Source organism: Delphinus delphis, chromosome 2, assembly GCF_949987515.2.
Source record: "Delphinus delphis chromosome 2, mDelDel1.2, whole genome shotgun sequence".
Taxonomy (NCBI): domain Eukaryota; kingdom Metazoa; phylum Chordata; class Mammalia; order Artiodactyla; family Delphinidae; genus Delphinus; species Delphinus delphis.
In genome coordinates, this window is record NC_082684.1 from 10504317 (window position 1) to 10791961 (window position 287645).

At 47.2% G+C, this 287645-nt stretch overlaps 8 protein-coding genes and 2 pseudogenes across 13 annotated transcripts in view; 7 read left to right on the plus strand and 3 right to left on the minus strand.

Moving 5' to 3' along the window:
- Window positions 1–8863: 8863 nt before the first annotated feature.
- Window positions 8864–126931, plus strand: LOC132419429 (serpin A3-8-like; annotated as a pseudogene).
- On the minus strand, window positions 40830–46130 carry SERPINA3 (serpin family A member 3). The gene is given in 4 exon segments (XM_060003327.1): window positions 40830–40992; window positions 43522–43660; window positions 43663–43794; window positions 45479–46130. Coding segments are annotated over 4 exon segments (1086 nt in total).
- SERPINA5 (serpin family A member 5) lies at window positions 69624–80327 on the minus strand. The gene is made up of 5 exons (XM_060003973.2): window positions 80217–80327; window positions 73736–74357; window positions 72125–72395; window positions 71618–71765; window positions 69624–70091 (listed from the first exon to the last, which is right to left on the minus strand). The coding sequence occupies exons 1-5, from the start codon at window positions 80304–80306 to the stop codon at window positions 69903–69905; spliced, it is 1320 nt and encodes a 439-aa protein (XP_059859956.1). The 5' UTR covers window positions 80307–80327; the 3' UTR covers window positions 69624–69902.
- SERPINA4 (serpin family A member 4) lies at window positions 86056–93321 on the minus strand. Its single transcript, XM_060006388.1, is given in 7 exon segments — window positions 86056–86140; window positions 86142–86236; window positions 87019–87178; window positions 88067–88086; window positions 88088–88341; window positions 92222–92884; window positions 93300–93321. Coding segments are annotated over 7 exon segments (1299 nt in total).
- A 14170-nt stretch (window positions 126932–141101) lies between the features above and the next one.
- On the plus strand, window positions 141102–146971 carry LOC132417555 (serpin A9-like; annotated as a pseudogene).
- Window positions 146972–156777: 9806 nt separating this feature from the next.
- On the plus strand, window positions 156778–164605 carry LOC132419430 (uterine milk protein-like). Its single transcript, XM_060003328.1, has 4 exons — window positions 156778–157414; window positions 160215–160482; window positions 162204–162351; window positions 164399–164605. The coding sequence occupies exons 1-4, from the start codon at window positions 156778–156780 to the stop codon at window positions 164603–164605; spliced, it is 1260 nt and encodes a 419-aa protein (XP_059859311.1).
- A 4055-nt stretch (window positions 164606–168660) lies between these two features.
- LOC132420025 (serpin A11-like) lies at window positions 168661–179892 on the plus strand. Its single transcript, XM_060003988.1, has 5 exons — window positions 168661–168767; window positions 172088–172733; window positions 173892–174165; window positions 176957–177104; window positions 179548–179892. The coding sequence occupies exons 2-5, from the start codon at window positions 172091–172093 to the stop codon at window positions 179749–179751; spliced, it is 1269 nt and encodes a 422-aa protein (XP_059859971.1). The 5' UTR covers window positions 168661–168767; window positions 172088–172090; the 3' UTR covers window positions 179752–179892.
- A 43008-nt stretch (window positions 179893–222900) lies between these two features.
- Window positions 222901–233815, plus strand: LOC132420021 (alpha-1-antitrypsin-like). 3 transcript variants are annotated; one of them, XM_060003975.1, is made up of 6 exons: window positions 222956–223038; window positions 224935–225035; window positions 229981–230639; window positions 231300–231570; window positions 232553–232700; window positions 233549–233815. In XM_060003975.1, exons 3-6 carry the CDS (start codon window positions 229985–229987, stop codon window positions 233738–233740), a joined length of 1266 nt encoding a protein of 421 aa, XP_059859958.1. In that variant the 5' UTR covers window positions 222956–223038; window positions 224935–225035; window positions 229981–229984; the 3' UTR covers window positions 233741–233815. The 3 variants fall into 3 exon arrangements, with proteins under 3 accessions (XP_059859960.1, XP_059859958.1, XP_059859959.1); XM_060003977.1 differs by lacking the exon at window positions 224935–225035 and having other exon boundaries at window positions 222901–223038; XM_060003976.1 differs by lacking the exons at window positions 222956–223038; window positions 224935–225035 and adding an exon at window positions 227055–227103.
- A 9118-nt stretch (window positions 233816–242933) lies between these two features.
- Window positions 242934–247307, plus strand: LOC132417564 (alpha-1-antitrypsin-like). The gene is given in 3 exon segments (XM_069540295.1): window positions 242934–243143; window positions 243145–243532; window positions 246483–247307. Coding segments are annotated over 3 exon segments (651 nt in total). The 3' UTR covers window positions 246536–247307.
- A 33092-nt stretch (window positions 247308–280399) lies between these two features.
- LOC132420022 (corticosteroid-binding globulin) overlaps window positions 280400–287645 on the plus strand; it is a 19246-nt gene continuing 12000 nt past the window's right edge. The window contains exons 1-3 of one of the 4 annotated variants that reach the window (XM_060003980.1): window positions 280404–280508; window positions 284475–284526; window positions 287091–287645. The exon at window positions 287091–287645 is cut by the window's right edge and continues 74 nt beyond it. In XM_060003980.1, the coding sequence (XP_059859963.1) occupies window positions 287110–287645 (536 nt within the window). In that variant the 5' untranslated portion in view covers window positions 280404–280508; window positions 284475–284526; window positions 287091–287109. Of the gene's footprint in view, window positions 280509–281885; window positions 282120–282159; window positions 282243–284474; window positions 284527–287090 lie in introns of those variants that run through there. The other 3 variants (XM_060003978.1, XM_060003979.1, XM_060003981.1) reach the window with 3 other exon arrangements.

The following is a 287645-nucleotide window of genomic DNA, read 5'->3' on the forward strand; positions in this document are numbered from 1 at the left end:
CTAATAAGATGAGACTGTCCAAAATACTTACCCTACTCATCTCTCTCTCTCTGTCTGTCTCTCTCTGTCTCTGTCTCTGTCTCTCTCATTCTCCCTGCTCCTCTATTTATGAAGCATTTGAGAGCTCTTTATTTCGTTTTTTTCTTTGTTGTCTATTGATGTAAGCTGAAAAATGACTCCCTAATATATCCATGTCTGAACACGTGAAACTTGTGACTGTTACCTTTATGCCCACAAAACTGATGCTGGGGGTAGGGGTAGGATTATGGCAGATGTGATTAATGGAAGGATCATGAGATGGGAAATGGGGAGGTTGTCCTGGATTATCCCTGTGAACCCTATGTGCCATCGCAAGAGTCTTTATAAGATTGGTAGAGAGAGCTTTGACACAGACAGAAGAAGAAAAATCAATATGACTATGGAGGAAGAGATTGGAGAGATGCACCCATAAGCCAAAGGGTGTGGTCAGCCAGCAGCATCTGGAAGAGGTAAGGAGTGGAATCTGTCCTAGAGGCTGTGTTTTAAGTTGCCAGGTATGTGGTAATTTGTATAAGCAGCCATAGGAAATAACACACCTGTCAACCTCTAGGTTTTGTTAGGTCTGATGGTGAAGGAGCAGCCCTACCTCTCCCTACACTGGTTGTGTTGAGCACCGCCTTTCGGAGGTTCCTGGGACAGATCTTAGTTCTGGGGGACAGATCTGTGTTCCCCTTGGTCTTTCTCAGCCCCAGAGACAGACAGTCTCAGCCTGGCTAGTCAGAAAGTCAAAGTCAGGGACTTCCCTGGTGGCGCAATGGGTAAGAATCCGCCTGCCAATGCAGGGGACACAGGTTTGAGCCCTGGTCCAGGAAGATCCCACATGCCACGGAGCAACTAAGCCCGTGAGCCACAACTACTGAGCCCATGTATCACAGCTACTGAAGCCCACGCACCTACAGCCCATGCTCCACAACAAGAAAAGCCACCGCAATGAGAAGCCCTTGCACCACAACGAAGAGTAGCCCCCGCTCGTCGCAACTAGAGGAAGCCCACGTGCAGCAACGAAGACCTGATGCAGCCAAAAATAAATTAAAAGATTAAAAAATTAATAATAAAAAAAGTCAAAGTCAGCCCTCCCTCCAGGGATCTCTGTGGGCCAAGCTCTTCCCAAGATCCCCTATGTCCCAGCTTCTCTCAGGACACTTGGACTCTGGTCTCGAGGTATTTGTCCACCCATGAGACAGGAAAACTCACACTGGTTGTTCCTGCAGGTCCCCTACAGCTCAAGGCTCCATCAATGTGCAATACCAACTTGATTAATACCCGTGATTAATATCTTCCTTCCCCATCTTATCAACCATTTTTTTTTCTCTCTAGGTTATCAGCCTTTAAAAATGATCATTTCACTCAACATTAACAAAAAAAATGTATCTCTCACTCAGTGGTGACTGATGGGGACAGAGCATGCTTTCAGCTAGGACCCCACCCCACCTAAAGGACACAGGCTTCCTGTGCAGATCCACAGACAATCAATGCCTTAAAAAAGCCATGGCCCCAACACTTGTGCAAGAATTATACTCCCAAGACTGTAATTTTCTTTCATATGCTCAAGCATGGAAATGTCTTCCTACTTTTTTTTTAGGAAAGAGCAGGCAGGGTAGAGAGAGCCTGATTTTGGCTCTGGGTTGTTTTTTTTTTCCAAGCTCTACCAGCTCTACCATTTAACAGGTGCGGGTTCTTGGGCAAGCCATGAGATTAGATGTTGGAATTTTTCCTTCTTCCTAAACCACTTTCCTGGAGGTTAGCGCAAACCAAGACCTAATAATCAAAATAATCAACATAATCAGAAGCATAGCTACACAAAGAGGCAGTCAGTTGTAGCAAAGTCAGACAGAGACTATCTACTAGATGTTCTGCTTGTGGAACATGCAGCAATGACCTGGTACCACCCAGGGAGTCCCACCTGGAGCCTGGTGGGACTGAATGGTTGATTGACAATCTGGCAAACTGACCAGGAGCTAGGAGAAGGGGACTGGGGGAAATGAAAGAAGCAGAGGGTTTTTCAGGACCAAGAGGCCATAGAAGCAAGAGAGAGATGGAGAGAAGAAGGGAGAGAAAAACGAGAAGGTTCCAGTGGGGAAGGGCTTCCCTGCAACTGCAAGGAGGGTGGGATGGAATGGTGAGGTGGGAGGGAGGCAAAGAATTTCGCCCAAACCCCAGACCTCTATGGGCCATTTGTGGCTGGAAGCTGTGATGTGAGCCTGAACTAAAGGAGGGAAATGCTTCTTCACGTTTATGAATTCCATGTGCATCTGGTCACTTCCCAGTAAAACCAGGTCCCTAGCCAAATATGCCCACAGATTGTTTCTGTGTATCTCACAGGCTAAGAATTATATTTTAATATATTATATATAATATTATGAAAATATTTAAAAATTATATTTAACTTCCATTTGTAAAAGTTTGCTAAAAAAAGGAAAAGAGAAGGAGACAAGGGAGGGGAAGGGAGGAGGTGACCAGATGTGTCTCTCAAAATGTAAAATAGTCACTCTCTGGCCTTTTACAGAAAACATTTGCAGACCACTGGATTACTGACCCCAAACTTCCATTAAGGGTAATGTTCTAGAACTAGAGAGATGACTCACCTTGACAGTAGGAGCTTTACCTGTTTCATTCCCTGCTGGATGTCCAGCTTCTAGGTTAAAACCTGGCTCATGAAATCACTTGTCTAATGTGTCATTTAAAGCTTGTGTTTCCTTATTTATTTTCATTTTCAATGATATGTCCATTGGTGAAAGTGGGGCGTTAAAGTCCCCTACTATTATTGTGTTGCTGCCAATTTCCCCTTTTATGGCTGTTAGCATTTGCCTTATGCATTGAGGTGCTCCTATGTTGGGTGCATAAATATTTACAATTGTTATGTCTTCTTCTTGGATTGATCCCTTGATCATTATGTAGTGTCCTTCTTTGTCTCTTATAATAGTCTTTATTTAAAGTCTATTTTGTCTGATATGAGAATTGCTACTACAGTTTTCTTTTGATTTCCATTTGCATGGAATATCTTTTTCCATCCCCTCACTTTCTGTCTGTATGTGTCCCTAGGTCTGAAGTGGGTCTCTTGTAGACAGCATATATACAGGTCTTGTTTTTGTATCTATTCAGCCAGTCTATGTCTTTTGGTTGGAGCATTTAATCCATTTACATTTAAGGTAATTATCAATATGTATGTTTCTATTACCATTTTCTTAATTGTTCTGGGTTTGTTTTTGTAGGTCTTTTCCTTCTCTTGTGTTTCCCACTTAGAGAAGTTCCTTTAGCATTTGTTGTAAAGATGTTTTGGTGCTGCTGAATTCTCTTAACTTTTGCTTGTCTGTAAAGTTTTTAATTTCTCTGTCAAATCTGAATGAGATCTTGCTGGGTAGAGTAACCTTGGTTGTAGGTTTTTCCCTTCCATCACTTTAAATATGTCCTGCCACTCCCTTCTGGCTTGCAGAGTTTCTGCTGAAAGATCAGCTGTTAACCTTATGGGGATTCCCTTGTATGTTATTTGTTGCTTTTCCCTTGCCGCTTTTAATATGTTTTCTTTGTATTTAATTTTTGATAGTTTTATTAGTATGTGTCTCGGCATGTTTCTCTTTGGGTTTATCCTGCATGGGACTCTCTGCGTTTCCTGGACTTGATTGACTATTTCCTTTCCCATGTTCGGGAAGTTTTCAACTATAATCTCTTCAAATATTTTCTCAGACCCTTTGTTTTTCTCTTCTTCTTCTGGGACTCCTATAATTCAAATGGTGTGCATTTAATGTTGTCCTAGAGGTCTCTGAACCTGTCTTCAATTCTTTTCATTCTTTTTTCTTTATTCTGCTCTGTGGTAGTTATTTCTATTATTTTATCTTCCAGATCACTTATCTGTTCTTCTGCCTCAGTTATTCTGCTATTGATTCCTTCTAGAGAATTTTTAATTTCATTTATTGTGTTGTTCATCATTGTTTGTTTGCTCTTTAGTTCTTCTAGGTCCTTGTTAAACGTTTCTTGTATTTTCCTCATTCTATTTCCGAGATTTTGGATCATCTTTACTATCATTATTCTGAATTCTTTTTCAGGTAGACTGCCTATTTCCTCTTCATTTGTTTGGTCTGAGGGTTTTTCACCTTGCTCCTTCATCTGCTGCATATTTCTCTGTCTTCTCTTTTTGTTTAACTTACTGTGTTTGGGGTCTCCTTTTTGCAGGCTGCACGTTTGTAGTTCCCATTATTTTTGGTGTCTGCCCACAGTGGGTGAGGTTGGTTCAGTGGCTTGTGTAGGCTTCCTGTTGGAGGGGACTGATGCCTATGTTCTGGTGGGTGGGGTTGGATCTTGTCCTTCTGGTGTGCAGGGCCACACCCGGTGGTGTGTTTTGGGGTCTCTGTGAACTTAGTATGACTTTAGGCAGCCTCTCTGCTAATGGGTGGGGCTGTGTTCCTGTCTTGCTAGTTGTTTGGCATAGGGTGTCCAGCACTGTAGCTTGCTGGCTGTTGGGTGGAGCTGGGCCTTAGTATTGAGACAGAGATCTCTGGCAGAGCTCTCACCAATTGATATTATGCAGGGCCGGGAAGTCTCTGGTGGTCCAATGTCCTGAACTCAGCTCTCCCACCTCAGAGGCTCAGGCCTGACACCTGGGCGGGGCACCCAAACCCTCACAGCTGCATGGCTCAGAAGAAAAGGAAGAAAAAACAAAATAAGAGCAGATAGAACCCCAAACCAAATGGTAAAAGCACAACTAAACAGACAAAATTATACAAATAAACATACACATACACACTTACAGAAAGAAAAAACAAACAAAAAATAAACAAGAAAAAACTAACAACAAAGAAACAAAACCAGACAGAACCCTCGGATAAATGGTAAAAGTAAACCTAATCAGACAAAAATCACACAAAGAAACATACACACACACTCACAAAGAGGGAAAAAAGGAAAAAAATTTAAAAAAAGGAAGAGAGCAACCAAACCAATAAACAAGTCCACCAATGATAACAAGCACTAAAAACTAAACTAAGATAGGACTTCCCTGGTGGCACAGTGGTTAAGAATCCACCTGCTAATGCAGGAGACACGGGTTCAAGCCCTGCTCTGGGAAGATCCCACATGCCACGGAGCAACTAAGCCCACGTGCCACAACTACTGAGACTGTGCTCTAGAGCCATGAGCCACAACTACTGAAGCCCACATGCCTAGAGCCCATGCTCCACAACAAGAGAAGCCACCACAATGAGAAGCCTGCACACCGCAACGAAGAGTAGCCCCCCTCGCCGCAACTAGAGAAAACCTGTGCGCAGCAACGAGGACCCAACACAGCCAAAAATAAATAAATAAATAAAAATTAAAAAGATAAAAACAAAACAAAACAAAAAAACTAAGCTAAGATAAACATAAAATCAAAAATAAATCAGATGCAGAATGCAAACCCCATGTCTACAGTTGCTCCCAAAGTCCACCACCTCAATTTTAGGAACATTTGTTGTCTATTCAGGTATCCCACAGATGCAAGGTTTATCAAGTTGATTGTGGGGATTTAATCCGCTGCTCCTGGGGCTGCTGGGAGAGATTTCCCTTCCTCTTGTGGGGATTTAATCCGCTGCTCCTGGGGCTGCTGGGAGAGATTTCCCTTCCTCTTCTTCGTTCGCACAGCTCCTGGCGTTCAGGTTTGGTTTTGCCACTGCCTCTGTGTGTAGGCCACCCTCAGGTGTCTGTTCCCCACCTAGACAGGAGGTGGTTGAAGCAGCAGCTGATTAGGGCTCTCTTGCTCACTCAGGCTATGGAGAGGGAGGGATATGGTAGTCATAATTGGAATACGGGATGAGCCTGTGGTGTCAGAGGCCAGCGTGACATTGCAGCAGGCTGAGGTGAGCCATGTGTTCTCCCAGGAATTTTGTCCCTGGGTCTCAGGAACCTGGCAGTAGCTACTGCACTGGCTCCCAGGGGGCGTGCGGATAGTGACCTGAGCTTGCACACAGGATTCTTGGTGGCAGTGGTGGCAGTGTTAGCAGTTCATGCCTGTCTCTGGGGTCAGAGCTGATAGCCATGGCTTGTGCCTATCTCTGGAGTTTGCTTAGGTGGGGCTCTGCTGTCTGTGGGCACATAGAGCAGGAATCCCGTCTCCTCACGCACCCCAAAACAATGGTCTCTTGCCTCTTAGGCAGGTCCAGACTTTTTCCTGGACCCCCTCCTGGCTAGCTGTGGTGCACTAGCCCCCTTCAGGCTGTGTCCACACAGCCAACCTCAGTCCTCTCCTGGGAATCTGACCTCCGAAGCCTGAGCCTCAGCTCCCAGCCCCGCCCACCCCGGTGGGTGAGCAGACAAGCCTCTCGGGCTGGTGAGTGCTGGTCGGCACCAGTCCTCTGTGTGGGAATCTCTCCGCTTTGCCCTCCGCACTCCTGTGGCTGTGCTCTCCTCCAAGGCTCCAAAGCTTCCCCCCATCAACCACCACAGTCTCCGCCTGTGAAGGGGCTTCTAGTGTGTGGAAACCTTTCCTCCTTCACAGCTCCCTCCCACTGGTGCAGGCCAGTCCCTATTCTTTTGTCTCTGTTTCTTCTTTTTTCTTTTGCCCTACACAGGTACGAGGGGGAGTTTCTTGCCTTTTGGGAAGTCTGAGGTCTTCTGCCAGCGTTCAGTAGGTGTTCTGTAGGAGATATTCCACATGTAGATGTATTTCTGATGTATTTGTGGGGAGGAAGGTGATCTCCATGTCTTACTCCTCCGCTGCTTTGAAGCTCTCTCCCACTTAGTCTATTTAGACATGGCTTCCTTTCTCAAGAAAGGGGGAGTGTATCAACATGCAAATCAAGCTATATACCTATGATTGAGCTGTATTGCATTTTAAACTTATCTGAGTTTGTGTTTGGAGATTCCTATCGTATACACACACTTGCAAACAAACATAACTGGGAAATGTTGTTATCTGCTTTTAGAGATAAGGAGATGACAGTTGAGGGATTTCCAGTAAATGTCTTGAGGTCACACAGCTGGTGAGTAGACCTTCAGGATTCAGGTTTATCTCATGCCAAAGCCATACCCTCACCATTAACACAGTGGTCTCCAGTGGATTTGGTGGAATCCCTAGGGGTCACAGAGGTTTGCCATGGTTTGTCACGGATGGTTGGTTGTGAGTACAAGGCATGAAGGGACGGGTTTTTCCCCATGAGCCAAAGAAAGGCCTGGGATTAGTTCAAAGAGAATGTAAGGAGACCTCAAAATCAAGGATGAAGGACAACCAGCTCTTAAGGTGAACCAATAGTGAAGGGGTAACCCAGGACAAAGGCCCAGACACAGCAGGACTGCAAAGACAGGTGGCGCCAGAGACAAGACGCCCCAGATATTTGTGCTTTAACACTCCTGCTTTTGACATTCTCAGGGAGCCCTCGGGCTAACACCCCGACTCTGGGAATGGGGGAGTGTCTCAACATGCCAGTCGAGCTATATACATATAAGGTGTATTGCATTTTAAAGTTATCTGAGTTTGTGTTTGGAGATCCCTATCATATACAGACACTCGCAAACAAACATAAGAAAAATGACATAAAAGAAACAGAAGATAATGTTCGCTAGGGATGTCCTAGACTGATACAATTCTGGGGAATATTTTCAAATATTCTTCTTTCCATTTTCTGGGTTTTTACATGGTCCTCAATGAGTAAATCACAGAAAGGGGGAAAAACTAAGAAGAGTTGATGTTTTTTCTAAAAAAGAATAATAGTCATGAGGATTTTTCAAAGTCCCTTTTTCCATATTCTGAGCTTTCACACATTCCTCAATGAGTTTTATTAAACAGGAGAAAACACTCTCAAGGGAAATTTTTTTTGTTTATTTTTAGTTTAGGTTTTTTTTTTTTTTTTTTAAGGGACCAAAAGCAGTTTCTGTAACTAGGTTGTTCAAATAGATCTAATAAATCTTGTTATCAGAAATGATCATCTGCCCATTTCCAGTCTGAGGACAGAACACTGTGTTGTCCCCGCAGACATTGCACAAGCAGGGGAGGAGATCTTTGCGGGATAAATAGACAGCAGCACCCATGAGAATCCAGCATCCCGGGCAGGTGGCGGCTCTGGATCCACTCCCCACATCCCGCTCTCCCAGGCAGTTAATCCGTGATGCTCCCACATTTGGAGAAACCTTTCTTAGGGTGGTTCTAGTACTCTGCATGGGACCTGTGGAACGTGAGGCAGGAGGGAGGCGGGAGGACCTGTGTCACGATGCTGGGAGGGCTCTGCGCCCTCTGAAGACCAGTCTTCTCTCTGGGTCTCAGTTTTGATTCTGCAAAGGGAGGGACATGCCACCAGGGCTTCTGGGGTCATTTCTGCCTTTGACTCTGGGGGATTCTTTTCTTTTCTTTAATATTTATTTATTTATTTGGCTGCACTTGGTCTTAGTTGGGGCACTCGGGATCTTCGTGGCGGCTTGCAGAATCTTTAGTTGCAGCATGAGGGCTCTTAGTTGCAGCATGAGGGATCTTTAGTTGCAGCATGAGGGCTCTTAGTTGCAGCATGAGGGCTCTTAGTTGCAGCATGCAGGATCTAGTTTTCTGAACAGGGATCGAACCCCAGCCCCCTGCATTGGGAGCACAGAGTCTTAAACACTGGAGCACCAGGCAAGTCGCTCTGTGGGATTCTGATTCGAGCCAGCTGTGCACCCCATATAGCTGTGCATCACCGCCAGGGTCAGAACTCCCACCAGGGCCATGAGGCGCGTCTCCTTGTCCGGCACAGGGTGCTGCTCTCAACAGGGCCGGGCGGACAGAATTAGTGCCCTGGGTCCCTCTGGGCAGAGGCTACAAGGTCTCCAGGTGGGTTTCCTGGGCTACACTGTCCCTGAAGGGCCCACAGCCAAGCAGACAGGAGGTGAGTCTGTCCAGCACTGGAAAGACAGATTGCTCAGAAACAGAGCCCTCCAACCAGGCCAAATACACAGGTACTATTTCTCCAGAAATAATTTTGGGGATAATGTGTGACTCTTTTTTGAAAGAAACGGTTGCATCAGCACTGAGGAAACTGACATTTGGGACAATTGATCACCTCTGTCCCCCGGCTTGTCCGGAGGCCTCTCCACCGGCCTCTGGATGAGACTCAGCTCAGCTCCCGCCCCTCCACCCCTCCCACCTCTCTTTTCCCTCCTCTGCCCCTTTTCTCTCTCTCTTCCCTTCTCCTCCCCTCCCCCACACCACCCCAGAAGCCCTTTCTCCTCTGAACTCTGAGATGACGGGGCAGAGGCTGGAGGTAAACAGTCCTGTTTGCTGAGGTCACCAGCTTAGACCTCAGTCTCTCCTGGAGGCTTCCAGGCAGTAGCTCTGTCTCCTGTCCCCACGGATCACAGCTCTGGCTTGTAGGGTCCTAGAGAGGGTGGCATGTGGAGGTGACACCGTTGGAACTCTTCTTATGAGCCCAGCACCTTCATACTTCATGTCACCTGAGCCATTCAACATGGACAGAGATGGGAACTGAGGCCCAGTCACTTGTTTGTCACACACAGCACTCACAAATGGCCAAAATGAAATCCTTGCCCAGGACTCGGAGACTCTGAGCCCACCCGGCGTTCTCCCCACTAGGAGGCTTTTCCAAGCTTACGGTGGAATCAACCACCATGTGTCCACCTGCCAGGGGCTGAAGAGAACACTCTACCCTCCTTGTTCTTTACAGCAACACTGATCAGGGCCATCTAGGCTCCAGCGCTGGCCCCGCTGCGTGTGGGGGCCTCTCTCACTGAACCCTCACTGCGACCCGGCACCACGATGTGAGTGCCTCCCTAAGGCTACACGCTTGTCATCAAGAGGCCGGGAGAGGTGCTGTGTCCTCTAAGTCCAGGGCTCCGTCCTGGGGGGCAGACAGGGGACATAGTGGAAACGGAGGCCCTGCTGCCTAGTCCCCTCTGACGGTGGCTGCTCTCCCAGCAGGAGGGGGATGGGTTCTCACTGGACAGCACCTCACACCCATCACCAGCTCCCCCCTGGAGCCAGGCAACCCAGGCTTCTCGCCCTTGCTCCTCTACTTCCTTGCTGGGTGACCTTGGAAAAGCCCCTTTCCCTCTCTGTGCCCAGATTCTCCATTGGAGAAATTGGAAACAATTACAAGACTTGCTTCAAAGGGTGAGAGGGAGCACAAAGCCTCCTCGTGTATGTTGGGAGCCCAGGAGGGTGCCTAGAACTGGGAGGCCACAAAGCAGCAGAGGCAGAGAGAACAGAGACCACGTGGGGACACTGGGTGGCGGTTGGGACATCATCTGACACACCGAGACTTAAAGGAGCTTTGCTTTTCAGAGATGAGGGCAGAGGGAATGTCCCCCCTCCTGGCTCTGGGGCTCCTGGTGGCTGGGCTCTGCTCCAGTGTCCACTGCCTCCCAGGGGGCGGGCTTGACCCGGAGGATGTGACCCCAGAGGACCAACACAAAGGGGCGCCTGTGGACGACCACACTTTCGTCTCCAGCAACAGCGACTTCGCCTTCAGCCTCTACAAGCAGTTGGCTTTGAAGACCTCCAATGAGAATGTCATCTTCTCCCCCCTGAGCGTCTCCATGACCTTGGCCTTCCTGTCCCTGGGGGCCTGCGGACCCACCCTGACGGAGACCCTGGAAGGCCTCAAGTTCAACCTCACAGAGCCCTGAGACAGAAATCCACCAGGGCTTCCAGCACCTCCTGCAGACGCTCGGCCGACCCAGCGACCAGTTGCAGCTGAGTGTGGGCAACGCCATGTTCGTCCAGGAGCAGCTGAAGCTTCTGGACAAGTTCAGGGAAGATGCCCGGGCGCTGTGTGCCTCCGAGGCCTTCTCCACCGACTCCGGGATTCCGACACTGCCAAGAAGCTCATCAATGGCTATGTGAGGAATAAAACGCAGGGGAAGATTGTGGAGTTGTTCAAGGACCCTGACAAGCTCACAGAGATGATGCTGGTGAATTACATCTTCTCTAAAGGTGAGTGGCCAGATTGGGGTTTGGGAAGATAAACGAAATTAGTTCTGAGGCTCCAGGACTACTTCTCTTCTGGCTCAGCCACCTGTGTTGTTAGCAAACCATTACAGAAGGGGCTCCCCGTGGCTTAAGCGAGCCTAGGCACCAAGGCCCCGCCCCCACCATAGGCTTCGTCTACTTTAGCTTTATCCAAATTATACTTCACTTTACAGGACATAGTGCAGAGGAGCCACTACTTTGTGTGAGGCAGAGAGAGATTTTTTTCTGACTTCAACTTGCCTGGCTGCCAAAAGAAGAAGCTGTTCTTTCAGCTCTCTCCAGGGTGGCCGGGAACTCCAGGTTCCTGCCTCTTGAGATGCTTTCGGACACGCTCAGGAAGGCCTCTGCTGTGCGCACTGTGGGCTGTGTCTGACCTGAGCTCCCTCTAAGGGTCTTGGTCTCCGGGGCTTAAGGTGGGGCTGGCAGCCATCTTCACGGTGTGACAGCCTCTGAGCAGCCTGGACATCCCAAGGCTCTTCAATTGTGTGCTTCTATCATCTTGAGGGTGGGAATGGAAAGGCCACCATCTGGGGAAAGTCGCGGGAAGACAATATCCAGGGCAGTGTATTTTCCCACATTCTAGTTGGACCGGTGCCCAGTCCCATTGATAGAAACTCGATATTGCAAACCTCAGCCTGGAAATTCATAAGGGTCAGAGTGAAGGCAGATAGATTTCATATATGGAGCCAGTAGTGCAATAGAGACCCAGAATAGATAAGGACAGGAAAAACTATCATCGAATCTGGGCGTGGTCAGGTGCCTAAGAGACACTAGCTGTGGGGAAACAAGTTAGCCCTGTACTGGGGCCTCCTGGCAGAGCCCAGGGCTACCCTTCCTGGGTCTGTGTTTTCGTCTATAAATGAAGGCACAGAATTGCATTTCTTTGGAAAAGGAATCCAGGCCTGTCCCGCTATGTTTATTCTTCCAGTCTCCTGTGCTTTCCTCTCCTACAACCCTGCCCTGGTCTAGGACTTTCTCCTCCCAGATCTCCCCACCAGGGGCACCCCAGCCAGCCCTGCATTCCCTCTGCTCCTGACTCTAACTCTGGGGACACAGGCAGGGCTGGAAACAAAGCAGGAAGCGGCGGTGGATACACACTCCATGCAGCCCCAGGGCCCTGATCTCCCCAAGAAGCCCCCATCACTGAATGCTCCACCCTCCTGCGGGGAGACCCCAGCCCTCTCCTCTGCTGACCCCGCCCTGCCCTCCTGGTACCCATGTGGCTCCGGCTTCAGCCTGGCTCACAAGGCTGCGGGGACATGTGTCCTCCCTGCAAAGCCAGTGACTAGCCACTGGTCGCTAACACTGTTCCCTTTAAGGACCAGGAGCTCCCATTTCTCCGCAGTCCCAGCCTCACCCCATCTCTCCCTTGCCCTGTCCGGTTCCTGTTGGTTTCTCACGTAGCACAATTAACCAGGTTTGTTTCATGTCCCCCTTCCCAATCCAGACCTGTGGGCTCACCCCCGTCCCCAAGGGCCTACCCACCTGCCCAGGTATATGTGCAAACCTAGCAGGGCCATCCCTAGAGGCACGTGGGGGGCTGCTGGTGCGGGGAGGGTCTGCCCCGCTCAGGAACCAGGGCAGAGGAGTGAGACACCTGCAGCCCTTGCACCACAGACCCCTCACCTGTCCCTCCACCTCTAGCCCAGTGGAAGAAGCCCTTTGATCCCAGCCATACTTATAAGTCAGAGTTCCACGTGAACAAGAACAGGACAGTGGAGGTGCCCATGATGACCACTGGGGGCCTGGAAACGCCTTACTTCCGGGACGAGGAGCTGCCTGCACCGCGCTGGAGCTCAGGTACACCAGCGACGACAGCGCGGCCTTCATCCTCCCTGACGAGGGCAAAATGCACGACCTGGAGGCCAAGCTGCTCCCAGAGACGCTGAGGAGGTGGAGAGACTCCCTGCAGCCCAGGTGACTGTCCCCAGCACCCGGAGCTGTGGGCCTACCTGCCTTCTCGGCCCTTCCCCCTCTTCCAGGACTCTGGGCCCGCAGCCCCCGGGCCTCAGTAATGTCCAGGGGCGGGGGCAGAGGTGGGAGGGCCCGTCCAGGGCTGACCTTGCCCTTGGCTGCCTGCGTGGCTCTGGGCCTGAGCTGTTCCTTCTCTAAGATGATGACATCAGAGGGGGCGGGGCTGAGGGTTCCTCTGACACTGACATGCGCTGAGTCCTGAGGATCCTCACACAACCCCCGACACTCATGCTGTTCTCTCCGTGGCTCCACCTCTTGCAGGTGGAGGGGGGCGGATGGGACTGGGATCAGTGGGGGCTCAGGTGAGACAGACGTGAGCATCAGCTTTGCACGGACTAAACATTAATTCACTCATTTATTCATTCAACCATTCAGCGCTGATTGTATGAATGAATGAAGATCAAGCTACGTCTGAGGGACTAATTTAGACTCTGAGGGTAGGTCAGCGAATAAAGCAGTAAGTTCCCTGCCCTACGGGCACTTACTTTGCAGTTGGAGGAGACAGACAGGAAATAAATGTAGTAAATTATTTGCTACTTTGAGAGGGGAGAAAGGGGGAGGTGGGGATAGTAAAGCACAGTAAAATCATGAAAAAATGGGACCCGCAAGTAGCTTGTGATTATAAGCAGGGTGGCCCTTAGGTGATGCTTGAGGTGAGGGATTGAGCCATGTGCATATGGTGGGGAAAAGCATTCCTGGCTGAGGGAACAGCCAGTGCAAAACCTGTAAGACAGGAGGGAGCCTGGTGCGGTTGAGGGTTAGTGAGGCCAGAGCAGCAGAGCAGAGGGAGTGAGAGGGAAAGTTGGGAGAAGTCAGGACCCCAGGGGGGATTCAGGTCACTTGGAGCCTTGCAGACCCCTCGACGCGCCCCCCTCTAAGGGAAATAGAGACTCATCACAAGGTTTTGGGCCAAAGAGTGAACGATCTGAGTCATGTTTTAAATGGATCACCCAGGTCGTCCAGTGGAGAACAGACAGCCGAGGACCAGCATGGAGGCAGGGAGGCCAGCCAGGTGCTCAGTGCACTCACCCAGGGGAGCCGCTGGGGATACACCAGGAGGAACCGGGAAGGGCGGAAGGGGTCGGGCTCTGGATAAACTGAGTGCAGACACAGGAGACCAATAACAAGGGGGACAGCAGAGGGAGAGGCACTTCTGGGCGCAGTGTCTGCTGCAGCGGAGATAGGGAAGGTTGTGGGCAGCTATGCAGATCCTAGGGGTCACGGGTGTGGAAAGTACGTTATAAACCACAAAGAATGAGAGACCTGCCTAGACGTGACATTGAGGCTACAGTCCCTTCCCCAACCCCTGTCCAGGGGACTACACGCCTTGGGGCTACCTGACTCTCAGCCCCTCCTCACTGCAGATCCCAGGAGACTCCAGGACACGGGACCCACCCTCCCCCTGCACCTACTCCAGGACACAGGACCCACCCTCCCCCTGCGCCTACTCCCTTCCCTACTCTTTCCTTCCTCCAGTACCAAGAGCTACCACAGGGCGGGGGCTCAGTGAATAGTTGTAAGTGGATAGAATATTCATCAGACATCTTTGATTTACAAGCACTGGGGGAACCAGCATCTACACATTCCTGGCCCATGGAGGGCGCTCACTAAGAATCTGTTGAATGAATGGATAAAGGGCAGGGGGAGGGAGGGAGGGAGGGAGGGAGGAAAGATGGCCTATGAGGAGGAATAGGTACCCCCCTGCTCCCAAGGGGCTCAACGTTTAATGGGAGCCACAGCCTCCTCGTATTTGGCATCTGTAAGAGCTGACACTGTGACAAGAGTCTTAAGGGAAATAGAGACAAAGAGAGAGGAGGTCTAGGGGTGGGAGACAACATCTGTTGCTCCAAGAACCTACTGCCACCTCTGCTCAGAAGCAGATGCATCCCTGCCCTCAAGGAGCTCACTGGGAAGACAAGATAGAGATGTTGGATTGGTTGATTCAGGTCCCCAAGGCCCTTGAATGCAGCCCCCAGCCCTCCACGTCCCACCCAGGCCCCTTCCCGGCCCCTCCCTTTCCCACTGCCCGCACTCAGGCTGCCTCTGTGCTGTGGGGCAGCCCTTCTTTCTCCCCTCTTTCCTGCAAGTGCATCCTCCTGCCTCCTGGACTCCTCTTCACCCAGTCAGCTCCGTTCACTCCTCCGGGACTCAGAGTCCATGCCACCTCCTGCAGGAAGCCTTCCTGGTGCCCATGGAGCAGCCGCCCCAGCACAGTCTTGCAGCTGCTGGAGTTAGGGTGTTTCCTGCACCCTACAGGCTTGCAGGGGCGAAGCAGGGCCAGGTGTGGTGCTGGTGCACTGCCTGGCATTTTAGACTCCCGCCAATGGGAATGCATAATTCACAGTTTAAGGAGAGTAAGCAGGAGGGGTAAAGAAAATGTGGAAAAGAACCTGTATTTCCAGCAAGAAGTGGGTGGTTGGAGAGGAAACCAAGGAAGACCACGCCGAGACATGGGAGAAAGGCAGGCTTTCAGTCCAGCAGACGTTCAGGTTTATTTTTCTCATTTCCTAGAAGAAGAGTTCACCCCCTCCTTCCAAAGTTTTCCATCTCCAGCGATTATGATCTGCAAGACATCCTTCCCCAGATGGGCATGGGGAAAGTCTTCCCCCCGGCAGCTGGCCAGTCAGACATTAAAGATGCAGAGGCGCTGGTGGTTTCCCAGGTGGGTGTTTAAACTTTGGACAATTCATCTCCACATGGGAGCTTGAATGGTGAAGGCCAGCCAGAGTTTTGGGTAAACTTGAATGAGTAAAATAACTGTATTTCTCTTTACTCAGTCACCTTCCCTGCACTCCTCAGAAGGGCTTGGTTACAACCATCCTGGGGGTGGTCCCACCTTCCCTGCAACATATTGTGACATGGAAGCCCATCTAGCGGGAGGGCCTGGGGTGGAATCAGCTGTGAACCCCCGTCTCATGCTCCAACTTTTACTGCCTATGCGATAAATAATTCAAGTCCTGTACCCCTCACTTTCTTCATCTTTAAAAGGAGCGTTATAGCCCTTGGCTCATGCGCTACGTCTAGCAGAGCAGGTAAGAGGTAATAGGTACTAACAACAGCTACAGGGCCATTGTGATGGAAATATACGAAGAGCACAGGACAAGAACACCAGGGCCCCTGGTACTGTGATCCTAGAAGCAGAGAAGTCAGAGTGAATGGGGGAGGCTGGGCAGCCCTGCAGCCTCCCCTGCACCCCACCTGCCAAAGGACCTGGTAAAGGAGGCATATGTGCCAAGGGGCCTGCGGGGTCCAGGGATGGGAAGCCATTTCCTACTCAAAGTAACTGAGCGCTAGGGCAGGAGAGGAGCAGAAAGCAGTGTCCGCTCATCTGCTACTTCGACGTGGAGGGACTGTGGACAGTTGCCTGTGTCTGTGACAGTTGCCCCCTCCCCTAACATGGGGGGTGTTTTGGACTCAGACAGAGAGGGGTCCAGACCAGGGAACCCCTGCTCTTTTCCTCTCTGACCCTGGGCCCAGCACTCACAGCCTTTGACTGCACTTTGCACATCTGTGCATCACGACTATGCAAACCAGCTGACAGGTTTGTTGGGAGAGACAAACAAGTTGAACAGGTTGACAGCACAGTGATGGCCAGCGGCAGAAGGCGGATGAATGTCCGTCCCCTTAGAGGCACTCAGGCAGCTGCTCACCTCCCTCCCACCTCGTCTCTGGTGGGTAATGCTCTGGGGTCCCCCCGGTGGTCTGCAGTGCTGTGCTTGACGTGGGCAAGGAGGGCATGGAAGGAGCTGCTGCCATGGGAAGCAACTTGATCTACAAGACTAGAGAAGTGATCACTATGCATTTCAACAGACCCTTTGTGTTTCCCATACTCAGTAAAGACACCCAGAGCATCATCCTTTTGGGCAAAGTCACCAACCCCAGTCAAGCCTAGAGCTCTCCCCTGAGTGGCGGGTCCCCTCGCTAGGGAGCTGGGTGCCCGGCTCCCTGGGGGCAGCCTGGTCCCTGTGCCCCGAGGAGCCCCCTGCCTGGTCCCACCTGCTCACCCTGGTGAAGGTGACAGTGACTCTGCTGGGGGTTTCACATGCCCAGGGAGTCTGTGTCCTGGTTAGAAGGAGGCTCTGAGCCCTACAACAGCAATAACCAGCTTCCTTGGACTGGACTCTTTCCTGTGTGTCTCCACGCTGATCTGCCTGACTCCATGCTCCCGCCACTGCCTGGGCCCCGAGGCCAAGTCCCCCAATCTCCCACACACGCTCAGTCTTCCCCAGACTCTGGGCACCTCTGTCTCAGCCTCACCAGCCAGCCCAGGAGCAGGCTTTGTCCCTGTGACCAAGCCCACTGGACCTCAGGCCCAGGGCTGGGAGGGGCCCCTGCTGCTCGATGCCCACTTCCAGGGGCTCTGGTCCCAGGTCCAGGTTCACTCTTCCATCCCCCGGGGCCCAGGATGTGCCCTCGTGCTGACATTGCAGGGGCTCCGACCCTCACCTCTTCTGGCACAGCCCCTGGACCCCTCACTCCTGCAGCTGAGCTGGGCCTCCCCCCAGGATCTCCCCTGCTGCCCCCCAGCACCTCAACCTGGGAGACCAACTACTTCCAGGTTCCCAGATGAGCTACTCCACCACCTGACGAGTTCCACATACTCGCCTGACAGAGGATTCCCCCTCAGCAGCCAGAACGGGGGTATGGGAGCAAAAGGTCAATAAACACACACCTGCAATAAAAGGAACCCACTTGGTTCTTCATGTCCCTGATGTGATCAGGGGCTGTGTCATCTCCAGGAAGGTCAGCTCCCGGCATAGATGATGACGTCACCCACAACTGAACGGTTGAGATCTCTCTGCCAGGCAGCCTGCTCAGACCTTTGCCTGGAATAACCCGTTTAGCCCTTGAAATGATCACATGAGATACTGGCTGTTACTCGTCCCATTTTACCGCTGAGGAAACTGAGGAACAGAGAGGCTCAGTCATTTCCCCCAAGGCCACACAGCTACTAATTATTGCCGGCAGGATGTTATCCCAACCTCCCGGATCAGAGAAACACTCTAAACCACAGAATGAATCTGCCCTCAACGATTTTCACAGCAGTGACCCTCGTGGGACTTAGGAACTGATGCGAAACACGGATGATGAAACAAGGCTCTGGAGGCTGACAGAAGAGGGTCAAACTCAGCCTGGGAAGTCGGCGAGCCATTCCTGGAGGAGGTGCTTTTTGTGCTGCCATCAGAGGAAGAATAAAATGAGGTAGGTAAACAGAGAGGAGAATGTCCTTGGCAGGAGAAAGACATTTTCAAGAACCCGAAGGAAGCTGGGCAGACCTGGAGCAGGAAGCGGAGGGCCTGCAGAGGTGATGGGGCCATGATGGAGCCGCTGGACCACTGGGGGCCTGGCAGCCCAGTAAGGATGCTGGAAAGGTTCCATAGACCCCTGGGCAGCTTTAAAGGAATTTGAACAGAGGGTCTCTCCGAGCAGATTGGCATAGTAGAAAAATGAGTCCAGCTGCTGTGTAGACAAGCAATTCAGGGCTAGGACAGGGATGCAGGCTGGACATTAAAGGGGATGCTGCAGGAAATGGGGCCAAAGCCCAGGATGGAGAGGGAGAGCAGGGATGAGTGGAAGGCTGGGAGGAGAACCCATGTTTCTGTGAGTGGATGTGGGGAAGAAGCTCCTGGATGATGACAAAGCATCCCCTGAGGAAGGACCCCCAGCGTGTTGGGAGGAGGGCAGGGGACACCCTCACATTCAGATCCCAGATGTGTGGTTCCCTGGAGACAGCCAAGGGATCTGCTCAGGGGAGTTCAGGAGAGAATCAGGGCTGGAGGGAAGCATGAAGATTCGTCCCCCAGGATGGGCAGGTGTGCGCTGAGGGGAGGAGGTCCCCTAAGCTGAGTGCCATGGGGTGAGAAGGGGAGGGCACCCGAAAGGGTGGGGCACCGAGGAGAAGGAACAGAGTGGGGAGGAGGGAGGGGCATGGGAGGAAAGCTGTCACTCCAGGACCACAGGAGAGATACCCAGGGGACAGAGGAGGGGACTTAGGGGTAAGGGAAGGATCAATGGTCCATGGGATGCAGTGATCTAAAGCCACAGGGGACGGGGCAAGGGCAGGGTGAACAGAGTGAGGGGAGGCCTGCCCTGGGGTGGAGGGGGAGGGAGGGAGAGCGAGAGGGTGTGCAGACGGCCTTTCTGGAGTTTAGCCTTCAGGGTGGTGAGATCTGGGCTGGAGTTGGCTTGTGTGCTTTAAAGACCCTGTAACCTTGGGCCCGTTTGTGTGACCTTAGGAAAGATTCAGGAGGTGAGACGACAGGCACCAGGGCTGCAGCATGGCCTAACTCCTAAGGGACAGCTAATAGAGGTGACTTGACCCCATCCCTAACCTGGGGCTGCACACCCAGCAGGGATGCTGCATGTGATTATCTAGTTTCCCAAATCCATTTTTTGAAGAGAATATCTTTTCCCCATTGATTGGTTTTTTGATCCCTAGTCAAATATTAATTGACTGTATGTGCATGAGTCGACTTCTGGGCTCTTTATTCTGTTCCTTTCATCTATGTAAATATTTATGCCAGTACCGTACTGTTTGATTACTATAGCTTTGTCATACAGTTTGAAATCAGGAAATGGGATGCCTCCAGCTTTGTTAATTTTTCAGAGGTTTGCTTTGGAAAATTGCAGATATGTGGGGATTGAACACACCCCGAGGTGAAGACAAATGTCAATGTCACCTTTGGAGAGAATTGAGAACAGGCAGGGGGTCACCCTTTTGGCAGCCCATGGGAATGTGGGAGTCTACACTCTGCACATCAAGCTTGGCTCCATAACCTACTCCTGATGTCCTTTATTACCTGTGTGACCCTGGGGGGGCTGAGCCCCTGACCACCCTGAGCTTCTCTCTCCTTGTTTGTAAAATGGGGATGAATATTTTACAATAGTGTAATAGTATTACGATATGTAAATACTACTGCTCTCCGTGGGCTCCTCAGCCTCTCTGGAAGGTGGTTAATTTTAGAGGAAAATATGTGTCACTGTGGTACAAGCTGCTCTGAAGGTAGGTGTGGATCTGAAGGTGAGGCTCTGCCAGGCTTTCAGATCTGGGGCAAGTTACCTAATCTTTGTGCCTCGGTTTTCTTATCTCTTAATGGACACAACAGTCTACCTTGTTGGGATGTGAAGATAATTCAATAAAAATTAATAATGTCCCATGCCTGGCATGATACTAAAGCCTTCACACTTAGATTGCGTGTGCATGTGCACGTATAAACACTTACATATAACACACGACAAGCGTTCATAGATGTGTATATGAGTAATGCCTTACAGGCTCAGGAAATAACTTTTCTTCTTTAAGAAATAATCTGTCGGGCTTCCCTGGTGGCGCAGTGGTTGAGAGTCCGCCTGCCGATGCAGGGGACACGGGTTCGTGTCCCGGTCCGAGAAGATCCCACATGCCGCGGAGCGGCTGGGCCCGTGAGCCATGGCCGCTGAGCCTGCACGTCTAGAGCCTGTGCTCCGCCACAGCAATGAGAGGCCCGTGTACCGCAAAAAAAAAAAAAAAAAAAAAAAGAACTAATCTGTCTGTTCATCTGTATAATAGGACCATTAATTTTAGCCTTATCAGCTTCAAACGGATGAGAAGGTCAAAAGAGACTGTGGCTGTCAAAACCACTTGAGACCCACAGAGCACTGTACACATGTGAGGAGAAGGAATTCAATGCTGAATTAAGAGCATGATTAAGGAGGGAAGCATACAATCCTCTTGGCTCTTTTGGAGGAAATAAAAGACCTCGAGGCTTTGGGATTCTTCCTGTTCTAACCCGTGCCTCCTGGGACCTGCCAGAGGAAGGGGACTCATGCCCCTTAATTTAGTGCTTGCTTCCAGGGTTACTTCAAGTGGCGATCACAGCCCTCCTGCAGAAGAATCACCAGCGAGGGGAAGGAAAGAGAGCTTAAATGCAGCGTCCCTGACTTCCCCCTGCCCTAAATCAGTCTCCTGGGGTAAGTGCAGGATTTTAAACAATCTCCCCAGGCAGTTGTCATGCACACTGAAGGTGCAAAATATTTCTTTGAAAGAAACTCAACAAGTAGCAATAAAATGGGACAGATGATGAGCTCCCCATCACTGGAGGTGTACAAGCAGATACGTCAAGGATTCAGTGGGCAGAAAATTCTTGATTGCCTCCTATGTCTAAGTCAGCAAGGGAGGCTTCTCAGATGCTGTGGAGAGGAGGGTTGTGATGTATTGCAGCCCTGACTCCGAGAAGGAGATTCCACATTGGATATATGTTCTCTCACCTCTGAGGAGCACGTGATTCTCCAGGACTGCTGTAGTGTCATCCCGAGCTCTTCCACGCAGGCCTCGAACTTCTCCAGGATCTGCCTCTGCACGCTTGTGGATGCTTTTCTGGGCCTCCACCTGTTACTGCGTGGCCTCCAGGGGCCCAGGCCGTTAAATGTGCATCGGCCCACGGTCAGGGTATCTGAGCAGCAGATCCTGGAAGCCCTCCTGGATCTGGGCCTCGGACCCCACGTTGAGGTTGAACCAGGCCCTCCAAGAGGTGGGTCCTGCTGGGTGTTGGGGCCCCGAGGAAGAACACATCCAAGCCCAAAGAGATGGTTACTGGGGAGAAGGGAGTGTTCTGTCCAGAGCACCCAAAGCCAAACATCTGTAGAGGCTGAAAGCAAAGCCTACGTTGCTCTGGGAGAATTGGGGGCAGCCCAAGGCTGTCCTGGGGGCTGGGGTTGGTGAGATCAGAATCTTCTTGGTTAACCAGGGCCAGACAGTGAGCCACAGCCATGAACACGGTGATCAGCAGCTACCACCGACGGATCTCCGTCCTCGGGGCTCCTTGGTCTGGAAACAGGGGCAGGAAAGGACAACAACAATGACAAAAGTAATAGTAATGAGTGATATTACTGATTCTCGGAGTGTCTGCTCTGTGCCAGGCACTGTGCAAATGCTTCAGGGTCATGACCTCTTTTTTAAAATTAATTAACTAATTAAACTTTTTATTTTATATTGGAGTACAATTGATTAACAATGTTTTAGTTTCAGGTGTACAATGAAGTGATTCAGTTATACATATACATGTATCTATTCTTTTTCAAATTCTTCTCCTGATCTACAGAATATTTTTTTCATCCTCACCACAGCCCAGTGAGGAAGGAAGGCGCTGTTTTCACATCTGCATTTGACAGAGAAGAAACAGAGGCTTGGGAAGGTGAGGGAGCTGCCCAAGGTCAAGCAGCTGGTAGGTGGTGGAGTCAGGACTGAACCCAGAGCCTGGTGGGAGGCGGATTCATGACCAGATGAGCGGATCATCTAGCAGACAGCCTGTCTGAACAGAAGCGCCGGTACCTTGTGCACCTGCTGCGAGCGCCTGACACAAGCCAAGGACTGCTGGCAGCCAGCAGTATCTGTAAGAGGAGCAGAGTGGAATCCGCCTCTCACCATTGTGGCCTCTCCTGTTGCGGAGCACAGGCTCCGGACGCGCAGGCTCAGCGGCCATGGCTCACGGGCCCAGCTGCTCTGCGGCATGTGGGATCTTCCCGGACCGGGGCACGAACCCGTGTCCCCTGCATCGGCAGGCGGACTCTCAACCACTGCGCCACCAGGGAAGCCCCGCACTAGATTTTTTTAGGTAGAATTGTGAAGGACAAGTGGTCTCTCTCCCTACACTGGTTGTGTTGAGCCTCTAGGAGGTTCCTGGGACAGACCTTAGTTCTCTGGTTTTCCTGCTCTAGCTCAGCCCCGGGAACAGACAGACTCAGCTTGGCTAGTCAGAGAGTCTAAGTCAGCCCTCCCTCCAGGGGCCCCTGTGGACCAAGATCTTCCCAGGATCCTCTACGTCCCAGCATCTCCCAGGACCCTTGGACTCTGGTCTCCAGGTGCTTGTCCACCCATGAGACAGGAAACCTCCCACTGGTTGTGCCTGCAGGTCCCCTGCAGCTCAAGCCCCATCAATGTGCGATACAACTTGGTTCCTAGCTATTGATTGATATCTTCCTTCCATGACTTGTCAACCATTTCTTTTCTCTAGGCTTCTTATCAGGAGCATTTAAACCTGCTCACTTTTCACTCAACTTTCAGTTTTCAAAAATATATGTCTTCCTCTCTTTTCCCCTCCAGCTCCCCTTTGTTTCTCTTTGTCTTTGATGACAAATTGCTAGAAAGAAATACCTCCCCTTGCTGTACCCCTGTGCACCACTGATTCTCTTCGAAACTCTACAATCTGCTTCTGCCCCCCATGTCTCAACTGCCATTGCTCCTGCGAGCCGCCAAAGACCCCACTTGGTAGGTCCAGCCTATCCTGTGGACACTGTCCTTTCCTCTCTCCCCACGTGTCCCCTCTTCCTAGTCCTTCTCTGTCTCTTTGGGTGCCCTCTCTTCCTTTTCCTTGTCCCTTAAGTGTGGTCATTCCTGATGACGGGGTCCCAGGCTCCCCTCTCTACACGCTCTCACCAGGAGGGAGTCCTCACCAGGAAGTCTCATCTCTCCTCTGCATTAGCAGATTTCCAGGCCCTGCTCAGATTTCCTTGCTGAATGCCAGATCTGTAGAAGCAAATGCTCACTGTTCTTTTCATCGTGGATGCCGGCCAGGCATCTCAGGTCCATATGGGAGCTCAGCCTCTTGCTCACAAATCATCGTCCTCTCCCTACGTTACCCATCTCTCCAAATGGCTCCCTCCAGTTTCTTTAGCTCCCAAGCTGGCAACCTGAATGTCACCTTTACTACAGACTGTCCTTATTTCTTCATGAATAATTGATTACCCAGTCCAATCCATGGTACCTCCTAACCGTGTCTCAAAATGTCCCTTTTTCTCTACCTTCACATCTATATCCCCTGTCGGTCTACTACCCTCTTCTCCTTAATTCCTACGATTGTCTCCTGACTATGTTCCATTCCATTTAGGCAGAGCCGTGTTGAATCGTGCAAAGAAATCACTGGGTCCAAGGAAGTGGGTGGATTGCAGCCAAGAGGATCCAACGTTAACCACTTTACTGGCTGCCATGATTTACAGAGCTTCACACGCAGATGACGGAGGTTCAGGGAGCGCAAAGCAGCTCCCAGGATCACTTAGCATTCCAGACTCAGCTGGGCTTAGAGCCCTGATGTCCTGACTCTCCTGTTCTCTGCACCTGAGCTGGGCAACTCCCTCCCCTGCAGGGAATTCTAGACTTTCTTAATGTTGCAGTACCTCACGTGGACCACCAAGGCACCCCATGGATCACACAGATCTGGGCTTAATTAAACTTGCTGAGTGGTAGGGACGATCACTTTGACAGCATCTCAGTAATGTTTCAAACGGGGAAGTTAGGAGAAATAAAAGGTTTCATTGGCTGGACTCAGTTCACAGTGGCTTTAGGGTGATAGTTAGAAAGTGTGGTCAGATTTTATAAACTAGATGAGAAGCCAAGGCTCTTATCTTTATAGCCCGTGAGTCTGTGCAGCGTCACTCTTAAAACAGCTTGCTGTGGGCTTATCTTGGGACATATGGGTCTGAACAAGCGGCTGTTAATAAATTCTGGACTTAGAGAGTACCTGTTGGGTATGGCATATCTGTTTTGCGAGTCCTGGTACAGTTTTCTTTGCAAATTGTGATTTCACTTTCATTGCTTATTAGGATTGACAACTCTGCCCAGAAAGAGGATGCTCTGGGCGTCTGGGCAATGAATGGGGCTGTTGAAATGCACAATGGTCGATTAAGTCCTCCTTGCAGAGGAGTGAATCTTGATACCCATGGTGGCAACTGCTTCCGTGTGCTTCCTCAGCCGTCTCAACCCCAGCCCTCGTGCAGCACCATGGGGCCAGTAGAAGTTCACACACTTAGATATCAGAGCAGGTGTCTGGTGTGGCCCGGAGGGTGGGCAGTGCGGTGGGGCTGTGGAACCCAGCCTTTGACATATGGTAATAGTGGTATTATAGTAGTTGTAACTAATGGTCTTTTAGAGAAGATGCTCTCTGGTCGTTTAAGTGCTGAGGTAGTTAACAATGTCAGATAATTTTTTTTTTTTCTTTTGCGGTACACAGGCCTCTCACTGTTGTGGCCTCTCCCGCTGCGGAGCACAGGCTCCAGATGCGCAGGCTCAGCGGCCGTGGCTCATGGGCCCAGCCGCTCCGCGGCATGTGGGATCTTCCCGGACTGGGGCACGAACCCGCATCCCCTGCATCGGCAGGCGGACTCTCAACCACTGCGCCACCAGGGAAGCCCCAATGTCAGGTAATTTGGCCAAAGCTGTGTTACCATTAAGTGTCAAGCCAAGCCTGCTGAAGCCTGCTGACTCCAAAGTCACCATGGATAACTGCATGGCAGGAGGAAATACAGCAATATACGAATCACCCTGTGTGCTCAAACTCAAGGTACGCTAGCCTATTCAAACTCGAGGTACCATCTTGTTTCCAGATACCTCTATCTTTCCCCATCAGCCTCTCCTGTCATCACTCCTGATTTCCTCAGCCTGAAACATAAAAATCCCATCATTTGAACGACTCCCGGGTCATTATTTTCAATAGAATCGTTTTTCCTTTCTGCTGGCCACGCATGTTTCCTCCATCCCTGTACCTGGGGGGGATCTTTGACTACCATATCATCCAGCAGTCTGCCCTCTTTTTGTCTATGTCTGGACTGTGGAGATACCTGGAAACCACACCCCTACACAGGTCAGTGACCTGTTCTCCAGTCCCCTAGGGACCCCACTCATGCCTGCTAGAACTTTGAGGTTTCCCAATGTCTTCTTGTCTCCCCTCTCCTAGACTTCCGATCCTTTTGCTTCCCCAAGATGGATTCAGTAGATAACATCTCTCTGCAGCACAGGGAAAATAGGAGTCATTTGAGACAAGCTCCCTCACCTTTTGACCACATGCTTAGAGCCACGCTCTCATCCTCTTGTCCTCTCTCTAGGGTGGAATATGTGCCACGCTTCTGGTCAAAGGGCTCCCCCTCTCGTGCTCAGCATCCCTTCCATCCCCATCTCACCATCTCTGATTAATTTCTTCTATCTGTTATCTTCAACTTCTTTTTCTTTGTGACTTTTATTATTTGAACATGCTCAAGTCTCTCATTTTTTAAAAACTGGAATGAAAATCCTCACTTTGTCCTAATTGATTCTCAAGGTCTCCTTTCTCCAGTTTCCTGCCTCTGATGTCAAATTGCTATGGAGCAAGGCTGACATGGTGGACTCCCCTAACTGACCCTTCATCTGCCCACCCCACCACCAGTTCCTGCTTTCACCAAGGACCCCAGGACAAGGACACCAATGGATCACTGGTGGACCATCCCCAAGGGCCACGCTTCATCCTTCTCCTTGCCTGCCTAGCCTTGTCCCATGCTGTGACCACATCTTCCTTTGGCCGTCAAAAGACCACACCTTTCCTCTTCCTGCTGCTTTGCTGTCTCTTCAGAGGGCTTCTTGTGGTCCTCGAATTCCCTCACATGTTGGATTTTGGCTAAGTTTGGCTCCAGGCTCTGAGCACCATCCGTGATGTCTAAGATACCTGTCTCACCTCATGGTCTCACTCAACCACCGATGCACAATGAAATCCACCTCTCCAGCTCAAATTTTCCTACTGAGCGGGGGACCTTCAAGATGGCAGAGGAGTAAGACGTGGAGATCACCTTCCTCTCCACAAATACATCAAAAATACATCCACATGTGGAACAACTGCTACAGAACACCTACTGAACGCTGGCAGAAGACCTCAGACTTCCCAAAAGGCAAGAAACTCCCCATGTACCTGGGTAGGACAAAAGAAAAAACAGAGACAAAAGAATAGGGATGGGACCTGCACCTCTGGGAGGGAGCTGTGAAGGAGGAAAGGTTTCCACACACTAGAAGCCCCTTCACTGGCAGAGACGAGGAGTGGCAGGGAGGAAGCTTCGGAGCTGCGGAGGAGAGCGCAGCAACAGGGGTGCGGAGGGCAAAGTGGAGAGATTCCTGCACATGGCATCGGTGCTGACCGGCACTCACCAGCCCGAGAGGCTTGTCTGCTCACCCGCCGGGGCGGGCGGGGCTGGGAGCTGAGGCTCGGGCTTCGGGCTTCGGTAGGATCCCAGGGAGAGGACTGGGGTTGGCGGCGTGAACACAGCCTGCAGGGGGTTAGTGCACCACAGCTAGCCGGGAGGGAGTCCGGGAAAACGTCTGTACCTGCCAAAGAGACAGGAGACCATTGCTTCCGGGTGCATGAGGAGAGGGGATTCAGAGCACCGTCTAAACGAACTCCAGAGATGGGCGCGAGCCACAGCTATCAGCGCGGACCCCAGAGACGGGTATGGGACGCTAAGGCTGCTGCTGCCGCCACCAAGAAACCTGTGTGCGAGCACAGGTCACTATCCACACCTCCCCTCCTGGAGCCTGTGCAGCCCACCACTGCCAGGGTCCCTGGATCCAGGGACAACTTCCCCGGGAGAACGCACAGTGCACCTCAGGCTGGCAACGTCATGTCGGCCTCTGCCGCCGCAGGCCCGCCCCGCACTCCGTGACCCTCCCTTCCCCCGGCCTGAGTGATCCAGAGCCTCCGAATCAGCGGCTCCTTTAACCCCGTCCTGTCTGAGCAAAGAACAGACGCCCTCCGGCGACCTACACGCACAGGCGGGGCCAAATCCAAAGCTGAACCCCAGGAGCTGTGCGAACAAAGAAGAGAAAAGGAAATTTCTCCCAGCGACCTCAGGAGCAGTGGATCAACTCTCCACAATCAACTTGATGTACCTGCATCTGTGGAATGGCTGAACAGACAACGAATCATCCCAAGTTGAGGTGGTGGACATTGGGAGCAGCTGTAGACTTGGGGTTTGCTTTCTGCATCTAATCTGTTTCTGGGTTTACGTTTATCTTAGTTTAGTATTTAGAGCTTATTATCATTGATAGATTTGTTTATTGATTTGGTTGCTCTCTTCCTTTTTTTTCAATGTATATATATTTTTATCCTTTTTCTCTTTTTGTGAGTGTGTATGTATATCCTTCTTTGTGTGATTCTGTCTGTATAGCTTTGCTTTCACCATTTGTCCTAGGGTTCTTTCTGTCCTTATTTATTTATTTATTTTTGTATAGTTTTTAGCACTTGTTATCATTGGTGGATTTGTTTTTTGGTTTGGTTGTTCTCTCCTTTCTTTCTATTTTTAAATTTTTTATTATATTTTTTTAATTTATAATAATAATTTTTTATTTTAATAACTTTATTTTATTTTATTTATTTATTTATTTTCTCTCACTTTTCTTCTGAGCCATGTGGCTGATGGGGTCTTGGTGCTCCAGCTGGGTGTCAGGCCTGAGCCTCTGAGGTGGGAGACCCGAGTTCAGGATATTGGTCCACCAGAGACCTCCCTGCCCCATGAAATACCAAAACGCGAAAGCTCTCCCAGAGATCTCCATCTCAGTGCTAAGATCCAGCTCTACTCAATGACCAGCAAGCTACAGTGCTGGACACCCTACGCCAAACAACTAGCAAGACAGGAACACAACCCCATCCATTAGCAGAGATGCTGCCTAAATTAATAATAAGGTCACAGATGCTTCAAAACACACCACCGGATGAAGTCCAGCCCACCAGAAAAGCAAGATCCAGCCTCATCCACCAGCACACAGGCACCAGTCCCCTCCACCAGGAAGCCTACACAACCCACTGAACCGCCACTGGGGGGCAGACATCAAAAACAACGGGAACTACGAACCTGCAGCCTGCTAAAAAGAGACTCCAAACACAGTAAGATATGCAAAATGAGAAGACAGAGAAATACACAACAGTTGAAGGAGCAAGGTAAAAACCCACCAGAACAAACAAATGAAGAGGAAGTAGGCAGTCTACCTGAAAGAGAATTAAGAGTAATGGTAGTAAAGATGATCCAAACTCTTGGAAAGAGAATGGAGAAAATACAAGAAAGGTTTAACAAGGACCCAGAAGAACAAAACAGCAAACAAACAATGATGACAACACAATAAATGAAATTAAAAATTCATTAGGAGGAGACAAAAGCAGAATAACTGAGGCAGAAGAACGGATAAGTGACCAGGAAGATAAAATAGTGAAAATAACTACCACAGGGCATAATAAAGAAAAAAGAATGAAAAGAATTGAGGACAGTCTCAGAGACCTCTAGGACAACATTAAACAGACCAACATTTGAATTATAGGAGTCCCAGAAGAAGAAGAGAGAGAAAAAAATAAAGGGACTGAGAAAATATTTGAAGTGATTATAGTTGAAAACTTCCCTAATATGGGAAAGGAAATAGTCAATCAAGTCCAGGAAGCACAGAGAGTCCCATACAGGATAAATCCAAGGGGAAACATGCCAAGACACATATTAATCAAGCTATCAAAAATTAAATTCAAAGAAAAAATATTAAAAGCAGCAAAGGAAAAACAAAAAATAACATACAAGGGAACTCCCATAAGGTTAGCAGTTGATCGTTCAGCAGAAACTCTGCAAGCCAGAAGGGAATGACAGGAAATATTTAAAGTGATGGAAGGGAAAAACCTACAACCAAGATTTGTCTGCCCAGCAAGGATCTCATTCAGATTTGACAGAGAAGTTAAAACCTTTACAGACAAGCAAAAGTTAAGAGAATTCAACACCACCAAACCATCTTTACAACAAATGCTAAAGGAACTTCTCTAGGCAGGAAACACAAGAGAAGGAAAAGACCTACAATAACAAACCCAAAACAATTAAGAAAATGGTAATAGGAACATACATATCGATAATTACCTTAAATGTAAATGGATTAAATGCTCCAACCAAAAGACATAGACTGGTCGAATGGATACAAAAACAAGAGCCATATATATGCTGCCTACAAGACACCCACTTCAGACCTAGGGCACATACAGATGGAAAATGAGGGGATGGTAAAAGATATTCCATGCAAATGGAAATCAAAAGAAAGCTGGAGTAGCAATTCTCATATCAGACAAAATAGACTTTAAAATAAAGAATATTACAAGAGGCAAAGACAGACACTACATAATGATCAAGGGATCAATCCAAGAAGAAAATATAACAATTGTAAATATTTATGAACCCAACACAGGAACACCTCAACACATAAAGCAACTGCTAACAGCCATAAAAGGGAAATCAACAGTAACACAAACGTAATACGGGACTTTAACATCCCACTTTCACCAATGGACAGATCATCAAAAATGAAAATAAATAAGGAAATACAGCTTTAAATGATACATGAAGCAAGATGGACTTGGTTGCTATTTTTAGGTCATTACATCCAAAAACGAAAGAATACACTTTCTTCTCAAGTGCTTATGGAATATTCTCCAGGATAGATGATATCTTGGGTCATAAATCAAGCCTTGGTAAATTTAAGAAAATTGAAATCATATCAAGTAACATTTGCAACCACAATGCTATGAGACTAGATATCAATTACAGGGAAAAATCTGTAAAAACAGAAACACATGGAGGCTAAACAATACACTACTAAATAACCAAGATATCACTGAAGAAATCAAAGAGGAAATCAAAAAATATCTAAATACAAATTACAATGAAAACATGACGACCCCAAACCTATAGGATGCAGCAATAGCTGTTCTAAGAGGGAAGTTTATAGTAATACAGTCCTACCTCAAGAAACAAGAAACATCTCAAATAAACAACCTAACCTTACACCTAAAGAAATTAGAGAAAGAACAAAAGAATCCCAAAATTAGCAGAAGGAAAGAAAACATAAAGATCAGATCAGAAATAAATGAAAAAGAAATGAAGGAAACGATAGCAAAGATCAATAAAACTAAAAGCTGGTTCTTTGAGAAGATAAACAAAATTGATAAACCATTAGCCAGAATCATCAAGAAAAAAAGGGACAAGACACAAATTAATAGAATTAGAAATGAAAAAGGAGATGTAACAACTGACACTCCAGAAATACAAAAGATCATGAGAGATTACAACAAGCAACTACATGCCAATAAAATGGACAACCTGGAAGAAATGGACAAATTCTTAGAAAGGTATAACCTTCCAAGACTGAACCATGAAGAAATAGAATACATAAACAGACCAATCACAAGCACTGAAATTGAAACTTTGATTAAAAATCTTCCAACAAACAAAAGTCCAGGACCAGATAGATTCACAGGCGAATTCTATCAAACATTTAAAGAAGAGCTAACACCTATCCTTCTCAAACTCTTCCAAAATATAGCAGAAAGAGGAACACTCCCAAACTCATTCTACAAGACCATCATCACTCTGATTCTAAGACCAGACAAAGATGTCACAAAATAGAAAACTACAGGCCAATATCACTGATGAACATAGATGCAAAAATCCTCAACAAAATACTAGCAAACAGAATCCAACAGCACATTAAAATGATCAAACACCATGATCAAGTGGGGTTTACCCCAGGAATGCAAGGATTCTTCAATATATGCAAATTAATCAATGTGATAAACCATATTAACAAACTGAAGGAGAAAAACCATATGATCATCTCAATAGATGCAGAGAAAGCTTTTGACAAAATTCAACACCCATTTATGATAAAAACTCTCCAGAAAGTAGGCATAGAGGGAACTGACCTCAACATAATAAAGGCCATATAGGACAAACCCACAGTCAACATTGTTGTCAATGGTGAAAAACTGAAATCATTTCCACTAAGATCAGGAACAAGACAAGGTTGCCTACTCTCACTACTATTTTCCAACATAGTTTTGGAAGTTTTAGCCACAGCAATCAGAGAAGAAAAGAAATAAAAGGAATCCAAATTGGAAAAGAAGAAGTAAAACTCTCACTGTTTGCAGATGACATGATACTATTCATAGAGAATCCTAAAGATGCTACCAGAAAATTTCTAGAGCTAATCAGTGAATTTGTTAGTGTATCAGGATACAAAATTAATGCACAGAAATCTCTTGCATTCCTATACACTACTGATGAAAAATATGAAAGAGAAATTAATGAAACACTCCCATGTACCATTGCAACAGAAAGAATAAAATACCTAGGCATAAACCTTCCTAAGGAGACAAAAGACCTGTATGCAGAAAACTATAAGACACTGATGAAAGAAATTAAAGATGATACAAACAGATAGAGAGATATACCATGTTATTGGATTGGAAGAACAAACATTGTGAAAACGACTATACTACCCAAAGCAATCTACAGATTCAATGCAATCCCTATCAAACTACCAATGGCATTCTTCACAGAACTAGAACACGAAATTTCACAATTTGTATGGAAACACAAAAGACCCTGAATAACCAAACAATGTTGAGAAAGAAAAACGTAGCTGGAGGTATCAGGCTCCCTGACTTCAGACTATACTACAAAGCTACAGTAATCGAGACAGTGTGGTACTGGCACAAAAACAGAAATATAGATCAATGGAACAGGATAGAAAACCCAGAGAGAAATCCACGCACATATGGTCACCTTTTCTTTGATAAAGGCGGCAAGAATGTACAATGGAGAAAAGACAGCCTCTTCAGTAAGTGGGGCTGGGAATACAGGACAGCCACATGTAAAAGAATGAAATTAGAACACTCCTTAAAACCATCCACAAAAATAAACTCAAAATGGATTAAAGACCTAAATGTAAGGCCAGACACTATCAAACTCTTAGAGGAAAACATAGGCAGAACACTCTGTGACATAAATCACAGCAAGATCTTTTTTGACCCACCTCCTGGAGAAATGGAAATAAAAACAAAAATAAACTAATGGGACCTAAGGAAACTTAAAAGCCTTTACACAGCAAAGGAAACAATAAACAAAATGAAAAGGCAACCCTCAGAATGGGAGAAAATATTTGCAAATGAAGCAACTGACAAAGGATTAATCTCCAAAATATACAAGCAGCTCATGCAGCCCAATACCAACAAAACAAACAACCCAATCCAGAAATGGGCAGAAGACCTAAATAGACATTTCTCCAAAGAAGATATACGGATTGCCAACAAACACGTGAAAGGATGCTCAACATCACTAATCATTAGAAAATGCAAATCAAAACTACAATGAGGTATCACCTCACACTGGTCAGAATGGCCATCATCAGAGAATCTACAAACATTAAATGCTGGAGAGGATGTGGATGAAAGGGAACCCACTTGCACTGTTGGTGGGAATGTAAATTGATACAGCCACTATGGAGAACAGTATCGAGGTTCCTTAAAAAACTAAAAAAAAAACCTACCATACGACCCAGCAACCCCACTACTGGGCATATACCCTGAGAAAACCATAATTCAAAAAGTCATGTACCACGATGTTCATTGCAGCTCTATTTACAGTAGCCAGGACATGGAAGCAACCTAAGTGTCCATCGACAGATGAATGGATAAAGAAGTTGTGGCACATATATACAATGGAATATTACTCAGCCATAAAAGGAAGCAGAATTGACTTATTTGTAGTGAGGTGGATGGACCTAGAGTCTGTCATACAGAGTGAAGTAAGTCAGGAAGAGAAAAATACCATATGCTAACACATATATATGGAATCTAAAAAAAAAAAATGCTTCTGAAGAACCTAGGGGCAGGACAGGGATAAAGACGCAGACATAGAGAATGGACTTGAGGACCTGAGGAGGGGGAAGGGTAAGCTGGGACGAAGTGAGAGAGTGACATGGACATATGTTCGCTACCAAATGTCAAATAGATAGCTAGTGGGAAGAAGAGGCATAGCAGAGGGATATCAGCTTGGTGCTTTGTGTCCACCTAGAGGGGTGGGATAGGGAGGGTGGGAGGGAGACGCAAGAGGGAGGAGATATGGGGATATATGTATATGTATAGCTGATTCACTTTGTTACACAGCAGAAACTAACACACCATTGTAAAACAATTATACTCCAATAAAGATGTTAAAAAAAATTTTCCTACTGAACTTCAGATCCACAGAGCCCATGATGTATTGGACTTCTCTTCATATACAACCTACAGTCATCTTAAACTTCACATGTCCAAATCAAAGCTTATCATCTTCCTGCAAAAAATGTTATTCATTTTATAATCCTTAACTCACAGGACAATGTGGGAATTCCAGTTTCCCAAGCCTCCAGCCCAGCAACCTGGGGGTCACCTTTGATTTCTTCCTGTCCTCTTCACAACCAAGCACTAATTCCTGTCGATTATATATGTTAACATTTCTCCAATTTGTCTCCTTTTCTCTACCCATCTTCCCAATTCCTTGGCTCAGACTAGAAAAGCTGGTCTTTATGTTTCTCCTCTTCTTATCCAACCCACACCCTATCCCCCATCCATCTTCCCCTCCTCAGCCAGGGTGATCTTTCCAAAGGGTAATCTCATCAACACATTACCTGTTTGTAATATTTCACCGTTACCCACCTCTTTGAATAATCTAACATCATGGTGGGTGATGCCAATAAGACGACCAAATAAACATCCCCTGATTGTACCCCCAGCCTGCAACAACAATAATTTGGCATCCATCAGGCTGTGGGATCCAGCACTATACACAAGGGACCTGGGAGGAATCTTGCCCTCCTGTGTGTCAGCTAATATTCATTCAGACCTCAGTCCCAGCTGTGGACCCTGAAGTGACCTGTCAACTGGCTTCAGTCCCTCTTGACTGTGGTCTGGGATCCCCTGGAGAACACTGACTTAGAATATTACCCACAGACAAGAGAGCCTTGTGAATGTCCGTGAGTCTAGTGGAGAAGTTCCGGTTCACCCTGGGACAGAAACAAATTCTAAGTTTGGATACACCCGAGAGAGTAAGAGGAACAGTTTGACTTATCCGTCACCGCTCTCCCAAGACAGCACAGCTTGATGCCCAGAGGGCCCTTCTCAGCCCGTGGTTTCTCCCACTGGGGAAAGTAAGATCATGTGAGTGATTGCCTACCTTCCCCACCCCTGTGGAATGCTGCCAAAGAAGCCCATTTCTCTCTTGTGGCATCCAGAGTACTGATTCCTGAGCTGTACCACCTGGGAGCAGTGAGGGGTTGGAATAACATCAACCAGGGCTTGGAACATATCACAGGGTTGTGTAGCCTACAAACTGTGTCACAGACTCCATCAGGATGGCCACAAGCCACTGGTAAGCCTTACCCACGAATCCCCCCAGCTTGTCCACAAGGTACCCGCAGTGCTCTGCATGCCCCACTCCTACCCCACGGCCAGCTTCCTGTGCACACTCCCAGTGGCAGCAAGAGTGAGCTTTTTGGAAGAGTTTGAGAAGGACTGGTGTTAATTCTTCTTTAAATGTTTGGTAGAATTTGTTACTGAAACCATCTGGTCCTGGGCTTCGCTTTGTTGGGAGATTTTTGATCGTTGCTTCAATTTCCTTAATTATATTGATCAATTCAGATTTTCTACTTCTTCATCATTCAGTCTTGGTAGATTGTATGTTTCTAGGAATGTATCCATTTCTTCTAGGTTATCCAAAATGTTGGCATATACTTGTTTATACTAGTCTCTTATAATCCTTTGTATTTCTGTAGTATCAGTTGTAAAGTCTGTCTTTCATTTCTGATTTCATTTATTTAAGTCTGCTCTCTTTTTTTCCTTAGACTAGCTAAAGTTTTGTCAATTTTGTTCATCTTTTCAAAGAAGCAGCTCTTAGTTTCATTGATCTTTTCTGTTGTTTTTCTGGTCTCTGTTTCATTTTTTTCTGCTCTTTGTTTTCTCCTTTCTGTGAACTTTGGCTTAGTGTGTCCTTTTTCTAGTTCCTTAGGTGTAAAGTTAGGTTGTTTATTTTGGATATTAACTCCTTATCATCTATCTGATAAGGAGTTAACATCCAAAATATATAATGAATCCACAAAACTTAATAACAATAAAGTAAATAATCTGATTTTTAAAAGGGCAGACCTGAGCAGACATTTTTCTACAGAAGACGTACAAAAGGGCAACAGGTACATGAAGAGAGGTTCAACATCACTAATCATCAGGAAAATACAAATCAAAACCACAATGAAGTGTCACTTCACACCTGTTAGAATGGCTATAATGAAAAAGAAAACAGATTAACAAGTGTTGTCCAGGCTGTGGAGAAATGGGAACACTTGTATACTGTTAGTGGGATATAAACCAGAAGAGCCACCATAGAAAACATTGCAGAGATTCATCAAAAAATTAAAAATAGATTTTCCACAATGATCCAGAACTTCTACTTCTGGATATATATCCAGAGGAAATGACATCACTACCTCAAAAAGATATCTGCGTTCCCATGTTGATTTCAGTATTATTCACAATAACCAAGTTATGGAAACAACCTAAGTATCTGTTTAAGTGTGAATGGATAAAGGAAATGGTACATAGATGGATGGATAGATGCATGCATGCATGCATAGATAGATAGAGATAGAGACTTAGATATAGATATATATGAGCATTATTAAGTCATAAGAAAGAAGGAAATCTTGACATTTGCTACATCATGGGTGGAACTTGACAGCATTACGCCAGGTAAAATAAGTCAGACAGAAAGAGACAAATACTGTAGGATATCACTTATATATGAAATAAAAGAAACAAACTCATAGAAGCAGAGAGTAGAATGTTGGTTGCAAAAAGCTGAGGAGTGGTGAAATGAGGAGATGTTAGTCAAAGGGTAGAAACTTCCAGTTGGAAGCTGAGTAAATTTTGGGATCTAGTGTACAGCATGGTAACCACAGTTAACAATATTGTATTTATGATTGAAAGTTGCTGAGAGAGTAGCTCTTAAATATACTTACCACACACAAAAATGATAATTATGTAGGGAGATGGAAGTATTAAGTGACCTTATTCATAAGATATAAGTGTATGAAGTCACTGCTTTGTACACAATAAACTTACACAATGTTACAGGTCCATTACATCTCAATAAAGCTGGAAAAGAAAGAAAATTATTGACATGCTTTACAAGACATGGTCTTGTCTCTGTTGGTCCCCTGAGTTCAGGAGGTACCCAAATTTCCCCCAGACTCTGTGATCAAGACCATAGGATCTTCTTCTGCTCCAGGAACACAGCACACTCTCTCTTCTTTCCTGACAGCAAGTCTCCTCCTCGTGTCTGTCTTCTCTGTACAGGACAGCATTTGAAGACAGTGCTTCCAGGAGGCCAAACTCAACTTCCCCAGCCTGGGCTCGATCCCTGAACTCACCAGCTATCTGTGTGTGCCCATCAGAGTGGCTGCCGCATCCACATTCACCGTCTCCTTCCCATCAGGCTGTGGGCTCTATGGAGGCAAATTCCAGTTCGACCTTCTCTACCCAGAATGTCCAGCGCCAGCCCAGTGCCTGCACGTGGAGGGCTTTAGATGTTGGCGGAATGACAGAGACTGAAGACATGTCTTTTCTTGTGTTGGTGCCTTTTCAGCCCTGGATTCCTTTCTGGTTAGTGATGGAGGGAATGGGTGACACAGGAACCAGGGAGTCGTTGCAGGTGGTCAGTATCGGAAGGCCCATCAAAGCCAACAGTAGGCGACCAGGAGGTAGGTGACCTCTTGGTTCCATGGGAAGGAGAAGAGGGACACTAAGCCCGAGGCTCAAAGATCTGGAACCCAGGTGCCCCCTCAGAGGAGGGCTCAGCCTTTCTCCAGTAACATCCAGACCCAGATGAGGATGAGCCCTGGGCTGAGGCACCAGCTCCTTGCACACCTGGACCCAGGGCAGGAGGGATGCAGCCCCGAGCCTCCTCCAGGGCGCTGCTAGGCAGGCCCAGCAAAGGGGCGAACAGCCACGAGCACCTGGGTTCCAGCAGGTGAGGAGTAATTCACACAAAAAGACGCTCTCAGAATGTACTGCCTCTGGAACCATCGGACTCAGGAGAAACATTTCAGTGACTTCCTGTCTTCTTACACATGTTCATGCATGTACACACACACACACAGAGTCTATCATTGATTCCACGGAACCACGCACCTGGGGTCCGAACCCAAATGTGTCCCCTTCCTGCTCCTCCTGCGGGGGGTCCTTCCTCAGGGGATGCTCTGTCGTCACCCAGGAGCCAAACCCAGATGCCCCCTTTTACTGCCATCTCCCTACATCCACTCACAGAAACATCGGTTCTCCTCCCAGCCTTCCACTCATCCCTGCTCTTCTGCTCCAGCTGGACCCACTTTGGCCCCATTTCCTGCAGCATCCCCTTTAATGTCCAGCCTGCATCCCTGCCCTGGCCCTGAATTGCTTCTCTACACAGCAGCTGGAGTCATTTTTCTACTATGCCAATCTGCTCAGAGAGACCCTCTGCTCAAATTCCTTTAAAGCTGCCCAGGGGTCTATGGAACCTTTCCAGCATCCTTACTGGGCTGCCAGGCCCCCAGTGGTCCAGCGGCTCCATCATGGCCCCATCACCTCTGCAGGCCCTCCGCTTCCTGCTCCAGGTCTGCCCAGCTTCCTTCGGGTTCTTGAAAATGTCTTTCTCCTGCCAAGGACATTCTCCTCTCTGTTTACCTACCGCATTTTATTCTTCCTCTGATGGCAGCACAAAAAGCACGTCCTCCAGGAATGGCTCGCCGACTTCCCAGGCTGAGTTCGATCCTCTTCTGTCAGCCTCCAGAGCCTTGTTTCATCACCCATGTTTCGCATCAGTTCCTAAGTCCCACGAGGGTCACTGCTGTGAAAATCGTTGAGGGCAGATTCATTCTGTGGTTTAGAGTGTTTCTCTGATCCGGGAGGTTGGGATAACATCCTGCCGGCAATAATTAGTAGCTGTGTGGCCTTGGGGGAAATGACTGAGCCTCTCTGTTCCTCAGTTTCCTCAGCGGTAAAATGGGATGAGTAACAGCAAGTATCTCATGTGATCATTTCAAGGACTAAACGGGTTATTCCAGGTAGCGGTCTGAGCAGGCTGCCTGGCAAAGAGATCTCAATCGTTCACTTGTGGGTGACGTCATCATTTACGCCGGGAGCTGACCTTCCTGGAGAGGACACAGCCCCTGATCACATCAGGGACATGAAGAACCAAGTGAGTTCCTTTTATTGCAGGTGTGTGTTTATTGACCTTTTGCTCCCATACCCCCGTTCTGGCTGCTGAGGGGATCCTCTGTCAGGCGAGTATGTGGAACTCGTCAGGTGGTGGAGTAGCTCGTCTGGGAACCTGGAAGTAGTTGGTCTCCCAGGTTGAGGTGCTCGGGGGCAGCAGGGGAGACCCTGGGGGGAGGCCCAGCTCAGCTGCAGGAGTGAGGGGTCCAGGGGCTGTGCCAGAAGAGGTGAGGGTCAGAGCCCCTGCAATGTCAGCACGAGGGCACATCCTGTGCCCTGGGGGATGGAAGAGTGAAACTGGACCTGGGACCAGAGCCCCCGGAAGTGGGCATCGGACAGCAGGGGCCCCTCCCAGCCCTGGGCCTGAGGTCCAGTGGGCTTGGTCACAGGCACAAAGCCTGCTCCTGGGCTGGCTGGTGAGGCTGAGACAGAGGGGCCCAGAGTCTGGGGCGGACTGAGAGTGTGTGGGAGGTTGGGGGACTTGGCCTCGGGGCCCAGGCAGTGGCGGGAGCATGGAGTCAGGCAGATCAGCGTGGAGACACACAGGAAAGAGTCCAGTCCAAGGAAGGTGGCTTATTGCTTTCGTAGGGCTCAGAGCCTCTTACTGACCAAGGCACAGACTCCCTGTGCATGTGGAGCCCCCAGCAGAGTCACTGTCACCTTCCCAAGGGTGAGCAGGTGGGACCAGGCAAGGGGCTCCTCGGTGCACAGGGGCCAAGCTGCCCCCAGGGACCAGGGCTACTAGCTACTTAGCGAGGGGACCTGCCACTCAGAGGGGAGGCCCAGGCTTGACTGGGTTTGGTGACTTTCCCCAAAAAGATGATGCTCTGAGTATCTTTGTGAATTGCGGAAATCAGAAAGGGCCTGCCCAAACAAACTAGCAACGAATGCTTGTAAGGTTGAAGTCATCATCTTGATTCCAGTGGCAGCAGCTCCTTCCATGCCTTCCTCGCCCACATCAAGCATGGCCTGGCGGACCACCTGTGGAGACCCCAGAGCATTACCCACTGGACACAGGGGAGTAGGATGTGAGCAGCTGCCTGACCCCCACTAAGGGGACTGGCATTCATTCACCTGATGCTGTCTGTCACCGTGCTGTCAACCTGTTCAATTTGTGCTCGCAACAAACTCTCAGCTGGTTTGCAGTCATGATGCACAGATGTGCAAAGTGAGGCTGCGCGTGCTGGGCCCAGGGTCAGAGAGGCAAAGAGCAGGGGCTCCCTGATGTGGATCCCTCTCTGTCTGAGTCCAGAGACTGTGCTGCCCCAAAGCACCCCCTGGTATAGGGGGAGGGGCAAGGCAATACATTTTCTCACAGTCCGCTGTCCACAGTCCCTCCCTGTCGAAGCAGCAGATGGGTGGGCACTGCTTTTGCTCATCTCCTGCCCCAGTGGAAATGTCCCTGAGCCCTCGACTACTTTGCGTAGGATGTGGCTTCCCATCCCTGGACCCCGCAGGCCCCTTGGCACATACGCCTCCTTTATCAGGTCCTTTGGCAGGTGGGGTGCAGGGGAGACCGCAGGGCTGCCTGCGGTCTTTGTTTCCAAAGCCTCCGCCATTCACTCTGACTTCTCTGCTTCTAGGATTGCGGTACCAGGGCCTCTGGTATTCTTGTCTTGTGCTCTTAGTGTATTTCCATCACGATGGCCCTGTAGCCATTGTTAGTACCTATGACCTCTTACCTGCTCTGCTAGACTCTGCACGCTGGCTAAGAACTATCACCCTCATTTACAGATGAAAAAACTGAGGGGTACGAGATTTTAAGTATTTGACTCTATAGGCAGTGAAGAGTAGAGCTTGGCATGGGGTCCACTGCTGATTTCAGATCTTTCCCAATGATAGACTTCCGGGTCACATTAGATTTCAGGGAAAGTGGGCACAGCTCCCCACCATGATTGTAACCCAGCTCTCCTGGGCTTAGGGAGTCCCAGGGGGGAGGAGTGAGTTACAGGAAATTCAATGAATTTGAAAATTCAAAATTAGCCAAACATCTACCTGTCTGTCACCATTCAAGCTCCTATAAGAAGGATGAATTGTCCAAAGTTTTAAAGACTCACCTCGGAAAGCCCCAGCTTGTTGACCTCTGTGATTCCTGACAGGTCAGACTCGTGGTTGAAGACTTTCTTAATACCCAGCTGGGAAACTATGTTTCTCAGCTTATAGTCGCTGGAGATGGAAAACCTTGGCAAGTTGAGTTCATCTATCCGTCTAGGAAATGAGGAAAATAAACTGGAACTTCTGCTTGACTCAGAGCCCGCCTTTTCCCACCTCACAGCTTGGTCTTCTGTGGTTTCCGCTCCAGCTACTCCCTTCTCCCTGGAATAAGGACTCCTTTCCTCAGTTTCTAGACCCCTTGGGGTAGCTCTCCTTAATTCGTTAATTATCCATCATGTCAGCAGGTATCTAACGTGCTAGGCAGTGCACAAGGGCTGGGGCTGGGGCGGTGCCCGCATCTGGCCCTGCTTCTCCCTGTAAGCCCGTAGGGCACGGGAAACACCCTCCTCCAACAGGGATTCCACAGCTTCTGGGAGACTGTGCTGGGGCGGCTGCTCCATGGGCACCAGGAAGGCTTCCTGCAGGAGGTGGCATGGAGCCTGAGTCCCAGAAGAGGGGACGGAGTGACTGGGTGAAGAGGAGTCCAGGAGGCAGGAGGATGCACTTGCAGGAAAGAGGGAAGAAAGAAGGGGAGCCCCACAGCACAGAGGCAGCCTGAGTGCGGGCAGTGGGGAGGGGAGGGGCCGGGAAGGGGCTTGGGCGGGACATGGAGGGCTGGGGGTTGCATTCAAGGGCCTTGGGGACCTGAATCAACCAATCCAACATCTCTATCTTGTCTTCCCAGGGAGCTCCTTGAGGGCAGGGATGCATCTGCTTCTGAGCAGAGGTGGCAGCATGTTCTTGGAGCAACAGATGCCTCCTCTCTCTGTCTCTATTTCCCTTAAGACTCTTGTCACGGTGTCAGCTCTTACAGATGCCAAATACGAGGAGGCTGTGGCTCCCATTAAACGTTGAGTCCCTTGGGAGCAGGGAGGTACCTATTCCTCCTCATAGGCCATCTTTCCTCCCTCCCTCCCTCCCTCCCTCCCCCCGCCCTTTATCCATTCATTCAACAGATTCTTAGTGAGCGCCCTCCATGGGCCAGGAATGTGTAGATGCTGGTTCCCCCAGTGCTTGTAAATCAAAGATGTCTGATGAATATTCTATCCACTTACAACTATTCACTGAGCCCCCGCCCTGTGGTAGCTCTTGGTACTGGAGGAAGGAAAGAGTAGGGAAGGGAGTACATGCAGGGGGAGGGTGGGTCCTGTGTCCTGGAGTCTCCTGGGATCTGCAGTGAGGAGGGGCTGAGAGTCAGGCAGCCCCAAGGTGTGCAGCCCCCTGGACAGGGGTTGGGGAAGGGACTGCAGCCTCAATGTCACGTCTAGGCAGGTCTCTCATTCCTTGTGGTTTATAACGTACTTTCCACACCCGTTACCCCTAGGATCTGCATAGCTGCCCACAATCTCCGCTGCAGCAGACACTGCGCCCAGAAGTGCCTCTCCCTCTGCTGTCCCCCTTGTTATTGGTCTCCTGTGTCTGCACTCAGTTTATCCAGAGCCCGACCCCTTCCGCCCCTCCCGGTTCCTCCTGGTGTATCCTCAGCGGCTCCCCTGGGTGAGTGCACTGGGCACCTGGCTGGCCTCCCTGCCTCCATGCTGGTCCTCGGCTGTCTGTTCTCCACTGGACGACCTGGGTGATCCATTTAAAACATGACTCAGATCGTTCACTCTTTGGCCCAAAACCTTGTGATGAGTCTCTATTTCCCTTAGAGGGGGGCGCGTCGAGGGGTCTGCAAGGCTCCAAGTGACCTGAATCCCCCCTGGGGTTCTGACTTCTCCCAACTTTCCCTCTCACTCCCTCTGCTCTGCTGCTCTGGCCTCACTAACCCTCAACCGCACCAGGCTCCCTCCTGTCTTACAGGTTTTGCACCGGCTGTTCCCTCAGCCAGGAATGCTTTTCCCCACCATATGCACATGGCTCAATCCCTCACCTCAAGCATCACCTAAGGGCCACCCTGCTTATAATCACAAGCTACTTGCGGGTCCCATTTTTTCATGATTTTACTGTGCTTTACTATCCCCACCTCCCCCTTTCTCCCCTCTCAAAGTAGCAAATAATTTACTACATTTATTTCCTGTCTGTCTCCTCCAACTGCAAAGTAAGTGCCCGTAGGGCAGGGAACTTACTGCTTTATTCGCTGACCTACCCTCAGAGTCTAAATTAGTCCCTCAGACGTAGCTTGATCTTCATTCATTCATTCAATCAGCGCTGAATGGTTGAATGAATAAATGAGTGAATCAATGTTTAGCCCGTGCAAAGCTGATGCTCACGTCTGTCTCACCTGAGCCCCCACTGACCCCAGTCCCATCCGCCCCCCTCCACCTGCAAGAGGTGGAGCCACGGAGAGAACAGCATGAGTGTCGGGGGTTGTGTGAGGATCCTCAGGACTCAGCGCATGTCAGTGTCAGAGGAACCCTCAGCCCCGCCCCCTCTGATGTCATCATCTTAGAGAAGGAACAGCTCAGGCCCAGAGCCACGCAGGCAGCCAAGGGCAAGGTCAGCCCTGGACGGGCCCTCCCACCTCTGCCCCCGCCCCTGGACATTACTGAGGCCCGGGGGCTGCGGGTCCGGAGTGCTGGAAGAGGGGGAAGGGCCGAGAAGGCAGGTGGGCCCACAGCTCCGGGTCCTGGGGACAGTCACCTGGGCTGCAGGGAGTCTCTCCACCTCCTCAGCGTCTCTGGGAGCAGCTTGGCCTCCAGGTCGTGCATTTTGCCCTCGTCAGGGAGGATGAAGGGCGCGCTGTCGTTGCTGGTGTACCTGAGCTCCAGCGCGGTGCAGGCAGCTCCTCGTCCCGGAAGTAAGGCGTTTCCAGGCCCCCAGTGGTCATCATGGGCACCTCCACTGTCCTGTTCTTGTTCACGTGGAACTCTGACTTATAAGTACGGCTGGGATCAAAGGGCTTCTTCCACTGGGCTAGAGGTGGAGGGACAGGTGAGGGGTCTGTGGTGCAAGGGCTGCAGGCGTCTCACTCCTCTGCCCTGGTTCCTGAGCGGGGCAGACCCTCCCCGCACCAGCAGCCCCCCACGTGCCTCTAGGGATGGCCCTGCTAGGTTTGCACATATACCTGGGCAGGTGGGTAGGCCCTTGGGGACGGGGGTGAGCCCACAGGTCTGGATTGGGAAGGGGGACATGAAACAAACCTGGTTAATTGTGCTACGTGAGAAACCAACAGGAACAGGACAGGGCAAGGGAGAGATGGGGTGAGGCTGGGACTGCGGAGAAATGGGAGCTCCTGGTCCTTAAAGGGAACAGTGTTAGCGACCAGTGGCTAGTCACTGGCTTTGCAGGGAGGACACATGTCCCCGCAGCCTTGTGAGCCAGGCTGAAGCCGGAGCCACATGGGTACCAGGAGGGCAGGGCGGGGTCAGCAGAGGAGAGGGCTGGGGTCTCCCCGCAGGAGGATGGAGCATTCAGTGATGGGGGCTTCTTGGGGAGATCAGGGCCCTGGGGCTGCATGGAGTGTGTATCCACCGCCGCTTCCTGCTTTGTTTCCAGCCCTGCCTGTGTCCCCAGAGTTAGAGTCAGGAGCAGAGGGAATGCAGGGCTGGCTGGGGTGCCCCTGGTGGGGAGATCTGGGAGGAGAAAGTCCTAGACCAGGGCAGGGTTGTAGGAGAGGAAAGCACAGGAGACTGGAAGAATAAACATAGCGGGACAGGCCTGGATTCGTTTTCCAGAGAAATGGGATTCTACGCCTTCATTTACAGAGGAAAACACAGACCCAGGTGGACTGGCCACGGCTGCAGCCAGGAGCTCCCAGCACAGGGCTGACTTGTCTCCCCAGAGCTAGTGTCTCCTAGGCACGTGACCACCCCCTGACTCAATGATCGTTCCTTCCGTCTTTATCTATGCCGTGTCCCTATTTGCACTGCTGGCTCTATGTGTGAAATCTATCTGCCTTCACTCTGATCCTTATGAGTTTCCAGGCTGAGGTTTGCAATCTTGAGTTTCTATCAATGGGACTGGGCACTGGGCCAGCTAGAATCTGGGAAAGAGTCTTTGCTCGATGCTGTCCTCTGAGTCTTCCCTCAGATGATGGCCTTGTCAGTTCCACCCTCATAGTTATGAAAGAGCACAACTGAAGTTCCTTGTGTTGGCCAGGCTGCTCAGAGGCTGTCACACTGTGAAGACGGCCACCAGCCTCACCTCAACCACCAGAGACTAAGTCCCCTTAGACGGAGCCGGTCAGACACAGCCCACAGTGTACACAGCTGAGGCCTTCCTGAGCGTGTCCGAAAGCATCTCATTAGGGAGGAACCTGGAGTTCCCGGCCACCCTGGAGAGAGCTGAGAGGAAAACTCCTTCCTTCTGGCAGCCGGGCAAGTTTAAATCAGAATAAAAAGTCTCCCTCTGGCTCAGACAAAGGGTTAGTGGCTCCCCTGCACTTAAGTCCCACACAGTCAGCTGTGGTTTAGAAAACCCCGAAATAGACAAAGCCTATGATCGAGGCAGAGCCTTGGAGCCCAAGCCCCCCTCAGCCAGGAGCAGCCTGCTCTGTAATGTTTTACCGAACGACACAGTTGGCAGAGGCTGGACAGAAATAGCCCTGAAGACACAAAACCAGAAGTGTGTTTCCTTCTGAATTAAACAGGGCACCCACCTTTAAAGTAGACGTAATTCACCAGGACCATCACTGTGCTCTGGGAAACATTTTTGAACAGCTCCACGATTTTCCCCTGCGTTTTATTCCTCACATAGTCATTGATGAGCTTCTTGGCAGTGTCGGAATCCCGGAAGTCAGTGGAGAAGGCCTCGGAGGCACACAGCGCCCGGGCATCTTCCCTGAATTTGTCCAGAAGCTTCAGCTGCTCCTGGACGAACATGGCGTTGCCCACGCTCAGCTGCAGCTGGTCGCTGGGTCGGCCGAGCGTCAGCAGGAGGTGCTGGAAGCCCTGGTGGATTTCTGTCTCGGGGGTCTCTGTGAGGTTGAACTTGAGGCCTTCCAGGGTCTCCGTCAGGGTGGGTCCGCGGGCCCCCAGGGACAGGAAGGCCAAGGTCATGGAGACGCTCAGGGGCGAGAAGATGACATTCTCATTGGAGGTCTTCAAAGCCAACTGCTTGTAGAGGCTGAAGGCGAAGTCGGTGTTGCTGGAGACGAATGTGTGGTCGTCCACAGGCGCCCCTTTGTGTTGGTCCTCTGGGGTCACATCCTCCGGGTCAAGCCCGCCCCCTGGGAGGCAGTGGACACTGGAGCAGAGCCCAGCCACCAGGAGCCCCAGAGCCAGGAGGGGGGACATTCCCTCTGCCCTCATCTCTGAAAAGCAAAGCTCCTTTAAGTCTCGGTGTGTCAGATGATGTCCCAACCACCACCCAGTGTCCCCACGTGGTCTCTGTTCTCTCTGCCTCTGCTGCTTTGTGACCTCCCAGTTCTAGGCACCCTCCTGGGCTCCCAACATACATGAGGAGCCTTTGGGCTCCCTCTCACCCTTTGAAGCGAGTCTTGTAATTGTTACCAATTTCCCCAATGGAGAAACTGGGCACAGAGAGGGAAAGGGGCTTTTCCAAGGTCACCCAGCAAGGAAGTAGAGGAGCGAGGCTGAGAAGCCTGGGTTGCCTGGCTCCAGGGGGGAGCTGGTGATGGGTGTGAGGTGCTGTCCAGTGAGAACCCATCCCCCTCCTGCTGGGAGAGCAGCCACCGTCAGAGGGGACTAGGCAGCAGGGCCTCCATTTCCACTATGTCCCCTGTCTGCCCCCCAGAATGGAGCCCTGGACTTAGAGGACACAGCACCTCTCCCGGCCTCTTGATGACAAGTGTGTGACATTAGGGGGGCACTCTCATTGTGATACCTCGTTGCAGTGAGGGTTCAGTGAGAGAGGCCCCCACAAGCAGCGGGGCCAGCGCTGGAGCCTAGGTGGCCCTGATCAGTGTTGCTGTAAAGAACAAGGAGGCTAGAGTGTTCTCTTCAGCCCCTGGCAGGTGGACACATGGTGGTTGATTCCACCATAAACCTGTAAAGGCCTCCTAGTGGGGAGAAGCAGCGTGGTCTCAGAGTGCCAGAGACCTGGACAAGGATTCCATTTTGACCACTAGTGAGTGCTGTGTGGTGACAAACAAGTGACTGAGCCTCTCTGAGCCTCAGGTCCCATCTCTGTCCATGTTGAATGGCTCAGGTGACATAAAGTATGAAGGTGCTGGGTTCATAAGAGGAGTTCCAGAGGTGTCATCTCCTCCACATGCCACCCTCTCTAGGACCCTACAAGCCAGAGCTGTGATCCCTGAAGACAGGGGACAGAGGACAGAGCTACTGCATGAAAGTCCGAGAGAGGCTGAGCTCAAAGCTGGAGGCCTCAGCAAACAGAACTGCTTACCTTCAGCCTCTGGCCCCTCATCTCAGAGTTCAAAGGAGAAAGGACTGCTGGGGGGGAGGGGAGGAGAGAGGAAGAGAGAGAGAAAAGAAGCAGAGGAGAGGGACGAGAGGGGTGAGGAAGGGGGAGTGAAGGGGAGGGAGCTGAGCTGAGGCCAGTGGAAAGGTCTTAGGACAAGCCTGGGGACAGAGGCGATCAATTGCCCCAACTTTTAGTTTACTCAGGGCCAATGCAGTCGTTTCTTTCAAAAAGAGTTAAACGTTTTCCTCCAAAATTATTCCTGGAGAAATAGTGCTTTGTTATTTGGCTGGATTGGAGAGCTGGCTCTGTTTCTGAGCAGTCTGTCTTTTCAGTTGCTGGACAGACGCACCTTCCTGTCTGCTTGACCGGGGACCCTATAGGGACAGTGGAGCCCAGGAAACTCCCCTAGAGGCCCCGCAGCCTCTGCCCAGAGGGACACTGTGCACTAATTCCATCCACCCGGCTCTCTGAGAGCATCACCTGTGCCAGGCAAGGAGAGGCACTGCACGGCCCTCGGGAAGTTCTGACCCTGACGGTGGATGCACAGCTCTATGGGGTGCACAGCTGGCTCGAATCAGAATCCCACAGAGTCAAAGGCCGAAATATTCCCAGAAGACCTGGTAGCATGTCCCTCACTTTGCAGGATGAAAACAGACCCAGAGAGAGGACTGGTCTTCAGACGGGGCAGAACACTCCCAGCATCGGACATAAGTCCCCCCACCTCCCTCCTGCCTCACGTTCCACAGGCCCCGTACAGGGTCCTAGAACCACCGTGGAAAGGGGGTCCCTTTGCTCTCAGTGTGGGAGCATCACGGATTAACTGCCTGGGAGAGCGGGACGTGGGGAGTGGATCCAGAGCCGCCACCTGCCCGGGATGCTGGATTCTCATGGGTGCTGCTGTCTATTTATCCCGCAAAGATCTCCTCCCCTGCTTGCGAGATGTCTGCGGGGACAACACAGTGTTCTGTCCTCAGACTGGAAATGGGCGATGACCATTCCTGGTAACAGGATTTATTACATCTATTTGAACAACCTTGTTACAGAAATCGCTAACGTTTTGTCTCTTAAAAGAAAACTGAAAATAAACAAATAAAAAAAATTTCCCTTGAGAGTGTTTTCTCCTGTTAAGAAAACTCATTTAAGTATGTGTGAAAGCTCAGAATATAAAAATAAGGGACATTGAAAAATATACCTGACTATTGAGCTTTAAAATAATATATTGGTCTTGTTAGTTTTCCCCATGTTTATGATAACTTCACTGAGAACCACATAAAAACCCAGAGAATATAGAGAAGGACATTGGGAAATATGCCCTAGAATTGTGTCACTCTGGGACAGCCCCACCAAACATTATGCTGTGTTTCTTTTATAAGTCACTCTGCTTTGATTTGTGTATGTGTGTGCACCTGTCTGTATGTGATAGGAATGTCCAAACACAAACTCAGGTATGTGTTTAATAGGTAATGCGCTTTTTCTACAGCTCTATTTACATTCCCAGAGAGGGAGTGTGAGCCGGAAGGCCTCCGTGCTGAGTGTTGAGAGCGCAAGTGTCAGGGTTCTCTGGTCTCTGGCGCCATCTGTCTTTGGAGGCCTGCTGTGTCTGGGCCTTTGTCCTTACCCCCTCACTATCGGTTCACCCTAAGAGCTGGTTGACCTTCATCCCTGGCCTTGAGGTCTCCTTAGATTTCTCTTTGAGCTAATCCCAGGCCTTTCTAGAGCTCAAGGGAAAATCCTTCCCTTTTATCCCTCTTAGTCACAACCCTCCCTCCATGACAACTCTTGACAGACCTCTGTGACCCCTGGGGGTTCCACCAAGCATGGTTTGGAAACCACTGGCTTAGTGGTGAGGGTATGGCTTTAGCCTGAATACCTGAATCAAGAAGGTACTACTCACCAGGTGTGACCTCAAACAATTTACTGTAAATCCCTCAACATTAATCTCCTTGCCTCTGAAGTGCAGGTACAAAATTTCCCTGACCGAGGTGTCTATAAATATTAAGTGTAATAATACTAAGTGGAAGCTCTAGTAGGACAGGATTTGGTTGGAGGGCTGTACAGCGCTTCCCTCTTTTACTACTTAGTAAATATTTGTTGACGGTAAAGGATTGATGTGACTAAGAAGATTTTGGTCCCATCCTTCCTGAAATGACAATTTATGTCCTTTCAAACACCAAATAGTTCCAGAATAGTTATGTATTTTTAAGCTACACAGTATCCAAAAATATAGTGGCTGAAACAAGACTGCAGTTTATTTCCATCTCATGTAGGTCCAGATGCCGGCAGTGGGTTGACATGGTGGTCCCACCATGTCAGGACTCAGGCTTCTTCTATCTTGTTGCTCCACCATCCCTCACGTTTATTTGCCATGTCCCAGATGGGTCGTTGCTGTGTCCACCTTCCAGGTAAGGACAAGAGGGGAAGGCAAAAGCACATCCTTTTCTTTGAATGGAATGTTCTAGATGTTGTCTATGTAATTTCCACTTCTGTTCCACCAGCCAGAGTTTGGTCGTATGGTCACACCTATTGCAAAGTTGCAAAGGAAGCTGCCCAGTGCAGTCAATATTCTACATTGGGTGCCATGTCTTAGCTAGAAATTGGGAGGGGAGAGAAAATGAGAATGGACGTTAGGCATCACTACTAACATTGGCCCAACATTTCCCCTGAGTGTTCCCAAATTCTCTGGCCCCAGGAGAGCCTTCATTTTCCTTAAAACTGAAATGACTTAGTCTGAACCTCCAGTCAGTGTGAAGGCAGAAAAATTTTCTACTTTTTCCAAGTAACTCTGAGGATGTTTGAAGCGGTCCCCTCCAGGTCGTCTCTGTACAGGCCACTGAGGCTACAGGATCACTGAAGGATATTTACCTCCTGAATCAGCAATCTTTTTTGAATATTCCCTCCTCTGAGTCCAGGGGACCCTGGCAATATTTCTGGACCACACAAAAGGGAAAAAAAAAGAGAAATTAATGGCATACTTGTGTCTTAAGAGATACCCCTGCCCATAGGGATAGAGCTTTGACACACAGGGATATTGGCTCGGTGCTTTGTGACAGCCTGGAGGGGTGGGATAGGGAGGGTGGGAGGGAGGGAGACACAAGAGGGAAGACATATGGGAACATATGTTTATGTATGACTGATTTACTTTGTTATAAAGCAGAAACTAACACACCATTGTAAAGCAATTATACTCCAATAAAGATGTTAAAAAAAAAAAATGTGGTCTGCAGACCAACAACAGAGAGCTTGTAGAAAGGCAAACTCTTGGGACATACTCCAGACCTACTAATACGGAATCTGTCTCCTGATAATCTCCCCAAGTATTCATATAGACCTTACAGGCTGATGGGGCACAGCCAAGTAGCCTAAGCAGGTTGAGGGGAGCAGAATGAGCTGACTATGAAAACACAGAAGCCTGCAACAAGACGAGTTTTTTTAGAGTCTTAGGAATTGCGGTTTGGAAGATACCAATTCAGATAAAACCAAAAGAGTGTTCCAAGGAAGAGAAAGAGTCAGGAGCTTAGGGCTTCCCTGGTGGCGCAGTGGTTGAGAGTCCACCTGGTGATGCAGGGGACACGGGTTCATGCCCCGGTCCGGGAGGATCCTACATGCCGCGGAGCGGCTGGGCCCATGAGCCATGGCCGCTGAGCCTGTGCGTCCGGAGCCTGTGCTCCGCAACGGGAGAGGCCACAGCAGTGAGAAGCCCACGTACCTCAAAAAAAAAAAAAAAAAAAAAAAAAAAAAAAGAGTCAGGAGCTTATAAAGACAAAACCCACAAGGCTGTTAATGTTATCTGGCAAGAATTTTGATTGACTTTGACAAAAGAAAGGAAATCATTGTCCTTAAGAGATAGGTTGTCATGATTTTTTAAGGGTAAGGTTCCAATAAGTAGATAGGTCGTCACAAATTACTTTAGGATAAGGGTCTGATATGTATCTTGAGTCTGAAGACTGGGCAGATGTTCTAGATGTCGATATTAAGAAAATAATTGGTCAAAGTTCAGAACCCATTTGAGCAGAGACGTGCATAAGTCACAATTCTGAATTCTTGACTTTCCGTTCACATTTCCCCCTTACGTTCGAGATCTTTTGGGGGAAAGCACTGGTGATCAACCATTTGTTTACTTGGCATCAGCGTGGACTTCTTTGGTGCTGAGAAGACTTATTCCCAGAGAATCATGTCCCATGGAGGAGGAGAAGAGGTGGTTGTGCAGGAGACATGCTTTTAGAGAGCTTATGGCCACATTTGAGCAATAAGGGGCCATCTAGGAAGTAAGTCTTAGGCAGCACTCAATAGAGGAGAAATTCATGGCTCTCCATTAGGAGGAATCTTATGGGAGTCATCAGTCACCTCCAGATGTCAAACTATCATTATTCCCTTGGAGGCTGTCATAGTACAACAGTGGGAGATATAAAACATAAGAAGTTGAAAACCAACAGAGAACAAATTAGAAAAATGATTAGCATGACTAGTTGCAATCTTGATTAAAATGAGGCACCAAGCCCAGCTGAAAAAGATTTCTAGATGTCAAGGTTTAAGTCTCTTTTTGCGGTTTAAAATGTCTCTGATGATGGCATCGTGCGTTTAGGTAATCGTTCTGAGTGACTTATACAGCAACAGGCACAAGGATTGTCTATACATGAGCTATTATGGTGATTTCCCTGAGGTTTATATCAAGCTGTACAATTTTAGCTTACCTGGCTTCAGAAAAAGGGCAGTTTTATTTCTCAATGATTCCAAGTCAAAAAGATTAGAGGAAAAACTGGAAACTGTACTTTGGAGAGTCAGAGCCAGATATTGGAGGAAACTAGAAGAATTCAGGATCTAGTTCAGTTTACAGGTAAATACCAAAACATCAAAGACAGTTAACAGCACCAGAATCTATTATCCACAAAGGTACATTACTGAAACATAATTTTTCTCTCTAAAATCACCCTCATCCTACCAAATATTGCCAAGTTAAGATTAATTTTTAGTTAACATAAGTCTGGGATCAATAAACTTGTCCTGTTTATTTATCTATGTGTAACAAAAATAGCAACTGATCACATAAGCTCTTTTAAATCTGCTTTCCTGGAACTTTTCATTAGGAATCTCAGAATGAACCTTTAAGGTCCTCTCAAGCCCAGTAAAGCCAAGTCATATACTTGCCATCAGACTTTGCCTGCAATACCTATAGATTTAGGTGAATCCCTCCCTTCTTGAGATCCCCCAAATATCTTGAGCTTCCTGCAATTGCCAGGAAGTGACCTTCCTTACTCACCTGATTAGACAGCTGGGAACCCTGTGAGCAAAGCACCAGACTGTTTTTCCAAGGGGATTGTTGGCTACATAAAGTCAATCTTAGTTCCTTAAAGCTGGATGGTAATATCTGAATTTATGCATACTCTTAAATATGGCATTCCAAACAAAGCCTTGGTAATAAATCAATGTTTTTCCAATTGTGTCCTGTTCTAAAGAGAGCAGATTATTTTGAATTTATGTAAATGACTAAATTGCCATGAAAATAAGAATAGTCATTAAGAGTTTCTGAGTCCTGGAGAGTTCAGATGGGGAGAAAAAATAATGTTTCATCTTTGCTTACAAAGCTATACAATATCAAAATGCTGCAAGTCATAGATGTCTTGAGAGAAGAGGGTTCCTTAAATCTGGTAGAATGAAACATTAAAAAATAGGGAATATTTAAACCAAAAAGTCATACAAATTATTATCATCTTCATCAGTTCACTCATTCCCATGAATTTAATTCTTGATTTTGATCTTTTTCCCCAGTTTTATGAAGCCATCAGTTTCTCCATTCGAGTTCTGTAAACTCTTTTCCAGTTCAGTGATATGATCTGAAAGTTTATCAGAAAACTATACTCCAGAGAAAGTATCGGAGTCCTTCCTATGAATGTCTCTGAAGGTGAAACATATTTGTAAAAGCAGCAGTGTAAACAATAACTCTCTGTAAATGAAAAAAGACTTAAAAATACCCAATATTTAAGATCTGAGAGTTTGTTATAATGAAACTGACAAGAAAATTTGGCATTTCTGTGACACAACATTGGAAGAAAGGAACTAGATTTATGACTGATAACATTATACCAGGATGTATTACTTTTCCAAGAATTTTGCATAGTTTCTGAAACAAAACAAGTTTTTTTTCAAGCTATCAAAAGATTTGGTGAAACTATTTTAAAGTAGTTATACCAAAATACACAATTATTCTTAGAGTTCACCTAAAAACTCTCATCCCATTTACATTTAATTTACTTATGAAAATTTTATCACACCAAGTTATATTTCTTGCTAACAAATTTTATATTAAAATTGGGTTCACTAAAAGTATTATACTTAATGTTGATAACTCTAAAGACACAACCATATTAATTAAACTAACAAACTTAAATTAGCTTTTTAAAAAATTTTTATTGGAGTATAGTTGATCTAAATGTTGCATTAGTTTCAGGTGTACAGCAAAGAGAATCAGTTATACATATACATATGTCTACTCTTTTTAAGATGCTTTTCCCACATAGGCCATTACAGAGTACTGAGTAGAGTTCCCTGTGCTATACAGTAGATCCTTATTAGTTATATATTTTATATATAGTAGTGTGTATATATCAATCCCAACCTCCCAGTTTATCCCTTACCCCCTGGTAACCATAAGTTTGTGTTCTACATCTGTAATTCTATTTCTGTTTTGTAGATCAGTTCATTTGTACCCCTTTTTTTAGATTCCACATATAAGCAATATCATATATGATGTTTGTCTTTCTCTGTCTGACTTACTTCACTCACTATGAAAATCTCTAGGTTCATCCATGTTGCTGCAAATGGCATTATTTCATTTTTTATGGCTGAGTAATATTCCATTGTATATATATACACCACATCTTTATCCATTCCTCTGTTGATGGACATTTAGGTTGCTTCCATGTCTTGGCTATTGTAAATAGTGCTGCAATGAACATTGGGGTACATACATCTTTTCGAATTATGGCTTTCTCCAGATATATGCTCAGGAGTGGGATTGCTGGATCATGTAGTAGCTCTATTTTTAGTTTTTTAAGGAACCTCCATACTGTTCTTCATAGTGGCTGTACCAATTTACATTCCCACCAACAGTGATGAGGGTTCCAGCATTTATTGTCTGTAGATTTTTTGATGATGGCCATACTGACCAGTGTGAGGTGATGACTCATTGTAGTTTTCATTTTCATTTCTCTAATAGTGATGTTGAGCACATTTTCATGTGCTTTTTAGCTACCTGTATGTCTTCTTTGGAGAAATGTCTATTTAGATCTTCTGCCCATTTTTTTGATTGCGCTGTTTGTTCTTTTGATACTGAGCTGTATGTTCGTATATTTTGGAGATTAATTCCCTGTCAGTTGCTTCATTTGCAAATATTTTCTCCCATTCTGAGGGTTGTCTTTTCATTTTGCTTATGGTTTCCTTTGCTCTGAAAAAGATTTTAAGTTAATTAGGTCCCTCTTATTTATTTTTGTTTTTATTTTCATTAATCTAGGAGGTGGATTGAGAAATATCTTGCTGCAATTTATGTCAAAAATGTTCTGCCTATTTTTCCTCTAAGAGTTTTATAGTATCCAGGCTTACATTTAGGTCTTTAATCCATTTTGAGTTTATTTTTGTGAATAGTGTTAAGAAGTGTTCTAATTTCATTCATTTACATTTAGCTGTCCAGTTTTTCCAGCACCACTTATTGAAAAGACTGTTTTCTCCATTGTATATTCTTGCCTCCTTTGTCATAGATTAGGTGACCATAGCTGCATGGGTTTATCTCTGGGCTTTCTATCCTGTTCCATTGATCTATATTTCTGTTTTTTGTGCCAGTACCATACTGTTTTGATGACTGTAGTTTTGTAGTATAGTCTGAAGTCAGGGAGTTTGAGTCCTCCAGCTCTTTTTCTTTATCAAGATTGCTTTGGCTATTCGGGGTCTATTGTGTTTCCATACAAATTGTAAAAATTTTTGTTCTAGTTCTGTGAAAAATGCCATGGGTAATTTGATAGGGATTGCATTGAATCTATAGATTGCTTTGTGTAGTATAGTCATTTTCACAATATTGATTCTTCCAATCCAAGAACATGGTATATCTCTCCCTCTGTTTGTGTCATCTTTAATAACTTTCATCAGTATGTTATAGTTTTCTGAGTACAGGTCTTTTGCCGCCTTAGGTAGGTTTATTCCTAGGTATTTTATTCTTTTTGATGCAATGGTAAATGTGATTGTTTCCTTGATCTCTCTTTCCGATCTTTAATTGTTAGTGTATAGGAATGTCAGAGATTTCTGTGCATTAATTTTGTATCCTGCAACTTTACCAAATTCACTGGTGAGCTCAAGTAGTTTTCTGGTGGCATCTTTAGGATTTTCTATGAATAGTATCATGTTATCTGCAAACAGTGACAGTTTTACTTCTTCTTTTCCAATTTGTATCCCTTTTATTTCTTTTCCTTCTCTGATTGCCATGGCTAGGACTTCTAAAACTATGTTGAATAAGACTGGAAAGAGTGGACATTCTTGTCTTGTTCCTGATCTTAGAGGAAATGCTTTCAGTTTTTCACCATTGAGAATGATGTTTGCTGTGGCTTTGTCATATATGACCTTTAATATGTTGAGGTAGGTTCATTCTAAGTCCATTTTCTGGAAAGTTTTTATCATAAATGGGTTTTGAATTTTGTCAAAACACTTTTTCTGCATCTCTTGTGATGATCATATGCGTTTTATTCTTCAATTTGTTGATGTGGTGTATCACATTGATCGATTTGCAAATATTGAAAATCCTTGCATCCCTGGGAGAAATTCCACTGATCATGGTGTATGATCCCATTAATGTGTTGTTGGATTTGGTTTGCTATTATTTTGTTGAGGTTTTATGTGTCTATGTTCATCAGTGATATTTGCCGGTAATTTTCTTTTTTTGTGATATCGTTGTCTGGTTTTGGTATCAGGGTGATGGTGGCCTCATAGAATGAGTTTGGGGGTGTTCCTTCCTCTGCAAATTTTTGGAAGAGTTTGAGAAGGGTAGATGTTAACTCTTCTCTAAATGTTTGGTAGAATTCCCCTGTGAAGCCATCTGGTCCTGGACTTTTCTTTGTTGGAAGAATTTTAATCACACTTTCAATATCAGTGCTTGTGATTGGTCCATTCATATTTTCTATTTCTTCCTGGTTCAGTCTTAGAAGGTTGTACTTTTCTAAGAATTTGTCCATTTCTTCCAGGTTGTTCATTTTATTGGTTTATAGTTGCTTGTAGTAGTCTTTTATGATCTTTTGTATTTCTGTGATGTCCGTCGTAACTTTTCCTTTTCTATTTCTAATTTTATTGATTTGAGTCTTCTCCCTTTTTTTCTTGATGAGCCTGGCTAAAGGTTTATCAATTTTGTTTATCTTCTCAAAGAACCAGCTTTTAGTTTCATTGATCTTTACTATTGTTTTCTTTGTCTCTATTTCATTTATTTCTGTTTTGATCTTTATGGTTTCTTTCCTTCTACTAACTTTGGGTTTTGTTTGTTCTTCTTTCTCTAGTTGCTTTAGGTGTAAGATAGGTTGTTTATTTGAGATTTTTCTTGTTTCTTGAGGTAAGATTGCATTGCTATTAACTTCCCTCTTATAACTGATTTTGCTGCATCCCATAGGCTTTGGATCATCGTGTTTTCATTGTCATTTGTCTCTAGGTATTTTTTTATTTCCTCTTTGATTTCTTCAGTGATCCATTGGTTATTTAGTAATATACTTTTTAGCCTCCATGTGTTTGTATTTTCTACCATTTTTTTCCCTGTAATTGATTTCTAATCTCATAGTGTTGTGGTCAGAAAAGATGATTGATAGATTTCAATTTTCTTAAATTTACCAAGGCTTGATTTGTGACCCAAGATGTGATCTATCCTGGAGAATGTTCCATGTGCACTTGAGAAGAAAGTGTATTCTGCTGCTTTCGGATGGAATGTCCTATAATTATCAATCAAGTCTATCAGGTCTAATGTGTCATTTAAGACTTGTGTTTCCTTATTAATTTTCTGTCTGGATGATCTGTCCATTGGTGTAAGTGGGTTGTTAAAGTCCCACACTATTATTGTGTTACTGTCGATTTCCCTGTTATGGCTGTTAGCATTTGCCTTATATATTGAGGTGCTCCTATGTTGGGTGCATAAATATTTATAATTGTTATGTCTTTTTTTTTAATTGAACCCTTGATCATTATGTAGTGTCCATCCTTGTCTCTTGTAACAGTCTTTATTTTAAAGTCTATTTTGTCTGATATGAGTATTGCTACTCCAACTTTCTTTTTGCATGCAATATATTTTTTCATCCCCTCACTTTCTGTCTATATGTATCCCTAAGTCTGAAGTGGGTCTCTTTTATAAAGCATATATACAGGTCTGTTGTTTTTGTTTCCACTCAGCCATTCTATGTCTTTTGGTTGGTGTATTTAACCCATTTATATTTAAGGTAATTATCGATATGTATGTTCCTATTGTCGTTTTCTTAATTGTTTGGGGTTTGTTATTGTAGGTCTTTTTTCTTCCCTTCCTCTTTTGTTCTCTTCTCTTGTGTTTCCTGCCTAGAGAAGTTCCTTTAGCATTTGTTGTGAAGCTGGTTTGGTAGTGCTGAATTCTCTTAGTTTTTGCTTAACTGTAAGGTTTATGATTTCTCTGTCAAATCCGAAGGAGAGCCTTACTGGGTAGAGTATTCTTGGTTGTAGGTTCTTCCCTTTCATCACTTTAAATATATCATGCCACTCCCTTCTGGCTTGCAGAGTTTCTGCTGAAAAATCAGCTGATAACCTTAAAGGGAGTCTCTTGTATGTTATATGTTGCTTTTCCCTTGTTGCTTTTAATACTTTCTCTTTGTATTTAATTTTTGTTAGTTTGATCAATATGTGTCTCAGCATGTTCCTCCTTGGGTTTACCTGTATGGGACTTTCTGTGTTTCCTGGACTTGGATGACTATTTCCATTCCTATGTTAGGGAAGTTTTTGACTATAATCTCTTCAAATATTTTCTCAGACACTTTCTCTTTTTCTTCTTCTTCTGGGACCCCTACAGTTTGAATGTTGGTGCATTTAATGTTGTCCCAGAGATCTCTGAGAATGTCCTGATTTCTTTTCATTCTTTTTTCTTTACTCTGTTCCACAGCAGAGATTTCCACCATTCTGTCTTCAAGGTCACTTATCCATTCTTCTGCCTTAGCTATTCTGCTATTGATTCCTTCTGCTGTATTTTTCATTTCAGTTATTGTACTGTTCATCTCTGTTTGCTTGTTCTTTAGTTCTTTTACATCTTTGTTAAACATTTCTTGTATCTTCTCAACCCGTGCCTCCATTCCTTTTCTGAGATCTTAGATCATCTTTACTATCATTACTCTGAATTCTTCTTCAGGTAGATTGCTTATTTCCTCTTCATTTATTTGCTCTTGTAGGCTTTTACCTTGCTCCTTCATCTGTGACATATTTTTTTGCTGTCTCATTTTTTCTTTCCTTTTTTTTATGAGTGGGATTGTGTTCTTGTCTTACTGGTTGTTTGGCCTCAGGCTTCCAACACTGGAGTTTGTAGTCTGTTGGGTAGAGCTAGGTCTTTGTGCTGAGATGAGGACCTCCAGGAGACCTCACTCCAGTGAATATTCCCTGGGGTCTGAGGTTCACTGCTAGTCCAGTGTTTGGACTCAGAGCTCCCACTGAAGGGGCTTTGCCCTGACTCCTGGCTCGTGAACCAAGATCCTGCAAGCCACATGGGGTGGCAAAAAAAGAAAGAAAAAGGAGAACAATTACAAAGAATAAAAATAAAATTAGGGCTTCCCTGGTGGCACAGTGGTTGAGAGTCCACTGAGAGTCCACAGCCGATGCAGGGGATACAGGTTCATGTCCCGGTCCGGGAAGATCCCACATGCCATGGAGTGGCTAGGCCTGTGAGCCGTGGCTGCTGAGCCTGCCCGTCCGGAGCCTGTGCTCCGCAGTGGGAGAGGCCACAATGGTGAGAGGCCTGTGTACCGCAAAAAATAAATAAATAAATAAAATAAAATTAAACTAGGAAACTAACAGATATGTTAGAAAGAATATAAAAATAAAAATATAGATGAAACAACAACCAGAAGGCAAAACAGAACCACAATAGTAAAAACAGAGGAGAAGAAAAAAAAAAAGGTGGAAAATGTCTTGACTGTGGACTGTGGGGCCTAGGCAGGGGCAAGGTTTGGGTGGTGGGTGGGGCCTATGCTTAGGACCCACATGGCTGGAAAAGGCCCTGGGGAGGTGGGATTGGGGCTTAGGCTCAAAGCAACAGAAAGGGCCCAGGCATACCTCTGGTCTCAGAGGGTGGGGGACCCCACCTGAGAACTGAGCAGGCTTCGTGGGCCCGAGTGGGTGGGACAAATGCCCTCTGCTCCTCTCCCACTCCTCTGGTCCTGGAGGGCCCCTCCCACCTGCCTCTCCTATTCTCCCCCAGCCTCCCTCCTACGTCCCCAGTACCAACACAACCTAGAGGGGGCCTCTGAGGGTGTAGGACACAGCTGAGAGCCAGGCAGACTTCCAGGGCTGATTGAGCATGGGAAACGCTTGGCACACTCCCCCTTATCCAAGCCCCCGAGGGTCCCTCCAGGCTTAGGAACCCCTCCTCCCATCTCAGCCAACCCCAGTGGTGCCTGTCCTGTCCAACTTCCACTTCTCCTCTCCCTTCAGTCCCTCCATGTCCTACTGGTTTGTTTAGGGGTTCTTCCTATCTCCTTGGGTGTCGAGGTCACCCACCAGCATCTGGCAGGCACCCTAGTTGTGGGGAGATGCGAACTCTGCATCTTTCCACACCACTATCTTGACCTCATGCATTTTTAATTGACTCAACTGTGAGGGCAGTGATTTTGCTGGATTCTGGGGATACAGTAAGCTGGTCATTTTAGAGGTACATCCACAAATTCTTTGATAATCCTGCCTTCAAGAGATGGAGTTTAATTACCCTCTCCTTGAGCTGGAGTGGACTTAGTGGCTTGTTGCTAATGAAAGGAATGTGAATGAAAGGATGTGGTATCATTTCTGAGACTGGGTTATAAAAAGATGCTACTTCTATCTTGGCTTCTCTCTCTCTCTCTCTCTCTCTCACACACACACACACACACACACACACACACACACACACACACACATGCAGACTCTAGCGGAAGCCATGTCTGAAGCAGCCCTGTGAATAGACCCAAAGGCAAAGAGCTGAGGCCTCTTGCCAACAGCCATGTGAGTGAGTCTGGATGTGGAATTCCAGCCCCGGGCAGGTGTGCACAGTATCACAAGAGACCCTAAATCAAAACCACCCATCTCAGCCCTTCCCAGATTCCAGACCCTCAGAAACTGTGAGATAATAAATGTTCTGTTGTCCCAAGCTGTAAACTTTTAGAATGATTTATTATACAGCCGGAGATTAACCCAGATCCACTTCACCTGCCCACTTGGCTCTCAGGATAGGGAAAGACAGTAAACCGGGACATTTGAGTATTATGGAAGAAAGCAGACACAGCATGGTGTGTGTCATACAGCTGATGCCTCAGTAAATGGGTGTTCCGTCAGCCTTTCCTCTTTTTAAACATGTTTACCCGTTCTTCCTTCACCACACAGAGGCCTGGTCATAATGAGGATGTAATCACAGGTGATCTAATCTTTATGTTAAGAACTCAAATTCTCACAAATACCTTCTGAGGGAGGTACAGTTATTCTGTTTTACATATGAGGAAATTGAGGTACAGAGAGATGAAGCGAATTCCCAAGGTTGCAAGGCAGTAAGTGCCTAGCGGGGATTCCGCACCAGACCAGCTGGCTTTGGAGCCCACAGCGTTGTCCTCTCCAGGAAACACAGGCCTACACCTGACTGCCCTGTTCCCAGCCTGACTTCAGAGACACCACATGCAGCCCATGGGAAGGTGGAGGCATCCTGACTCTGCTCTGGGCCAGCCCATGGAAAGATCTGGCACCTGGTCCAGAAAACGTGTGTAATGGATCAGGATCCTAAGGTGTCTTCCTGGGACAGACCACACCATGTCCTCCACCTGCCTCTGGTTTGTAGAAAAACTTTAGCCTCCTAGGCCTTCCCCGAGTTCCAAAGAATAAATTTAATCAGAGAAGTGAGAAAATGCAGAAGCAAAGGAAAACAGTCAAGCAAGACAAAATAACCATAGTTTAGCCATTAAACAAAATCAAGGATCTTTAGTTCCTCCTCAAGGGCTATAGATAATATTCTGAGCCATATCCTTTGAGTTATTTTGCAGATACTGAAACTCCAGCAGGTGGAAACTGCCCATTAGCACATAAACCCCAGACCAGTTGAACCAGAAGGTTGATGATGTTGACTCCAAATTACCTCACCACCAACCAATCAGAAGAATGTCCATGAGCTGATCATGTACCCCACAACCCCCTCCCCTCCCCTTGTCTGTAAAAACATTTCCCTGAAAGCCATCAGGGAGTTTCTGGTCTTTTGAGCACTAGCTGCCTTACTCCTTGCTTGGCACCTGCAATAAACACTGCACTTTCCTTTACCACAACCTGGTGTCAGACTGGTTCATTGCCCATGGGCGAGCAGACCCAAGTTTGGTTCAGTAACACGAGGACAGTAATAGTTTCTGACTTTAGGGACCCTGGAGCATGAAGTCACCTGCAGGCTGCGGGACTCTTGGCTAATGTGGGTGCTGTTGCCCAGAAGCCCTCGCATGCACTCCACTTCCTCCTGTACCCCCTCGGCAGCCTGGTCTGGCCTGAGACCCTCTCCTATATCACAGGGCTCTCCACTCTCCTTCGCAGGTGGTCTCCTGTCACATCAATCACCTCCTGCCTCTTACCTGGGGTGCTGTAGCTCTCTCCATGTTTCAGAGATTTCTGGTAACCAGAATTCTGACATAGCTCCTCCTTGGCTTCTCTCTTTGGTGATCTATCCCACTGACTATGCCCTAAATAACCCCCCACCCCACAGTTCTCTGCTCCCCATCTCAGTGAACAGTGCCTCTATCTTCCCAGCTCAGCCAGGAACCTGGAGTCATCCTCCCTCCTCCAGCCTCCCCTTTGGTGAGGGGCGAGATCTCCCACTTCCACATCCCTGGAAACCACTTCTTATTCTCCATCTCTGCTGCCCACACTCTGGTCCCAGCTCCTGGCACTGCTCCCTGTGTGAGTGACTACTGGGTTGTCTGCACTCCTCCCCGCCTGCTCCTTCCCAGTCTGTTTTCTGCAAGGTCCCCAGAACATCTTTAGGGATACAGGCTCTTCAGGGCACCTCCAACCCCAGGCCTCCCTTCCAACCTCTGGTCCAGCAGCACCCACGTGGTCTGGACCTGCCCACCTCTGCAGCTGGGACACCAGCACCAGGTCCCCAAGCACATTCCTGAGTGTAGAGCTGTCCCTGCAGAGCCCACAGGTCCCTCAACTCATGCCAGGAGAAGGGAGGGTTTCAACTCCCTTTATAAACAAGGGGACCTCTGAGAACATTCTGTCTCAGGCTTCAGTTGGATGCAATCACCCATGAGTCAACCACTTTGTTATACCTAGGGCTACACAGCATGTGGCAGGAAGTCCTCCCTGGTGCTTCTTGGTGGAATAGTCCCTCCTCTGACGCCTCCAAACCCGTTCCCACTCCCCTTACAGCAAGAGCCTTTGCCTGCTGTCCCCATGAGGTGACTTCCCCTCAGCTCTGCAGGGAGCACTGTTGGCTTTTGGCTGTGGGGATGGCTGCTTCTCGCTCACCCTTGTTCCCTACAGACAGAGCTGCCAGATTTGGCAAACGAATTCCTGGGACCTATCCCACAATTCCTGGGACATACTTATGCTAAAAAATGATTCATTATCTGGAATTCATATTTATCTGGGTGTCCTATATGTTATTAGCAGCCCCACCTGCACGATGCCCTCGGGTAGGGGTCCAGGGCTCAAGGAATAGGGGGTCTTAGGCAGTGGCCTGAGGACTTGCAGAGGCATAGAGTCTTCGGCGGCCTCCCACTTGGCCCCTTCGTTCACTCACCCAACATTTGTTGAGGGCACTTTGGGCCAAGGCCCGTGCCAGGCGCCGGGGCGAATCCTCAGGGATTTCCTGGTGTGTGAGAGACACAGAAACATAGAGAGATGATAACTATACAGTGTGGGAAGTGGTGGAGGGAGGGAGGGGTGCGTGGCGGGGACCAGAAATGGTCTGGGGGAGTCAGGAAATCTCCACCACGGATGGACCTCTGGGCAGAGTCCTGAGGATGTGCCTGGGTTTGTGTTTATTACCAGCCGTGGCTCGACAAGGACTAGCTGGAGAAATGCCTAATACTAAAGAGTGTCTGGACCCTAGGGGTGTAGCGTAGAAGAGTCTTCAGGCCCTGAAGCCGGGTGGTGGCAGCTGCAGGGAGGAGGGGGCACAGATTCCCTGCGGCCCGAGCCACATCGGAAACCCCGTGGTCTTCTGTCTGCCTGTGCATCCGAATCCTGAGGGGGGGTCGTTAAACATGCTGATTCTTCGGGTAAGGGCCAGGAATAGGCATTTCTAACAAGCTCCCTGGGTGATACTGGTCACAGTCTGAGAAATGCTGCTGTAGGGTCAGGGCCCCTTCCCCTGTCTGGTTTCCTCCAAGCCTTCAAACAGCCCCGTTACCATCACCCCATCGGGCAGCGGGGGAAATGGACACGTGTGTTTGCTCAGCACACCTGGGAGCAGAGGCTGGGCCCTTGTCCCATACTCCTTTACCCCACGCCCACCAAACCCATCTTCCCAACCCCCAGCCCACCCCACCCCCACCCCGCTCGTGTCCCTTAACATCTGTGAAGGAAATGTACCTGTTGATCAGAGCCACGAATGGTTCATAGCAGCCTCTCTGGGAGACTGATGGAGAAGCAGGAGCACAGAGAGGGGAAGACTCTGAGCACCATCCCTCCCGCCCTGCCCTGCCCAGGTACACAACGAATGCTCAGCTCCTGGTACAACCAGAGGCTGCAGCTGTAGTAGCTGCTGAGAAGCCACCCATCTCCAGAAGGCTGTGTGCACCCACGTGTGCACATATGGGCGAGTTAGCAATGCGGGCGTGTGTAGGAGCATTTCGTTATCTGTACTCTGCGTCTTCACAGAAAATCACCATCAGGAATGGCATGTGGTCTCTCGTACTGGATTCTCCCAAGTGGCCAAAGCGCTTTTGCGTCTGTAGATGTTGCCACCTCGGGGCCACCTCGTTCCCACCTCGTTCCTTGGGGATAGGTGGCAGATAGCCACTTTGGGGTGCAGCTCTCTAGGAAACAGGAGAAGGTCACTGACGTCACCCACTTGCCATCCCAGCCCCCTGCACAGGTGCCTCTCTGCCTCTTCATTAACTGAGACGATATATGCAGAGGGCTTAGAAGAGTGCCAGGCACGCAGTAGGTGGCATCCAAGTGCTACCCAGTGTTAGGAGTGCCTCCCCCGCCCCCAGCACCCTGCACAGCCTAACAGGTGCTGGTGAAGAGCGAGCCTCCCAGGCTCCAGCCACCCGTGTCCCGTCAGTTCCGTGAACAGGACACACTCTCCCACCTCTGGGTCTTCTTCACTCACGTTGTGCGCAAGTAACGTTCGCTCCATTCACTCCTGCTCGTCCCTCAGCTCTTGGCTTCAATGCCACCACCCCAGAGCTCCCTCTGGAGCCCCAGCTGTAGAAAGTCCTTGGCTATCTCTCTTAGCGCCCTGTTCTCCTCCTTAACTGGTCTCCTGCTTCTGCCTTCACAACCCTAACCCCACACCTATGCTCTTTCCTACTTTTTTTTTTTAACGTTTCACTAAAAAAAGTCAACTTTCTAGTTTGAAACAATTTTAGATATACAGAAAAGTCGTAATGATGGTGCAGAGAGCTCCTGCGACATAAACATCTTACAGAGCCACGGTATATTTCTGAAAACTAAGGAGTGAGCCTTTTTACTGTATAGACTCATTTGGATTTCACTTTTTCCACTAATGTCCCTTTTCTTCTCCAGGATCCCATCCAAGAAACCACATTACACTTAGTTTCCAGGTCTCCTTAGTTTTACCTGGCCTGTGACAGTTTCTCAGGAGTCTTAATTTGTCCCAGCTGCCATAACAAAATACCACAGGCCGAGTGGCTTGTACGTGGTAGAAATCTACTCTTTACAGTTTTGAAGGCTGGACATCCAGGCTGGAGATCCGGGAACCAGCATGGCCAGGTGAGGGCTCTCTTCTGCTTCTGTCCACACATGGGAAGGAGCAAGAGAGAGCTCTGGGGTCTCTTTTTTTCTTTTTTTGTTTGTTTTAATATTTTTTTCTTATTAGTCATCCATTTTATACACATCAGTGTATACATGTCAATCCCAATCTCCCAATTCATCACACCACAACCCTCACCTCTGGGGTCTCTTTTTTTTTTTTTTTTTTTTCCGGTACGCGGGCCTCTCACTGTTGTGGTCTCTCCTGTTGCGGAGCACAGGCTCCGGACATGCAGGCTCAGCAGCCATGGCTCATGGGCCCAGCCACTCCACGGCATGTGGGATCTTCCCAGATCAGGGCATGAACCCATGTCCCCTGCATCGGCAGGTGGACTCTCAACCACTGCACCACCAGGGAAGCCCATCTGGGGTCTCTTTTAAGAGCACTAATCCCGTTCATGAAGGCTCCATCCTCATGACGTAGTCATCTCCCCATGACACCACCTTCTAATACCATCACACTGGGGGTGAGGATTTCAACATGTGAATTTTGAGGGAACACAAACCTTCAGTTCACAGCATCAGGCTTTCCTTGTTTTGCATAATCTTGGCACTTTTGAAGAGTATTGCTGGTCAGGTATTTTGTCGAATGTCCCTCAGTTGGGGTCTGTATGCTATTTTCTCATGATCAGGGTGAGGTTATGTGTTTGGGGGAAGATCCCACTGAGGCAATGCTCCCTTCTCATCACCCCATATCAGAAGAAAGAAGATGATAACACAACATACCACTGGTGAAGTTGACCTTGACCACACAGTCAAGGTATTTCACCCAAGGTTGTGGATGTCAGGTCTCTCCACCTAGCACTACTGTTCTTTACTTCCTGCTCTAATTGTCAAACTCACACTCCATAGCATTTGCCATCAACTGACATGCGATGTATTTTACTTTTCTTTTTTATTCTTTGTTATTTTTTTTGTTATGGTCACTCCATACTAGAATATAGTTCCTCCAGAGCAGAGATCTTTGTTGTTTTCTTCATTTATCTCCAGCACCTAGAGCAGTGCCAGGGGATATTCAATAAACATCTGTGGACAAAAGAATTACCCTCATCAGAGTTTGTAATTCTGCTCGTTTGTTTGTATACTTGGTTATTACCTAAGCCCGTGTCTGCTGGGCTCAACATTACACCCTTTTACTAGCTCCTTGCCTGATTCCCTGTAGGCACCCCATGAGCAATGGCCTTTGGATGAAAGAGCTAAATAAACAAGTGTAGTCTGGGCAAGGCTGTTTAATGGGGCATGAAGTGCTTCCTCTGGAGACCAAGTTCATTCTTTTTGGTATGGGTTTCTGCAGGGAGAGGTGGAGGAAGGAGTCCTGGGCCCTAGCCCTGTTCCTCCACTTTCTGGCAGCAGCAGAGTCCACACAGGGAGGGCCTCAGAGTGCACGTGGTCAGAGAGGGAAATGAAAGTGGGTTCCTAAGAACACAAATGAACTTGGCAACAGCTTCCAAGAAACTCAAAGGTGGGGTGACTGCTATGGGTTGGATTGTGTCCCCCTAAATTCCTATGTTGAAGTCCTAACCCCCAGTACCGCAGAACGTGACTGGAATTGGAGATGGCATCTTTAAAGAGATGATTAAGTTAAAATTAGGGTGGGCCCCAATCCAATATGACTGGTGGAGATTGGGAGATGAGAAGATTTGGACACAGACATACACACACACAGGGAAGCCCATGTGAGGACACAGAGAGAAGACGGTCATCTACAAACACAAAAGAGAGCCCTCAGAAGGAACCAGCCCTGATGACACCTTGATCTCAGACTTCCAGCCTCCAGGACTGTAAGATAATACATTTATGTTGTTAAGCCACTCCGTCTGTGGGACTTTGTTATGGCAGCCCTAGTAAATGAATACAGCGGCTAAGAAAGGGGGTCCTGAGGGGGACAGCCATGCCTATAATGTGGGCTCTGACAGACCTGGTACTTTATCTCACCTGATGAATGAGGTCTATCCCAGGGAGGGGCAGGTGGGGCTGATGGAGAAGCAGGTGTGGATGGGTGTGAGCGCCCCCTGGGGGGATGAGTGAAGCATCTATGGTATGCACAGATGGGAGAGTGAGGGGCAGGAAGAGGTCCAGGGAATGATTTAGGTGTGGCGTGGATGGCCAAACTACCCTGAAATCAGGAGGAGAAAGGAGACAAAACCTGGGCCTCATGTGCAGAGTCCCTGTCACTGGACCACAAGCACTGTCCCCTCTTTCCTCCTTGCTCTCCTTCCCACTCCCTGCCCTGGTCCAGGCTGAAGTTTCCACAATTTCCCATCCACACTGTAGCTCACTCAGCCTCATGCTCTCTCCAGCTGTTCCCTTGGCCTGGAAGTCCCAGGTCTGTTCCCAAGTCTGCTGTCTGCGAAGCCCTACATGCTCTTCAAGATCAGCTCAGAGTCACTTCTTCAGCAAAACCTTCCCTGAGCCCTCAGAAGTTAACTCTCTTTCTGTCTCTCTGAGTTCCTCTATCAGTTTGTTCAGCCCAGGATCGCGTGACAATTGACTTACATGACCTGCCATGACTCCCAGCTCGGAGCTTCCTTCCATGATACCCCAAATCTGCCACCCTGAGCCCGGCCCGCTCCCCACACGGGAGCTGTTTTGTGACTGTTTGCTGAGTGAACTTTAGACAGCGCTGGACCTTGGCCTTACACACATGGCACAGCCAGGACCTCCCCCTGACCTTGGACTGGCTGAATAAACTCTGAGAAAAATATTTGCCAAAAAAGACCAGGTGTTGCGAAAGGAAAAGGCACACAGGAGCGGGTCTGGCCCCATGAGGAGGCCCCATCCTCCAGAGCTTCCCAAGCCCAAAGCAAAAATGCAGACAAGGCGTCTGGCTCTGGTTGCAGCCATCTACCCTGCCGCCGGCCGACACCTGTGCCATCTGGGTCCCCGAGCCTGGGCCTTACACTGTCACCAGCAGGGGGGCTCTGGGCAAGCACTTATGTTGCCATCTGTGAAATGAGGACGCTGAGGTAGACCTTACAGGGTTGCTGAAGGATTAACGACATCACAGATGCAAAGTATCCCCACTGCTGGCATATAGTAGGTGCTCAGTACTTTGAGGGGTGGTCAGAGCTTGGGGTTCTGACCCCGTTAGTTCTAAGGGGCACCCACACAGTCCAGTCTCTGGGGTCAGAGCGCTGGCCACAGGTTCATGGAAAGCAAGCTTTGGGCATGTAAGGTGGGGCAACAGGCACTCAGGGGTCAGACTTGGGGGCAGCTAATTAGGGGAAAGTCTGAGACTGAGTGAAGGACTCATTCACTCATTCATTCATTGATTCTTGAAAGGGTCCAATCCCCTTTATCTGATAGACAAGGAAGCATGGTGGGTTTCGTGAAGGAGGAGAGTGAGCCTACCTGGATGACAAGAGAGCTGGTGCCCAGATGCACTTGACCTGGGCTTCTGTTTCTGGCTCATGTCTCCTCTGTGGCAGAGCCCGGGGCTGAGAGGGTGGTCTGGGGGCCACACTCCTGGGGTCAAATCCTGCCTCCACCACCAAGGAGCTGTGTGACTAGGTATATTACCTGTCCTCTACAAGCCTCACCTTCCCTATCTGTAAAGTGGGGATAAGAGGAGTGCCTGCCTGGTACAGGATATTGTGAGGGGTAAGTGCAACCATTCAGATTAAGCGCCTAGCATCAGTCCTGGAACATAAGCTATTAATGTTGCTGTTCCCAGAGCTACTTCCAGAAGGACAACGACACCCAGTGTTTGCAAAATGCTTTATTGTTATTGCTGACACTAAAATCCACAGTTAGTCATCAGGGTCTTCAACTGATACTCTAGTATTTGCAACAGGCCTCCATTCTCGCCCCCCCCCCAGCCAAGCCCACGAGGTTGTAAATGTACCCACAGGACGGTACAAACCTGGGATGGCCGTGTCCACCCTGCCGTCCACCTGCTTTCCTTAAAAGATGGGTGGCACTTGGATGCATTGAAATCACCTGATTTGTGGGGAACATTCTACACTTTTTATATGATTTCAAGGATCCTCCAGTCCTTGACCTGACCCTTCATTGTATACGTGGGGAAACCGAAGTCCAGAGAGCGACAGTATTACTCAATGTCACACAGCTGGGACAGAAGCCCCACTTCATACCCCCATTCCAGTGTCCTTTCCAAACCATGGCAAACTGGTAGCTGGTATTACAGACAGGTGGGAAACTAGGCTTGGGAATATGCTTCCTGGTGGAAATATCTACTGGAACAATCCTCCTGGATTGGATTCTGAGCTTCTCTCTGCCACTGGCATGCTGTGTGGCCTCTCTGGATCTCAGTGCTAGTCTCCATGGATGAAGGGTGAGAGCAAAACCAAATGTTCTCCAAAGCACCCGTCTTGCAATCGTGTGGAAAGAAGCAATCATCAGTATTTCAATGTTATTGTTATTATTATTATTTGTGGAAGCCTCATTAGTCAATTAAACCTGTATGTCACCAGCTCCCAGCAGATACATGGCCATAGTGCACCCTCATCTTCCACTATGGAAGCCCGTGCCTTTCAGGAGAAATTCCCATCTCAAGGGCGAGTCACTTTGCCGAGGAAAAGGATGTGTTTGTTGTTCTCCACAATGAGCATCAGAAAGGGCCTGTTGAATACTACCTTTTGAGAGCTCATCCGGGCAGATCTGAACATGAAGATTGTCCCCGTGGCTGCAGCCGCTTGGGTTCCCGACTCGTCCACCTCCACCATGGCTTTGTGAACCATCTGCAGGGGAGACATCAGGCGTCACCGAGCCACCAGGGGCTGGGAGATGCCATCAGGGGAAAACGGACAAGTTTCTGCCAGCAGCATCACTGTGAAAGTTTCTGTGCTCCTGAGCCATGAAGCAGATAGGAGATGATGTGATTGAACAACTACTGTGCACCACGGCTTACAGGTGAGTGCATGCGTGTCTTTCATTGAATTCTCACTGCATCTAGCAGCAAGGGTGTGACTCTCCAAGTTTATAGAGAGAAAGGAGGCTCAGAGAGGTCGAGTAATTGCTGGAGGATGCTAGCTCCTTCACACACCAGCTGGTGAGTGAAGGAGCTAGCATCCAATTCTTAGTTTTGATTGCTTCAGACAAGACACCTTCCCCCAAGGCACGGTGCTGGGTAGGGTTTCCCATTGTTCAGAGGACAAGATGCAAAGTGAAACCTTTGCTTCCTGAGGGAAAAGAGGAGAGAGAGAGAGAAAGGATTTGGAATGAGGAATGGGATGGAATAGGATAGGATAGGATAGGATAGGATAGGATAAGATAGGATAGGATAGGATAGGATAGGATAAGATAGGATAGGATAAGGTAGGATAGGATAGGATAAGATAGGGTAGGATAAGGTAGGATAGGATAAGATAAGATAGGATAAGGTAGGATAGGATAGGATAAGATAGGATAGGATAGAATAGGATAAGATAGGATAGGATAAGATAGGATAGGATAAGATAGGATAGGATAGGATAAGATAGGATAGGATAGGATAGGATAGGATAGGATAAGATAGGATAGGATAAGATAGGATAGGATAGGATAAGATAGGATAGGATAGGATAGGATAAGATAGGATAGGATAAGATAGGATAGGATAAGATAGGATAGGATAGGATAGGATAGGATAGGATAAGATAGGATAGGATAGGATAGGATAAGGTAGGATAGGATAGGATAGGATAGGATAGGATAGGATAGGATAAGATAGGATAGGATAGGATAAGATAGGATAGGATAAGGTAGGGTAGGATAGGATAGGATAAGATAGGATAGGATAGGATAGGATCGGATAGGATAGGATAAGATAGGATAGGATAGGATAGGATAAGGTAGGATAGGATAGGATAAGATAGGATAGGATAGGATAGGATAAGATAGGATAGGATAAGATAGGATAGGATAGGATAAGATAGGATAGGATAGAATAGGATAAGATAGGATAGGATAAGATAGGATAGGATAAGATAGGATAGGATAGGATAGGATAGGATAAGATAGGATAGGATAGGATAAGGTAGGATAGGATAAGGTAGGGTAGGATAGGATAGGATAAGATAGGGTAGGATAAGATAGGATAGGATAGGATAGGATAGGATAGAATAGGATAGGATAGGATAAGATAGGATAGAATAAGATAGGATAGGATAGGATAAGATAGGATAGGATAGGATAGGATAGGATACGATAGGATAGGATAGGATAGGATACGATAGGATAGGATAGGAATTTCTGAAAGCAGGTGCTCAGGAGCTTCTGGGCTCACCTCAGACACCTGGATGTTGGAATGGTTGGAGATGCTGGTCAGGTCAGCATAGGAGGTGAAGACATCTCTGATCCCCAGCTTGGGGAGGACTTTCTCCAGCTGATAGGAGCCCTCAATGGAGAACTTGGGTAGGTGAAGCTCAAGCTGCCTGGAAAGAGAAGACCTTTCTTGGACCCTCCCAGAGCACTGGCTCCCTGAGCTCACATTCCTGCCATCTCTTCTTGGTTTCATAATGCTCCTCCAGCACGCTGCCTACAATGGAACCCATCCTACTCTACACTTGGACCTGGGCTGCCCCCAGAGGTCACTGCCCACTCTGACGGCCCCGCCAGAAAACCCAGCTTCCAGCCCTGGTCCCTCTATCTGGGTCAGGCCAGAGGGCTGGGACTTCACATGATGCCTCTGGGCTGGGAGGCGGCTCCCCGGCCAGGTGAGTTCTCCCACCACTGCCGTGTGGCCCTGCAGGTGTGCAACAGCAGGCTGGCCCTGGAATAGTGTGAAGAATACCTCTTCATGGGCATCTTGAGCCACTTCCTCAGTGTTTTCTCTGTCAGGCCATTTTCCACCTGTCCCATCCCGCCCTCACGGGGGAGAATGAAGAAGGCGGTGGCGTTCCCTTGGTAGGGGACCCCTACCACCCTGCAGGAGAGGTTTCGGTCCAGGAGGTAGTAAAACTGATCCTCTCGTTTCATCATGGGTACCCGCACCACCGTCTCCGAGGTCACGTGGAAGTCCTGCTCGTGGGTGCTTTTGCGGTTGAAGCTTGTCTCCCACTTAGCTAAAGATTAAAATGGAAAAGGAATTAAACATTCTCAGCTGCCAATGAAAAGTGTGCAGACACTAAACCTACCAAACAGACAGCATCCTCTTTGGAGCAGTCTTATGGGCAGAAGTGACTGCCAAACGTCTTGAATATAAAGACAAGCCACTTCCTAATTCGGGGGACAGGCTTGAACGTTTTGTGGGGCTTTATTTCCACATTTGCAAAACAAGGAGGTTGGTTTTCGTGTCTTCAGAGACCCTTCACCCCTAATGTCGTTTGTCTGAATCTCTGATGTTTCTACTCAAGGTCAAACATCCCAGTGAAAAGGGTAACTAATATGTATGGCTGACAAAGCTACACTATATCTGGGTGAGCTATTCTCTTTTTCCGTCTTTTCCCAATATTTGATCTCAATCTGGGTTTGGGAGAAAGGTTGGAAAGGTTCCTGCAAAAACATGATTTTTCCTGCTGAGAAGTCTGTGATTATGCTTCTTGCTTTGTCTGCTTGGGACATTTTGTTCAAAGTGGGACAAGTAATTGTTTCCATTTTCTTACTAGTGATCAAATATAGATCCCTCCCGCACGCCCCACCTAGATTATTTCACAGCTGTCCTCTGCAGCCTAGCCCTGGACCAGGGGACAAGAAATCTTAGAGCCCAAGCCTGATACTCACCATCTGTGACCACGGGAAGAGGGGGGCTTGGTTAACAGTTTAACTATTTTCCTCTATCCTTTTCCCTCCCTGCCCCTCCCCCATCCCCAGCAGGCCCCGCGCAGGGTGCTCAGCGGCTCAGTATCTAGAAGGAGAAGCAGGTGTACAAGCTGAGATGAGTAGGGATATTTACAAGCAATGCCAGGGAGATAAAGATGGGGGGGGGTCAGCTCTTGGGGAGGGGGGAGAGGACTGTTCAGGGGAACAGGCTCTTGTCCCAGGATTTCTCGGTTGAGGAAACAGCCCCTAGGAGGATATGGGTACAAGAGAGCATCTGGGAAATGCCCTCTCAGGCCCTTCTAAGGCCCACAGTCCTGCCCTGAGTAGCTATGCTGTCAGTTTCTCTGGCATCGTGGCCTTGAAAAACTCAGGCTTCAGAGCCTCTGTGGAAGCTGTTGCTTTAAGTGCCCCCAGGGGCACGACCAGGAACCAGCTCTTCCCCAGTGGAGGAAACAGCATCCGGGGACTTTCACTCCACCTTATGCAGTAAGAAGACACTGTCTCACCCAGCTGCTGTTGGCTTCAGTCTATCAACAGGGATCAGAAAAGAATAAAGCCACTCCCACTCTTTCATGTGTGCGGGAATTGGCTTGGTTTTGTTTTTTGACAAAAGCATCTTAAAAGAGAAAGCTCAGGGCCTTACCTTTAAAGAAAATGTAATTCACTATGACCATGACCTCAGTGCCATCCAGGCCCTTAACCAAGTCCACAATCTTGCCTTTCGTTTGCTTTGCCACGTAATCATTGATCTGCTTCTGGGCCCCTTCAGGGTCCTCAAAGTCGGTGGGGAAAGTGTCTGCCAGGTACAGCGTCCTTATGGCGCCCAGGAAGGCCTCCTCCATGGGCACGGCGGGCTTGGTGAACAGGGCGTTGCCGAGGCTCAGCTGGAGGCCGTCTCTGGGCCGCTCAAGCTCCCACAGCAGCCTCTGGGAGGCGCTGTGGAGCTCCTCCTCCTGGCCCTCCTGGGGGCTGAGACCCAGGCCCGCCAGGACCTGCGCCTTCGTGTTGCACCGCGCCCCCAGGGAGAGCATGGCCAGGCTCACGGAGATGCTCAGAGGGGAGAAGAAGATGTTCTGGTCGGGGGCAGCTGCGGCCAAGGCCCTGTAGAGGTCGAAGACAAAGTCCCGGCTGCCAGGGGCCACCGTGGCGACTGCGGGCGACAGCTCCTGAACTCTCTTCTTCTGGGGTCGGCGCAGGGCGGCCATCCGCGGGCTCAGGAGTACCAGGCACAGGAGTAAAGGGAGCCGCATCGTGGCTGCCCAGGCCTGAAAGGGAGGGTGGGCAGGTCACAAGCAAGGCTGCCATTCCGGGAGGCGGCACCATCAACCAGCAGCCTCAAAGGGCGATGCTGAACCGGAGAGGCTGCGAGTGAGCGTTTAGGTAGCGCGGGAGGGACTGCAGCACAGAGACTCGAGGACATGGGCATCGGTGGGTGGGGAGAGCAGGCACCAGGCGGAGGGGAGAGATCCCACGTGGTGACTGGCCCCCAAGGCGAGAAGCCTCCCTCACCCACGTCGAGGTACGCGTCACAGGGGGATGGGCCGTGGGGCGGAGGGTTCTCCCGTGTTCGGCCGGGTTACCGTCCCTGAGGTTACCGGGACCTGGCAGCCTGTTTCCTTACATGGCCCCTAACCCTCACTTCCTTCCCTGGGTGTAGCATTTGCAAGACCTCGTGTCCTTGTCTGAGCTCAGGGCCTTGAGCCGTGGCCCCTGCCACACTGCTGGATTCGTCCCTGTGCTTTTGGAGCACCTACTCCATGGCGTGGTGGCTAGCGTGCCAGCCTCCTGTGGTTCATCAGTGAACTTCCCCAGGGGCTTCCCCAGGGGCTGCTCCAGGACCCCTCAAAGCCATCCTTGTCCGTCATCAGAGGCACCTTCCCCCCTTGAGGAAATTCCGCCCTCTTAACGTGAGCCCCCCAACTTCCCTTCTCATCTGTGATGGGCTGAATTGTGTCCCCCAAATCCATTCATTGAAGTCCTAACCCGCTGTACCTCAGAATGTGACTGTATTTGGAGACAGGGCCTTTCAAGAAGTAATTAAGTTAAAATGAGGTCGAGCGGGCCCTGATGCAATGTGGCTGGTGTCCTCATAAGAAGAGGGCACTAGGACACAGACACACACAGACTGAGGGGCGACCACGTGAGGAATGTGAGGGCACAGGGAGGAGGAGACATTCACGTACAAGCCGAGGAGAGAAGCCCTAGGAGGAACCAGCCCTGCTGACCTTGGACTTCCAGCCTCCAGGACTGTGAGACCATAAATGTGTGTTGTCTGAGCCCCCAGGCATCTCTTCTTCCGTGTCTCCCCCAGGTGAGGAGCCCCTCAGTTTCCTTTTGTCTGTCTACAGCCTCTCAGGTGGGCCCTGGGGGCTCCTGCATCATTCTGGCCTTGTCCTCCGCCCACAGTCTCTCGCATGACCACCTTCCTAGACCCCTCCTCTGCATCCAGAAATCCTTCCTGGGCCCGGGCCTCCTAAAGCCCTCCTTCCACCCCCGTGAACAGTGCAGAGACTCTGCAGCCCAGCAGCTGGGGTTCAAGTCCCAGTCCCACTGCTTCCTCCAAAGTGTGATGTGGTACAAGTCGGTTACACCCATGCCACTGCCCCACCTGTACAATGGAGGTCGTGACCGAACCTCCACCAGCGGCTGGGGCTTTAATGACCCACATACGTAACGTGCTTGGAGCAGTGCCCGGTGCAGACATGCTGTCCAGGTGTGAGTTGCGGTGTGGCAGCGACTGGCCAGAGCCCCACCCGAGACCCCCGTTTCCCCAGCTGTACCGTGGGGTACATGCTTTCACACACACACTCTCGTAGCAGCCTGGTGGCGGCTGGACAACTAATTCCCACGGTGGCCTGACTGACCCCTGATGAGACCTCGCGCTTGGCGTGCATCTCCCGGTGGACACCGTGTCATCAGGTGCCCCAGGCCCAGGGCGAGCACAGACACAGAGTCACAGACCCACGCAAAACCAAACTGCAAAGAGCCCCAAAGAGCTGCATTGGACGTGGCTGGCGTGGGGGACACCAGGGAGCTCGGGGATCGGCAGTCCTGGCCGTCTTTGTCTGAATGAAATTGACGGACTCAAGCAAGTCATGCTCACCACCCCTGGCCTCCCAACTGCACCTGAGCCCACAAAGGAACTTCATTTAGACGATTCTGTCTGCAGAACCTCCAGCTACCCTGAACCAAATATAGCGGCCCGAGCAGTCCCCATGCCCGTGGGAGGCCCGAGTGCATCGCCAGCACCCGCCACTGCTGGGTGCTGCACTGTCTTGACATATATCAACTGCTATAGCCTCTCACCCGCCCACGGAGGCAGGTTCTGTCACTGGCTCCATTTTACAGACGGGTCATCTGAGGCTCAGAGAGGATGACTTGCTTGCTAGTAGTGGCAAAGCTACTAGGGTTCAGACCTAGTTCTGACCCTCACAACTCATGCTCTGAACCGCCACACCGTTTAGCTCCCCCAGATCCCTGGTCCCCCTCCTCTGTATCACAGCCTCCGGATCCTGTATTCTTGGCCTCCACAGTCACCACCGATAGCCCCTACTCTGCAGAGAATTAAGAAACAGGCTTCCCATGCTGACACTCCCTTTTTGTTCCCACTTTGAGACTTGCCTTCACGGAGGTCTGTAAAGGACATGGGTGGGTGGTGTGATCTCTGTGTCCTTTAGCGTGCGGAGTGTTAGAATCATCAATGTAGCAGGAAGCTGCTGAAGAAGCAGTTCAGCTCACCAACCCCCCAGCTCCCAGACACAGATTAACACCGAGCTGATAATTACCCTAAAAGAAATACTTTCAAAGAATAGCTACAGATCGCAGAGGAGTTTTCTGCTTAGACGGAGCCCAGGGGCAGCTGGCGGGGGAGCAGGAGTGAGAGTTCCAGTCTCCCATCCTCCCACCCCTGCAGCCTGGTGACCTTGAGCCAGGCCCTTCCCCTCTCAGGCTTCAGTTTCTTCATAAAAACCTAGAGGTCTGGTGCCGTGGCTCCACCACTGCCTGACCCCCCTGAAACACCAGCGATCTGATGGGCCAGAGCCACTTCTCTGAATGCCCCATGAGTCCCCGTAGAGAGCAAGGGCTCAGCTTCCCTCTGGCTCCCCTGGGCTGCAGGTTTGGGACCCAGAAAACCTTGCTCCATTTAGCTCTCTCTCTCTCCCTCTTATTGAATCCACTGTTTATTAAGGACCTGTTAGACACTCTATAAATATTACTGCATTTCATCTTTACCAAAAGTGTTATTAGCCCCATTTTACAGCCAAATAAACTGAGGCTTAGCAAAATGGAAAAGCTTGTCCCAGCCAGTGAGTGATGGAACCAGGTTAAGATCCAGATTCTTCTGACTGGTGTACACGCTGCCTCTTGGCTGCCTTTTATGGCTCTGAGGAATGACACATTGTTCCCCCTCCTCTGTGGCTGCTGGTGAGTATCCCTGGGTCTCCCCCAACCTGTTCACACGAATTAGCTCATTTACACTCCTCCACAGCAACATGGAGTTGGTGTCCTTGTCACAACTGTACGGAAGAGGAAACAGAGGGTCAGAGAGGTTACTTCTGAGAAAATGGAGGCCCAGGGGTGCTCGTTTCAGGTTTCCTAGTTTCTAAGCCCAGTCTTTGCCATTACACTCCTGGGCGTCTGGTACAAATATACAGCTTACAGAGTTTTGTGCCAGCTTTGAGCCGGTGGAGAGTCTGCTCCAGGCTCTGTGAGCCTGGCTCTCAGGACACCAGCCCTCTCAGCGGGCCGGCAGAGCCTGGCCTGGCTGACCCTCGCCTGGGCCCCTGACGCCAGTGTGTCTGCAGAGATGCTTCCGCGTGTCAGAGGGAAGAGAGCAGATCGATCAGTTTTATCTGGCATCCCAGGCCAAAGGGACTTGCGGCGACAGAGGGTGGGCATGGAGTAGGCAGGCCCCGGGCAGTCCTTCCCCTGGTCCCCCACCATCCAGACCCAGAATCTGCTGGCGTGTATTCCAAATGTTAGGCAACAAAGTCCCACTGAGGTAGACTTTGGACTCAGCCATGGGAGGTGTGCAGCTCAGAAGGGTCTGTCCACTACCTGCTAATTACGCAAGGAGATAGATACAAGATGTGGAGCCCAGGCAGAGAGCAAAAGACAAAATCACAACTTCCCCTGGATCCTATAGACCAGGGGGCAGAGCTTCCTGGAATCAGTGACCTGGGGGACTTTCCTAGGATGGGGACTCCCTCCCCATCTCCAGACTATCAGCAAGGCTTGCCAGTTTCTAGCTCCGAATCTGCCTGCCTCTCCCAATTTTCCCTGCCACCATCCTAATGGAAGCCTTTTTTTTTTTCTTTCACCTGGACCCCACTTCTCCTGGGCCTGAGAGCCATTCTACATACATAAGTACATTCTGAAAGAATCCCCTTCAATCACAAACATGGTCAAGCCACTCCCCTGCCTAAGAACATTCTTGCTGCCCAGTGGCTTGGTAGAACCAAACTCTGATTTGCACGATACCCCATGAGGATGCGTGCAGTCGGGCTCTGTCTTGCTGTCCCCAGCCTCACGTGACCAGCTCTGTCTCCCAGGGCACACTTCTTCTTTTTCAATTCCTAACACAGAAGCCCCATCCCAGCCATGGGCGCTTGCACACTCTGCTCTCCCTCCTGGAGCCCTTTCTCCACCTTTCTCACAAGGACCAGTTTCTCCCTGAGTCCAGGTCTCCACTTAACTGTCACTTCTTGGTGGTACCTCGTCCACACGTGACCACGCCCTCTCCGCCATTATTCTCTATAACAGCCCCTTTGATTGTTTCTCTCATGGCTCCATCAGCTACAGAAGTGCAATTACGTATGCGTGTGCTGTTGACCCCTCTTGTTCCGGCCTCTCCCCCGCTAGAACATGTGCTTGTAAGAGAGGACCCGCATCTGTGCTGGTCCCGCCGTGACACTTTCAGTCAAGGGGTGATGCTCAGACACCCCTGTGAATGAATGGATGAGTGGATGGATGAATGGACCCTGTCTCCTTCTCTGTAGTTCGGAGGTGTTAGACCACACGCTGGCCACCGAGTTTTGGGAATGAGCCAGGCTGGGCGTCCCGGGCTGAGCCCTCGTGGCCCTGGGGCTAACATGCCAGCTGACCTTGAATAACTCAGCTGACCTTGAATAGCTCAGCTTCAGTTTCCTTTCTCTTTCTTTTTTAAAACCACTTTATTGAGGCTGGACTGACACCCCAAAACCTGTACATATTTAATGTAGACAACTCGATGAGTTTGGAGAGAAGTACACATCCATGAAACCATCACCACCATCAACGCCTGAACACATCCATCACCTCCCAAAGTTCCCTCCCGCCCCCTTTATTCTTCAAGCTGCAGTTTCTGGATCTGTCAATAAGGATGTTGGCCCGGGGGAGCAGTTTCCCTTTTATTGTTGCATTTCATGCCAAAAGCCCCATCCTTAGAAAAACTGAAAATTTCACTCACTTCACATCCACATTTTGTTTATCTAACAAAAGGCAAAATGGCATCTGGAACTCTGACAACCACTCTGGGTAGCAGCCTCTGGGCAGGGCAGCCTTATCTCAGGGAAACAGATTATATTTGAACATTTTCCCTGGTTTCTAAAGGTCCAAGGTTCCAGGCACAAAAAAGAGTAGACGCTATGGTTGATCGAGCACGTCCTGGGTACCAGACATTTTGTCCCCGTTCAGGGTTTCTCAGCGCTGCTGGCATTTGGAGCTAGATCATTCTCTGTGGTGGGGGCTGTCCTGTGCATTGCGGGGTGTTCAGCAGCATCCCTGGCCTCTACTCTCTGGAAGCCAATAGCAGCCCCCACGCCCCAGTTATGACAACTAAAAATGCCTCCACACACACCAGATGTGCTCTTCACAGTCACACCATGCAAGGGGTGCAATCATTTGCATCTTATCCACGAGGAAGCTGAGGCTCAACCAGATTTAGTGCCATCCCCAAGACCACACAGCAAGGGGCGGGGTGTCCCCCACTTCTCTGCTCCAGAGGCCCTGGCTCCCTCCCCACCACTGTGTCCTGCTCACCCTGGGGCACCTCCAAAGTTTCTAAGCCCTCCAAATCCCGTAACTCCAGAGTCCATTCCTCGGCCCTGAGCCCACGGCCCTCCATCCACTGTGCCTGTACTTACTCTGTCCAGTGGCCGAGCGTGGACACAGCAGAGGCGACGGTCGGTTGGGCTTGGTAAAGAGCGGAGGGCTGGCTGGACTGGAGCCAGCATCTGTCACTGACTAGAGCAGGGCCCTGACTCCGCCCCTCCCGTGGCCCCGCCCCAGCCAGCCTCGCCCTGTCCTATCCTGGCAGGGCTTCTAGGCCTACCAAGCCAAAGCCATCTGAGCTCTGACCAGGGCCATCTCGTCATTGCCCCGAAAGCCCTACACCAGCCACCACCTGCCAGCAATGGCACGAGCATCCCAGGCAGACCAGGATGGACAGGTGACCAGCTGCCGGCTGGTCCAGACGCAGGAAAGGAGACATCCTCTCAAACCTCCTCCCTTCCTCCGGGCTGATCCTTTTGTTTCCTGCAGCCAATTTGCTGCAGGTCTGGAGGAGTGAGGACCCAAGCTCTTCAAAGTCTTGTGTGCTTACTAGATTCATGGACCCCTGTCGCCAGATCCCGGTGGAAATTAGATGGATTGAGAGGGTCTCACAATGGCTGAGATGAGGGATCACTGTATCCACCCCTCTCATTGCATTCATAACTGAACCGAGGCTCAGAGAGATAACGGAACTTTTCAGAGATGTGCATCAGTTAGGGACAGAGCGGGGCTGAGTGCCCAGGTCGCTGTCTCCAAGGCCAGGGCTCTTCCCTATGCAAAGGTCTGTCTCCAGGATTTCTGTGGGCTCACTTGGACTGTCCTTTTCTACCTTGAAATTGGGGCTTCAAAACTCAGCCCCACACTTTCAAGAACATTTCCAAGTGCTAGGGTGTTGGCTCAACCCTTGTTTCATTTCCAAGGTCCCCATGCCTGGGGCTTCCTAATACCGGGGTATCCAGTGTGTGGCCATGACCCAGAGGTTGTGTGGGTGACTGTCGCGTGTGGAGTTGGTGGAGGAAACAGAGGGCCAGGCGTTACCAAAAGGAAGCGATCCTGGTGCTCAGCAACCAGGGTCGCTCTACAACCTCTGAGATGTCCCCCTTCTCGCTCCCTGATTCCGGGCCCAGTTATGGCCCATTACGTCTTTTAGTCCTTACAACCACCCTGCAAAGGGCATAATACTGAACTTTATCTCAACCTAGAGATAAGCACAGTCACTACCAGGCATCAGGTGCTTGCTTTGTGCTCTCTGCCCTTGCAACGCGCTAGATGATGGGCACCAGCATCCCCATGGAATCCGTGAGAAGACGGAAGCTGAGAGAGGTTAGGTGATCAGCCCAAAAGTACACAGCTAATAGGGAGAGGCATTAACAAGGAGGAGCTAGGTCCCTTCTGTCCAGGTTTTGCTTTCTGTCCATTGTGCCATGTGACATAAGCAAAAATCCTTCATCTCATAGTCTAGAGATTCCTAAACTATGTTCTATACGGAGGGAATCAGTGTTGCCTACCTATAGTAGGATGGATAGAAGTCCCCCAAAGATATTCACATCCTAATACTCAGAACCTGTGACTGTGACCTTATATAACAAGAGGGATTTGCAGATGTGATTGAGTTAAGGATCTTGAAATGGGGGGGTATTATGGATTTCCCAGGTGGGTCCTAAACGTAACCACAAGGGTCCTTCCTTATGAGAGAAAGAGAGAGAGGAGAGAGTGAGAGAGAGGGGTGGGAGATCAGAGTCAGAGGAGGCGATGTGATCAGGAAAGCTGGAGGAGAAAAACAATGTGATGAGAGGCCGTGGGCCAAAGCACTCCAAAAGCAAACCCTGCCAACATCTTGATGTTGGCCCAGAAACCCGTTTGGACTTCTGACCTCCAGAACTGTAAGAGAATACATTTGTGTTGCTTTAAGCCACTAAGTGTGTCATAATTGGTTACAGCAGCAACAGGAAACTAGTGTAATACTCCCAAACAGGTTCCCGAGGAAACTATGTGGGAAAGATGGGACTAAGCAGATGCTGAAGGCCTTCTCCAGCCCGTGTGCCTGTCCGTGGAGACAGCCCATGTACCACGTCCCAGTCCTTACATTTTAAGGACTATCTTGAGAATTTGGGGAACGGGGCAAACCCTGACTGCCTATTGTCACTCGGCAGGGTTCTGAAGGAATGGGGGCTGGGAATGGGTCCATTTGGAGAAGTTTTGAGGGTGTCTCAGGGCCTGGATTAGTCTGCTCTGGCTGCCAGAACAAAATACTACAAACTGAAAGGCTTAAACGGCAGAAATGTGTTTCTCACAGTTCTGGAGGCTGGAAGTCCAAGATCAAGGTGATGGCAGGGTTAATTTCTGGTTAGATCTGTCTTCCTGGCTTGTAGATGGTGCCTTCTTGCTGAATCCTCACACAACCTCTTCTGTGTACATATGGGGGGACAGAGAAAGAGGGGGAGAGAGAAAGAGAGGGAGGAGAAGCAAGCTCTGGTGTCTCTTCCTCTTATAAGGATACTAGTTCAGTGGGATTAGGGCCCCATCCTTATGACCTCATTGAACTTTGATTACTTCCCTAAAGGCCCTTCCTCCAAATACAATCATGTTGGGGGTTCAGGCTTCAATATATGAAGTTTCAGAGGACACAATTCAGTCCATGACAACTGGGGTGAGAGAGTAAGATGGGCCAGTGGCCAGAATATGGGAATTTAAAGGACCTGGTAAGTCATGCTAGATTTATTTTTCCATTGACATCAAGAGCAACAGAGAGCACAATTCCCAATAGGCGAGCTTCACCCTGGGCAGAGTTGGGTTCTGTCACCCCCCTGAGTGTGTGTGTGACAATGTGGAACAGAAATGCCTTTCAGTGGGGGCTCTTACTATTCCGCCTGCCTGGTCCCCACCACCGTCAGCCCGCTTTACCTGTTCAGGTGACCTACCAGCTCTGGCAGGCATGTGAAGTTGTGACCCTGCTTTAGAGGAGAGTTGTGATAAAATATAAAATGAAATAACAATAGCGAACATTTGTGGAACAGCAAAGATGTGTGCTTTACATACAGAACCTCATCCAGAATCTACAGTAGGCTTATGTGTTAGGTAGCATCATCTCCATTTTACAGGTGAGGGAACTGAGGCACAGAGGGATGGCCCAAGTCCCACACTGTGTCATGGGTTCAACTGTGTCCCCCCAGAATTGAAGACTTAACCACCAGTATCTCAGCATGTGACCTTATTTGGAAATAGGGTCATTGCTGCTGTAATTAGTTCAGATGAGGTCACACTGAACTAGGGTGGGTGCTCAATCCAATAAGACTGATGTCCTTATAAAAGGGGGAAATCTGGACAGAGACACACACACAGGGAGAACGCCATGTGAATATGAAGGCAGAGATCTAGAAGCCAAGGAACACCAAAGATGACCAGCAAAGCCCCAGAATCCAGGGGAGAGGCCTGGGACAGATGCTCCCTCACAGCCTCAGAAGGAGTCAACTCTGCCATCACCTTGATCTTGGTCTTCTGGCCTCCGGAAGAGTGGAACGGTACATTTCTGTTGTTAAACCACTCAGATGTGGTCCTCTGTTAGAGCAAAACTAATACACTAACCAACTAGTATACTCAGTGATTGGTAGATTCCAGGTTCAAACACAGGCATTCTGACTCCAAAGTCCAGGTTCTATGCTCAGATGCTCTGTGGCCTCTTGGTAACTCCTGGAAAGAGCTTGTCACTGTGCCTCGCTCATTGCAGGTGCACAGAGCTTGGAATCCATTAGTCTCAGACCTGCTCTGTCTCAGAAAAGGACTCCTCACCTTCCCAGGCAGCCAGGGATGAAGCAGACACCCTCCTGCCTTTCACATGTTCACACGTTCACACGCTCAGTCAGAGCTAGGGGCTCCCAGGCCTGTATCTTCTGCGGATCCCACGTGCATCCACCACCCCGCCGCCCACTGCTGCAGCTGCTGTGGGATTACACGCCCACTTACAGGTGCAGAAACTGAGATCTGGAGAGGTAAGAGCTAGCCCCTCAGCACAGGTAACGGAGAAGCTGGAGCTGCAGGCTTTCTGTCTCACCCCAAATTTCAAGTTCCTCTTCCTCCACTGCGGAAATCCCTCTGGCTTCCTGGCTCGTGGCCAATCTCCACTCAGTAACTCTTTGTTGAGTGAGAGAATGAATAACTAAATGAACCCATGATGCTTCTCTCCACACCTGCTTACGAGGGCCATGAAATTCGTCCCTGCACTGGCACCTGGGTCCCCCAGGCTCCACGATGACACTCCTCATGACACTCACTTGCCTCCCTCTGCCCTCCCATCACAAAGTACAAAAAAGATTTCGCCTTTCCTGCCAGAGGAGAATGACAGAAATCGCTAGCATACCCACCCGGTCCCAAAGAAGTGAGCGTGCCTCCCAAAAGGTAAATCATAGGTCACACACAGACCCGTAGATCTCTTTTTTTAATGCTCCAAAAGGGCATTTTGAAATCTGAGAAGCTGGACTAAATATTTACCCAATCAATTCCGGGGATGTGTCAGGGGGTGGTGATGCAGAACAAATAGCTCGAGGACCTTGCTCAGGGCACAGCCTTTTCCATTCATTCATTCATTCATTCATTCAATCACCAGCTATTGGTTGGGCCTCAGCCACATGCCAGACCATACGATCAGCGCTGAGGCCAGTTCCTGGGGTGAGTGAAGAGAATGCAGGGTGAACAGGGTCCTGCCTCTGAGATGTTCCTTCTAAGAGGGACGAGGGTTGGCCGGGATGCGGGGCAGAGATTAATGTCAGCCAATCATGTCTGATGGTAGGATGACAGTCTGCCTTAGGGAGGGGAGGAGGCATGTGTTGGAAATCCTGGTAGACTCTCAGGGATGGGGAAGGGAGAATTCTGGGTGATAGGGATCTGTGGGGACCAGAGGCCCGAAGGTGGGAAGCTATGGGCAACCTGGAAAGACAGCAAGAGTTTCCGTGACTGCAGTCATGGGGTACATGAGAGCAAGAGGAGGGGCTGGGGCAGGAAAGGCGGCAGGGACCAGGTCAGGGAGGACCTTGACTGCAGCTAGAGGAGTTTGAACTTTATCCTGTAGGCAATAGGGAGCCATTGAGTCCTTCTGAGCAGGGGAGGGATGAGCTCAAGCAAAATAAGGAGGCATCACCCTCAAGGCTAAACTGGGGGGTGACTGCCCCCCTTTCCTCCCCTTTTTCACACCAGGGCTTGACTTTCACACATCACCCCAGTGGTGTCGTTGCCATAGTAACCCTAGGCCTGCATCTTCTTGCAGGCTTGTCTGGGACTCTTAAATCCACCCCCCCCCCACTTCTGCAGGGGCAGACTGGGGAGTGCGTCAGCCTGGGCCCGACTTTATTTCTGGCTGTTAAAAAACAGAATCCAACATCCCAGCGGGCGCAGGGGGAAATGGACCAGTTAAACCAGGGGGCGGCAAGGAGGGTGTGCGTTCCTCCGAGCCTTGGAGGGCTCTGGGCGCTGAGCGCTTGCAGGTCCTTGACCCTGTAGCCTGGAACTGGTGTGATTAACCCTGGGCTGGTCTTGCTGAGCGATGTCCTCCTGTGGGACCTCCCATCTGTCGGTGACTCCTGAGGCTGCCCCGTCCAGCTCAGAGCCGTGTTGCAGAGGCAGACTCCTCAGAGCAATCATTTCGTTTAATCCGTACAACTACCCTCGGTGGGGGCGGGGGGGGGGCGGTTCTGCCACTTTCCGGGGTGGAAACCTTTTCAAAGAGGTTAGATGATCTGTGTGAGGTGTCATAGTCCTGAGGAGCTGGGTGTCAGTCCACACCGGTCTGGTACCACCCACATCCCTCACCTTCACCAACAACTTCTGCCCTGGATCCTCAGCAGCTCCTGCGTCCCCCACTCCAAATCCAGAGCTGCTCAAACTCAGCCCTCCAGGCCAAGTCCTCCTGCTTGTAACAGACAAGCCAGTCCTGGAGGGCTATGGCTTCGTGGAGTTGACAACCTTTCCCAGAAAGAGGATGCTCTGGGTGTTGGTGGAAAAGATCTCCACAAGGAAGGGCTTCGTGATTGTCCCGGGACCAGAAGGTGACAAAGCCACTGGTGGCTGCTGCAGCCTGGGTGCCAACCTCATCCACCACCAGGATGGCTTTGTGGAAACTCTGGGAAGGAAATCACAAGCTTTACCTCTGAGAGAGCATGAGCTGGGGCTTAGGGAAGACTAGGGGAACTAGAGACCACTGAAGATCAAAGCCACTTGTTGGGATATCACAGCAAGAATGTCTATACCGGGGGGGGGGGGGTGGTATTGAGTTGGATGACCTCTTATTTATAAATAGCCATTGCAATCATTAATTGAGCACATACTATGTGCTTATGCTCTTTTTAATCTTCATAACCATCCTATGAGGTCAATATACTATGTCTGTTTTATAGATGAGGAAAATAAATCCAGAGACTGGGTAACCCTTTAAGGTCATAAGAGGCAGAACTGGAATTTGAACTCTCAAGCCCAAGACTCTACCCTCTAATGCACCTCTGTTATATGTAGCTGAGGTCATAGGTCCCTTTCTCTGGTCTAAGAAATTTATGATACACACACACACACACACACCCCTCAGCCTCATCTGTATCCTGCCTCTGTTTCTGTCATTGCATTTGTCACTCTCAGTTGCCATGATCTATGAGGGCGCTGTCTCCTGGACTTGACTGGAAGAGCTCTCTGAGGGCAGGGACCTGATGGACCCTAGATCTGCAGCACCAACACCACGCCCAGCACGTAGTGGGTTGGTTCTCGGGCTCCCTCTCCCCTTGGATGATTAAATAAAACTTGGACTCTGAGAATTCACGTGGTGGCAGGGAGAGCACCCATCACCCAGCACCTTCCAAGAGGTGGAGCTTCCCCCCTGAGGTCTCTAGGAGTTGATATCCATTGATGACTTACCTTGGACACCTGCAGGTTTAGCTGTTCAGTGATGCCGGACAAGTCAGCCTGCTACGAGAACAAGTCTGTGATGCCCAGCTTGGGCAAAATCTGATCTAATTTATAGGAGCCAGAAATGGAGAATTTGGGGCTATACAACTTGAGCTTCCTGTAAAAATACCTGAAAGAGGCACTGGGTTAAAACACTGGACTCAGGAATTAGCCAAGGGTCCCAGCTGGCTGTGCTCTCCTTGACTGCACTTGCTCACGGCCCACCCTGCATCTGAGTTCCGTGGTCACAAACACGCTTTGCCTGTGCCACTCCCTCAGATGAGTGCTGCCAGAGACTTAAAGCCAGGCTCCTTCTTTGCCCTCAGGGCCTGCCGTCTGCAGGACCTCCTTCCTTTGGGAGTTCGTCTTCAGCAGAGGTTGTTTCCTGCAGACGTGCCAGGTACCCAGGGAGACGCAAGTCTCCCGGTGTGGCAGTTTTGCCTTTGTCTCTGATGAGGCCCCGTGCTTTTCACTTGGTTGGGACCCATTGATTTCTTTGGGTGGAATTCCTCCACCACGTGGCCTGTGTGAATCTTCCATCCACATGTGGCCTTGGCCTGAGGTCTTTTTCTTATGTGTGGCTGGAGACTTTTCCTGCTCATAGCCCCATGGTGACGTGAAAGCTTCCCTGCTATTTCCTGGGGTGGGTGGAAACCTCTCTACATCAGCTCAGTCAACCATCTTGATGGGAAGTCTACCCATTCATTGCACAGGGTGGACCCTCAGAGAGCCAGTGTCACTTCACCCCAGACTTGTGCAGTACAAGGGCTACATCTAGAACCCAGACTCCTAACTCCTAGTCTGGTTCTCTTTTCACTGATGAGAGCGAAATCACATTTTGGGTACGATAAGAGTGTTCCTTATTTAAGGAAACCCAAGGAAAGCTTTGAAGAAAATAAGAACTCTTCCATAATTTGGTGATCCCCTCCACTCCCATTTGGGGCACTGGCTTTCACTGGAAGGGTCCATGTGAAGGGCAGTGCTGCAGACTACACCGCACGATGCCCTGATGGTTTACCTCTTCTGAAGCAGATTACCTCCACCCTGTCAGCATCTCTGGAGTCAAAACCTCTTCCACCTGCTCCATGTTCCCTCAGTTAGGAAGGATGAAGAGGGCTGTTGTGTTTCCTTTGTAATCCATCCATAGCACCGAACAGAGCAAGTATCTGTTGTGAAGATACCAGTGGTGCTGGGTATCCTGCAGCATCACAGGCACCTTGACTACTGTATCCTCATCAACATAGAAGTCATGGGGAGAGGTCATCAAGGGGATGGATGGCGTCTCCCACAGAGCTGGAGGAAAGAAGGGAAGAAGGTACAGGGCATCCGTGGACCAAGAAGCCGATCCTCCAGCCAGGGAATGCATCCCCCCATCGTCACACAAGACTCACCTTCCACCATCTCAGCAGTTCAGCACCTGACCTGCCTGGGGAATGGATCTGGGGGTTCAGGTAGGTTCTAAAATAAGAGACCCCAGAGGATATCAGCAAGGTTGTTTCCTGTCTTCACCGATTACTTGAAATCATTGGACTTAAATAATTTTGCCAACCTGATGTTCGTATAGTGGTAGCTCACTGTGGTTTTGACATGCACTTTCTTGGTTTAAAATAAGGTTGAGTAGGGCTTCCCTGGTGGCGCAGTGGTTGAGAGTCCGCCTGCCGATACAGGGGACACAGGTTCCTGCCCCGGTCCGGGAAGATCCCACATGCCGCGGAGCGGCTGGGCCCATGAGCTGTGGCCGCTGAGCCTGCGTGTCCAGAGCCTGTGCTCCGCAACAGGAGAGGCCACAACAGTGAGAAGCCCGCGTACTGCAAAAAAATAAAAATAAAAAAATAAGGTTGAGTAGTCTTTAGTATGTTTATGGATCAACTAGAAGTTTGGGGAGATTTTTTTTGGGTTTTGGGGTTTTTGTTTTTTTATTTTATTTTATTTTATTATTATTATTTTTTAGTTCAGTGCCAGTTCACTTTTTTACCCATATTTCTATAGGACTGTTTCTTAGTGATTTGCAGGAGTTCTCTGAACACTAGTTGTCTATCAGTTCTGTGTGTTGCCAATGTGTTCTCTTCCTCTCTGACTTGTCTTTTCACTTTCATAATTGTGTGTTTTGATGATTGAAATTCTTCACTTCATGCAGTGAGCATACCAGGTTTTCCCTTTATGGTTAGATCTCTGTGTCCTGCTTAGGAAAAAATTTCCTACCTCCAGGTCATGAAGATACTCCCCTATTTCATCTACAAGGTTTACTCTTACCTTTTGCATTTAGGACTTTACTTCACCTGCAGTAAATGCTTATGATCTGTAGGATGGAGGAGTACAAAATCATTTTTTTCCATGAGGATACTGTCCCAGGACTGCTTTTTCAAAATCTATCCTTTTTCTCAATGCTCTATCATGCAGGCTTTGTCAAATATCAAATGTCCATATATCCATGGAGCCATTTCTGGGTTCCATTCTGGCCTCTCTGTTCTGTCCCATTGGTCTATGCATACCACACAGTCTAAATTAATACAGATTTATAACCAGCATTGCTCTCCAGCAGACAGGTTCTCTCTTTTTAACTATTCTTGGCCCTTTTCTCTCTCATATACACTTTAGAATCAGCTTATTAACTGGTACCAAAAAGAATCTTTTAAAAACCTGTTGGGATTACTTTAAAATATTTCAATCAACTTGGGCGGGAACGGACATCTTTACCATGTTAAGTCTTCCTATTCATAAATACGGTATATCTATTTTTTATTTGTCGACTTTAATATCTCTCAATATAATTTTATCTACAGAGATTCTGCATATCTTTGGTTTGTTTCCTTCTAGGTACTTTTCATTTTTTAAGATAAGCCACATTTGTTCTACTACTGTCACCATGTGACCTAGACTGAGGTCTTGGGGCTACATTTGTGTCCCCAGAGTGATGGGCAGATGTGTCAGAGGGCAAGATGTCTATTTCTGGAGCACCTCCTTCCCTGTGCCACGATCACTAACACAACTGCAGCGAGGTCTCTTTCAGGAAAAGAGCACCAAAATCTTCATTATTTCTGGCCAGAGCTTTGGGTGTGGTGATGGTGTCTATTACACATGTAAATTATATTATATTTTAAATGGAATGGAGTCAATAGAATATTGTGCAGCCACTAAAATGAGATCTAAATAAAGTTTTCAATAGCGTAAAACTACACACACACACACACACACACACACACACGAGTGCATGTGAAAATTGATAACATCCGAATAAAGTCTATAGATTATCACCAACGTCAGCTTCCTGGTTTGCTATTATACTACAGTTACATAAGATGTTATCTAGAGGAACCTGAGTGAAAGGTACATGGGACCACTCTGTACAACTTTGCAACTCCCTATGAATTTACAGTTATTGCAGAATTTTTAAAAAAATTTTTTTAAAGTTTTCAGTGGTGCCTGAAAATTCCACATGTAAAACTGCAAGCAGTGACCAGTTTGGATGGATTATAAGTCTGGGACTGTTCCTCAGAATCTGTTTCCTATAGATTCAAGGTGGTTACAGCAGGGGATTGAGAGGCAGATATGAAGCAGCCATTGCCCGCTGAAGGCAGACGAGACGATGAACAGACCAGAGGGGCTGCGAGCTCCAGCTCACCTATGCTCTCCGCCAAGTTCATTGTCCAGCTCTACCCTGCTGACCAACAGCGTCTCCAGACCACTGCCAGGTGCTCAGCCTGGGCCTCTCCCCAAGCTCTCCCTACATGGAACCACTCTGGTGGCTGGATGTGCCTGGCATGTAGATTTCCTGATAAGTTCCAACTTGTCCACAAGCTCCAGTGACTTGTTCTCTGTCCCTCCAACCCCCTCTTCCTCCGGACCTTCACTTCCCCAGTCCTTCCCACAAACATGCCAGGGCTAATTCCTCTCACAACCCCCTTTCCCTCCCCACTCATGGTGACTATGCTTCCTGGATGGCGCCCTAAGTGATACACACTGTACAAAACTGTTCCTACCTGTGATTTCAACTTTATTAACATATGTGTATGAATGGAAGACTGGAAGGAATTAGGCTAAAATGTTAATGTTGGTTCCCTCAGGAAGGTAGGATTCTGGGCAATTTCTAGTTTTTCTTTTATACTTATATGTATTTTTAAAGGTCTTCAAAATTGTTATCATTAGAATAATTACAAATACTCTATTTATTGAGCGTATATAATGGTCAGGGGTTGTCAAACTTCTTCTGTAAAGGGCAAGAAAGTAAATATTTTACGCTTTACAGGTTATTCTGTCTCAGTAGCAACTGTTAACCTCTGTCCCGTGAAAGCAGCCAGAGATAATACATAAATGAATGGGCGTGGCTGTGTGCCAATAAAACTTTATTTACAAAAACAGGTGGCCTTCAGGTTTGGCCAGGAGCTGTAGTCTGCTGATCCCTTCAGACCCTCTTCTAAGGAGTATTCAAATATGTGACATCATTTGATTCTCAGAAAAAAACTTTGAAGCAGGGACTCTTCTATCCTTATAAGAGTCCTTCAAGCAAACAACCTGCCCTGTTTGTACTGTTGGTAAGTGGCAGAGCTGGATATGAATCCAGCAGTTCAACTTGTCACCATTGGGTAGAATGCATTTCATACATTGCTGTTATTTTTTTAAAAAAATAAGAAAATAGGGCTTCCCTGGTGGCGCAGTGGTTGAGAGTCTGCCTGCCGATGCAGGGGACACGGGTTCAAGCCCTGGTCTGGGAAGATCCCACATGCCGCGGAGCGGCTGGGCCCGTGAGCCATGGCCGCTGAGCCTGCGCGTCCGGAGCCTGTGCTCCGCAACAAGAGAGGCCACAATAATGAGAGGCCCGCGCACCGCGATGAAGAGTGGCCCCCGCTTGCCACAACTAGAGAAAGTCCTTGCACAGAAACGAAGACCCAACACAGCCAAAAATAAATAAATAAAAAATAAAAATAAAGGAATTCCCTTAAAAAATTTAAAAAAAAATAAGAAAATATGTCTAAAGATATGAAGGGGTGGAAATCAATACTACCCAAACTTAAATATCTGAGGCTCTAACATTAAATTCTCAGAAGGCTGCTCAAACCTATCAGACCCAATCCATCTACTTTCTGTTCTGAGGGAGTTTCTTTCTGATATGTGATCCTTCAACGAATTAGGGGGAAAGGGAAGATGTAGGATCCACCAACGAATTGACTCTTACCTTTGAAGTAAATGTAATTCACCGGCACCATCGTGGTATCCGCGCTGAGCTCGTTGACCAAATCCACAATCTTCCCTCGAGTTTCCTCCCTGACTTGGTTGTTGATAAGCTGAGTTGTGCCCTCAGAGTCGTCGAAGTTGGTGTGGAAGAGTTTGGACTCATAGAAGGTCACGGAGTCATTAAGGAATCTCGGAAGGAGCGGCAGCTCCAGGCTCAACAACGGGGTGCTGTCCACACGTATCTCCAGCCCGTCGGCCGGGAGGTGGAGAGTGTGCAGAAGGTTCTGGAAGCCCCTGTGCATGTCAGATACTGACACCTCTGTGAGATTGAAGCCGAGACCCTCGAGGATCTGGGTCCGGCTGTGCTAGCGGACCTCCAGGGACAGCATGGCGTAGGCGGCGGAGATGCTCAGCGGGGAGAAGACGTTGCTCCCGTAGGGTTGGGAAGCCATCAGGTGGTAGAAGCGGAGAGCAAAGGCAGTATCGCCTGCAGGGACCTTGAGGCTGGGGGAGCCCTCACCTGGGCCCAGAGCCTCCTGATGGGGGCAGTGGATGTGACCCCGGCCGTGATGCTCGGGATGCCGCTGACCTCGAGAAAGGACCAGTAGTCCAGCCAGACGGAGGAGCAGGCAGTCGGTAAGATGTACCTTCTGTGCTCTCAGGTCTACAGGAGGAAAGAATGCGCCCAGGAAACTCCCCAGCAGAATGCCCAACCCCACTGAGATGCCAGGCAGAAGGCAGGGCCCCAGGGATCTAAGCGATACTCTCAACTCCTGCAAATGAGCTTGCAGGGGAGTAGCGAACGCCCAGTGCGTCCACGCGTGCGGTGCCGCGACACGGCAGCAGGGCTGCAGGTTTACAGAGCAGCTCATTGCCCACCCTCCCGTTTCCTTTCCCATCTCTGTGAGCTCTGCGTGGCACCGGACTCCATTCTCATTACAGAGAAGGGGAAACAGAGACTCCAAAAGTGACTTAACCAAGTCACCAAACTGGTAAATATCTGAGCTAGAGCACAGGTCTCCGGACTCTCAGCCTGGGGTGCCTTGCACCATCTGAGTTTATTTCCTTAGCCCAGTGACCCATCACGTCAAAGGTGCTCATCGCCGAAGGCTATGTTAGCGACTACCCCACAGACATCCGTGGTGTGCTTTACATTTTGCAAAATCACTTTCATGCCATTTTGTTTGACCCTCTTATCCAGGTAGAGGTCAATAGAGCTGGTATTCTTGTCACCACTCTGTACAGATGAGATCACTGATGCTCAACACATGATGTGTCCAAAGTCTCAGGGACAGAATTGGTCCCTTTCCCTAATGAACTTAACCTGCCCCAAACAGGATGCTCAATTTTCTCCACCAAATCTTCTCTCTGCCCCATCAAATGGCCCTACCGTTACCTAGTTCTCAGCCCCAAACCCAGTTGTCACCCCTAACATCCATCTGGCCTTGCATCCATCCCACCCCATTCAATCCCTCAGTCCCTCTTGACACTCATTCAACTCTCCATCATTTTTCACCCAGACCAGAGGTCAGGAAACTTTTCCTATAAAGAGCCAGATAGTGAATATTTTTGGCTGTGGGGACCATACAGTCACTATTACATCTACTGAACTTTGCTGTGCTCGCTGGAGAGTGACCATAACAAGGAACACCCCCCCCAACATGGCTTCCTACCAACCTATAACAACCACTCCTCACCCCCTCTCACACACTTCTCTCTGGCTTTGCGGTGAGATTACCCAGAAGCTCTGACAGGAGCTCTCCAAAAGCAACTGGAGCCAGAAGACCTGGGTCCCCAGCTGTACGTGGCCTTGCGGGAGGCTTTTCTGGATCTGAGCACCAGTTCCCTGCCCAGTGCAGCAAGGAGGTTGGTGCAATCATAGGTAGGTGTCTTTCTAGCCTTTGTCACCTCTAATTAGGGTGACCAGTTGTTCCAGTTTGCCCAGGACTTTCCTACTTTTAGCGCTGAAAGTCTTGTCCCAGAACTCCCAGTCCTAAGCAAACCGGGACGGTTGGTCATCCTCCTTTTAGTCTCTACTGTGACCCTCGTAGGGTTACTCACAGCACAGTCAATCCTGGAGTGGCCCCTGGGTGCCTGTCTGAGCTCTAGATGTGGCTTGGATGTATCAAGCCCAGGAGGATTGGAGAAACCTCTCTGCACCACCTACCGCCTCCCTGATTAGGTAATTATTAATGAACCGACCCATGGGTACAGTGTGGAGTCTCAATAGAGAGAGAAACCCCACTGCAAGTTGGCTCACCTCCTCCCAGGAGAACCCCCTTTCCCTCCCGGGGGGACCAAGAGAGTTCACCCCTTCCTGTTTGTGTTATTGTTGAGGTTCACCTGATACTTGCTTTTCCTGCGGCTCAAGGGAACCCCTTAGTGGGCCTAGTCTCCACTCTGACCCTCAATTGCAATGTGAACTTAAGTACTACCATCCCCCTCTCTGGGTTTCTGTTGCCCCGCACCACCATTTCAGCCATATCCCTGCCCCTGCAAATAAAGAGTTGGGCCAGACCAGGGGCAGCAAACTCCAGCGCCTTCACAAACTCGGGAAGGCAGCTTCCAGGGTGACATGGTGGGAAACAGTGGGCACACGGAACTGGTATCAGCTCTCTGTGGCCAGACAAGACCCATATAGAGGCTAGATCCTTCCCAGGGCTTCCAGTGTGCAATCCTGGACTACGTGATTTCTGAGAAGCCTGCCAGCTTTATAGCGGCATGGTTCTGTGATGGAACCTCCTAAGATGTCACATGCCTAGACTGCAAGGACGGCGCATCCCAGGAGCAAAGGCGGGAACAGATGCCTCCTTGGTCCAGGAATCCAATCGCTCATTTCCTCTCTAATCACGGAGCTGAAGCTGCTCTCTTGTAAGTAATCAGGGAGGCTCAGCACCCTTGGATCATTCTGGGACAGCTGCAGGCAGGGGTGATGTCTGGCTGTTTCTCAGGCCATATGGCTCAAGGAGGAGAAGACTTCAGCTGATCTCTGAATCCACTCTTTCCTTCATTCATTCATTCAATCAATCATCCAGCTCCTTGCTGAGCTCCTGCTATGGTGAACGGCATTGTTACATTCTCATTGGCTGGATACACACACTGTAGGATATAGTCGTGAAGGGTAAGTTCAGGAGTTAGGATTGACTGTACAGGGAATTACTCTGGCCGCAGGTGGGGACAGAGGTTAGGAAGGGTGTCCTGGGGAAGGGACATCAGAGCTGCGACAGATGAGGAGTCCCCAAGTTAAAGGAGAGGGGTTAGAGCAGGGAACAGTGTTCCAGATAGGGGAACAGCATGAAAAAATGTTCTGCAGAAGAATGAATCATGGAATAATGATGGGTGCAAAGACCCCAGTGTGCCTGAGGTGGGAGAGGATGGGAGAGGCAGCATCTGGGACACACAGGTGCACAAGACATCACCTTGACCTTAGGGGGCAGGAGGCGAGGTGTGACCAAGAGCAGCAACAGTATGAGGCAGCCCTAGGCACGGCCATATGCCTTAGAGCAAGGGATTGGAAGGGGGAGACAGGGCAGGCTTCATGGAGGAGGGGGCATTTAGGTTGATCCTGGTTTGGTCTGATTCAAAGGCATTAGACTCCTCTCTCTGACTGTGCAGAGCAGTATCATCTTAGCCATGAGGATTTCCTATCTGATCCTGAGCAGGTGATTCCAGAAGGTGAAAGTCATTCTGAACTAAGAGGGAAGGGAGAGGTTGAGGACCTCTTCTCTTCAAGGGCCAGCTGAGTCTTTCAAACTCTGTCTCCCTCCCTCCCATGTCTCCAGCCCCCACCAGGCCCTTCTGTGAGCACTGCTGGTTCTGTGCAGGTCTAACCAAAGGCAGGTAGAACACACAATCTAGACTTTGAGCCCCTCTGGACCCGTCAGCTCAGAGCCACCTGGGTCTCAGCATTTAGGGTTGTTAAGGACAGTGAGGTAAAGGAGGATGGGGCTTTATGAAAGATGGTGCAGATGTAGGGATTTGCAGCAGGCTGTCGTGATGGGGACCCACACCACTTTCTGACACTTGGTGGCTGACCGCTTCTAAGCCGCATCCCTCCTTCTCCCCCTTCTGCCCCACGTCTGGGCGAGAAAGACCACTGGTAGTTCAATCCTCACCCCAGCCCCTCCCACCAGCCACTGTAAAAACCCCAAGCCGGCCTCCCATCCCTGCTTTCTAGGGCCATTTTTGGACCAGCTTGGGAGCCTGCCTTGTCCTCCCCAGCAAGTCTAATTATGTGAACAATAAACCTCCCCACGCCCTCTGGGTGCACGTGTGGTGTCATCAGTCTTGACCTTCAAAACAAATTTTAGGTGGGGGTTTATTATGGCATGAATTATGTGCCCCCCCATCATATGTGCCCCAGAATGTGACCATATTTGGAGATAGAGGTCTTAAAGAGGTAATTAAGGGCTTCCCTTAATTACGCAGTGGTTGAGAGTTCGCCTGCAGATGCAGGGGTTGAGAGTCCGCCTGCCGATGCAGGGGACACGGGTTCGTGCCCCGGTCCGGGAAGATCCCACATGCCGCGGAGCGGCTGGGTCCATGAGCCATGGCCGCTGAGCCTGGGCGTCCGGAGCCTGTGCTCCGCAACAGGAGAGGCCACAGCAGTGAGAGGCCCGCATACTGAAAAAAAAAAGAGGTAATTAAGTTAATATGAGGTCATGAGAGTGGGGCCCTAATCCAATATGACTGGTGTCCTTATAAGAAGAGATTAGAGAACCTACTTTATAGCACAGGGAACTCTACTCAGTGATCTGTGGTGACCTAAATGAGAAGGAAATCCGAAAAAGAGGGGATATATGTATACGTATGACTGATTCACTTTACTGTACAGCAGAAACTAACACAACACTGTAAAGCAACTGTACTCCAAATAAATAAATAAATAATAAAAGAAGATGAGGCTAGGACACACACGTACAGAGGCAGAAAACCATGTGAAGACACAGGCTGTAAGCCCAGGAGGGAGGCCTTGAGCACAATCATCCTTCATGGCCCTCAGAAGGAACCAACCCTGTTGACACCTTGATCTGAAACTTTTAGCCTCCAGAACCACAAGACAAAAACTGTCTGTTGTTTAAGCCACCTCTGTAGTCTGGGCACTTTGTTACGGCAGCTAAGCCGACTAAGACAGGCTTCATCCTGCCTCTGGTTCTCAACAAACTCCTGTCTCTAGGATTTGCCCCCAGGGCCATAGCCAGACCTCTGCCTCTGTCCCCCGATCGGAGCTGGTGGCATAACTCTGACTGCAGTTTTGGCCGAGCCTAGAAAGGCCTAAACCCATGTGGCCGAGCCCTGGAGTTGTCCTTCCCGTAGTCCACTTGCTCTACATTCCGCTGGATTCCATGAAGTTCTCCAACAGCCTTACCATCTTTCCAATAAATTCTCATTTTTGATTTGTCTAAGCAATCCAAAGTGTCCTAAGACTCTTTGCAAGCAAAAGGAGTATAACTGGTACAATTGTTAACATATTTTAATGGGGTTTCCCTGGTGGCGCAGTGGTTGGGAGTCTACTTGCCGATGCAGGGGACGCGGGTTCGTGCCCCGGTCCGGGAAGATCCCACATGCCGCGGAGCGGCTGGGCCCGTGAGCCATGGCCGCTGAGCCTGCGCATCCAGAGCCTGTGCTCCGCAATGGGAGAGGCCACAACAGTGAGAGGCCTGTGTACCGCAAAAAAAACCAACAACACATATTTTAATGGATAACAAGATGCTGATCTCTTAAGTTGGGCTGATCTTCTCCCTCAATTTTGTCTTTAGTAAGAGTTTACACAGGGTTTACTGAGCAGTAAACCCTTCCTTTGTATTAGCCCATCATTTGGTTTAGACATGGTGTAAATAATTGCAGTCCTCAGGTTAGTGGCACTGGGTGAGGCCCTAGCTCACGTGCCCTGCAGCATGCCTTTATCCAGGTCCTTTAAACAGGGCCTGGGAAGGGATCAGTCCCTGTGATGGATTAAATATGGCTGCACAGTCTGTGCTGCTCCTTCCATCAGGAGGTGGAGTCTATTTCCCCTCCCGCCCTTTGAGTCAGGGCTTCCCCTGTGACTTGTCTTAATCCTTTGGGGCATAAGTGATGCTGTATAAACTCCTGAGGCCGAGCCTTGAGATCCGCAACTTCTGCTTTCACGTGCTGGTACGTTCTTTCTTGGAAGCCAGCTGCCATGTAAGGAGGCTGACCTGGAGCTCCCATGCTGTAAGGAAGCCCAAGCTAACCAAATGGGCAGGCAGTGGGGGAGAGAGAGAAGGGGGGGAGGTGTCACGTGAAGGAGCATTGAGGCAGCAGACGCGTGGATGAAGCCTCCAGGGACCTCTTTACCCAGCCCAACCACAGTCTGAACACAGCCAAACGAATGACCCCAGCCAGCACCCTGTAGAGCAGAAGAACCACTTGGCCAAACCCTGCCTGAATTTCCCACCCATCTAACCCCGGTAAAAGTGAGAAAGTGATTGTTGTTTCCAACCACTGAGGTTTGGGGTGGTTTGTTACATAACAATGGATCTTCCAAACAGTCCCAGACTTCGGGTTTTCCTAGAGCAGTTCTTTTTCCTTTTTCTTTTGGAAGAACTCTGAAGCACAGGTCACCTGACAGACACTAAGTAGCAGGACACCACACGGGACAGGTGATCTTCTCAAGGGTGAGGAAGGCGGGAGAGGAGGCACAAGTCCATTCACAGAGTCATCAGTCATTTACTGAGAACCTACTATGTGCCTGGCCCTGTGCAGGGCTCTGCGAGTTGAGCCTTGAGGAGGACAATGTCCCCGCCCTCATGGAACTTACATCCTAGTCCAGGGGATGGACAAGAAAAAAATAAACACATAATACAATTTCAGATCAGTGCTGAAAGGAGCATGGGGAGAAGAGGAGATACAGACTGATTGTGTCACAGGGAAGAGGCAAATCTGACTACACGTTGGATCTGTTTCTTTTAGTTTAACCTTTGCTTCCCGTTGCTTTTGTTCACTTTTGATCCTTTTGATACTGTCTACATAATGGCCTGCCTTGAGGAAACCTGCCCCTCTGCCTGAATGTTAAACCAAAGTGCCTTTGTTCAGGGAAACATCCGGACCCTGTCCACCTGTGGATGGCTGCAAGAAAGAAAACACATCCCCTCCGTGAGGCTGGCCATTCCAGGGGATCTTTGCAAAACTTATGGCCTGTTTACTTTACTTCCTCATCTCCTCCCCATCTCTGTGCTATAAAAGAAACTGGCATCCAGACCCCGATAAGATGGTTATTTAGAGACATTAGTCTGGCATTTTCTTGGTCTGCCGGCTTTCCGAATAAAGTCGTATTCTTTGCCTCAACACCTCGTCTCCGATTCATCGGCCTGTTGTGCGGTGAGCAGAGCGAGCTTGGACTCAGTAACAACGGGCTGGGCAGTCCACCCTGAGGAGGTGGCATTTGAGCCAAGACCTGCATGAAGAGAAGGGACACGGACGAGCATGCAGACAAGTGTGGCCGGAGTCCAGGCAGAGGGGAAAGTGCGATGCCCAAATCAAACAGGATGTCACCGATGAGGCAGGTGTCGGGGCATCTGGGCAACCCCAGGGGGGCTCTGAATCCACAGCTCCCGCTGCCACAGACACCTTCTCAAAAAGAAAGTGGAGTCGCCCTTCCTCATTCCTCAATCACCATAGAAACCCTGCCAGAGGGAACCGGAGCAGGGGGAGGAGAAACCGGCGAGGGAGACCAACCTACCAACGTCCCACAGATGTACAGGCAGAAGTCAAATGCATCAGAGACAGTTAGCTGACAATTAACTCTGCATCAGTTGCAGTGACTGCTTTCAGTGCAGGGATGGCTGGGTTGCATGTGCCTGGTGATGGTTGGATCACAGTAAGTTAAAATAAAAAAATACAACCCTAGAAAGAGGCTGCAGAGTCACTCAGTTGGCAGGCTTCCTGGGCTCTGATTAGTCAGATGCCTGCGAGCCCCCGGCGCTGCTGAGAATGTGCTGATAACATGAGCTTGAACAGGGAGGTGTGAAAGTAACAGGCTCCCCCAGCTGAAGGCAGCGAGGGCGGCCGGGTAGCTGGGAGCGGGAGTCAGGAGGCTCGGGTTCCAATTCCTTGATGGTCAATGGTCTCTGGGTGGCCTTCAGCAGGTCCCTTTCCCTCTCTGGCCTCGGTTTCCCCATTTGTAAATGGAAGTGGCTGGACCAGTAAGGGCTGCACACTGGACCTTCTGAGGGACCAGGCTGTTAACAGGATAATGAGGCAAGTCACAGGAGCACCGCAGGAAAGCATCAGTGGCCAGGGCCACGTCTGCCACGTAGTAGATGCTCAGTAAATTCGTTGAAGGTCTAGATAGACCTGGTGCCTGATCTAATGATGGCGCCAAGAGACCTTCTGATTGTCCCAGGGGAGCTGGAAATCTGGATTTCTTTTTTAATGTGAACTATCCCAATTTTAAAACGTGGGCCCCTAATTTAAATGAGTTTTTTTTAATCCATCCATTTCAAACAGTACGGCTTCTACCGGTTCAACCTGTTTGCTGCCAGTTTGCAATAACCTTGGTGCTAGCAGATTTTCAAGGCCTTTTCCAGCTCTGCATTCTTCAGAGGAAAATATAATGTTTATGTCACACTTGATTCGTTAAAGGGTTTGAGGCTGGCTTAGGGGACCTCCCCAGATTTAAAGTTAAAAGTTAAAAATTAAACAAATCAGACACACCGTCAGGAAAAATATAAATGAAGTTGGAATGCTGATCAAAGCAGTGATAAAAAAGAGCAAACCTGGAGGGCTTACCCTAGCATTTTGAGATATTATCAAAGTCACAGTGAATTAACAGAAACAGAATGCCACAGCTAGAAAGTCAAAGAAAGTGCTTATTTATGAGCTAGAAGTTTTCACAAGGCTATTTGCCGCTAAGCTTCCTAGAGACCAAAGTCACGAGGGTCACGTTCTCTTACATGGTTTTCACTGCTCATGTGGGCAAGGAAGCTGGTTCTTCATAAAGCAGTCCCTAACTTCTCCCTTGGGAACGTCTCCAGCTCCCTCTGGCTACACACCCTTCCCTTCCTCTTCCTAGGATGCGGAGGAGAAGGGCTGTCAGGATGGCCAGAGCAGGGAGCTCAGGAGCTGCCTCCCTTGGGTCCACTGGGAGAGAAGGAAGAGGCTCAGGCCTGTCTCAGGTCCAGGCTGGGGGAGGATGATAAAAGGGGAGCCTTCAGATTGCTCCAGGTCCAGCCCAGTGCGTCCAGATAAAGATCGGCCTGAGATGCGCAGCCGCAGATGCACTGTTGGTTTGCTCGCTTCCTTAGCTCGTGCTGTTGTCCCACCTGGGTGACTGTCTCCTGTTCCTGCTGACCAGGAGCCCCTCCCTTCCCTGGTCCCCCCACTCAGCCCCCAGCACCAAGTCAGAGATGTTCCTTCCAGATGCTCCTTCATACCACTGTGGATGCTGAGGTCAAAAATGGCCGAGCACCAGCCATTCACATACTTCAATCTAACACACAGAGCTTCGTGGCCTGCACTTCCCACCCAGCATCAGACTGTCATCCCCCGCATTACAACATTCTTCCAAACACCCAAAATATCGCCTCTTCAGGATCTGCCGTCATTTATTTAAGCAATCCCCTGCCGCTGGACATTTCAGTTACTTCTGAATTCCTTTTGATCCTAAGGACATTATGGGGAATGCACATCCTTAGACCTAAATGCACGTCCGTTCCCCATCTCTTCCTTAGGACCGAGTCCTTGAAGCAGGATCTGGGCTGTGATCCTACATTGGTCTCCAAGGCTGCTTAACAAAGCACCGTAAGCTAAGTGGCTTAACCAACAGAAATATTATTCTCTCACAGCTTTGAAGGCAAGAAAATCCAGATTCAGGTGTGGACAGGGCCAAGAAAAAGCAGCAGACTCACAGATATAGAGAACAAACTAGTGGTTACCCGTAGGGAAGGGAAAAATAAGGTTAGGGGATTAAGAAGCACAAACTATCATGTATAAAATAAGCTACAAGGATATATTGTACAACACGGGGAATGTAGCCAATATTTTGTGAAATACACATTGAAACTGTCAAAAAATACAATTAGCAGAAACTAACACAACACTGTAAGGCAATTATACTTCAATAAAAAATAATAATAAATAAATAAGAATGTGGAATAGGAACATAGACATCCAGATATTTTAGAGCCAGCTTTCCTTTGTCAAAAAAACAGCACTACATATAAGGGCAAGAAAGGAGAAGTGAGTTCAAGCCGGAAGTCAGATACTCAGACAGAAAAGGCAGCCCCGAGGTAAGGAAGGTAATCCATTTAGTTTTTCCCTTCTTTACGCATTGGCCTTCAGCCAGCTGGGGAGGAGCATGGTGGTAACCTTCACGTGGTCCCTGCAGGTACCAGCAACTAATGTTAAACATAACCCCACATCCGAATCTAAAGAAGAGTGGATATATGTATATGTGGAACTGATTCACTTTGCTGTACACCTGAAACTAACACAACATTCTAAGTCAACTATATTCCAATAAAAATTAAAATAAAATAGTCAAACTCAGACAAATAAGTAAATGAACAAATAAATAAATAAAAGTGTTATAAAAACCTTAAAAAAAAAGCCAAAAACGTGTGGGCAGGGCCAAGTTCCCTCTAAAGGCTCTAGGGAAGGATCCGTCCTTGGCTCTTCCAGCCTCTGGAGGCGCCATGCGTTCTTTGATTGTGGCTGCATCCATGTGGCTCCTCCCATATGTCTCTTTGTGTCTCACATGTCACCCTGCCTTTCTCTTATAAGGACACCTGTCACAGGATTTGGGGCCACCTAGATAATCCAGGATGATTTCATCTTGAGATCCTTAATTATATCTACAAAGATTCTTTTTCCAAATAAAGTTGCCTTCACAGGGGCCAGGGCTTAGGACAAGGACATACAATTCACCCCACTCCAGATACTCTTGACCAATTGCCCTCCATGGAGAAGCCCCCCCACTTCCCACACCAGTGACGCATACCAGGATCCCCCTTTCTGTCACGTTTTTGCAATGGCCCTGGGGAAACCTTTTGCTTCTCTGAGCCTTGTTTCCCCTCCAGTACCCAGGGATAAAAGTCCCTGGTTTTCAGTGGGTCGGAGGAGATCGGGGGCTTTGGGGCTGTGCTTTGCCAGCTGGGGTCCAGTGCGGGTGTCTGCCTGTTACTCTTCATCCAAGGCAGCTTGTGCAACTTCAGGGCCCCCTGGGGAGCACGTGGGGCCTCACAGCCTGGTGTGTGGAGACCCAGAGGCCCCGGCTGTAAGTGCAGCCCGAGAAGGCAGCCCAGTAGCAGACGGCCAGGTGCCTGGGAAACAGGTGGGGTGGCTGGAGGTCCTGGCCTCAGGAAACAGGTGACAAGGGCCCGGGCTCAGCATTGAGGTGGGGAAAGTGGTGGACAACGGCAACCCTCTCTGGGTCGATATTCCCTGAAGTTGAAAACTGAGAGGGTGGAGGAAGCCAGGACAGCTCGCTGCGCTTGAGTCTGGTGATTCTTAACTGACCTGCTTTACTGTGGGACCCAATTCTTTCACTCTCGGCAGGCCTACCCTCAAATAAGCTGCCAGGGCTCCTTCCAGTACATGCCAGCCCAGCCCCACCGTGTCAGAGTCACCCAGACACACTCATCCTGACGCTACAGGACCACCCGCGGATTCCAGACCCCGCCCTGAAGCTGCCAACGCAGCAGGCCGGGTGGACCTGGGCATCTGTGCGTTCAATCTCGTCTCCAAGGCAAGGCGATGCCAGCAGGGTCTGGGAGTTGCCGGAGCAGTGGGAAGGGGGGCGGCCCCACTGGGCCATCAAGCAGCTGAGTGAGCGCCCCGAGACGAGAGGACGACCCCCAGGTTTCTCGAAAACCTTGCAGCTGCTCCCAAAGTGGCAGACAAGACAAAGAGAAGCATGGCACTGTGGCTCTGGGGGGACCTTTATTTTGATACATATTTAGATCTAAACAGTTCAGGCTTTCAATCTCACCCCTTCCTCTGTATGTGCCACAAACGTTGTCTGTACTTGGTTACACAGAGGTCTGCATACCCTCTATCTCTAGAATCTCCATTTCTCTCTATAGACACGGATGGTTTGCATTCTATTCCATAGTGAGAGCTCTATACGGCATGTTCTCTATTCTATTCCATAATGAGAGTTCTATACGGCATGTTCTATATTCTATTCCATAATGAGAGTTCTATACGGCATGCTCTATATTCTATTCCATAGTGAGAGTTCTATACGGCATGTTCTCTATTCTATTCCATAGTGAGAGTTCTATACGGCATGTTCTCTATTCTATTCCATAGTGAGAGTTCTATACGGCATGTTCTCTATTCTATTCTATAGTGCGAGTTCTATACGGCATGTTCTCTATTCTATTCCATAATGAGAGTTCTATACGGCATGTTCTATATTCTATTCTATATAGAGTTCTCTCTATAGACTCGGATGATTTACATTCTGTTCTATAATGAGAGTTTTATACATCATTTTCTATATTCTATTCTATAATGAGAATTCTATATAGCGTTCTCTCTATAGACTCGGAAGATTTACATTCTATTCTATAATGAGAGTTCTCTACCACATGTTCTAACTTCTGTCTTATAATGAGAGTTCTATATAGAGTTCTTTCTATAGACACAGATGATTTACATTCTATTCTCTAGTGAGATTTCAATACGACACGTGTGAGCTCGTCCCCACACTCCCACAGGCAGAGGAGAGAGGATGAAGAACTTATGACTTTGTAGGAACAGAACCCCTAGGTGCTACCATCACTGGGTTTTTCTCCTACAGGAAACCGGCAGGGAAAGGGGCCTCAGGGGGACGCGGCCAGACTTAGGGCTGAAGCTTTAATGCAGGCCTGATGAGGGGTGGCGGTGGCACTGCAGTCACTCAGAGCCGTGCAAACGCACCTGGCGGGTCACTGCTGTCCACACACACAGGCCTGCAATCTACGGCCAGCGAAGCAGCGACAGCTGACAGAAGCCGCGGTCCCCTCCCCGTCTCCCCTCCCCCTCCCCAGGCTCCAAAACACAGCCTCATGTGACAGGAGTCTTGGCAGAGACAGTGGGCAAGCCCCCCACGGGGAAAGAAGGCCATGAGAAGGCCACTGTTCTCCAGGAAGAACTTTCCAGAAGCAAATGCGATTTCTCTCTTGGCAGGCCTTAAACTGGGGTCTCTGAGCAGATACTCCAGACCTGTTGAGACTGGAGTCCCCACGTCCTCTGCTGGAAGCGGGAGCAGGGCTTTAACGGGCTCCAGTATCTCACTGGGGGGATTTTTTTTTTTTTACACCTTTATTGGAGTATAATTGCTTTACAATCGTGTGTTAGTTTCTGCTTTATAACAAAGTGAATCAATTATACATATACATATGTTCCCATATCTCTTCCCTCTTGCGTCTCCCTCCCTCCCACCCTCCCTATCCCACCCCTCCAGGCAGTCACAAAGCACCAAGCTGATCTCCCTGTGCTATGCGGCTGCTTCCCACTAGCTATCTACCTTATGTTTGGTAGTGTATATATGTCCATGCCTCTCTCTCGCTTTGTTACTCCTGCCGTTGTGCCAAGGAGTAAGGAGTGCTGCACGCCCCCGCCCCCCAATCCCACAAAGCTGCCGGCGCTCTTGATGCAGAGGCCGCAGAGGGGATGACGCTTCAGCATGGCTGTCTCCGCAAGGTAGCAGCCCACGCCTCCCAAGTGCTGATGCGCCGGGGCTCCGGGCCATAAAGGAGACATTCCACACTATGGAGGGGAAGCCTCCATCCGCTCTCCCAAGTGGCCCTGGCTCCAGGCAGCCGTGCTGTACAAAGTTGCTGTTACACCTGCCGTCGGGCCTGGCCTTGGCCCTTGCTGTTTGCACGTCCAGGGGGTAGCGACTTCCCCAGCTGGGCCTCAATTTCCACATCTGGAAAATAAGGACGTCCTTCCAACCACAGAGGGGTTTCTGAGGATCAGCTGGAAGAGGAAGCCGAAAAGGGCTTTGTGAATCTCCAAGGTCTGGCCAAATGCACGGAGGCGGTTTCAGACACCCGGTCAGCCTACTCACTTCAGTAGACAGGCCACGTCCCGGTGCACCTCCTTCTTTTCCAGAAGCCACCGCTCTACCCTTCACTGGGTTCTCCTTTCACTGACTGTGTTCTCCTGCCCTTGACGGCATATATGTGGCCGTGTAGTCCTGAGTGCGCCGTCTCCCTCCCCAGCCCGCACCTGCCACGCCCTCAGCCCCCTGAGAGTGACCCTACTGTGTGCCATTGAGTTCCCTGCCATGGCTTCGGCTGGGGGTCTCACCCACAGCTCGTTCTCCCTCCCACGGGAGCTAGAAGCCTTGGGGGCCATGGGAAGTGCCCCTGATCTGGCCCTAAGCGCGGCCAGTGACTGGTTGACCAGTGAAGGCCCCTCTCTCAGGGAGGCGCGGCACAGAGTGCATTAGCATGGGGTGGTGAGGTTCAGAAGTCCCAAAGCTGCAGAGGAACTGGGGAGGCAGAGGCAGAGTCAGATATAGGAACAGAGGCAGCAAAGGTAGGGAGGAGTTGAGTCACCTTCAGGACAGTGACATTCGCCCCCTCCTGAGAGCCTGGCAGCTGAGTTGATTGTGCCCAAGGGTGGTTCCAGCCCTGAGTGTGAACTGACAGTGTGGCTGGCCAGCCCCTCCTTCTCCCCCCTTACTTCCTCCAAATAAGCTCAACTACTGTGTAAGCTTAGTACTGCTGGTATTGCACCCATTTTACAGATGAGGAAACTGAGGTCCTGAGAGGTCAACTACTTTCCCCAGCTCACTCAGGGAGAAAGTAGCAGAGCCAATGTTCAAGTCTGGTCTTTCTAACTCCATATTCTGCATTCCTCAGAAACGCCGGTCGCAGCAGTCAACTCGCTTGTCCACTCATCCCAGGGCTGGGTCTGCAGGAATCATCATGTAAATGTGCGCTGCTGCTGGGTTGCTTGCTTCACGAGGAGAGAAAACAACCCTGCGGGCTGGGTTCCAAGCCCCTCTGATCCTGCGTTATTCCAAACGCATGTCCCATGAAGTCTGGGGCGCTTCTCCAGGCTCCTCGCGTGTGTGTCGGAGTGTATGAGTGTGCACCCAGGCCCAGGGTCTGCCCCAGGAGGCAAGGAACACTGGGAAGCTCAGTGCTTGGTTTAGAGCGGAGTTTCTCAACCTGACACTCTTGGCATTTGGGACTGGGGGTAGGTGCTGTCCTGTGCAATGAAGGATGTTTAGTAGCATCCCTGGTCTGTACCCACTAGGTGCCAGCAGCCCCCGCCACCACCCAGCTGTGACGACCCCAAACCTCTCCAGACATTGCCAAGTGTCCCCTGAGAGGCAAAGTCACCCCATTGAGAAACACGGGGGTAGAGAAGCCCGCAGCTCTTCACCAAGGACCCCGTCAGCCTTGGTTTCTGCTCTAATGGGTGAAGCTTATACAAAGCACAAACACGAGTCTTACATTCTCCATTTTCTTTTCCAGCCCTTTCCCCAGGCTAAGCCTCAGGGGCACCCATCTCCCAGGGGTGTTTCCATCTGGCTGATTGCAGGGCAGTTCACCAGGCTCGGCAAGGACAAGGCTTCGAGTCGCCAGCAGATGGCGCAGAAATCCTTCCCAGGCCTCTGTGGATGCTGATTTCTTCTCTGTGTCCTGAGTTAGTCTGAGAATCTGGCGCTGAAAGGGGCTTTAATGCCCCCATCCTCAACTTGGGGTGGAGGGGGATTTTGCCCCCCAGGAAACCTCTGGTGATATCTGGAGACATTTTGGATTGTCATCGTTGGGGGAGGGATTGCTACTGCCATCTAATGGGTAGAGACCAAAGACGAGGCTGAACACCCTATGATGCACAGGACAGCCTCCCGCACCAGGAATGATCCAGCCCAGAATGTCAACTGTGCCGAGGTTGAGAAACCCCTGTTTATAGATGGGTAAACAGAGGACACAGAGGGAGAACTTAATTGTATGGTGGCTTCCCAGTATGGTTATAGGATGTAGTGATAAGATGAGATGAAAACTGTGATGAGGGTTTATAAGTACCTATGCTTGAGGGCAGGGGGTCTGATTTCTTTGTCTCTCTCCCTGCATCCAGCAGAAGTGTTCAGGAAAAGTTGACTGAACTGGATTGAATCGGCCACTCCACGTCTGAAGATGGGCAATAGCTATAGGTGCATTTTGGCGCTGCCTCCTGAACAGATGTTAACATCTGCCCGGAGCCCGGGGTTGAGAGGTGCTGGGCTCAGCAGGTAAGAGTGCTAGGATCGACTAGTCATGTCTGCTATGAGTGCAGAACCAGATAATCAGAAATTCAGCCGTTTTGCTTACCCTAGAATAGATGATCAGAAGACTGGGAAGAAAAGATTCCCTTAGAGAGGACTTTTCTTAAAAATCATAAGTCCTCTGAATTGAGTCACTGTAAAACAGATAAACAAACACCAAGATGCATTTAGAGCATCCTAGAAAACATGGAAGAAAATATTAGAACTTTGTTTACCTTTTTCGTTTTAATAAAAAAGAAATGAAGCTCTGCTCGTTTGTAATACGTGGTTAGCACTGGCTCTCTTACTCAGTTACCTGTCACCCAGGCAACTCCACGTGCAGAGTCCAAGTTACGTTGGTAGGGGGAGCACCCCACGGTGTGCAAGGGGCAGTATCGTCCTTGGTCCTTGGTTCAACTTCTGACGATTGGTTCACATTGCAGTTTCTGGCTCAGCGCACTGACAGAGCAACAGACTATATTACCCAGGGGTTAGTTAAACTAACCCTCACAACGTGAATAACTGACTTAAAGAGATTCCTACAAAGCAGCTATGGATTATGGATAATAAAACCAATTATGCAAAGAGAACTGTACAAACAGGAAATGGCGGAACTGATGTGTTGCTGCTGCACACAGTTGTGCAAGTTGTGGACTGCACAAGGGCACTTGGGCAGGAGGCAAGTGGGGGCTGAAATCCATCTATACTCCACTGGCCAGTCCTTCCTCCCAAGTGCGGGGCTGTATCCGTCTAGACAGAATGCCTTTTCCCCACCTGCCCAAAGACTGCTCTGGCCCACTCCTGCTCCGAATACTGGCTTCCCATCAGCCCCAGCACAAGGCGCTCTGAAGGTCAAACCACATCTCATAAGGCACCAGCCAAAGTGCTCCAAAGGCCTCAAAGATCATTTGAAATACGGGTTTACATCCATGAGTGTAACCACTCCAGGCCTCGCCTTGTGACCCTGCTCAATGCTTCTCCAACAGCCAGCCTCTCCTTCTCGCTAGCAGAACCCCAGTTTTATACAGAGCAGCCATGTGCTCTACAAAAAAACTCCATTCCTAGTTTCCCTTCCTACTAGAAATGATAATTGAGCAGAAATCTTGATAAAGAGAAATAATGGGACATCTTCTAAGGATTTGGGGAGAATTTTCTTTTCCTAACGTAGGTAATACCCTTCCTCCTTGTGGCTTCCTCCTTCCTCCTTTCTGTAACGCAGATGTGATGACTAGAGGTGTGGCAGCTCTGTTGTGATCTTGAGAGAAAGGACAAAACAGTGGTAAAGACTAGTCCTGACGTCTGTGAGCTGCTGAAACAAAGCCAAGAACTCTCATCCTTCTGTGGTACGAAAAAACCTTCTAATTTGTTTAAGCTGCTATTTGGTCAAGTCTTGTGTTACTTGCAGCTGAACACAGTTCCAGAAGGTTGACTCCTCCGTAGACGTTATTCCCTGAAATATTAGCTCTGATCGTGTGGAATCATCACAATTAGCCAGCTATGTAAAAACTAAGACCAAGCTCAAGATTTTTTCGACATTGTCTAAACTCATGTATTCAATCTGTCACATTACAAAGTGCTATTCGTTTTAATAACACATTTAAAAAATCTCTTTAAATATGTTTTATTGACGTGTAATACACATTTAGAAAGAAGCACGTATTATAAGTGTACAGCCCGTTCATTATTCACAGACGGAACCCATCCAAATAGCCAGGATACAGATCAAGAAAGACAATGTGACCAGTTTCTCAGGAGAAGCCCCTTTTCGATCTCTTTCTCAATAATGAAAACAAAAGGTCACATACTGTTGGTCTTAGAAAAATGACTGAACCAGTGCATGGAAAATAATATGGCAACAAACTAAAATGAATTCGTTTGTTAGCAAATACTGTTTAATGAACCAGAGAAAACGTTGCTGAAGATCCGAAGCAGGGATTTGAATCAAACAAATTCCTCCTATGGGTGGTTTGCTCTATAGTTAGATGACAGTGCTGAGACTAATATGTCTCAAATTAGGATGTTTGCTAGAGTCTTTTCAATCTAGAAGTTTGCTAGATTCTGTTTCAGCAGTGAAATATACCTAAAAAAGTATTATTTTTTTGGTGAAACACCAAAGGAAAGGTTACTGGAGAATATATTTTTTTCAACATTATGTTATGTCTTAAGTCAAAACAATATTTTTATGGGGAAAGAGTGTAGGCACAGGGGCTTCCCTGGTGGCGCAGTGGTTGAGAGTCCGCCTGCTGATGCAGGGGACACGGGTTCATGCCACGGTCCGGGAAGATCCCACGTGCGTCGGAGCGGCTGGGCCCGTGAGCCATGGCCGCTGAGCCTTCGCATCCGGAGCCCGTGCTCCGCAACGGGAGAGGCCACAACAGTGAGAGGCCCGCGTACCGCAAAAAAAAAAGAGTGTAGCCACAGATGCAGCATTTGTTTAGACTAGAAGATACAAAGAATTCAGGGCTATGTTTATACAGGTAGCAACACATGTGAAACTCCTTATATAGGTGAAAGCAAGCTATATTATCAACGTGTGTTATATTATCAAAACACACTTTTTGTAGCAAGACAGTCATTTTCAAAGTCTTTATTTGAAAGATATTGTCAATATAATGAGTTTTATAAAATAAACATCTCCGATTGAATCTTTAGGAATCATAAGATAAGGAATTATTTATATTGAAAGCTTTGATACCACACAGAAATGTTCTGCTTATCTTACGTAAGGTACTTGAAAGTATGATTCTTGAAGATGAGCTGCACATTCTTTTTGTTTTACACAGGATAGGTGTTTCAGATGTGCTGACTTTTTCCTCTGCAGTTGAAAATGGGTCTCATTCCGAAGTGGATTTATTTCCAAAACACAATCTGTCTCTTTGATATAAAAAAGGTTTTAATCATGAGTGAGAAAGTAACAGTTTTCAAAAGACAAACGAATAAAAACCAGCCTCATGCTTTGAAAATCTCTTGAAAACAGACGTATGGAAACATTTCTATTGTTATGCAATGTTGCTGCTGAAAGCCACGTAAAGGTGTCACCTGCAAATACCCTCATATCTGTAAACCTGAAAACACTTGGTAACAGAATTTTCCAATCTATTTCATGTTTTTTCCCAGCAAAGAGTTTCAGGGATTGTGAACCTGGAGTAGACTGCTGCCCCCTCCCTAAGAAAAGTTGATGTGTTGACTCTGGGCATTCAAGTAAGTGCAGAAGTGATGCATGTCCCTTCTGGGACCAGGTTTCACGAGCAAGCACAGCTCACCCTGCTCTTTTCCCACCTCCACCGAGGCTGGGAGGGAATCTGGGTTCCAGAGTGAAGATGATTTGGAGAGACCAGCAGCCAGCCCGTGACTGACATTGAGCACGGGGCCTGGCAAATGTGGCAGGGGAGGGGTAGTGATCCCATCTGACTGAACCGCAGGGTAAAAATGGCAGAAAAAGAAGAGATGAGGTCAGAAGAGCAGGTCAGGACCATACTGAAAAGGAGAACAAATGCGACTGGAGAACAGGTTGTGACTGGAGGTCCTGAGCAATCTGGGAGGGGTTGTGCGTCGACGGGCACCAGGCAGGAGCTCCCGCTCACAGAGATGAATAGCGCATCTTCCCCAACCAGAGCAGAGGAGAAATGAGAGGCATCTGAAGCGGGTTCACAGTTGGCAGTGGAGGGGAGGGCTCGGAACTGTGAGGCTGACAAGAGCGAAGGTCCGTGAGTTCCTGCAAGTTTATCTGGAGCAGTGAGAACACTAGCTTTGACCCCCTTTACCGGGTATTGGGGTCTGTAACGTATACTTCACAGGCATGATAAGGATTATAACATTAGCTTACATTTGCTGAGCGCTCTCACACCAAGAATAGGGACCATTAATGTCTTCATTTTTCTATGTGCTCATGATCTTAGGCATCCCTGGTGTAGGTTACAAACATCACCCCGACTCTTCACCCCTTCCTGCACACATTCGCTGTGCGCATTGATGTGTAGTGCCCTCCGCTCGGATCCCGGGTTCGACCACAAGACTTACTTTGCCCAGCAGACTAAGGTTACTAGTTCTCAGCCCTGGCCTTGCATATTTCCACTTGAGTTCTTTTGCCTCTGTCATCACCAGGAGAAGAAGATACCCAGGCTGGTCTAAGGGAGAATGAGAGAGATGTGGAACAGAGCTGCGTCAGCAGCTGGTGCAGCAACCTGGGGGAAGCCAGCTTAGATTAGGTGGCAGTCAGCCAACTTCCAGACATGCCAGCAAAGCCCAGAAAAAAATCAACAGCACCCAGTCCCCTAGCTGACTCCATTCATACACACCACCAGTGCCGATCATATACCACTGAAGTTTTATGGTTGTTTGTTACGCAGCATTATTATGGCAATAAATAACTGATCTCAGGACTTCCCTGGTGGCGCAGTGATTAAGAATCTGCCTGCCAATGCAGGGGACACGGGTTCGATCCCTGGTCTGGGAAGATCCCACATGACGCGGAGCAACTAAGCCTGTTCACCACAACTACTAAGCCTGCGCTCTAGAGCCCGCGAGCCACAACTACTGAGCCCGTGTGCCACAACTACTGAAGCCCATGTACCTAGAACCCGTGCTCCACAGCAAAGAGAAGCCACTGTAGTGAGAAGCCCGCACAGCACATTGAAGAGTAGCCCCTGTTCGCCACAACTAGAGAAAGCCCGTGTGCAGCAACAAAGACCCAATGCAGCCAAAAAAAAAATTTTTTTTTAATTTACAAAAAAAGATCATGTGTATCAAAAAAAAAAAGAAGAGCAAGAAGGATGGTGAAAGATGGAGAAGGGCAACCTGTCAGGTGAGTATTGCAACAGCTGATGACAGGTGCTGGCAGCCTGCGGTTGGCTTGGGGGTGTGGTCGCCCCAGAAGATTGGTGGCAGCAGGACCTGGTGATGAGGGACAGGGAGGGGGCAGGGGGACTGCAAGGATCTGGGCTGAGTGCCTGGTGGACAGGCGTGGCATCCCCCGAGGTCATGAACACAGGCAGAGGAGTGCAGTAAGGACTGGGGACAGGGGAGGCCACTTGGGGCCTGAGAGCATTTGGTGAGATGTCCAGGGCAGTTAGACAAAAATAACCCGATAGAACAGCGTTTCCCATGGCTGGCTCCTTGTCCACCTTCAGCACTCGGATCAAACATCTCCTCTTCAGAGAAGCTTTTCCATATGCTCCCTCCATCCAGGGTGGTTACCTCCAAGTCACTCTCTGATCCATTACCTGTCCATTCTCACAGCATTTACAGTATCTTGTTCGTTTATTTGCTTGTTTCTAGTCTCTCTCCCCACAGGTCTTTAAGTCCCACATTGTTTGCTGCCAAATTTCAATTGCTCAGAACGGTGTCCGCATGTGGCCAGGGCTGGATCAAGATTTGCCGAATGAAAGAGCAAACGAAGAAGCCCAGGAGAAGGCCCAGCGCTGCTGGCTGAGTTGGAGTTTGGGTAGAAGATGCTTGGCGGCGATCAACACCTGTGAACGGAAGTGAGGGGAGGCAGGATGGAGCAGACGGGAAAGTGGAACTGCATTACCAGCCCCACAAAACTTTGGCCAAGAGGGAACATTGTTCAGTAGAGCTGTCCATCTTGGGCTGAATTGGCTGGACTGTTAAATCCCCATCTTGCTCGGTTAAAGGAGCCGAGAGCTGAGCCCTGTCTGCTGACCACACCCCCGTGGCTGAAGGCAGTGAGACTCCATGTCCACCAGCCTCGGACTGGACAGACAGGTTCATCAGGTCATGGGTGCTCTTGGTGAAAGTAGTGTTGAAACCAGGGCAGTGAGCAAGTGACACGCAGCAAACAGCCCATGAGCCGTGCCCTAGGAAACGTGCAGGTCAGGTACAGTGGGGAAGAGAAGGGTGTGGCCTCTTCTAACTGCAAACAACCCCGGAGGCTCTCTGGAGGTGTTGGAATTTGACTTGAAGGATCTATTTGTCTGCAGCTATAGGGAGCTGGATGGGAGGGAGTTTCCAAGAGGCAGTGCAGCCCCGGGATGTTTGGGAGAAGGGATATGCAGTGTTAGCTGTGAAGGGCTAGATGTGAAGGGCTAGCAGGAATGCTTCTGGAAAGGTGGGTAGAGGCCAACGCGTGGGGGAGTGGTGAACTGCAGAAAGCTCAGCTGTGAGGACAAACGCTTACCCGGCGATGGAAGATGCCCTTGCTTTCTCTTCGAAGACCCAGCACCGCAGCAGAGAACGAGACTCCTGCGGGGCTGCTTCAGAAACAGGAGCAGGTCAGCCAGGCAGACTGATGGTGGGAGGTTGGACCCCCTTAGAAAGTGACGTTATGCAACGGCTCCAGAATCAAAGTCCTGTTGAGAGAGAAGTTCAAGGGAATGTTGGCTTAGGGCATCTCTTTAGAAACTGCTGGGAAGGACAGAAAGGAAACAGGATCACAGGCAGCCCAAGAAGTGACAGAGAAAGCTGTTTTCTACCACAATCCTCTAGAGGCAGAGCGGAGCGTTCATCATCCAGAGAAACCCCTATAGCTGTGGCTGCCACCGTCCAGGTGGGAGATGAGAGCTGCTGGCACAATTTATCCCTTCGATTAGAGACAGAGTGGGGAGGAAAGCCATCGGTGGCGCGTGCCAACCTGGAGATCACCTGATCGTGCTCAGTGCCTCCTGTCCGCACTGCAGGGGGCTCTCCCCAGGCTGCATTCCAGGTCCAGAGGGGCTTCTGCCTGCCTGGACCCCTTGGCCTCCTTCTCCCCTCCTTCTCACTCCCTCCCAGGTGAATCCTGAAGCCCCCAAAATTCCCAAGACTCTGGCCACCCTGATTGTCACCTCAATCCCTTTGCCACTCGATCACGGAGTTCATCTGAGGGGTTATATGCCTGTATTCTTTTTCCTTTTATTAAATATCTGGGTTTGGGGACTTAATTATCTAGATCAGCAGACTTTGACATAGCAAACCTAGAGATGAATTTTTAGACCTTTCTCCCACTGGATTCCAGATAAAAGGAGAGGGAGCCATTGTATTTTTCTAGGGAAAACCTACATTTGTGGCAACCTGGGGGAATATTTTAGCATTGTAGCCCCGGAGGCTACCACAGTGCTAGGCCCAGAGAAACAGTGAAGACTTGGACAAATGAATGAATGAATGGTAGTGGAGGGGAGGCTGAGAGTGGGAATTCCATCTTGGGCACCCCCTGTCCCACTCTAGGAACCCTCTGCTATTTCTCCCACCTGTCTGTCAAAGGCTACCTGGATCCCTTCAGAACCTTTATTCCCAGTTAGGGATAGATGACCGAAAACACATCAAAGCTGAGGGGCTTGAAGATGAAAACATATTTCAAGAAAAAGGGATATAACAGCACTTTTTCTATCAGCCAGAAATTGTAATTAAATATTTATTAGGATAAGGATTTGTAGACTGTCTACACTGCCTCCACCACTGTCACTACTACCACCATCACCAACACTACACCACCAGCACCACTATCACTATCACCACCAGATGGCTGGCCACCAGATGCAGGGACCTTCCACAGACTTCTCACCAGCTCCCAGAACCCTGGGGAACCTCATCCCTGGAGTAATCCCTTATATCCCATCATTCACCTTGGTTTTGCTGTCCTGACGGAAGCCCAGCTGATCACAGCAGAAGCCAGTTTGCAGAGAGAGAGAGAATAAAGCTGGCACACAAACCAGTGCAAAGGTCGGAGCAGGTGGAAGCTTCTGGCAGCCTCACGTCACAGCTCTCGCAACCCGGGCCTTCTTGAAACCCAGTATCTCCCGCTGACTCAGATGCTGTGAGCTGAGACATTTCCTACGTTTCTCCTGAATTATGCAGTTGAGGAAACAGAGGCTTTGGGAGCTGCAGGAGTTTGCCAGGGCTGAGGTAACTAGCTAGTAGCTGAGACAGTTCTTCAAACCAGGTCTGTTTGACTCAAAACCCACAGCATGTCCCTGCCATGCTGCCGTCTCACGAGTCCCTGTCCAGTGTCTGACTCAAGTCCTTGGCCTCACGCAGGTTTCCCAACACCCCACGGGTCTGTGCCCTGAGCACACACCTAGTCTGTTCCAGGAGCTGGGGGTGCAGCTGCGGTCAGTGCCAGGTTCTGTTCTCAAGGAGCTGGCATCCAAACACTCGAAGGCCAGCCATGCAGAAGTAGGCAGGCAGATGAAAGAAGACCATTTCAGAAGTGCTGAACGCTATGAATAAACTAATCCAGGGGGATGCGCTTCACACTCAGGGAGACGTGGCAGAGACCACAGCACAGAGAGAACGGCAAGGTCAGAAACTGCCCTGCCCCGGCCCTGCCAGAGTGAGAAGTTGGGAGAAAACAGTCTTTGTGGCAAAGAAGAGCTCCAGGGAACGTGCTAGGCGATCAGAGCAGTCTTCCAGGTCTTGATTCATTGCTTCTTCTCTCTGTCCTGCACCCAGCCTCTTGTCCCCCTGCCCACTCCCACCCCCCATGGCCTGGACTCCACTCCCCTTCGCCCGTGGCTACTGAAGCCCTGACTCAAATGACAGTGGACACAAAGCTCCACCCCCTGCCTGTCTCCAGCCACCGGTTGCCACCACCTCAGAAGCCCCTGGGCCCTGCACTTCCCATGGGCCCCCTAAGTGCCTACACTGGCCTAGATCAAGTCCCTGGGATCAGATACACTGGTCCAGAGAACATCTGGGCCCACCTGCAGGCCTCCTCCCAAATGCCTACATGGACCCAAATCTCATTCCACCCCAAGGTCAGCGACCATGCCCAGATCAGACTTCAGAGCCATCTCCAAAGACCACCCAGGGCCGCGCCCAGTCTCCCTCACCCCCCCACCTGGCACTGAATTCAGAGCATTGCTCCCCACCTCCACCAGCTGTACCTGAGAGTTGAGTCATAGCTGCCAAAGACTGGCTGAGAGCACCTGCCTCCTGATTCCGGCATCCAGCCCCACCCACACATCTGTGGCACAAGCCTCCTGCCCAGCCCGGTGCACCCAAGGCCGCCAGAGTGTGCCAGATGGGAGACAGCTGCGACTGGGAGGTGGGGTGGGTGTGGCGAGACGCGGACGTATCTGTGGAGATGCTCTGCCTTCTGTGGCTCCATCTCCATAACCTGCGTCACCATAAAATAATAATTTAAATGATATATAATAATGGTAATGATTAAGCAATGATTCCCACAGAGCGCCTCCATGTCTCAGACACAGCTCAAGGGCTTTGCATGGATTATCTCAACAGAGGGGAGGTAGATGGGATTATGCCCATTTTACAGGTGAGCACGTTGAGGCACAGAGACATGGTAAGATTTGAGGAGGCACAAGGAATCTGACCTTTTCCAGACCCACACCTCTTCTCAGGCTGTGAACCCCCAGGAAACAACCAGAATGACATGGCTGGTCATTTGAGGAGGGAAATCATTTCTGGCCTTGGAAGCGACACAGGAGCTGACTGGTCAGGTTTTTCTGGTGTTTAGAAACCTGCCTGGAGACTGTTGGTGGTTGTGTGATGTGTAGGTTTTAATCCTAACATCACACAGATTTCGAGCTAGGCACGCAGTATTTTTTTTTATTTATCTCTGAAGGGAAGAGTATGAAAGCTACTGGTCTGGCCCTGAGGGACCCCTGCAAAATTCCAAAGTCATGGAACAGTTTATACAGAGGCAGTGGTGCTTTATACCGCCCCTATTACAGGCACTAGTTCAATGAATCCTCCCAGTGGATTTCTCAAGCATTCCTCCCCAATTTTATGGGTGAGGAAATCAAGTTCATGAGAGATGAAGTATCTTGAGGAGGTGGTGCAGTTGGACAGTGGCAGGTATGGAGACCAGACCCAGATTTTCTGACCCCAGATCGAATCCTCCAACCCCTGCCCTTCTGTTTCCCCGTTCTCTGATCTCTCCCAACTCAGAGGTCTTTCTCCCCTGCTTCAGATTCCCAGGGCTCTGCTGTTTCTTTCCTTGCCCCCATGAATGGTATCAGATAGCAGTCATTTACATCTTAGTATGAGTAAGTCTCAATCAATATATTCTTTCTCCAAAAGCAATTGTCCTTCATTTTATTCTGGATTGTAGAGCCAGTCCTCTGTAAAAGGACAATCTGGTATCAGCAAACAGGCGATGTCAGCTGAGAGCATACCCTTGCAAGTAAAGGGCACCTTCTTACCAGTCCATGCATGGTTTTCACCAGACTGCTTTCTTTCATCTTGGAAGGAGTGCTGGAAACATGGATGAATGAAAGGAACCTTCCTTCCCATTTTCCTGATATGCCTGGTGCCTCCTTCCATCCGCAGGGTAAGCCTGTGATGACAGCTTCCAGAGCTCTGTCATTCCTCATTTCTGCACTTGTGGCTTGTGGCTGGTCCTGGACCCCGTGTGGGATTGCGTGGAGCAATGCTGGAAAATGATATATAGCCTTGGGGGTTTCCACATCACTTCTTCACCCACATAGCTCGGCTTCCCCAGCCCTTGGCCCTTTCCTTGGTCTCAGGTAGACAGCCATTCTGTTTTCCTCAATTTCTAAAAACTCAGAAATGAGTATTTCCCATCCTTGACTGCACTGTAGCACATAAAACACCCAGTAGTTACCCAAAGACGGACTTCTTTTCCTGTGCTAACTAAATTACCTACAGACCTCAGCCTTCCTTAAAACTCTGTTCTCACTGCCTGATCCATTATTCTAGCATTTTCTATTTGATGGGGAAGAACTGCCCTGCTCCTGGGCCTCCAGCAGCATTAAGCCCCCAACACACTCTCTCTAGATGCCAGAGGATGAAAAGGATGAGCAGTACGTGACTTGGAAGACCAGAATCAGCTGTTCCTCATGTCCGTTACTACTACTACTATTATTATTAATTACTGCTATTATTACTAATTATTATTAAATTGCCACCTTCACATTGCCTGTTGCATTTGATAGCATTGCTAACATCTTGGTGGAGTGGGCAAAGCAGGTCTGTTTGACTCAAAACCCACAGCATGTCCCTGTGATCCCATTGGACAGATGGAAACAGTGAGGCAGGGAGTGAGGCGAGGCGACCTGGGCCAGGTGGCCCGGCTAATGCGTGATCGACCGGGATTAGAATGCAGGTCTCCCTGGCTCTAGGACCTGTGCTGCACCTCGGGACCACAGTGCCTCCCTGAGAGTGGGGCTGAGAGTGGATGAGGGAAGCCAGTTGCTGCTGGGCTGTTTGGAGGCCTTGACTTCATTCAGTGTGCACCTGTGATGGGCGCGTGCAACAGTGAGCCCACCCCACCCAAGTCTCTGCCTGTCCTTGACTTGGGGTGGCCACAGTGTGCTGCGGCTTGAAGCAGGATCTCAGTTCCCTGATTGGGAATCAAATCAGGCTGCGGCGGTGCAAGTGCTGAATCCTAACCACTGGACCACTGAGCCACTTCTAGTGGCTAGAAGCAGGGCCCTGGCTCTTGCCTTCTTCAGAGAAAGAACTTCAGCAAAGAGACGGAAATTTGTAAAGCAGATCGAGCGTTTATTAGAAGCAAAGTAGGTGCAGAAAGACACACGGGTGGGTTCAGAGAGTGTCGGCCGCCTTGGGATGGTTTAAACATTTATACGGGGGCAGTTTTCCAGGTTCCCTCTGGCCAAACATCTCGCGTTGTCTGGCTCAATGTCCATATTTGGTCTGACTCAGGGCCCTTCCAGATGTGCATGACATCTTTTAGCCAAGAAGGATTCCAGTGCGAGGGTCTCTGGGATGTCAGCAGGACATATTATGGGCTAGTGACCTCTCCCTTCTCTGACCCCTGAGGAACCTTTCTGCAAAGGTGTAGTTTGGGAGGTCTCCTTGACCTCAAGGATGAGGAATATGTAGCCACCTTATCGTTTTACCCAAGCAGGGCTCAGCGCTCCTCTCTGCTCCTGCCATTATATTGATCTTGAAGTGTCTGTCCTCAGGGGACACACTGCAGCTACTCAGCCTGGGGCCCATCTACCTCCTGCCTCATCCCGTCTGCCCACTTCCCTTCTCCGAGCCTGCTCAGCCCTGCCTTTCTCTTCTCTCTGTCCCCGAGTCCAGCATGATGGGAGAGTTTGACAAATATGCTGCAGGCTGTCCCCAGGAGCTCAGCACTTAATAGCAGTGACCTTAAGTGGAGCTGTGGAGAGAGTCCCAGTTTTTCCTCAATTTCTCCCAAACTTTTTCCACTAATAGCTTCTACATTTAATTTTTTTCTTTCTTTTATATCAAGATATTCTTAGGAGGATGTACATCCACTGACTAACAATATGATATTCGACAGATTGTTCACTATCCCGAACCTCAATTTTCTAATCTGTATAGTGGGAGTTATAGCAGCCCTTCCCTCATAGAAAGAATTAAATTTATATATGTGTGTGTGTGTGCTTGTGTGTGTGTATATGTGTGTGTGCCTGTGCACACACTGCTGGAATCAAATTGGCGGGTGTAGTATTGTGATATAATAAGAAATATGTGTTTGGTTTTTTTCCTCCATTTCCAGCATTGAGCTCCGAAAACCCTTGGAATTTCCTGCGATGAGATCAATAAAGATGCCTTTTGTTATGTTAATGAGGTGACTTTTGGAAAGCGCTTAGGTAACCTAAGGATGAGGGGCTGGTTGCCAGGAGAACCAACTGTGTGATTAGAGGACTGGGACTTTCCGTCCCACCCTTCTGTCCTCTGGGGAGAGGAGAGAGGCTGGAGGGCGAATGGCTACCAAAGGCCAATGATTTAATCAATCACGAATATGTAATGAAGTCTCCCTGAAACACAAAACGACAGGTTTCAAAGAGCTTCTGAGTTGGTGAACACAGGGAGATCTGGGGAGAGTGGGGCTCGGAGAGGGCATGGAAGTTCCATGACCTTTCCCCCTACCTTTCCCTATGCATCTCTTCCATAGGGCTGTTCCTGAGTTATATCCTTTTACAATAAACCAGTAATCTACCGAGTAAATGGGTTTCCTGAGTTCTGTGAGCCACTCTAGCAAATTAATCAAACCCAGAGAGGGTGTCTTGGGAACCTCTGATTTGTAGTCAGTTGATCAGAAGCACAGGTAACAACCTGGACTTGTGACCGGCATCTGAAGTTGGGGGAGAGGGGGCGCTGAATCCGTAACTTGTGGAATCTGAGGCGATCTCTGGGTAGATAGTGTCAGAATGGAGTTAAATTGTGGGACACTCAGTCGGTGTCCAGAGAATTGCTCGGGGGGAGGTAAACTACCCATCCCCCCATTAGAATTGGGATCTGGACACTTTTAGTGGGCTTATCCTGAAGGGTAATAAAACCTTAAATTAGGGGCTTTGGGGCGGGAGGGGAGGGGGGAGGGGCTGCAATTTACAATGTTCCTCCCATGAAGATTTTCTTCTGTTGTTCTGCTGTTGCACTGGACTCTGGTGCTGGCTAGACTTAGGTCTGTGTTATTTAAAGTGGAACCGATTGACAGCATTGTTGCCACACCAGGCTTGTATGCCTGACGCACAGCAAGCTCTACGCTGAGATGCCGAGGTCTGCGGCAGAGAAAGTTTATTGACAAGGCAGCCAAGTGAGGAAACAGAAGAACAAACGTCCACCAAAGGCGAGAGACTTGAGATATTCATAGGATAAGTAAGCTGGGTGGTCTTAGATGTGGGGAAAGCAGATTGGCAGGGGGAGAAAGTGAGGGAATCAGTGTTCTTCGCAGGCACATCATGGAATACATGTTCAAAAATGGAAGGGCTTAGCCTAATATGAGGGCGGAGTTTTCAGCCCTCCAACATCAAAAGGTCATCCGTCAGACACCTGTGCCGGCCCAGTCTGGAAGCCGGCGGTCCCAACCAGTCTTGGCCAGCTTGAACTGGGCAGGCGCTGACTCCAGGTTTCTGGAAAACAACTAAAGCCCCCCATTACTTTAGTGCCCCAAACATCAGTGGTGTTATCTATAGCGGTGGTTAGGAAGTCTTGTGATGTTACCTTGGCTACATGAAGCTTGGAGGGTATGCAATTAAAGGGAAAAAAAAGAAAGCGGCTTAATCAGTAAAGGCGGGTTACAGGCAGAGGGTTTTTGAACAGGCTGTTCCCTTGTCTGCTGTTCTGTAACGGCACAGAACACTCAGTCCTGCACACTCAAGGATTTCTGTTAAGGCACCAGCTTCTGTGCCTGTGAGGCATGGTTTCAGGATGACTAGCAAGAGATCGGCCTCCTCGGGTAGCCATAGACCCAGCGCATCCCCCCGGCCCCCGCTGAACACGGTGACTCGCTGCTTGCTTTGTCCACGTGCATACCTGGACTGTGGACCCTTGGTGACCTTCATGTGAAATATAAGTGGATTATTTTGATGTATGATCCTTTGTCTTGAAAACGTATATGATGGCGCCCTCGACTTCTCACAGGTGGAACAGTTCTCAGAGCTTTCTGAGAATCTGCTTCCTGGGTGACAATCCTCAGTTTGGTGTGAATAAAATTTCCTTCTTTTCTTCTTGACTTGAAAGTTAATTGAATTTTTGTCAACAGTATGTATGAAAGTGTCTGTTTCTGCCGAGATAAGGGTAACGGAGAAAGTAAGATAAAGAGAATGAGATGAAGAAAAGCAAAGCCAGACCCCATTCACAATGCTTCAATGCATGTTTCCCCACATTCCTTACCTGCCCATTAAGGAGCATATATGGTTATTACTGATGCATAAGAAGTCTCCATTGTGAAGACCATGAGGTCTCTACCACGCACACATGTTCCTGTCTGTGATTGGTCCTTATTTTGTGTATGCTGTGCAGAGTTTTAAAACACGATATTACTTTATATCCATCTTTCCTTTCATGGTTTCTGGCTTTTGTATATGTAGTGCTTAGGAAGTTCACTCTAACAGATTTTCCTTTAACTTAATTTAATTTTTAAAGGATGTGTTCATTTCCCAATATTTGTAGAATTGATTACCTTGTCTCCATGGTTTCAAAATGCCATCTTGGATGCAACGAGTTTTACTATTTACAGAATACTTCCTAAATTTCTTATGACTTGTATTTATACCTCTCTTCTTCTTCTTTTTTTTTTTTTTCTTACCTGTCTAGATTTTTTTTTTTTAGGAAAGAGTTTCAACATTTTGTACTGAAACCTCTTTGGGGTGACCTAAAGTCGTGTTGGAAATTGCTTTAAAAATAAATGTTCATGGGGCTTCCCTGGTGGCGCAGTGGTTGAGAGTCCGCCTGCCGATGCAGGGGTCATGGGTTGGTGCCCCGGTCACGGGAAGATCCCACATGCCTCGGAGCGGCTGGGCCCGTGAGCCATGGCCGCTGAGCCTGCGCGTCCGGAGCCTCTGCTCCGCAACGGGACAGGCCACAACAGTGAGAGGCCCGTGCCGCAAAAAAAAAAAAAATGTGTTGAATGAATGGATGAGTGGAAAGGTAAGTTTGAGAGTCACCGGGCCTACTGTTGGTGTTTAAATCCACGACACAGAATGAGATCCTTCAGGAGGAAGAAAAGATATACAAGAGAAGAGGAGCAGTGGGGAGCCTGGGAGCACCACGGTGATGAGACAGGCAAGGAGGCGGAGCCGCGGAGGACGAGACGAGTGGCAGTAAAGGACGGGGAGAGCAGAGGGCATGGACTTGGGTGGGAGCGCTTCGAAATGGAACAAAGCATTGACTGTCTAGTGCCGCTCTCCGAGATTTGGCTGCTGGCTCTAGCAAGGCAAGGTCAGCGGCAACTCTGGAGAAATGGGTTGAGGCAATAATGGGAGAACGTGGAGATGGTAGAGACAGCTTCTGCCCTGAAAGAAAGAAAAGACATGGGCTGGAAGCTGGAGGCGTGACTAGGGGCCAAGGGAGATGTTTTTGCTTTTGATTTGAGGATGGGGGTTGTTAGAGCCTGCAGTCTGCCCCGGAGGGTGATCCAGTAGATGTCATTTATGGACGGTGCAGGAGAAAAAGGAAACGAAGGCAGGAATGAGGTCCTTGCAGAGGCAAGAAGAAATGGGGTCCACGACCAGGTGGACAGGAGTCCAGGGTCCACAGGTGCCTCAGGACATCTGACCCCAGGCCCAGGGCAGGGAGGCCAACCCAGGTCCCACCCACGGAGGACGTGAAGCTACTCCTTCAAGGCCAAGGGGAGACACTGACGCTGCTGAGAACCTTCCACGCATTCGCTTTAGCCCTCTTCTGGCCCCGTGGGTGCTACCATCGTCATTTTCATACAAGTGGCTTAGAGAGGTGAAATCATCTGCTCCGAGTCACAGAGCTCACGGAAGGCAGAGTGGATTTGAACTCAGTTCTGCCTGGCTTCCGACCTTAGGGCTCTGCTGCTTCTAGCCCCAGATCGCTGGGGTCACGATTAGCTCAGGGCTTGGGCATGGCTGAGGCTACAGTGGGGATACCCTCAATGGCTGCGCTGAAGGCGTCCTGAGACGTGGGGACTCGAGGACATTTCTGTGGATGAGGACACGGGCAGTTTTGATGGGAAATAGGAACACAGTTCAGAGAGCATGGATGTTTTAAAACCCCATCCCAGGTTTAAGGAGCCTCTCCTCATTCTGTGGATGGAGAGGAGTTCTGAGACCTCAGGGGCTGGGAGGACAAATGCCTCATCATCACCTCTCCTAAAGCTGCCTGGAAAAGCGGCAGGGTCCTTCTGCTCATCTGTGTCACTTTCTACTCCCTAGGGTCACAGATGTGTTTGTGCCCCGGGTGTTCATCACCGGAAACCTCGACCTGAAGAAGACTCTTTCCTACCTGGGCATCACCAGAATCTTTGAGGAACACGGTGATCTCACCAGAATCTCCCGTCATCGAAGCCTGAAAGTGGGTGAGGTAAGCCTGCCTGGCCCAACGCTGCCCCCTCCAGCACAGGGAGTCTTCATACAGCCCCAGGCCAGAGCCACCGTCACAGCAGCTGTACCAGCCAAGAGTTCACCCACCAGTCAGGCAGGGCTCGAATCCAGCTCCGCCTCTAACCAGCCGTATTGGTCCTGAGCAAATCACATAACCTCCCAAGCCTCGTGTTTCTAGTCTTTAAAATCTGAACCATCAATCTCCTGGTCCTACTTTGGAAGTTGATTCAATGCAGCAAACAATGGATGGAGGCTTGGAACATTCGTCAGGCCTAGAACTGACCCAGGCTTGTGAGGATTGAGTCGTAAACATGTTCTACGTAATGTAGAGATAAGCAAGCAAAGGACTCCATGGTCTCCAGCAAGGCTGAGCACCTGCCCATTGGCAGCAGTCAGAGAGGACCACTCGGCGTAGGGTGCCCAGATTTGGCAGATAAAACACAGGACACCAGTGAAATTCAAATTTCAGATAAGTGATGAATGACTTTTTTTCGTATAAATATATCCTGAATATTGCATGGAATATACTTGTGCTAAAAATTTCATCGTTTATCTGAAATTCAAATTTAACTGGACATCCTGTATTTTATCTGGGAACCCTACTTTTAGGCTTAAAGGGCACTGAGAAAGGGGAAGATTTCAGCAAGCAGAGAAGGGTGCGGGCAAGATCTACCTGTAGGGGGAGCAGCATGGCCTAAGGATAGGAAGTGGGAAGGCGTGGAGCCCAAGTGGCTGGGGATTGGCTGGGGCTAAATTCAAGCCAATCTAGGAAGGATCTGAGTTGCCAAGATGAGCTGACAGTAGGTGGATCACTCAGCTGTATTTTCTAGCTTGCAACAGGAAGAAAGACAGTTAATAGAACTTTATTGCTTTTAAAAGTTTTCCTGCTGCAGACTTTGCATAAACATTCCATACCACCTGCCCCTTTCCTATAGGCCTTTATTGAGTTCAATGGCCCTTTTCTTTTCCGCAGTCAGATGTGCTGAGAGCTGCGATTCTATACGTAAACATCAGCTCTTGGCTTGCCAGTAAAATTGTTAGCATTTTGTAGAATGGAATGAAATGTATCAGTATTTCACAGAAGCCCATCAATTTCCCAGTGTCAATTACTTAGTGACAGATGTTGATGCCTTTCAGGTGGATCTGGGGTCTGAGTCATCAGTCCCTGGAATCTGACTCCTTCTTAACGTTCCACCAGGAGGATGAAAGGAGTGTGAAGCGGGCTGGAGGCTTTGGGCCAGGGATGCCACCATCTCCCTTCCATCTAGCTAAAGTTCAGGATAGCCTTTCTGCCATTATTACAATTGATGCTGCCCTGTAAGTCATGGGAGTCATAGCAAACCCCACTCTGTCCCCCTCCCTGTAGCTGATGCCCCCCCTGCATCATTTCTTTCCTTCATGCTGCATCTACTGTTGAGCATCCTTCAGTGATGACAGCAGAAAAGCCAGGAGCCCTGGGGCAGCTGGCACCAGCCAAGTTACTGCTGTGCTGGGTGACTCTGGCAGAGGCCTCTCCCTCTCTGGGCCTCTTGCTGGCCTTTGCCCATCCAGGACCTCCAAGTGGCTTCGCAAGCACTGACTTCGCTCCTGTTTCCCTCAGGCGATGCACAAGGCTACCCTGAAGATGGATGAGAAGGGCACAGAGGGGGCTGCGGGCTCCGGAGCACAGACACTGCCCATGGAGACACCTTTTAAGGTCAAGATAAACAAACAGTTTCTGCTGATGATTAGGGAGAATGGAATGAATAACCTGCTCTTCCTTGGAAAGATTGTTAATCCTTCTGGGAGATAAGGGGGAAATCTGACTTGCTACAGACCTCAACTATGTTCTGGGGTTGAATGCGTTTTGTCTCCCTGGGATTGAGACCACAGGGACTTTCTCACCTAATCTCACACTGTCATGCGCTCCCCAAACCACTGTCCAAACAGGCCGCACCACTGACTTGTGGCCATCAGTTTTCTTCCCATTCAAATGTCGGGATTAGATGCTCCACCCACAACCACTTGACAGTGATCTTCTCCCCCTCTGGCCGGTGGAGGGGTTTTGTGAATTAATAAACAACACCCCCAAGGTCTGCTGACTGTTGGTGGACAATATGGGGAAGCTGTGAGCCACGATGAGTACCTGGGGTTCAGAATGAGTGAGACCCGGGTTCTAATCTTAGAAACAAAGTGTCTTTGGGAAAGCCATACCCTCTCTGTGCCCCTGTTTCCCTACAGAAATAGACAATGATTGAGGACAAATGATAATCCCCTCTAGGGCTCTGAGGAAACTAGCGCACTGCTTCAGAGAGGTTAATTCCCCTTTGAGAGCCCTTGGCTTTGAGTGTTTGGCACGTGAGCTACACAGATATCTCCCCAACAGGGTCCACATGGGAGCTCTGGACTCAGCCCAGCAAAACAGGAGTGGGGCTGGTCCAGCGTTAGAGTACATGCAACCTAGAGTAGCCGCAGTCAGGACTCAATGCCAGGTTTGTCTGACTCCAGAGCCACTATTTCGGCCCAAAACGAAGAGCCCTGGGGCTTGAACCTGTCAGCAAGCTCAGCTGAAGAGTGAATGGGGTCCATGCACCGCCCCTGGAAAGCATGCCCCTGCAGGGTCTGCATATGACCACCAGGCGGCACTAGTGTTCACAGGGCTAAGAATATGAGTATGAGGTTTCTTTAAGCACTTGATTCCGTTGTTTCCTGCTGTGAATTCCCAAAGCCAACGCCGAAGGTGTTTTGGGAGGAAGGGATCCTCACTGGCTTGACCCTAAGGAGCCTGAGCTGGAAGCAGTTGCCAACCCCTAGCATTCACAGCTCACAGTGCCTTTTGTGTTCTGGTCTCGGCTACCCCACCGGCAGTCAGGATGGACACTCATAGGCCAGATGTGGAAAGTGAGGCTCAGAGAGGTGAAGTGACTTCCCTTTGTCCTAGTGGCTAGGCGCAGGCAGCAAACAGCTGTGTCATCTGGTTTGGGCAGGAAGGGAGGGGCTCCCCATAGACCTGGGGGTCCGGCTAGTCATTCCTCAGCTCCAGTCCAAGGTAAGAGAGCTGCCCCGTCCCGGTTAGCGTGTGTGTGTGTGTGTGTGCACGTGTGTGTATTCAATAAGCACCTTCTCCTCTGTCCTGGGTACCCGCAGGGCCCTGGAGATCTACCCCCCACAAAAGACGGTAAGGAAGGTAGCCTGGAGAGGGATAGAGCTGGTTTAGGGTGTTAAGTGTCAAGATTGGGGAGCACCAGAGTAAGCAGCCTCTCTCTGAGAGGGTGGGGAGGGCAAGAAGGTTGAGATCCTGTACCCAGGACACAGATGTGGGAGCAAAAGGACCCCCATGGAGTACTTTGCTGACAGTTACCATTTCCCTGGCACCAGTCTGGGGATGGAGGTAGGAGGACACCAGATGAACACCAGAACCCTCATGAGTCGTCTCAGGTCCATGACGTATGCCACTGGGGACATGGGACAGGAGGGTAAGCCACTTAGTAGCTGGGTGACTTGGGCATGTCATTTAAAGCCTCTGAGCCTCAGCACCCCCTCCTTTGTTGAAAGGTGCTGTCCCCTCTACTGGGCATGCTCACCTCCTGCCTAATGAGCTCCTACTCATCCTTCAATGCCCAATCCTTTATGACCTCTTTATGGAATTTTCTCTACCAAGAAGCCCTTCAGTAAAGTACTCACCTCCACGCATTGTGATGGCTCCTGGGTCTGAATTTTCCCTCCACCCCCATGTGGGCTACAATCAAATCCTGCATGAAACAATGACTTATGGGGCAGCAATCCCTGGGCTAGAAGCTGATACAAACAGACCTGGCCCCTGCCTTCATGGAGTTAATATCCAGTGAAAGAAACAGCCATGAATCGAGTAACAACACATAAATGTATGATCATGAGCTCTAGTGAACATGATGAAAGGCGGTCATGGGGTGCTTTGAGAGTTTGTAATGGGAGGGTCTGACCCAGTGTGGGGGATCAGGCCCTGGGAACATGACAATTGGGAAAAGCTCTGAATGCTGGGAGCACATCTGTTTTTGAACCATAGCTATTAATTAAAACTGCATATGGGTGTATTTTTCCTCATGTAGTTAATAATACGTAAAACACTGGTTGGTCTTTCAAATGGAAATGAAGCTTAATATCTAGTGCTTTATTCATCTTTATTTTAACTAACTTTATTCTAAAAAGGACTGTTGCACCTCTTCAATATTTTTCTATATGATTTCCTACTTTCACAGCCATATTTTCATTCTTCACTACAGAAATAAATTCTATCTGGGCAAAAAAGAGGGGGAAGCAGCTGGGATGGGGAGCAGAGGGAAACCGTACCAAGCAGAGGGAACAGTATGTGCAAAGGCCCTGAGGTGGGATGGTGGTGTGGACAAAAAACTGAAATGAGATGAACATGCCAGAGCAACAAAATAAGGCAGGAGGAAGTGGGCGGTGAGGCTGGAGAGGTAGGCTGGGGCCTCGTGGGCCACGGGGACAATGCTGGTCTTTAAATGAAGGACTGTGGACAGCTTTAGCAGACATTTAGTTGGAGGGTGACCCAGACAAACTCGTGCGTTGTTAAGTGTCCCGATGGCTGCAGACTGGGTGTCCCTGTGTCCCCAGGGCCCAGAGCCAGGTCACATGGAGAACATGCTCAGTACGTGTTTGCTGAAAAGAAAGACTGTCCCAGAAATCACCCATGTTCCGGACACAGCCAGCCCCACCCAGAGCTCTCCTCTCCTCAGGGAGGGAAGGCCATGCGCCTTTGCCTGGCAGGCCTGCCGTGGGGCTCAGCCATGCCTGCTTCTTCAACACACCCTCTGCGTCGCCACCTCCCTGCCCTGCTCCTGCCGTCCCACCCCGCCCGGATGCTCCCCTTGTTCCCCATACTCTCCCCCTCCCACCAGTTCCTTTCAACGTGTTACTCATCCATCCAGAAAAGGCTGACTGCTACCTCTTCTAAGAAACCTTACCAGGCCACATGTTTGGGGACTGACAGACCTCATGAGCGGATGAATGTGTTTTGACTTTGATGTAACCAACACTGACTATATGCCTCTCAGGAGCCCGGCACTGCATAGGGCCTTTCCCCAAACCCCTGACACCCCAACCCTTCAAGTTAGTGTGGCCATTCCATTCTACGGATGAGAAAACGGAGGCTCAGGGAGATCACTTAATTTGCCCAAATCCCCACAGCTAGAAAGCCACAGAGCTAGGACTCTGGAACATTTGTCCATCCATCCATCCATCCAACAAAGGTTTGCCAAGAGTCCACTCTGTGCCAGGGACTGTTCCAGGGGCTGAGACACATCAGTAAACAAAACATATCCAACTCCTTGCCCTTGCGGGGCTTCCAGGCTGGGAGACAGAGGCAGATGACAAACAGGAGTGATAACTAAATAAGAACATTGCATAGCGCAGGTCAGGGTGATGGGAGGGACTGCTGGTGGTCAGGTCGACCTCTTTGGGAAGGTGGCATCCCTGAGATGCTGCTTTCCATGGTCTCTGAGGTATGATCGGTGTCTGAGACTTCTGACCCAGGAGATGCCCACGAATGGGTGTACTTGATGAGAGGCGAGAGGCTAGCCTCGGCCAAGGACGGAAGTGCCCAGCATCACAATCCCACGCCCCTGGGACGTGATCCAACTTGACCTTCCAGTAATGCAGAAAGCCTTTATGTGGCTTCCGAGCAGACGGCTTTTCAAGCACACGCAGGGCGCCACGAGGCTGGTTTCCTGTCTGCCTGGGCTGAGGTCATTCGTGCGGTCACACACCAGAAGTGACAGGCTGGCGTGCTGGCGAGGATAATCACAGGTGAGAAGCCCTCCTTCCTGGCCCTGCTTTTCCTGCAAACTGTGTGGCTCGGGCAAACACCTTCTTCTTCCCGGGCCTCCATTTCCCATTTGTGCCATGATGGGGTGGCCCTGGATGGTCCCCCAAGGCCCTTCTATCTCAGACAATACTTTGACACTCATATCGGAAATGACAGAACTGACTCCAGAGTTTTATCTGCATGTTCATTCTTCCACGCATTCATTGAGTCAACAAATATTTTTTGAGCATTTGAGTCTGTGCCAGACAGGGTGCCAGTGTGGGAAAGCCAGGCGAGAGCTTAGGGTCCCGTGGCCGGCTTCCTCTGGCTCAGGCCCAGCCAAGAGAGCGTTTCCCACCCTCCTGGGTCACCACGTCAGTGATCAGGTGTGACAATAAGAGTCCGAGGCCAAGGCACCCTTTTTCTTTGTGAAACGTGCTTTCCATTTCCACTTAATTTCCCAACTTTCATCCACTCCTGAACCACTTTTACAATTGTGGCTGAACCCCCATCTCTTTCATTCCATTATTTACCTAGATTGATCTTCAAATCGATGCATGTTTTAAAAAAAAAAAAGTTTAAGCAGAAAAATTAACATCACAACCAAATATAGAAAACGAAAAATAAAGACTTGACACAAATAAAAATTAATTGTAAAAATATACAACGCAACCAAGGTGGTGATTATATTCCACCGAGACCGTTTTCTCCTGCAGCCTCTGAGTCTGAAGCCTGCTCTCTTTGTTAAAAAGGAAAGTTAACAGCCACCCGATGGCTGTAGAGACATGCTGGCGCCGAGGAGAGACTTCCTCCTCGAGGAGATCAGGAAGGAGAGCTGGTAAAGGAAGGATAGTGCTCCTGCACGGGTCCACGTCACAGGCAGAAAGCACTTGAGGTTGTTTCATGGAAGTCACCTTCCCCATCCCCTGCCCCGGAGTCTCAGGCCAAGGTTGGAAAGTGTTCATGACTTATGTGTCTGATTGGCCATTCTTCTTTCTTAAAATAAATGTTAAACTTTTGAATCACTTTAGATTTACAGAAAAGTTGTGAAGATAGTAGAGTTTCTGCTTCCCCTGGCCCCGATTTCCTCAATGTTAGCATCTTACTTAACCATGAGGCATCTGACACAATTAAGGAGCTAATGATGGAACATTACTCTCAACTGAACTTTATTTGGACTTCAACAGTTTTTTTTCACTAATATCCTTTTGTCTGTTCCAGGCTCCAACCCAAGATACTGTGTTGCGTTTAATGGCCTTTCACCTTAAGGACTTCGGCAGGGGCTTCAAGGTGCTGGAGGTTGGCAGGAGGCCCTGGCGTCAGATAGGCTGAACTTCGAATTCCAGCTCTGTCTTGCATTTGGTTTGTGACATTAGGCAAGGCACTTAGTTGGGCCCAATCCTTAGTTTTTCCTCTCTGTGAAGCGGGGATGGTCAGAGACGTCTCACAGGGTATTTGAGGGGCTTCCATGATGTAATGCGTGCGAATCTACTTTGCACGTGGTAAACATCCATCCGGATCTGTGACGCCTGTTAAAGGCATCCAGGCTGGGGAGGGAAGTGCACTGTGTGCGCTTCCATGAAAGCCGCTTGTCCTTCCAGCACAGGTAACATTTTGACTGTTGTTTTTCTTGGCATGATGTAAACAAAAGACTCACAGATTCCTGGAATAGGCTGGGGAAAGGGGCCCCCCAGGAGAAAGATCCCTTCTGGAGCGGGAAGCCTGTGTGTTTCATAACGTTGAAATAGAGACCTCCTTTCCAAAACCAACCAGAAACAGATTAACAGTCAGAAAAAAAAAAACTCCTCAGGGCTTGGGCATCTGTCTAGATCTACCCACCTTCCAGATCTCCACCCTCAGCTTGACTCAGATGCCTACAAGTCAGGTGATCATCCAGGCAGGCTAAGAAATGAGCAATGTTGCAGCAAAACAGGTTGCCAGGAGCTCTGGGTAGCCCTTCCCCTTGAGACAGGTGCACAGGTCCACAGTGGGTAATGTTGGGAGGCTCTGAAGGGTCACTTGTGGTTAAGATGGCATTGCAAGGTCAGCCTTGAGGCACCCGATCTGCTCCACAGTTAATAGCAAAAATACATTAAATATATACATATAAAGAGAAAAGTATATGAAGTGATATGAAGATCTTCATAAACCAGGAATGGGACCAAAGCATAAAGATATGTGAGGCAGGCAGGAGGTCCTATAGCCCAGAAAGGAAGAGTCTAGAGTGGCCCGGACACAGCAGGAGAGGCTCCATGTTGGAGGATGGACTTGGGAGAAAGATTCCATCTTGATGGGACCATGGATGGGGGTCCGCTCCTGCTTTGTTGCTGAGCCAGCCAGATTGGTCTTATGATCTGGGGAGAAACAGGCCTTTGCTTTCCAGGAAGTCCAAGACCTCAGCAGCTGAGGAGCTCAGAGCCAAAAGTAATCATGGAGAGCTTCTCTCTGGGGCCAGGGCACAAGCTGTGTGGGGAGGGAGCGGCCAGCTTTCTCCACTCCCAAACCTTCTCATATTTCCCTGGAAAGTCTGACTCTGCAGTTCTAGGTTGGGCCTGGGAATCCGAACTTTTACAAGACTACAGCCAAGCTTGGAGAACCCCATACTCCTTTAGGTTGCCAACTTGTGTTTCGCCAACTGTAGGTCTTTACAAAAGGCCCTGGGCGTGGGTGAATCAGCAAAGCCTGGCCCTCGGGGCTCCCACCTTTCCTCCCACTGCCCTCCCACTGCCTCCACCATCTTTATATTTCCCTTTATTCTTCTCCCCATCACTCCCTGATCATAGTCTCTGTCCCGGAGGAAGCCACACAAGGTCTAGACTGTCTGACCAGGAAGACAGACACGTAGGAATGTAAATTGCTCTGGTTTGCTCCAGGTGTTTCTAAAGGGAGGCACAGACTTTATATGGGATCCAGGAATACTTGGTGAGTGGGTGATTTGGAACTGGAGCTGGCAGGTGGAAAGGAGTTTGTCAGGTGAGAGAGTGGCGAGGGCAATCTAGACAGACTGAAAATCATGTGTGATCATACCTCATAGGGAAAGAAATGGCAGGGCTGCATTCATTTCATTTTATTTTATTTAGTCTATTTTACTTAGGTATAGTTTATATAGTGTAAATTACACAAATATTTCTGGCCATTTTTTCTTCAAAGCTTCTTCTGTCCTCCCCTACCCACTTTTTGCCTAGACTGCAATTACACATATGTTAGGCCACTTGATTTTGTCCCACAGGTCACTGGGACACAGTTATTTTTTCCCCCCCAGTTTGCTCTCTTCAGTTTGGAGAGCTCCTATTGCTCTATTTTCAAGCTTACTGACCTCTTCTACAATTTAGATTTTCTTATGAACCTAGCCAGTGAATTTTTCATTTTGGTTACTGAATTTTTCATCTCCCAAAGGTCAATTTGATTCTTTTTTATACATTTGATTTTTCTCACATTATATCAATGTTTTATTGTTTAAGCATATTTAAATAGCTATTTTAAAGTCCTTGTCTGTTAATTCCATAATTTCAGTCATGTCTATGTCTGTTTCCACAGACTGATTTTTTTCTTCTGGACATGGATCATATGTTCCCATTTCTTAGAATATTTAACAATTTTTGATTGGATGCTGGACATTGTGGCATTACAATTTTTTGATCTGGGTTTTGTTGTCTTCCTCTATGGTGTGTTGACATTGGTTTTGACAGTGAACTAAATTACCTACAAAACTGCTTTATTCTGTCAATGCATATTTTCAGGTTTTGTTAGGGTGCCTAGAACAGCTTTAAACCAAAGTTAATTTAGCCTAATGTCAAGATGCAAAACTTCCAGGGTCTCTACTGAATGCCCCAGGTGTTCCATGAGGTCTCGTCACTCTGGCTGGTTATAACCTAAATACCTCCCCATGCTATGTGAATCCTAGGAATTGTTCTGCTTACATCTTAACAGCAGGGTTTTTTGTTTGTTTATTTTTGTTTTTGACCAACTTTGTGGAATTTCACTTTGTGCATGCAGAGCTGAACACTTAGCTTTGGATTTAAGCTAATGTACATTTTTTGCTGCACAAATTGTAGCTTCTTCAGCTTTCCCAAACTCTGATACCCATCCTCTAAGCAAATCTACCGTGTTCTCCTTGGGCTCCCCTCCCTGTGTACAGAACGTGCCAATAGGCAGAAAATTGAAACAATTATAAGACTTACCTCATTTGTGTCCCTTCTCTGCCTGTTGTTCAGTGTCTGAATTGTTTCATATTTTTTGTGTCTCAATTGTTTCATATATTTTGTCCAGTCTTCTAACTGCAAGTCCAATGTCAGACTTATCTTGGCCAGAAGTGTAAGTCAATTCACATTTTATATACGTATATACCTGTGGAATGATCATCCTAATTAAGACCCTAAAAAAGTCTCTTTTGCTCGTTTCCAGTCAGTACCACCCCTCAGAGATAAATTGCTCATTTAATTTTATTTCAATTATTGAGCACTTATTATTGACCAAACAGTGCTGTACAGGGAGAACAATACAGACAACTTCCTGATTCATTAAATTTTCAGCCACACAAATAAAAGCAAAATTATGACAATGGTAGGTATTTCACTAAGAGGTTAATGGTGCTATGGAAACATTTCATAGGAGGAATTTTTCTTATCTGGGTAGTCAAAGAGATCTTCCTTGAGGAAGCAACATGAGCTAAGATCTAAACAATGAATATGAATTAATTAGGGGGAAGATCAGTGAGGGGAGTGTGGGTAACATTCTAGGAGTAGGGTCCAACAAGCATCACCTGTGAGGATCATGAAAATGGGCAGAATGGCTGGACATAGCAGTCTGAGCATTGGCTTTCAGATGTGTGATGAAGTTAGAGAGGCCAGCAGAGCACAGGCTCTGTGGGTTGGATTAAATGTCAGCGCCCACTCTGGGAAATAGGAGGCTGTTGGAACATTTAACCTACGTAAGTGATATGTTGACAAGGGGAGTGAGGAAGAAGGAGGTGCAAGGATGAGTCCTAGGTTTGAATAACTAGGTGAGTGGTGGTGCCGTGGAAGGAGATGTTGAAAGGAAGTTTCGGTTGTAACTTTGGTTGGGAGATGGTGCTTGGGAAAGAGTCTCAGTCCCATTTGGGTCACATTGAGCTTAAGGTTCATTTGTGACATCAGAAGGACATATCAAGTAGGTGGTTAAATACATGAAGTTCAGAAGAAAGGTCCGGGCTGGAGCTTGAAAGTAATGAATGATTTGCGTCTCTTAGTAATGAAACCGTGGGCGTGATGAGGTCAGCTGGAGAGAACGGAGAGATTAAAATGAAGAGGGCAACACAGCCAAGTACAGATGTTGGCAGGCTCCCAACACGTGAGGACTGGGAGAAGAGGAACCAGCAGACGAGACAAGGGGGAGGAGCAGAGAGATACGATAAATCTAGGAGGACGCGGTGTCCCAGAGCCAAGGGGAGGGAATGCTTAGGGCTGAGTGTGGTCTCCAGTGTCAGAGGCTCCTGGGAAGTCAGGTAAGATGAGAACTTAGATATGTTCATGGCCTGGTCCTGGTTCTGTGGACCCAGAAGCCAGGCTAGAGTGGGCCAGGGGGTGAGTGGAAGGTGAGGCCATGAATACACAGCTCTTTCAGATTTGGGCCGTGATGGAGAGGATGGAGATAGAGCAATAGCTAGAAGGCAATGTGCTGGTGGTAGTGGTGGTGGTTTGTCTTAATGGACAAGACTTGAACGTATTTATAAATAAATAAAAACAAACTTACGGGTACCGAAGGGGAAAGGGGGATGGATAAATCAAGAGTTTGGGATTAACATATACGCACTACCATACATAAAATAGATAACCAGCAAGGACCTGCTGTATAGCACAGGAACTATACTCAATATCTTGTAATAACCTGTAAGGGAAAAGAATATGAAAAAGAATAGATATATATGTATGTATAACTGAATCACTTTGCTGTACACCTGAAACTAACTCAAGTTTAGTTGTAAACTAACTGTACTTCAATAAAAGATAATTAATTAATTATTTTAAAAAGCCAGTGGCAAGGATCCAGTTGAGTAGTGTTTAAACACAGAAGAGAGAGATATAAGGGTCCTGCGATGGAGATAAAGGAAGGTTTCTAGAGTTTGGGGAGGGAGGTGGACCTTAGAAGTAATGGGGGAGGGGAGGAGTGCTGGGGAAAGCAGGGGTATGTCTGCTGGGGGAGGGGAGGCAGTTCCTTTTCTGAGGGTCTCTCTTTAATGTGAGGTAGGAGGCAAGGTTGTCTGGTGTGTGTATGTGTGTGCACGCATGCGTGGGTACATGCGTTTGTGGCAGGGTGAGGAGTCCATCTCAAGGAAAAGGAAAAGGTTGAGAGATTCCCCAAAGTCCGTGCATGAGTGCAGTGGTGAGATCTCTGTTGCCAGGCAAATAGAGGTGGCTGGTTGGGAATTCACAGTGGACCAGCACGCCTTACTGAGCCTCCTTCCCCACAGCACTGGCAGAGAAAGAGCAGAGAGGTGGCTCATTCCAGGTGTGGGGACTCACCAAAAGTGAGTGTCACAGACACAGCGGCCCCGGGGAGCATAGGGTTTGGGAATGAAATGAAGCTCTTTGACAGTCAAGCTAGATAAGGAGGCAAATGAAGACAGGAGAGGGTGGGTGGACTAAGGGAAATGGGACCAGCGGTCCAGGAAACAGGACCAGCTGTGTGCTCCAGGATAAAGCTGGGGGGCAGGTAAGTTGGGGCCCAATGGAGAAAGACCTTGAATGCTAGGAGTTGGGCATCCCTCCCCAGGTTGGTGGGGAGCCATGGAGGGATCTGAGCAGGTGGGTGACCCCCGAGATTTGCATCTGGGGAAAGCGCAGGCTGTCTGCAGTGTGGTTAGTGACTGGGGCTGGAAGACTGTCAGGGATTGAGGGGGTGTGAGCCTGTGGAGGGTGAGATGAAGGCAGCGGGGTTTGGGAAGGAGGACCCCAGACGGGGCGAGCACAGAGAGGACGGAGTGTCCCTGTCACCCCGTCAGGCAGAGCCCCCAGGAGGATGCACACATACCTCCAGGCAACAGTCGTCACCACGGAGAGAGGGGCGAGGGTCCTCATGGGGCTGGGGGAGAGGAGTGGCCTCGGGTGGACAGGAGTTTGGGAGGAGAGAGGACAAGCAGGGAAAGAGGTTGGATTTTATTTTTTTTTTGGTTGCACTGTGAGGCATGTGTGATCTTAGTTCTCCGACCAGGGATCGAACCCACGCCCCCTGCAGTGGAAGCGCCAAGTCTTAAACACTGGACCGCCAGGGAATTCTCAGGAGGTTGGATTTGAAGAGCCGACAGAATAAGATTTTTTTCCTGGTGCTTTTCCCCCAAGAGCATAAAGACCTGCCTCTTGAGGCCTGTGGACGTGGAGCCCAGGCTGTCGAGTAAGGAGCCCTTTGAGGCCTCCTCTCTGAGGCCCAGAGAGAAGCAGCAACTTGCCTAAGGTCACGTGGAGGCCAGCGCCATTGACGGGGCCGGGACTCCTACCAGCCAACACCCATGAGAGGCTACTAGTTCAGAGGGTGCCCCCTGCTCAGCCCAGATCCCCACTCAGCAGGATGGGGGGCACGGAGTCTGAAGTCCTCCAGCAAGGCGGTGTCTGCTGATGGGGATGTGGGCTCCCGGGGAGGCACAGAGTGTTAGCAGGTGCCCCACCCCACCAAGCCCTCTCCAGGATGGGACTCTGGCCCCTGGTAGGATGGCCCCGTGCTCCCTGGTGCCTCATCCCTGAACCTGGCAGCAACTCCCGTCCCTCTGGGCCCGGCCTACAGCCTCTCCCCGCTCACAGTCGCAAATATCCAGCCACAAGCCCATCTCTCCACCCCGCTCCCAAGTGAAGAATGGAAAAGCACCAGAGCCATGAAGGAGAAGCGGCTTTGATCCATGCCCCCTGGGCCCAGGGTGGGATGGCTTAGGGGCTCAGCTTGGAACGTGTGGATAGAGTCCAGTAGGTGGGTGGGTCTATGTGAGCCCCGCTTAGAGAGAAAACTCAACTCTAGTCAAACAGACACAAAGCTACAAAACAAAAGATGGGTGAATCAAATAAATGGAAATGGAGAGAAATTTGCAGTTTCCTAAAGGAATTACTCATTCAGCAAAAAGATTCCTCGTATACTTTCCTCTAATTTTAGTCACATTTGGTATAATAAAGTGTTATCCAATTTACATAAATTTAGTTTCAACAAAGAGGCTGTTGGGAGCGTGGCTATCACGTTGGGGCTGGCCTGACATAGGCAAGCGCCCTATTGCTCTCCATCCTCTCTGAACAACTCTACAGGGTACAGGTAATTACCCTTATGTCACAGAGCGGAGAAAGAAAACTGAAGTCCAGAGAGGTTAAAAACTTGCCCATCGTGGGGCTTCCCTGGTGGTGTAGTGGTTGAGAGTCCGCCTGCCGATGCAGGGGGACACGGGTTCGTGCCCCGGTCCGGGAAGATCCCACATGCCAAGGAGTGGCTGGGCCCGTGAGCCATGGCCGCTGAGCCTGCGTGTCCGGAGCCTGTGCTCCGCAACGGGAGAGGCCACAACAGTGAGAGGCCCGCATACCGCAAAAAAAAAAAACTCGCCCATCGTGAACTTCAGAGTTGATACAAGCCCAACACTGACTTACTCCAAAACTGCTGGAGTTCCCAACTGCTGTCGGGTCACTTAGTCTAAAATCCTCCCGGCGCCAGTCTTGCTGGATGAGGCCCGTGGAGGGAGCAGGAATCTTAGTATTCTTATAAGGCAGGTGTACTAGGGACAAAACCTCTGCTTTTGTTTATTATTGGAAAATGTCCTGATCTCTCCTTAACTTTTGAAGGGTAGTTTTGCCCAATGTAGAATTCCCCTGGTTGACAGGGTTTTTTTTTCTTTTGGTGCTTTGAACGTGCAATCCAACTACCTTCTGGCCTCTCTGGTTTCTGATGAGAAATCAGCTGTGAATCTTACCGAGGATATCTTGTACATGATGAATCACTTTTCTCTCGCTGTTTTCAAGATTCTTTCTTTAGCCTTTGCTTTTGACAGCTTGATTATGATGTGTCTAGGCTCTGGATCTCTAAGTTTATACTATTCAGATACTGTTGAGATTTTTGAATGTTGTACATGAATGTTTTCCATCAAATTTCAGAAGTTTTTGGACGTTATTCCTTCCCATAATCTTTCTCCCTTCTTTCTCTCTTCCCGTTTTGGGATCCCATTGTGTCCATATTGTATGCGTTACAGCCTGTCACGGTCTCTGAGGCTCTATTCATTTGTCTTCATTCTTTTTTCTCTCTGTTCCTCTGACTATATAATCTCAATTGCTGTATCTTCTGGTTCACCAGTTTCGGGGTTTTTTTTCCCTTCTGCCTAGTCTAAGCTGCCATTGAGCTTCTCTAGAGAATTTTTTAAAATATTTATTTATTTGGCTGCACTGGGTCTTAGTTGCGGCATGTGGGATCTTTAGCTGCGGCATGCAGGACCTAGTTGCCTGACCAGGGATTGAACCCGGGTCCCCTGCATTGGGAGCGTGGAGTCTTAGCCACTGGACCACCAGGGAAGTCCTCTAGAGAATTTTTTATTTCAGTTACTGTGCTTTTCAACTCCAGGATTTCTATTTGTTTCTTTTCAAAAATAATTTCTATCTTATTATTCATGCTCTTTATTGGGTGAGACGTCATTCTCATACTTTCCTTTAGTTATTTAAACATGGTTTCTTTTAGTTGTATGAACATGTTTAAAATAGCTGATTTAAAGTCTTTGCCTGAACTTCCTCAGGAAAATTTCTATTGATTTCTTTCTTTTTTTTGGGGGGGGGGAGGTGTGTTGGGTCTTCATTGCTGCACACAGGCTTTCTCTAGTTGCGGCGAGCAGGTGCTACTCTTCATTGCAGTGCGCGGGCTTCTCATTGCAGTGGCTTCTCTTATTGTGGAGCACGGGCTCTAAGCATGCAGGCTCCATAGCTGTGGCTCACCAGCTCAGTAGTTGTGGCTCACGGGCTCCAGAGTGCAGGCTCGGTAGCTGTGGCGCACAGGCTTAGTTGCTCCGCGGCATGCGGGATCTTCCCGGACCAGGGCTGGAACACGTGTCCCCTGCCTTGGCAGGCGGATTCTTAACCACTATACCACCAGGGAGGCCCTGATTGCCTTTTTAAGTTGACTTTATTTTTTAAGAGCAGTTTTAGTTTCACAGAAACATTGAGGGAAAGTGCAGATTTCCCATCTACCCGCCAACATGCAGAGCCCCTCCATTACAAACATCCCCCACCAGAGAAGTATGTTTGTTACACTTGATGAACCTACACGTCATAATCACCTGAAGTCCGTAGTTTATTTTCACTCTTAGAGTTTTACGTTCTATATTTTTGAACAAATGTATAATAATATGTATCCATTATCATGGTATCATACAGTGTTTTCACTGCCCTAAAAACCTCTGTGCTCTGCCTCCCACCTGATCTTTTTACTGTCTCCAAAGTTTTGGCTTTTCCAGAATATCATACTGTTGGAATCATACTGTACGTAGCCTTTTCAGATTGGCTTCTTTCACTTAGTAATATGCATTTAAGCTTCCTATTTGTCTTGTCATGGCTTGATAGCTCAGTTATTTTTATCTCTGAATAATATTCCATTGCCTGCTTGTACCATAGTTTTTTCATCCATTCACCTACTAAAGGAGAACTTTGTTGTTTCCAAGTTTTGGCAGTTATGAATAAATGCTATAAAAATACAGGTGCAGGTTTTGTGTGGACATAATTTTTTATTCCTTTGAATAAATATAAAATAACATGGTTGTGGTATCATATGGCAAGAGTATATTTGTTTTTGAAAGAATCTACCAAACTGTCTCCCCAAGTGGCTGTACCATTTTACATTTCTACCAGCAATATGTTAGAGTTCATAGCCCCACATCCTAGCTAGCATTTGGAGTTGTCTGTGTTCCAGATTTTGGTCATTTGAACAGGTGTGTAATGGTATCTCACTGTCGTTTTAATTTGCAATTCCATGATGACATATGATGTGAAGCATCTTTTCATATGTTTGTTTGCCATCTGTATATCTTCTCTGCTGCAGTACCTGTCAGGTCCTTTGGCCCATTTTTTTAATCCAGTTGTTTGTTTTCCTGTTGTTAAGTTTTAGGAGTTTTTTGTATATTTTGGATAACAGTCCTTTATCAGATGTGTCTTTTGCAAATATTTTCTCCCAATCTGGCTTGTCTTCTCATTCATTGTGTTTCACAGAGCAGAAGTTTTTAATTTTAATGAAGTTCATCAGTTATTTCTTTCATGTATAATGCTTTTGGTGCTGTATCTAAAAAGTTATTGCCATACCTGAGATCCTCTAGGTTTTCTTCTATATTATCTTCTGGGTGTTTTATAGTTTCGTATTTTAAATTTGGGTCTATGATTCAAGTTAATTTTTATGAAGGGTATAAGGTCTGTGTCTATGTCTAGATTTTTTTTTTTTTTTTTTTTTTTTGCATATCGATGTCTGTTCTTCCAGCACCATTTGTTGAAAAGACTTTTTGCTCCATTGTATTACCTTTGCTCCTTTGTCAAAGTTCAGTTGACTGTATTTATGTGGGTCAAGTTGGGGGCTCCCTATTCTGTTCCATTGATCCATTTGTCTGTCCTTTTATCAATAACACACTGTCTTGATTACTGTAGCTTTGTAGTAAGTACTGAAGTTGGCTAGTCAGTCCTCTCACTTTGCTCTAGGGTTCCAGCCCTATGTTTTCCCTTCAGTGACTGCCAGGCTGCTATATCTCACTGCAAATTCAGACCATTATATTTTCAGGCTACAAAAGAGCTGGGAAGTGGAGAATGGAGCTAGGGCAAGTTAAAGTACCACAAAGCTCACTGTTCTTACCAAGATTTTGTTGTTTTTCTTTAACAAATTGTTCCCTGATTTTCTGAAAGCATTTGGTTAATTTCCAGAGTTCTAAAAAAGTTAATTCTGACCATTGTTGCAGTTTTCTCATTGTTTTTATGGAGGAAAGAGTTTTCAGAGATCCTTACTTCACCATTCTCGCTGTCTTCACCTCACTAATTGTACTTTGACATAAAGACGTCTCTTCTCTCTTTGTGCTGGCCAAGTAGGAGAAGCGCTTTAACCCTGCATACACAAGTCAAAGCTTCCCATTCCTGGTGGGCAAGAGGACCAATGTACATGTTCCAATGATGCACCAGGTGGAACAAGTTGGTTTTGGGGTGGATCCAGAGCTGAACTACTCTGTGCTGCAGATGGACTACAGCAGAGACACTGTGGCCTTCTTTGTCCTCCCTGGCGAGGGCAAGATGAGGCAGCTGGAACACGCCTTGTCAGCCAGGACACTGAAGTGGAGCCGCTCACTCCAGAAGAGGTGGGTATGTATGCCAATTTGCTGTGGCCTGAGGCAGGTGATGGTGCACATCCAAGGATGAGGAAAATGTCACGATAACAGCTGTTGCATAATCACTCCTGCACATTGAGCACCAACTACATGCTGGACAGTGAGCTTGGGACCGCAGACATGTTCTCCCTTGAACTTCACGAATACCTGACAGATGAGAAGTGTTACCACCCCCATTCACAGATAAGGAAATAGAGGCTCCAAAAGGAGAAGTGGATCGCCCCAGGTCATGTAGCTAATAGATCACTGCAAAAGTATTACGTCACGGTAGCTATTCTGTGTCAGCAGAGCTCACTCTATCAGCCAATTCAATATTGAATTCTGTAGAATTATTGCATAAACACACACACACAAAACTTGCTATTCACCTATAAAGTGAAGATAATAATATTATCAAACTCACAGGTTGTTGAAAGGATAGAATAAGTTGCTATTTTTAAAGTGCTTAGGAGAACGTCTAAGGGATGGTAAGTGTTCAATAAATGTTACTCAGTCGTAATATTCTTAGTAGTTCTGTGTTTATTATGGAGGGTATCAAAAGGATGTTAATCATAAGATAACAAGGCATGTCAAGGTCTAATGCACAGCCTCTTAGCAATATTTTCCTGGCATCGTTAGCATCATTCCCAGATGCTCATAGTCTAGGAGGAGAGAAGAGACAGTTTTAGGGATAACTGTAATTCAAGAAAGACAAAGGTCAATGGGTGGGCAGAGTCCTGAGGCGCTTCTGAGCAAAGAGAGATCACAGCTGGGATTGAGGGAAGGCGTCAGTGAGGTGACACATTTGAGCCACAGGTATGGAAAGGACACAGGGGCTTGGGAAGGGCATTCTGATGACAAAGGCAAAGCGGGGATCAAGGGACACTGTAGGATGTTTCAGGTTCCTTCTTTCCTAGACTGCAACCGGGGGTGGATAGAGAAAGAGGAGGCAGCACGGAGACTGGGGTGGGGGAGGGCTCTCTAAAGAGCAGCGGACAGAGCAGAGAGAAGATGGAGATGGCCAAGCCAGCGCAGGAGACGGTAACAGGGGCAAGAGAGCTGTCCATTGTGCTAGATGTCCCAAGAAGTCCCCCAATGAGGAATTTAGATGTTCATCCAACACTTCTGTACTTTCACTTCTGTGACTAAGTACATGGCCTTGGGAAAAGCACTAAAACTAAGATTTACCATCTTTAACATGGAGATAATGTTGATGAATGTGTCTGGGACAATGCCTGGCACATAATAAATGCTCAGTAAACGTGAGCTATTCACTCTTGGTTCAGAAAAAACCATTGCAGAGAAAGAGAAAAGTGTACCAAACTCTAGGCCTATGCTGTTCGATATAGGAGCCACCAGCCACACGTTATAACCTAAACTTAAATGACTTAAAATTAAGTACAATTTTAAATTTACTTCTTGGCACTATCCACGTTTAAGTTGCTTAATAGCCACATGGGGCTGGCTAATGACTACCATATTGAACAGCACAGGTAGAGAATATTTCTAACTTTGCAGAAAGTTCTACTGAACTTTGCTGCTCTCAGGGATTAGCAGGGTTTTTCTCAGGAAGGGTGGTGAGAGGCACATTCTGGGCCAGGGATGGTAGACACACTTCCATCGATGCCCAGTGCCTCCCCTGGGCCTCTGCTATAGTCACCTTTGCTTGTCCCCCTTCTCAGCTCTGCCCCCTACTTCATTAAGGGGCCCATTTTTCATCTCGTGTATCTCCAAAGCTGGACTTGCTCATCCAGGAGGCTTACTTCCAGAGCAAGCTGGGTTGGTGGTCTGGGATGTACTGATCCCTCTAGCAGCAACTGGTGCCTGGAGGAAGAGCGGAGTCTCCTGAAATGTCACCTGGAATGGTCACCATGGGCTCGTGATCACATCTTGTTCTTTCTTCTTTTCCACAGGTGCTTAGAGGTGTTCATTCCAAAATTTTCCATTTCCTCCTCCTATAACCTGGAAATATCCTCCCCAAGATGGGCATCTGGGATGCCCTTGACAAAGATGCTGATTTTTCTGGAATCACAAAGAAAGACTTCCTTCAAGTTTCCAAAGTGAGTTGGTTGATTAGCACATTTGCATGAAAGCGTGAGTCGGAAGGGCCCGTAGAGACTGGCCTGTGGAGCAACCTCATCTTGTTGATTAGCAACCAGAGGCCCCAGGAGGCAAAGTGACTTCTGTGTAACAGGAGGGCTGCATCTCACGGCTGCCAGGCCTGTGGCTTTATGGCCGTCATACCACTGATACACAGGCATCTTTTATCCCTCTTCAGATAAATGTTCCTAAGGTCCAACTACAGTGCTCTGAGAATCAGACCTCTACTCGGCAGGCAGCTCTGCTGCCCCAAACCCACTGCAGATGAGTAGCTGTCCCCTGGCGTTTGACCTCACCTCCCTAAAGCCTAGGTGCTCACACCAAGGTCATAATGTAGCTGCTCATAGGCCATGAGTACCCTGTAGATGTGTTGTGTTTGGTCTGCAGTCAGAAGAAAGGAAGAAGGAGAAGAAGAAAGGGAGGAAGAAAACGAAAAAAAAGAGAGGGAGGGAGGGAGGGAGGAAGGAAAGAAAAGGAGGGAAGGAGGGAGGAAAGGGGGAAAGGGAGCTGACTTCTAAAATGTAACATACTGGACCTAAAAATTTAGATTCTGATTCTCTTTATTGAGCATTTACTATGTGCCAAGCCCAATTCCCACATGGCAACAGTGAGCCCAAACAGTCAGCCCAAGGGAGCCCTTCAGGTTCCCCATGTGCCCCCTGCTCTTACAAGACATCTCATCATCTCATGGGGGTTACCTGCCCAGCCTCTGTCCACATATGAGTTTCTGATCCCCAACCTAAAAATTTATTTTTATGACAGATTATAATGGTCAGAAGTGGTCCTGGGCCACAGAAGGGGATCTCTGTCACCGGTGTTCAGGGAAAGAATGCAGACAGGTCTCACTGGAATGCGATGACCATAATGAACCTTTCCCATGAGATGCTTTTCTGCACATATGAAAAACAGTGATTAAAGTTCAAATTTTAAAAAAGAAAAAGAAAAACAATGGTTGTAATTGTCGGGAATTCTCCAGCCCCCTGCAGTTTGGGAGTACATTAATTTCTTCCCTAGAAGACCAAGCAGGGATCCAGCATTTAGTAATCCCTAACCTAGGTCTCCTGTGCAACAATGGTAACAATTACAAGCACTAGCAAGTTCATGAGCACTTGCTTTGTAAGATCTTTAACTCACTGGATAAACTTGTGGGAGGCATGCAGGTACGATCATCGTTTCATAGAAATGAAAATTGAAGCACACAGCACCCAAATAAGTCTTGCAACAGTAAGTGGCAGAACTGGGACTCATTTAACTCCGTGCTTAAGGGCCAGCTGACCAGTGACCACAACAGCTGTAGTTAGTTGAGCAAACCTAATGCCAGGTATCACCTTGGAGCCTCCCGAGGGGGTGTCCCTATTCCTAGGCAGAACACCAAAACTCAGTACATAAAGGTGTCTGCATGTGAACTGCTGATGTTTCTTTTTCCCTTGGCAGGTGGCTCACGAGGCTGTGCTGGACGTCAGAGAGGAGGGGACCCAGGCTGCAGCAGCCACCGTCACCAAACTCAGAGTCCAGTCCACGTCCCTTCTTACTCCACCATCTGTTTCAATAGGTCCTTCATGCTGCTGATTATAAACAAAGCCACACAGACCACGTTCTTCCTCGGGAAATTTGGGAACCCCACTAAGTTCTAGGTGGAAAAAGCCCTGTCATCTGAAGACACACTGACATGCACAGAAAACGATCCTCCACACTGCCTGACTCCCCAGATGTGGAGGCGTGCCGCCTTCTGCTCTCAGGTTCCACCCGACCCTGGCAGAGCTGCGTTCAACTCAGTCATCCAAGGCAGCAGAGCTCCCAGTCACAAGCCAGAGCCCATTAACCTCCAGTTTCTTTTCCACGAATTCTCCCAGGTGACTAGCTTCATGGAACAGTTCTGGGTTGGTGTATTTCCAGTCCTCGGAGCCCCTGGGAAGGGTGACATGTAGGTCAGTCACCTTTATTGCAGAATTACAAGAATAAATTCAATAAACCCCAAGTGTGAATCCAGTCAGCAGCCGTGTTCCCACACGCCTCCAGGGTCTTCACCTGAAGAGGGTCCATCGTGCTGACTGGCAGCGGCTGGGTTGTTAATATGTGACATTTCAGGGGCTGCATGAATTCATTCATCCATTCATTCAACAAAAACATTGAGCACCTACTATGTGCTAGGAGTCAACCAGACAAACGAGTCCCTGGCCAATTGGGCCTCCATGGGGGCAACAGACGGCCACCACCACAACTGTAAAACCAAACCTATAAATAAACATGATTGTTGCAGGTTATGATCAGTGCTGTGAAGGTACGGAATAGGATGATTTGAAGGAAACGAGATGGCGAGGGGCGTTTCTGTGAGCACAAAGGCTGAGTCCGGGGTGAGCAGGTGTGTTGGAGGGACAGTAGGATGCCCTTGTGGCTGGAATGGCGGAACCAAGGTCAGAGAGGTAAGGGGCGGTCAGACCGCGTAGGGTGTTATCGGCTAAGGAAAGGAGTCTGGGTGTGTGGGGAGAGGGCATTAAACCAGTTGAGTTTCTCAAACCGGAAAGTGAAGGGTTAAGGTATGGGCTGTGAAGACCTCTCTGAGTCTGTGCAATGGTTTTCCATCATCAGGGCTGCTGCCTTCCTGGCTCTGACGCTGTCACACACACGTACACACAGCCCTTGCGTTCGTCCTCCTCCCTGCTGGTTGGTAGTGACGACGGCCCAGCCGCCTTACTCTGATTCCTCAGGACCAGCGTTGCAGAGGGTGCAAGGGCCACAGGTGTCAGGCAGAGACCGCTCCATCATCCTCCCCCGTCCCCCATCCCAAAACCCTCTGCAGACAGGCTGTACTGGCTCCTTCCTTTTCAGATTCTGAGGGCACCAGTGTCCCACACCACCTCAGATGTGCTAGGGGGGCTCACGTTGTCTTTTCCAAGTTCTTTACACAGAAAGAAACGGGGACTGAAACCTGGCGGTCCAGTGGTTAAGACTCCACGCTTCCACTGCAGGGGCGTGGGTTTGAGCCCTGGTGAGGGAACTGAGATCTAAGTTCTAATTGATCCAACCTTCCAGATCTACCTAGCGTGGATGCTAGTTAGCCAGAGCACGACAGCCACCGCCTTTGAAAGCGAACTCCCCCACAGTGTCTACTGCTAATGGGATTCCTCAGCTGTTAACTAACTATCCCTAGAATGTAAATAAAAACAGTTGCTACCTCCCTCATGTCTGTGCAAGGACATCATAGAAATATGGTCACTCAGGACATTGGAACATCTGGCTTTTCTAGGTGAGTGTTTCTTCTCCACCCCCCAGTCACCTGCCCAGTGGACCCACATGCAGGCATTGAGGTGAGTTGAGTACATCCTGTGGACCAGACACGGCACTGAGGCTGAGGCTACAGCAAGGAACTATTCCTGCCTCGTGGGGTTTACAGTCCGGCGTGGAGGAGGGGGAGATACCGTAAGTGATGTTCAATACGGCCCTTCACGAAATTTTAGGACAAGAATCTGGAGCTACTGATGTGACTCGAAGCATCCACCTGGGCACAAGCACTGAGAAAGCCCCCCGAGTGCAGCACAGTCACCTCAAGTGGTACCATGGCTCCCTGGGGAACGGCGGCCACCCATGTGCCGAGGCAGGCAGAAGCTGGGCCTGGGGATGTGGCATCCGTGACCACCCCCCTGCCCCAGCTCCACCCCTGTGCGGGACGGCTACACAGCACGGGGACAAAAGGGACAACGAAGCTCAGGAAAAAGGATTTCAAAAGCCTCCAGTTCCAGCTCCCAGTCACGGTCGGAAACCCAGGGCTCCTGCATCACTGGGTGGTCATGCGAGTCAACCAGAAAGCCCTCAGGACAATGCCTTGCAGACTGTCCACGTCCAGTGAAGGCTACCCGTTAATGGCATTGTGCTTATTGTTTCCATATCAGGAACATTTTAAAACAACAAAGACGTTTCTTTCTTGCTCCTTTCCCAGCTGGGAGTTGAGAAGAAAAGGCAAGCATCTGTGCAGAACGTTGTGCCCCAGAGCATCCCTCACAGTGTGCCCAGCATCCTCTGTCCCACTCAGACCTCAGGACCATCTACAACCCAAAGGGTCCCTTTTCATTCCCCGGTGTGCGGCTGATCTCTGGTACTAATATACCCTCATTCCCCCCAGCTCAGCAGATCCCACAGAAAATGTGTTCAGAGGCCCAGCTTTTAAATGAAATACTATGGGCCATATTTATTAGTTGAAGCCAAAAATTAAAATCTCTCTGTACCAAGGAACTTACATAAAATTTACTTAAGAAAGGAGGCTGACGTTGCCGTCCTTGATAAATAACGCCATTACTGAAGATGAGATGAAGCATTTAAAGAATTTTTAAAAGCCCTTATCCCTGAAAGTTTGCTCGCTACACTTTAGTCCAGGATCTACTACCAAAAGTGGAGATGACTGGCCAGGAGATGACTGGGTTAGGAGCACGGCTGTGGTGTCAGATAGACGTGGGTGTGAATCCCAGCTTTGTCCTCTGCTAGCTGTGTGACTGTGGGTGAGTGACTGAACCTCTCTGAGCCTGGATCCACAGCTCTAAAACAGGAACAGTAATAATACTACCTGCCTTGGTGCGATTGTTGTGAGGGTTAAATGAGGTACTGCAGATCAGGTGTGACATTCGGTGACGTTCGGCACAGGGGTGACCACTGTTGCTATTCAACGTACGCAGTGGTCTAGGCAGAATGAGGGCTGGTAGCCCCACCTCCTCTAGCTCAGAAATGCCCCAAGGGACCCACCTCATATGGACAGAGAGGGATGGCCCTTGGGAGGGAATGGGGGCTTCTCTGTGAAGACAGGGTCCCTCAGAGGAATATAATGTACTCATTTGTTCATTTACTCAATGTTTGTACACCTACTGTGTGCCAGCACGAAGGAGAGAATCACGAATTACATACAGATTATTCCAACAAAGATTTCACAGACTAGAGGAAACGAATCCAAGTATGTGAGCCAGCGTGATGAGAGGTGAGCACGGAGTATAATGGGAGCTCACAGAGCCTAACCCGGCCCAGGTGGAAGGAGAGAAGGGTAGCTGTCAGGAAAGGCTTTCTCAAGGAGAGATCTGAGTCGAATCCTGAAGAGTGGGTAGGAGTTGAGTTACCCTGAGAAGGGGGAGGAGTGGAGACAGGGTTCCAAGGCAGGAGGAACAGTGCCTGGTTCCCAGGGGACTCAGAACCCCATAGAATGTCCGATGTCAGCCAGGAGAGCATCATGTATTGGGTGCCTACTGTGTACATACATTAAGTCATCAAGCTCTCAGAACAAGCTACAAAATAGATACTATCTCCTCCATTACCAAGGAGGAAGCTAAGGCTCAGAAAGATGAATAACTTGCTCAAGGTGGCCCGCACACGACAGTCAGGGCTCTGGTATTCACTTTCAGGTCCATGTGACCCCAGCCCATTATCCTTCCCACAAAGCCTGCCGCCACTGCCCATCTTTCTATGTTTTAAAATGGCTTTATTGGGTTCATAATGTGCATACCGAAAATTTCACCCATTGTACATGTATAATCAATGATTTCTCATTCATTCTTAACATTCTGCAGCATCACCTCTACCCGGTTTTAGAACATTTTAACTACCAGAAAATGTCCTCAAGCCCATTTGCAGCCTCTCCTAGTACTCATTCTCCGCTCCAGGCCACCACTAATCTGCTGTCTCTTTCTAAAAATTTACCTTTCCTGGATTTCTTATATAAGTTGTATCTTACATAGTCTTTTGAGTCTGGACTCTTTCACTAGACTAAAATGCTTTTGGAGTTCATTGATGTTGTAGCAGGTATCAATATTTTACATTCCAACCTGCAATAATGTATTAATATGAGGGTTCCACTTTCTCCACATCCTTATCAACAATTGATTTTTTTTTTTTATAATAGCTATTCTGATGGGAGTGTAATGTTATCTCAGCATGTGTGAAATTTGCATTTCCCTAATGACTAATGATGCTGAGCACATTTTCACGTCCTTATTTGCTATTCATATGTCTTCTTTGATAAAATGTCTATAGTCTTTTGCCCATTTTTTAAAATTAATTAATTAATTTATTTTTGGCTGCGTTGGGTCTTCATTGATGCACACGGGCTTTCTCTAGTTGCGGCGAGCGGGGGCTACTCTTTGTTGTGGTGCACGGGCTTCTCACTGTGGTGGCTTCTCTTGTTGTGGGGCACGGGCTCTAGGTGCGTGGGCTTCAGTAGCTGTGGCTCGAGGGCTCTAGAGCGCAGGCTCAGTAGCTGTGGCACATGGGCTTAGTTGCTCCGTGGCATGTGGGATCTTCCTGGACCAGGGCTTGAACCCATGTCCTCTGCATTGGCAGGCGGATTCTTAACCACTGTGCCACCAGGGAAGTCCCTTTAGCCCATTTTTAAATTGGGTTGGTTTTCTTTTTATTGTTGAGTTATAAGAGTTATTTGCATATTCAGGATACAAGTCCCTAATTAGATACACGTTTTACAAAAATTTTCTCCCAGACTGTGCCTAGATATTTCATTTTCATTATGTCCAAAGCACCAAAGTTTTAATGAAGTCTAACTTATCAATTTTTTTATTCTTGTATGACTCATGCTTTTGGTGTCAGGTCTAAGAAGACTTTGCTTAAACCAAGTTAACAAAGATAATTTCCTCTGTTTTCTTCTAGAAATGTAATGATTTTAACACAAACTTAAATCTGTGTCCCATTTGAGTTGAATTTGGTATCTGTTGAGAGGTAAGGTTATAAGCTTTTTGGTTTTACTTTTGCAGATGAGTTCTCAATTTTCCAAGCGCCATTCGTTGTAAAGACTAACCCTCTCCCCCTTTAATTATCTTGACACCTTCTTTTCTGATATACGTACTTAAAGTTATAATTTTCCCTCTAATAGCTGCTTTAGCTGCATCCCATAAATTTTGAAATGTTGATTTTTTTTTGTTTCATTTACTTTAAAATATTTTTACTGTCCCCTGTGATATTTTCTTTGAACCATGAGTTATATAGAAGTGCCTTGTTTGTTTTCCAAATATTTATGGCTTTTTCAGATTTCTTTCTGTTGTAAACGTGTCACAGTCAGACACCATACTTCTTATAATTTCTGTCCTTTCAGTTTATTGTTAGACCTGTTTTGTTGACCAGACTATATACTATCCTGAATAACATTTCCCATCATTTTAATCTATTTATGTCTTTGAATCTAAGCTGTGTCTCTTGTAGACAGCATGTGGGTGGGTCTTACTTTTTTATTCAGCCTGACAGTTTGTTTCACTTAAATGCAATGTTTAGTGCATTCATATCTAAGGTATTTATTGATATATTTGAATTATGTCTCACATTTTGCCAGCCTCATGCCTTTTTTGCTTTTCTGTTCCTCCTTTATTGCCTTCTTTGGGGTTAAATAAAAAATTTTAGTGTATCACTTTAATTCCTCTTTGAAAATATTTTTCTTCTTGTTGGCTCGAGGGATTACAATATACACCTTAACTTATCACAATCTACTTCAAAATAGTATTAATTTCAGTAAAATATAAAAACTTGAGACCAATATAGCTTCATTTCCTCCTCCTCCTTTTTGTTATTATTGTATGTATATTGTGTGTATATATTTTATAAATGCAGCAACACATTGTTGTATTTATTGCTGTACACAATCTTATGTATTTTAGAGAAGTTAAGAGAAGAATGAGAAAACATATTTAGAGTCTCTATATTTACCATTTTTATCATTGTTTATTTCTTCCTGTAGATTCAAGTTACCATCTGGTGTCATTTCCTTTCAGTCTGAAGGATTTGTTTTAGTATTTATTGTAAAGGAGGTTCTCTAGCAACTATTCTCTGAGTATTGGTTTACCTGTAAATGTTATTATTTCACCTTCATTTTTCTATCCAGTTTTGCTGGATAGAATTCTTTGTTGACAGGTTTTTCTTTCATTCAGCACTTTAACTATGTCATCCAACTGCATTCCTCCCTCTATTGTTTCTAACTAGAAGTCAGCCACTAATTGTTTTGTTATTCCCTTGCGTTATTTTTTCTCTTGCTGCTTTCATGATTTTCCCTTTGTCTTTGCCTTTCAGTAATTTAATTATGGTGCCTAGGTGTGGATCTCTTTGAGCTTCTTGGATTTGTAGATTAATGTTTTTCCACCAAGTTTGAGGAGCTTTCCATCAGTATTTCTTCAAATATTTTTTCTGCCCTTTTCTATCTCTCCTCTCCTCTGGGACTCCTGTTACAGTTATGTTAGTATGCTTGATGCTGTGTCACTGGTCAATGAGGCTCTGTTCACTTATTTTTCAATTTTTAAATGTTCCCTTCTCTGCTCATATTGGAGCATTTGTATTGGTCTAGCTTCAAGTTCACTGATTCTTTCTTCCACCATCTCAGATCTACTGTTGAGCCCTTTAGTGAATTTTTATTTCAGTTATTGTACTTACAAATCCAGGATTCCCATTAAAAAATAATTTCTATCTCTTTACTGAGTTTCCCTATCTGTTGTATCAATGTCTTCATATTTTTCTTTCATTCTTTAAACTGGTTTCCTTTAGTTCTTTTGACATGTTTATTACAGCTGCTATGAAGTCTTTGGCAGCTAAATCCGACATCTAGGGACACTCAGAGGCCACTTCTATTGACTTCATTTTTCCTGAGTATGGATCACACTTTCTTATTTCTTTTCATTTCTCACAATTTTTTTGGTTGAATGCTGGACATTTTAGATAACATATAGCAGTAACTGGATTCTGACTTTTCCCTCTTGAGAGTTTTTGTTTTTGTTTGTTTAGTAATTTGCTTGGACTGAATCTGTGAAGTGTGTTTCCCCTGAAATTTATGACCAATGATGTTTCTTCTCAGTCTTTATTTTTAAACCTGCCTCCTAGAGGTCACCCCTGTGTCTGTATTGCTTATTGTTCAGCCACATATTGGCCAACCTCAAGTACCATCATATTTTACTTTCCCCCTTTCTCTCTTGCTTCCCCAAGGGCCAGGGAGGTGTGGGTATCTTGGGTCTGCTCCAGTCTCTGTTTGCACATGTGCAGAACCCCCTTTCAACTTGGGATATACAGAGAGCTCATCAAGCCCCCAGTAGCTGTCACACCTCTTGGGACTCCCTGTTTAATCCCCTGCTAATCCATTAGTCCTTGTATTGCTCCAAACACAACTCCAGGCTAACAGAACCACTGCCCCCACCCACACTCACACACACTCTGCTTGCCACTGATGTCATCACTTTAACTGGCAATGCTCCAAGTCAAGTGAGCCTGCTCTGGCGACAGCAACCCCACTCCGGTTAGACAACCCACGAGCAGAGCTGGATTAGGGTGGAAGCAGCCCCAGACAAGCATGCCACAGGCTCACTCTGTTCTTACACAGAGTTCAGTACTTTTCATGAATGAACACTTATCTGTTTGTTGTGGGCCTTTGGTGGATTTTCTATAGCACCGAAACGGTTGTTTTTGACAATTTTGCCCACCTCTTTAGTTGCTATTGAAGAGAACATTTGGCATTCACCTCACTCCACCATGCCAGAAGTGAATTTCTCCTAGACTTGGAGAAACCCTGCACACACAGCCTTGACCACCACTCCCCCAGGGAACTTCACCCCAGCCCGGCATCTAGAATTCCCTCTTCAGGCTTCCTGGACAATACATTAACTCTTGTGTATTTTTTTAAGACTTAGAGGAAATGTTACTCAATCTCTCCTAATTGTCCTAAATTATTAACTGTGCCCTTCTCTTTCCATGCACAGCCCCTTACTGGTAATGCGGACTCTCCACGAACTAGTTAAAATGTAGCCCACAGTCCTTTTACATGTTTGTTTCTTCCTCAAAACCAAGATCTCCTTGAACTCAAGGGTGAAGTCTCCTCAAGGGTGGAGGTCAGGCCTGAAGCCTTGTGTTCCCCCAGTCCCTAGCCCAGAGCATGGCTCTTAGTAGGAGCTACGTAAATGTTTGTTGAAATAGCACAGGAGTAATTTAATGAACAGTAGCTCAAACGGTACAAGAATCCATTAATTTGTTTATTGTCTCACTGGGAACTGAAATGATTCATCTCTTGTTTGTTCTGGACAATATGTGAACACAATCTTTTGGCCAAGTTAATATTAATTCAGGTTTATCCATTTCATTACACCAGTGACAGTATAAATAAGTCACTGATGGATGCAGAGAACAGCAGCAGTAGACAACAGCAGGCTCTCCTGGAGGGTAAGTCATCTTTCTCCTCTTGGGGACAGTGAGGGTCCACATGGGTAGGCATTTTATTGCCCTTTTGCTATGGTTCAAGCAGCATCTGCCTTAGTGCACAGCAGATGCTATTTCAGTAGCCATGAAAAAGGTCACCAGTGGTGTCAGTGATGATGCAGAGAAGTGGACCCTGTACCCAGAGCTGAGCTGGTTACTGTAGGAAAATAAGGAAGGGAGGACATGGCCCTGCCCTAAAGAGGTGAAACTTGAACGCAAGCTCAGGTCATGGTTCTCATCTTCTCTTTTCCCATCAGTGGGGCCAGAAATCCACCATTGGTGCCCCCTTCAGATGCAAGGCCTGACTTTTGGTCTCAGTCAATCATGGGGGGCACTTATGGGGGCAGAGAGGGTTTTTGCCCTGACAGTGGGTGAGGGACCATAGCTGTGAGCACAGGGAAGGCTTAAGTGAGGTGACCAGGATTTCCTGAGATGACCTTTGCCAGGCCCTTGATTCAGCTGATGTCTAAGTCGCCTGAGCACCACCTGGGCTTTACTTTAGAAATCACGCTGGCAGCTCTAAAGCCAGATCTGGCTGGGTTGCATCTGGGCCAGCTGCTATGAGCAAGTTGCTTTTGGCAAGATTGAATTTTCATGTAAAAACATGGATTTCTAGATGCTTCAGAAACAAAAAAATCCGGCACCACTGACCCAGCACTGCCACTAATCACAGCTGGAGCTGAGTGACACCTGCCTCTTCAGCCTGGCCACGATGACCCATTTTCCACAGTCCCCAGCACACCTTATTGCATTACACTGGCTGTCTTTCCACGTGGGTATTTCTGGCCAGATCTCTGCAGATGTTTGAAGCTGCAATCTGTGCTCTCTCTCTCCTCTTGTTTCTTTCCTTTCCACACTTTTCAGGATTTTTGTCATGACCTCTGTATTAAAAAAAAACAAAGAAGAAGAAGAGCAAGCAAAAAGGATAGAAGAAACCCCAGTGTGGTTGGAGAAGACCCACTTGCAGCGTAGGCTAGGGGCAGAACTGAATCCCTGTTAATCAGGTCACTTACCTTTAATTTGTCTGAAGTCATGTTCCAGAATACTCATTAGACTTTCCTTGTTAGACTTAGCTAGGATCCTTCAATTAAGGACAAATAGCAACCCCACCCCTGTGAACTGCACCCAGGTAAGAATGAGCCTTTTTCAATCCCCTCAGCATTGAGAACACGTTCCATAGAATATTCACCCGTATACCTCTTCCTTCCAATAACAGCTCTGGATTGTTGCAGAAATGTCCCACAGGAAAATACATCTGGTGCTGTCTCTGGTCCTCATCCTCTGTGGCCTTTTTAATAGCATCTTCTGTGAAAAGCAGCAAGACTCCCAAAAGAATATCAACCTAGTCTTATTAAAGAAAATTCCATCTCTCTCCCAGAAGACGGAAGCTGGCCATAAGGCGTTTGCCCAAAAATTGTTCAAGGCTTTGATAATTGAGGATCCCAGAAAGAATATCATCTTCTCCCCTGTGGCCATCTCCATCGCCCTGGTCACCCTCTCCCTGGGGATCAAATCCACAACGCGCACCAACCTCATTGAGGACCTGGGACTTGACCTCAGAAAAATCCAAGTGTTAGACAAGGACAAGCATCTTGTCCAGACGTGGAATGAGCTAGTGAAGCAAGAGCAACTGAAGCACAAGGATGTTCTCTTTATCGATAACAACAGGAAGATCAACCAGATGTTTCTGCAGCAGATAGACAGAGTACATGAAGTGGACATCCAGACGATTGACCTTAAAGATACAGAAAAAACCAAGAAGGCCATCAATCACTATGTGGCTGAAAAGATACATAAGAAAATCAAAGACTTAATCACCCACCTGGACCCTCAGACTGTCCTATGTCTTGTCAACTATGTTCTCTTCAAAGGTGAGGTTTATTAAATGCATGAATTCTCATTTGGGGTAAACTTTGCCCTTGTGTTTCCTAAAAGATTTAAGTCAGGAAAAAAAAAATTTTGTCAGTATATCCCATTTTCCCAGAAACCAGTAGATCCAAAACTTTTTAAATGGACTTTGATATCATTGTGTTGTCTAGCATTTTTCAGTATTTCTCCTCTTAATCTTCTCAGTCATCTTGTTTGCCGTGCTTAAGATATTTTGGAGTAAAAAGGCAATGACTCTTGCTGGTAAAAAAGGGAAAAAGAAATCTTTTTGCAGAGGCAGGAGCATTGGCTAATTCACTTGTTTTGTAAGGTCAGATCAGCGTGAGATGAGATGCTTTTCGAAGTTTTGTCCATTGTTGAATTCAGGATCACACACCAGGTGTCTAAACTAGCAGTTTAAATTCCAGGTCACAGATCTTGACGTGGCCCTTGTTTCTTCAGGTGGGCTCTGAGTTACCGCTCGCTGGCATCTATTTATACCCTCTTCCTCCACTTAGCATTACCAGTCTCCTTCCGCCATGGACTCTCAGTCAATGGCCTTGCCTCCTGCCCGAATGGGGACAAGAAAGCAGTTCTGACAGGATGTCCTCCATGTGCTGCCCAAGGCTCACACACCTCTCCTCTCACTCTCCCCTCTGGTCACAGTGAAGGAGAGCTTGTCCCCTCCCCTTCCTCAGGGCAGGTCCCCTTCCATCCTCCCTGCCCAAGGACTCCCTCTACTTTCCTCTTACCCCATAGCTCATGCCTCTTTTGTCCCCTTGGCTGGTTTCTCCTCTTCTGACTTCTACAACTGTCTCCTGCCTCACCTGAGCTCACGACCTCAAACACCATCTGTACTCGGACTATTCCCCGCACTCTAGATGCAGCCTGGACCACCTCTTCTGAGATCCAGACTTTAATACTCACCTGCCTACTGACATCTCTTTGGGGATGTTTCACAGACCCTCGAACACAATCCCCCCAACCACGCCCAGCATCTGCTCGCCTCAGAGAATCACAATGCCATTCACCCACCTTCTCCTGACAAAAGCTCCCCTCCAGCCTCCAGATTCAAGAACACAGTAAGTCCTATGGATTCTGCCTGCAGAGCTGATCTGGAGTGTGTTCGCTTCTCACCATCTGGTCTACCACATTTGTAGCCAAGGCCACCACTATCTCTTGCCTAGATGACTTGCCCCAGCTGTCTAATTATTATGTTTCCATTCATGCCTGCCTCCAATCCCTTCTCCATTAAAAGACCAGAACAATTTTCTTAAAACATAAATCACATCATTCCCCCATCTGAAGCCCTTCCATAGCGTCCTGATGCACTCGGAATGCAATCCCACCCAGAGCCAGCTGTGCGTGCTTTGAGCCCTGCTGATCCCTCCAGTGTCTCCCCATCACTATCCCTCTCATTGTTATGCTTTGCCCACAAAGACCTTCCCTTCTTCCTTAAATGCATCCTGCTTTTTCCTGTCTTAGTCCATGATGTTCCTTCCCTAGGAATGTTCTTCCTCCCCTTCTTTGCCAGATGGAGCACCCTCTTCTTTTAAACCTCAGCCTCAATGCTCCCTCCTCAAGAAGGCCTTCCCTGGTCTTTCAGAGGAAGTGCTCCCATGCCAGCACTCAGCTCTTTGCTTGCATCTTTCCTAATGCTCATCACACTTTTAACCATTTACAGTGGGGGATTGCTTTTCTCTCTGTATCCCCCTTAGAAAGTAAATGCCATGAGGACACAGGTCCTCTGTTTTATTCACTGCTATAACCTCAGTTCTTAGTATGGTACCTGGCACATTTTTTGAGCTCAAGAAATTTCAGATTTGAATGAGTCAATCAATGGATAAACTGTTGTGGATTAAACAGGGTTCCTACCAGGACATGCAGATTGTTTGTTCTTTACATGATAAGTGAAGGAAATGTTCATAAAAACAATGCTTCCCAGCACAGGATGCTTGCTCAGGCTACTGGGACCATTATTCATATTTGGACTCACAGTTCCAGACTAGGTGCCTGGGACATAGAAAGTGCTCCACAAATGATCTTGGAGGGATCAAGTCTCTGGATGCTTCAGAGAACTCTCGGGCATGATTCCCTCTTAAAAGCTTTATCTATATCACACTTTAGAAGGCAAGTTGTAAAAACAGAACAGAGAGGACCGTAAGCCTGGCTATAGAATCAGAAGCAAGGCTAACACTTGCAGAGATTTTCCAGACCAAACTAGATGGCCGTCATTCTGGGTGACATGCATTTTTTAACTGGTGTGTACCTTGAATCTTTTTTAAAATCCACTGGGGAAGTGCATTAGCTAAAGTAGGATGTCACGCAGGGGTGTGCATGTATGCGCAGGTGTGTGTCTTTCTGATGAAAAATTTCCCTCCTGGAATAAGTTACATAAATTTTAAACAGATTTCTTTACCATAGGACTTCTTTGAACTCTTAATACACTCAAATGCAGTGGGAGTTTTCAAAGAAGGGTCGCTGTGGTCAATGTTTCCTAAATTATTTGATGACAGAATCCTTTCTTGGTGTAATAGTTCCAGAGGCAGGTATTTTGGTAAACATCCTTTGAGAAATACAGATTTAAAGAAATTCTATGGTGAATATCTTTGAAAATCATGCGTTAGCTTTTCTTTCCTTTGCACCAGTCTAGAATTTTAAATATTCTGTTCACTATGGTCAAGGTATCACCAACAATAGACTGCTTCCTTCCCAAGCTGATGACCTCTGGGGTCCCCGAACCTGGGGGTGATGATGGTTTTCCGCCAGATCACTCTTTGACTTTTTCCTTCCTGATTCCCCCAGGCATTTGGGAAAGAGCTTTTCAGAGCAACCTCACGCAGAAGGAGGACTTCTTTGTGGATGAAAACACCAAAGTGCAGGTGGACATGATGAGGAAGACAGAACGGATGGTTTACAGCCGCTCCGAGGAGCTGCTTGCTACGATGGTGAAGATGCCCTACAAAGGAAATGTGTCCCTCATTCTTGTGCTCCCAGATGCAGGACAGTTCCACTTGGCTCTAAAAGAGATAACTGCTAAGCGAGCTAGACTCCAGAAAGCCAGTGGCTTCAGGTATCCTGTTCAGGAGGGACATGCTATTGCATTGCATTTTTGCTCAGCCCTCGCTTCCTCTATGTAAAAGCCTTATTGTGGGTGGGGGGGGGGGGAGTTTGGCATCTGGTTATTTCCTAGCATATTTGTAGAAAATGAAACAAACCAAACAGAAAGAATAGCAGCCTGAGTCCCCTTACCAGCCAGAAGCCCCTTAAACTGTTAATTATGGTTCTTTTTGTCACATGTACAGCATCAGAAACCCACTTCATACAAGCTCAGGATGGGTAAAGAGAGGACTTTATTGGAAAGATACATGGGAATTTCACGGAACCCCAGGGAATATACACAGCCGGGTCTCATGAGGGATTGGAACAAGGGACTACAAGGGCACCCAGAGCCCCATCTCTCTTGGTGTCACTAGTCCTTGCTTCTAACCTCTCTAGCTCAGCAAGCCAGCTTTTCACACACATGTTAGCCCATGATCCACTCACCCAAAAAATATTTTCTGAGCACCTATTGTATGCGAGAAACTGCTTGGTGCTGGGAATATAATGGTTAACCAAACACTTCCCTACTATCGTGGAATTTTCGGTCTGGTGGAAGAGGTAGAAAGTCAACTAACAAATACACAATTTCAAACTGTAGTAAAAGCTAAGGAGATGATGAGTAGGGTGACATCGGCGAATTCAGTTGTGAAGTATTAATTAGGGCTCTTCATTAGTTATGACGGTCAGGGGAGGAGCCTGCGCAGGTAAATTTCAAGCTGAGACCACTGTAGACAGGCATGGCTCTCTTTCATTCAATCAAATGCTCCTCCCCACACTGAACTGAGTATCTTTCGATTCCCGCTGCATATTCCTGGAAGGGAGCATTGAACTAACCGAGCTTGGGTATGCTATTCACCAAGGTCCCATCAAATGTGGGTACATTAAATAGTGAAATCATGACTTTCAATGGCCCACTGATCTGAGCGGCAGGGTTGGGGAGACAGTCTTCAGGCAGTAAGTGTGTAGATTGGGAAGAAATCTCTCAACAGCGTTTACTCCTACAGTTGAGGGCCACGGCAGAGGGGGTCTGCCATCTTCTGCCATGGTTGTGCCTACCACAACGTTCCTGGTTGGGACAGAGGGGGTAGAGCAGTAGAGAGACCCAACTGAATGGGTTGCTAGCCCATCAGAAGCTCAACACCGCACTGACATAGTCTAAAATGTTGGGTGGGAGGGCTGGCGCTACGCACTCTGATACTCTCCCTTAGTCACAGAGTGGCTGGTCTATAGAGGGAAGAGTCCTCCTCTCTGTTCGAAAGCTTATCATCCAGGCTGGAGCTTCCTCTCCTGTGGAAACTCCCTCTGCTCTACCTGCAGCATGGGGACCTCATGCCCTCCATCTCCCTCACCACATTTAGGGTCATTGCCCAAATTAAACCCCTGCTTCCAGAAGGGTTGGAGGGACTCAGGGCTGGATGCTCTTGGGCTGACCCTCATCTTCTCTTGCATAGAGGGCCTGTGAAGGGAATCATTTGAATAGCAAGGTGTATTTTGAGTAAGCAGTTTGCTTGGAAATTCAACATTGCAGCTCATACTCCGGCATCTTTAATCTCTCCCCAACCCAGCACTTCAGAACAAACACTTCTGTTACCTTTTCACTCGGAAGAGGTCTTTCAACCTAAGCAAGGTGTTTCCGCTAGACTCCAGGAGAGGGACATTGTTCAGCTTCCTTGTCGTTTTCATTCTCAACAGATTGGTGCACTTAGTTTTGCCCAAGTTCAAGATCTCCTCCAAGATAAACTTAAAACATCTGCTTCCCAAGATTGACGTCAAAGATGTGTCTACTACAACAGTGGCCACCCAGAGCATCACAAAGAAGTCTTCTCTATCTATTTTGGAGGTGAGTGGGGTAATTTCTAGAGTCTCTGTTTTATCCACCACAGTCCTGATTGAGAAACTTTTTTTTTTTTTATACAGCAGTTATAACTCTTATCTGACTGGGTCCCTGGGCTTTGGGGGTTCTTTCGTCATTCACTCACTCAAAAGTAATTGCATCAAGCACTGGAGGCACTGAGGGTGAAGTCGTGAGCCAGCCAGACAACACCTTACTCTCGTAGCCGTTCCATTCTATTGACGGGGTAGGCAGTGAGCACGCCAACAGACAGATATGTATTACGTCCCCCAGTGATACTTCCTGTGAAGAAAGGAAAGCAGAGAAACTGGGAACGGCATGCTGGGGTGCAGTGAGCAGGCTTGAGAAGGCCTGGGTTGGCCTTTATGCCAAGGCCTGAATGAAGGGCAGGAGAGAGAAGGGAGCAAATACCTGGGACATGTGTTCCAGACAAAGAGAGCAAGTGTATCCTAAGGGAATGTGAACTTGAAATTTCTGAGGAACCCCAAGAAGGCCCAGGCAGTTAGAGTGCTGAGTAAGATGGAGCCTGGTAGGAAGTGAGGGCAGAAGTCAGGCAGGGCCAGGTCATGTAGGTGTCCCAGGCCCTGGATAGGACGGGGGTTTATTCTGACTGACATGGGAGACCACCGAGGCTGACATGAGCTGACATATGTTTTACAAAAGACCACTTCTTGCCGCGCGGAGAACAGGCAATGGCCCTGGAGGAAGAGGGGGACCCATTAGGAAGTTTGGCGGGTAACCCAGGTGAGAGGTAATGGAGGATGGATGGGGCCTTCGAGGGAGGGTTAGCTGTGGTGAGAAGGCTCTGTGTGCCTTTTGAAGACAGAGCTGGGGAGCAGGGAGGGAAGAGTCGGGCTTGTAAGCTGGAGCCTGGGAAACGATGGAGCCAATGCCTGAGGCAGGAAAGATGGAGCAGGAGTGGTTTGGGGGAGCAGACAGAGACTGGCTCTCTAAACTTGAGGTGCCAGTTAGACATCCAGATGCCGGGGAACATTTATTTATGAGATAGTTTTACCCATCCCGGTGGGCACAGGGGCTGCCCTCCAATGACTCCACCAAGGTCACTAACTGGCTGGCTGCTCTGTGGCCGCCATAGGGGCCAGGATACTTTGAGGACTTTGCCCAGGACAAAAATAGCAAACACAGTCCCTCCCCGTGATACAGCCCCTGACAAATTACAAAGCACTTTTTCATGGTTTCTCTTGCTCGAGTCTCCCAATGACCTTGGGGGTCGGGACAGGGCAGGGGTCCTGTTCTTTAATTGGGAGATGATGAACCTGTCACTCACAGACACTGGATGGAGTTCCCAGGGTTGGGACCCCGAGGGGACGCCGTGCTTCCCGTGGCCCAGTGGGTGTAAGCACTACTTACCGTGTCCAATTCAAACAGAACCCACCCGGCAGGTGTGCACTGAGTGCTGGTTGTTGGGCTGGGTTTGAGAGATATTGAATCCATCACCAGTAATGCAAGCAATGCCATGGCCACGTTCCCCAGCAGGGCCTCTTGCAGATCAGGGAGGCCAACATGCATGTTCCGGCACAAGCACTTTTACACGGAGGTTAAATTGTCCTTGCATGGATGGAGACAAGAACAACTAGCCCCCTAGTAGTTTCTATCACATTCTTCTTGAAAGTGTTGGAAATGACTATCTCTCAGTCGTTCTATGGGATTTTTTTCTAAGCCTACAGACCACCCAGCCTTCCTCTGTGTTTTATTCCCCTTTCCTCCCTTTTAAACCTGTTAACACCTTGAGCTGTCTGCCCTGCACTGAAAATGTCTGAACTCAACAATTACCAACCCTAGTATCAACCCCACTCGGGGACGTCTGGCCTTCAATGGTGAACCCAGCTGCTGGGAGCTGAGGGTGGTTTTCTAGGAATGGAAGTCAGCTTTCCTCCGCCTGCCATCGGCCATGGAGGGAAGCTGCCTCCCTGATCTTGACCACAGGAGATAGCTGGGCACACCGCCCCGGCTTGCTCTCCAGCCAGCCAGGTGAGTTCACTCCCAGAGCTGAGAAGGAAACTGTCTCTCCCAGGCCGTGCATCAAGCTGAGATAGAGGTGAGCGAGCATGGCTTAATCACGGATCCAGCCAAGGACGCGGACGTGTGGAAGGTCCCCGTGGACACGAAGGAGGACCCTGTGGTCGTGAAGTTCAATAGACCCTTCTTGCTGTTTGTGGAGGATCAGATGACTCAAAGAGACCTCTTTGTGGGCAAAGTCTTAAACCCCAAAACTGAGTAGAGGGGCCAGGCTGTGCTGCGCAGGAACTTAGCTGGTCATGAATAAAATGAATACAATTCACCACCCTGTGCATCAAAATGCTGAGACTGACAAGTGTGGTCTGGGAATGGAGTGGGGAGGGCCACTGCTGGTCTTCTGTCCAAGAACAGAGCAAGATAAGAAGCAGGTTGAGGGCCTGCCAGACACATTTGGCTGGGGCACCTCTGTCCTGGAAGAAGGCTGACATAGGCAGGGAAGCAATTCTGAGGGCGGTGAGCAGGTGCGGGGGAGCTGTTTCCGTCGGTGGCTGTCTCATCAGCCTTGCTTCCTGTCCAGCTGGCAACCAGAGCCTGTCGTCTCATCTGTACAAGAGGAGCTGTACTAACCCCCCCAGGCAGCTGCGGGCAGAGGCAGGTCCCACAGCAGAGAGGAGGCTGGGAAGAGGGTTGGTACCCAAGGACACCTCGGTGGGCTTCCATGTGTTCACCCAGCTCCAGGGGGAAATGGGGATACCCGGAGAAGCAGAGGATCCCAGATATGTTGGCAGCATCTTCTCTGCCCCATGCTCTAGTCTCTTTTCATCTTTACAACAACCCTCTATGAGGGAGTTATTATTGCCCCCTACTGGAAATGAACTAAAACTGATGAGGGGAAAACAGGAGTGTGTGTGTGTGTGTGTGTGTGTGTGTGTGTGTGTGTTTGAGAGGCTGGGACTTGGGAACTAGCTGGCTGGCCATGACTTGCCTTGGGCATATGGGAGGGATCATGGAGTCTGATGGAAACCAGACATTTGACTAGGGAAGTCAGATCCAGAGGCCATGGGCACAGCTGGCAAAGACACTGGCCAAACAGGCTGACCCAAGAGTGATACCCAAGAGGCGGGACCTTGCCTGGGTGGGCTAGTTCAGAGCAGTAACTGCAGCAGACTAGGACAGAGGGTGAAATAAAACTCTTCTGGTAGAGCGCAGGCTCAGTGCTGAAAACACAAGGCCGAGAATGAGATTGGAGGCCAAAGATGGGGCAGGGGGGACTGACTGCAGAGCCATGTGATGACATGACCAAGCCAGAGCTACCTGGGGGCCCACAATTAGACCCAGGAGCCTTGGACTGGATGAGAGAGGGCTGGTCACCCCAAACCACGAAAGTCCCTCTGTGGTGGGGTTTAGGACACAACCCAAGTATTCTCTTCTGGGAACAACGTGACCCTGAAGGAACTCCATCCACTACCAAAGGAGTCACTTCAGGGCTAAAACGTCCATTCCTTTAACAAGGATGCTCAAACGCCCAAGAAAAGAGCTTGTCACTTGCATCACCACTTACAACCCAAGCTCCAAGAAAGGAGAGGCCTGGGGATGGGCCACAAGAGCAGCTTGGAGAAGTAGCTCAATAAGGAAGCTAACTCGAGAGAGGAACAGTAAAGTGGATTGTTCTAGAAAACGTGCAGGAAGTGAGTCAACAGCATAACCAGAGGGAGGAAGGGCTAGAGATCCATGCTTGTGTATGTCTTATCTCCAAGCAGATCCACGGCAGAAGCAGAGGGGGAAGGTGCTCGTGAGGATGTTGGGGGCCTGGACCCATTTAGTAGAGGGTATCCATGGAGGATATTGAGGGTCCAGTGTCCCACACGCTAAAGGGAGGTAGGCAGTGGCACGTGAAACAAGAAGATTATTGGCACATATAGGAAAAAGCCCGGGAAACGACTGAGAAGCAGTCGGCACCCAGGTCAACTCTGCAGACTTAACCAAGCCCACCTGCCCAAGCTCATGGCGAGCTGTGCCATCTCACAAACTTTGGTGCCACAAATGCGGTGTCTTCACTAGAGGCCAGGGTGGGCTTTTTCTATGACTGCAGCAGTGAGCTGGTGTGATTCCAAGGTTGACGGTGAGAGGAGTTTACTTTCATATGTGTAAGGGCACATTTTCCTGCCCTTTGACTCTGAGATTGGACACACAGGTGAGGTATCTGTGCGTCAAGGTCAAAGGTTTGCACTCCAGGAAGGAAACCAAGCAACCCAAGGAGGTGGTACTCAATCCTCTTTCCTACTAACACATGACATGTGTGATAATTTTATGTGTCAACTTGCCTGGGCCACAGTGCCCACATACGTGGTCGAACATTCTTCCGGATGTTTTGGTGGGGGTGTTTAGGGGAATGATTAACATTTAAATTGGTGGGCTTTGGGTAAAGCAGGCTGCCTTCCATAAGTTGATGGCCTGAATAGAACAAAGACTGACCTCCCCTGAACGCGAAGGAATTCTACCAGCAGGCAGCCTTAGGACTTGACCTGCAACGTCCACTCTTCTTGGGTCTCCAGGCTGATAGGCTACTCTGTAGACTTTGGACTTGCCATCCTCCATAATCACGTGCGTGAACCAATTCCTTAAAATCCCTCTCTCTCTCCTTGCTCTGGGCCAGGCACTGCATAAACGTTGCCCATGTACAAACGTTTCATTCCCACCACAGCTCTGTGAGGGTCTCTACTGTGGCGGGGTCTGTAATCGATTCCAAAACGTGGGTCTCCCGGGATTGTTTCTTCTTCCCTAGCATGTGACACACGATTGTAAAGAGCCAAGTAATTTATGTGCAAGCCAAGAGTGAATTGGATTCCTCTTAGGTGAGAAAGGAACTCTGGCCGTGTACTTCAATTTTTTGTTTATTCATACTGCAAATGTGTCTTTATAAAGCACCCAGAAAGTTCTCGGCACTGTTCTAGACCCAGGGGTAGCGTCTCAAACATCAGTGGGTGTACCAGACTCCATCAGTGCCTGGCCAAAGTGTCCTTGGCTTTCACCTTTCCAGCACACACCTGTTGGGTCCTACTGTGAGTACCTTCTGCTCTCCATCTGGGGCTTCAGCACACCAGACAGGCCAGAGGTACCTCCAGCCCCACCCTATCATAGCATCAGATTCAGTATCCTAGGAGCCTTTATGTTTTAAAAGTGCCTTTTGATTGGAACCACTGTGCCGACCTGAACGAGCTTTTATTTTGCTTTACGTGTACAATTAAATAATTCTACTTTTTAACAATGTTTTATTGTTTTTTGATAAAAATAAAATACATGCTCTTTTTGAGAAATTAAGAGAAGACAAAAATCCACAAAGAACATAAAAATTACCCAATTCCATCACCAAAAGACTCACTCATAAAAAATATTCATTTAGTTCCACGCTTGGTTCTAGATCTTAGGTAAACAAAAATCAATGATCAGGCTTCCCTGGTGGTGCAGTGGTTGAGAGTCCGCCTGCTGATGCAGGGGACACGGGTTCGTGCCCCAGTCCGGGAAGATCCCACGTGCCGCAGAGCGGCTGGGCCCGTGAGCCATGGCCGCTGAGCCTGTGCGTCCGGAGCCTGTGCTCCACAACGGGAGGGGCCACAGCAGTGAGAGGCCCGCGTACTGCAAAAAAAAAAAAAAAAAAAAAAAAAAAAAATCAATGATCCCACTTTACAAAGCTTTTGATATGGCGGGAGAGAAAATTTTGCTCCATTCTCTGAATTTCCTTCCAGTCTTTTTTTTCCTGTACATGGATCATATTCATTTAAAGCATCAGTAAAATACCGGAACGGTTTAGTGTTGTAGTGAAGGCCTCATCCGGGGGGTCAGATCTGTCTTCTGAGGATGGATGGCTCCACCACCCACTTACTGAGCGAACGAGTTACAGACCTCGCTGGGCCTCAGCTTCCCATTTGTAAAGTAGAGAGAATCATGCCTCTCGCATTCTTTAATGGTCCCAGTTTTACTGAGAAATAATTGACATCCATCACTGTATAAGTTAAAGGTATACAGCATGACGGTTTGATTTACAGATACTGTGAAATGATCACCACTGTAGGTATAGTTAATGTTTCACATTCTATTGTGAGAGTGGTTCATAAAGAAAACTGCCTGGAATACACCAAACACAGGTAATGGATCAGCAGCCTCCGCATCACGACCCCCTGCTGCCACCTCCAACGTGAGAACATCCTCAAACCACGCTGGGTCCAGAGTCACGATTCGCTTTATAGGACAGGCTGGCAGGGCAGAAACTTTGAAGAAAAGGTCACTTCCTGTTTTCATACCGGTTCCAGGAATTGACCTGACAAATATTGACTAGGCTGCCATGACCTTCAAACACTATTTTCCTGTGGGTAGGAGGTGATGCAGCGCTGAAGACCCAGGGCCCCCAGCCCAGGGACCTTGCTGTGAGTACCACGCTTGTGTCTGAAATGAAGGCCGGGGTGGCAGCTCTCTCTCCCTCTCTCTCTCTCTCTCTCTCTCTCTCTCTCTCTCTCTCTCTCACTTTGGCAGAATAAATGGGAGAACTGAGTCCCCTAAAGGAAAAAAGTGATGATGTACTCCTTCTAAGGCTTGAAGTAGGAACTTCAGGTTTTAAATAACATTTTATGGATAGCTTGGCCTTTAAATTTTTTGAGAAATTCCCAGTATTCCTCAAAAAGTTAGACAAGAAAACGGAACAATACAACCCAAAACAAAATGATAAAGTTTTTGCAGCAACTTTACTGGAAACTCTGTTATATGAAAGGGTGATGATGCAGGGACCTGGTCTGGAATTTGAATCATGCCCCTGCCACTTAATATGTGTTTCTCTCCTTAATAGGTGTTTCTCTCCAGGGATAATATTACCAAGGTCTTAAGGTTCTCATAAGGATTCAATTTAAAGAAATTAAGCAAGTTTTTCTCCACTGGGGCACTGCTGGCATTTGGGACGGACCCTTCTTCTTTGGCTGTGACTATTCTAGCATTTCGAGTGTTTTCTCTCTCCCATTAAACTCCAATAATAGCACCTCCTTCTCCAGACTTTGAGATGATCCAAATACTATCCCCGCTTCACACACATCCCTCCCCCTGCATTTGAGAACAAATCTGTCCGGGAACCAATGATACAATATAGCTAATATCCCTACCATAAAAGAAATAATAAATAGGGATATTATAATTAATTATGGAGTTCTTAATTTTCCTCTGGGATCTTTCTGGAAAAGGAATAAAGGAATAAATTGGGTGTAACTATATCCAGCCTCAGTAGAAAGGAGTGAAAATTAACACTGTGTACTTCCTATGTGCTACGTGCTATATATATATTACGCCTTATAATCCACAAGCAACCCCACCCCCAGGAGGTAGGCATTGTCATTTGCATTTTACAAATAACACACTGCAGTTCAGAGAGCTTCCTTTACATTGTATCACCCAGTGATTTAACTGCAGAACCTTGATTCAAACCCAGACCCCCTGACTTACAATTCAGTCCTCTGGGAAATAGATCCTCTGCAAGTTGGGTATCCTGGGGGTTCAGTAGGTAGAAAATGGTGGTGAGTTCATTGGGGTAAGAAGAATAAACTGGAAATAGTTTTATTACAGCTGTACTTCTAATTTTCCCCAGGAGCAGACCAATTTTTAAGTTGTTCTGCTTCCCAATATGAACAGAAATTAAGCGGGCCTACAGCAAGCTGTGCTGGAGGGGGTAGGACGTGGCATTGGGAAACTGCCTGCAGTACTTTGACCAGCAAATGTGTTTCAACGTAATAGATAACGCGGCTAGATTCGTCCCTCCTGACAACTGGCCTTGGGGGTTTGGTTGGGTATTTAGAGCACCAGGTGCTATAAATCATCTACAAAAATATGTAAGCGACCCAGAGATCATTGGTTTGGGAAAAAGGTATTAAAGGTGCTGATTAAGACACAACATTTATCAGGACAGATGAGCAACAAGGATGGGGTGATTAGCTGTGGGCAGCCGCTGTGGCAATGGGACAACAGAAGGGTCAGTTTTGAAGGGAGCGAGGGGACGAGACTCCTTACGGAGGACAGCAAGGCGGGGGATGGGGGGGTCCGAGTGTGTGCACGTGGGGACGTGTGTGTGACAAGCACATTGTCTACACGGCAGCTTCACCTTGAGCTGGAGCTTCGCTCCCAACCCTGAAGCACTTTGAACCCCTCGGTTGACACGAAGGCTCTTCTGGCACATTTTATAACTTAAAGCACAGGAGTTACTGCATTTGTTTCCTAGGGCTGCCATAACAAACTTCCACCCAGCTTAAACAACAGGAACAGATTCTCACAGCTCTGAGGACTAGATGTCCAAGATCAAGGCGTTGGCAGGGCTGGTTCCTTCTGAGGCTCTGAGGGACAGTCTGTTCCAGGCCTCTCTCTTGGCTGCTGGGGGTTTGCTGGCAATCTTTGGTGTCCCGTGGCTTGTAGAGCATCACCCTGATTGATTTCTGCCGTCATGTTTACATCTCCTTCTCCTTGTGTGTATGTCTGTGTCCAATTTCCCCTTTTTATAAAAATACCAGTCATATTAGATTAGGGCCCATATTAACCTCATATTAACTAGTTATATCTCAATGATGCTATTTCGAAACAAGATCACACTCTGACATGCTGGGGATTAGGACTTCAACATATGAATTTGTGGGACGGGGGGTACAATTTAACAGATATCTTTCCTTAAACTCTCCATCAACTAAGATACAGGTTTCAGCCCTTGCGCGTGATAAGAGGTACTCGAAATAGCAGGTTTGATGGAGACACAGTAGATCTTTCTTGTCTCTTCCCCATCCTCAGGCTCCATCCATCCTGCGGCTTTGCCACCCCTCATTCCTCATGAGCTGCGCCCACCTGCAAGGTCCCCAGGGCTGATCGTCGTATCCACACTCCAGCGAATGGAGACCAGAAAAGTAGAGGGCATTCCTCTTTCTGGGAGAGCCTGGCCTAGGAGTTCCACATATCATCCTCTCCCCTCCAGTCAGCAAGATTCTAGTTACTGGCAACACCTAGGTGTAGGGGAAGCCCAACATCACTTGTGTCACAGTGTCCTGACCATTCGTTCCATAGTATTGAGGGTTGCCCCAGTCTTTGAAAGTTAACAAGTGATTGAAAGAATGACTGGAAAGGAGAAAGATAAAAGAAAAAGAAGGAAGGAAGGAAGGAAGGAAGGGAGGGAGGAAGGAAGGAAGGAAGAGAGGGAGGAAAGATAGATGCAGGGAGGAATGCAGGCAGAAAAGACCACAGAAGTTCTTTTTTTAATAGCCCAGAGTCCTTTTCTCAGCAAAATCTTACAGGCAAATCAATATGTAAAGCAGACAAGAGGCCGCTGCTCTGACTCTAGCCTGAGGGAAAGAATCTGGAGCCCGCTGGCTCATCGCTGCCTCACCCTCTGTAGCAGGTCCTCAAACTTTTTGGCACCAGGTACCGGTTTCGTGGAAGACAATTTTTCCATGGACGGAGTTTGCGGAGCGATAGTTCAGGCGGTAACGCAGGCAATGGGGAGCGGCAGATGAAGCTTTACTTGCTTTCCCGCCGCTCCCCTCTTGCTGTGCGGCCCAGGGGGTGGGGACCCCTGCTCTACAATACCCCGCCTGACACCTCTGTGGGATCCAGTTTGGATGGGAGGTTTGCCGAACGTAAATGTAAATGTAAATTCCCTGACGAATGTAAGTGTGAAGCACTGTGAAGCTACTTATGAAGGAGAATGATGTGTTCACCATCTTGTTTTTAGAGGATGGGACCAGCGTGGCAGTGGCTGCTGGGAGCGGGGATCCTGGCCTCTGTCTACTGGCAACCCTTTCCTGCCCACGGAGATAAGAGCCTGGGGGTGCCTGAAGCTCCCCATGGCCAGCTCTCGGAAGCCCTCCCGGCCTACCGCAAAATCACACCCACCATTACCAACTTCGCTTTGCGTCTATATAAACAGCTGGCAGCAGAAACCTCAGGAAACATCTTCTTCTCCCCGGTGAGCATCTCCAGCACCCTGGCCCTGCTCTCTCTGGGGGTGCAAGCTGACACTCCAGCTCAGATCCTGGAAGGTCTCGGCTTCAACCTCACGGAGACCCCAGAAGCTGACATCCACCGGGGCTTCCAGAGCCTCATCCACACCCTTGACCTGCCCAGCCCCAAACTTGAACTGAAAGTAGGCAACTCCCTGTTCCTGGACAAGCAGCTGAAGCCTCAGCAGCACTTTTTGGGCAACATCAGGGAGCTGTACCGGGCTTTCGCTTTTTCTGTCAATTTCACGGACTCTAATACAACTAGGAGGCAGATAAATGACTTCGTGAAGAAGCAAACATATGGGCAGGTCGTGGACTTCCTGGAGGAGCTCACCCAAGACACGCTCATGGTTCTCTTGAATTACATGTTCTTCAAAGGTGAGGGCTGCCTCCGGCTCCTCCATCCCCAGCCCCGCCCCTAAAAGGCACCTATCTAGAAGCCTGTAGCTGTTTCTTCTGAAAGTTGCCTCTGTATATTTAAATAATGTTCTTATAAGGCTACTTCTTAATTTATCAATATTTGATTTCTCTTGCCATGTTTTTCCTATTCTAGTTTTATCCTGATTTTTAATACCACTGACACTCAATCTCACTTTTCTATTAATACTTCATTTTTTTAGAGAAATATTTTATTTTTTATATTATTGCCTATTTCAAACCTACAGAGATATGCAGAGAATGACAGAATCCACCATGCACTCCCTCCCACCAAGAATTAGCAAATATTAACATTTTTACTATTTACTTCAGATTTTTATTTTTTTTAAAAAATGTAATATTGCAGATACAGTTCAATTCCTTTTTAATCATCCCTTGGTCCCATTTTCCTCCTTCCATCCCCCCCCAGAGGCTACCGCTATCCTAGGGTTGGTGTGTATCCCTCACATCCATGGGTTCAACCATTACGGTCTGAGTCTGAATCATCTTTGATTCTCCAAAGGTGAGGAAAGGTCCAAGGAAAAGAGCTACCATTGACTTTCAAGAAACAAATTTCGTTGGACTGGAGCATAGAACACAATAGTGGAATGCCTAGGTGGGAGTGCTGAGAGTTGTAATAAAAAAAGTAATCAGGGGCTGTGTTGAGAACCCTAGACTTTATCTTAGGATCCCCAAATCACCAAAACGTTCAAAGCAGTGCAGTGACATACCTGTTGTAGAAAGTTCAGTCTGGCTACAATTTGGGAAATGAGAATAAGGGTGGAAGAACAGAGACAAGTTAGCTTAGTGAGATGGTTCAAAGTAAGACAGTGGTCTCAAATCAAGGTGTGGCTTTGGAGGCAGAATCAGCAGTACCTGGTCACTTGGAAGTGGGCGTGAGGGACAGGATGAACCAGCCCCCTCTCCCTGTCACCAAGATCGGTGCTGTCAGGAGGTGGTTGTCAGTGGAGATTATAAGTAGAAAGAGACGAGATACTGCACACGGGGACAAGGCTGTGGCAGATTCTGCATCTCTGACCAGTGTGGCTTAGTGCATGTCTGCCTAGACTTGCTCTCTTAGAGTGTGTTCTCATGGTTTTGTGGGTTTTTTGTTCTAAGCCAAGTGGAAGCATCCTTTGAATCGCTACCAGACCCCGAAGCAAGAGAGCTTCTTTGTGGATGAGAGGACCTCTCTCCGCATCCCCATGATGCACCAAAAGGAAATGCACAGGTTCCTCTACGACCAGGAGGTGGCCTGCACCGTCCTCCAGATGGAATACAGTGGAAACGCCCTGGCCCTGCTGATCCTCCCTGACCCGGGAAAGATGGCTCAGGTAGAGGCTGCCCTGCAGCCAGAGACCCTGAGGAAGTGGGATCAACTGCTCCTCCCCAGGTAAATGCCAGAGTGCAAGGACTTTGTTCAAGAACTCGAGCAGGCCTTGATCAGCTCCAGTTGCAAGACCCTAAGCCCTGGCTTGGCTCACTGCCCTACCAGCTAACCAACTGCGTGGTCTTGGGCAATTCTTGCTCTTCAGGCCTTGAATTTCCTCACATGTAAAATGGGGCCATGATAACCACCACATTGGTTGGTTGGAGGATTAATCGAGTTAATATGTATAGAATATGAAATTGGTACCTGGTGCAGGAGAAGTGCTCACCAGGCATTAATCATTCTTATCCCCTCCCAGACATCTTTCTGCCTTTGCTCTTCTCTTTTTCTCCAAATAATAATTTACTACCAGAAGGTAGTTAAGTGTAGGCAACAAATCAGATCAAGGACAATTATTAAGAATAATTATGACCCCCACAGAACAGTGGGTATTTCTTAAGAGTGCCTCTGTTTTAATTAAAACATTTCTTTAAAAAATTAAATACCAAGAAAAACATTGTAAAAATCAAAATGCCAATTGCCAGTTTGGGGGAATCTCTACCTACCCCCTTCCATCTCACTTGCTTTTTGGTTTGTGGTTTTTCTCACAGTGGTTTTAGCCTTTTCTGATTTCCCTAGACCCCATACTCCAGCTACCCATTCTTGAAGTGTATCTTCCTCTATGGGGCACTCTGGGATAAAATCTGGCCTCAAGTTCTAATTACCTCTTGCTGGATAACAAACCACCCCAAAATGGAATGGCTTGAAAAAACACCCATCTGGTATCTCTCTCAGTTCTGTGGTGGACTGGGCTCAGCTGGGTGGTTCTCACTTGGGTCTCCCAAGGATGGAGTCAGATGGTGGCCAGGGGGGGAATATTGAAGACTCCTCCACTCAGATGTCTGGAGGCTGGGCTGGCCGGCTGGCTGAGCTAAGGGCCGAGCAGGCACCTCTCTCTCTCTCCATGCAGCATGTCCATGAGGCTAGCTTGGGCTTCTGCACAGCAGCTCAGCACAGTTGATATTGTTATATGACAGCTCAGGGCCCCAAGAAGGAACGTTCTAAAAGGCAGGAAGTGAAGGCTCCCACTCTCTTAAGGCCTGGGCTCGGAAATTTGCCAGTGTCATTTCTGCCATATTCTATTGGTCAGATCATTCACAGGACCCACCAGATTCAAGGGACGGGGGGTGTATAGACTAAACATCTTGATGGCCATCTTTAATCCACCATCACCAACTGGTAGGCATCAGTCACCTGCATGTCCACGGGAGCCTTCTCTCAGCACCCCAGTGACATTGAGGTATCAAGGATAGAGAAAGGGTGTTTTGTTTGGGGGTAGAGATTCAAGTACCAAATAAAAGAGATACAGGTCAAGAACAGAAGCCAGGATTTAAAGTATTATTCCTGTTGTCTGTGAATCTACATAGCTCTGGTCGGTTTCTGATTCCAGCCCCATATTCCTAAGCTCCCTTGGAGTGAACCTGCCCCTTCCCCCATCACAGGAGGAAAAACTATAGGATCTTCTAGACCAGTAGGTTTTCCCTTAGGAAGGGTCTCTTTTGACCTTCCGCTTAGACCTTCAAAAATCAAAACCAATCCAAGTTATTTTTCTAAACCTCAGATGCTCCCTGATACCATTTCTTGTGCCCGAGAGTTACAATATCATGGCAGCATTTGAATGGGCTTTCAGACATGGAAAATTCAGGCTGCCAGGTTTCCCTCCATTCAGCTGTGAGAAAGATGAGTTTTTTCAGAGGAATCATGCTTCCTGGTAACTCCATTTCTTCATTTACACTGATTGAACACCTACTCTGCGTTGGGCTCTCTAACAGACACCCCTCAGCTAGACTGTGCTCAAAGCCCCCTCTGTGGTAGGGACTACTCTCCAAGTTCTACCTGTGAAAAAATTATGTCAAGTAAGCCCTGTTTTCTGTTGTCCACATTTGTTTCCTTTTTTTCACCATTCAACCCCTGACTTCCAACTACCTCCCATTTCAGTTAGACCTCAGGACCCTCATATTGGCCCAGGAGTTAAACCGGTAAAGATGCTCTAACCTGAATTAGCATCTCTAATCTGAATTCATTTGAGGCAGAAGTTTCCAAGCTGGCTATTAAATAAGCAAGCTTGCGGGTGTCATGGCAACTGTCAGACAATAATTCCAGAGGAGAATAATCCCAGGAAGAAAGGGACAGCTTTTCCATGGGTCACAAGAAACTTGTGAATGTAGCACAAGGAATATGGCAATCTGATGGCAAAGACATGACAATAACAGGAGGGACAGTTAGTCTATTGATTTGTGCCCACACTGTACATGCATGATCTCTCATCAGATCTTCAACAGGCCGTGAAGCTCAGACAGGTTAGAGATGGTGTACCTTCTATTAGGGGATTGCCAGTAGATGGATTTAGGATATAGTTCAGAATCTGAGCCAACAGAGCTTGCTGATGAATTGGATATGGAGGTGGGATAATGTTAACCGTACTTAACTTCCATGGTTATTACATGGCTTCGATCAGTGAAGCCTTGTAATCCAATGTCTGGCACCTAGAAAGCCCTCCAGAAATGTGACAAAGATGAAGACCTATGGCTATGCCAGGAGTCTTCTCAGATCCAGACACAGACTCTCTGTGAGGTCTGAAGAGAAGGAAGCTCTGGGTTGTGGAATGTCCTGGCATAGCAGGTAGTGTCATGAGAAGACTGGTTCCCACACTCTGAGAAGCACATCTCCTTCCCAAAGCTCAGGCTGCCCCCAGACATGTCAAAAGCAGCAGATAACGAGACAGCAGTGCTTCTCCGTCTGATTCTCTCCCCAGCCTGTTGGATTTGCATTTGCCAAGGTTTTCCATTTCTGGAACATATAACCTGGAAGAGATACTCCCCCATATTGGTCTCACCAGCTTATTCAACTTAGAAGCTGACTTCTCAGGAATCACTGGGCAGCTCAACAGAACTATCTCCAGGGTAAGGTGGTGAGTGTGGATGTGTATTGGCAGAGGTGGGGTGTCTTTTCTCCTTTGACATGAGGTGCATTTGAAAGTCAAGTTCCCCCCTTTTTCTATTCTGGCTTTTTAATATCACAATCTTTAAGGCTTCTTTTCATAAGCCTCTCCCTTTCCATCCCCACCCCCTTCTTCTAGACCTTTATATTCTTCAAAGCAAGGATGGAGTCTTGAATAGAGTAGACACACATTCAGGGTCATCCACAGAGCCAGAGTTTCCCCAGGTGTGGGACTAGCTTTGTTTTTATCCCTTAAACTTCCTCCGAGGGCAGGTAGTGAGACTCTATCTGCCTTTGTTATAGCTGTAGAGAGTAGTGGGCATGAACAGAAAGGATATCCATCAGTTTTGCTGCAATAACAAATGATCCCCAAATCTCAGTGCCTTTTCATCACAGAGATTTATTACCTGGCCATATGACATGTCAGAGGTGTGTCACTACCATCTGGCTACAGATCTACTTCTCATGTTTTCTTCCTTCTAGAATGTAGGTCAAAGGAGAAGCTCCTATTTGGGACATACCATTCTTATAGCAGTGGGAAAAAAGCAGAGATAATGTGCTATATCTCTTAACACTTCTCCTTACATGTGGTCTCTGTCAAGGCCACTCACAAGTCATTGGCTAAAGCAAGTCCCACAGTCAAGACCACCGTCAATGGGGTGGGCTCGTGTTCTCCTGCAGGAGGTACTGTAAGCCACAAGGCATGGGCGAGGGCTGATGAGATCCTACAGGAAGGGAGAGTTCATACTTGAGAATAATAATGCAATTTTCCACAGGAGGGAAGGCAATAAAAGATACTTCTCTGTTCTTCCATCATCTTCCTAAGATAGAGTCATTATCAGTTGGGTCTTTATTAGAAATTTCATAAGGAAAGTTTACTCTCTTTTATTTGGGAAAGACCAGCTGAGATTTGGAATGTGAAACCAAGGAACAGGGATGTGGTCGTGTGTGTGTGTGTGTGTGTGTGTGTGTGTGTGTGTGTGTGCGTGTGTGTGTATGCGCATGTGCACCCCCTGTGGAGAAGGTAAACAAAAAGAAATAGTTTAGTTTTTTACAGAATTTCTTCCACAGTGACCTCAGATGTTAGATTTATCTCTTCATAGACCTTTATGGAAATGAAAGAGACTGTGAACACCAATGTTTTTCAACTTTTTTTAGTTAAAGCCTCAGAATCCTTCCTAAGGAGTTGTGTGAAAATGAGGTTTTAAAAAAACAGAATTCTTTTCATGGAGCCCAGTGGAGGCCTCGGCACATCACACAACCTGGTTTCACTGAGCTTATTTTGAAAACCATTGATTCAGTCTGAGCGAACCATTTTTCTTTTCATGTTTTAAAAAAAAAATTTTTTTTAATTTTATTTTTTAACATATTTATTGGAGTATAACTGCTTTACAATGGTGTGTTAGTTTCTGCTGTGTAACGAAGTGAATCAGCTATACATATACACATGGCCCCATATCTCCTCCTTCTTGCGCCTCCCTCCCTCCCACCCTCCCTATCCCACCCCTCTAGGTGGTCACAAAGCACCGAGCTGATCTCCCTGTGCTATGCGGCTGCTTCCCACTAGCTATGATTTTACACTTGGTAGTGTATATATGTCCATGCCACTCTCTCACTTCATCCCAGCTTACCCTTCCCCCTCCCCGTGTCCTCAAATCCATTCTCTACGTCTGCGTCTTTATTCCTGTCCTGCCCCTAGGTTCTTCAGAACCATTTTTAAAAAGTTTCTCTAATTTATAATCATACTTGCCCTATCAAATAAGGACCTTGATCCATCAATTGCAACATTCTAAACTGCAAATCTTTTTTAAGCTGGGAGCACCTTTCATCATATCTCTAAAATGCGAGTGCTTTTTTTTTGGAGCTCCTAATCTAATTGGGATATATGTATACATATGGCTGATTCACTTTGCTGTATGGTATAAACTAACACAATATTGTAAAGCAACTATACTCCAATAAAAAATAAATAAATAAAGCCAATTAGGTGAGCAAGCTATTTTAAAGATGAGAAAACTGAGGCTAAGAGAGGGCAAATGCAGCTCGTAGCAGAAAATGTCCTTGGGTCTGTGCCACGTGCACCCAGGTGCTTGGGAAATGCCCCTAAAAGTCGCTGTTGGGTTTTTGCAGCCTGGTGCATTCTCAGGTAGCCTTCAGCCCTGTTCAGGCCCATCTGTCTCCCCTTCAAAGAACAAACAGCACGGTCAGGGTGACTCCCCAGGAAATGATGGAGGCGGAGAAACTGGGACGGGGCGGGAAATGAAATAAAGGTTGGAGTGCTGCCTGGGAAGGTGGGACCTGAACGGGGTGACTCCGCTTCCATCTCCCTCGTGTCGCGTGAGGTGGCATCAGCCCCTGGAAACGCCCTGCCCCGATGCTGTCTCTGCTCCTCTTCTCTCCTTCTAGGTGTCACACAAGGCGGCAGTGGATGTGAGTGAGCGGGGAACAGAGGCAGGTGTGGCCTCCGGCCTCCTCTCCCAGCCCCAGTCTCTGAACGCAACGTCGGCCCCACACGCCCATTTCAACCGACCTTTCCTGGTGCTGTTTTGGGAGGTGACCACCCAGAGCCTACTCTTCCTGGGAAAAGTCGTCAACCCAGCTGCGGGGTGACGGTGGTAGGAGGCCAGGGGGTGTCCTGTCCCCTCCCTGAAAAACAGGAAGGCCAGCGCCAGCCTGCATCTCAGGGTTGCTCTGAGGACCATTTAATCAGTGTGCAAAAATGCTAATAAAGTTGGCCTTGGGTTTTGTGAACAGTGAGGGGCGATGCTTACGGGGCGGGCGGGGTGAGCACGCACAGCAACGGTCAGTCATTCACTCTACAATCTCCTCCAATCTATTGTCAACTGTGGTTAGAAATTTGGAGGTGAGAACAGCCTCCGATTATGGTCTCCTCAGAGACGTCCACCACTTCTGCCGCCACTGCTGGTCTTTCCTGAGTGTCTTTTGTGTCCTAGGAAAAGGCACAAAGGATATCAGGAGGAATAAGCGAGCCTCTCACTTCATAGTGGCCGATCTTGGCTATGCAGCAAAGTGAGGTCATCCTGAAACGTCATTGCCTCGATGTCAGGAGTTAGTTCACCTCGAGAGGAGAATGAAGCCAGGGCAGGGGCTCTAAGACATGTTCTATGAAAAGAAAGGGATGTGAGGATAGGCCAATGCAACAATGGGCCAATCCAGAAACGGAGGTCAAACGCCCAAGGACAACCCCAAGATCAAAGAAAGTGGAAGGGTTGACATGGCCTCGTGAGACAGTGGGCTTAAGGCACAATCTTGGTCAGTGGGATGAATGTGGGGGCAGTATTCAGAGGCAATGATGCATTGCTTAGAGGTCAGAAGTCCTACTCCCACAAGTGTGCCCCCCAGTCTTAAAAAGGCATCAATCTGGAAGTGGTGGGGAAACTCAGAAATGCCATCTTAGCTGCATGTATGTACCATACATGTGACAATACATCCCCACAATGAAGTCATTGTCGAGACCTAGAGGGTGGCTGTGTGTGGTACATGTCTAGGAAGAAGCTGTACCAAAAATTGCAAGTGGTAGAACTCCCCCATGCCCACCCAAAGGAGGCAAGACTTGAGTTGGGTCTTGAAAACAAGGGAAGCCTTAAATAAAGGGAAAGAGGGTAAGATAGTCCCGGAGAGGGCGGAAGAGACACACTATGGGCAAAGGCCACCAGGGAAAAGAAAGAAAAATGTATGTTCTAAGAAGAGAAAACCAGTTTTGCAGCAACAGAAAGTTCATGTAGGGTCACAATGGAAGGTCATGCTGGAGAGGAATTTGGAGGTAAAGGGTTGGAGGCTTTGGATGCCAGCGTTGAGGCAGACTTCCGGACACTAGTGAATTCTTGCCACCTCCCACTGGTCAGCCAACCTTGGACATGATGCTTGATCCCGCTGTGCCTCAGTCTCTTCTGAAGAATGGAAAACATAAAACCTAAGTTACAGAATTGTGAAAATCAAATGAGATCACGAATGTGAAGTATTAAGCACCTGGTAAACCGTAGGTGCTCAATGAACATTTGTTCATCTCCACCCTATTCTTTTGGCTGCCCCAGCCCTCAGGGCTGTCCTTTATTCTCACGGAGCATAGCTCAGCTCTAGGGAATGTCCAAATCCCCCAAGGGGCCGCTGGTCCAGGTGCCAGATGTGAACCCTCCCAGTTAAACCATATAGGGAGCACATCCTCAGAACCCAAAGGTGTAGATGGAGAGCCTTCAGGGACTTTGCCCAGGCATGAAAGATTCCATCTGGAGGGCAAGACTGCTCTTGCTGCGGGGACATTTGCTGTGACAGGGACATTCACTGTGACAGCACTGTGGCGCCCGGAGGGAACCGCTGGCCCAGGGATCAGGGCTGAGACTGTAGAGGCCCACGTGGATGACAGCCCGCAGGTTTTCTCTAGAAACATTATTGTTAGTGTCATTCACTGAGTTGTTTCTTCCTTCCCATCTTAAGCTGTCACCTTCAGTCATCTGTGAATTGAGTAAATTTCTCCCCAAGTGAAGATTCCATATGTATTTATACTTCAAACTGAACTTTTAACCATCTAGAAGAACCCGATCATTTTCTTTTTTTAATTTTCATTTTATATTGGAGTATAATTGATTAAAAATATAGTGTTAGTTTCAGGTGTACAGCAAAGTGACTCAGCTATACATATACATGTATCTATTCTTTTTCGAATTCTTTTCCCATTTTGGTTATTCAAGAATACTGAGCAGAGTTCCCTGTGCTATACAGTAGGTCCTTGTTGGTTATCTATTTTAAGTATAACAGTGTATACATGTCAATCCCAAACTCCCAATCTATCCCTGCCACCAACACTTCCTCCCTGGTAACCTAAGTTCATGAAGAACCTGATCATTTTCAAGGTAAGTCAACAGCTACCTAAAATGTATATTTTTAAAGATCTTGTGATTCTCTTTGGTGGGTCTTGAACCATTTCTGCCATGCCATTGAGTCCTAGCTACACTTATGTTGCCCCTGGGTCAAAGGAGGTAAATAGGCTTTGAACATTCAACTAAGCCCCTGGCCAGGTACAACCTACACGAATACACAGGACCCTGTGGGGAAAATAGCATTAAAGCCACTGTCACCCTACCTCAAGTTTCCATGAGTATCACAGAGTCCACGAAAATGGGCACAAATGTTCTCCCTTCATTCCAGCCAGGAACAGAGCTGAGAGCTTTAAAGTTGTCCAAGTAGGAGAGGGTGTTTTCTAGACTCCTACTTACTCTTCTGTTGAACTATTTGTCTTGTCTTGCGTCAGTACTACACCATCTTAATTATCGCAGCTCTGTAAGTCTTGATATTAAGTCAAGCCCTCCAGCTTTGTTTTTCAGAAGTCCTTGTTAGCTTGCTTTAATTTGTTTTGCTTTCAGTGTTTGTTTGCCATCCTGTCCACTCCAGCAGTTCAGGCTCAAGTAGTTGGTGACTTTCTCTGTTCCCCCAGCTGCAGTCTTCCAGAACTTCATACCGGCCCTAATCCACCCACACTCATGGGATCCCCAGTTCCTATAATAAAACCCTTTATTACAAAAACTACTTGCAGTGCCTCTGTTTTCCTGTTCAAGGAACCAGACAGATTCAGGTAAAAACACCTTTGTTTTGCCTTCATTCTTGAAGGATAATTTTACTGGGTGTGGAACTTTAAGTAGGCAGATGTTTTCTTTCAGTGCTGGAAATATGTCACTCCATTATATTTGACTTTCACATTTTTAGTTGAAAAGTTGTCTATAATTTTTATACTCCTTTGAAGGTAATGAATTTTTCCCCCTCTGGCTTCTTTACATTCTCTCTCTCCTCTCTTTTTTTTTTGGTCTTTCACCTGCTTTAAAATGATGTCGCTAGGTACAGTTTTTCATGTATTAATCCGGCTTGGGGTTCATATAACTTCTTGAAAATGCAATTTGATGTCTGTTTTGAAAAATTCTCAGAGACTGTCTCTTTAAAAATTGCTTCTATTCCCATTTTTTTCTTTTTCTGGGACCACAGTCATGCATATAATTAGATGTTCCAGGCACGTCCCATATGTCTCTTACGTGCTTTCCTGCATCTTCTATGCTTTTTTCTCTCTGGGCTTAATCTGGATACTTTCTACTTGCCCATCTCTCACTTCTGCTCTCTTTTGCTCCGTTTGATCTGCTGTTAAATACCTCTATTTTATTCTTAATTGAAGATATTTTAATTTTTTAGTACTAGAGTTTTGATTCTTTTTATGGATTCCACTTCTCTGTGAAATTTTCTATCTTTTCATCTATTTTATTATACAGAATAATCATGGTTAAAGTCTGTGTTTGTTGACTCCAATATCTAGATACCTGTGAGTGTTTATTCTCTGCTTTTCATTTTCAGTTATTTTTTTCTGTTATTTGTTATGCCTGGTCATTTTTTATTAGATGCCGAACAATGTACATCAAAAATTATGTAGCTGTGGCTATTTCCTTCCTCAAGAGGAGATTTGATTTTCTTCTCTCAGGCAGATAGAGTACAGACTGGGTTTCAGTCTCTTTTGGGGTCAGGTTTATTTGGCCTCCCCCGTAATGTAGCAGTGAGGAGGTATCCACTGAAAGTGTGGCTGTTTTCCAGAGCCCTGGCCCCTTCACAGGTTCACGCACAAATTTTTGTTTCCTGAGTACTATGAGCCTACTAAAATCTGTGTTATTTTAGCTGGTGACTTTGTCATGATTATTCAGCATCTCATCCCATACATTCACCACTCAGGAGTCAGAAAATTCTTTGAAGGGAAATTGTATGCAGAACACTGGATTCACTTCCTTGTGGTTCTCTATTCTCTAGGAACTTGGTCCCTCGAGTTCTAACTTCTTGTTGCTTCTGAACTCCCGTTTTTGTTTCCCCAGCCTAGTGACACTATTATAGGCTCTAGGCCACTGTGTCCTGTGCCCCAGATTGCGAATCAGCAAAAGTCCCAGAGGGAAAAGGCAGCAGCAAATGTTAGCTTCACTATAACACAATTCCTTTCTCTCTGGAATCTTCTCCCCATCCTTATCTCATCCTTCTCCATTGTTTTCCAGTACCTTTAACCATCTATATTTTTTATTTTATTCAGCATTTATAGTTTTCTTGAGGAAGGATGAGTCTGATATTAGACTCTCTCCCATAATCAGATGCCAGATGTATTCCTACAAAGAGAAGCCCATGCTATGATTCCACGCCCACTGTAATAACCTCATATTAGGTGTCAACTTGGCTGGTCCATGGAGTGCCCAGACATTTGGTGTCCAGACATTATTCTGAGTGTTTGTGTGGTTTTTGGGTGAGATTAACATTTAAATCAATAAACTAAGTAAAGCAGATTGTCCTCCATAATGTGAGTGGGCCTCATTCAATTCACTGATGGCCTGAATAGAACAAAAAACTGACCCTCCCCTGAGGAAGGGAGAATTCACTTGCCTGACGGCCCTCACGCTAGGACATCAGCTCTGCAGATTTGGGACTTGCCAGCCTCCATAGTCACTTGAGCAAATTCCAATAAACAAAGATGATAGATAGATAGATACATACGTACATACATAGAAATAATCTCTCTTATTGGTTCTCTATAGGGAAACTTTTTTTTTCTTTTTAGAAGAGACCACTGTGTAATAATAAACAAGAATAAAATGCAATTCTTTATGGAAAAGAATAGTAATAAACCTGTATTTGCCAAAAACACAGTAGCTGATTATATACAGACTATTTACTGATGGACTGATTGATTTTTAACTTGATCTTATTTTATTAATTAAAGCAAAATTGCACTGATGCCAAAAGAGACAGATCAATGAACCAGTACATAAAACATGTAATAGACCCAACTGCATCTAGGCATTTGTTTCTTTTTATTTTCTTTTTTTTTTTACTGGTTTTAAATTTTTTTAACTTTTTATTTTATATTGGCATATAGTTGATTAATAATATGGTTCGTTCAGGTGTACAACAAAGTGATTCAGTTATACATATACATGTATCTATTCTTTTTCAAATTCTTTTGTCTCTAGGGAACCTTGACCACACCACCCCACACTCATCTGCAATATCCAATGGCAACTCCACTGTGTGAGAAGACCCTTGGTAATGAGAAATCTTGTTACCTCTTCTCTGGATCTCTCAACATTGTAGAAGCGGGTTTGTATTTATTTTGTTCACTAATGTGTTAGAAACCAGTGTGCTATTAAAATTGTAAAAGGGCAGGGATCTGGAAACCCCCATGGTCTACTCCAATTCACAGTCCCACCTCTCCAAGAGTTTCCTGATAGTGATGCTTGAACAAGATGCAAAAGGCAAATGGAAACCCAAGGTTTGTTTCACTGTTGGCAATGGCTTTGAACCGTTATCATCCACAAAACCCTGGTCAGCTGAGCTGGACCCAGTGACATCTGCCTCAGACCCACAAGAACTGTTTCCTCCAAAGCCCAAACCCAAATCTGGAATCCTACCATTAAGACGGTTCAAGATAGAAAGCCTGTGGTAGATGGAGGGATGAGGGAGTGTGGGATGAGAATGTACTCAAAGAGCAGACCGAGAGGGGATATGTTTGCCCCAATGCCTCATGCTGCAAGTGTGATGGGGGAGGGGTCCATTCAAGAAAGAAAGCCCTCCCCGCCCCCAAGTTAGAGGAAGGGATGACCCTCTTGAAAGCCTGCCTGAAGGGCTCTGGCCTGGACTGACTACTGTAGTTATACAGAGATGTTACAAAGTGAGTGTCATAGCAGAGCCTTCTCCTATGTGGAGAGAGGGCTGGACATAAGATTGGGTCTGCACACGTAGGCCCAAATCCAAATCCTGAGTTCAGCTTGTGGGCCACCAGTTTGAAATACCTATAAAGCATCCAGGTTGCTAAATGTTTAAATAATATCAGGATAGCCTGGGCCCAGAAGCCCATGGACTTCAGCACCAAATAGAGTAAGATTAATGAGGCAATACCGAATCTTGTGTATCTATGGTGATGCCTTGATCGGCTTCATGTTTGAGAGGGAAATGATTCTCAAAGTAATTGAGATCTCTCAAATAATGGGTACCCTCAGCCTACATTTTATCACCCACCATTTACAAGGAGAGAGAGACTGAGAAGATGTTGATCCCATACCCACTGCCCTATTACCGAAGACTAGCCCTGCCCCCTGCTGGTTATAGAGGATCATTGCCCATCCTAGAAGCAGCCCTGCACCCTCTCCTCTCCCTTGAGGCTGGGCCAAGGAGGACTTGTGGGAGGGGAGGGTTAACAGACAAAATAAGAACACCCAATTAAACTTAAATTTCAACAAGTAGGGGCTTCCCTGGTGGCGCCGTGGTTGAGAGTCCGCCTGCCGATGCAGGGGACGCGGGTTCATGCCCCGGTCCGGGAAGATCCCACATGCCGCGGAGAGGCTGGGCCCGTGAGCCATGGCCACTGAGCCTGCGCGTCCGGAGCCTGTGCTCCGCAATGGAAGAGGCCACAACAGTGAGAGGCCCACGTACCAAAAAGAAAAAAAAATTTCAACAAGTAATCTTTTAATTTAAGTATATCCCATGCTATGTTTGGGACATACTTCTACATTTTTTTAAAAAAAAAAAGGTGGTTGTTGTTTATATAATATTCAAATTAATATTGTCATATTTTTATTTGCTAAATCTGGCAATCCAGGGAGGGGTATAAATGCTCAATATTTGTGACAGGGTCAGAAGAAAGGAAAGGTCTATTAAGCTGGAGGGCAGGCTGGCTGGGCATCAGGGTAGAAAGAGCAGTGAATATGGTTAAAAGAGAACTTAGAAGAGACATCTGTGAGGCAGAGACAGCTCCGGACCCTTGCATGTGAGCAAATCCAGGCTGGCCTGCTGAAGGATCAGAGACACATGGCTCAGGATCCTCCATCGCCATGGCTGACATCCAATCTCTTGCAAAACCGTGAGTAAGGCCATCCTAAACCAGTGGCCCAGCTGACCTGCCAGCTGACCACAGATGCCGAGCAAGTCCAGCCAAGATCAGCCAAGCCTGGGCCAGGCCAGAACTGCTCAGCTGACCTAAAGATTTATGAGCCAACTTCTGGAGTGGTTTGTTATGAAATATAGGTAACTGATATAAAGGGGAGAATGGGTGTGGGGATGGACCTTGGGAATTCCAGACCAAGAAGACAATAGGATGAGTTGTGGTGCCTGAGTGCCCAAGTTCTCTAGGTCCTCCCCACCCCCTCCCCAAGGACTGAAGTGGCAGGTTTTGAGGTACCTGCTCATGTCCCCATCTCAAGGAATCTGATGTCCCTGAAGGCCCTTGAACAGGGCCAGCTGAGCGAGGGATGGGACTTGATTCAAGGGTAACCCGTCCATTGGTTGGCTGCCCATGAGTTGTGGCTGAGCTCAGAAAGATGAACTGGACCAATCAAGACCTTTCCTGGCAATTCATGAAAGTACTGTGACACCAGAGCTGAAAGGTCATGGGTCAGCCATTAAAGAACACCTGTGAAATGGAGAAGCAGAGGATGTTGTTTAGAAGTGAAGGGAGCAGATGCACAGAGAGACGCAGTGGCAGAGAGATGGGCCAGAGAATGGCTTTCCTCATTTTCAGCACTGGGGAAGGGATTTGTTGGTGATCGTCTGGGCCTAGGGAGCAGAAAACTACTCAGGCTGGTATGAGAAGAGGGGTATCCATTGTAAGGATGTAGGGCCATCAAAGAACCCTCTGAAAGCCATATAAGCATTTGCGGAAAAGTGGAAACTGCAGAGTCATCAGACAGGATAACCTCTCTCTCACCTTCTTTCCTGCTTAGGCTCTGTCTCAAGGCCAGATCACCTTGCTTCATTTAATCCAGTGTTTATCAAGGTCATTTGATCACAGATATATTTTTGTCTCATAACACTTACTAACATCCCACAGATTTGGTGTTCTGTGTGACCCACTTTAAGGAAGAGTGCTCTGTGGTCTGCATTATGTTATCTATTGTTCTTTCTTCTTTCTTTTTTATTTTCCTTTTCTTAGGAGGCTCCTGAGGCCTAAAGAGGTTGTTGTCCTGCCCAAGGTCACCCAGTTTTTTAGGGGCAAATTTGAACTAAGACCAGGATGCCCTTCCAGCATAGACTATTAGGCTACATTATTTATACTATTTATACAAGAAAGAAAAAGAAAAAAAACAAGAACAGCAACTATCATCACTGGGCATTAAGTGACAGGCACTGGTGTGAGATATTATGGGGGTTGAGAGGCAGGCCACAGATAAACCCTCCAATTGAAAGACAGGTAAGACCAGAGTGAGACTTCCCTGGGAGGAGAACTAGAAACCGTGTACAAGCCCCTGTGTCCTTGTCTTTTGAAGTAAAAGGCTGCCTCAAGAGTTAATGACTGGGAAGTGAGAAAATGTAAAAACGAAGAATAGCTGTTGGGTCTGGGAACTGGTAACAATTTAGACTATAAGTCCGCCACATAGCAGAATAACCAAACTCACAGTTCCCTGAAAGACAGAGATAAAGGCCTGAGACACATTCCTACCAGATGAAAACTGCTGACCATAAGAACATAGACCCCAGATTGGTTGGAAACAGACGGTTGATGATGCTGACTCCCCATTACCTCACCACCAACCAGTCATAAGAACAACCACAAGCTGAGCATGCCCTGCTCCTTGAACACTATGACTCCTCACTACCCCCTCCAGGGCAGGACACAGTCTTGAGGGCATTAGCCCACTGTGGCCCCCGTTGCTGGCAAAATAATAAGAGCTACTCTTTTCTACTTCACCCAAAACTCTGTCTCCATGTTTCTATTAGGCACCGGTGAACAGAGGCCAAGTTTCAGCAACAAGTTCCCAGCTGTTCACCTCTGCACTTGGACACCTGTGCATACCCCCCTGGATAACTCTCTGCACCTGGTAGGCGGAGGCTGGACCACAGGGGCATGGGGCTCTCGAGTCAGAGTAGGCTGAATGAATTGGCAGATTGGCCATGAGTGTCTGGGGCATTGATGAAGGATCAGAAGCCCTGGAGCCAGAGAATGTAACAGATAAGAACAAATATAACAGAGAAGAACAAATGTAACAGAGAAGAACAAACTTGACTCCATACTGGATCTATTCCTTAACTCTAACTCTTGTTGCCTGTGCTTAGTCGTGCTGGCTCTGCATCTTTGTAAAACAATGTTGCCTACAGCCTGAAATATAGGCAATGATACCCCATTCTCAAGGCTCTGATCCTTAAAGGTATAACCCTTTTCCATTCATATAGAGATAAAAAGTTGCAGAACAGAGAATAATATTTGTCTTGTTGGAGGCTTATAGGAACATTGTGACAAGACCAAACTGGACAGCTACAAGAACAAAGGATTCATACACCAAGAAGGATTCATACACCAGCCACACGCCCTCCTCTTTTAGTAGAAAAGAAGCCTGAATTCTAACTTGGGTAAGATGGTTCTTTGGGACATGAGTCCACCATCTTCTCAGTCTGCTGGCTTTCCAAATAAAGTTGCTATTCCTTGTCTCAACAACTAGTGGCTCAATTTATTGGCCTGTTGAGCAGCGAGCAGTAGGAACTTCATAACACAAAGGGCTCCCTGTCACTGAGTGATGGAGTGAACATCCCCACTGCAACCGTAGCCACCACCACTGGTCCTCGCTGTCAGTGCCTGCAGCCCTCCATGTGCTGGAAGAGACACCATCCTTGGCTCAGATGCCTCCACCCGCTGCAGGCTCCCCATCCTCTGACTTCAACGTTCCTGGAGGCTGAGGCCTGAGTTTTCAGGGCCAGGAGTGCTCCCTTTTATGGCCTTACAAGTGAGAGAAGGTCAGACAGACCCCACTGCACCTGCCAGCGTTGCCGCTAGGAGGACAACCCCTACTACTGCTGTGGAACTGAGTTTCGATCTTGGGGCACTGGCTCTGTCACTGTCACTGTGCCTCCTTACAAGCCAGGCTCACTATACACATCTCTGAAGGTCAGTTTCTGTTCTCAGCCTCCCTGGGAAGGGCTCCCAAATCTAACTTTCTTCCAAAAGGATTTCAAGCTATTTATGGAACTAAATAATATGAAAGAACATAACTTAAGATTTAAAAAAATGCAAAAAAGCCCATTTTAAAAGTATGAAAAAATGCAGAAATAGAAGTTGTCTATCATTTATCTTGTCTATACATGTACACTGAACTCAGATATAAGTTCTTGGCTTTTGAAGCAAAAGGAAATGTATCGGCTACATAGTGTTTAGTGGCAAGGGAGCGCATAGACGTTTGTGGGCATAAAAACACTTATTGTTTTCTTCCTGGAATCCAGCTCCAGTTGGTCTTTGTATTAGCGCAATTCTTCTTGTTCTGATTTTAAGAGGCACAGAAGCATTGTTCAGATGACTGATGCCTGCAATCAGAAAGAAAGGTCAAGAAGATGCCACGATGTCTGCCTTGGCTCAACAACATAAGGCAATCTGAACAAATGGGCTTTGAAGTTGAAGCTCAGTTTTCAGGTGAGACAAATAGGAAATTAAACGGGGTTCAGACGCTGCTGCTCCCTGAGAGTGCTTCCGCTTAGGATGTATGTCATATGACTGGATAAGTAGGACACACGGTGATGTCATTAATTGTATGATTCAGCAAACTAGACAGACCTGCTCTAGCAATGAGGGGTTTTGAGTCTCCCCTGCACGAGCTTCCTTTATTATTAATGTTTAGTTCCCTGAGCCACACATGATCACTGTGTGCACTTCATAAGGTCCATAGAAGTAGTATAAAAATAAAATTTAGTTACCCACCACCCAGAATGAGTCCTATTAGCCTTTGCCATATTCTTTTCTTAGAATATATACATTGCTAAAATAAATAGACACACACACACACACACACACCCCAAAACAAGATCCTACCATACATACTGCTTTTAAAATTTTATTTGGACATAACAACATATTATTTTAATGACTGCATAATATTGCATTTTTAGGTGTGCCATCCATAAGTTTTTAGTTTAAAATTCTCTAACAGGTTTTAAGTTTTTTTTAAATTTTAAGAACAAAAAGATGCATATCCTTTGAATATATCTGTGCAATTAAAATTGTTCACTCAAAGGAGATACAAATTATAGGATATTGAAGCCTTTTTTTTCAGATTATCTTCCCCAAATAGTTGTGTCTGGGTAGCCAGAGTTGATTTGAATTGTGATCTTTTGTAAATCAAATTCTCCTATACACATGAATCTGTTTCTTGACTCTCTCTCAGCCAGAGTGAACTGTCTGTGTTTTTGTACCTGGTACTTCATGTGTTAATACTGTAGTATCATTGTATGGAACAAGTCCCCCATATTATTCTTAGTTTTTTAAAGATTTTTCCAGGGTTTTTTAAATAAAATGAGTCTTCTAGATGAATTTTAGGATCCTTTTGTCAGAGTCCAAGAAAAATTCTGCTGGGTTGTTGATAGGAATTATACCGTATGTATAAATCGACGTAGAGAAAATGTACATCTTATAAATTGTAGAGTCTTTCCATCAAAGAACAAGGTGAACCTCTTCTCTTACTCATCTGTATGTGGCCCTTACCAAGTTTTCCTTTTTCTTTTTTCCTGAAGATCTGGCGCATCTCTTGTTACTGTCATTCACGAGTGTATTACACACCTTGTTGCTCTTGTGCGTAAGATTTTTCCTTCCATTGGCTGGCTGCCTTTTCTACCATATATATGAAAACTACAGACTCACGTCTTAACTCACCACCTTAATGAATACTTTGAATGTGTTAATCGTGTCTAATACTTTTCAGGTTTTTTTCTCTTGGCTTTTCTAGCACTATAGCACAGGTCATTTGCATAAAATGATTATTCTGTTTCCTCAAAATGATTTATTCCACTCAGGGCCAGAGATGGAAGGGAGAATCTTGAAATTTGGATCTGCAAGCAGGATGGGGCGACAGTTTAGCCCTTATCCTTAGCCAAAGGTGGCCTTGGGTGGAAAGTTCTCTAAAACTGGATTTTTTTGTTTTTTTTTCTGGTACGCGGGCCTCTCACTGTTGCGACCTCTCCCGTTGCGGAGCACAGGCTCCGGATGCGCAGGCTCAGCGGCCATGGCTCACGGGCCCAGCCGCTCCGTGGCATGTGGGATCTTCCCGGACCGGGGCACAAATCCATGTCCCCTGCATCGACAGGTGGACTCTCAACCACTGCGCCACCAGGGAAGCCCCTCTAAAACTGGATTTTTACTCTCCCTGCCCAAAGCTTCCAATTCTTTACCTGTAGAGGCCATGATCCATCTGCATCTGTAGACAAGTGTGACTTGCTGCACATGACAGCTCCTGGTTAGAAGTTCCTTTCTGTTACCCGTCACATGAACTCTAGTAGCCTCTGAGTCCCCCTGATTCAGCCTGAGAGAATTTCCTTCTCTTCCAGCTGGAGGATGCCCATCTGTACTCCGTTGCACTGTCCAGCCTCTCCTGTTTCTAGGCTGTGTCTTGGGGCAGCTAATGATGTTTCCACCCACATGCTCCATCTATGTGAAGTTTGCTTTCTTTAAATGGTCTGTGGGGTCCAGCACAGAGCAGGCAGAGGTGAAAGATCAGGAGGCTTTCACAGATTCGCTCTTGGGCCTTGCACTGCCCCAAACCAATAGTGAGATCTCAGCCCACAGGAAGTGTCTTGGGGACAATAACGCCCAGAGGAGTGGATGTTGACAACTGACACACTGATGTTTTAAATGTTGTCTCTTTGCCTGTTGTTTCCTGCTGGTTCCCAATTCTACAGCAAGAATTCATTCATTTTTCTTTTCATTTTATATTTCTTCTACTCTCAACCAGAGGTGCTCAGGAGAATCCTTTACGAAGAGAATTGCTGTTTCCATTATCCCGGAGTGGAAAAAGGAAAAGTAAAGCCACCTGTTGATTGTGCAAATTGTGTAAAGAACAAAACATCAAATAGCTTTTTCCTCCAGTTCTAAGAATTTGGCCAGTAGTTAAAAATAACTCTGAAAACCAGTAAAACTTCTGGGAGGAACGTAGCTTCGACTTTTCCCTTTCTGCATTATGAATGGCAGTCCAAACAATTGCTTGGGGTGTTTTATTCAATTCCAGTGCTCTATCGTTCTTTCATACAATTCCCATACAAGCCTTTACACAGATCTGTTCCCTGGGTATACTTTCTGCCTCTCTGAAGCTGATGGTCACACACTTTCCATAAGTCTCCAAGACAACCTTCTACCTGCCCTTCTCAACTTCCTCCACAAACTTTTTATTCTAATCAAAACTTCTATCAAAACTTCCACGTTACCTCCAAAGAACCAGAGACAACATAAAGTGGTAGCAGAAAAAAACTATATATAGGCTGAAATCCCAGCTCCACTCTTTTTTTTTTTCTTCACAATACTGTGTTAGGTTCTGTTGCACAACAAACTGCATCAGTCACATGCATACACATGTCCCCATATCCCCTCCCTCTTGAGCCTCCCTCCCACCCTCCCCATCCCACCCCCTAGATCATCGTTCTTCACTATGTGACTTTGGAAAGTTACTTAAACTTTCCCAACCTAGTTTCCCCATGTATGAAATGGGGATAATCATGTGTTCATTTTATTAATGATCTTAAAAATGAATTCCTTTGAGTGCTCAGTGTGTGTCAAGTAATTTGCTACACAATTTGCATGCATTATCTCATTTAATCCCCACAGGGATTTCTGACATATTTGCAATTATCATCTCTCTTTTATAAGTGAAAGAACAGAAGTTCAGAGGAGTTCAATAACTTACTGTTTCAATTCGGGTTCCTGAAAAACACTCAGAGACTGTGAAATGCGCATGCAGGAGTTTTACTGGGGAGTGCTCGCAGGAACCATCCCTATGAAGGAGCGAGGGAAACAGCTTTGGACAGAGGGAGATGTTCGATGCGCTTGCAACAGCAACCTCAGATCACAGGACACTCTGATATGGAGATGGGCTTAATAAAGGCATGGGAGACCAGGCGTTTGTGGCTCCACATCAACCAGTCACTGGTGTGGATTTCTCCCCAGAGGGGTTGTCACTTTGGGCGTGGTAGCTTCCTTCAGTAGAAAATGAATTTCAGGGCAACACAGAGCCATGAGCTGTTAGCAGCCGACATTGTTGGCGGCTGAATGCATGAGAACCTGGGTCCTGAAGGGAGATCTGGGTGGTGCATCCCAGCATCCTCTACCCAAACATGACAGAGATGGTAAGCGGTGGAGCTAGAATTGTCATACACACCTACTTGGTACCCGAGTCCGTGCTTTTATCCACTACCCTACACCGCATTGAGTGAAATTAAGTGCATTAAGTGAAATAGCATATGTAAACTTCAGGGACCACAGTAAGTGCTAATCACATGTTGATTTCTGGTCAATCTGGGTCCAGTGAGGAGACAGAAACCACCTTGTGATTTAAACAGGACAATATAATATAAAGAATTATGAAGCCATCATAAAAAAGTAACTCTAAAATGTACATGAACTCTAGAAGATTCTGTAGGACTGACAGAGAATACCCAAGAAAGGACAAACTTGGAAAGGGAGGGTCCCTTGGGGCAGGGGGACTTCTCTCCCAAGGGGAGAAGGTGCCTGTGCATCCCACTGGTGTCAGAGAAGGTCACTGGTTTGCCCAGGCCAGATCTGATCTGCAGTCACTGGGAAAGCAGGAAGCAGCCCCTCCAAGGCGCAGGCAGGCCACCGTCGGTGGCCGGTTCTGCAGGCATGCAGCAGGATTGCGGGCGCTGGTGCAGACAGGAGGTCACGTGGTGTCCATGTCGGGAGGACCGCAGCATCAGGAGGGCCACAGGAGACAAAACTCCAGAGGGGAAGGCAAGCAGAGGCAGTGGGGGCACCAGTGTGGACGGGAGGCCTGGAGTTGGTGTGGAGCGACTGGTGGCAACCACCATGCTGGGCTCAGGCTGGGAGGTGGCTGAAGGATTGCCCATCCCTGGCGTGTTCTGGGACAAAGCATCACTGGCTGGTCTCACACCCACACTGTGGTCCTCCCACCGACCTCCCACCAGCACCATGCTGCAGGGGCAGCTGCCGGAGGAGGAAGCCGGGTAGAAGCCCTCTTCCTCCTGCAGTGTCTCTCCAGCGCCCCCTACTGAGAAAGCTTGACACTGTAAAGGAGAAACGCCTACAGGAATCATGCTCATGATGCCGTGGTCACAGAGCTTGGATTGGAAGGTGAATGTGGAGATGAGAGGCAGTATACTGATAATTGTGCAAGGAAATAAAAAAAGCATCATCATAGAACAGTCCTCCAATAAATCAGAAACATGGTGTGATGGTCTGAATTGTGTCCCCCCAAATTAATGTGTTAAAATCCTAACCCCCAATACCTCAGAATGTGACTGTATTTGGAGATAGGGCCTTTGAAGAGGTAATTAAGTTAAAATAAGGCCCTTAAAGTGAGCCCTAATCCAGTATGACTAGTGTCCTTATAAGAAGAGGAAATTTGTACACACAAAGAGACACCAGGGGCGCACATGCGCAGAGGAAAGGCCATGTGAGGACACAGTAAGAAGGTAGCCATCTGCAAGCCAAGGACACAGGCCTCAGAGGAAACCAGCCCTGCTAGCACCTTGATCTTGGACTTCCAGCTTCTAGAACTATGAAAAATAAATTTATGTTGTTTAAGCCACCTATTCTGTGGCATTTTGTTATGGCAGCCCTAGCAAAGTAAAACACGTGGACAGACTCTATTGTTAAACCAAAAGAAAACTAAATCTAAAGTAAAAACCTGCCAACCAACCAAAATGATATCCTTTTCCAGTGATTGATGGCTGTCCCTCCATCTACTGGTAACCCATCAGCAGTGTTTGTTTGCCTTTAGAATGTAATCTAAGACAACACTTGACGGGGCCTAAAAACCCGACTGGCTTGTCTTTCCTGAGCCCAGATTCACAGGCAGCAAGAGAAAGCAGGCTCCCTGCATGCTGGACAGTCAGGGAAGGTCAGCAGGACCAAAGCTGTTTCTGGAACATTGGTGAGAATGGCTGGTAGATTTACCAGTTAGTTGCTTGAAGCTAGATACTAATAGATAACAAGGCGCTGCTTCTTTTCCTCCTGGCCCCATCCTTATGTCCACAGTGTAATTGGCTGGCCTCATATCAGACCCAGGAGAAAAGGAAAGTTGCCCACTGATTTCAAACTCTCAGATAAAATTTATTACTTACAATTTTCAAAAAGTTTGATACTGTATATAAATTATGTCTTTTTAATTTGAATATTATGTTTTATTCCTAGACAATGTCCTATTGGTACAACGTTGTAAATCAACTATACTTCAATAAAATAAAATAAAATAAAATAAAACAAAATAAAATAAAAATAGAAAACAATGTCGTGGAATGCTATTTTAACTTACAAATTTAAAAAGAGGGAAAAGAGGTTCTAAAATAATGTTCCCAGTATTTGTACCCCAAAATAGCTTTGGTCCTATTGATCTAAGGCTGAAACTGGATTTTCCTGAAGGCTCTTCACCTCCCACCCTGCCCTTTCTTCTTTCCCAGATCCTGGGTCCCTTGGATGGCATGACCGGGTCTCTGAGCTGGACTGGAGGCTTTTCTTGACTCCCCATTCCTCGGATCCTACTCAGAATCCTGACATACGAACCTGATGTGGCTTTGCAAGCATCCCCTATGCAAGTCGGGAGAGTTCCCAGCTCAGTGTCCTGCAGCCACCTTAGAGGCTCCCGCCTTGTGGTCTGCTCTCCACAACCTTGATTCCCAAGTCAGCACCTTGACCGTGCAAAGCTTCCTTCATCTGCTCCATCTCGCTTTCAGCAAACAGAGACAATTGTGCCCTGGACTTTTCTCTTAAATTCATCTACGACTCACTGCTCCCTCAACGAGGGAATAATGCAGTTAAAATGCCTGGCACATAGTAAGTGCTATAGAAGTGTTAGGATATTTTTAAATTGAAGTATAGTTGATTTACAATGTTGTATTAGTTTCAGGTGTACAGCAAAGTGATTCAGTTATATATATATATTCTTTTTCAGATTCCTTTCCCTTATAGGTTATTACAAAATAAATATTGAGACTTCCCTGGTGGTCCAGTGGTTAAGACTCCACGTTCCCAATGCAGGGGGCCGGGTGTTTGATCCCTGGTCAGGGAACTAGATCCCGTGTGCTGCAACTAAGACTAATAAAATATTTATTTATTATTTTAAATAAATATTTTTTAAATATTGAGTATAGTTCCCATAAGTGTTAGTTAAATAAAAGTAAACTGTGCTGCACTTGAGTGAGAAACATTGCCTGGAAGTTCCTGCATCTCCAAAGAAGTAAACCAGAAACACAGCCCTACCTTGGCAGAGAAAGTCACAAAAGCACCTGTGTTCCCTTATCTGTGATTTGTGACATTTTCACTTCTGGCTTCCGTGCCTGGTTTGAGCTATTTTCAATAGGAAAACAAATATCAAATAGGGTAGAACTTGAAATTGAATGGAAAACCAAGTAGAAAAATTCAGACACTACTAGACACCAAGGAGAAGACAGGCAGATTCTAGCAAGGGCACTGAAAGTAGGTTGGATTTGACAGACTAGGAGAATCCCTGACATTCCTTCCATGGAGAGTCAAAGGTCTTGTGCTTGAGTGGTTGTTCCTATGAGTCTTTCAGAAATAAAGGCCATCAGATGCTTCAAGTCTTGCCACTGTCACTTTTGCAGGAAGATTACAAACTAGAGTGGTGTTTGCTAAATCTTATTCTAGGAAAGCGTGGCAAAGAGTCAAGTAAATGAGTATGTCTTCAGTGTGATTTATTCCAGATTTAGGCAGCTCCATGATTATGAGGTTGCCCAAGTGTTTACTTCCTACAGCTAGCTATAGGGTCTCTCCCATGGTAAGGTAGTTAGAGCACCACCTCTTGAAGTCGCCATGACATTTTCGGTCTATCCAGGGGCATACGAATTCCTCAGTCTCTGCTGAGAATGAGCTCTGGGCCAGGCCTGAAGATTGGGCCTGTGCACAGAGGCAGGGGAGCAGGAGTGGGGCTCTGTGACAGAAGAGGAAGTCACTGCTCCAGGACAGCAAGACAAGGAAAAGTAGAGTGTTACCCTGGTGGTGATGGGGGAGGGGAACGAGAAGAAGAGGAAGCCAGCAAATGGAAAGATCACATTTCGAGCGATGATAACATGCCCAATATTGTGCTAGTCCTTTGCATATATTTTCCCTTTCTTTTCTGGAATTATATTTTTTAATTATCAAAGTAATGCAAATAGTATACCACATAAGAAGCAAAACTCCCCCCTAGAATCCCATGTTCCAGGAACGACCAGTGTTAGTTTGTTTAAAGACAAATGAACAAGCAAAAAATAAACAAGATAAACCTTCTTCCTTTTCTGATAATGAAGTAATTTGAATCTACCCTCCCACTAAAGACAATTAAAATATCTGGATTAAATATTTTGCAAAATTTCCCCTTAAAGCCTCAAAAAAGTTAACAGGATAGTGAGGTTTATTGAGCCAAGTTCCAGGAAAAAATGACCATCCTGAAAGGTAAGCTGGGACCACCATTAACAAGTGGATGTTTTCTGATCCAGAAGAGGCTTCTGATTTCAAAGAGACTGCTAAAAGGCTGAGCAGAATTTTTTTTTTTTTTTTGAGCAGCATTTTTGACAACCTCAGCAAGAGTCGGGAGTACCTATGATCTGGGATCACCTTAATGCAACTTAGGTCTTGAAATTACGCCTGGATCAAATCCCGGACACCTGGTTGAAACAAAAAAAATCCTATCTGGGGGAAGATACCATTATCCTAGATTATTCCTTCAAATAAATTTTCAAATACAATGGAACACACAGAATCAAAGATAACTGAGCTGAAATATGAAGAGATAATACAACACACAAAAAAATAAATATAAGTAACAGGCAAGAAAAAAGTCCAGAATTACCAAACAAAAAACAAACCAACTATGTTTCTGAAGATTAAAATAATCCTTTTAAATTTCATGGAGAATTAGAAAATATGAAAAGTGACACTGCAGATTTGGGAGAAATAAATTCTAGAACTGAAAATAAATTAAGAACTCAATGGGTGAGTTTGACGGCAAAAGAGTGTCACATAGTTGGTCAACAAATGTTATTTACTAGGAACAAATACTTTTTAAATGCCTAACATGTTCCAGGCAATGTTCTAAATCCATGGGTACTCAGTAAATGTAACAAATCCCCTTTTGTCATAGAACTTACAGCATAGTAGGAAAAAGAGAGAAAAAATGTGATGATGAAGGATATTTATGCTCCCTATTACTCTCACCTGCAGGATACCAAAGCCTTATTGTGGCACCAAGGGTTTTGCCATGGACTGAATATGTCTCCCCAAAATTAATATGTTGAAACCCAAACCCCCAAAATGATACTTAGGAGGTAGGGTTTTAGGGAGATGATCAGGTAATGAGGGTGGAGCCCTCATGAATGGGATTAGTGCCCTTATAAAAGAGACCCAGAGAGCTCTCTTGCCCTCTTTCCGCCATGTGAAGACATGAGAAGTCTGCCATCTGAAAGAGGGCTCTCTCCAGGGCCTAACCGTGCTGGTACCCTAATCTTGAACTTCCAGCCTCCAGACTATAAGAAATAAATTTCTGTTGTTTATAAGCCACCCAGTCTATGGTATTTACAGCAGTCCGAATGAACTAAGACAACCCTTAACATAAAGCTGATTTGGCCTAAGGCACATTCTCTGAGCAAATGATTGGGCTGCTATGATTACAGTTTTGGAAGAAAGCTCTGGACAATATACACTATGATTATTTATCACATAATGACCATGGAACTGCAGAAAGTTTTCAAGAACACAATCTGACTAAAACATGGACAAAAGAGAAAATTTTGGATAATAAAACATGTAAAATATTCAGGACTTGGAAACGTTTGCCAAAACACACAAACTCCCTTCTTTATTTAAAACTAGAAGTTAGGTATGAATCATCATGCAGATCACATAAAAGAATCATGTTGCAAAAGCAGAAAGCCTTGTCCCCTGCTGGGAAAAAACTCACCATCGTGGTGACAGGAGAAAGTCATTTTTTCCTGTGAATATTTGGAGGCTGTATGACATTTCAAAAAAAATTTTCTTTGGAAGAGCCAGTTTTAAAATATGAGTAATACAGTATATGACCTGGCCAGCTAAGCACAAATTCACCTAACGAATCCTAGATCCTTCCACAAATATCGTCTTGTAAAAGCATCCCTGCTCTTTTTCAGACAGTGGCTTGAGAGGATGATCTAAAGAAAGTTTAACTAGCAGACTTTGATGCTTTTCACTTGAGATTATAGGAGATAATACTTTATTCCCATTTCCACTATGCATTTAATCTTGGCAGAAAATACTAAATTAATTTCATCACACTGAAAAAAAGAGAGAAGTAAGTGAACTGGAAATAGCTCAGAAAAAACTCTCCAGAATACGGGATGAAGATATCAAAGGATGAAAGATACTAAGAGGGTTCAGTGGACATGAATAGTATCATGAGAAATTCTAAGACACACATAACTGAAATCTCCAAAAAGGCAGAAAAGAGAGAATGGGCAGAAGTAAGTCTTAATAATGGCTAAGAATTTTCCAGAACTGATGAAAGACATCACTCTCAAAATTCAAGATACCTAATAAATCCAATGGCAAATTAATGCTTTTAAAAAGAAAAGAAATTAAAACAGAGGCACAGCATCATCTTTAACTGCAAAAAATCAAAGACAGATACTTTTTCAAGCAGCCCAGGCGGTGAGGATGCATTATCTTCAAAAGAGCAGGAGAGTGACTTCTGATGTTTCAAGGACAACTAAGCAAGATCAGAAGGCAATGGAAACAGATAAAGTAGGAAATGAAAATAACTGCCAGTGAAGAAAGTTAGAATTCTACAACCTAAAAATATCCTTCTAGGATGAAGGTGAAATCAAATGCTTTCAGATGAGAAAAAGCTGAGAGAATTTGCCAATAGCAGACCTCACTAAGGGAAAGTCTAAAGGAAGAACATGCAGGTATACCTAAAGTTGATGCTATACAACAGTCATAACATAATTGCCTAATAGTTATATGGAATGTAAAATGGACAACAACAACAGCTTGTGTGTTAGGAGAGAAGTATGTGAAATTAAGGTGTTCTAAAGTCCTCATCTTATCCAGGAGGAGGGTCAGAGTGCTAGTTAGCATTGTACCTTGATAAATCAAAGAATGCATGCTCACTTTGTAGGATAAGCACTAAGAGAATAATGAAAGGGTTTATCTTCCAATGGAGCAGGGAAAAGTGATATAATAAAAATTTTCATTGTAAATAGGGCAAGGAAGGAGAGAAAAAAGACTATTGAATAGAAAAAAAATAGAAAGCACCTAGAAAATGGTCAATTTAAATCCTAATATAACAGTATTCCACTCGATGTAAGTAGAATAAATAGGGATGAGTCTTGGCACATGTGGGATCTGAGTCCTAAGCCCAGATGGTGATGGAGAGAGAACCGAAAATGTTTTACCAGATCTTCCGAAGTCAGCGCCTGGAGCAAGTTGCTTTCACAGCTGCAGCTGGTGCCGGCTGAGGTGTACAAGGATAGAGAATCCATGCTGAGACAGGTGCTAGGACCCGGCCAGGGCTTGGTCACAGGTAGTGGCCAGACCCTTTGTTCGAAGAACCCCTGGTCCCTGTAACCACTAGATGGCACAAAACCCAGGGTAGTGAAGAGAAAACTAGCATTGGGGCCAGACCACGTGGCAGCTAAAAATGAAACATCAGGTTAGTAAAAGAGACATGACCAGGGAAGGTGGAAGAAAATAGAAACCAGAGTCCATAGAACCAGTCAGAAAAATAGACAGCATGTAAAAGGAAATTGAAGGACTTATGAACTAGACTGGAACTACAGTGAACATTTCAAATGAGAGAGGAGATGCTGTGAATGTCATTGAATGAACATCAAATTAGGGTGATCACAAAATGAGACTAATGGCTGACTTCATTAGTACATGGAAACCCTCCTGGAAGGCTTAGCACTGCGTGATAGTGATAGTTGCTGTGATGGTAATGATGAGGAAGACGAGGATAAAATATACCCAAATATGTCCTCTATACTGGACATGCATTTTGACAAACCCACAAGGTGTATGACAATAATGCTCAGTATGTAAAAAGTGCTTTATTATCCTTGAAATGCTGCCAGCTGTTCTATCATTATCTGCCTTGATCACCCAGAGCATCATTCTCCCTCAGTTATAGAAAAGGAAACAGGCTCAGAGTGGGGACATGATATGCTTGAGGCCACTCAGGAAACCCACACTGTGATTCACGTCTTTTCATGTCATTCTATTTCTTTCTGTCACAGAAGGGACTGCATATATCATATCAGAAGACTCATCATTGTTACGATGTCAATTCCACCACATTGATTTATAGAATCAATGCAATTGCAAAAAAAAGTGCTACCATGCTTTAATGAATAAATTGAAAAGCTTATTCTAAAATTCGTATGGAAAAGCATAGGAACTTGGATAGATAAAACAACTTTGGAAAAAAAAGAACAAAGTTGGAAAGCTTCTATTACCTGATTTCAAGACATTGTACAACTACAATGCGGTGTGAGCACAGAACACAAATATAAACAAATAGATCAAAGGAGCAGAATAGAAAGTATAGAAATAGACCCACAAATATAAGCTCAATTGATTTTTGACAGAATTACAAATGGCAAGTCAATGGTCAAAAGGATTTTTTTTTCAAGTAATGGTGCTGAAACAATTTGAAAAAAATAAACCTTTGATCTATATCTACACTTTATAAAAAATTAACTCAAATGTATTATAGAATTAAATCTAAAACTTTAAACCACTAACTTCCAAGAGAAAACATAGAAGAACTTTGTACCCTTGGATTAGGTAAAAATTTTTTTGATACGACCCCAAAATCACAGTCCATAAGAGAATAAATGAATTCAATGGAAGTTCATCAAAATTAAGAACTTTTCTCCTTGAACAATACTGTTAACAGAATGAAAGACAAGATGCCATTTGGGGAAAATATTTATAAATCACATATCTATAAAAGACTTTTCTCCTGAACATATAAGAACTCTCAACATCGAAAAATGAGAAAACAAAACAAAACAAAAATCTCAATTAAAAATATGGGCAAAAGAATTTGAACAGGCATTTCACCAAAGAAGATACACAGATGCTGAATGAAAGAAATCAGGCAAAAAAGAGTACGTCATGTACAATTCCATTTATAAAAATCCTAGCAGATGCAAATTAATCTGTAGTGACGGAGAGCAAGTCAGTTACTACCTGGGCATGTAGAAGACAGGGATGGAGGTGGAGTTACACCAGGACCATTGCGGGGGGGGGGGGGTTATGTTCATATTTATTGATTGTGGTTATGATTTCATGAGTGTATACATATGTCAAAACTTATCAAATTGTATACTTTCAAGAGGTACAGCTACTATATGTCCATTTTACCTCAATAAAGCTGTTTAAAAAGAAATGGAATATGACCAGAACTCCAGACACTCCCACCCCACCCCGTTGTGCTCCATTCAAATCATTAATTCTCCCTCAAAGCTAACAAGCATCCTGACTTCTAAGCACAGACTACTTAGACCAGCTTTGAACTTTACATAAATGGAATAACACAATACATAACACTTTGTGTCAAGCTTCTTTCACTCAATATTATATATGTGAGATTCACCTGTGGTATCATAGGTCTAACAAAGTTAACTGCCTACTAAAACAAAACCGCAACACTTCTCAGAGAAATATAACAAAATCCAATGTCTTCACACCATAACATTCATGATGTCTGGGATACAATCCAAAATTACTCAAAACACAAAGAGCCAATGACTTTAAAGCAGCTGGTATAATGATGCTCACTGAGGAAAATGACAATTGGAATCAAAAATGGGAAATTTCAGGAAAGAGAGAGGGAGTAAGAAGTAACAAAGTGAAAATTCTTGTACTGAAAAATGCACTATCTAAAACTAAAATTCACCAAATGACCTTAATAGCAGAATGGAAATGACAGAAGAATAATCTATATATAACTTGAAAATAAGTACATCAGTAAAAATTATCCAATCTGATGAAGAGAAAGAAAACAGATTTTTAAAATGATCAGAGTCTTAAGAACCTTTGTTACAATATCAAAAGATTTAAGATATCAAAAATTAGAGTACCAGAAGCATGAGAAAGAGAGACAAGAGAACAGAAAATATACAGTAGCCCAAATTTCCAAAATTTGGTGGACGTCATGAATGTACAGAGTCAAGAATCTCAATGAAACTCAAATGGGATGAGTAAGAATTAAACTTAAATAAATCATGCCTAGGCACATAACAGTCCAACTGCTGAAGACCAAAGTTAGAGAGAAAAGCTTGAAAGTGGCCAGAAACAAAATGATACATCATAACAATATGAATTTTCACAGACATCTCATCAGAACCAGGGAGGCAAGAAGACAGTGGAAAGGATTTTAAGACAACCTTTAAAAGAAAAGGATCGGTGACCCAGAATTGTAGATAGAGAGAAAACATCTTTCAAGAATAAAGGCAAAATGATGAAATGTGCAGATAAAGAAAAACTAAAAGAGCTCATTGCCACCAGAAATGACAGGAAGTTCTTCAGGATGATACCCGAGGGAAACTATCTTCAGGAACAAATCTTCTAAGTTTGTAAATAAATGGGTAACAAAAGAACTTATTTTTTCCTCTGAATTTCTTCAAAATAGCTATGCCTATTTAAAGCTAAAATTCTAGCATTTTCTTGTGGGGATTAGTGTAGGTAGACTATAATGGATGACATATAATGACTATATTACAATGACTATAACAGCGTGGCGTGTGTGAGGATGAGGTGGAATGGACCTATTCAAGGGCAAAGTTTCTGCATTTTTCCTTGAATTTGGACAATACTAACTGTGAACCAAAAGTCCCAGCCACCCTGGCAACCCTTAATCCAAATTTCTGTATTGTCCATGGAGTGAAACCATCACTCCTTGGGCTGTTTCCTGCATAATAATTTGGAAAATAGTTTTGGGGAGAAAACTGGAGTGAGTGTGGGCTCGTGTCGTTTGCTTCCCATCTCTTAGGGTTATAAAGATCGTAGTCCTGCAGTGATTAGTTGCTTCTTTTCCTACACAAATGTTTATCGTGCTTTTGTCATGGGGAAAAGGGTAAATGTAATGCCAGCTCTTCCATCACGGTCAGAACCAGAAGTCCTGCCAACAAGGCTGCTGACGCTGAGAATTTTGGACTTGATTCTTTTGACTAAATGAAATCATTGGAGATTTGAAGTGGTGGGGTGACAGTGGTAATGGTAAATGAGCAGTACTCGTTTTCGAAAGATCTCTGACCGCAGGGTGGGGGATGGATGGAAAGGAAGGTTAAGTGGGAGGCAGGAAGACCACAACCACCATAGTTACCATGCGTTAATAGTTGACAATTTGGGCTTCCCTTGTGGCGCAGTGGTTGAGAGTCCGCCTGCCCATGCAGGCGACACGGGTTCGTGCCCCGGTCCGGGAGGATCCCACATGCCGCGGAGCGGCTGGGCCCGTGAGCCATGGCCGCTGAGCCTGCGTGTCCGAAGCCTGTGCTCCGCAACGGGAGAGGCCACAACAGTGAGAGGCCCGCGTACCGCAAAGGAGTTGACAATTTGCGCCCCGCTAGATGTTTTACCTGCGTGATCTCCTGGCTAATCCTCACACAACCCTAAGAGGTAAGTATTATTGTCATCTCATTTTCCCAAGGAGAAAAATGAGGTCCAGGGAGGTTTCAAAACTCAACAAGATCTCCGAGTTTGTTAGTGTTTGGAGCTGAGACTTGAACTCAATTCTGCCTCAGAAGACTTCCTGAGTTGATCTCTATTGGAAAGCTTTTGTCACCATCCAAATGAAATGGGTGACCAAGGGTAGGTGCAGGCTGTGTCTCAGGCCCTTTCCTTGTCTTATCCAGATACCTTGGTCCCTGCCCAGCCTGCAAAATTCCTGCAATATTTCCTTCTGTTTCCCTCATCCCTCCAGCAGGGGATGCTCTTCCATGTAGGCAACGTGGGAGTAACCACCAAAGATTCACCCAATTCTACACTGAAGTCCAGTCTGGGGACGCACCCTGCTAAGGTTACCCATGGAACTAGTGCCACAGCTCAACTGGGATGCTTGTTTTCTGACTCCGGACCCAGTTCCTGCCCAGTTTGGCCTGTGCAGAAGTCAAATGGATGTCGGAGAATGACTCTGGAGTATCGTAAACATAATCACCCTGATTTATAACATTGATGACACCATGCTGACTGCAACCAATGAGCAGGAAATAGTGAGTATTTTAGCTGCCTTAGTAATACATGTGCCTACTACAGGCAGTCAGAGGCCTGCCACCACACAGGAGCCTCTGGGCACTCAGCGGTCTGGCCCATGTCAGGATACCCTCTCCAAGGCAAAAGACACGTTGCTGCGCCCTGAACCGCCTACCATGAAAAGGAAGGCCCAGGGCTTGTTAGGCTTTTTTTTGGTGAGTTTAAAGAAATCCGTATTGGAGTATGGGGTTCACAATATGTACTGCTGTTCTCTGCCTTTCGTCTCGCCAACAAGTATCTCCCACCATATTCCCACTTGCAGTTATGTCCCAGCCACACGAGTTTTCCTGTAAGTCCTGGAATAACCTCTGTCCTGCCTCAGGGCCTTTACACTTGCTACTCTGTCCTTTGCTTATTTCACCTTCAGTCTTTAGCCCATAGGTATTGACTCGATTTCACTGCTTCATAAATGATTCCCTGAACACCTGACCGAAAGTGGATTCCCATACACACCCTTACTGTCCACTTTAGTCCCTTGTTAGTTTCCTTCATGACATAACATTTATCTTATCTGTTTATCTTTCTTGCAGATGTTTTAGCTACTGGTTCATTGTCACTCCAACACTCCTTTTTAAATTCTTGAAAATTTCAATATCTGCATAATCTGAACTTTCCAGTCCTGGACCTTCTCCTCCCCTACAGTGACGCTTCCCTCCCTTCTGTCTAAGACACACACTCCCATGGCCACGCCCTTCATCTCGTATTTACCAATGACTGTGTGATCTTCATTATAATCCCTCAACTAACATGCTCCTTTCTCTCTTTGTCATTCTAGCAAAATCAAACCCTGATAACATCCTGCCCTTCATCTACTCCTTGTGTGCAGCTGTACAGCTGAAGGAGATGGAAAAAAACACACATGGCCATAGTGACTGGCCGTTCCTCCACTTTACGCTCTATAAACACAAGGGACCCCTCACCACTCAGAAATTACACTATGTATCTCTAATCCATTCTTCCCAATTTCCTGTGACTATTTCATACTTTCACCTCTCTCCTAAGATTTCTAAAACAATCTCCCCATTGTGGTCCTAGGCTGATGACTTTATTTCTTGCTGCATTGAGAAAATTGAAACAATCAAAAGAGAACTTCTACAAGGTTCCAGCTCAACATTCTTCTGCTTTCTTACAGATATGTCCTTAAACTCTTCCTTCCCCGTAGTATAACTGTGGATGAAGCGTCCGTGCTCCCAGCCAAGGCCAACACCTCTACTTGTGTACAAGACCCACTCCTTCCTCAACCCACGGACCACGCTCCAGCAATTCTCTCCTCTCACCCCCGCACCATCAATGTTTCCCTCTCCACTTGATCATGCCCCTCGGCTAACAATCATGACATCTTCCTGCCAAACTCTGCGGCAGTTACCCTGGGATGCACAAAGGTGAATAGCAGGTTCCTGCAGTCATCCTTTCCCTTATGTAATGATAATGTGGTTTGTGATATGAGACAAAGGGAATCTCTGTTCTCTCCATGGGGTAATGGGAGGTGGAGTTGGGAGCTCAACGTGCGGAACGCAACACCGGAACACACAAGACATACTGGAAAAGTTTCGAGTCATTTCGCTCTGGTCTCTCCTGGCCATCATTCCCTCAGGAAACGGAGTCCCCTTGTAGGGAGAGTGAGTCTGCTCAGCTAAATAGGGAACCGATCTCATCCCATGGGGAAGGGGTTGGCATCCAGGGACCCAGGGTGTAAACACACAGAACAGAGACCCGAGGTCCCTGGAAGAGGTGGGGCTAATGTTGGTAATCTGCTAAGGGTTTGGTACCTCATCTAGTCCCTGAACTCAGTTACTCATAAAACAACTCAGAATGAAACTACTAAGATTTCAGAGACTGGTGTGATCTCTTCTAGATGAGGAAACACGAAAGAGGTAGCATTAGACCGGGGCATGACAGCATGCCAAAGAGGCATCACCGTAAGTTAAAGAAGAGAGGCATTGATTCTCAGTAGGGGATTCATAGCTTCCAGGAGCAATGTGCCAATCACCTAGCTCACTGCCAAGGGAAAGATAGAAGGTCAGCCACTGAGTAGGGATCTTTGGAATTCCAGCCATTCCTCAGGGCAGGACTTGGAGTCAAACACTGTTTGCAGTTACTTCATGACAGTTGTTACCCAGAGTCATTGAGTAAGGTCCCTGGCTGCTGGGATCTAAGCACTGCAGTGCTCTTCAAGCCTAACTTGTGTTTGAGACATAGATTTTGCTGGTCGACCTTCAGAAGTCTGTCTTGGTTATTTATCAACCAGTGCAGCTCAGTTCCAGCCATGATGTGTTTTCTGTGCACATCTACGAACTGAGTTACTTAAACCGCCACAGCTCAGACTGCAACTGGGAGGCTAATACCTTCAGGTAGATTCAGTCAAGGGTCGTCACTGCTAGAAAGCAGTGTCCAGTGTTCACAAGCAGATGTCCAGATGTGGATGTCGGTTTGCAAGGCTCTGACTTGGTACTTGTAAAAAAGTTGAGAAAACGGATGGAGAAATAGCAGCTATGTAACTTAGAGTGTTTCTCAAGAGTCAGCCTGGGCCAATGATTAACGTACTATGACGTACACATAAGAACTGTGTAGGGGTGAGCTGATGAATGTCAGTGGCCTTGTTCACAGAAATAGGGAAGGCAGAAAGGAAGAAGAGTTGTCACGGAGGGAGATGGAAGGTCGACAGGTTGGAGCATAAATCAGGAATCAATCATTTGACATTTCAGCCGGCCCTCACTTCACTTTTCCAGACATATCACCTACATTAGCTGTTCCCAAATATTTGTTCATGGTCCAGACACTTTGCAATCAGCCTCACTTGGGGAGTTGTTAAAATAGATCCTATACAACTTTTATAGAGGCCATCTAACCCCAAGTGTGATGCGCCTGAGATTCTATAGAAAAAGAAGTAATTACCTAAGAAGCCATCACACAGGAAAATGGAACCAACTCACCTGCAGGTACAATAATTTTGAGAGGTTTTATCTTAAAACGTAAAAGTTGAAATCATACGCCCAGGAATGGATTAATAAGGCTTACCGTCTAATCTTACATCAAACATAAGAAATCATTATTCCTATTTTTGGTTTGCTGAAATCCAAAGTAATAACCCTGACCACTTCCAGGTAAATAAGAGGTTTATTATTTTAATTAAAATGACACTTTTAATAACAGGAATTCTATAGTGACAAGAAGAACCAAGCTGTGGGCTTCCCTGGTGGCGCAGTGGTTGAGAGTCCGCCTGCCGTTGCAGGAGACACGGGTTCGTGCCCTGGTCCGGGAAGATCCCACATGCCGTGGAGCGGCTGGGCCCGCGCGTCCAGGGTCTGTGCTCCGCAACGGGAGAGGCTACAGCAGTGAGAGGCCCGCGTACCGCAAAAAAAAAAATACAAAAAAACAAAGAAGAACCAAGCTGTAGCATGAGGTGGCTTCAGAAAATTATCAACGTTATATTGTGTTAGTCAGAACAGATTAGGTTATGCTTCAGCAAGAAACAACCCCCATAACTGCAGTGACTTAATGACAAAATTTCTCTCTCATGTAAGTTGGTTACAGGTCTATCTATACATTCACATAGATTCCATTTTCTTTATCGTTTACCTGTCCACACTCACTTAGGTTGTTTCCATATCTTCCCTATTGTGCATACTGCTGCAATGGACATGGGAGCACAGATGTCTTTTTGAGATACTGATTTCATTTCCTTGGAAATGCACTCAACAGTGGAATTGCTGGATCATATGGTAGCTCTATTTTTAGTTTTTGGGGGAACCTCCATACTGTTTTTCATAGCGGCCACACCAATTTACATTTCTACCAACAGTGCATGAGCGTTCCCTTTTCTCCACACCGTCACCAACATTTATGTCTTATATATATATATATTTTTTTTTTTTTGCGGTACGCGGGCCTCTGACTGTTGTGGCCTCTCCCGTTGCGGAACACAGGCTCCGGACGCGCAGGCTCAGCGGCCATGGCTCACGGGCCCAGCCGCTCCGCGGCATGCGGGATCTTCCCGGACCGGGGCTCGAACCTGCGTCCCCTGCATTGGCAGGCGGACTCTCAACCACTGCGCCACCAGGGAAGCCCTATGTCTTATCTTTTTGACAATAGCCATTTAACAGGTGTGAAGCGACATCTCATTGTGGTGTTGATTAGCGTTCCCTGATGATTAGCCATGTTGAGCATCTTTTCATGCACCTGTTGGCCATCAGTATGTCTTCCTTGGAAAAATGTCTCTTCGGGTCCTTTGCCCATAAAGTGGCCCAGCCTTATAAATGCTGCTCAGTTCAGGTCTGTGATGCATGTGTTCCTCCAGTTGCCAGCATGAAAGGATGTAAAGTCAGCCATTGGCTAGACCTGGGAAGCAGGGGAATTCCGGAATTGGCTCTTACCACTTGCTAAACTTCTTGACATCAAGACCAGACATAGCGCATCTGGGAGGATAATATGTCGCTGCTCCTTTTCTTCCATTACACGCTTCCTTGCGGCCCATGTTGAGCAGCCAGCCTTCTCCCCTAGTTACAAATGCAGAGTAGACGTAATTTCCAAGGTGCTTAGAATGCCAGGCACTAAACTCCTGTGCGTGTGTGTGTGCGAATGTGTGTACCCACACACCAAGGATATTAAACTTACCGTAATGACTCACAGCCCATCACAGGATGGTACTAACCCAAAAAACTAAAGGGACACGGAGATTTCAAATGATCATGCGTGCACAGCTAATATGCTAAGGCCCATCAGTACACTTTAAAAGGGAGAAATAATAAAAATTTCAAATAAATCATAAGATCAAGGTGGTGCTCCTAGCCTCCGTGGGAAGATTCATCTGGAACGATACACTGAAATTTGCTGCTCAGACTGATTGCAGCGTGGTAGACAAAATCAAGGTAATCAGCTGGTTTCCGGCTAGGGACTTTACTAAAACCAAATTTAAGCAGCAAAGGAAAGAAGTTGGAGCAAAACAGAAAATTGTAGGCTGTGGAATAAAGGTATTTACTCAGCGACTTCCTCAGATTAAAGGCTTTATAGCTCCAGGGCTCTGAGAGATCCAACCCGTTAGCATCCTAATGGCTCCCAGACGTATAGTTCTGTCCTGGTGTGACGGTTTAATATACTGAACTTAAAGTTGCAGGGGAAAGTACCAAGAGCACTTTTTGTTGATTCGTTCATGAGTTCAGGCATGCAGGAACTCACACTACATCTACAGGCATGACTTAGAAAATCACAGCTGGAGACCTATTTCAGAACTGCCCTGAGCTCAGGAGAATGGCAAACCCTCAAGAATTACCAAAGTGTTGGGTAGAAGACAAGTCACAGTTTCAGAAGAGTTTATGCATGAAAGTTAAAGGTTATAAATACATTCATCAATTATTTCTCCAGTGGCTCTGATAGATATGCCAGGCACTGGACCAGAGGCTGGATGTGGCCAAGATGTTAACAGTCACAAGTATCTACAGGCTCCTCTTCATTTCCCAGCTGCCCTTGCAGTAAGGTGAGGGTCCTGTGGCCAATGGGCAGTGAGCAGAGTGAACTGTGTGGCTTCCAGGCCAATGGAGTTAGGAGCTAGTGTGTCTGCTTTCTCTTTCCCTGCCCCGTGGAGGCCATGTTTCCAGAAGGTGTAACTATGTATGGAGAAGGGTCCCTAACATTCCTGTGCTAAGACCCTGCGATTTGGAAGTTATTGCAACAGCTAGTGTTAGTGATCTTGGCTGGGGACTCAGGACAGAACAAGCCAGACCTGGTCTTTGCCTTTATGGACGCTACACTCTAGCGGGAATGGTGCTCTAAGTTTTTGCAACTGCCTTTAGAATTCAGACCTCAGATTGTACCAAGATTATTAAACTGCGTTTTAAGTGCAGGGTATGGTACTGAAAACAAATTATGCCTGATTACATTGGCATTTAAGAGTTTAATTCCACTAGTACAATCATGCAATAAATATTTTTTGAACTCTTACAATGTACTAGTTATTGTTCTAGGGGATACAGCAATGGGCAAACCAATGTGTCATGTTTATAAAAGACTTATAGCCCAGTGAGAGAGACAGACATAAACAAATTAGCAAATATATATATTACAATTAACAAATAAAATACATAATGTAAATATAGATATACAGTATAATGTCAGGTAGTGATTAGTGCCATGAAGACAAACAGAGCAGCTCAAAGACATTGTGTCATAATTAGGAGGGCTGATATTTCAGATGGGGTGGCCAAGGAAAGCATTCTCTGTGGAGGCCCATTTGAGACATGACTTCAATACATTGTAGGGCCATCCATGAGGACACCCAGGGGGAGAATATTCTAGGGAAAGAGGCCAAAAAGGGCAAGTACCAAAGCCATTCTGGCAGGTCAGGCTCTGTGCCCAAACTCTGGGAAATGGCAGATCCACCAATTGCAAGGATAACTTGTGGTCAGGCTTAAGTGGGCCAACTCACATTTCTGGAAAATAAATTAGGCTCCCAAATCTATATTCCCAATGATTTGACCGACCTTATACTTTGGATTTAAGCTGTGTCCATGCATTTTTGAGCAAATAGAACTTATTAAAGTCACATTTTGCATTGTTCATGTTAATATCCATGTGGATTTCCAGTGCTGTTACCTACTTTTTGATGCCCCAGCTCCAGATTTCTGCAGCCATAAATTGCTTTCCCTGCCTAATCCCTGGGTACCCAAATAGACCCAATGGATCTGTTAAAGCACAGAAAAAATATTGTAAAATTTTATTAATATTTTTATCTCCTCCTTAAAATGTCTGTTTGTATTTGTTTCATTAAGGCAAATAATGCATCAGGGCAGTCATACATGTATATAATTTATAAATAAATGAAGAAACATGTTTTGGAGGTACTACTTTTTCATTTTACTAATAGAGATGCATCAGCCTATTAGGCTTATTCAAGCCTTTGTCACATATGTTGTTGTGAGTCATGGCTGCCCACAGTTTGGTAGAACAGCTCCAACTTGCCTAGTTGACCAGATGACCAATACAATTAGATATTACGACAAAAAATCTGAACAAGGATCTTGATGGGTGCCGATTTTGCATTTTGAAGCTTTTTTTTTTTTTTTTTTTTTTTGAGGTACGCGGGCCTCTCACTGCTGTGGCCTCTCCCGTTGCGGAGCACAGGCTCCGGACGCGCAGGCTCAGCGGCCATGGCTCACGGGCCCAGCCGCTCCGCAGCATGTGGGATCTTCCCGGACCGTGGCACGAACATGCGTCCCCTGCATCGGCAGGAGGACTCTCAACCACTGCGCCACCAGGGAAGCCCTGAAGATGTTCTTTGCATGCAAAAATATTGGATTTCCCAGAGTCATTCTTTATTAATGAGGCTATAACAATAATCCGAAGGCGGTCTCCAATCTCTGATTAGAAGAAACGTATGTGGTGCAAACTGCAAGAGGATAAGTGAACGACAAACACAGACCTTACAACCTCTCCAGGCACCAGGGTCAAAGCCAAAATATGACGTGGCCATAGTGTGCATAATATATACCTTGTAACATACAAACAGAGAAGGAGGAACGCTGCTGGTGTTCCAGGGCAGAACTGGGCAAGTCGTTTAAATTATCTGAGGTTCGGTTGCTCATCTGCAGAGCGAGACGATAACAGGCAGTGACTGTTCCACAGGGCTGTTGTGAGGCTGCCAGAGGCAATATCCACGAAGACTGTGACCTGCACATTGTATGGGAGGAAAATTGCCACTGCAGTCATTAAGGCGCTTCTATACGCTTGGGCTGTACACCGGCATCTCATTCAGAGCTCCCCCAAAAATCCAAAGTAGACACGATCGCTATTTCATTGCTGGGCTCACAGAGATTAAGTAATTTTCATAAGGTCCCGCAGTTGGTAAACAGTTGACTAGAATTGAGCCCTGTACCATGTGACTCCACATGGAAGCCTTTCCACTCCATCAGGCAGACGTCCAAGAGGTAGGGCATTTGGAAGAAAGCCATAGTGGTAAAAGAGATGTCCTTGAGGCAATCTCGTTTTTCAAAGACCCTGCAAGAAACTGTCACCTATGTGAATACAGCATCCTTCTGTTTGGTTGTTAAGTTATACAGAACCGAAGATGTATTTTTTTTCATAGAAGCCACCCATTCTTGTTGTGAAAACATCAACACACAGGAATACGCAGAAAGAGGAAGTAAAATTCACCCCAGCTGGTAAGTGTGCGTCATTCCAGGGTGATAATCCGGAGTTTGCCTCCTTCCAGAGCCCTCTCTGCATATTCTTTAGTTGCTACATATATAGGTTCTTACCCTCTACAGTGTATTGCGAATGGCATTATTCTCTTATTTCCTCATGTTCAAACCAAACCGAAAGACCAAGAGGGAAGAGAAGGGGAATCAATATTTACTGAGTGTCCACAACATACCAGCCCTTTACATATATTCACTGATTTCTACCCTAAAAGTCACCCTACGACCCTGGAACCAAAATCCCCATTTACGGATAAGGACAGTGAAGCCATGAGGGGTTAAGTAACTTGTCCACAGTGAACTGAAGCCAACTCTGACTGTCCCCAAATCCCACCTTCTTGCCAAAGTCCACACTGACCCAAGCAGTGTCAGGACCACGATTTTTCCAGAGCTCTGCGTACAAGAAAGGGGAGCCCCAAGTCCCATGTGGGGATGGGGATAACACGTCTGCGTGTGTGTGCGCGTGTGTGTGTGCGTGCGTGTGTGCGCGCGTGCGTGCGCAAAGAGTTTGCCTTCGACCCCTTGAACGGTGCCAGCCTCCCTGATAGGCCTGAAGCTCCGGCCCACGGGAGGAGGCCACGCTGCCCTGAGTCCCTTCCCCTCAGTTTCCAGCGCCTGAAGCTGAGTCACTTACACAGCCTCCCCCACCTGCTTCCCCTTTACCCCCTGGAGGCCAGAGGTGGAGGACGAGGGCAGAGGAAGGCCTAGAAAACACACGTCCTCACTGTTTGCTCTGTGCAGACCCTCTTCCCAGGAGGCAGTGTTGACCTAACTGTGTTTACCTTACTTGCCCAACACTCTGTAAGGCGGATGGTTGAATACGAGGCCCCAAAGCCTGTGTAAGGAGAATGGAAATCATTGATTATGCCTAAATTCTGGGGGCAACTGTGTTTTTGTTCCCAGTCATGTCACTGAATTATTTCATTTCTAGTTGCCTGCTGTTAAAATCACCATAGCACAGCTCCAAGGATGAAAAAAAAAAGGGAAATCATATTTATTGAACCAGACTTTTCATGATTGGTATCGCAGGTAATCAATCCTCCCTGGAACCCCGTGGTGGGGAAATAATCATCCCCATTCCACAGAGTAGATGAAACCAGTAAGTGGATCCAGGTTCTCAGCTCCTAAAGGCAAGTCTGGGATTTGAACTGCTTCTCTGCTCCAAGCCTGGAAGCCTTTTGGACATCAGGAAGGGAAAGGCGGAGGGGAGAGAGGGCAGTTCCTTATAAAGTTCCACGTGGAAGATCCTATCACTAGCCGTTCCACCCAAGAGAAATGAAAACATGTTCACACAAAGACGCGCACGTGGATGCACACAGGCGCCTGATTCCTAACAGGCAACATCAGAAACAACCCTGACGCCTCTCAACAGATACACTGATTGTGGTCCATCCCTACGATGGAATTGTACTCAGCAAGAAACACGAGCAAATTGCTGATAGAAACAACGACTTGGATGAATTTCAAAAACATGCTGCTGAACAAAAGACACAAAAAATGTACAGAACGTAGTCTTCCATTTACATGCCCTTCTAGAAGATGCTAGACCAATCTATGGAGACCAACACCCAAACGGAAGGTACCTTCAGGGGGAGATTGGGAGGTAAATGGAAAGGAACTTCCTGGACTGAGGGATTTGTTCCGTAATGTTGATCCGAGTGGTGGTTACACAGAAGTACACAATTGTCAACACGTATTGTGCTGTACATTCAGGATTTATGGTTTTACTGCATGTAAGTAACACCTTGGTGGAAATAAATACATAAAAAGTAAGGGAAGAGAGCACGGCACGTATCAAGGTGGTCGCAATTGAGAAGAGGTTCAAGAAGGAGGTTTCATCGATTCAGTCTATTTATGCTCTCCAAGCCGCACCTGCGGAGCGGATATAACAAGATCTTTACTGCAGAGCTGATGGGAAGATGAGAGTCTGTGCACACAGTGCACGGTACCCAGTAGCCAAGCAGTGAATGGGGAGCTTTGCTGGGATTATGCTGTGAGCAGCTGGGGCAGGGAATGGCAGGGTCAGCTCGTGGGCAGGTGGGGCCAAGAAGAGAGGCCCCCGCACATGCCAGGCCGAGCCTCAGGGAAAGCGGAAGGAGGGGACAGCGGGCATGACTCAATCCCCTTCCCTGGGTGGCATTTCACCATTACAGCTCAGCCTCCGCTCTGCTGACCTCCCATGAACCATTCCCCTTTTCTCATGGGGCAGAGGAGGAAGCAGATGGGGAAGCCACTCTGGGTGATGGGGGAGGCCAGGCATGACAAGCAGGACAACCAGGCTCTACGTCCAGGCTGTGAGAGACAACCGGCCACCCCTCTCCCCTCGGCCTTCCCATGGCGGGGGCACATGGGAGGGTCCTCAGATGATGACTTCCGACTGGCCTCAAATAGACAAAAGAACTGCTTGTTTTTTAATCTAAGAAGTTGCATGCCCCATGCAAATTTTTAGCATCCTGAAGGTTTTCACATGTTCACCCCAACAAGGCACCTTAACCATCTGATGATAAAACAAAAACAAAAACGTTCCATTTCTATTCTCCTTCATTTATTTTAACTCAGCTCATCAAGCACCCTGGGAGCACCCGTTCTGTCCTCAGCCCAGAGTCAGAGAGATGGAAAGACCAGGGCCTTGGCCTCAGTTAACCGCAGTCTGGTGGCAGAGCTGCGCCGCGGGGTTTGTGCCTTGCCCTGAAGTCACACAGCCTGGTTCGAATCTCCCCTGCACCACTCCCAGCTCTGTGACCTGGGGCTAGCTTCTTGACATCTATGAACCTCAGTTTCCCCATCTGTAAAATGGGGGTAACAAAAGTACACACCTCATTAGGCATATTGTGAGGATAAGAAGAGTTCATCTCTCTGAAATGCTTGGAATGGTGTCTGGCACACACGACCTGCCCAGTAAGTGTCGGCTATTATGATAAATGTTATAAAGGAGGTGGATGAAGCACTGTGGAAGTGGCAAGAAGGGACACCAGGACATTAAGGTGGGGGATCAGGAAGGCTTATCGATGAGTCTGTCCTGGACCCGGATGCGGAGGGACACAGAGTGTCAGCCATGCAAGGAGGCAGAGAAAGGTGCTTCCCTCGCGAGATGGAGAGCAGCCTGGCAAACGCTGGCAGCCTAGGAGGCAGTGCCGGGCCAGTGACAATGTGACAGTGAGATGGAGGTGTGAGCGTGACTGGGGTCTCGGTCAGGGATCAGTACGCTTGTTCTGGGAAAGTCAGACAGTAAATATTTTAGGCTTTGAAGGCCTTACAGTTTTTGTCACAACTACTCAACTCTGCCCCCGGAGCATGAAAGCAGCGTTGGACAATGAACGAACAGGCATGGCTATGTCCCAGTAAAACATAAAATGTGGATGCTGAGAACTGAATTTCACATCATTTTTTGTGTGTGTTACAGAATATGATGCTTCTTTTAATTTTTTTTTCTCAAGCATTGAAACACGTAGAAGCCATTCTTGGCTTGCTGGCCGTACAAAAGCAAGCAGCAGGCCAGACGGGCCTGTGGGCCATTGTTTGCCGACCCCTATGGAGGGGAGGCTGGGATGAGCCCAGGGGAATGAGATGGGCCAGGCAGTGGAAGCGACAGCACCAAGAAACCAGTGTCGGGGTTCAAGCTGTGGTCCACAGTACCAGGGAAGGGGAGGGGACAGAGGGGGACTAGATGGATGGAGAGTTAGGGTTTGCTGGGTGGGAGCAAAGGAAAAACAAAGGGAGCTGAAGGTTGTATGAGTGTCCTGTTGCTGCTGTAACAAATTACCGCAACTTACTTGCCTAAAACAACACAGATTTATTATGTTACAGTCCTGGAGGTCAGAAATCTAAAATCAAGGTGGAAGCAGAGTTAAATTCCTTCTGGAGGCTCTGGAAGAAAATTCCTTCCCTTGCTTTCTCCAGCTTCTAGAGGCCACCTGCATCTTTGGATCCGAGGCCCCTTCCTCATGACACCCCGACCTGTCTTTCCATTGTCATGTCTGCTTCTCTGACTCCAACCCTTCTGCCCCTCTTTTATAAGAACCCTTGTGATTATATTAGGCTCACCTGGATAATCCAAGGTAATTTCCCATCTCAAGATCCTTAATCTTAGTCACATCTGCAACATCCCTTTTGCCATGTAAGGTGACACATTCACAGGTCCTGGGAATTAGGACATGGGCATCTCTGGGGACACTATTCTATTGAGGACAAAGGTATTGACAGAAATGGGCCAAAGAGATGGACCATGAGGTTTAAGCAGATGACACCACACCATCTCCATGTGTCCACAGTGGCAGTCCATTAGGGTCAGGGACAGAGGGAGAGGGGCAACCAAGAGGGGGCTGTAGATGAAGGTTCATAAAAGAGGCCTCCAACCTGACATCGAAGGTCAAGGTGGGTCATATGTGGGTGGAGAGGAGTGAAGGAGGTCGTGGGAGATGAGAAGGAGAAGAAGGGAGGGGCCAGGGGCTGCGGGTACCATCCACAAGGATGGTGAGTGATGCAGAACAGACCAGGCTGGGCCCAGACGCCCTTCTCCTGTGATGCAGGACGGGCCTGTGGATGTCAGGGATAAGGCTAGGGCAAGGTGGGACTGTCCAGGGAGGCGGCTACCTAATTCCTGGGGGAGTAAAGGTTTGGAGGCAGTGGTGGGGATCTTCTCATGGCAGGTGTGCTGGAGAATAAACAGCCCCTACTGGAGAGGACTTTCGGGGAAGCAACGTCTCTGGGGAAGCTGGGTCTCAGCTATCTGATTAGTACACGGAAGGAGGGGAGACAGTGGGGTGACGTGATGGGGCCCTGAGCCCCAGATCTCAGATGGGGTAGAAAAGAGGAAAAAAAGAGAGATGCTGTGAAATGCCCCTGTTTTCCGGGGCCTGCCAGCCGGCTGTGAATCTATCTTTGGAGTCTTGGCTCCTTCCTTTCATGGGGGTTGGGAGAGACTCTACCTGGGGGATGGAAGGGTTGGCGGAAAGAGAACTGAACAGAAAGTCAGGACATGTGGATTCCAGCAGGGCTTCCAGGGAACCCTGAGGTCCACCCGTGCATCCCGCCACCTACCCCCAATGTCAACCCTCATCTGTTGCTCCTGCCTCCTGTTTCTCTCTCACACCCATCCCCCATCTCCACCTCTCCCTCACCGGGACATCTGAAAGGGCCTCTGTGGTTCCCAGGGGCTTGGGCCTCCACCAGGCTATGAGTTTCTGAGCAATTGAGACCACATCTTTTCACCTTCACAAACTCTGAGCCAATAGGCGATCAATACGTAATACTTAGTGAGTTACATGAACAAATGAACAGATGCAGAGGAGGGAGCGAGGCTGAGGGGTTTCATTGTCAGCATCACGGTAACTGTGCCTCAGTTTCCTCATCTGTACTAAGGGAATATTAATGGTACCCACCACTCAGGATTAAAACAGAGCCTGGAAGGTAGTGAGTGCTCACAAAGGATCAGCTATGATGTGATGCGGGTAGTGACAGACCACACATTGGAGTTAGTTTGGGGGGTTGTACTGTAACATGAAAGCAGCAAGAGACTCATGAAAACCAAGCAAACAGAAATGTTTAAAGTCAACAGGATAGAAGGCAACAAGGTAAATCGAACCATTGCAACCCAAGGTCTATGTTGGGCAAGTCGGAAGAGCCCTATTGCTCTCTGTTATCTGAGACACCCACTCAGGGTTTATACTTCTGCAAAACAAGTCCCAAAGTCCTTCAAGGTCTCCTGCACATCCGGCCCTCCCTGTGGTGCCCAGAAGGACCTTTGCCACCCCTGCTGTCTTCCTGTCCCAGGGAGGGTCAATGACACCATGTCTTGGGGCAGAAGAAAAAGAAGATGGGTCTGGGACGTGGTGTCACTGCTAGAAAACAAGTGTGTGCTTTCTGAGATATCAGCAAGGGCTGCTGAAAAGAGAAAAGAGATAAATTAAAGGGACTCCTAGTGGCCAAAATGTGACCACTTGACTGTCCAAAAGGAAATACTAATTATCGTTAAACAGCATGGGTTGAGCCTCCTAAAAGCTTAAAGTCCATAAAGGCCTTAATAGTCCATACATTCAAAAGGGTAAAGTTGAAATAAAGTGTAGAAAAAAATAGTGAGAATAAAAACATTACTTTTACTAATTTTAACAAGTAGGGGAGGAGGTAATAGCTGGGTGTTTTATTCCTTCTAGTAACCTTATTGTCATTTACAGTGCGTGGAGTTGCCTTCTTTTTCTCCAGGTAAGGATGAAGAGTGAAACAAGAAGCTGTGAGTAAGTCAAATAGTTCCAGAAAAAACAAGAATTGAACCGTGCACAGGAAGCAGCCCTAGAGGTTGTGCACAGGAGGAAAAAGCGTCCACCAGGGTGTTGCAAGTTGCAAGATGCTAGGAGGAGACAAACTAATGATGCAAACTCAGTCGATTTCCTGGATTCAAAAACCTGGACCATGCAGCTAACCTTACTAATTTAACCAAGTTATGAGAAGACAGACACAGTGCCAGTTATGCTAACAGAGCAGGCCTGATGTCAAACACCTCACCTAGCATCCCTACATTTAAGCCTCACAACAACTATATGAAAAAAGAGGCTCTTAGTGTGCCCATTTTACAGAGGAGGAAACTGAGGCTGGGAGAGCTGAAACGAGGTCCTCCCCTGAATCCACGTCCCCCCACCCCAGCTCCAACCACCCCTCATCCAGCTCGGCCTGCTGCCCGTCACAGGTGCTCAGAAAGACACTAACCACACCTGGCTCTGTGCCCTCAGGAAGCAAAATGAGCCCAGCCCCCAGGAGAGGGGACTGGTAGCATTTGGGGATAAGCAGAAGCTTGGATCTGATGAGGTGTCCCTGGACAAATGTGCTGCTGTCCAAGTCTTTCTCCTGCTCAGCCCCTGGGACCCATCTGAAAGGTTTCCCAGGCTCAGGACATCGAAGCTCAGAAGTAGCTGGCATTGACTTAGGGTCCGTCTGTGTCTGAGGCCACCCTCAGTCTTATGTACTATCATCTCACTGGCTCTTCACAATCCTGACAGAAGTGACCATTCTTACCGTCCATCTCACAGATGAGGAGACGGAGGCAGAGAGAGGTGAAATGGCTAAGATCTCCCAGAGAGAATGGTGGAGTGGAGGGTCGAACCCAGATGCTCAGACCCTGAGCCCATGCCTGAACCACTGAGCCACACTGACCCCTGAAGAAGGGAGCTGGTGCCTGGAGGGGGGCTCCCATAGTGAGTATGGGGGGATCTGACTGTGGACATACATGTGACATGTCAGTGTGTGTGCCTGGGGCAGTCAGTACAGGCTGGTTTCCGCACTTCCTGGGGAACTCTACCAACAGGTGTAACATCCCTGAAGTTCACTATCGCTCTCTGGACCAATCAGGGCCTCTGGTCCTTGATCTGCTTTGCCCCGGGCCCCTCGCACACCCTTCCCTTTCATTCCCTTCTTGCTGCAGACCCCACACCTCAGCTCTCGTGCATCTCTCCATCCCTCTCTCATCTCTCGGCAGGCCAATGCAGGGATAGGGTCTTCCCAGACACCCCTTTTTCACAGCCAGCCCACAGCATCTTCCTAGGATATATTTAGTCCCAGGGATCAGTCCAGATGTTACAATGGACAATTCCAGAAGTAACCAAGTGGACAGGACTTCCTCCACCTTGGCTTGTGGTTCGGGTCCTGGAGAATGGCCACTGGGTGCCCCCCACCCTGGGCATTCTGTCCTTGCCCATTTTTCCAGATCATCCCACCCCTCCTTCCCAGGATGCCGGTCTAGAGGAGCTCTCCGCAGCATGAAATACTAGGGGGGAGGGGAGTGGGAGGATGGGGAGACAAGAAGGACTGAGTGTGGAGTCCTTGCCTCAGAAGGGATAGGTCCCAACCCCGAGCCCCACTTTCTCCCAATCTCCACCCCACTGCTCTTTCTTCACTCCACCTCCAAGTGCCCAGTCCCCCCGACGTCCTGCACCTTTTCGTCCCACAGCCAGGGTCTGTGACGCACACCTCCCCCATACACACGGTCCTGTCTCAATCTCTGCGGGGCTCTTCTTGTGCATTTCAGAGGTGGCTCAGGTCTCGTCCCTCTACAGGTGGCCCTGGAAACCTGCCAGGACCCTGATGCCAGGCTCTGGGCCAAAGGATGACATCTGTCATCTCCGTTAATCTTTTCTGGCAGGTGCTACCAGCCTGCCTACAGAGGCTCAAAGAAACTGGGTGATCCTGGGTCACACAGCCAGACGCAGCAGGCACAGCAGGTGACACACAGGACTGCCTGGGCCGTGAAGGGCAGTCTGTCATCTGCCCGGCTCCTGGCAGTTTTGTGCAAGGCAGCTTCCTGCCCCAGGTCCCCGCCCCTCCCGGACCTGCTGCCTGGGCCACCGAGATCTTTCTTCCTCCTGTGCTGGCAGAGCCCGGGCGCTGCACTCGGGGACACACAGCCTGCACGCTGCAGCCAGGAGCCCCAGGGGAAGGAGGAGTTCCTTCCGCTGCAGGAACTGGGAATTGAAGGTAGGGGGGTTGGAGAGGGGGCGGCACCTTCCCACCAACCCCAAGCCACCGGGCTGAAAGGGTTGTCGCACCTGGCGACAGCCTGGGTGCTTGCCTTCGCCCATTCAGTGCGAGAGCCGGGAGGGGCAGCCGGGCGTGGCAGGAGGCCATTGCACAGATGGGGAAACTGAGGCATGGAGAGGGGAAGAAATGCCCAGAAGGTATGGAGGGTAGGCCTCACCTCACCACACCCTAGGTCTCCAAGCTGTGGGCAGATGTAGTGCCCTGGGGGAGATGGCCTTTCAGCCAGCTCAGGGGAAAGAGTCAGAGTTCTGAAGCCAGACTGTGGAACCGGGGAGTGGGGAGGTATGGGAGCGGGAAGTCCACCCCTTCCTGAGCTAATTTCTGCTTCTATATGAGGGGTGGTACATACTCCCCTCACAGGGGGTACTGACAGTACTGAATGAAGGAGTCCTGGGAGGAAGCTCCTGGATAGCTCCGCCCCAGCCGCCCACCCAGAATGACACCCGCGAGACCCACTGTCATGGGGATGACAACATCACGGGGGGCTCACCGTGCGCCCCCAACACTGGGCCCTGAGCTTACCTGAAACTGCTGCATTTAGTCTTTGCAGCAGCCCAGCGAGGTAGGAACTGTCACCATCCCCATTTTACAGATGGGGAAACTGAGGCACGGGGAGGTTAAACAGCTTGCCTGAGATCACACAGCCAATGAATGGGGGCCCTGGGTTCCCTGGTCTGACCCTGTGAGCTAGAGGAGCCTACAGGCTATTCACCTGGCGGAGTCCCACAGCTGGGGCCGGGGGAATGAGAGAAGGACAAAGACCTGCTTGTCCACTGACTCAACAAATAAGTATCCACTGCGTGCCAAGGGGGCGTGGGGCGGTGCACACAGTGTGAGGCCAACCGCCTTGGGTTTTTAAATGGATCAGGGTCAAGTAGGGCCCCACTGGCCTCAACCCTGCATCAACAACTCCAAGCACCCCCAGTGCCCCCAAAAGCCTGCAGGAGCTCCTGCACGGAGCAACAGTCCCAAGGAAAATTCAAACAGCCTGTGGATCGCATTAGTCTGCCGGGAGCCGCATCCAGTGGAAACAGACGTGGGCCTGAGGCTGGCCAGGAACTGAGCCTCTTCCTGCCCGGAGAAGCCTGGAGAGAAGGTCTGAACAGAGGGCTGTGCAGACCAAGATCAAGAGCCTAGTGTGTGCCCGGCGCTTTACATAAGTGATCTTGTGTATCACTGACAACTGTGCCAGGAAGTGGGACCTCCAAAGCCCTACGCTGCAAACAAAAATACCTCGTGGCTCAGAGAGGTGAAGCAGCTTGCCTGAGGCTGCACAGCTCTTCTTAGATTGACTCTCTGCCTCCTGGCCTCTGCCCACGGCCACCCAGACCAGCCTTAAGCGGCTGTGTCAACAGCGGTGAAGCCCCATTTTCTTTCCAGGGAAGTCGAGAGAGGTTTTGTATCTGGCTTGGTGACTTTGGGTGGATGAGCAGCCTTTCACCCTGGGCCTCAGTTTCCCCATCTGCCAATTGGACTCATCACCTACCTCACCCCCTGCATCTTCAGCAGTGGGCATTTCAAGGTAGCTCTCTAAATGGTAGCTCTTGCTACCAGTGGGGCAGCCACTGAGAACTCCCAAGTGGGAGCACCGGCCAGCAGGGTCATGCCATCCCGAAGGGCGTGAGTCACATGCCACCCCAGCTTGGAGACAGATGCTGTCGTTTATGAGCTGGGCACAAAGACTCCCTTTGGTATATGGAACAGAGGGCCGCACGCCGCCCAGGAGGAGCACAGACAGGCGGCGTGGGCAGGGGCTCAGTGTCGAGTCAGTGAGCTTAGTCCCTGTTTACTCCTCTGATAACTGGGGTGACCTTGGTTAATATTCACCAGCAGCCTCCCACATCGTCTCTCTGGATCCACTGCTTAAATACAGGCAAGGACAGGGCTCTGTCTCCCCAGCTGTGGTCACCAGCCCCGACCTGGGACAGTGAATCGTAAGTATGCCTTCCACTGGCAAGAGCCTCCAGAGAGGCCTCCGGGTCCCTGCGCGACCCGGGAAAGGCCCTGGGGCTGCAGGGAGGATGGAGAGGGCTGGGGCTTGGCCTCCTGTTGTCATAGTAACAGCAGCCCTGGGGGTCCTTTCCTGCTCCCCAAGCCTGTCCAGGGCCTCCCCAATACCTCCCGGTGATTAAACTGGCCCTCTGTGGGCAGAAGTGGAAACGGGGGGCTGGCTCTGGCGTCCCGGGACCGAGGAAGGAGTACGTTTCTGCTGCACAGCTTCTGTGTCTTTCCCGTAGGTTGTCTTCTGTAGGTCTCAGCACCTCCCCTACTCCTCGGGTGTGTATCTTTTTCCGCTTCTACAGATGAGAAAAATAAGGCTCAGAGGGAGACAGTGAGAAGCCCAGGCTCACGCAGGGACCTGGTAGGGGGGCCAAGCCAGACCAGAAGCCCAGAGTTTCAGCTGCTCCTCAGGCCTCCATCCTCTCCCGAAATGCCCAGAACAGGACCGCACCAGGTCTCAGCCTGGAGGTACCAAATTGGGCACCCCGTGCACTGTGGGCCTCTGGGCGTCCTCGTACGCAGCAGAAGATGGGAAGCTGGGGACGGGCACCATCATCGGGGGGCTTTGAGCTGTATTCCTGAGCCCTCGCTCTGGCCAGGCAGCTCTACTGAAGCCCCATGGCCATCTTCTGAGGTGCTTACCATGGCGCTCCCCTTTTACAGACGAGGACATCCAGGACAGGGAGGCTCATCCCTTGTTCCCAATCACACACCATGTAAGCTCAAGCTCAGGCCGCCTCGTTCCAGAATCCCCGCTCCGGACCCCAGGTCCACTGCCAACATGGTTCCCTCTGGCCTCAGGCACCAGCTGGGGAATGGGAAGCCTGGGCTGGCCTTGAGCCCCCTCTCATGCTGGGTGACCCTAGAAAGTTGCTCAACCTCTCTGTCCTTTTGGTCAAAGGATAGATAACCTTTGCCCTCCTGACCCCACTCCACTCCCACTAGCCTTGATCCCTGAAGTTTAGGAAGCAATATGATTTTTCCACCATTGGTTTTGGGAGATGGGGCCTACAGAGATGACCAAGGCCAAGGCAATCAGACTCCCCGAGAGGGTTCCGAAAGTTTCACAGTATCAGTAACGACTGATGCCTCCTGAGAGCTGACTGCGTGCCGGGCAGTTCTTGGCACTTTGCACCTATTTCATTTGCATAATAGCTCCATGGGGTAAGTACACCCTTATCATCTCTGGGAAACTGAGGTTCAGAGAGGCTGAGTAACTTGTCCAAGGTCACACAGCTGATAGTGAATTGACCTTGGGCATTCTGGTCTCGTAGCCCCTGATCTTAGCCACAGAGCGATGTTGCCCCTCTTCATTTAGCCAGGCCACCTCTGAGTTTTCTGTTCCAAGGCCTCTGCCTTCAGCTGTATACACAGAGAAGGGTTAAATGCCAGACTCAGAAGTCGAAATACCTAGGATTAAATTCAGTTCTGTAGGGACTTCCCTGGCGGTCCAGTGGTTAAGACTCCGTGCTTCCACTGCAGGGGGGCGCGGGAACTAAGATCCCGCAGGCCGTGCGGTGCGGCCAAAAAAAAAAAAAAAATTCAGTTCTGTAAGCAACCAGCTCTGTGATTTTCCGTAATTTACTTAACTTCTGTAGTCCTCAATTTCTCCATCTATAAAATGAAGAAATCAAATGAAGAAATGATAAGGAAGGCCTGCTGTTTACTCAGTGTGGTGATAAGGAGGCGGCCGATGGTAAATACCATTTGCTTGGAGGATTGAATTGAACATACCCCAAACTCAGAGGCCATTCTTTGCTCATCAGCATTCCCCTCTCTGGTCCTGGGTAGTGTGCCAACCGGCCAGGAAGAGATCTGCCAGTTCTCAAGCCTGAATCCTACCTGTGCGCAGGTACGGGGAGGCTTTCCACACCCGCTCGGTGCCCGCCCACCCATCGCCTTGTTCGTTCCTCACGTCTGCCCTTCAAGAGATTCTTTTCTCCACTTTACAGGAAGCCGAGGCTCAAAGAAGTGAAGTCACTTGCCCAAGGCCACTTGCCCGTAAGTGGCGGGGCTGGGTCACACCTGGGCTTATTTAGTGCCAAGTGTCAACAGATTGTGACCTTAGGCCACAGTCGCTTCCCTGGACCCCACTAGGTTGCTCTTGGTCACTCATTTTATGTCCTGGGGGAAGTGGCATGAGATTAGGCAAAGGAACAGCTCACTTTACTCTCCCTGACCTGCCCCTGATTCCAGAAGTGTCACTGTGACATCTTCGTTCTATTGGTTTAAAATGTGGTCCCTACACCTCTGGGCACGTCACCATTTACGTTCTCATCTCCATTTGGTTCCCGCACTAGAATTTGGGGGGTGTGGGGTGCTGCTTTTGATAGAAGGGTGAGGAGAGAGAAGTCTTAGGCCCCCGAAGTTGTAAGGAACAGACTGAGAGGCAAAATGAAACCAACAGGGGCTCAAGGTTAACGTCAGAGTCCTCAGGACCTAACTCTGACATTTACAGGGTCTGAGACCTGGTGACATACTGTCCCATCTGTAGTTCGAGTGGTGGGAAAACCAAGGCTTGCTCAAGCCAGCTTTATCGCTGACTCACTGTGTGGCCTGGGCAAGGCCCTGACCCTTTCCTGGTCTCAAGCCGTTTACTGTGAAAGGAGGAAGCCAGAGTAGGTGATGTAACCCCCTGGCAGATGGACTGGGTGGGAGCCAGGGATGTGCTCACCCCAGCTGCAGCTCCACACCAGCCTTGTTACCTTCTTAAGGCCAGCAGCCCTCTCAGCGGAAGGGCACCGCATCCCATCCCCCTTGGGAAGTCTCAGTCCATGTTGTTTCACGAAAGCCAGATACCCCTCTAATTAAAAATCCAGCATTGGTACACAGGGACCTCATTTAGATCCCCCCCTGCCTCGATTTATACAGCTGGTGAGAATGAGGCCCCAGGACACGAAGATGCTTGCCCAAGGCCAAGTGGACAGAAGTAGCCCTGTCAGGACTAGAAGCCACGGCCTCTGGCCCTGAGACCACTCAGCATATTTACTGTCCCCACCCTGCAGAAGCCCAAATCCCTCATGATCCCTGCGCCCTGCAAAGATGGGGAGTTTCCACGAACCATGAAGGACCACAGCAAAATCCAGTGGAGTTGTGGAGAGAAATCCAAGGGCGATGGAAATATACAGAACTAATCTTAGCACGATCATAAGCTCTAAAACCACTGGCTAGTTTAAGAAAAATATAAACAAGTATTACGTAATGCGCGGTCTGCTCTATTTGGATAAGTTAGAGGTTTGAAGGCCAGAAAGAAAGGTGGTGGAAAGAAGCCAGTTTTGTGCTTCATCGTGTTGTTTCATTGGAAGGAAACTTTTAAAAGTCCAAGGGATAGATGAAACCCAGCATTCCTTATTTCCAGCTTTTCCCCCTCAGGTTCTCATGTGCCAAGTTCAAGGGCTCCTTTGTCTTTGTATTTTATTAAAATGACGGTTTTAGTTATATGACTGAGAGTTAGCAGCAGACGCACCCTTCTCCTCTGCTTGGACCTCAGTTTCTCCATCTGGGAAGAGAGCAGGTTGTACTTAGGAGGTCTCAGCCTAGTGGCCCAAGGCTGGGATCTATATGCAGTAGAGGGAGCTCCGTGGGGCAGAACTGGCCCCGCGTTGCGGCAGGTGACAGTGACTTTGACTGTCACTAGATAGAGCCTGACCTTGCTGGGTCAGCCACAAACTTTGCCGTTCCCTATTGTCTCCCCCCAGCCATGGAGCTCATCTCCCTCCCAGCTACCCTCGGAAGCCTTCTAGTTTGCACCCCTACCAGCCTCCCCTCGATGTAATCTCTCTCAGATGCCTTCAGTGTAAGGCTCGGTGTCTAGACTTATTTCACTAAGTTCTCCCAACAATCTTACTTTCTACATGTGACACAATGAGGGCCAGAGAGACTAAATGACTCGGCCAAAGTCACACAGCTGGTAGTGACAGAGACCCGGATTAGAACCCAGGTCTGTCTGAACAGAAAAGGGATGCTTTTTCGAATCTTACCCACCCCACCTCAGCCCTGCCCCGCCAAACAAACCCCACTTGATTGGAGGCACCAGACCTCTAACACCCACGTCCACGCGGAGCGCAGAGCTGGGACACAGGTGGCGAGCGAGATAAGCAGCTAAGCTGACTGCAGCCCATTGCAGCGTCTGAGGCCATGGACTCACTCTGAGGGCCGCCCTCTAGCTCAGGAAAATCTACTAGGGGCTGAGGTTCACTGTGAGTATTAAGGGGGTACGGCCTCCCATCTGGGTTCCCTCACAGCTCTCCTGTGTTCTGACTGCGTGTCACTGGGCAAGATCCTTCCCACTCAGGGCAGCAGCCTCTCTGTCCATTAAAAACCAGGGTTCAGCGGAATCCCTCCTAGGGCTGTTCCAGGTCCAATCATCCCTGAGCCCGATCTGGCCCGCTTCCTGGGCGATCATCCACTTCCTGTGCCTCAGTTTCCTCTTTTGCAAAGTAGGGGCTGTGGCACTTACACCTCGGGGTCATTGCAGATGTTAGTGGAACCATCGAGAGCGTGGACCAGACCCAGACTATCTGGGGCTGTGATTCTGGTCCTGCTACCTTACCGCTCTGGAACCTTGGACAAGTGACTTAACCTCTAGGAGCTTGGTCTCCTCATCTGTAAGCCCAGGATAGTCGCCTGACCTGCCTCACAGGACTGTTACCAGAACGCAGTGAGATAAGACAGTAAAGTGCTTAGAATGGAACTTGGTGTATGGTAATCGCTATAAAGCCTTTGCTGTTGTTGAGTCTTTCAATGGTGCTGATGTAGGAAAGTGCTCGGCACATAGATGCTCCATAAGCTGTGTTTGCTTTGACATGGCATCAATCGGTGGCCGAGGGGCTCGTCGTGTGGCCTGACCCGGGTGTGGTACCCTTCTCTCTGTTGCAGGACAATGGCATCCTCCATCACGTGGGGCCTCCTCCTGCTGGCAGGCCTGTGCTGCCTGGTCCCCGTCTCATTGGCTGAGGGTCTCCAGGGACACGCTGTCCAGGAGACAGACGCATCCCAGCAGGATCGTGAGCACCGCCAGGAAGCAGCCTGCCACAAGATCGCCCCCAACCTGGTCGACTTCGCCTTCAGCGTGTACCGCCGAGTGGCCCATGAGTCCAATGCCACCAACATCTTCTTCTCCCCAGTGAGCATCGCTACAGCCTTTGCGATGCTCTCGCTGGGGACCAAGGGTGACACTCACACCGAGATCCTGGAGGGCCTAGATTTCAACCTCACTACAAGAATAGAGGCTGAGATCCACGAAGGTTTCCAGCATCTTCTCCACACCCTCAACCAGCCAGACAACAAGCTGCAGCTGACCACTGGCAATGGCCTGTTCATCAACGAGAGCGCGAAGCTAGTGAGTAAGTTTCTGGAGGATGTCAAGAACCTGTACCACTCTGAAGCCTTCTCCATCAACTTCAGGGATGCTGAAGAGGCCAAGAAAAAGATCAACGATTACGTAAAGAAGGGAAGCCAAGGAAAAATTGTGGATCTGGTAGATGATCTTGACCAAGACACAGTTTTTGCTCTGGTGAATTACATATTCTTTAAAGGTAAGGCTGCACAACCAGCCTGAAACAGAAACACCCCCAAAATATTCTCAAACAGTTCTTAACTTTCCTGGCAGTGCAGAATAGGATATAGCCATGCATCTCTGCACGTGTTATTCAATTTTCCACACATGGCCGCTAAAACTCCCCACGATCAAATAGGGTTAGGGAACTATGGATTAAACAGTCAAAGTATCATCGTCTCTGCAGGACTTTTCAGAACCTTAAATGTCCTAATATGCATTGTAAATCCCTATCTGGGAGGGGTGTATGATACGCAATGTCTCCCAAAATAGAGAGCCAGAAAAACAAATTTCGGCAGAGTGTACAGAGGAAATAGGATTTCCTGGAACACGCTTCTGACAACTCGAGTGTAGAGGAAACAGTGACACCTTTGGAGTCAGAAGGACCAAGGTTCAAATCCTTCCTCTACCACTTATGAGCCTCTACAAAATTGAAATTTTGGACCCTACTCCAGTCTTGCATTATCCTCCCAGAATACCTTTCTGTACACTGATTGCTCGTTTTAGCCCCATTTTACAGATGGTGAAGCTGAGGCCCCCAGAGAAGTAGCTCACCAGGAGGCTCAGGGCTCCTTTATTCTACCACTGTTATTAAGCCTTCTCCCAGCCCTGGCTGATGTCCGCTGTCCCTTCTCTCCAGGAAAATGGGAGAAGCCCTTTGAGGAAGAGCACACCACAGAGAGGGACTTCCACGTGGATGAAGAAACCACCGTGAAGGTGCCCATGATGAACCGCCTGGGCATGTTTGACCTCCACTACTGCGACAGGCTCACCAGCTGGGTACTGCTGATGGACTACGTGGGGAACGCCACCGCCGTCTTCATCCTGCCCGACCAGGGGAAACTGCAGCATCTGGAGGACCAGCTCAGCAAGGAGCTTCTCGCCAAGGTCCTGGAAAAGAGATACGCAAGGTGACTTCCCAAACCAGAGGCCAGCCCAGGAGCTGCCACAAGACGTCCAGCCGGAAGGGGGAGGCGGGGGTAGACCAACGTCCCATGGCCATGACCACTGTGCATGAACTTGTGCCTCCAGCAGAGGCCAGCGTCCGTGCAGGTAGTACCAGCCGGGCTCCATGGGAGGGACGGTGCCCAGGGGTGAGGAGTGAAAGTCCTGTCCCTGAGGACTTCCTCCCCAGCCTGGACACTGCCCCTTCCCAGTGGCCAGTGCCCCATGCAGGGAGAGCAGCGCCAACCCATGTTGTGGGCAAACCCAGCAGGAAGAGGTGGGCTTCCCGGCAAAGGTGGCAGCTGAGTGTGGAGTTTCAGGACAGAAAGTCCACGGCAAGACAGGGGGGAAACCTGCTAGGAGAAGCTGGAAAAGCAAAGGCCCAGAGCGGGAAACTCCAGGACACGTTTGACACTGGGTCAGGATCCTCTGTCACTAGATGAGTGTGGTTGGTCACCGTCATGAGCCCCAAATTAGTGCATGTCTCTGTATTTGTAAATATGCCCATGCCCGGAGGAGCTGTTTTCTCATGTACAATATAAAACAAAAATACAGAGAAGTACTCATCATTCACTGAACAGATGTCACTCAGGACCTGCCACCATGCCCCTTGGTCCTCTGGGATCCTGGCCCCGGAGGAGTCCCAGTCTGAAGGGTGACCAAACCCTGCAGGGAAGCAGTGTGCACAGTCCTTCCAGAGGACACCCTAGATCCTCCAGGAGGCCTTATCAGAGGAGGTGGCATTTGAGAGGCTTTGCAGGACAAGAGGACCCCTGGGATTCTAGCATTCTCTGACCCCACGTGTAGAGGAACTACAGTAGAATAGACCAAGGCTGACCTCACATCCTTGCATGGGCAGGGGGACAGGGCGCCAGGTGGGAGGAGCAACCAGAAAAGGAAACACTCTCAATTCTGTGAAACTTTTTTATTTTCTCACCATCGTGACAGTTCTGCCAATTTACACTTGCCCAAACTGTCCATTTCTGGAACCTACGATCTGAAAACTCTCCTGGGTAAACTGGGCATCACCAAGGTCTTCAGCAACGGGGCTGACCTCTCAGGGATCACCGAGGAAGTGCCTCTGAAGCTGTCCAAGGTGAGCGTGTCCTTGACCTCTGTAGGTCAGAATGTGCACGGGGGCTGCAGCTCAAGGGTGAGGCTGAGGAAGGGACAGAGGGACACAGGCACACCTGCAGACTGAGGTCCCTGAGGAATGCCTTCGCTCCACCAAGACTGCAATGTGGTCGGATGATGGAGGGGGACAGGTGGCCTCACATGCTTGGTGCATTTTATTTAAGGACTTCCTCTGAGGTTGTGTCACTCACCCTGTCTCATCCTTGGCCGGGGACTTCCCTTCTTTGGGTCCCGATAAACCCCTATTTACAGAGAGAGGCTTAGGCTCAGGGATTGCAAAGGACCTTTGGCCCTGCGCCTGTGACATCAGGAGCTACCGCTGAATCACTGAGTCTGAGTTACAGAGTGATTTCGACCAAAGATGCCATTTACGCAGGAGAATTACAGGTGCCCAGAGAAACAACTGCAGTTCAGTGACTGTGCGCTGAGTGCCTGGCTGGGGATGAGGCGTGTGAAGGTCCCCATCGAAGCCCTGGTCCCCAAGGAGTTTAGAATCTGGTCTACAAACAAGTGTGGAGCCAAGGAGACAAAGTACAAGAAAATCCGCCTCCCGAGGTGGTGGGTTCCTTCCCAGGGCCGTTGAGGAGGCTGGTCAGGAAGGGGTGAGGGTCCCCTCGTGGGTCAGACACAAGCCTTGAGAGCCATGCTTGTGTGTCTCCTGCAGGGAGGGGAGGACAGGCCAGGCGATGAGAGAGGCCAGAGCGGGCCCCTCCCTTGGCAAGGCTCTCCTCACGCCTTGCGCCCGGGCGTGGCTGGGGACCGGCAGCCTGTCTCTGTTCAGATGGGACCTCTGTGCTCTCCCCTTTGCAGGCAGTGCACAAGGCTGTGCTGACCATCGATGAGAAAGGGACAGAAGCTACGGGGGCCACGATTCTGGAAGCCATCCCCATGTCAATTCCCCCGGAAGTCGAGTACAACAGACCCTTCTTCTTCATCATCTACGATAAAAACACCAAGACTCCCCTCTTCATGGGAAAGGTGGTGAATCCCACCCAAAAGTAACTGCCTCTCTGGGTTCAGCTGTCCCCTCCAGGCCAGGTCCCCTTCCTCCATGGCATTAAAGCATGACTGACCCGGCCCAAGCTTGTGTGTGGCGTGTAAAGCCCTCAGCCTCTTGCGTCTGAGTCTCTCTTTACGTCCCCAGGATGTGTGTGAAGTCCAGGCCATGGTGACCTTTCAAGGGTCCACTGCGTTATGGTTTACTAGCGTTTGCACCATCCGGCCCTGTGCTAGGCCAGGATGAAATGTAGGCAAAAACCCACAGCTTACTGACCCTTCCCCAGTCACTGTGGAAAACCTCCAGGCTTTCCAGTCTCCTCTGGGACCCCCAGGGGGAAATCGCACGGGCTCAGAATCCAGCCCGTGGTCCCCACCTCCACCCAGTGTCCACCAGGTCCTTTGCTCAGCGTCCCAACCCCGCTGGTGCTCACTGCAACCCCCGGTGAGAGCCCCTCACCCTGCAGGGCTGCCACTGCTCCCAGAGCCCTCAGCTCACACGGGGACACTGGGCTGCCGCGTCACAAGCAGCAGGAGAAGACCAGGTCCTCTTCTTGTCCCACACTGTCACCTGAGCCAGGCTTGAGCCCTGACCACTCACAGGTCTTTCCTGCAAAAGGCTCTGGTTGGTTTTTCCAGGGACCCTTTCCCATGGGGCTGGACTGGGGACACATACTTCTGCCTTTGTCACTCCATCTCTGCTCCAAGACCCTCAAACGTAGCACTCCTAGAAGCAGGTCTCATCTCCCCAGTGAAGCGAGGTCTTGGTCTGTATCACTTGCTCAGACTCACCCAGGATGTCAGGCCCCCAAGACCACTTAGCCTACGCCCTCTTGTCTTCCCTAATCACATAGCCAAGGTGCCGCAGAGGGCCCTGCAAAGTCCCGCAATGATTCCTTGGCCATAGGAGAGAAACTAGAGCAGACACCCTGTGCCCCAGCTGCCCTCCCTTAGCTAAGCTGTATCAGGGGCCACATTTCCACTTGCCTTATTCCTACCCCAGGGCCCTCCCTGTGGTCTTTGGAGAAAAACCACAGCTCCCTGGGCCACAGTCAGAGGCTGTCCCGGGAACAGACCTTTTCACTAAGGGTCACGTGACTCCTTCTGGCCCTCCAAGCCCCTGCTGGAGGGCTGCTGCAGTCAGGAGGCCTGGCTGGAGCCCAGCCTGAAGGAGCCAGCTCCCTGAACTCTCGCGGAAATATGCTGGTCTCATGGAAGGACGGCCCCGTCCTACACAAATCCAGTAATCACCATCTAGCCTCTCACTGGGATGAATGTACACCGAAAGAACAGGCTTGAGTCATGTCAGATTTACACCATTTAAGTCAAAATGGCCACATCTGTGCAATTTCACATAACATAATGGATACAGTTGGACTGTTTCCCAAATAAGTCTCTATCCTCTTGAGTTTTCTCTGCCTAGAGACTTCCAACTTCTACAAATTCCATTAATGATACAAACATCTTCCAGCACTTAGAATGATGCCAGACCTGAGGGTCTGAAGACCTGGATCAAGTTCAGAATCTGCCACTTCCCAGCTGTGTGACTTTAGTGAAGTTGCCAAACCTCTCTGATCCTCAATAGCCTCATCACGGTTACAAAACCTATGTTGAGTTGCTGTGAGGTTCACATCAGAGTGTTAAAATGGATTTTAAAGGACAGCAGAGGAGGGCACTGGTGGCAGGGACGATGTTTGCTGCCTTTATGAGCTCCTTTTCTAAGCCTGGCTCCCTGGGAGGGGCCGTTCAAGCATTTTCTCATTGAATCCTCATGGCTGCACTGTGATGTTGGGAGTAGAGCTGCTCTGCTCTTATATGCAGCACATTCTACAGATGAAGAAACTGAGGATCAGAGAGGCTCACTGTCTTGTTCAAGGTCATGGTAAGTGGCAGAGCTGGCCTCCGAGGCTCTCTTTGTTCCCCCAGACCTCACCACATCACACCAGATGGGCCACGTGGGACTTAGGCAGAGATAAATCCCTCCTCGAAGTACGAGGAGTGCTGGATGCCTCCGCAAGGAAAACAGTCCCCGGATCTTCTGGAGCTCTTCCCACCTGAGTTTAAAGAGCTCACCGCCTCGAGCAAGAACACGGCATACTCCCCGACACTGGCTTCTGGGGAAGTAAAGGGTCAGATGCAAAGGCCACTGGGAATTCCTGAGAGTCCAGGGAATTCACCTAAGATACCATCATTTCACATCAAAGAATGGCCTGTCATTACATTAGTCTGGACTCGGGCTGGCAAAGCCCCAATTCAAACTTAAAGCCCCAGAGGGGATTTCATTGGTTCAAATGGGAACCAACAGCGTCCATTCATTGGGGTGGGGCAGGGGGCAAAGCGTCAGGGCAACCTTGTCATAAGGAGAACAAGAGTGTGCCGCAAACCAGGCAGGACAGCCATAAACCTCAGCTTTACCTGTTCTTTAGAGTTTCAAAATGTATTCACTGCCAAGTCTGACCCTCAACATCGGTCCTTGAAGGACCCAGCTGGGAATCGTTATCCCCAAGGTACAGATGGGGAGATGGCCGGTTGGGAGACCTGCCCAGCACAGTCCTGGAGGCAAGTCCCTCACATTTCAGCCCGGGCTGCCCTAACGCCATACATTCCCCAATCCATCTCAGACTTTAGGAAGAATGCCAACCTCCCGGTCCACATGGGGTCCACCTCTCTGCCCTAGCACCAGCTGAAGCACAGATGCTAGGGGTTCTGGGCTGGTCCAGGTCAGTTTGCCCCTCCAGGCAGGGACCCAGCTCTGCTCTGAGACAGATGAGAGGGAAACACACGAGCAGGCTCCAGGCTCGGACAGGGACAACGTGGAAGGGACATTTACACCCCCCTATCAGTCTGCAGGAAAAAGACATACCAATTCGATTTTAAGCGTAAATAAATGAACCTTTGTGGTTACGTGCAGGCTCTGCCTTGACTGGTGGGATCATCTGAGATTCATTCATAAAATGAAAACAAAGGTCAGGGATACTGCTGGCATCTCACACATTCACACTAATTCAGAAGTGAGAGATACTGATTACATGTTGATTTTCATCCCAGGAGCTTGCTTGATCCTCTCCACAGGCCCGTGGGGTGGGCATTAGTTCAACAAGGAAAAGAAAACCTTTACTGGGTGTCTGCAATGTCCCAGGGATGGGAAGGAGACCCACCCTCAAAAAACACTTGTCTATATGGCTGTGGATAATGGGGAATGCATGAGGCTGTGATACCGTGATCAATAAGAAGAAATATATAGAGATGGTCTTCATCCCAGTTCTGGCACAGAGGTCCTAAAACGCTTGGATTTTCCTAAGTGATGAGCACCAGAAAGGTGGTTTTTGTTATGTTAATGAGGTGATTTTGGAAAGTCCCTAGGTCCCCTAAGGATGGGGGTTGGTTGCCATGGGAAACCAACCTCTAACCTCCAGGAGGGGAAGAGGGATTGGAGATTGAGTTCAATCACCAATGGTCAGTGAGTTAATCGATCATGCCTATGTAATAAAGCCCCCCAAAAAAGCCAAAAGGATGGGGTTCAGAGAGCCTCCGGCTTGGTGAACACGTGGAGACTGGGGACAGAGATGAGCTTGGAGGGGACCCGGAAGCTCCACTCAGAGGAGCTCCACACGCCCTACGCATGTCTTCCATCTGGCTGTTCCTGAGTTAATCTTTTTTAATCAACCGGTAATCTAGTAAACAGAAGGTTTCGCTGCGCTCTGTGAGCAGCTGCGGCAAATCAGTTGAACCCAAGGAAGGAGATCATGGGAACCTCCAATCTATAACCTGTGGGTCAGAAGCACAGGTGACATCCTGGACTTGAGTTTGGTGTCTGAAGACAGGGTGGGGCAGTCTTGCAGGACTGAGCCCTTAACCTGTGGTAGCTGATGCCGGACCCAGGTACACAGTGTCAGAATTGAATTGTAGGACCACCAGCTGGGGTTGGAGAATTGCTTGGTGTGGAGAAAGCCCCACACACGCCGTACGTAGGTGCAGGATCATTAGAGGCCCGGCTGCATGGTGACTGTGCACCTCCAGATCCCTTCCAGAGCCGTGATCCACAAACAACGTGGCCAGCTTGAGAGCTCCTTTAGTGGCTGGGGACTTTCTGCTGCTGTCCTTCGTGGGGTAATCACACTCAGTGCCGCAGGCGGAGCACGCGGCCTCCCTCACGGCCAGGCCCCGCCAGGACAGCTCTGAATGAAGCCTGAGCCTAGTGTGGGAGAACAAATGGAGTGCTCCTAGGTGGAGAAGTCAGAGAAAGGTACTCTTACCAAGATGGTTCCCTCCCCAGCGAGGACGCAGCCAGAAGCCCACGGTGGTATGAGACTCACTCTGGCATAACATGAGAGATAGTAGGAGACAGCGCCTGTGTGCCTTTGGGAGAGATCCTCAACCTCTCTGTGCCTCGGTTTCCTCATATGTAAAAAGTGAAAAAGAGTATCTACCTTGCAGCGTTTCCATCTGGACTCTATGAAATGGCTCATTTCTATCAATATAACGGCTCTTGTTTTGGGCCTGGGCAGCCCAGAACTTGTCCGTGGGCTGGGTGTCAGGCCATGGGGAGACCTGGCCTCAGTCTCACAATTCTGGGTGGTGTGAGCTGTCTAACTCAGGCGCAGGTTTCTGGAAGCCCACTGTCCCACAGAAATAAGCCCCGTGTTCCAAGATCAGCTTTATCAGAAACAAAGGTGCTATATGTCCCCATAGGCCTTATTTTTGTTCTTTCACTCAACTGGTTTGGCACCTTGGTGGGAAAGATGAGGCTGTTCAATGAAGTTTGAACGATGCCAATAGCAGGCGCTCTGATGGTTGCAGTAGTCTTGTGACGGGTGCTGTTGGTGTCCTCCTTGCTGTAGCAAAGGTTACATAAGGAACGAGCAAAGGAACCAGAGTCGGAAGAACTGAAGCAGGAACTTGGAGCCTCCTGCAGCCTGGTCCCTGTTTTGCCGTGATGGGCAGAGCCCCTGCATACATCCCACAGGAGACACATACAGTGAACGAGATATCACCTTGGCCGTGTTAAGCCCTGGAGGTTCTGAGCTTGTTTGTTACTGCAGAGTAACCCAGCCCATCCTAACTAATACAGCTAGAATTCGAGAAATTGCACTCAACGAAGTCTTCACCTAAGAAGCAAGCCTGAAGTGATGACTAAGACTGCAAAGGAAGGCTGAGGAGCAACCCTCATGAGGGAACCACGTTAGAAGGCGCCAGAAAGGGGTGATAAGTAAATGCCAGGGAAAGACAGCCCAGGTGCGGTGGTGAGCACATGTCAGGAAACTTGGGGGATGTGGGGCTGAGTCATGTAAGACAGGGTACCAGCAGGTCAGTCCCACAGGGGAGGGCCTGACCCAGGTGGAGCTGTCAGGTAATTACCAGGACGTTTGCTCGCAGGAGGCAAAGCTGCCTTTCCATTGTCAGGTGCTTTCTTGTTACTAGGTGTCACTTTGGTTATCTAAGAACAGCGTGAACATCACATAATGAGAAATCAGAGCCATCAGAATTTTTTTTAATGTCACGGTGTGACTTGCACAAAGATCACAGTGGACAGAGCAAGTTAGAAATACATATTAAGTTTTAAAAAAATGATTTTTTTCTTTAGTCCTCAGGTGTCAATAGCCTTGAAATATGGTCTGAGTATTAGCAATATGATCGTTGCAATTTCCTTTAGTTCTGAGGTGACTTTCAGCAATGTTAGGACGAAAGTGCTAACGGCAGTATAAACAAAGTAGAGAGAGTCCAGGAATCCCAAATCAGCCTTCTAATGAATGTGAAACCCTGAGCAGGGCATTTGATCTCTCTGTGCCTCAGTTTCCATTCCTGCAAAATGGGGATAACAAGACCTAACTCACTCGTTTCCTTCTTTGGATGATAAATAAATAAATAAATAAGAATTTTTTTTTTTTTTTAAAGAAGGTCAACCATCCATCAGGCACAGTTCTAGGCTCTGGACAGATTTTAGTCACTCCTCTCAATAGCTCTGGGAGACGAGTCTCAAGGAGAGATGAATCCTTGGTCTTGCAGGGCCACAAGGCTCCCATCACCCCATCCTCCCAGGTGGCCTTGTACCTGCCAGTTCCGCTGGACTAGACCACTTCAGGGAAGAACAGCCAGGCCCTCAGATGATATCAGGCACACGCTGGCTGAGCTCTGAAGGCTCCCCAGGCTTATTTCCTTCAGGGTCTGGGGGGTAGGGCCCCGTAGGACTGAGCATCCCAACGCCCTGAGACTGCCCTATAAGTAGGCGAAGGCATGTGCCGGTGTGGTACAGCCTGTGGGGCGAGTCCGGCCCAGTGAGCCTCCCGGAGGAAGAAGAGATTTCCATGCACTGAGTGAGTAGCTCTCCATCAGCCCTGTCCTGAGCTGACACGGGTGCGTGAGGCCGGGCCACCTTGACAGAGGAGGAAACTGAGGCACAGGCAGGTTTGGCTCTGATTTGCAGGGTCAGGATTTGAAGGCGGGCAGTCGAGCCTCTGCTGTTCTGCTCAGCACAGTCGGTGGGGAGGATCGAACGACCTCATTCAAACCCCCTCATTCTTTTTCAGATGCTTTTCCCATATAGATTATTACGGAATACTGAGTAGAGTTCCCTGTGCTATACTGGAGGTCTGGTTGATTTTCTATTTTATATATAGTAGTGAGTATATGTTAATCCCAAATATCATTGTACACCTTAAACTTGCATAATGATATAAATCAATTAAATCTCAATAAAGTTGGGGGGGAAGGAAGTAAATGTTATAAAATAGTTAAAGGCGAAAAATGTAGCCACAAACAACCTGAAGAAAATGTGGCTGAATATTTAACTGAAAAAAAAAAAAAGGTCCCAGCACACAGGAGGCCCCTATAATAATACAGGCTGGTGGGCGGGGCTGCTTCGGGGTTACCTTTCTCCTTCTCCCACCCTCCCCAGGCTTGGACATAACCCCATGGCCTTGGTGGTCTTCACCTGTGTGTCTCCCCCCCTGTAGAAGGCAGGGACGAGGCCCCCTGGAGGGACCGCACCCCGTGCCCCATTCTCTAAAATGTTTCTCTGCCTCAGGATCCTTCCCTCTTTTTTTTTTTTTTTTCCGCTTGTTTGTTTTTGTTTTTGTTTTGAGGTAGATACTATTATTTCCTTTTTCTTTATTGCTTATTTCTTTTTTTTTATTAAGATTCTCCTTTCTTACCCTGTTCTTTTCACTTCTAGTCAGAGCCAGAGTCTTTGGCCTGGCCTGGTAGTTTCCATGCCCCAGCACTTAACTATCTTGCTGGAGAAAGTTGACCCCCCCATGATGGCCTGTCCCCCACATTTTCAGAGGCCAGCCCGAGGTCTCCCCCTCTGCTCCCCAGTGGACCCCTGGCCTTGACCTCACTGCTGGAACTGCTCCTCTGAAAGGTTGAGGTGTATTCATTAACTCCTCAGATAACCCTGCTAGCTTTTCTGTCACCTCCTCCCCTTTCTTATCTGGGTTCACGGCCCTGTCTTCTATCTGCTGGCCCCTCACTGATCCTAAAAGCTTTAGCTGGAAAAACCCACCGTCCCCTTCCCCCAGAGAGCTCAAGAAAGACTTTTCGGGGCTGTGGCCGCACGTGAGTGTCTAGCTGGGACAGCCCTGATACTCAGGGGCTGTTGTCATTAAGCCTCTTAAAGGTACTGGTCATCAAGCTACTGGTAGCCGAAGGACCACAGAGGCATCTGAGCTCCCAAGCTGACAGCCAAAGAGATTTTTCTGTGGTCTCCCGAAGGCCTCACACAGCTCACCACAGCAGAACCCTGGGGTCCCTTGACAAGGTCCCCACCCAAGAAGAATGAACACCCCAAACTGACTGAGTCCATTAAACTCTTTGGCCCCAGTGAGCAAACTCAAATGGGAATCACTTGACCCAAACCCATTCCGAAATGAGAAAAGTCTGGTCAACCAGGAGGTCTCCCAAGTGGGTCTCGTGCTCTGAGCCCTTCCTCCTTCAACATGGGAGCTCCACAGGGGTGCTTTGGCCCTGGGGGACCCTGGGCAATGCCTGGACAAATTTTTATTGTCACACCTGGGGGTGAGGAGGGGCTACTGGGATTTAGTTTTATCCAGGATGCTGCTAAACACCTAACGATGCACAGGACAGCCTCCCCACAGCATAGAATTTTCCAGCCCAGAAATAGTACTGAGCTTGAGACCCCCTCTGTGCCCAGCCCTTAGAAGCAGCCAAGCTCCCACTTCAGGAGGTAGTTACTGGATGAACAGCCCCCTGAACACAGAACACAGGGTCAGATGCAAAGACACCTGTCTGTCTTGGCTCTGCTTGGCCCGCTCTGTGGCCTCGAGCAAGTTAATGACCCTCTCCGAGCTTCACGTTTCACATCCTGTAAAATGAAGATAACAAAACACTCCACAAGACAAATGTCTGTGAGGGCCGCGAGGTTGAGGGTTCTCATGTGCTCTAATTCAACAGCCTTCTCCAGGCCTAGAACATTATAGAATCAGATGATAATGAACTCCAGGCTCAAGTGGACTATAAAGTGAGAGCTGTAGCAGTTTCAAGCAAAAGGAGATGGAGGAAGTGTGTGGAGTTAGGGAGAATCTGGGCCTGAATCGGGCAAGCCCTTCTGTGTTCTGACTGGGTGTCACTGGGCAAGATCCTTCCCACTCTGGACAGCAGCCTCTCTGTCCATTAAAAACCAGGGTTCAGCGGAATCCCTCCTAGGGCTGTTCCAGGTCCAATCATCCCTGAGCCCGATCTGGCCCGCTTCCTGGGCGATCATCTACTTCCTGTGCCTCAGTTTCCTCTTTTGCAAAGTAGGGGCTGTGGCACTTATACCTCGGGGTCATTGCAGATGTTAGTGGAACCATCGAGAGCGTGGACTCCAGACCCAGACTACCTGGGGCTATGATTCTGGTCCTGCTACCTTACCGCTCTGGAACCTTGGACAAGTGACTTAACCTCTAGGAGCTTGGTCTCCTCATCTGTAAGCCCAGGATAGTCGCCTGACCTGCCTCACAGGACTGTTACCAGAACGCAGTGAGATAAGACAGTAAAGTGCTTAGAATGGAACTTGGTGTATGGTAATCGCTATAAAGTCTTTGCTGTTGTTCTGAGTCTTTCAATGGTGCTGATGTAGGAAAGTGCTCGGCACATAGATGCTCAATAAGCTGTGGTTGCTTTGACATGGCGTCAATCGGTGGCCGAGGGACTCATCGTGTGGCCTGACCCGGTGTGGTACCCTTCTCTCTGTTGCAGGACAATGGCATCCTCCATCACGTGGGGCCTCCTCCTGCTGGCAGACCTGTGTAGTCAAGTCCCTGGCGCCATGCGTCAGTCCAGCCCTGATATTTATCAATATGATCTCCCACACTTCTCCAGCTTCGCCTTCAGCCTGTACCATGAACTGGCCCGTCAGTCCAACGACAAAATCATCTTCTCCCCAGTGAGCATCGCTATAGCCTTTGCGATGCTCTCTCTCCCTGGGAACCAAAGATGATACTTACATCCAGATCCTGAAGGGCATAGGCTTCAAGTTTAAGAAGGCGCCTAAGGCTGATATCCACAAAGGCTTAGGGAGTCTCCCTGAAACCCTTAAGCAGCCAAACAGTCAGTTCCAGCTGACCGCCAGCACTATGCTAATCATTGATGAGAATCCGAAGCAAAAGCCTGAGTTTTTGTACAATGTCAAGAAGCTGTACCACTCAAAAGCCCTGTCCATCAACTTCAGGAACATCAAAGAGGCCAAGAAAGAGATCAAGCATCAGATAAAGATAAGAACTCAGGGAATAATTGTGGATTTGGTCAAAGAGCTTGACGAAGACACGGCTCTCGCTCTGGTGAACTACATAATTTTTGAAGGTTAAGGTTGTACAAGTAGCCTGAACTGGTTCTTTAGATTTTCCTTGGCAGTGGAAGGAATGTAGCTATGGATCTCAGTTATTGAATTTTTTACACACAACCATTAAAAGACTTTGCATGAGGAATTCCCTGATGGTCCAGTGGTTAGGACTCCACACTTCCACTGCAGGGGGCACGGGTTCTATCCCTGGTCAGGGAACTAAGATCTTGCATGCCATGCAGCATGGCCAAAAAAAAACACGTTGCATGATCAAATAAGGTTAGGAAATAGTGAGTCAAATAGTCAAATCATCATCTTCTCTGCAAGACTTTTCAGAGCCTTGAATGGCCTAATGTGCTTTGTAAATCCCTACCAGGGAGAGAGGCCAAATATGGAGTATCACATAATAGAGAGCCGTAGAAACAAACTTTGGCGGAGCATATGAAGGGAATAGGATTTCACAGAAGACACTTCCGACAGCTCTCGTGTAGCGGAAATAGTGACAGCTTTGGAGACTGAAAGACGAGCGCTCACATCCTGCCTCTATGACCTATTCGCTGTTGTTTGACTATGGGCAAGTCATTTTACCTCTTGGAGGTTCTAGTTTCCTACCTGTAATATGGACATAATAATGCCCTTCTTGTCAGAAGTTTAGAAGGAAAAAATAAGTTACAAAGAACATGGGACTATACGCTCACATAGTAGGTGTTCAACTAAACTTGAATCCCAGCCTCCCTTCCTCCCTCTGAGTGATGAGAATGTCAGGACCTGTGGGCCCCAGAAGGTATTCTAAGGCAGTTTAAACAGTCCATGGAGATAGCCTAGGGTAGGGGAGGTGAGAGTCAAGGCCAGGGGTTGCCTCCTTCACACCATTGGCCCCTTGCTCTAGAGAGAGGAAAGTGTGATGGAGAGCGCAGAGGCTGGAGTGAGCACATCCCAGGTCCCAGCTCTGCTGTGGGACTTCACGTGGGTCTCGTCCCCTCCCCAGCCTCACTCTCCTCCTCCCAACAAATGGGAAAATTGGGCCCTGGGGTCCCCGAGGCAACCTGCCTTAGCTGGATGGTGACGTTCTCTTGGTAGAGCAGAGGGGGCACTTCCAAGGCATCTGCATTTCACATGTTGGTTCAGGGAAAGGCCATTAGAGTAGGAACAAGAGTGATTTCCCTGAATAATAAGAAGCACCAATTACCAAGGGGCAGGGAGACTCAGATGGGAGGTGCCCAGTATGACCTGGGGAGCTTCCGACCACTCCCAATAATTCTCAGCCTCAGACCACGCATTAACTAAACATCAAATCCAAGTAAAAATGTTTGTTCCGCCCACCCAGGTTGATGCCATTTAGTCTCTGCAATACAGAAACTCTGGATCCTCCTCTAGCCTCAAATTATCTTCACAAAGCCCTTCAGGAGCCTGAGGATTTCATTTTTGCCCCAATTTACAGAGGGCAAAGCTGAGGCTCAGAGACCAGCATCTCACCAGGGGGCCTCAGGGCTCCTTTTTCTAGCACACTTTTTTAACCTTCTCCTACCCCTAGCTGCTGTGCACCTTCATCCTCTACAGGCAAATGGAAGGACAAATTCGAGGCTCAGCGCTTCCTAAAAGGAGACTTCCATGTGAACGAGAAGATCACGGTCAAGGTGCCCGTGACCAACCGCCTGGGCATGTTCCACCTGTACCGAGACAATGAGTTCTCCTGCTGGGTGTTGGGCAGAATGGCCGCCTTCCTGCTTCTGCCCAACCTGGGGAAGATGCAGCTGCTGGAGGATGGGCTCTCTGAGAAGAACCTCGCCAAAATCCTCAAATACCTTGAGATATGGTGATTCCCAGGCCAGGGTTGACCCAGGAGCAGCCCTACTGGGCCTGGCCCAAGGCGGGGAGGGTGCATAATCTTATGCTCCCAGACAGAGCATCCTTTCGGGAAGCACTGACTGGGCTTTGTTAGACGGACAGTGCCCAGGGGTGAGGAGTGAAAGTCCTGTCCCTGAGGACTTCCTCCCCAGCCTGGACACTGCCCCTTCTCAGTGGCCAGTGCCCCATGCAGGGAGAGCAGCGCCAACCCATGTTGTGGGCAAACCCAGAAGGAAGAGGTGGGCTTCCCGGCAAAGGTGGCAGTTGAGTGTAGAGTTTCAGGACAGAAAGTCCACGGCAAGACAGGGGGGAAACCTGCTCGGAGAGGCCTGAAAAGCCAAGGCCCAGAGCGGGAAACTCCAGGACACGTTTGACACTGGTTCTGGATCCTCTGTCACTAGATGAGTGTGGTTTGACCAGGTTCCCATCATACACCCCAAATTAGTGCATGTCTCTGTATTTGTAAATATGCCTTTGCCCAGATGAGCTATTTTATTGCATACAATATAAAACAAAATGAAAATACAGAGAGGTATTAGGTTAAAAAGCAAATAGAAGTTTTAATACCTCTTCCCCGCTCCACCCACACCCAGGTTCCTTGCACCAGAGGCTGAGAGCAGAGAACAGGAGGACCTGGTCTAGAACAGGTCAAACAGAGCCTGAGGTTCAGTCAGACCCTCTCGGGGCCACACCTTGTCCCCATCGAAAACTAGAGCTGAGCTCCGGTCCTGTGCAGTCACTCATTCATGGAACAGATGTCACTCAGGACCTGCCACCACGCCCCATGGTCCTCTGGGATCCTGGCCCCGGAGGAGTCCCAGTCTGAAGGGTGACCAAACCCTGCAGGGAAGCAGTGTGCACAGTCCTTCCAGAGGACACCCTGGATCCTCCAGGAGGCCTTATCAGAGGAGGTGGCATTTGAGAGGCTTTGCAGGACAAGAGGACCCCTGGGATTCTAGCATTCTCTGACCCCACGTGTAGAGGAACTACAGTAGAATAGACCAAGGCTGACCTCACATCCTTGCATGGGCAGGGGGACAGGGCGCCAGGTGGGAGGAGCAACCAGAAAAGGAAACACTCTCAATTCTGTGAAACTTTTTTATTTTCTCACCATCGTGACAGTTCTGCCAATTTACACTTGCCCAAACTGTCCATTTCTGGAACCTACGATCTGAAAACTCTCCTGGGTAAACTGGGCATCACCAAGGTCTTCAGCAACGGGGCTGACCTCTCAGGGATCACCGAGGAAGTGCCTCTGAAGCTGTCCAAGGTGAGCGTGTCCTTGACCTCCGTAGGTCAGAATGTGCAGGGGGGCTGCAGCTCAAGGGTGAGGCTGAGGAAGGGACAGAGGGACACAGGCACACCTGCAGACTGAGGTCCCTGAGGAATGCCATCGCTCCACCAAGACTGCAATGTGGTCGGATGATGGAGGGGGACAGGTGGCCTCACATGCTTGGTGCATTTTATTTAAGGACCTCCTCTGAGGTTGTGTCACTCACCCTGTCTCATCCTTGGCCGGGGACTTCCCTTCTTTGGGTCCCGATAAACCCCTATTTACAGAGAGAGGCTTAGGCTCAGGGATTGCAAAGGACCTTTGGCCCTGCGCCTGTGACACCAGGAGCTACCGCTGAATCACTGAGTCTGAGTTACAGAGTGATTTCGACCAAAGAAGCCATTTACGCAGGAGAATTACAGGTGCCCAGAGAAACAACTGCAGTTCAGTGACTGACTGTGCGCTGAGTGCCTGGCTGGGGATGAGGCGTGTGAAGGTCCCCATCGAAGCCCTGGTCCCCAAGGAGTTTAGAATCTGGTCTACAAACAAGTGTGGAGCCAAGGAGACAAAGTACAAGAAAATCCGCCTCCCGAGGTGGTGGGTTCCTTCCCAGGGCCGTTGAGGAGGCTGGTCAGGAAGGGGTGAGGGTCCCCTCGTGGGTCAGACACAAGCCTTGAGAGCCATGCCTTGTGTGTCTCCTGCAAGGAGGGGAGGACAGGCCAGGCGATGAGAGAGGCATGAGTGTGGTGTTGAAGCACAGAGAAGGGACCAGTTCCCCAGAGAGGGAAGGGTTAAGAATAAGAGTGGGGCTTCCCTGGTGGCGCAGTGGTTGAGAGTCTGCCTGCCGGTGCAGGGAACACGGGTTCGTGCCCTGGTCCAGGAAGATCCCACATGCCGTGGAGCGGCTGGGCCCGTGAGCCATGGCCGCTGAGCCTGTGCGTCCAGAGTCTGTGCTCCGCAACAGAAGAGGCCACAACAGTGAGAGGCCCGTGTACTGCAAAAAAAAAAAAAAAAAAGAGTGTGGGATGGGGTTGGGTAAGTATGTGTGACCAGTTGATGGAGGCTTACAATTACCAGATAAAGCTCTTGCTTCTTGTTGTCCTTATTCAAGCACTCACCCACCAATGTGAACCTGTCCCACATGCACACACTTGTGCACACACACACACATTTATTGAGCACCTACACTGAGTGAAGTTCCTCACATGCAGCACCATAGTGGCCCTGGGCCATCCTATCCCACAGGTCTGATTTTCCTATTTAGGCAACTGAGGTTTCAAGAAGAATAGTCTTGGAGGAGATATGGCGATATATGTTTATGTATAGCTGATTCACTTTGTTATAGAGCAGAAACTAACACACCACTGTAAAGCAGTTATACTCCAGGGCTTCCCTGGTGGCGCAGTGGTTGAGAGTCCACCTGTTGATGCAGGGGCTACGGGTTCGTGCCCCAGTCTGGGAAGATCCCACATGATGTGGAGCAGCTGGGCCCGTGAGCCATGGCCACTGGGCCTGCGCATCCAGAGCCTGTGCTCGGCAACGGCAGAGGCCACAACAGTGAGAGGCCCACGTATCCAAAAAAAAAAAAAAAATTATACTCCAATAATAATGTTAATTTAAAAAAAAAGGGAGAATAGTTTTCTCCTTAGTGACACAGTGAGTTAGTGGGGAAAATTGGATTTAGACCCAGATCCTTGTGATGGAAAGTCATGTTCATTCCACTATACCATGTTGATTCAGTTGTGAATCTTGCGGTTCTTTATTTAAAATCCTCTGGAGAGAGCTCTTCCTTGAGCCCCAGGACAGCTCTCACCACATTGGGCCTTACCTCCAGGTCTGGGTTGGGGAAGGGTGCAGCCTGTCTCTGCCTCAAACAGGTCTCTGTCCTCTCTCCCCTCTGGGCCATTCATGAGGCTGTGATGAGCATCAATGAGAATGGGACAGAACACGCTGGGGCCACCCTTTCAGAAGAGAGTGCCTGGTCTGAGCATCTGACCATCAACTTCAACATGCCCTTCTTAATCATCCTCAAGGATGAAAACACCAACATTCCGCTCTTCATGGGAAAGGTGGTGAATCCCATGCAAAAATAACTTCCTCTCTGGGTTCAGCCTTCCATTCCCAGGCCAGGTCCCCTCCTTAGATGACATTAAAGAATGACTGACCTGGCGCAAGCTTGTGTGTGACATGTAAATCTCTCATCTTCTTGTCTCTGAGTCTCTCTTTACATTCACAGGATATGTGTGGAATCCAGGTCACAGCAATCTTTCATGTATCCACTTAATATTTATTAGGTATTTACACTGTCCAGGCACTGCTCCAGGCAAGGATGAAATGTTGGCTGAAGTCCACAATTTATTTTACAGATATGGAAAGCTAACAATGACAGAGATGGACCACTCTGGAGGCAGGTGTAAAAACTTAATTGATCAGATTTTGGTAGGAGAGTGGTAGGCAGAGGGCAAGAGTAAAGCAAGGCTAAGCCAGGCAGACCACAAAACAGGGAGAGAGCTAAGGGGTCTGCACTTTTGTGAGGGATCATAGTCAGTTCAGAGTGTTAAAGGCTCAAGTCCACATTAAATAATAGTATTTGGACCTCTGGGTAGATCAAACACTAAAACACACACAAAAAAACATAAATGTTCTAGAAGAAAGTATTGGTTAATTCATTTATGGATATTGAAGTGGATAAGGCCCCTCTAAACATGACTGAAAACTAAGAAGTCGTAAATATAAGGACTTATGTATTTGACTTTATAAAATCAAGCTGTACGGCAAAAAAAAAAGAATAATTCAATTCACCAAGATGACATAACAATTATAGATGTATGTGTACCAAACATCAGAACTCCTAAATATATGAAGCAAACATTGACAGAATTAAAGGGGGAAATAGACAGCAACACAATAATAGTAGGAGAATCAATATCCCACTTTCAATAATTGATAGAGAAACCAGACAGAAGATCAATAAGGAAACAGAAGATTTGAACAACACTATAGACCACTTGGACTAACAGACATATACAGAACACTCCACCCAACAACAGCAGAACACACAATTTTCTCAAGTGCACATGAAACATTCTCCAGGGTAGACCTATGTTAAGCCACAAAGTAAGTTTTAATAAAGTTTAAAAGACTGGAACCATACTAAGTCTCTTTTCTAATCACAGTGGAATGAAACTAGAAATCAGCAGAAAGAAAACTGGAAAATCCAGAAATATATGGAAATTAAACAGCTCAAACAACCAATAGGTCAAAAAAGATATCACAAGAGAAATTAGACTATATCTTGAAAAGAGTGAAAATAAAAATACAACGTACCAAAACTTATGAGATGCAGTAAAAATAGTACTAAGAGGGAAATTTGTAGCTATTAGCATTTACATTACAAAGAAGAAAGATCTCAAATCAACAACCTAACTTTACACCTTAATAAACTAGAAAAAAGAACAAACTAAACTCAAAGCTAGCAGAAGGAAGGAAATAATAAATATTAGAGCAGAGTTCAACAAAATAGTTTTTAAAATGGGGAAAATCAATAAAACCAAGCGTTGGTTCTTTGAAAAGATCAATAAAATTGACAAACCTTTAGCTAGATTGACAGAAACTAAGGGAGAACACTCAAATAAATAAAATCAAAAATTAAAGAGGGGACATTATGAGTGACTTTACAAAAGAGGATTATAAGAGAATACAATGAAAAAACTGTAAACCAACAAATTGGATAACCAAGATAAAATAAATAAATTCCTAGAAACACACAACCAAGCAAGAATAAATCATGAAGAAATAGAAAATTTATACATGATACTAGTTATACATGAACAGATGTATAACTAATAAGGTGATTGAATCAATAATCAAAAACCTCCCAACAAAGAAAAGCCCAGGACTGCATGCATTCACTGTTGAAATTCTATCAAACATTTAGAAAGAATTCACACAAATCCTTCTCAAATTCTTCCAGAAAATTGAAAAGAAGGGAATATTTCCTAACTCATTTCATGCGGTCAGCATTACTTAGATTCCAAAGCCAGACAAAGACACTATAAGAAAAGAAAACTACAGACCAACATCGCTGATGAATATTGATGCAAATACCCTCAATGGAATACTAGTAAATACAATTTGACAGCACATTACAAGGATTATACACCATGACTAAGTGGGACTTATTTCTGGAATGTAAGGATGGTTTAACATATGCAAAATCAATCAAAACACCACATTAGCAGAACGAAGGGGAAAACACATGATTATATCAGTTGATGCAGAAAAATATTTGACAAAATTCAACACCCTTTCATGATAAAAAAAAAAAAAAAACACTCAAAAAACTAGGAATAGAAGGAAACTACCTGAACATAACAAAGCCCATATAAGAAAAGCCCACAGCTAGCATCATACTCAATGGTGAAAGAATGAGAGTTTTCTTCTAAGATCAGGAACATGACAAAAATGCCTGCTTTCCATCTTCTATTTAACATAGTATTGGAAGTTCCAACCAGAGTAACTAGGCAAGAAAAAGAAATAAAATGCATCCAAATTGGAAAAGAAGTAAAACTACCTCTGTTCAGAGACAATGCAATCTTATACATAGAAAGTTCTAAAGATTACGCTCACACACACAAACTGTTAGAACTAATAAATGTATTCATTTATTAGTTGTAGGATTCAAAATCAACAGACAAAAGCCAGTTGTATTTCATACATTAAATTTCCAAAGGAAATTTCAAGAACAATTCCATTTACAATAGCATCAGAAAGAATAAAATACCTAGGAATAAACTTTCACCAAGGAGGTAAAAGACTTGTACACTGAAAACTACAAAGCATTGCTGAAAAAAATTAAAGAAGAGGCAAATAAATTGAAAGACATTTCATGTTCATGGATTGGAAAACTTAATATTTTTACAATGTCAGTACTACCCAAACCAATCTAAAGACTTAATGCAATCCCTAACAAAATCTCACTGGCATCTTTTGTAGAAATAGAAAAGTCCATCCTAAAATTCACACGGAACCTCCAAACATCCAAAACAATCTTGAAAGAGAAGAACAAAGTTGGAGGTTTCACATTTCCTAATCTCATAGCTACAGTAATCAAAAGAGTGTGATGCTGGCTTAAAAACAGTCGTATGGACCAATGAAATAGAATAGAGAGGCCAGAAATAAACCCTCACATATATGGCCAAATGATATTAGACAAACATCCTAAGACTATTCAATGGAGGAAGGATAGTCTTTTCAACAAATGGTATTGGGAAAACCAGATATCCGCATGTAAAACAACGAAGTTGGACTCTTACATTATACCATATACAAAAAAATTAACTCTAAATGGATCAAAAACCTAAATGAAAGAGCTAAACTATAAAACTCTTAGAAGAAAGCACAAGGGAAAACTTCAAACATTGATTTAGCAATGATTTCTTGGATATGACACCAAAAGCACAGGTAACAAAAGTTAAAATAGATTAATTGTACTATATCAAAATTAAAAACATCTATTCATCGAAAGACACAATCAACAAAATGAAAAGGCAACCTAAGGAATGGGGGAGAATATTTGCAAATCATGTATCTGACAAGGGGTTAATATCCAGAAATAAAAAGAACTCTTACAACTCAATAACAATAAAAAACATACAACCCAATTAAAAATGGGCCAAGAACTTGAACAGACATTTTTCCAGGAATATATAAACGGCCAACAATCACATGAAAAGACACTCAGCATCATTAACCATCAGGGGATTGCCAGTCAAAACTACAGTGAGATACCACCTCACACCATTTGGATGGCTATTTTTATAAAAAGAAGAAGAAAGGAAAAGAAAAAATGTTGGCCAGGATGTGGAGAAATTGGAACCTGTGTGCATCGTTGGTAAGAATGTAAAATGATGCAGCCACTAAGGAAACAGTATGGCAGTTCCTCAAAAAACTAAAACTTGAATAACCATATGATCCAAGAATTCCACTTCTGGATAGAGATCCAAAAGAATTGAAAGCAGGGTCTCAAGGAGATATTTGTGTATTAGTGTCCACAGCAGCATTATTCACAGCGGACAAAAGATGGAAGCAATCCAAATGTCCATCAACAGCTGAATAAATAAACAAAATGTGTTCTATGCATACAATGGAGTATTATCCAGTCTTTAAAAGGAGAGAGATCCATGCTACAACATGGATGAACTTTGAAGACATTACACTAATGAAATAAGCCAGTGACTAAAGAGAAAATACTGTATGATTCCACTTATATGAGGTACCCAGAGTAGTCAAATTCATAGAGAGGGAGAGCAGAACGGTGGGTGCCAGGGGCTGCAGGCGAAGGAATGGGAGTTGATGTTTAATGAGTATGGAGTTGCAGTTTTGCAAGATGAAAAGAGATCTGGAGATTGGTTGCACAACAACGTGAATGTTCTTAATTCTATTAAACTGAACACTTAAAAAGTTGGGATTAACATATACACACTACTATATTGAAAATAGATAATCAACAAGGACCTACTGTATAGCACAGGGAACTCTACTCAATACTTTGTAATAACCTATATGGGAAATAGAATCTCCAAAATGTATAGGTATATGTGTATGTATAACTAAATCACTTTGCTGTACACCTGAAACTAACACAACATTGTAAATCAACTATACTCCAATATAAAATAAAATTTTTCTGAATTTTTTTCATGGCAAAATAAAATAAAATAAATGTTATTCTATAGTAAGTGGGCATAAATAGCACTAATAAAAAGTAATACATTTTCTTTTGAATTGCATGAAAAAAACTAGTAAGACAGTAAATTTTATGTTATATGTATTTTGCCACAATTAAAAACAAAATAATACAAATTATCTTTAAATGTAATAATAATAATAATTGTATAACCAATATTTTCTAAAGAAGCCAGTGAAATTTCCAACACTTTGAGTTAAAACTCACAATCCTACGGCTTTAATGGTAATTTCACATCAATTGGTTTAAAAATATAGATTCAACGCCATATCAAAAAAATGCCACAAGCAAAGCCAAAGAACAAACTGAGAAGCTGTATACCAGATATGACAAAGAGAATCATTTTAATTTTAAAGAACTCCTTTAAATCTAAAAGGAGACAGTACGTAATCCAGTAGAATAATGGGCAAAGGATTTAAGCAGACAGACTACAAAAAAATAAATATAAAGAGCCAACGGAGGGCTTCCTTGGTGGCGCAGTGGTTAAGAATCCGCCTGCCAATGCAGGGAACACAGGTTCGAGCCCTGGTCCAGGAAGATCCCACATGTCGCGGAGCAACTAAACCCGTGCACCACAGCTACTGAGCCTGCGCTCCAGAGCCTGCGAGCCACAACTACTGAGCCCATGTGCCTAGAGCCCATGCTTTGCAACAAGAGGAGCCACCGCAATGAGAAGCCTGCGCACCACAACGAAGTGTAGCCCCTGCTCACTGCAACTAGAGAAAGCCTGCGCGCAGCAACCAAGACCCAATGCAGCCAAAAATAAATAAATTAAATAAATAAATTTATTTTAAAAAAATGGCCAATGGAAATATGAAAGAATTCTCAACCCACTCATTATTTTAAAAACACAAGTCAGAGTGCCACTTTTCACCTCTGATTGGCATAAACATACGAGGTTGACAATTCTCATTGCTGATTTACACGTGAGGAAACAGGCATTCATACAATAGACTGGGGGAGTGTAAGTTTGTGCAAGATCTTTGGAAGATAATTTGGTAACATCTATTAAAGTTTAAAAAAAAAAAACTAATTTTGACTCAGGAAGTCCACTACTGGGAATATATCCCATGGAAATATTTACAAACAGCAAATGTTAAAAAAAAAAAGTCTTCTTTTTAACTTCAGCATTGTTTGAAGAGCAAAAAGTCTTAAAGGTCCATAATAATAGGAAATTAATTATATAAAATTGGATAGAGTGTCACGCAACCTTTTTAAAGTATTGAATATAAGGCCAGTTCTGCATAGGTTGATAAGGGAAAGCCTCTAAAAGAAAAAATACAGAAGAGTATACATAGTACGATTTCTTCTGTAAACACATACATTCATTTATCTCACAATTATTTACTGAGCACCTACTATGTTCCAGGCATGGCTGTGCAGCTATGAACAAAACAGACAAAATCCCTGTCCACAGGAACTCAGTGGGGGATGCAGGGATGATCTGGGTAAATCAATACCATGTATAGAATAGGAGAAGGTGATGAGTCCAACAGCAAAACAATAATGCAGGGACAGGGCATGGCGAGTGCTAGGGTGTGAGGCACACTTGGACAGAGTGGTCAGGGAAGGCCTCACTGAGAAGGTGGCATCTGAAACCCAAGGCAGGTGTGAGAGTAAGCCATGCGGGCATCTAATAGAAGAGCAGCCAGGCAGAGGGACTAGGAGGTGCAAAGGCCCTGAGGCAGGAATGTGTCTGGCATGTTCAAGGGAAGCAAGGAGAAAGCAGTGTGCCTAGAGCAGTGGAGAGCAGGAGAGAAAGAGAGAAGCAGAAGAGGGCAGAGATGTGACTACAGCACCTGGTTTGGGGAGGGGGTGGGGTACGGGTTTGTACATCATACACGTGCATGGACTGGCTTTCGTTCTGAGTGACCTGGAGCCCACAAAGGGTATCCCACCGAGGCTCGAAGTGATTTCTATTTTGACAGAATCACATAAAGATTCAGGAGGCAGATCACCCGCCATTTTGTCTGCTTCTTTATAGTTTTCTATGTATCTAAAAAGTATTGAATATTACTTTAAGAATCAAATGGAAGGGGATGGTGGCAAGTGGACGGTCAGAGAGGCACTTCTGTCCTAGACAGAGAAGCAGGGCACGGGGCCTGAAGAAGGATGTTACCCTTAAGGCATTTTGTTGGGGTCTTCATTTCTATTACCTGGGAGCGGGGAAGGTTCCTTGGTGAAATGGGTTTGGAAAACTCTGGGTAAGTCTTTACTGAGGGACTTCTCAGCTCCTTTCAAATATGACCATCCAAGTGAGAGAGACAGTATGCAGTGTTTCCCAAAATTATTTGACCATGGAACCCATTTTTTTTTTACAAATCATCTCTAGGGTTCCACGGAATCCACTTTGTAAAATGCTGCTGTGGGTGAGAAGGCCGTTGAGGGTGGGTAGTGGCCAAGGCGTGTTTGCCTTTATGCAGCTCACCCAGGCAGCGGCAGGGGAATTGGTTGGCAGGCAGGATGAGGTATAAGGAGGTCTGAGAGCTTACACTCTCGTCACACAGATCTGTTGCCCCTTCTGGGCAAAAATGTCCTTGTGCCCAGAGACAGTGATTCAAATACCAGATGCCCCTGCGCTCTGAGACTCTGGCATTCACTGAGGCAGCGGAGTGGCATTTGACATTCTTGGTTCAGAGGGACAGCACCTCATGCCGCTGACCAGAGACCCAGTACACCAGCCTCCTCCCCGGGCGTTAACTAGAGGGCAGCTGAAGTGCAGTGAACAGAGAGGACAAACAGGATGGTTGGCTGGGGAGGAGGTGGTCAGGCCCTGATTACACAAGCTCACATCACCTTGGGCCTGTTAATATTAACTCAATCCCCAGCCTAGGGGAGCATCAGAAATCCCCAGAGTCACTGCCCTGATAAACTTTGTTCTGTTCAAGTTGTTGGCTAGATCTTCAATGATATTCACTTGGCCTTAGATTGTAATCTTTTTTTTTTTTTTTTTTTTGCGGTACGTGGGCCTCTCACTGTTGTGGCCTCTCCCGTTGCGGAGCACAGGCTCCGGATGCGCAGGCTCCGCGGCCGTGGTTCACGGGCCCAGCCGCTCCGCAGCATGTGGGATCCTCCCGGACCGGGGCACGAACCTGCGTCCCCTGCATCGGCAGGCAGACTCTAAACCACTGCGCCACCAGGGAAGCCCTAGATTGTAATCTTGCTGAGTTCCCCACAAATATGCCGCTTTCATCCCCTGTGGCTACATGCTGGGGACCATGCCTCCCATGGGGCAGGGCAGTACCAGGTGGAGGACCGAACATGAGCAGAAACCCAGCAGAAGAAACATGAACAGCCAACCAACGGCCTTCAGGACAATTGTCACCTTGAGCCATTTCAGTAATCAAGCCATCAGAGCTGCTTCTAAGAAGAATGTATTTCTTCCTGGCGGGCATTCCCTGTCACTGGAGTCTGGATATATTTTTGATTCCTGTCATTGCTCAATAAGCTAAGCTTATGAAGAAGTAGATTCAGTCAACCAATCAGTCTTTCATTCAACCGTCTTGTACTAAGTGCCAACCACATGCCAGTCCTGGGCTATACGTTGTGCTAGGTGTGAGTTCCATGTAAGTTCAGTGAATAATTTTGAATTACAAACTTATTTGTAAAAAGAAGCGAGGGCTTTGTAGATACTCTATTGCCCTGCCGCTTCTTTCAGAGGATTGTCTTCGGGGTCAATAAGGACAATGGTACAGGCTGTGCACTGCACACGGGTGCTGGCAGAGATAGCATGGGGCCTGAAATCCATCCCAGCTACACTCACCAATTGGTACACTGTGGCATGTGGTGACATCCATCGGGTTAAAAGATGTTCTTTTCAATTTGCACAAAGATGCTGTTACTCCAGATAGCATGTGATAAAATGAGCATATTAAAACGTTAATGGAAGAATCTAGATGGTAGATTTAAAGTGTCCACTGTAAAAATCTTTCCACTTTGCTCTATGTCTTAAAACTGTCATAATAAAATGGTGGAGGGGGTCAGAATACCATTCCTCATGAGTTACGTATGACCCAAAGAGATGCTGTTATGGGTTGAATTGTGTCCCTCCAAGATTTATACGTTGAAGTTCTAACCCTCAGTACCTCATTTGGAGATAGGGTCTTTACAGAGGTAATCAACTTAAAATGAGGTCATTAACCTGGGCTTTAAACCAATATGACTGGTGTCCTTATAAGAAGGGGAAATGTGGACACAGAGACACGAGCTGAGAGGGAAGATGATATGAAGATATAGCAAGAACACCGGGTGAAACTGAAGATGGTTCATCTACACACCAAAGAGAAAGGCCTGGAACAGACCCTCCCCTCACAGCCCTCAGAAAGAACCAACCTTGCCAACAGCTTGATTTCAGAGTCCTAGGCTCCGGAACTGTGAGACAATACATTTCAGTTGTTCAAGGCACCCAGTGTGTGGTACTTAGTTGTGGCAGCCCTAATGCAGATGCTTTTTCCTAGTCTGCACAGAGCGAGGCACCCTGAAGGCTGGCAGTATCCTGATCGCCTCCTTGAACTCCCAGAGTGGACGCAACTGTAAGGAGGGCTTTGGGCAGTGTTTTAGTAGATAGGCTTCCTACTGAACGTTTTGAGGAGCTGGGAACTGACCACAGGCTAATGCTTACCTTAGGAAGAAATGAGTGACAATGAAGAGAAATCACTGCCCGCTGGGATTTAAAGGCCAGCTCATGCCCAATAATGGAACTAAAAGCAAAGAGCTTTTGCCACTGTTGACTTTTGACACAATAACATTCCACAAATAAAGACATAAAACAAGGTTGTTTAAAAACCCACAGGAACCCAAGTAACCAGGTATGGTGAAACAGTGGTTGGAGTCTGGGCTCCGTTCCTGGCACTGACCACTCACAAGCTACGTCGTCGTGGCCGAGCCACCTGAACTCTACCTTCTCGTTCACAAAGACACCGGTCGTTGGGAGGCTTAAGTAAAGCATGACATGTAAAGCTCTAAGCACATAGCATGTGCTTAAGAAACGGGAGAAAAAATCCAGAGACAGGAGGAGCTAAGTCTCCTGAGGACTAACAAACAGGCTCAAAGGCTTGTTTGCTCAACAAACAAACGGCTGCAGGTGAAGGTCAGCAGGACTGTGATGTCAAAACCACTACTCGGCTGACATCAGGGGTTTATTCCCATTAGACGCTGTGAAAGTTGGCTATGATTTCTTGTTAATCCTGAGAAAATGTACAGTGACGTAGGAAGAATACACGCTCATGAGGCAAGAGAGGGGATTCTAATTCTCACTTTTTCTCAGGATGTGTAACCCTTTGTAAGTCCCTGTTATCTCTCCCAACCTCTACTTCCTCATCTATAAAATGAGAATGTTGGACTAGACTAAAAATGGCAAACATGGGGCCATAGGCAACTGCTTCCAATCTCACATCCACAGCAGACATCACCAATCGACCACGGCCTGATTGTCATCTTCATTCAGGCACAGCCTCAGAATCCACTATGATGGATCCAAGATGGCAGCTCAGATGGAAACCTTTTACTGTCCTATCCTAGGTCATCTCTAAAATGCCTTACAGTTCCTATGTTTTCTGGGCCTGATTCCTCTCTTGGCTAGACATGACTTCACTCTGCATGCTCCAAAACTTTCATGGGGAAATTATTTGGGATATTTCACGTTTGGGGTCTTACATCTTAAAATTGTCCTATCACTCCATATCTCCTTCTCCCAGACTGGATGCCCAACATCTTCACCAGCATCCTAGGTTTTGGTAACTCCATTATTTTAATAACCTGGTTCCCTCTGCTCACGCCCGCGACAGTCATGGTTAATGGATTAAGGCACTCTCACACAGAAAGATGGAGTCTCAAATGCCTTTTTGTTTTGGCCACGCCATGCGTGGCTTGTGGAATCTTAATTCCCTGACCAGGGTCCACAGCAGTGAAAGCACCAAGTCCTAACCACTGGACAGCCAGGAAAGTCCCTCAATTGCCTCTTCAACTCAGTCTCCCAGGCAGCCCTTACCAATTACTTGACATTGACATATAGATAAAAACCGTTGGCCATTTTGTCCCAAGAAAGTATGTCCAAAGAAACTCGAGAACAAGTTATTAAACCAAGAAGAAACTAGCTCTATGTGTGTTTGCTAGCTCTATGTGTGTCTGTATGTGTATTTATAGAGATCAGTTTCAAACCAGTGCCAGATGAATAGCTTTCTTTCAACACTCAAGACTGAGTCTCCAAACTACTCTTCCACTTCTCTTACCTCTGCAGCAACCTCAGAATGTGCCCATTCCCAAGAAGTCACCTATCATAGTAGAATACACGTCTGGGTGTCACATAGCTTTGTGTGCCAAGCCTGCCTCAATCTCTACAAACTGTTTGCTTTTGAACAAGTTACTCAATCTTTCCTGGGCTCATCTGCAAAATAGGACTAATGCCTTCTCATAGGGTCATTTTAGCAGATAGCACATATCCTACCACCTGCAAGACAGTCAACAAATAAGTAAGATTAGCTGCTACTCTTGCGTGTATCACTATCATGATTAATACTATTTCTGTATTGATCTGTGTGTCCTTGAGCTTTGGCACAGAGAAATATGTCTGAAGAAGTACCAAAGGGGATTAAAGATGGGTAACAAACTCGAGGAGTACTGGGTGCCCACAGAGGACTGACTCTGCTTGAGGCACTGCTCAAAGTTTGCTTGGCCCAAATCCTGCCCATCCTTCAGAACTCAGCTCAAGTCCACGTCCTTACAGGAGCCTGCACTGAATGGGGAGCCTCTACTCTGCCTGGTGGAGGAAGCTTAATCTTATTAACTCTAGTTGAGTTCTGTTCATTCAACATAAACTCTGTCGACTCAGAATTCTTTCAGTCAAGTCAGGGTTTCCCCAGTCCAGAGTTTTATACGCTCCACTCCCCTTCCCTGAGGTGTTTAAGTGTGGGAACAGTACGTATCCACGGCCTCATGTGAGATGAGCTTCATGAAGGCAGTAATACGATTACTCTACATCTCCCTTCAATGCCCATCCAGGGTTAAGCATAGAGCAAGTGCTTCAGAAGTGGGTGAATGGATGGGAGGATGGATGGATGGATGGATGGAATGGATGGGAGATGGATGGATGGATGGGAGGATGGGAAAATACTTTCCCCACAGACCTCTGTCCTTTCTCCTCAGCTTCTCTGACAGTGTAGTGAGGCCAACCTCCTTGGTCAGGTCAGGTCAGCAGTTCCTCTTCCTCTAGTTCCTCGTGCACCAGTAAGCACTGCACACTATGCACCCAAATGATGTAGGCACAGTGGGCTGAGAACTGGAACATTTGCCTGGGGAGGGTACAGCCTGACCTTCCCATGTGTTTCTGCATCCCTGACCAGAATCATCCTTTGATGTTGGCTACCCGCTCTGATCCTCATGACAGTTGTCCATGGGGGCCAGCCTAGAGGGTGCTGTGGGTGCATCCGATGCCTTGTACCTGACTTGTAAGTAAAAATTACCTTCCCCTAACCTCATATCTGGTCCCCACAGCTCCCAGTTACTACCTGAGGAGATAGTTCTCCTTGTAAGCTGTGGGCTGGGGGGTTGCCATTAAGGGGAGGGGCCGGAGCAGCGGCACAGGACTTGCAGGGCTCACATGCAGGTGGGTCTTATTGTAGGGAGTCACCTGATTCTGAAATAGAGAGACGTGAAGGATAAAATCAAGTCTTTGGAGGCAACAGGCCTAGAGTCGAATCCTGGCTCGGTCACTGGCTCGCTGTGGACCTTGAATAAGTCACTTCACCCCCCAGGAACTCAAATATTTGCAGGAGTTTGGTTGTGAGGATTAAATGGAGTCTTACTCAGAGTCCCCACAATGGTTCAAAGGATGAGACTTTTGCAAAGAGACTATGTAGACAGATGTGGAAAATGTTAAGGGAAAAGCAGGAGGGTGTCTGGTGAGACACCCAGAGGTTGGCAAAACCAGGAAGCTCTTACCTGCCCAGAGTTGAAGGGGCAAAGGAAAGAAACAGTGAGAGGAGGAGCCACGGAAGGGGTGGCTGCCTGGAAGGGTCTGAGGTGGCGGAGGGATGCAGCCACTCCAGAGGCACCGAGCTGAAGCAGGGAGGAATGGGAAGAAAGAGAGATAGCAGTACAGGACATAGAGTCGGCGTCTCAGAGCACAGAGCGTGGCAGAAGAGGGCAGATGATGGATGCGGGCAGGGGGCTGGCAAAGAGCCTGCAGAAAAGATATTGCTCACAGTAAAGGCAAGAGGCAGGTCCTGCTGAGCACTACACGCTATTGCATTTCATTTCGACTCATAGAGTTTAGCCCCGAGTGCATAAGCGCAACGCTACTTGTGTTGTTAGTTTAATGGACTTTCTCACTGATCCAGAAGGTGAATTCAGATTCTGAACATGTTTAAGAAATGGGGGATCAATGACCCCCATTCCCACCCCTACCCCCAAGTTTTCTGTTGTGATTTGTTTAGAATAAAAGTGTGTATTTCACCAAATCTTAAAGCGCTGTGAGCAGTAGCTCCAGAGATGGAGAGACCAGTGACCAGAGGAGAGTGGAGGGATGGCCCGGTGCCCACCCTGCCTGGCACAGGACCCGGAGTGCTGTGGGAAACCCAGGAGTCCTCTCTCTCCATCTCCCATGGACCCTGCCCAACCCATCTCCACCCCTCTCCCTCTGGACCAGCTGCCAGCTTCCATCCAAATGATGACAGATACCCCCATTCCCCCTGCTCATAGGACAAAGGAGGCAGCCACGAGACAGGGGCAGTCTCTCTCAGTCCCAGGACAAATTCTGAAGGAAGAGTCTGTTTGTCCTGGATCGGTTGTCTGCTCCAGACCATCAGAGTGACTGGAGGTGGGGAACACATCTATAAAAACTAATTTACAATTGCAACCAAAAAGTGGGTGCAAATATACGATACAGTATGGAATGTTAGTGTAACAGGAAAAACAAGAACTGTATGAAAAAAGTCACTTTTAAAAGGCCTAAATTATTAGAGAGCTATACCACATCCCTGGCTTAAAAGATTCACGTTTAGAAAGAGAGACATATGCCTTCAAATTAATAGTTCTTATCGAAATCCCATCTAGATTTTTTGAATTTGGCACATCGATTCTAAAATTCACCTGATGGAAAAAATCCACCAAAAAAAGCTGATGATTTTTGAAAAAGAAAAACAAATGACTTGCCTTGCAAAATATACAAAATATACATTTATACACCATATAAAATGTCTAGAAGAATCTGTGATAAATGGAATTTTATAGAAGACCATGATAGCTTTTCAAATCCATGGGGAAATATTAGTTTAATCCATGCATGCTATCAGTTCAATCCATTGTCTATTCTATTTGGGGAATGGGATACTTGTATTCTTACTTCACACCAAATGCAAACTAAATTCAAAATAGATTAAAGAGCTAAACATAAAATTATGAAATTAAAAATACCAGAAGAAGAAATGGTGCATGTGGTTTTTTATCATCTTAGGATGGGGAAGGATTTCATCAGTGTGATGACACTGGCAGATCAGAGTAGATAAAATGTTAAAACTTCTTTATGGTGAAAGACAAGATGACCAAAGTGAAAAGACAGATGACAGAGTGAGAAGAAAAAATATTTGCAATATTTATGACACAGGTTTAATATCCCTTATGCATATAAGAATTTCCTACAACCCAATCAAGAGAAAAAAAGACAACAGAACTACAAAAATAAAGGACAGTGAAAGGCTATTTCCATCAGTTAGACAGTCAAAAATAAAACGATGCCAATATTCAACATCAGAAAGAGCATGGACGAATACACACCTCTACCCCGTGTTTGTAGGAGCATAACTGATACAGATTTTTTGAATGGCAAATTAATAGCATCTAGGAAAATTCAAAATATGCATACCAATTTCATAAATAAACTCTAGAGAATCCCTCAATTTTTGATATATGTACAAAGATGTTCATGGCAGTATTCTTGGAAGAGCAGGAAAAAAATCAACACCCACCTATGAAAGATGATTCAATGATTTATAGTAAGTAAATCCTTCCTACCCAATATACATAACCATCAATATAATGAAGTAATTTGTACCTACTGACAAATTAGTGAAATACATCTGCCTTATATTGTTAAATTAAAAAGTTTGGAACAATAAGTAGCATATAATTCCACTTCATTTTGAAGTATGTATGTAAAATTACCCATACATATAAGTATGTTCTCTGTGTAGATAGTACATATTCAATTCACATATAGATCCAAATTTTAAAAATTCTAACCCAACCTTTGACAAATTCTTAAAACTGATAACCTCTGGGGAACAGGAGTGGAGTGAGCAGGTAAGGAGCTGAATTTTTACATTTTATTGTAAACATTATATTTTATTTTATTTTTTTATATCTTTATTGGAGTATAATTGCTTTACAATGGTGTTAGTTTCTGCTTTATAACAAAGTGAATCAGTTATACATATACATAAGTTCCCATATCACCTCCCTCTTGCTTATTATAACGAAAATCTAAGGACACCTGCGGGGTATAGTTAGGACTTTTTTTCTACACCTATAGGGCTATTGAATACCTATTGCATTTTGTCCACCGTGTTCTCACATCAAGCCTCACACAGGTCCAGAGTCAGGATTCAAACCCGAGTCTGCCTGACTCCAAAGCCGGAGCCTTACCCAGGCACCCACTGTTCCCTTTGAATTTCCCATTAAAGCTGCCCCGGGGCAGTCGATGGAGGGGGAGAGAAGAGCAGTGGGAAGCGTTCTGGAGCCTTGCTGGGCTGCACTAGGTCGCTCTGTGTCTCTGTTGGTCCAGGATGGCGCACCCCACTCTCTTCTTTTGTCTGCTGGTAGCCAGGCTGGGTCCCCGTGCCTGTGACCAAGGGGCTCCTGACCAGGAAAATCGTCCAACCTCAGTGACCCTGTTGGCCTCCTCCACTTCCCTGAACAATCCCCACTTTGCCTTCAACCTATACAGGCAGATGGTGGCCACAACCCCAGGCAGGAACATCATCATCCCCCCCGCCCCGTGAGCATCTCCACCCCCTCAGCCTGCCACTCTCCAGGCCAGGCCCGCAGTGTGCACCCAGGGCCTGGAGGGACTGGGGTTCAGCCTGTCCCGAGTCCCAGACAAAGGGCTCCATGGGCACTATAGTCAATTCCTCCGTGCCCTCCTTCCTCCCCCTGGGGCATGCCAGCCAGACGTGGCAGCATGCTGTTTGGGGACCAGAAGCAGTACCTGTACAGAAGTTTGTTGATGATGCCCAGAATCTGTACCACGCAGAGGTACATTCCCCTTCGGGAATGACCGGGTAGCCAGGGGGCAGATGGATCCTTTCACTTCAAGACTGGGAAGCTCAGGGGGCTTCCCTGGTGGCGCAGTGGTTGAGAATCTGCCTGCCAATGCAGGGGACACGGGTTCGATCTCTGGTCTGGGAAGATCCCACATGCCGCGGAGCAACTGGGCCCGTGAGCCACAATTACTGAGCCTGCGCGTCTGGAGCCTGTGCTCCGCAACAAGAGAGGCCGCGATAGTGAGAGGCCCGCGCACCGCAATGAAGAGTGGCCCCCGCTCGCCGCAACTAGAGAAAGCCCTCGCACAGAAACGAAGACCCAACACAGCCACAAATAAATTAAAAAATTTTTTTAAAAAGACTGGGAAGCTCGCCCTGGAGTTACAGACACTGTCTTGATTCTGACCAGTTATATCTTCTGTAAAGGTAAGTAACCCTCTAAGGATTATTTAGACCCCTTTGCAAGTTATTACAAAGTTAACCCATCTCTTGTCCAAGATGGCTTTCCTCTCTCCCTCCTGCCTCACCAAGACGTCATCTGTGGATTAACTCCTCTCGCTCCCATACCTCCAACCTCTCTTCTAGAACCTTCACCTGAACTTTCCAACTCCAGTTCCCTCTCCAGCGACAGCCCCAGCTCTCTCCTTCTCATCACAACCAAACTTTTAGGAAGTAGTGCCTGCCACAGACCTGCTACATAATTTGTGCAATGAGTACTTGGTGCCCTTGTTCAAAACTCACATTTCAACGTGGTGACAGCAGAGTATTTAAAGCACATTCCGGCCCTTGTGGCATCCCAGGTGGCACCTCCTCAAAGCCAGTCCTGCCCACATGAGCTGTCCCAATTTGCCACTCATTCCACCAAACATAAGCCTTGCTTCTAGGTCCATCACCCGAATTGTTTTATCAAGCTACCTCCCACCCATCCCCCCAAAAGGAGCTCCTTGTTGAGCGGGGGAACCTCGTCCTTCTGTGTCCACCTAGCTTTGTGACATTTACCTGTTTTGTTAGCCTCCCCCTCCTCGACACCCTCCTCTCGTGGGCTCAGCGTGGCTTTCCTGATTCTCCTACCTCACCTCCCTAGCACACTCAGAGACCGTTAAATATTGGCATTCCACAGAGTTCCTGCTCAGCCATCCGTCTTCTTTTCTTATTCTTTACTCTCCCTCGGGTAAGCAGTGGGAAGCCCTCCAGTGGCCTCCAACCCTCCTGTACACTGAAGACTCCCACCTCCCTATGCCCAGCCCCCAGCTCCCATGAGCTCCAGACCCATATCCTCCCCGGCTATCTGGTCACCTCCGTCCAAATGTCCACGGAGTGCCTCAAATTCAGCATGTTCCAAAAAAAGAAGCATTTCTTCCCTCCTCCACCCCCCAAAGAAAATCCGCTCTCCCTGCTCCTTTCCTCTAAGTCTCAATAAATTGTCCTGATTCCATGCACCTGCCCAAACCAGAAACCTTGAGGTCGCCTTGGTCCCATGCAGGCAGTGCACAGAGCATGGCTGGCCGTGGATGAGAAAGGAGCAGAAAAGGAGGATCCCACGAGCCTGGGGTCCCTTCCCAGGTCCCACCTCCACACGTTTCATTTCAGCAGGCCTTTCCTGCTATGAATTTATTTTGAGGAAGGCAGCCACGGCCTTCTCTTCATGGGGAAAACGATGGATCCTGTAGCAAGTCACAGTCGGGTGAAAAGAGGTTGTACCTCCCTGTACCCCCACCAGCCTACCCATACTGTCAGGTGCTCTGGGCTCTTGAAGAAGAAGGGAAATTATGACTGAAGATATGGGCAAAAGTAGAGTGTCTTCGCACAAAAGCCGTCTGAGTTGTTATCCCCATTTCACAGATTAGCAAACCAAGATCCAGAACAGTTGCACAATTATAAGCCAAACTCATTGCCCAGGGCCAACCTTCCTGGGAGGACCTGCAGACTCAACTCACTCTCATGACCTTCCACCAGCTCCATATCCTCTGCTGGTTTCTGTATGTTTCCCTCTCCTTCCAGTTTCCTTGCCACCTGAATTATAGTCTGTTCAGCTCAATAAACCTTGTGTGAGTGTGTCTGGGTGCCACTGGGCAGGCAGTCCCCCTGGAAGGACTTGGGAAATCCATTGAACGCAGCCTGGGAGCCTGTTCGTGTGACATAAAAGAGGGTAGGACCATCCTGTCATCACTACCTGCTGGCATCCCGTAGGCCCAGAAGTTTACAAGGTTGCAGCTGGGTCTCGGGTCCCCCTCCACAAGTGGCTGAGAAGGAAAGCAGAGACTTCTCAGGGCCCTTTTGATAAGAAAGGCTACGCAATATTATTTTGTGTTTGGAAACATTTGCGTGCCTCAGTCGTGCTCCTACAAAGGATTATCCAGCACAAACATTCCTTAACTCCTGTCCGTGAAACTCCCCCATGATGGAATCCTCCTGTGAATAGACTTGCAGAGTAGGGACTGAGCTCTTCACAAGTCTCCACCCAACATTCAGTCCTGCGTACTATCTGAGAAAGCATCCACTGAGCACCAGATGTGTGCACAGCACGGTCCCAAGGAGGGAAGGATGCAGAGATAGAGGAGACGGTCCCATCCTCAAAGAGCTATTGGTGGAGGCAGGCACAGCACCTGCCATACTGCAGTCACGCCTGGTGTAGGGGTAAATTTCACCGCAAACAAGATACACGTTCTTACTGGGAGTGTATCAGATGGAATTTTAAGCTGAATGGGCAAGGAGCCCAGACAGAGTCTGAATCACTGTGAAGGAGAAGCGTGTAGCCTAACATCAAACTGCAAGTTGATAAGCTAGCTGCAAGTTGACAAGAATCCATGGGGACTTTGTTCTCACAGTCATCCGATAGGTACCATCGTTAGAGTCACCTCTCCACAATCTCAAGTGTTCCACCCTCTGACCGCCGCTTCTCTTCTTTCCAGCTCATTCCTCTTGGCACCCAATTCTAACAATCCTTCAACCCTCAGGGATGCGCCCTCCATTGATCCTACTAGTTTTCACCTCCTTCTTTTCCCGCAGGTCCTTGCTCCCTCCTTGTCCAGCTTAAGTTCCATGGTCAATCACACCCTCAGCTCCTTCGCCCTTTTCTGCGTTTACCATAGCTTCGTGGCAAAACCCTCCACATCTCCCCCTATGCCATATCTGCACTCAAATTTCTGCATGTAGCTAGAGAAAAACACCGCAGCACTGACTGGCCTCACTTTAAATTCATGATCACTGAACCTCAAGAGAGCCTTTGATCCTGGGCAGCAATCACTCTGTATTCCAGCCCTTTCTTGTTTCCTATCTTAAGTAAATACTTCCTACCTTCACCTTTCAGCAAACCTCTGACACCTCCTGCCCCGAATCACCCTGGGCTGGGGACCTTACTTCCTTTCATTGGCAAAATATAGGCAATCATCTTCCCACCCACTTGCAGCTCTGCTCATGTGCCTGCCTTCCCTTCTGTTACAATAGAGCACCTGGCCTAGCTGAGGCCATCCCTCTACCTACACCACTGGTTGTATTTGTATTTTATCTCAGGCCCTCGAGGACATCACACCAGCAACCCTGCCCTTTATCATCTCCTCAATCACAAATCTTCCCTATCTACTAGATTTTTCTACCAGGATACAATTTCCTCCATCTTAACATAGATGGATGGATGGGTGGATGGATGATTGATAGATAGATAGATAGATAGATAGATAGATAGATAGATAGATAGATGATAGATAGATAGATGATAGATAGATAGGTAGATAGATGAAAGAGATAGAGATAAAGGTAGATCATTTCCTCCTCTAGCTGACACACCATTGCTTAAAAACTTATTTATTCTCCTGTCTCCAAATTAGGGTGACCAGCCATCCAGTTTGCCTGGGGATGAAAAACAAATTGGACTTCACTAAAGTAAAATGTTTACACTTCAAAAGATATTGTTAAAGAATGAAAAGATAAGCTGTAAGTTTCTCACAAAGCTAAACACGGTCTTATCATATGCTCCAGCGATCATGCTCCTACCTATTTCCCCAGCTAATATGAAAATTTTGTCCACACGAAAACCTACATCAAAATGTTTATAGCAGCTTTACTCATAGTTGCCCCAAACGGGAAGCAACCAAGATGTCCTTCAATAGGTGAACGGATAAACGAACTGTGGTACATCCATACAATGAAATACTCTTCACTAATAAAAAGGTGAAGTGATAAAAATAAACGAGCTGTGAAATCACAAGAGACATGGAGAAACCTTAAGTGCATAGCTATAAGTGATAGAACCCAGTCTTAAAAGACTACATACTAATATGATTGCAATTACATGGCACTCTGGAAAAGGCAAAACTATAGCAACAGAAATGAGATCAGTGGTTGTCCAGAGTTCAGGGAGAGGAGGGAAGGATGAATAGGTTAGTTTTTTAGGACAAGAAAGTAGTGTGTATGATATTGTAATTGTGGATACAGAACACTATGCACTTATCAAAACTTGAAGAAATTTACAGCACAGAATATTAAACCCAAAATATGCAAATTAGAAGAAAAATTCATTTAGGAAATTGGAGAATCCCAGAATGGAAAGTAGAAGTGACTAAACAATCTAAATGGGTAATAAATGCATGAAATAACTTCACTGAAGGGAGCAGGGGTGAGTGAGTAGGGGCGGGGGAAAGCTGACCTAAGTAACTTTAGAAGTGAGTGAAGTATGTAAGACTAAAGGCAAAAGAAATTGTACATAAGCTCTGTATTATAGTTAGTAAAGTTGTTTTCCAGAAGAGTACAGGTTAACAATTCTGAAACCGTCCTACACGTATGCAGGAACTCAACAATTAGCTACATGAAGTAAATGGATGGTGGATATTGGGGTATCCAATAGATATAGATAAGCAGGAGGGAACGAAAATGATCTATGCACTGGAGAGGGAAACATCAGTCTGAACTCATGTTTAGCTTAATATAGACACAGATGGTTACATATAGAAATGTTTATAGATATGTATATATACAGAGGTTAATGTACATATGTATATTTCCTGCTCTGTCAGCTGAGAGGCTCTAGAAGGAATGAACCCCAGCAGCAACAAGCATGCATAGTGCCCAGATCTTGGTTTCTAATACCATTCTCCAATGAAAGGAACCAGGACTCCTTGAAGAAATGGCTGATTCTAAGACTAGGGCGGGATATATACCAGATGAGCCCAGAGCATCCTGTGTTGCCAGAAAGTGAGCAAGTGCTTTAAAAAAAAAATCCACAGTCATGGGTGGGGGGTATGTCAAAGCAACACAGGAGCCAATGGAAGACGCTCCCCATGGCCAAAATTGGACAAATTTGAACAAAAAGAAATAAAGTATCATCATAGATTTTAATAGTATAGGTATATATGGTAGATTATAACCCAAAGTATAAAATAAATATCCATAAATCCATACTGGTATAAATAAATGATTATATAAATATATAGGGAGAAGAGACAAACCTTCCATGCAGAAGAATTCCAAATTATTTATGTAGCTACTCTGCCCTCAAGGAGGTGGAGCATATCTCTTCACTCCTCAAATGTGGATTGTGCAGTGACTTTCTTCCAAAGAGGACAGTCTGGAAAGGCAGGGGAAGAGTAACTTTACAGTGGAGAAATCTGACAGCGTTAGTTCAGCCAGGTGATCAAGGTCAATATCAACAGTGATAAATGATAAAACATGCTGATAGTACACACCTTCGATACGATGTAATGAAAATCATAACTCTTTGGTCTTCCTCTCAAAAACCTACAACCCCAGTATAATCATGAGAAAAACATCAGACAAATTCCATAAGAGGGGCATCCTATAAATTGCTTGGCCATTATACTTCCAAAAGGCAAGGTCATGAAAAACAAGGAAAGTGTGAGGAACTGTCACAGCCAAGAGCAGCCTAAGGAGACATGATGACCAAATGTAATGTAGTATCCTGGATGGGATCCTGGAACATAAAAAGGGTAAAAGTAGAAAAGACTCATATTGAAATCTGAGAAAAGTATGGACTTTAGTTAAAAATAATGTATCAAATTGTTTTATTAATTGTAACAAATGTATTATACTAATAAAAGCTGTTAATAGCGTAGGAAACTGGATGTAGGGTTTATGGGACTTCTCAGCAATATCTTTGCAATTTTTCTGTCAATCTCAAACTGTTCTAAAATTTAAAATGTATTGGAAAAAAGGCAAGGTACAGATAGGAAAAAAAATAATTGCAAATCATATATCTGGCAAAGGATTTGTATCCAGAATAGAAAGAACACTTATAACAACTTAACTCTTCAAACAAGTTACCCCAATTTAGAAATGACAGAAGACTTTAATAGACATTCACCTAGAAGACGTATGGATGGTTAATAAGCATGTGAAAATGTGCCCTTTTTAGTCATTAGCAAAATGCAAATTAAAGCCACAATGAGATATAACTATAGCTCACTAATATAGAAAAGATGCCTATAATCAAAAAAGCAGACAATACCAAGTGTTGGCAAAGATTTGGAGAACCTGGAATTCTCACACGATGTTGATGGGGTAGCACAGTGGTCCTGCCACTTTGTAAAACACTTTGGCACTTTCTTAGAAAGTCAAATATAAACTTACCATATGACCCACCAATTATACTCCTAGGAATCTACCAAAGAGAAATGAAAACATATGTCATACAAAAACAGACTTGTACATGAATGCTTCTATAATTAATAGCCCCAAACTGGAAATAATCCAAATGTCCATCAACTGGTGAGTGGATAAACAAAATGTGGCTTATCCATACAGTAAAATACTATCCAAAAAAAAAAAAAGGAATGATTTGTTGATACATACTATGACATGGATAAACCTTAAAAATAACACATTAAGTGAAAGAAGCAGACCAAAAAGACTGCATATTATATGATTCCACTGCTTATATGAATTATCCATAAAAGGCACATGAATAGAGCCATAATGCAGGTCAATGGTTGCCTAGGGCTAATGATAAAACTAGGAATTGACTGCAAAATGTTCATGGTATTTTTTTTTTGCAATAATAAATATGTTCCAAGATTGAATTGTGGTGATGTTGGTACAACTCTGTAAATTTACTGAAAATTATTGAATCATACACTGAACGCATGAGTTGTATGGTATATAAATTATATCTCAATAAAACTTTAAAAAAAAAAAACTTTGGGGGCTTCCCTGGTGGCACAGTGGTTAAGAATCCACCTGCCAATGCAGGGGACACAGGTTCAAGCCCTGGTCCAGGAAGATCCCACATGCCATGGAGCAACTAAGCCCGTGTGCCACAACTACTGAGCCTGCACGCCTAGAGCCCATGCTCCACAACAAGAGAAGCCACTGCAACAAAGAGTAGCCCCCGCTTGTTGCAACTAGAGAAAGCCCATGCGCAGCAACGAAGATCCAATGAAGACCCAATGCAGCCAAAAATAAAAATATAAATAAATAAATTTATTCTTAAAAAAAGAAAGAAAAATGGGACCCTAAATTGCCAAAGTAATCTTGAGAAAAAACCAAAAAGCTGGAGGTATCACACTCCCTGGCTTCAGACTATACTACAAAGCTACAGTAATCAAAATAGTATGGTACTGGCCCAAAAGCAGACACATAGATCAACGAAACAAAACAGAGAGCCTAGAAATAAATCCACCCACCTATAGTCAATTAATCTATGACAAAAGAGACAAAAACATACAATGGAGTAAAGACTATCTCCTCAGTAAGTGGTGCTGGGAAAACTGGACAGCTACATGTAAAAGAATGAAATTAGAACATTTTCTCATACCATATACAAAAGTAAACTCAAAGTAGATTAAAGACCTAAATGTAAGACCAGAAACCATAATAATCTTAGAAGAAAACAAAGGCAGAACACTCTGTGACACAAAATGTAACAATTTTTTTTTTTGGACCTAAGGCAAAGAAAACAAAAGCAAAAATAAACAAATTAAACTTAAAAGCTTTTGCACAGCAAAGGAAACCATCGACAAAATGAAAAGACAAGCTACTGACCAGGAGAAAATATTTGCAAATGATATGACCAATAAGGGGTTAATATCCAAGTTATTAATATATAAACAGCTCATACAAATCAATATCAAAAAAACAAACAACCTGATTTTAAAATGGTCTGAAGACCTGAATAGACATTTTTCCAAAGAAGATTTACAGATGGTCAACAGGCACATGAAAAGATGTTCAGCATCACTAACAACAGAAAAATGCAGAACAAAACCACAATGAGATATCACCTCACACCTGTCAGAATGGCTATCATCAAAAAGTCTACAAACAACAAATTTTGGCACAGATGTGGAGAAAAGGGAACCCTAGTATACTGTTGGTGGGAATGTAAATAGATGCAGCCAATATGGAAAACAGCATGGAGTTTCCTCAAAAAACTAAATGTAGAACTACCATATGATCTAACAATTCCACTGCTGGGTATATAGTTGGGGAAAACAAAAGCACTATTTTGAAAAGTTACATGCACCCCAATGTTCATAGCAGCATTATTTATAATTGCCAAGATATGGAAGCAACCTAAGTGTCCATCAACAGTTGAATGGATAAAGAAGATGTGATATATATATATATATATATAGAGAGAGAGAGAGAGAGAGAGAGAGAGAGAGAGAGAGAAATATATATATAAATATTACTCAGCAATAAAAAAGAATGGAATTCTGCCATTTGCAGCAACATGGATGGACTTGGAAGGTATTATGCTTAGTGAAATAAGTCAGACAGAGAAAGACAAATACCGTACACTATCACTAAAATAATAAATAAATAAATACAAGGAAACAGAAACAGACTCACAGATATAGAAATCAAACTCGTGGTTACCAGTGGCAAGAGGGAAGGGGGGAGAGTGGCAAGATAGGGGTAGGGGATTAAGAGGTACAAACTACTATGTATAAAATCAATAAGCTACAAGGATATATTGTACAGCACAGGGAATATAGCCAATGTTTTATAGTAATCTTAAATGGAGTATAATCTATACAAAGTTTGAATCACTACGTTGTATACCTGAAACTAATGTAATATTGTAAATCAACTATACTTCAATTAAAAAAAATAAAAAGAAATGAAAAATGGGCCATTACTATGGATCTGGAACGTGCTAAATGGTAATAAAAGAATGTTATGAAAACTTTATATACATAAATTTTAAAGCTAGATTAAATGGGCAAATTTTCTTCTTAAAAAAATACTGCTTGAAGAAATAGAAAATCTGAATAGTTCTCTATGAGAGAAATTAAATCCATAAATAAAAAATTTCTCCCAAAGATAACTCCAGGCCCCAATGATTTCTCTGGCACATACCGCCAAACATTTAAGGAAAAAAAGAATGTCAGGCTTCTGCACTTTTCCATATTTTAGAATAACAGACTATACTCCTCAACTTGTTAAATGAGGCCAGCATGACACTGACACGCAAACCTGGCAAGAGCAGTGGTAAAAAGGTGATGAAATAAAATTATGTTAAGGCAGGACATGAAAACTTTTAAACATAAAATTTTCTCTCTGCCCATTTGAGCCACTACCCCCCTTCCCTTTAGTGTGCATCTATCTGCATTACACATTAACTGGATCCCCTTAGAAGACACAGGATTGCCTACTCGCAAAAACAAGACAAAAAGCAGTTTCCTCCAGGCACCAGCAAGGTAACTCCTTAGGAGATAACAGGAGATAACATTCCTTTCTCAATCCTCTAAGGAGTCATGATGACGCACTACTTGTCTTGGACTATGTAAGCTGTCAGTATGTTACTTTGATGTATAACCCTGCTGTGTAGCACAGGGAGCTCCGCTGGTGCTCTCTGATGACCAAGAGGGGTGGGGGGCTGTGCGGGAGGGGATATATGTACACATATAGCTGATTCACTTTGTTCTACAGCAGAAACTAACACATTGTAAAGCAATTATGCTCCTATTAAAAAAAAAACTTATAGAACTGTGCCTTGACCTCTGAGGTGGAACAGTCCTCAGAGATTTCTGAAAGACTGTCTCCCGACTTACAATCCTCAGGTTGGCTCAAATAAAATTTTCAATTTCTTTCTTGGATTGACTATTAATTAATTTTTCATTGACAAAAGAAACTCACCGACTACTGACCACCACTCATCACCACGATAATGTTCTTAGGTGTGTATGATCCTTTCACCTCACTTAATGAACCAGAAAACAGGTTTGCAGAGAGTAGGGGATTTGCCTAAATCACACAGTCAGCAATCAGCTGGAGAGATGCTGGAGAGATACTGGAGACCGGTCTGACAAACGCAAAGCCTGTAACAGTTTCTCTCGCAGTGTTTTATTTCTCATCTCCTGCCTCCTCTGCCCTCAGGGAAGGCAGGAAGTTAGGAAGCTCAGCCTCAGAGAAATCCAGCGACTTGTCCAAGGTCACAGGACAAGTTGGTGACAGAGCAAGAGGCAGAGCTGGGACTCAGCCCCGGCCCCTGCAAGCCTTCTCCTGAGGGTTCCTTCACAACATGCCTGTCCTACCCCATGTTTCTCAAACTTTTTCAGGCTACCACCCACTTGTGAATCCGTAGGCCACACCTGGACCAACAGGGGCATCCGCATCACCATCACCCCCATTGGCCCCCTGGGACCCAGAACTGCCCTGTGGAATTGCTCAGTGTTAAGACAAGAGGGCCCATAACTTCTGCTTTGATGTGGGATGAGGCAGGGAAGGAAGGAGGGAAGACGGAGGCAGTGGAACTCTGATAAGGGCTTTAGCTAAGGTAGGTGGGTTGCCATTCTGATTCCTCTCCTTAGTAGTGTAACTTTAGGTAAGTTTCTTGCAACAGCAAACAAACCTGACTCAGTACTGGATCTATTCCTTTAGCTCTAAACTTTGTGCTCTGTTGCCTGTGCTTAGTCATGCTGGCTTTGCACCTTTTGTAAAAGAATGTTGCTTATAGCCTGAAATGTACGCGATAGCCCACTGGCTCAAGGCTCTGCCTCCCAGGCTTGACCTTTAAAGGTGTAACACTTTTACAGAAAATAGCATTTGTCTTGTTGGAGGTTTGCAGGAACATGATGACTAGACCTACCTGTAGAGCGCAAAAACAGGGGATTATCACATCCCCTCAGGGAGTCCAACCAGGACCAAGAAGTTAGCAGTAACAAGTCACACCCACCCCTTTTAGTAAGAAAGAAGCCTGAATTGACTCTCGGAAGATGTTTCTTTGGGACCATCTTCTCGGTCAGCTGGCTTTCCAAATAAAGTCTCTGTTCCTTGCTCGTCCAAGCAGTACGAGCTTGGACTCAGTAACATTCTAACCTCTCTCTGCCACAGTTTCCCAGTCTGCCAAATGAGAATAGCAATACAGGCATACATCGGAGATATTGCGGGTTTGGTTCCGGACCACTGCAATAAGGCAAATATTGCAATAAAGCCAGTCACATAAATTTTTTTGGTTTCTCAGGGCTTATAAAATCTATGTTTACACTATACTGTAGTCTATTAAGTGTGCAACGGCATTACATCTAAAAGAACAATGTACATACCTTAATTTTAAAAATATTTTATTGCTAAAAAATACTATCATCTGAGCCTTCAGCAAATCAAAGTCTTTGTGCAATAGTAATATCAAAGATCACTGATCACAAATCACCATAACAAATATAATAATAAAGAAAAATTTGAAATATTGCAAGAATTACCAAAATGTGACACAGAGACATGAAGTGAGCAAATGCTGTTGGGAAAATGGCGCTGATGAGACTTCCAGTACGCACAAAACTTCGATTTGTAAAAAACACAATACCTGCGAAGTGCAGTAAAGCCAAGCACGATAAAACGAGGTATGCGTGTAATCATGCATTCATACAGCACTTAGAATATAGCAGACCCTGTTCTATGCTCTTCCGCCATATGCAATCTTCACAGCAACCTAGAGAGATGCCAGATAACTAGGATCTGCATTTCTCAGCTGAGGCATGGTGAGCTTAGTAATTTGCCTGGTATCGTACTCCTAAGGTCTAGAATCAAACGCAGAGTCCATGCTCTTGACTGCTATCCTATCCGAGATGATGATAATACCTGCCTGGTAGGGTTCCTGTGAGAATCAAATCAGTAAATATCCATGTACACCAGAGTTGGTACCCAGCGACGGCGCAGTAAATACCGCACCAGGAGCCAGACCCCATGCCCGGTGCTTTACATAGGGCTGTGATACCAGAGCAGGGCAGGAAGTGGCAGAGAAGTGAGAAGGGAGATAAAAGGGGTGAGCCAGCCAATGCAGAACCTTATCAGCAAAGTAATGGTGCCTCTGGGCTGTGTTCCTGCCTGTCCAGGAGGAGGACGGCCCAGGGGGTTAGAGTCCTGCTTGGTCCAGGAATTGTCTGAAGGCTAAGCCTACGGGTGGGACAGGTGGTCCCAGTGATGAAGGCCTGCAGGGCTGCAGGAACTACACGCAGTTCCCTTGATCTACAACAGAGACAGGCCCTAGGACCAACGAGGATCCCCTCAAGTCCAGCCTCTGAACCCCAAGATTTAACCCAACCTACCCACGCCACCTCCATGCTGGCCACAAGTACAGGTTGGCATCCTTTTTTGCCAACACAATTCATGATCCCCAGGTATGCAGCCGGCCAAGGCTCAGCAAAGGCTATCCAAGGCTCCTCCCCGGCAGGTCCCATCACTGCAGGTCTCTGGCTTGATGTGACCTGTGCCACGCCAGGCAGGGCCCTGTCTTCCTGGAGGCAGGATTTCAAATAGCACTTATCCACACAGCTGGCAAAGTTAGGAGGCCCTGAGCAAGCCTCCCAGTCACCACTTCTGTGGTTGGCAGAATTGGGAAAGAGAAACCAAGAGCAACACGTCTGTAATGGGGTAATTTCAGAGGAGGAGATGCTCGTTCAAAGAGGGCTTCAGTCAGAAGCTTCTCCCTGGATTTGGGGTGAACCCTGAAAGATACATCTTTCCCAAATGAGACCCAGATGCAGCAGTGACTAACCCAGAGGGAACAACTGAAGTGGGCCTCCTGGTAAGCAGGGAGCAGGTCCCACTCACCTGGAGGCCACTAGCTGGGGCCTGGTGGGCACAGACCAGCAGGGAACTGGGAACACACAGACATCTGGCTCAACAGTGCTTCTGAAAAATGTTCTTCTATTTTTTTTAATTATTTTTCTATTTTAAGGGGCTAAGAGGTTGATGATTAAAGAAAAGGACTTCTAGTCAGGCACTATCTAAACAGGATCCCACACTCCATGGGGACCTGGGGAGATAAAATAACAATTCTAGCAACACTTCTCTTGAATGAGGCCTTGCCACGTGCCCTCTGCTGTGCTAGGCTCACGGTACAGTCCGGTCTTCACAGCAACCCCATGTGTGTATACGCATGTATGTATGTGTGTGTGTGTGTGTACTTTTTTTTTTAAAAGAATCATTTGAGAGTAAATTTTATACATCATGACCATTTACCCTTAAATACTTCCATGTATGTTTCCTAAGAATTTGGGATATTGTTTTCTTAGTAAAGCTATTAACTTCAGGAAATCTAGCACTGGTACAATATTTTTCTCTAACATACCATCCATATTCCAGTTTTGTCGATTGTCCCAATAATGTCCCTCATAGCACGTTTCCTCCAGTTAAGGACCTCGGCCCTGCATTAAGTCATGGATAATGATTTGCTGGTCTTTCAGGGACCACCCCAAACCCCGTGAGGAGCTTCTTGCTGAAGACCTTTAAGGATTGTGTGGTGTGCCCTAAGGACAAAAAGCAAGATAAACTCAAAGGGCAAACATTGCCAGAACAAAGAGTTACAGGAGTCACTCTGTCACCGGGTGACCGTTGCAAAGTATATCAACCAACAACTGACAGATAAATAAATGAACAATTGTGATTGGAGATTTTAACATTCCCTATTGAGAACCTGAAAGCTCAAGTAAATAAGGAATCCACATAGATATGAAAGAGTTGAGTAAAATAATAAGCTTAAGCGTATGCATATATATGCATATCAAACAGGTAATGCCCAATATTTCATAAGAAAATATGGAATATTTACAAAAAGAGACCATATGTGATTGCAAAAAAACCTCAATAAATTCCAAATCTTCAATATCATATACATGATATTTTTTATCATAATGAAATATAAATAAAAGTTAATAACAGAAGAGTAGCCTAAAATTCTCAATACACAAAATGACATATTATTAAACTATCCCTGGGTTAAAAGTGAAACCATAAGGGAAATTAAGAAATATTTAGAAAACAATAACAATGAGAATATTTGTGGGACATCGTTAAGTCAGTTTTTAGATGAAAACTTTAAATATATTTATATGGATAGCAGAAATGTGAAAAAGTAAGAAAGCTAAGCATTTAACTCAAGAAAATAGAAAAAGAGCAGAGGAAAATTCAGAGAATGTGAAAGGATGGTAAAAGAAAATAAAAGCAGAAATCAATGAAATATAGATTTTAAAAAAACAAAAAGGATTAACAAAACTAAAATCTGGTCCTCTGAAAAGATTAATTAGCTAGATAGACTAACAAGACTCATCAAGGAAAAAAAAAAGAGAGAGGAAAATACATAAATAAAACATAGAACCAACAAAAATTAAAAATAATTACTGATATGACAGAGATTTGAAAAATAGTAAATTCCTAGTTATAAATTCTATAATTGGCTTAAGGAATAAAAAACTTGAAAAGACCAATAACTATTAATAAAACTGAAGTGTGCCCCCAAAACTCTTGACACAGTTGTGGGCCTCATGGGAACATCTCCCCTCATACCTGCAGGGTAGTAATGGCGTCATCAACCCAGCAGAGGGCACAGGACCCTAGCTGGCCATTCACAATGCCCTATTCTTCTGCACACTCTATCAGTCCAAGGATGGGCAATCACGTCCTTTGTGGGGGCTGATATGAACACTGAAAAAAAGTGAATCTCTCTCCTTCTGATATCAAATAACCAGTTAGACCCAAGTAACCTGTAGCTGCAGTGCCCGCATTTGTCTCCACCACAGAGAGACTAAAGCAGGAAAGCAGAACTAAGAAAGAATTTTTTTTTAAAGAGACAGAGATTTGATGACCATCTTGGGACCTCTAGATCCAGCCAGGCCTGAAGTGTCCCCCTCCACCCTTCAGAACTCTCCTTCAGGAGATCCAATAAATGTTCTTTTTTGCTTTAAAGCTGTTTGAACTTCATCTGTCACCTGCAATCAAAAGAGAACTGATGAATAAAAATGTGGGGAAGAGGGAAGTGAAGGTGCGAGATTTCAGAGGTAAATGGTCTTGGATTCGAATCTCAAGGGCAGCTCTCTTAAGCGTCATGTGCCTCAGTTTCCCCATCTAGAGAAGAGTGATAATAATAATGGTATCCATTTCACAGAGTCGTTGTGAAGACTAAATGACATAATGCATGGGAATCACTGGGCTGCCTTTTATTCCACGTCTGTCTTTCCCATCAGACCATTGCCCCCCTTGAAGGCAGGACCTTGCTGGTCTCATTCCCAGCCCAAGCTCAGCACCCGCTTCTTCACAGCTGTCAGCACCATCGTGCTAATTAAGGGCACCTGTGGCTCCTGTGCCAGCTGCCCCTGGGCAACCACAAACACTGACGCAACTCCAGCCACATTTTGATATCAAAAAATAAAACCTCAGGGAACTGTACGCCGAAGAAAGTTAATTCGCAGTATTGCTGTGTTTACTCAAATTTCCTGGAAAAGGCTCCCATTGGTTCATGACTGGGGGGAGGAGACCACCAAATGGTGAAGGCCACTGGCCCCCCTCTAACCATTAACCAGCAGGAAAGCTGGCAAACAAGACTGAGCAGCAGCCGCCCCGCCGGCTTACTGTACACATGACAGGATCCGGGACAGCAGGACCAAGCCAGCACTTGCAGCCCGAGCCCACTGCAGACCGTGAGTAACAGCTAAGGACTCTCCATCGCCCCCGCTCCTGCCCAGCCTCCAGAACGAAGCCACGACTGTGTCTTGCTCATTTAATTTTTTTTTTTAATGGGGCATTGAGCATTAGGGCAACCAGCAGTGATAAGAGGCGACCCTGGGGAGGGTTTTTCAGAGTCTGTGGGCTACCCACAGGGGTTTTTATTTCTCCTGGGCTCCTGCCTTGCAGGGACTGACATTGAACTAAGAGCCATTCCCAGCCATCGCATGATGCTCCTAAGGCCAGCCAAACAGCCATCACAGCCTCAGAGATGGAGTCTGAGAGCTGGGATGCATCAGCACACACAACGCCTCTGCCGGGGACACAGGCAGGAGAGGGCATTGCCCGGCTGCCACAGCACAGACTGTGCATCCTACAGAATCACACACACCTCCTCCCCCAGTGACCTGGGGCAAGGATCCTGCAGATAGGACGGAACTACCAGCATTACACCACGTGGTATGAGGTTTAAATGCACAGGGCCTAGGACTGTACCTGGGACTATACCTGGCTTATGGGGGCATTTGGAAAAACAGAACACAGTGGGTGTTTACTGTGTGTGTCACTTCAAAAATGAGGGACAAGGAGGACACACCTGAAATGAAATTCATGGATAATATTGATACTCTGCATTTTTACGCTGCTGGGTACTTTTCAGAGAGCTGTTTCACTCTAGAGAAAGGCAGAACAGCATGGCACAGGCTCCAAAGTCGGACGGCAGGGCTTGGAATTTCAGCTTTTACTCCCTGGGCCTCAGTTTTTTCATCTGTACAATGGGCCCAGGATGACCCATGAAGTGAGGTCACTAAAGAAAGCACTGATAACAGCTGTGACTGATATTCACAAAAGTCTTTTGAGGTGGGTAGAGATTTAATCCCCATCTTGGCGGATTAGCACAGGAGGGGATGAGGCACAAAATCTCAGAGACAACAGGTAGAGAAGGGAAGGGAAAAGAACTTCTACTGGGGGCAAGCCCATCTCGTTCCAGGCTGTGAACTGCATGGCGTCCTTGCCCAAGAAGGGACCAAAGAGGTGGAGGTGTGGAGGTGGCTAGGGCTGAAGCAAAGATTTCACTACAGTCTGATGGGGGCAGTGACAGAGAGAGGCACACAGGAGGGCTTCCGGGAGGAGGTGACCCAGGACCTGCGTGCCAAAGGACAAGAGGCAGTGAGCCAGGCATGACAAGGAGGGGACGGGCCGACAGAGTGGACCCACATGGGGCAGGACTGGAACAGGCCCATCTTTGTCCCCAGCTCTCAGGCCAGAGCCGGGCTCTGCAAACATTGGGGAATGGAATGACCTCCCTGGCCTGACCCAGGCAGAGGGATGAAAGTCTGATACGTGCTGGGAGGACACCACAAGACACCCAGTGTTGCTGTGACTGAGACTTCAAGAGGCCAGATTTGAGGCTGGGGGTGGTACTGTCACCAGGGACGGGGCATGAGGACTCCCTGGGCCACGTCAGTGAGGATCAGCTCTGCCCGCAGGCAATGGGAGTCACTGAAAGCTTTTCTGCAGGAGAATGGCCCATCCGCTTGATTTTGGAAAGATGCCCTAGTTGCAGAGGAAAGAAAGGCTGGCAGGAGGTGAGCAGGAGGAAAGGAGAACAGGTGGGGGCGGGGAGGGGGCAACGGGAGAGATGCCAAGCCCCGAACTTGGGCTGTGTCCTGAGACTGAAGAAGCGAAGACAAACCCCAGAAATTTAGAAGGTAAATGGGCCAGGCCTGGGGCGGGTACTACTATCAACTTTATTTTATGCCAAGGAAACGGGAAGAATTTTAAACAGTGCACCCATGTCACCTAGGTCATAAATAGCAATGCTGAGATCCTCATTCGACTTGGTCTGCCACAAAGCCCAGGAAAAAGGAGAACTGTCTGTAAAGCCAGGCGGCTGGGGAGGGAGGGGGCAGGGCGTCAGGGCAGTTATCAAAGCCAAGAAGCAAGGAATTTGCTTGTTTTTCTACCACGTGGAGGGAGACAGGCGGGGAGGGTTGGAGGAGGGCTGAGGGAGGTCAGGGGTGTGTTTACAGCCCGCTTTCATGAGGTTCTGGGTTTGTAACAGGCCAGGGAAAAGGCCTCGGGGGTGCTCCAAAGCAGACCAGGGTTTCCCACACGCAACGTGCACGCATTCTCCTGGGACTGGTTTTACTGCGGGTTCCCAGCCCCCTCCCAGCATGGCTAGTCCCGTAGGTGGGGTGGTGCAGGGGAATCAGCTTCTCCTGTAAGTATCCCTTCTTTATGGGGATACAGGGGATTCCATAAAGCTCAGAGCTTGGGACCACTGGCCTTGCAGACAGAGTGTCCACTTACTGATTCTGAGCCTGGCTGCATTTTTTGAATTGCGCTTATCAAACACTTTTCATGGCTTATAATTAATTTTGTATCGTGGTAAGATATACAAAGATTGAGCATTTCAACTAGGTTTAAGTGTACAGTTCTCTGGTATTAAATACATTCACATTGTTGTGAAACCATCACCACTATTCAACTCCAGGACTTTTTCATCATCCCAAACTGAAACTCTACCCATTAAACCCTAACTCCCCATTTCCCCCTCCCCCCAGCCTCTGTTAACCACTATTCTACTTTCTGTTTCTATGAATTTGACTGCTCTAGGGCTCTCATGTGAGTGGAATCACACAATATTTGTCTTTTGTGACTGGCTTATTTCACTTAGCATAATGTCTTCAATGTTCATTCATCCATGCTGTAGCATGTATCAGAATTTCATTTTTTTGAAGACTGAATATTATTCAACCACAGGCATATACCACTGTGAAATATAGGAAAAAATACATGCTGATCTCTGCCCCTGGTTCCTGGTGCAGGGCTCCTAAAACCCTTGTCATTTCCTAAGTGATAAGAACATTAGAAGCATCTTTTTTTCTAATATTTGTTTTCTAATATTTGGTCTTTGACCCTGCTTCCTGAGGGAGAGCTCCAAAATCCCTTGGAATTTCCTGGGTGACTGCAGTGTCCTTTGCTCTAATGAGGCAACTCTGGGTGAGCTCCTGGATGACTTCAGGATGGGGGGGGTGTCACCAGAAAGACCAAGTCATGATTGGAACTTATTTTCTCCCATTCTGTGGGTTTTCTTTTCGTTTTGTTGATGATTTCCTGTGCTATGCAAAAGGTTTTAAGTTTAATTAGGTCCTACTTGTTTATTTTTGTTTTCATTTTCATAGTCTAGGAGGTGGATCAAAGAAGGTCTTGCTGCAATTTATGTCAGAGAGGGTTCTGCCCATGTTTTCCTCTAAGAGTTTTATAGTATCCAGCCTTACATTTAGGTCTTTAATCCATTTTGAGTTTATTTTTGTATGGTGTTAGAGAGTGTTCTAATTTCATTCTTTTACATGTAGCTGTCCAGTTTCCCCAGCACCACTTATTGAAGAGACTGTCTTTTCTCCATTGTATATTCTTGCCTCCTTTGTCATAGATTAGTTGACCACAGGTGCATGGGTTTACCTCTGGGCTTTCTATCCTGTTCCACTTATTTTTTTTTTTTTTCTATTTTTGTGCCAGTACCATACTGTTTTGATGACTGTAGCTTTGTAGTATAGTCTGAAGTCAGGGAGTGTGTACCTCCCACTCCCCCACCCCTATATTTCCTCTTTCCCCTTCCCACTGGTAACCACTAGTTTGTTCTCTGTGAGTCGGCTTTTTTATTATATTCACTAATTTGTTATATTTTTTAGATTCCACATATAAGTGGTATCATACAGTATTTGTCTTTCTCTGACTTATTTCACTTAGCATAATGCTCTCCAAGTTTACAGGATGGATTTTTCTATTTCTGCAAAATATATCATGGGATTTTGATAAGAATTGCATTGAACCTATAGATTTCTTTGGGTAGTTTTGACATCTTACATATTACATCCTCCAATCTGTGAACACAGGATGTCTTTCTATTTACTTATATCTTCTTTAATTTCTTTCAGCAACGTTCCCAGTGTACAAGCCTTTAACCTCCTTGGCTAACTCAACTCCTAGGTATTTTATTCTTTTTAATTTTATTATAAATGGAATTGTTTCCTTAATTTCTTTTTCAGATTGCTCATTGTTAGTATATGGAAACAGAACTGATTTTTGTGTGTTGATTTTGTATCCCATTTATTTGTTGAATTTATTGGTTCTCATAAGTTTTTTGTTGTCTTTAGGGTTTTCTATGTATAAGATCGTGTTGCCTGTGAACAGAGATAATTTTACTTCTTCCTTTCCAATTTGGATGCATTTTATTTCTTTGGCTTGCCTAATTTCTCTGGCTAGAATTTCCAATACTGTGTTAAATAGAAGAGGCAAACGTAGGCATCCTGTCTTGTTCTGAATCTGAGATGAAAAGCTTTCAGTCTTTCACCATTGAGTAGGATGTTAGCTGTGGGCTTTTCATATATGGCTTTTATTATGCTGAAGTAGTTTCCTTCTACTCCCAGTTTGTTGAGTGTTTTTAACATGAAAGGGGGTGTTGAATTTTGTCAAATGCTTTTACTGCATCAGTTGAGATGATCATATGATTATTTTCCTTCATTCTTTTAATGTGGTATTTACATTGATCAATTTGTGTATGCAGAACCATCCTTGCATTCCAGGAATAAATCCCACTTGGTCATAGTGTAAAATCCTTTTAGTACACTGCCGAATTCTATTTCCTAGCACTTTGTTGAGGATGTTTGCATCAACGTTCATAAGCAATATTTGTCTGTAGTTTTCTTTTCTAATGGTGTCTTTGGCTTTGGTATCAGGGCAAAGAATGAGTTAGGAAGTGTTCCCTCCTCTTTAATTTTTTTGAAGGAGTTTGAGGAGAATTTGTGTGAATTCTTCTTTAAATGTTTGGTAGAATTCAAAACTGAAGCCATGTGATCCTGGACTTTTCTTTTTTGGGAGGTTTTCAGTTACTGATTCAATTTCCTTGCTACTTATAGGTCTATTCAGATATTCTATTTCTTTGAGGTTTAATTTTGGTATGTTTTGTGTTTCTATAAATTTTCCATTTCATCTAGGTTACCCAATTTGTTGGTGTGTCATTTTCAATTTTTTCATAGTATTCTCAGAATTTTTTAAAATTTCTGTAGAATAGGTAGTAATGTCCCTACTTTCATTTCTGATTTTAGTTATTTGAGACTTCTCTCTCTTTTTCTTACTCAGTCTAGCTAAAGGCTTGTCAATTTTGTTAATCTCTTTGAAGATGACATTATATTATATTATATAATGTTATATTATTATATTATGTTACCTTACTATATAATACTATATTGATTAGATATATTATATTTTGGTTTCATTGATTTTCTCTCCTTTTTCTATTTTCTGTTTATTTGTCTGGGCTTTAATCTTTATTGTTTTCTTTCTTCTGCCAGCTGCACTCTCCTTTGGTGTCTCTTTACATGGAATATCTTTTTCCATCCTTTCACTGTCATACCTGTGCCTTTGGATCTAAAATGAGTCTTCTGTAGTGTGCATATAGTTGTTTCTTTTTTTAACCCATTCTGTCAATCTCTGTCTTTAGATTGGAGAATTGTATCCATTTACATTAAAGTAATTACTCATATGGAGGGACCACTCTATCAGTTTCCTATTTGTTTTCTGTATGCCTTATAGTTTTTTTGTCCTTTATTTCCTGCATTACTGTCTTCTTTTGTGTTTAGTTGATTTTTTGTAGTGAAACATTTTAATTCCCTTCTCACCTCCTTTCGTGCATACTCTATAACTATTTTCTTTCTGGTTATCATGGAAATTACATTTAACATCCTAAAGTTATGACACTCTCATTTGAATTTATGCCAGATAAACTTTAGTAGCATACAAAAATCGCTCCTATATAGCTCCATTCCCACATCCTTTCAGTTAAGTCACAGATTACAGCTTTATTCATTGTGGGTCCCAAAACATATATGAATAATTACTTTTTATGCATTAGTCTTTTAAATCACATAGAAAATAAAAAGTGGAATTACAAACCAAAATCACAATAATACTAGCTTTGATACTTGTTCATATATTTACCTTTAGCAGAGATCTTTATTTCTTCTTACAGATTCTATTTACTTTCTGGCGTTCTTTCATTTTAACCAGAAGTACTGCCTTTAGCATTTCTCGTAGGAGAGGTCTAGTGGTAATGAACTCCCTCAGTTTTTGTTTATCGGGGAATGTCTTAACTTCTCGCTCACTTTTGAAGGGCAGTTCTGCCTGCTATAGTACTCTTGGTGGATAGTTTTTTCTTTCAGTACTTTGACTATATCAACTGAGCGGATATTTAACCTTTCTGAGCTTCCACTTCTGCCTACCTGAAACCAAAAGAATCATATATACTTTATTGTCGGTGAGGCAAAATTTTGGAAACTTGGTAGGTATTTGATAAATCATAGCAGGTGTAATTCATACTTTCAGGTGAGGAAATTGAGGCCCAGAGTCCTGACTTGCCCCAGGTCACACAGCCAATGTGGAAGAAGAAACTGGAGCTTGAGGGGGGTCTTCAATGGGGTCTTCTGCCTACTGCTCCCCATGCCCCACTGCCTCGGAGGCCCCACATCATCTAATGAGCATTTCTGATTTTCCAGGGCCTGGCCATCCTGAACAATGCTGTTCACCCTGTACATCTGTCTCCTCTGGTTGTCTACCAGTGGGCTCTGGACCATCCAGGCTAAGGACCCTGACACTGACATGAGCATGAGGAACCCTCACCGGCACTTGGCTCCAAACAACGTTGACTTTGCCTTTACCCTGTATAAGCACTTAGTGGCCTCAGCTCCGGGCAAGAATGTCTTCATCTCCCCTGTGAGCATCTCCACAGCCTTGGCTATGCTGTCCCTGGGCGCCAGAGGCTACACGCGGGAGCAGCTTCTCCAAGGCCTGGGCTTCAACCTCACTGAGATGTCCGAAGCCGAGATCCACCAGGGCTTCCGGCATCTCCACCACCTCCTCAGGGAGTCAAACACCACCTTGGAAATGACTATGGGCAATGCCATGTTCCTGGACCACAGCCTGGAACTTCTGGAGTCATTCTCAGCAGACACCAAGCACTACTATGAGTTGGAGGCCTTGAATGCTGACTTCCAGGACTGGGCAGGAGCCAGCAGACAAATCAACGAGTATATCAGAAATAAGACGCAAGG

Excerpts from the sequence above, each read along its gene's own strand:
- LOC132420021 (XM_060003977.1), top strand. The coding sequence starts at position 229,985 with ATGGCATCCTCCATCACGTGGGGCCTCCTCCTGCTGGCAGGCCTGTGC. Across the intron at positions 231,571-232,552 it reads CTGGAAAAGAGATACGCAAG|TTCTGCCAATTTACACTTGC; the intron begins GTGACTTCCCAA and ends CCATCGTGACAG. Across the intron at positions 232,701-233,548 it reads TGCCTCTGAAGCTGTCCAAG|GCAGTGCACAAGGCTGTGCT; the intron begins GTGAGCGTGTCC and ends TCCCCTTTGCAG.
- LOC132419430 (XM_060003328.1), top strand. The coding sequence starts at position 156,778 with ATGTCCCACAGGAAAATACATCTGGTGCTGTCTCTGGTCCTCATCCTC. Across the intron at positions 157,415-160,214 it reads CAACTATGTTCTCTTCAAAG|GCATTTGGGAAAGAGCTTTT; the intron begins GTGAGGTTTATT and ends TGATTCCCCCAG. Across the intron at positions 162,352-164,398 it reads CTTCTCTATCTATTTTGGAG|GCCGTGCATCAAGCTGAGAT; the intron begins GTGAGTGGGGTA and ends TGTCTCTCCCAG.
- LOC132420025 (XM_060003988.1), top strand. The coding sequence starts at position 172,091 with ATGGGACCAGCGTGGCAGTGGCTGCTGGGAGCGGGGATCCTGGCCTCT. Across the intron at positions 172,734-173,891 it reads GAATTACATGTTCTTCAAAG|CCAAGTGGAAGCATCCTTTG; the intron begins GTGAGGGCTGCC and ends TTTTGTTCTAAG. Across the intron at positions 177,105-179,547 it reads TCAACAGAACTATCTCCAGG|GTGTCACACAAGGCGGCAGT; the intron begins GTAAGGTGGTGA and ends CTCTCCTTCTAG.
- SERPINA5 (XM_060003973.2), bottom strand. The coding sequence starts at position 80,306 with ATGCTGGCTCCAGTCCAGCCAGCCCTCCGCTCTTTACCAAGCCCAACC. Across the intron at positions 72,396-73,735 it reads GAATTACATTTTCTTTAAAG|CTAAGTGGGAGACAAGCTTC; the intron begins GTAAGGCCCTGA and ends TTTAATCTTTAG. Across the intron at positions 70,092-71,617 it reads CCAACATCCAGGTGTCTGAG|ATGGTTCACAAAGCCATGGT; the intron begins GTGAGCCCAGAA and ends TCTCCCCTGCAG.